The 288,358-nt window shown below is 43.9% G+C and overlaps 1 protein-coding gene, 1 non-coding gene and 1 pseudogene across 6 annotated transcripts; all 3 read left to right on the top strand.

The window, feature by feature from the left end:
- Positions 1-48,685: 48,685 nt before the first annotated feature.
- On the top strand, positions 48,686-48,758 carry TRNAA-AGC (transfer RNA alanine (anticodon AGC)). The gene has a single exon. It is a non-coding gene; the product is annotated as a tRNA-Ala (tRNA).
- A 107,939-nt stretch (positions 48,759-156,697) lies between these two features.
- On the top strand, positions 156,698-277,280 carry SEMA6A (semaphorin 6A). Of its 5 annotated transcripts, none has more exons than XM_010971517.3 (20): positions 156,705-157,428; positions 218,177-218,314; positions 220,430-220,547; positions 224,612-224,672; positions 225,657-225,719; positions 226,443-226,544; positions 231,858-231,948; positions 234,859-234,978; positions 235,677-235,765; positions 236,627-236,844; positions 240,312-240,443; positions 242,610-242,765; positions 244,236-244,412; positions 244,788-244,928; positions 245,014-245,094; positions 247,374-247,432; positions 249,814-249,834; positions 249,970-250,020; positions 254,871-255,035; positions 273,610-277,280. In XM_010971517.3, exons 2-20 carry the CDS (start codon positions 218,215-218,217, stop codon positions 274,806-274,808), a joined length of 3,144 nt encoding a protein of 1,047 aa, XP_010969819.1. In that variant the 5' UTR covers positions 156,705-157,428; positions 218,177-218,214; the 3' UTR covers positions 274,809-277,280. The 5 variants fall into 5 exon arrangements, with proteins under 5 accessions (XP_074216611.1, XP_010969819.1, XP_010969821.1 ...); XM_074360509.1 differs by lacking the exon at positions 156,705-157,428 and adding an exon at positions 202,161-202,181; XM_010971518.3 differs by lacking the exon at positions 249,970-250,020 and having other exon boundaries at positions 156,707-157,428.
- On the top strand, positions 276,175-277,280 carry LOC105082050 (uncharacterized; annotated as a pseudogene).
- Positions 277,281-288,358: the final 11,078 nt, after the last annotated feature.

The following is a 288,358-nucleotide window of genomic DNA, read 5'->3' as shown; positions in this document are numbered from 1 at the left end:
GGTTCTGATTTTCATTTTACCTATTTGACACAAAACTTGCAGTAGAACAAGTTCTGCTTTCTGGCTATCAGACTTGGTTAAATGATGTAGCAGATCCAGGGAAGCTCCCCACATCTCCCAAAGTTTTGATTTCATCCAATTCTTTGGAAAGGCCTGTCCCCCAGATGGACAGACTCTCAGGTCCCAGGAGTCCTCCTGTAGCATCAAATGAGGTCAACACTGAGCATGAAATCAAAGCCCAGAGCTCACAGCTCTTTGCACCAGAGGCGAATAATGCTGGCTGACTCATCGTTTCTTCCTGGCTTTTCCGAGCTCTCTCCAGAAGGCACCTCATGATGGACAGTCTCAGAGCTCAAGGTTTACTGTGCTATTGATGAGCAGTGTCTTGAGTATCCCAAGACAGCACACTTATTGTGCTACTTAACCTTCATTAATAGTGTCATTTGTACACCACGAAGGTGCATTTCATTTTTCTATTATTTCTTACGTTTAGAGTGAGAGGCATTGTTCTCTCATTCTTGTTTGTTTTTTTTTAAACATAAGGTCAAACAACTTCTCAAAATTCACGTAGCCTGTGACTTTGGGCCTGGGCTTCCTGTTCATTAAGTCACATTGCCTCCATTTAAAATTTAAAATTTGCTCGGTGGTATCAAATTTAAGTGAAAGGAAAAAAGCCTCCCCCAGAGGCAGTGTAGTGAGCTGCTTACGTGTATACAGGCTTTGGCGTCTGAGTCATTTCATCAACAAGTGTTTACTGAATACTTGCTTGTGTGCCAGGTATGTAATGAACAAGAGAGGAAAAAATTCTTGCTGTCGTGGGAGTTCAGACACTTGGATGGGGCTGAAAGTTAGGGAGAAACAGACTGATATACAATATGAACACTTGTACAAGAGGGAAAGAAGTCAGACAATGGGAAACGCAATGTCAGGTACTACCACTGTGTCTTATCATCAAGAATGACCTGAGGGCTGCCCTTGGAGCAGGATCCTCATCAACTGAGCCCAGAAGGAAAGCAGGGGTCAGCCAGGGTCAGAACCTGGGGAAAGAGAATTCCAAGCAGAAGAGTCAGCAAGTGCAGAAGAGGGAAATGACAGACAGAGCTTGGATCTCATCTCAGCTGTCTGGTATGTGACCTCCAACAGGTTCCTTCACATCTAGGCCCCCCCGTGAAAGGTCACGCTTTAAAAGGGTCACAGTATCTAACTCACAAAGATGCATAGGATTATTTATTCAATGTCACATAGTAATTACTCACTAAAAGGTAGTCGATTTTCTATGTTGTCTTGATAAACCCTTTGAGATTCAAAGGCCACTAAACTCTGATTTGAAAATCTGATTTTATGCTTTTATTTAGTGATTTGTTTGAGCGGGAGGGCTGCAAAAAGAACAGGGAATTTAAAATCAGAGAAAAGCCAGATTATGAGTTCTTGGAAAGCTTATGATTCAAGGCCAAATTTATTTATAGGAGAAAACAAACAAGGTGTCACTCACTGGAGGCAGGCTGACTTCTCCATCAGGCACAGCAGACAGAGTTCCTAGGGCCCACCATGCTTCCGGTTTGGATTGGGGGGGGCAGTCAACAAAAACGTTCTCATTTCTTTTAAATCAGAAAAAAAATGAAGTTGAAAATCAAAGACAAAGTTTCAAGATATATTTGCCTTTATACCAACACAATCATAAAATGTAATTTTTAAGGTTGTCTTTAGGAGGAAGGGCCCACAAAAGCCAAGTCTCTAGGACCTAGAAAAGTCAGAATGTGGCCACTGGGGGCGTTCTTTGTCTACTCAAGGGCTGGAGAGTGGTCATCTGGTTGAAAGTGGAGCTAGTCTCCCAGCTCAGCTCACACAGAAAGTAGCTTGTGGCTACTCAGAGTGTCTGTCTAAGTAAGGAGCTTTGGGGCATGACGGTGATGGGTGAGAGGGGAAGCAGAGCCTAAACAGGAAACAGCCTCAGGGATACCGGGAGGCCCCAGATCAACAACCTTCCCCATCTAGGTCACAGGGGACGGGGTTGCTCCACTGCACTCACCACCTCTTCCCCCTCCAGAGCCTCTGCAGCTTCCGGCTCCTCCTTCACCTGCATGCTGTCCACCCTTCTTCCTTGTACCATCTTGTAACCACGCAGGACCCTATGGGTCCGACCTGGGACAGACCCCTCCCCCATGCCCTCTGCTTCAGTACCTCTCTGAAGTACCCAGATCATAGTACCTGATGCACATTTTTTCAGTTTTTCAGATGCTAAAACTACCACCAAATGGATGAAATTAACTACTTAATGATCAGGAGCAGGAAGACCCCAGGCCCTCTGGTGCCTAAGGCTTGACCACCATCAACCAATCAGAGACTTGTGCTTGAGGGGATCACAGCCTGGGACGCCCCTCCCTCACCTGGCCTGTAAAAATGCTTTGCCGAAATCCTCCCGGGAGTTTGGGGTTTAAGAGGCAGGAGCCACCTGTCCTTCCTATCTGTGTCTTTACAATAAACGCTGCGCTTTCCTTCACCACAACCTGGTGTCAGTAAACTGGCTTTACCATATGCAAGTGAGCCGACCCAAATTTGGTTTGGTAACAGTCTCGTCTTACTTTCCCAACTTGTTCTCAGCCTTGCTTTTCCTTAGACCACCCAGCGCAGGTTTTTACCCAGTTTCCCAATTCCTTCATTTCCCTGAGCTCAGAGATTTCACAGCAAATCCTCTCTAAGTGGTAAATTCGCCAAGAGTCAGCTCAGAGGCACTGAAGGACACAGAGCACGTGACTCACGGCCACATCATTCCACCAGGAGGTCCTGGAGGTCCAGTTCCCTGGCAGACTGGGTGCTAAATGCAGGCAGGTTTGGGGTTTCTGGATTGTATTTCAACTGAGATGATGTGTCCTTAGTCATCAGAATTCAGAGATTGTTGAAGTCACTCATAATGAGACATACTGTCACCACTGCAGTGGAGTTGTTTTTTGGCTTGATGTTTGGTTTTGCTTTAATTCTAACTCTAGTTGCGAACTCTAGTTAAAAGGCAATAAGAGATCATATGCCCCAAGATATAAGTCGAACTCTCCTATTTGGGGACCACTGTAGCCTTTCCTAAAGCTGAATTTTCTTTTGCATTTTTTAAATTGATTTTTAATTATATACAAAGTCCATGAATTCATTTTTCTTTCCACATTAAAGCATGCCAGATAAGGCTCACACCCACCTTCACACGACTCTTTCCTGATACTCCGTCCCCTTTTTCCTGAGGGGACTGCTATGGTTTGGAATACATCTTGAACTCTCGGAAGACCCTGTTCTATTCGTTCGCATCCACATAAGCGTGCTCACAGGGAAAAGAGATAGCATTGCTTGGTGACTGCTTTTCACATAAATGAAATGAAAAATACTTTCATGTATTTTATACTGTGATTTTGTTCTGCCACGTTAGAACATCTCATCATTTTTTAACTATGCTATCATATTTACAGGGTAAATATACTCAAGTTTGTTTTTGCCATTTCCCTATTGATGGACCTAAAATCTTCCTTACAGGTAAGTTCCTTTCTTAGTCTTCTTCTAAGTCTAGGCACCTGGCCACACTTCTGGGCACAGGAAGAATCTCATTATGTACCAGAAAACTAAGATTAGAGTATCAGACTTTCAGAGTCATCTTTTTAAAAAGCAGTAAAGAAAATTTCAAGAAAGGATTCTGCTCCCAATTTTGGCTAAAGACTAATCTGGAGACAAAAATCTTATTACAAAGGGAGGTTGTAAAAAGAAAATCTTTAAAGGAAAAATAAATGGCTGAGGAGTGGAGAGAAGTGAGGCTGGCATAACAGCATGTTACATCAGTGAGGATACTCACGGAAAAAGTTACACTTTGGGATTTTACGGGACCTGGGCTTTGTTTTAGTTCCACCCTCTCTCCTCATCTGAGAGAACAGCTTCCCTAAGTACTTTTCCAACATGCACACAAATCGATGAAATAGAGCCTTCCTTAACTTCCTCTGACCTTTGGCTTGTCTAGTTTGTGTTAAACGTAATCAGCTCAGTTCACTGGTGCTTGACTGTTTTGAAACAAAAATGTGTAGCTCGCACAGCCAATGCACAGCCAAGTGTGTGCCACTGGTGTGCGGTACCTTGGGTGTGATCACTGCAAAGGGGGCGTGTTCAGATTCCAGTTGCCAGCCTCTGAGGCCTCACAAATAGGAAACCTAAAATTCTGAAAAGAAGTAGAGTTGGGGCCCAGAGAAAGGGTGCGGTATGGAGTACTAGGAACTTACCGGGGAGTCCGCATTCCAACCAATGGACCTTGACGTGGCAAGAGGCCAACACCTGAGCCTTTGGCCCAGATCCCTGGGTTCAAGACCCAGCTCTGCCTACTGAGGGCTCTACCACTCATTAGCTGCACCAGCTTTGGCAAATTATTATCCTCTTCATGCTTTAATTTATCCATCTGTAAGACAGGCATAGTCATATTTTTCATAGGAGTATGAAGATTAAATTCAGTATCTTTTGTAAAGTGCTACTTCAGTGCAGTCCCTGGCACATATTAAACATTTGATAAATATTTGCTTTTATCGACCTAAATAAAGCACTTGGTATTAAGCCACAAAAGTCCTGGCATTTGGATGTATAAATGATTTGATGGTGAGTAAGTAATACTTCTGATTTAACACAGAAGAAGACCTGGATACTATACACTAGGAGAAGCTGGATACTAACTTCCCACATCATGACTCAGCCCCTGTACATCCCAGCTCTAGAACTCCCAAGCTGCAGAACAGAACTTTGAAAATTCGAGACTTTCTAAAAGGGATATTTTAGTGGGAAGGGTATAGCTCACTGGCAGAGTACATGCTTTTGGCATGCACAAGGCCCTGGGTTCAATTCGCAGTACCTCTCTTAAAATTTTTTTAAAGCACAGATACAAAGATAAAGATAAATATAGATTGAGACAGATTTTTAAAAATAAAGAAAATAAAAAGGAATATTTTATTGTAATAATTCCACCCTGCGTTCAGCTCCCAATTCTCCAGTATTCTCCACTATTCCAGGTCCATTTAGCTCTGAACACAAACTTGAGGGACATTTTTTTAAATAAGCCACAAGTTAAGTGACAGAACCATCATACGAGTCTCCAGCCAGCATCTGGACCCCACACTTCAGCCCATTTGCTTTCTCAGGAGGGGGACGGGGGCGAGGTTTTGAGTTCAAAAAGAAAGGGAATCACCTGCTCATCTGCCTGAGCCATTAACATCCTTGACTTGTCCCACTCGTCACCTGCTCGTCACTGAGGGCACATTTGAGTCCCTGATTCCACGTCTTTGAACAAAGTCACAATAACAGTTCCTCCCTCAAGAGCAAAATTTGAAATCTGTCAAGAAATCGTGAGGAGTGCTTGCCAGGGGACGTAACTCAAACTCAAACGTCAGACTGCGGGTGCGCTTCGTCCCCGACCGCCCCTGTCAGTGCACGTTCACCCTGCGCCTTGGTTTCTCTTCTCCCGAAGCCGGGGAAATAAAATCTGCTCCTCACGGCTGGGTGTGTAAGGAGCTAGGAAATCCCTGAAATGGAGTTGTTTGAAGTCAGGCTCTCTCGAGGAGAGAGAGGGGCTGCAGCTAAATCCCAGCTCTAACGTTTCACAATGAAGCTGGAGCTACAGCTACGCGCAGGCAGGCGGTTCCCTAGAAGTTTCCGCCAACGGAGTCCTCTAAGATGTGAAAAGAAGGGCTCCCTCTCTCCTCCGCTTTCTTCTGAAGGACCGAGCAGGATTATACCACCAGCTGTTTCCTTCTTCTTCGTTTTTGTTTACGGCTTCTTTAGCTAAATGACCCCGCGAGGATTGGAAGCATAAGGTTCTGTCGTGACATTTTTGCTGCATCACTTGATTCCATTAATCCTGAAACAGCAGGGCAGGTGGTTTCTAGGGGATCCCCTCCAGCCAGGCTGTTCTTTGGGAGCTTTGGGAGCTCGGGTAAGAGAGGCCGAGGGACAGACAATCACCCAGCCACCGAGCCTCTCAAAGTGGCTTTCTTTGTGCAGAGAAAAGACTTTCCGGGCCTAGCGCAGCCTCAGAAGGGATGGATGGCTGAGAGCCCCAGAGTGCAGCTCCCGGCACGGAGTCAGCAGGGGAGAGCTGGCTTCTTCTCCCCAAGGCTCTCCTCCCTAAATGTACAAAGCCAACTGTTCTCTAAGTGCCCGTCTTCATTAGTAATGACAATTATTTTACTGCAACCCTGAGTCCCACAGCACCTCAGCCAGGCTAGGACGGTTGAGAATGTTTTCAGCAAATTAAAAAAAAAAAAAAAAAAGTGCAGGAAACAGAGCAAGGAGGCACAACATCTGTTGGCCAAGTTGTTTAGGTCCTACAGTTGCAGCTTTCCCGATGGTGGTACTGACAAAGGATCACGAGAAGGGGTCGGAGCAGGCCCACCATTCTGGTGAACAGCAGCTGCCGGCTTGTCTGACCCAGGGCCTCCCAGCAAGACCCTGGGTCCAGGCAAGTCCTCCAGAAACCTCCTGGACCTGCTGCGAGGATGTCAGCAATATCCTCCCCAGGGGAGATCTCAAACTGATGGCCCAAAGGATGTTTGAACCACAAAATGTTTTGTTTTTCTTTTTTTGGACATGTCTGAGTTTCTGTTCAAAATCAGATCTGCCAACACTGAGCACTCTTCCTGCAGGGCAAGACTCACGTAGGGTTGAGGAGTCATCAGAGCAGAGATGACACAGGGCTTCTCAGTCCCCACAGTACAGAGGCTGCCAGCCAGTCCTTCTGGGCTCCCCAGTCTCCACTGCTTGATCTTACCTTGTGCTGTCTCGATCTCACAAATGCACGTTGCTTACTCGTGGCCACTTACTAACTACATTCTTGTTTTATTCCAAGTTAAATCTTGTTTGATAGATACTTTTTGTTTACAAGTGGACTGTTGGAGGAGAGAGGGTGCAGGAACACTGTGTTTTTTCTGAACATACTAGCTTCCTTCTACGTGACTGAATTATCTTAATATTTCCCTGCTTTTAAAATAAAAGAACTATGGACAGTCATCTCTACTTTAGTGTGAATGAAGATAATGAGAACAGATTTGGATTCAGAGGTGGGGAGAGAGCACGGAAGGTGAAGATGGACACACAAGAGTTAAGACCCAAGAGCCTGAAAATGGTTTCTGCCAGCAAAACTGATCCAGCTTTGATCTAGCCCACGGCCTTGTTTTGTTTGTTCTGCCCCATTTTTTCTTAAAAAAAAATAGACAAGATTTAAAAATCAGTTGACTGATCAATGACTGATTCTAAGCCTGGGGAGGGGATACACAAGATAAGCCTAGAGCATCCTGTAGTACCAGAAAATAAGAAAGTTCTAAAAATAAAAACAAGAAACCAGAATGATGGGGGTATAACAAAGAGACATAGGAGCCAATTGGAAGAGTTCTCAGTGGCCAAGTTTGGAACAATCTGAGTATCAAAATAAATAATGCAGTACTGAACTATAGCTCAAAATATAGAATAAACATCTGTGAGGCCAGACTGATATTAAAAAGTGATGGCATAAAGTCCTAAGTGAGGGGAAGAGACAAGTCTCCTGTGCAGAATTCCACATAAATTACATAGATTCTCTACACTCAAGCAAGTGGAGCTAACTCCCCTCTCCATAGCGTAGGCTGTCCAGAGTGACTTCTGCATGAAAAGGAGATAAAAAAAGAATAACTTCACAGTGGAGAAACCTGACAAATACCACCTCAGCCAGGTGACAAAGGTTAATATCATCAGTGACAACTCATGTTGATAATATGTACCCTTAATATGAGGGGATAAGAATGGCACTTTACCTGTGTGGTCCCCCTCTCAAAATCTCATAACCTCTAATTCTGAGAAGGACATCAGATTAATTCCAATTGCCAGGCCTTCGACAAACTACCTGACCAGTATCCTCAAAACTGCCAAGGCCATCAGAACCAAAGAGAGACCAAGAAACAGCCACAGGCAAGAAAAGACATGATGACTAAATGTCATGTGATATTTGCAATGGGCTCCTGGAGCAGAAAAAGAATGTAAGGTGAAAACCAAGGAAGTCCGAGTAAGCATGCATGTTTGTTACTAATAATGTGTCAATATTAGTTCAATGATTTTAACAGAAGTGCCATCTCCTTGTAAGATATTAACAGTAGAGGCGATTAGGTGTGGGACATAGGGGAACTCTATGTAACTTGTGTAAATATAAAGTATTCTACAATGAAAAGTATATTTAAAAATCAACTTTTTCCACATTAAAATCTCTACAAGAACACAACGTGTTATCTGCAATCCAAGGTCAGAAGGCGAGTGCTGCCTCTCTACAACCTGCAACCTTATTCATCAAGTGAAAACAGCAAGAGAAAGACGCCCCCATCCCACTTCCCGAGTTTCACCAAAGTGCATGTAATTGGCAGAGCCTAATGCACCTAGAGGACCGACCTGTAAACCGGAAATGTACACAGAAGGATATGGGACAGCAGGCTGCATGCTGAGTGACCACAGTAAGCAGAGACAGCTCCACCACGCCTGCTCTCCCCAATGCTGAGGCCACATCTGACCTGCCATTTATCAACATGCTTACATTGTTCCTGCCAGTGCCGCTTGTGTTCCACATTTACAGCCCCCTCCTACTCCAATTTAAAGGCCATGGCATCACTGAGAAAGTGTTCTATATGTGCTGTGGAAAAGTTTGGGAGCAATTCAAGTTTTAGTGGTAATTTTACATATGCAGTTCAACAAAATGTACCAGGTTTAAAATGCCCTGCTAGGAGCTGTAAGGGAGAAAAATGAAGACACTTCATTTATATCAAAGAACTGCCACCCTAGTGGGACATCGTGTGAACACAAGTCACTCTATCACAAGACAGAACGCTGTCATGTCATGTATACTAACTGAGCAACTATCACACAAATGTGTCATGTGATTTAAATCCAGTGGTGGGATGGGGCTTTGCAAAGGACAATAAAAATTAAAAGCATTATTTTTATCAAAGACATATTATCCATACATTGTCCTACACGTCCACCCATGTAACGAGAACTACAAGCAACTTTACATTTTAAATGTAGTTACATTCAATGTGGTTTACATTTCATTCATTAAGTTACATGCAACGTAGTTTAATTTATGTAGTTACATAAATTGCAAGATATTACATGTCATGATTTTCAAACCATCATCTCACCCTTTATTGAAGTTTTATAAACAATTTCTCTCAATTTCCATCAATCGTCCCTCTACTCAGTCTTTCTTATTTGATGAGCTTACCTAATACACATTCTCTCTAAACTCTTCAAAAATGCTACAGTTAGATCTGTCAAGAAGCCCCGCTTTCCCTGGGGATTCAAACATTATTCTTGAATATCCACCCGCAAGAATCTTGCAATAGCTTATAGGACAATTAACTGGCAGAAAACAATATCCAGCTATTTGTGGGCAAAGAAGATTCTGACTGAGTAAAATACTTTGCTACATTCATCTGCTCTTTCTAGCTACTATTTTATCATTAATGTAACACCTGTGTGGTGGGGAACATGCAAACACAGCACCAATTTTCTTCTCTGATAGGTATTGTTTTCCTAAAAGAAAATAGCCCTGCAACAAAATGTTCTAGCTAGGACTTGAAACCTAAAGGCAAATAATTAAGAACCCATTAAGTGAGCAGCAGAATGATAAAAAGGTAGAGGTCATCTACTCCGGTCTCTTAACCTTACGCAGAATCTGACAGATTCAGATTCCACTTGATTACCTCCACAGAAGGGAAGCTCACTGCCTCGTGAGGTTCTTAGTTTAAATGCACAAGAAGCTGTCCTTGACAGAAAGGGCTTTTGCTGAGGAAACTGGTCTTCCTTCTACTTACTTGTGTCACTTTCAGAAGTGCCACCAATATTTTTTCCTTCTCGCCTGGAGCCAAGATACTTAAAGGAATCAAGTAGGCAGGGGATTCCATCAGGCATTATGGGCACTGGAATGACCTGCAAAGCCTGTTTCTTCTCATTGACAAGGATGCTCTGCAGCTACAGAAACTGAACAGGCAAGTCTAGTGCTGCTTGTGATTTTTTATGGAAAGTAGGAAACAAGGATCATTAAGTAAAACTCGCCTTAAAAAGAAAACAAACAATAGCAACCACTCTGTGGATGCAACATAATATGTCTTTGTAAGACATTTATCCAGATACCAGAAGATACTTATTGGGGTTTTCACCAAAGTTCCATTTTCTTTGGGCTCATCCTCAACTTCCTTTACCGTGGCTCACAGGCCACAGCCACCTGAGTCCCAGCTAGAGGCAGTGTCCTAGGCTCTGGCCTCCAACAAGACTGGAAGGATATCTCAGCTCTGGTTTTATCAGATGTATAACCTGGGGCAAGATTCTTGTGTGCTCTGAGCCTGATTTTCTCTCCTGAGAACCACATCTCTTCGAACCTTCTGAGGATGAAAAAGAGGCTACATGGGACGCATGTAAAATGCTTAGCAGAGAGCTTGGCCTCGGGTAAGTGCTCAGAGTAGCTGGAAAATTCCTCGTCATGCTTCTCCTGACACACTCCTGTTTGTGCACGCCTATTTTGAAAATGTACTGTCCAAACGGAAAACCGCTCCTGATGGGTTTTGAACAACAGAGTATGATGAGCCTGTTTCTCAATAACATTACAACCCTGGACTTCTACTCAAGTTGGGTGGGACTGTTGAGTTAATAATGAGGACACACTGTTGACTGAGCTTGTCACCACGGATTTGGGAGCTCACACCAACCATCTGAAATCATACACTTGTGGCAACAACTAACCTCCCAAGGTTATTAGGAGTGTGGGTTTGAAGTCAGAGATCATGTGTTTGAATACTGGCTCAGTTCCCCTTTCTGTAAAATAAGGATAATAATAGAACCTACCTCACAAGGCTGTGATGCAGATAAAATGGGATAATGGATATAAAGCCTTTACAGAGTGTCTGGAACATAAGCACTCAAGGTGCATTAGTGATGATGATGGTGGTGATGGTGATGATGGTGATGATATGATGGTGATGATGGCAATGATGGTGATGATGTGATGATGGTGATGATGGTGATGATGGTGGTGATGAAGATGACGTGATGATGGTGACAATGGTGATGATAGTGAGGATGCTGATGCTCATGATATTTATGGTATCAAAATACCAAAAAGGGCAGATGACTTGGTGATATGCTAACAGAGTCGGGAAATGCTTGTTCAACAAGACATAAATCGTCTAACAGAACTATTATTCAGTCTGTATTTGGCATGTTTCTTGGGTCACCCTGCCAAATCACAGACAAGAGTATAAGAAAAAATCCCCATGAGCTAGTTCTCCTTAAGGGGCAAATGGCTTAATGGAGCCCCACTTCCAAAAAGTTATCCCTGGCTTAAGACCCCACACCCACCTTATTAATGCCTAATAGATAAAAGGAATTTCCTCTAGAGCCCTCAGACTCCTGCCTGTCCCCCCAGCCTGTGTGTGTGTGTATGTGTGTGTGTGTTGGGGTACCAGGATGGGGGAGGGAGGAGGGACAGAAGCTGGAACTGACCTTCGCTTCCCAGATCACAACACCCTGTTAGTATCTGACCCAGCTATGGTGCTAGGACCTAGGGGTACAAAGTAAGATTATTTTTCTGCCTGTAGGAATCTACACGGTGGAGAAGTTGCTGTTCCTCAGGAATGCCTTACCTTCCCCCCTTTCACTCCTGCTTCCTCTGCTTTTAGAGGTATGTTTGGAGCTCCCGCTATTCTGAGAATGACTATTATTTCCATCTTTATACTTAGAAAAGCAACATGTGCTTCCAAAACAAGTGAAACAAGCCAAAGAGGCACAAAGAAAACAAAGTCTCTAGTCCTCCACACCCCTCCTTCCTTCAGACCACCACTGTGGACCCCCGATGAGTCACCCCACCCGTTCTCCACTCTCAGACCAGCTCCCATCAGATGCAGAGACAGGGCAGATTCTCTGTTTGCTTGTGGCTGTTGCTGATGCCATTTTATAAAATTCAACTTAGAATACACACATCCTTTCCACTTTCCCCCCCTCATAAACATCCTTCCAAATTCAACTGGAATTTTAATTAGGTGCGTAATATTCCATATTAAACCTGTACCAGAATTTATCTGGCTGTTGATGGACACGTGTTGTTTTCTAGATTTTATGGCGAAAAAACAGGCCACCGTGGGTGTGTGTCCCCTTACCTACAGAATCTCTTGTTTCTGAGGCAAGAGCTCTGCAGGGATGACGAGATCAAAAGGACTTGACCGAATTTTACTAAGTTTCGCTAGATCATGTTGTTGGACTCTGCCTGGCTTGAGGTTGTTTTTCCGAAGACCCTGCCTCCCTGAGCATTCCCCCAGCTCCGCGCACAGCGCCTGCAGCGGGTTCCGCCTGGCACCTGTACCAAGGCTGGACACCCCAGCGCAGCCAGAGCCCTGTGCCGTGGATGCCTGTTGTCTGGGCCGGGCCAAGAGATGACTATGGTCACTCTTACGGAAGGCCAGGCGGTCAGTCCCCAGCTCCACTGCTGAAAGGACAAGGATGTGTATCTGGCAGCCTGTGTTGAAACTCCCCTCACTTTTCCCATTGGAATAACTTTTGGACAGCAGTTACTTGGAGTTGAACTAACATCAGGATGACAGAAATACTGAAGGACATGTACATTAGAGCTGGAAAGTGAAGGATTTGTGGGCCAGGGTGGAAAAATCTAACCGATGTTTACACCAGGGCTTTGAGAGGAAAGTGCCCTTCAAATGCCAGAGGGTGAAAGAACTTTCAAGACCCTGCTGATTTCTGAGCCTGGAACTTCTCTTGGCATTTTAAAGAGGGTTTTAAGAAACAGTAGAGTTTAACTTGTGGTGTGAAGCTAACGGTGGACTGGGGCACAGGTACAGACATGGTAGGTAGGCTTATCATTTTGACCAGGGAGACTTCCTGCATTCACGTGCTCCCTGGGGCCAGGGGAGAATGGACCAGAAGGCGCAGGCCCTTTGGGGAGGCGAGGTCCACCGTGTGATTCCAGCAGACCCAGGAAAGGACAGGGAATCGGGACGTTCCACTTTAGCCCCAGGTTCCAACAGGACTCTTGAGAGATCTGGGGGGAAGAGCAGGGAGTCCCACATTTCAGGGGGGCTTTAAGTGCAAAATATATTTCCATGCTTGGCACACAACCCCCCAAATAGAGTCATGGAAAGACCTAAGCTTGGAGTAAGACTCGGCAGAGCATGACTTCTGACAAACTGTTACGCTGTCTCAGCTTCAGTCTCCTTATTCAGGAATGGCAGCTAACACCCCCAATACTACCAGCCATCTCATGGGTATATGAGAACATCGAGAATTAAAAGGAAACAATGCACACGGAATGTTTACTATCAGATATGGTGCGTGCTAAGTGCTCAATAAATGTTAGATACGCCTGCTCTGACCACCCCATCACTACACTTATTCTTTTGTTTTGTTTTTTTAGTGGAAGTACTGGGGATTGAAACCAGGACCTCGTGCTCGTGCACGCTAAGCACGCGCTTTACCGCTAAGCTACTTCCCTCCCCGACTACACTTAATTCTTGTTGCTCCTACTCCTCCTCCAGAAGCCTCCTACAGTTCTCCCACCCAAACTTACTCCAAAATAAGTTACAATACATCTCAGCGGGCTTATCACACAATTGTAGTCTCTAAATGACTGAGATCTGCTCGGTACCGGGAGGGGCATCAATTACGACAAGCAACAGGCAAGCATTTTTTCTGGACTTAAATCCATGGGTAATTATGCCTCCAGAAAAGTATGGAGAAAAATAAAGCCCATGACAAAAATTATGGCTGGGGTGAGGGTTGAACGAGGCCATGGGGACCAGAGTGGTGGTGAGATTGGTTCTTAAGAGCGGTGGTGTTCAAAATAGATTGGACTTGGATTCTGGAGATTGGCCCAGGGTCCTCTGATAGCTCATCCTGCCCCTCTGGAATGCTTTTTAATTCATACAAAAGGGAAACTAGGACCCATGACCTGAAGCTCTCCTCTTTCTTAACCATATTTAACTCCTCTTCAGCAATGCCGTTTGGAGTCCAATTCTGCATTGTCCATTGGTCTCTGTTGGCGAAGTCCTGATGACAATGAGGCAGAACACTGCCCGCTCATCACCACTGCCCAGCAGGTGCTGGACGCTGGCAGAAAGTGAAGACATGAGAGTCATCTTGATTTGATCCTAGGCTCATTTTGCCCCACTGATTACTGTACACTGGGTTCAATCATTTCTGGAAAGAGAATGACTCCCGTGGCCATCATGTTAGTAACCACTTGGATGGAAATGGGACAACATTTTCTTTTGTCTTCCTGCCAAGTTTCCAGCTCCAGAGATGTGGCTTTTAGGATTTCCCATAAAAGCCCAAAGTGGCAACATAAATAAACTTACCACAGTAATTATCCACACCCCCCTTCTCCAGCTGCCCCATGGAAACTCTTACCTTTCTTCTCAGTAGTTACACTTCACGAAGCTCTCTCAGATTTATTGCCTACATGGGGCAATCCATCATCAAGGCTAAATACCACCCTCTTCCACAGGGCAGGCCCGTGTTTCAGGGGGCTGTCATTTCTACACAGTATGCATAATTAAATTGGGGCTGCAGGAAGACAGAGCTAGTTAAGATAATGGGTTGTTTTCTTCAGGGTTATATATTCAAAAAAACAAGCCATTTGCAGTGAACTTGATTTCTTTACTACATTCCTAGGCTCTTGGGCTTCTTGAAGGACGCAGCTACAGTCTTTTGAGTAAGTACGGTACAGTGGAACTGCATGGCTTTTGGAGGGATATTTGAAAATTGTGTGACCTTGGACAAGTAAATCAGTATCTCTGAGCCTTAGCATCTTCCTTCGTAATGAGGAGATGGAACTTCCTATTGGTGGGATTGTTACAAACATTAGAAATACTGTCTGCAAAGTCTGCCTGGCACATAGGATGCCTAAATCAATAGTAGATATTATGACTGTTTTCACGTGGTTAAAAACTAGAACACGGCCTGCTGAAGGAGAGAGAATTTACCATGTATGAGCTCCGTTTTGCAATAATACTGTCTTCTATAAACTTTGCAAAGAATAATACACCTTTCAAAATACCTAACAACTAAGCTTGAAATGAGAGAGTCATCTGCAGACACTGTGGATGGAGACTCTGTCTTGGTCCTGTCCTTAGCAAGGAGCTTCCAAAGCAAAGCTTTGAAACAGATCATCCCAAACTGGGGAGCCAATCCCAGAAGGGAAACAAGATGGTGACAATTTGGTAAAAAAATGATTATTGGTCTAAGACTATTAAGCGTGACTGGTTGTCCTTCTCTCTAATTAAGTAATTGACATATTCAACAAATGTTTACTGAGCACCTACCCTACTCCAGGCTTTATTCTAGGTCTTAGAATGAAACAAAAGAAGATTTTGCCTTCGTGGGGCCCCTGATCTCCCATAATATTCCCATTACCAGATCCAAGGCAGAGGCCGTGAAACCCAATGTTCTAGAATGGTGCTGTCCAATAGGGTTGGTAGCCACCAGCTACATGTGGTTATTCAAATGCAAATTTTTATTTTAACTAATTAAAATTAAATAAAATTTAAATTTCACCTCCTTAGTCACATTAGCCACATTTCAAGTGCTCAACAGCCACCTGTGGCTACCCTAGTAGACAGCAGAAATACAGAACATTTCCATCATCATAGAAAGTTCTGCTGGACAGTGCTGTCCCTGGAAGCTTTGCAAGCTGAAACCACCCACACGGTCACAGACCTAGAGCATCTGCGGTGCAATCATAGCAGGCCCACAGCCATCCAGTCCACTGGAGCTGTCCCAGATGTGCTCTGCACTGAGGACTGTGAGGCTGGACGTTCTCTGGCCTGTTCCACACTAACTCCTCTCCTTGAATAATCTTCAGGCAGAAGGGGAACCTGGCATCATCTATATCCACATTCAAATTTCCTTCCCTGGAAAAGCATCCCTCATCCTCTCCAGCACCTCCCACTCCTTGCTCTTCCCTGGCTAAGTACCAAGCAAAGAACAGGAGGATCTTCTTACTGACCTGCATTCTCCTCCAAGTACCCTTCGACCCACTGTTGGTCCCCCATTTCAGTTTTTCCGGGGATCCCCAGTCTTGTGGCTCTCGTGTTTCATTTCAGGCAACCACTCCAGGTCTCTCTGGACACACATCACCAGTTCCGAGCCTTGGCCTGCGGTCTCAGAAGCCACTCCGTACACACCTCTGGGTCTCACTTGCCACTTAGTGCTGAAGGTCGTACACCACCAGGGAACAGTCAAGGTGGATCAACCATTTTAAAATACCAGAGTATTCTCTATGTAAGTCTCTATGTCCTAGAAGTATATGGTATCTGGGTTTATGCTTGAAGACTTCTTGGATGAATGAGGCTAACTGTGTGGAATTAAATTCCTGACACACATGAACTCACTGTCGTGTATCTTGTACTAATTATTCCTGTTTACAATTTGTAATTTGAAAACAATGTAGAAAACTCAGTACAATCTTTCATAGTGGGAAAGTGCAGTGACCTGGATTAAAAAAAAAAAAACTTACCATTTCATTTTAGAATGAGTAAATCAATTGCTTCTTTCATATAATATATGTATCTCCCTCATTAATTTATGCTTGGGCTAAAATTGAAAACAATGTCCCACGCAATGCACCTATCACTGCCTAAGAGGACAAGGGGCAGGATGTAAAAGCATGTCAAAAAAGAGCAGGGAGTACGGGATTCTAAGCTTTCCTGGGGAAAAAAAATCCACAAAACTGATGATGAGTATATAGGGAGCAAAGAGCAAATAGTAGATAATTAAACTTTTTGTCCATCATATTTTTGTATTGCTTTTCTCTCCCTTGTTTCATTTTCTCCCCCTCTTTTCCAAATGTCAATTCCACACTTCTCCAGATGGTTTAACCTGCTCCTTTATCTCCTGGTCATCTCCCCTCTTGGAGCTGGCCAAGCCTAGGTGATGCATCGGGAACCCAGCGTGTCCTGACAGAGACTTCCACTCTGAAAACATGAATTGATTGCTGTATCTTCTGCCACAATTCCTGGCCCCTCGTTGCCTCTCCCACTGCATTTCCTACCATCTTTCTCGTGGCCCACAACTGGCCTTTGCACCTCCCCTGAATGCACCAAACTCATTCCTGCCTAAAGCCCTGGCACTTATGCTCCCCTCTCTTCGACAGAGCTGTCCTCCCAACATGGACAACGTGCAGTCCCTCCCTTTGTTTGGGTATTTTTCTCAGATTACGCTTCCCCAAGTTCTCTACCTGCCTTCTCTCTCTTTTAAAAATTTTACAGCAGTTTCACAAGCTGAGATCATGACGTATGTTTTCACAGACTATCTTCCCCCAACTAGAATATAAATACCATGAGGGCAGCTACTCCATCAGCTGACTCGTGCTGAGGAATAAACTACCCTGAAATTTAGTGGCTATGAAAAGCAGTCATTTATCTAGCTCCTCGTACTATTGGCCGGCATTCTGGACTGGGCTTAGCTGGGCAGTCCTCTGGCCTAGGTCAGGTTTGGTTGATCTTGACTGACGCTTCCTCAAACATGTGCATTCATTAACTGGGTCAGCAGAAGGCTGGTCAGGTCTCGGCTGGGCTGTCCTGTTTCTTTTCCAAGTGACCTCTAACCCTCTGGCTGCCTAGCTTGGGCTTGTTCACGTGGTGGTCAGGGTTCTAATGCACAAGGGTTTTTCATGCCTCTGAGTGAGTCCCATTTGTGACAGTGCCCACTGGCCCACTCAGATTCAAAAGGTAGAGGAATAGATTGTGCCTCTTAGCTGGAAGGACCTATAATATCAACATCGCTTAGCAGGGTCCTAGATGCAGGAAGAGGAATCGGTGCTTACTTTTACCAACTATCCCAGGGACTATATCTGTTTTATTCACTTCCGTGTCTCTAGCATCTAAAACAGTGGCTGGCTCAGAGCAGGCTCTCAGTAAATACTTTCTAAAAGAGCAAACAGAGGAAAGTCCAGAGGGCCAAGAAAAAGGAAACACAAAACCCACCAGAACGCGATCACAACTGGATGCGGCTGCTCTGACCGGCAGCTCTCTGCCCCACCATCAGCCCTACTCCTACCGCTCCCACGGAGGACAGGCACCAAAGCTCCGTCTGGGCGTTGCTGCCTCGGGCACGAAATCATCCGGAGGTTCTGACTGGCCACCTGACTCATGTGACTGCCCCGGCTCTCATCTGTGGAGCGAAGACCAGACTACAAATACTCACCTATGCTGGGAAAATTCGCACAAAATAAGGAGGAGCTTGCAGACTCACAGACAGAGAGACCCAACTAGTGGTTACCAGTGGGGACAGCGCACAAGGGAGGGGGCAATACGGGGCAGGGGAGGAGGAGGTACCAACTACTGGGAACAGGATAAGCTGCAAGGAGAGGTTGTACAACGTGGGGAATATAGTCAATATTTTATAACTCTAAATGGAGTACAACCTTTAAAAACTGTGAGTCACTATATTGTACATCTGTAACTTACATAATAGTGTACAGCAACTATAATAAAAAAATACTTAAAATTTAAAAAAAAAAGAAAGAGATGGATTCTGGAGGGACTAATCCTTCCCAAATCCCCAAAGACACCCAATACAGATACACCATTTAGAAACTGTCCCAATGCTTATTTTTTGTTAACTGATAACAATGGCCAATATCCATCTGAACTATACACACACACACACACACCAAGTTGCAGATAAGGTAGGCTTTGAATTTAGCCAAATAACTATTGTTTCCAGAAACAGCTGTCTAGTGAATGAATGAGTTACTTTGGTTTTGTTTTTTAATCATTTGGATCGCACATAGAGGCGGCAAAAATCTGTGTGTAAAGAATGCTTGCTACCAGTTTGTCTCACAAAGGGACCATTAGAATGCGTGGATAAAACCGAGCTGTAACTACCATTTAAAGGACTCAGAGAGAATAACACAGAGGCCCCGTACTACTATCACTTGAATAAATATGTGCTTTAAAATATAAAATACCTAGAATTGGTTACTGCCATGCAGAGCAATAGACAATTTCAATTGTGTTACTTAGTGACTTAGAAGCAGTAATAGGATCTTGTGGCCTTTAAATCAAAGCTTCTTAAGAAGAGAAGGGAAGCTACAGAAAATACCCAACCCACACAAAACTTGTGTAATTTTTCATGATTTCCTCCAGCATTTAGAAGACAGTTATATAAACCAGCCCCCCACACACACACACACACAGAATAGGGCCCCAGTTTGGATCCAATATCACTTTGGGGCCTAAAAAGGAAAAACACGTGGTGAACCCGAGGTGCAGTCGGATGCCCTCTCAGGACCAGACTCCTCACTTCAGGGCCTCTGGTGTCAAAGACCAAGGAAGCTTCCAGCAGGTGGGAAGGACCCAGTGCCTACCACACCTCCTTGCCCTTTCCTTGCCAGCAACTTCTGGCCTCATTTCCCAGTGCCAGCTCCTGCATTTCCCAGCCTGATGGCTTTCTCTAAACATGGAAGCCTGCTTTTCTGCCTACTCCGCGGGCCAGGAAAAAGCAGAGAACGCACACTGCCCCAGCAAGCCGCCGCCAACCAGCGACCAAGGGAGTAGGCTATAAATGCCCAAGTTTCCTTGCCCCTTGAACAGGGCCATCCTGCAGCACAGGTTCTTCGATACGACAAATGTCTACCAGGTTTCTCCAGTGGGGATGAGGCTCCGGGAGCCCTCAGAAGTCACTGCTAACACAGCAAGCTGTAGTGGCTGCCTTCCCTGCCCTTTAATCCCCCCAACCCATTGCCAGAGACCCCTTCACCTCCCAACAAATTGCTGACTCAGAGATGGCAAATGGAGGAACCCACACTAATGCAAAGCTCCAGCCTTCCAACCACCCCTTCCCCCAACACACAGTTTTCCCCGAATACCTTGGGTTGGTCCGTGAGGCTCCTTGGTCTCAGTATGAGGCCCAAGTGAAAATGCAGACCCCCTGAGGGGAGCTTCCCGACAAGCACTGCGGGCTATTTATACCTTAATGAGCAGCAGGGGTGTGACTGCAAGCTGGGTGGAGGGAGTGAGTGAGAAATTGCCAAGAGCCGGTCATGGAGCATGGAGGGCACTCATCCCTCCGCCCCCTTCCTTGATTGGGAAAAGCTGTGCTAGTGTGAACACGGCACCAACGCCAATCAGAACGCTGCAGTCACCTTGATTTCGTGAGCAAGTCCTGTGCTCTCTCTGAACCTTGATTCCTCATCTTTAAAATGGGAATAATGATAATAATACCACCCACCCCTAAAGGTTGTTAGAATTAAATGAAATATTCCACACAATTGTTAAGCACAGAGCCTGGCAGATAATAAACTTAGCCGTTATTTTAGTATGAATGAATACTTTCTCATGGTTATCTTTATAATTTTAAACCATCTGGTTAAACCTTGAACTTTTGACTTGTCCTCCTGACCTGCTAAGAAGCCAAGATCCAGAGCAAAATGTAACTTTGGGGGAGGTAAATAGCTCAGTGGTAGAGCGTGTGCTTAGCACGCACAAGATCCTGGTGTTCAACTCCCAGTAACTCCATTTAAAAAAAGAAAAGCACGTTCTAGAAAAAAACAAAACAAAGCAAAGGGTAACTCTGCTGCTGGCCTGTTTCTCCGGCCTCTCCTCACCTCTCTCCCAGGGGCTCATGCAGACCAGGCCTGCTGACACTCCTTGTCCATTTCCTTCCTGCGCTGTGACCCGGCAACCCCAGAGCAAGGGCGTGGAAGGACGGGAGCCTCATGTGCTTTGAAAGAGGCAGAGCAACTGCAACAACAACAAGGCAAACAGGAGAAAAGGCCAGTAAGACTCATGGATGCAAGGTTAACCTCTCATGCAGAAAGCCCAGCATCCCGCATCCTTTCCCGCCCAGCTCCTCTCCACCGCGTGAGCCATTCCGCGGCGCCGGCAGCCTTCCAGAGCCATTTTTCAGACGCTTTGCAGCAGATGTGATAATTACAAAATGCACCATCAGAGGACTAGGGTATTTGTTTTCCTTAATTTCAATTTTTACTACCTTTCCTTTAAAGACAGTAAGACCCAGAATGAGCCATAAACTGTCAGATTTTGTATGTTATGAGGCTACCAATTTCCTGAAATGTGAGATGATTTAAATTTCCAATCAAATGGACAAATCGGAAAATGCACTGCAACTCCAACAGGAGTTGTAAAGCTCTCAAGCCCTGTTTTTCCCCTTTTAATCTTTATCAGCTCAGGGTATTGATAGGGACATAGAGAAAATAATTGCCCATCCAAAATGAGATGCAGTTCATCAGAACCAGGTCCTGGGTGGCTGGACGTCATTCTGGACTCGTCACCCAAGACCCCCTTTCTCTCCAAGGCCGGTGGGTTTAGATTGACAACGTGCTCAGTGTGATGTCAGGAATCAAGGAGATGGTGCAAACTGCAAGTTAAGAATCAGGAGGCAGAATGGTTGGAATCCTGCCCAGAAAGTAGGTTTGGAAGCCAGCCGTGTAAAAACTAATACATTTGCAAAGACCAGTCCAGACGATTAGGGCCAGTCCTCTGCGGGCAACATAACAGGTGTCACTCGGTTTTTGTGGCTATTGTTGTTGTTCTTGTTTGCTTGTTTTTCTTTGGTGGATAGTGTTGCCTTTGGGTGGACAAGATGGGGGAGAAGGCAGGACATAGACTTTTGAGCACGATTTCCCAGATGGAACCTCTGCCTGGCAACTCTAACACCCTGAAACTCACCTGGTTCTGGCAGATAAGGCTTTGAATGCTTGTAGTGGAGTTGGGAAGTGATCCCAGGAAACAGCAGTAGGGGAGTGAGGTGGGGAAGGGAGGAAGGAAGGAAGTCAGAATAAAGTGAGTTAATACGCAGGGTTTCACTGTGAGCAACTGGGACTCAGCCTTTCTGGAGCCCCTCAGACTCCAGCAAGCCTCAGAGTCGCCCCACTCTGGGGGCACCGAGGCTGGAGTCTTTACTTACGGTTCCTGATCGGGAGCTGCTTCTAGGGTCACTCACTCTGAGGACAGAGCCTGGCTGTGGGAGTCTGCGAGGCAGTGTCTGCGGAGGAGATATGGGCAGGGCACCAGCAGCATCTGCTCCAAGCTCCGCGCGTCATTGTTTGCCCTGTTCCAGGCACAGGAGCAGCTGGTGGCCGTGAGCCAAAGTAAGCACCAGGAAAACCCGATTCCAGTAAGAGCCGGCAGCCCTGAAAAAGGAAATGGGACTACGAACATGTGGTGATGTTTTGCTAGGAGCGCTATTGTGGTATCTGAAAAGGGTCCTCTGAGAGGATTTGCCACGCCTATCAACCCGTCCAGAAAGGAGCTTCCAGCTCCGCGGTGCGATGGCGTTCAGTGGGTAACAGGCGTGGAAAAGTGAAGGCCTCCTGGGACCCTGAGCTAATTAAATGCAATCTTGTTTCTCCTTCCTTCACTGCTAAAACACAGCAGCCAAAATCTTCTAAAAAGCCCTCACTTTGCAGCCATAGTCATCTCTGTAATGACTGTCTCTGGTTCACTTTATTTGCAATCACAGGAGCTTTTTACAGCCCTTTCACATCTTGATGCAAGGTGGGAAGGAATCCTAGGGACCCGGTGGGGGGGGGGGATGCTCACTCAGGCCAATGACGGTGCCCCTGGCCCTTCCTCTTTGTCACTGAAAAGGTATTTAAAACGCTCAAAACTGAAACGAGCATATGTTGGCAGAGCACTAAGGCCAGAGGGACCCCAGGACTAGATTTGAATTGAAAGAGGAGCATCCAAAGTAGTTTGTGGAGGGAGGACTGTGGTAGGTCACCCGATCCTCCTGTCAGAACCAGGGACTTCTTTCCCAAAGAGTGTTGTGGGCTTTCCGCTCATAGCCTGGTTCCTCTCCTGGAATTATCTTAGCTGAAGGGAGCATCCGTGCCCAAGGTTACCTCCTCCCCTCTCCCGGGAGTGACCCCCATTCAATAGCAGGTCTACGTGGGGTACAAGCCCCTCCCACCTTACCTCATCTGGGACATCTTGGAAGGACCGGCCCCACTCCAGGGCTCTCTGTGGTTGGGTTCTTGGTTGCAACTGCAGCAGAGTTCAACTGTTCCTCCTCCCTGCTCCCTCACTCTCTCGCAAACGCTGAGAGCACTTCCCAGAGGACTTCCTGGGTGTGAAGCACAGCCACAGAGTCTGTATCTTGGGGAACCCAACCTAAGGCAGCAGCAGACCATGAATATTTTGGAGAGCGGCAGATGTTCCGAAGCCCTCTCCAGGCCAGGGGTTTCTGGAAAGCACTGTGTTGAGACAAATGTGCTCAGGGCAGAAAAGACACACCAACGGTGGTCAGGAGGCCCTCGACCCCTGGCATTTCCCTATGTGGTATCCCACAGTGATCCCACAGCATCTGAAAAATGAGCACATTCAGTATGATTGAAATGTTAATGCATCAAAAATTTTCCATTTCTGCAATGTAAAATTTAGAACTAGCACCATATAGAGGGTCAACAGGACAAGTGAGAATTTGGGGAAAGTATTTGCAACATAGATGACAAAAGGATATTTTCTTACTATATAAAGAAGCCTCAAAAGTTAATAAGAAAAAGACCAGCAACCAAAAAAATTAAAAAGACAAAGAGCACGGACTAAGTTGGCAAGAAAAATGAATTACAAAATGACATTTTCACCCATTAAAAAAGATACTCAAACTTAGTCATAAGAAAAGAAATACAAATTAATACTAACCTGAGATACCATTTTCACCTAACCAATGAATCAAGATCAAAAAGTTGAAGGGTGCTCTCTGTTGGCATGCATGTGAAGTAAGAGGTTTTCTCATAAAATTCTGGCAGGTGTATAAATCGGTACAACCTCCGTGGAAGGCACGTTGACAGTGTAAAATGCACAGGCCCGTTGACTCGACAAGAAATCAGCTCTCCTAGGGATTTATAAAATCAAAGAGTGTGCAAAGACATACATATGGGGTTATTCATTGCAACACTGTTTATATTAGCAAAAGCCCAGAAATTATCCAATGTTCATCATTACCTGCTACAGTAAATACATTTGTAGCAAACCCATCATAAAATACTCCTCAGCTTGGCTCTGTCCTGCTCACCCTGCAAAGGACCAGTTGTCAGGGCCAATCAACCCTGAGGTCAGAAGGGCTGACTGTCCAGGCTGTAAATCAGGCAGAGCCCACCCCAGCATCTCTCCACACCCCCAACTTCTTTCCTGGGTTTGCTCAATTTCATTGTCCCTCTGGGCAGCCGAGCTGGACTGAAAAAAAACTTCGCAGTTCACTCGGCTCCTTACGATAAACATTGGATGTAAAAACACATTTTATCACCATTTATATCTGAACAGATTACGTAGCTAGTTATTCTGACTGATATTAGTTTCTCACTTTAAAAGAAATTATTTATAATGTTAAGTGTAAATTATATTTAATTTTTGAGTGTTCAAACCAATCCGAAGGAATTTTTTCTCAGGGGTCGTTCATCAGGGAGTTTATTAAATAGCTTTCTGTCAGAGAATGATTTAAAAGCAAATCTTCCCCTAGGTTCATCCTATTTGTTATGGTCTCGAGCATCTTTATTCAGAAGAGTTCTAAGGGTTTTCTATAATCTATGTCAGCCATAAATTTCTGTGTTAAGGGAGCAAGAGTCTTTGAAGCAAGACTCTCTTAAAATATTTTTCAAGAGACTAATTCCCGAAAAATTAACAGAGAAACAAACCAGAACTTGCAAAGTCAAAAACCTCAGAAATGTTCACCTGCTTCTTCTCAGCAGGAGTGAAAATTCTTTAAAACACCTCAAAGTTCTTCAGTGACAAAACACAGCAGTGGAAGAAGGGCTAAGCACAGCTCCAGTCACCTCTGCCATCGCCCATCCACTGACGCCTGCTGTCCTTCCCAGAAAGAGGCCTCGCTGTCTGTTCTGTGACAGGTGTCATTTACAGAGGCACGTTTTCCCAGTTCTGAGCTGCACAGACTGTGCAGTCCTCCACAGAAAAATTTCCAAGGCACAGAAACCCAGAATCACACACCCCGATTTCAGATCCCCATAAACCCGGATTAGCACACACCACTCACGGACTCAGCTGCACAGCTGAATCCCTTGGATGTGACCACAAAGGGCTGAAGAAGAGATGAACTGTCCTGGGTCTTGTCACTTCATTCCAGGTGTTGAAATGACATAAGAAGGCACGGGGATATTTCTTTATTTGTGCAGCTCTTGAGGCCAGGCAGGAGGAGGGAACCCCATGTTTTGGAGTACTGAGAAACCATCCCTCACGTTCCACAAATGAACTAATGCATCATCCATCACTGGTATTTGAAAGGTCTTTGGGTCACGTGATGCATGATTCTCGACTGTAACCTGCATGTTGCTGTTAATTGCTCTCACTAACTGCAGGAGAGAAGGCTTGCTTGGAGTTCGGATAGCAACTCCTCCATCAGGTCTCTTGGCAGCTTAGGAGTAAGTGAGTGTTCTTGGCAAGGAGACTCTCCTAGCTGCACGTTGATTAATATCTTGCTCTGCCGGCCTCATTCTCTTGTCGCCTCTGCCCTCAGCCCCTCCCCCTTCTCCCAGCACATTTTCCCACAAAGCTGTTGCTCCCTTCAATCCCAGGCCACGAATTGGCTGCAAGGCCTGGAAGCTGAGGGGGGGGGGGCGGGGTAGGCAGTGCTGGTGCTTAAGCCACAGCAAATGAAGTGAGTGCTGAGTGGCTGGCGGGGAGCCTGCTTCTGCCTCTTTGGGCTGATGTATCGTGGGAAGTCGTGCCAGGGACTGGTGGGGACAGCCCGTTTTATTAGGAGTCAAGGCTGCAACGTGGAGCCCTTCCAAGGCGTCTTTCACATGTCCTTGCTACTCCTCTAATAAACCAATATTAACCCTAAGTAAAGTACTCTGCACTGGGAAGAGCCTGAAAATTGTATCTTCCACCCTGGCCCCAAAATCCTGACCTTGCTTTTGACAACCACAAACCTAAACAAATTCCCAGCCACTAGCCTGACTCCTTCCACACAGCATGGGGCACACCTCCTATGAAGCAGGTTTATAAAAGGGTGTCCCAGCCTGGGACACCAGTGTGGTATCCCTCTTGACAGTGGCTCCTGTGGTTTTTCCTAAGGTAGGGCCCTCTGCTCAGCACACCCCTCACTCCCTGCCAGGGCCACCTCCGGGCATGCATCCTGAGTGCTGCACAGGGGTCCTGGGCTCAGCATGATTCTGCACCTGGTCTCATGCTTTGTGGAGGCTGCCATCTTGAAATTCTTCATCCTTTTTGAACAAGAAGCCCTGCATTTTCATTTTGCACTGGGCTCTGCAAATCCTGTAGCCAGTCCCACCCGCAGCTTTAGGGATCCTGACCCAGAGGGAACATGCTGGAAGGGAAACCCTCTGCTGAAGCAGTTCAATGGATACAAAAAGTAACTGGACGTGTGCCTCCCTCTTCTTCGGCCACTGCAATTCTGTCTCTGAAGAACTTACTTCTAAAGTTTGGACCGAGAAGAAGCAGGTGAACATTCTGAGGCTTTTGACTTCATTGGGGTTAGTTTTTAGAGATGTGGGTTCTGGGGGCCAGGTGAGTTCTCAGAACCTCATGGTGATGCATTTTACTGCCAAGTTCCTTTTGGCAACATTTGGAAACACTGCAGAAATTAATACTTACTGCATGATGAGTCCATCCCAGGCCATGTTCTGATCACTTACATGCATTTTGTCATGTAAGCCTCACAAAAGCACCATCACCCAAGGCACCATCATTACTTCATTGTAAAGATGAGGAATTGAACTCTGGGGGAGTTCAGGTTATTTGCCTCAAATCAAACTCAGATGTACTCAACTCCAAAACATGGAGTTTCAACCACCAGACCATACAGCTTGATTATAAAAGGAAAATATGTTCTTCATTTCATTGGCAGTAAGATTCATGGTTGATGTATTGATTCTGAGTTTGGAGATGAGGACTGATTGGAAAGCAAAAGTAACAGAAAAACATTCTCCCCTCCCACCCCCCGCCCCACAGTGAGTACACAGGGGAATATAAGCTGGTATCACCAGACTGCCATAGAGAAATAAGAAAAAATAAAAATAAATAAGATTTTTAAAGAAAGAATCAACTGGGACTTTTTCTCATTCACTTGGGTCTAGGAGTCACTGGTAAGGCTCTTAGCTTGGATAACTGAGCACTCTGGCTCTAGGATTGTGGAATCCATCATCCCAAAACAGCTCCCACACCCCACAGTTCTGTGTCTTCTCAAATGCTTTCTGCATTCGAAGGATAGGCCCAGAATTCAGCACCAGGCAATTTTCTACAACAGTAACCATCATCATCTGATTGTCAAAGCCAATGCTTATTCACGGCTATGGGCCAGCCAGTTTTCATGTATTGACTTCTTTAATCCTCACACCAACCATGTAAGGTAGGCACGATTCCTGTAATGTTCAAGGTGAGGAAACAGACAGAGGAATTTGGTCAGGTCGCTAAGCTGGTAACTCTCAGAGTCAGAATTTGAATCAGGGCAGGCTAGGGCAACAAGCATGCTTTTAACCCATCCACTGTAGGAAAGCCGAGTGTCCTCTGTCAAAGGCACTCTTCTAAGGATGGAAATCTAGAGAGATTAATAATCAAGAGCAGAAGGGCCAAAGGGGCGGGAAGGGTGTAGCCCAGTGGCAGAGTGTGTGCTTAGCATGCGTGAGGTCCTGAGTTCAATCCCCAGTACCTCTGTTATAAATAAATAAACAAACAAACCTAATTACCACCCCTCCACCAAAAAAAAAGAACAGAAGGGCCAGTGGGACCTCCTTACCCTGGAACTACCGTGCCCTTTCTCTCCCGACCTTCCCTTACTTACAGACCAACGGCTGAACAGACATTCACTGGCCGCAGGACCCGCAGGACACAGCACAGCCAGCATTCAGGGCCCAAACAGCTCTTCACTGATGCCGATTGGATTACAGATTCCTAACTCAAGAACCTAACCTTCCTCAGTTTCCTGGCTGGACCTACAGGGGAACGATAACTAGTTCATCTAAGGGAACCTAGTTCCCCACACTTAATTCTTGTAAAAGAACTCACCTAAGGATAGAATTTGTACGTGAATGGAGAAGACATTCCATGAACCCTGATATTTCTCATTCAGTTTCTTGCAGCCCCACTCAGAGGACGGTACCATTATCCCCACTCTACAGATGAGGAAGTGGAGGTTCAGGGAACCGTGAACTGTGCTCCCACGCCCATGCCCCGCCTGCACCCTCAAGGCCATGGTTTCTTAATCCATACTAGCCCCAGAAGATGTTCTTCACAAACCTTCCTTAGCACTGTACCATACTAATTCAGCATCATTTGGGTGGGACAGTGTTATGTTTACAGAAAATAGTAACAGTAACTTACCTTCTACCAAACCTATTCATCTTTTTTTCCTCCTTGCCTTCCCTCTAATTCTGTGAATGTGGGAACGGAGTGATACTTTAGAATAAGCTTCACACCAGATGTCGTTAACTTTGCCACAGGAGAAGTTATCTGAATTGAAGGAAAAGCATAAAAAGAGTATTTTCCTTCCTCCCTCTGTCCACACACCACCATCAGACAGATGCAAGCACCAACGCATGTGCACACACACGCACACACACTCACGTGCACAATCGCACAGGCAGACCCACAAAGCACACACACCCGCACACATGTGTGCACGCTCACACATGCATGCACACGAAGGTTCTCATATACAAACACACATGTGCACACACACAGACACGCACACATGAGCTGCTCGCTCTTGGGACTCACTGACTGGGTGTAGGCATTCTTAGAAAGTAGAAAGTAAGGCTTACAGGTAAACAGTATCCAGTTCTGGGAAACCAGCTCTGCCCTCTTCTCTCAGACACACCTGCTCTTCACTGGAAGCCCGCCTCAGGGACTTACCTGGTATTATTTTATTAAAACAAAGGCTACATCACATTCTAATAATGACAGCAATGTGACTCTGAGTTGTAAACAGAATTTTTATTTGCTGAGCAATACTTTTCTATCCATTGACAACTTTTTTCAGACATGTTTCTAGCTTTCATCTAGCCATATAATTATAAAAATCAAGAATAATTACTACTTGGAAGTGACAGTTTCCTTTATAAAGGATCCGCCATGCTTTGAAAGAAGTCTCTCGGTGCATTCAAAATGTGACTATGTTGATAAAATTTAACTCTGTGCTCGGCTTTTCAGGATTACCTGTTATCATATAATGTTTTGGCATTCAATCACTACTGGACCCACAGATAATTAACACTTAAGGTTCTTCTGATAAACAAAAATTATGACAAAGGGATTTGAAATCAAGAGTGAAAATGCGTTGAGTGGAATTAACCGCTTTAAAGAAAAGAAAGGCAAGTTAAAGTTACTTCAGAAGACATTCAGAAATTCTAAAGGCACACTCAATGAGGAAAAATAGATGTAGTCTGCAGACCTCCAAGAGCAGGGCGGCTCCTGGAGTCCTTTCCTAAGACTTGCCATCTTGAGACCACCTCTATTCCCAACATTCAAATCTCTTTTTCTTTCTATGCTGCCAGCTGGTCCCAGGGTCATCAAGCAGTGCTAAAGATAGACCAGCCTTTTTTGTTTTCCTCTTTACTGGGGAAATGGTCATATTCTAGTCCAGACAAAAGCAAGGCAAATGTCTGCTTTTCCTGGAAAGCATATGCTTATAATTCCTAATTTTGCAAGAACCAGGCAGTGTAAAATTCAGTTTATTAAAACATCAATTTAGCACATTTGCAAGAGTGGTGGTATTTATTCCTAGTGAACTTGAAATTGTCTTGGATGGCAAAAGAGATCTTTAATTATGTGTAGACAGGACAACAGAACACAATGCATCGGGTTTTTTGTTTTTTTCTTAACATTTCCCAAGAGCGAGAAAATGATAGGTTAAATGTTTAATGTTCCTGCAGCCTTCATTTTATTTCCATCAAGTTCTAGAGTAAATAAAACTTTTATTTTGGCATAAAAAAACTCCTCTGTATGAGACAGATAGGTTTACAACTGGCCTTATGTTTTTCCACTGGATTCAGGAGGATACTAGGAATTTACAACAGGCTTCTATAATTTTCCACAGCATCTGACGTCACATCTGGAAAGAGCCAGAGAGGAATAATTTTACGTGTGTGAGGTGCTGTTGAGTTTGCCCAAGACACTTCCATATAGTATCTCATTTTGAGCCTCACACAACTCTGTGATATGAGCTTAATTACTCTCTTTCCGGACTCTGCCGCAAGGATGGAGCTAGAAAAGTCATTTAACGGCAAGAAAATCGAGGTCTAGAGAACTTAAGCAATTCAGCCAAAGTTTCACAACGAATAAATGGAGGGAACTAGAATTCAGATTGTCCAACTCCCAGATCAGTCCTTTTTGAACACAGCTACAATCTGAATCCAGTTTTCCAATGGGGTCTGGTGGCCATCGGCCTGTACGTAAGAGATTTCTTAACAAAAGACATTCCCTGTGGTGCTGGAGAGTTATGAAGGCCTTCTGATGAATTCTGGTGTGTACCTCCAAGCCCCTTCCTCGCCCAGCCTCAAACAGCACCTGCTCCGGGTACACAGGAATGGTCTCTTGTCTTGATCTCCCCTGCCAGTCCTAGCTGAGCAGTGTGACCACCAGGAGCGCCATGTGCAGAAACTGTCTTTGCCCGATTACTCTAAGATCAGTAAGCAGAAAGGCCATGCATATGGACCAGTATACAGCGCAGGGATTGGGGTGTGACTTGAGAATCAATCCGTGGCCTTGCGTTGCGTGGTGTGTCTGTGACCTGAAGGGGCACGCTTTCTTCCCAGCCTGCCTTTCCGTCTTGAACGCTTACACTGCACATCATTTTGACTTCCGGTGATTAGCACTCCCTTCAGAGTACAAACCCGTTTTATTTTCTTTTTGAGGGAGGGTGGGTAGGGGAGAGAGGTAACACACTGTGTAAACCATACTCATTAAAACTGTAACTCCCAGATACACGTTACTACATATGAAATAGATAAACAACAAGGACCTACTCTACAGCACGGGGGAACTATATTCAACTTCTTGTAATGAGCCGTAATGGAAAAGAAACTGAAAATACATATAGGTGTCTAAGTATATATATGTAACTTTGTTGTACACCTGAAACTAACATTGTAAATTGACTACACTTTAGTAAAAAATAAGAATTAAAAAAAAGGTAACTCCACTGCCTGTATCACTCTTTATCAGATCTGGCAAAGGTTTCCAACCGAGAGCCCTCGCAGCTGACGGAAGCCTCCCCACAGAAGTGTTTTATTAGGCAGGCTCTGAAGTTAACAGTGCCTTCAACTTGGCCACTCCAGAGTGAGCATTTACTCCCCTGTTCACGACAGGGACCCCTGCTCTGGCTGCTGGAGGACACCTACTGCTTACCTGCCTGTCTGGGCAGTGCCCCAGCTTGTCCCCCTCACTTCTGGTCTCTCAGGCCCAGGACACGGCATGGATATTTTCTGATGAGGGTTGGGGCACAAGGAGGCAAGAGGCTCAGATCCAGAGATAACATGTTCTCTTTAGGGTAACCCAGCAATCCAGCAAGCCGGACAAGGTGAGGCGGCCAAGTGAGCCAGGTTACCGAGATACAATAAAAATAAGCATACTTGACAGTTTTGCTGGTAAGTGAACTACCACAGTGAGCTCTCAGCCTCCCCCTCACTGCCAATTTGCAAATAAGCTGACCCTTCAGCACCAACTAGCATCAGAAAGAGGAAGTCCCTCTTCTCTCTGCCAGGCCCAGCACAGAGGCGAACAGGATTAGCAGCTGCACAGGCCAGAAGGGAAGATTTCTCTCCTTATCTCCAGGACAAGGAGAGTGTGACCTGGTAACTAGTGTCCTCGTTTATGGAAATGCTCATCCTTTACTTGCTTGGTGACAAATGGTCCCTTTACAGTGTCCCTGTTCCTCTGCCCCCCTGCACTGCGTGGAGAGTCTCTTACTGCTCCGATCTCTTTTTGATTGGCTAATCCCTCTGCATGTTTGGATCTGCTGTTTGCCTACACTCTTTTTAAACTAATGAGAAGGCAAAGGTGACGCAACGCACTCTTTGATTTTCATCTCCTGCAGATGGAACATGAATTCTAAGTGTGTTTTTGAGAAGGAATTTGCTTCCTCCTACATGTCATCTGCATGAGGCTCAGAAAGCGGTGGAACCAGGAGTAGAGTTGGCAGGAACTGCAGCGGCAGCCACGCATCAGACACATGCAACTCTCCGGCTGTGCTCAGAGCGCGGGCATCCAACAAGCAGAAGTGTCTTTCCCTGTGCGCTTCTTTCCTTAACTTTAAAGTCTGAAATTACAAGGAGGGACAAGGTTGTTGTTATCTTATGATTAATTTATGCTTGCTTATTTATACGTGCTCTGTTCCAGGAAAGATTCAAGGTAGCATAATGGATGAATTTCGATCAATGCGCAGGAGCCGTTCCATCTGATTTCTTTTTTATCAAATCCACTTGTTAATGACTGATATGTTAATGATCTGATTAATCCACTGGGTCTGATTCATTTCCATCACCATTTCCATCTCATCAAGACATGTTTTCAAGGAGACACTTGAGGTCCTTCTCGAAATGCTCCATTTCTCAGCACGGGGAACTTTTATTTTCCATAAGCAGACAAAATCTGAACCTTGGAAATCTGACAGACGGGCAAGTTGAAATCGAAGTGTGGAGAGGTTAAGTAATCTTACCAAGCTTTTGCAGACTCTGGAGAAGCCCTTTTTCTTATATCTGTGGGCTTTTTTTTCCCCATAAGTTACACTTCTCTGTCAGATATGTTAAGTCTATACAATTTCTAAAATAAATCTATTTTAGAACAATCACCCCCTGCCCCCAGCAGACTGAGAAAATGCCTCAAAAGCCTCAGGCTCCAGGCACAGGGCTTGCTCTGTGCCTGGTAAAGAAAGCCACACCTATGAGTGCCCTTCTGCTGAACCTCAGTCAGGACATGACCTCTGGGCAGTCTTTGTAGGCACGAGTCCAGTTGAGTTCTTGTGAAAGAGGGGGGTTAGGCCAGAGCAGTGGTATTCAAGATGATCTTACACAGAACAGCTGAAACTTTGGAATGCATGGTCAGAAAATTATTCTCTGCTTTTTTCTTTTTCAATTCTTGCAGTGCTTCTAATGACATTAAAGAGAAACTCTCTGCTCTGTGGTAGTAGACGTTTAACACTCCTTCCATCCTTGCTAAGTTCCACTGTCACCCAAGAGCCGGCATCAGGGTAAGAACCCCGGGCAAGCGACAGTAGCCAGGTACAATCTAGTGATGCTGTTCCTCTCCTGCTGTGTGGTTTTATGTTTACCTTCTCTTTCTACCAAGGGATGTTCGTTGTCCACTGGAAGGAGCGATATAAAGTTATCTTTAAAAATAAATGTATTTAAGTATCTTTCATTGATTCAAAAGAAAAAAATTTAAAAAATAATTGTGTAGCTGATACATTAATGATGACATCTGGGGTAACAGGAAGACAGAGTTAAAGGGCCTTCGGTGGAAGACACGCAGCTGTTGTCCTGGGGGAAAAAGTTGGTACCGACCCCTGATGAGCTGGGCCTGAGGCTGGCACTCTTTTCTTTCCATTTTAATAGTATATTTTATTTAGACCACTATATCCAAGATACCATTTCATCATATAACCAATCTGCAAAATTATCAACATCATATTTGATGTTCATTTTTTCACAATGTCACTAAAACCCAGGGTGTATTTCCCACCTAGAGGACACTGCAGTTCACACTAGGCACCTCTCAAGAACTCAACAGCAAAACATATGGTAAGAAGTTACCAGATTGACAGTGAGCACAAATCCACAACAGGTAAAATCCGTACTGTATCCAAGAAAACCACTGCAAATTTGTATCAGGAGTTTGAAGAATATTCATTGCAACCTTGTTACAAAAATTTTTTAAATGGAAACAATGCAAATGTCTTATCAACGAAAGGATGGTGAGACTGATACTCGTAATGACAGGTCACAGGAGGTGAGGAACGTCTGGAGACTGGTTTCCCACCGCTGAGCTGGATAGAGAAAAATATTCACTTGATTATTTCACAGATTTTTGGTTAAGGATCAAATAAGAAATTGTAAGGAAAAGGAAAAGCCAAAAATATTCACTTGATTAATTCACAAATCTGGGGTTAAGGATCAGATGAGAAATTGTAAGGGAAAGCCTGTTACAAACTGTGAAGTACCATCCCCGTGTTCAGGGATTATCACATTTTGTGAGTGATGAGGGAGGCAGGAGAGGATAAAGGGAAGTGAAGCTGAAGGAAACTGGTTCATCAGCTGGAAAGCAAATCCAGCTGTCACTGTGGCTGCACGGGCCTGGGTCCTGGAAAGGCCGGAAGCAGCCCCAGCTGCGATCTGGGGTCAATCCAAACCCCAGCGAGGGGAGGGGTCAGAGGAGTAAAAACTCAAAATCGAACAGACAAAAGTCACTTCAATTAGAAGACTCCAAACTACGTCAGTGAGAAGACCCACCACGAGAGAAGAGAAGCCTGGGGAGCCCCCGAGTCTGGATGCAACTGTCCCAAGGGCACAGCAGCCACAAAATGGGCCCCGGCCCCCGCCACCCACACCGGCTCGCGTCCATCCACACCGGCTGGCGTCCTGAAAAGGCCTGGCCCCAGCAGCCAGGCGGTCTGGGTCCACGACACACCCGGCTGCTGAGCGGGCAGCTCAAGCTGTCTGAGGTGGAAGGGGCAGAACGGGCAGAGTGAACGCCACAATGGCAGCTTCCCCTGGTGCCTAGCACCCAGTGCCCGCAACAGTGCCCAGCGCCCAACAGCGGGAGTGCCAGGAAGAGTTTAAGTGAGTGAAATGCAGAAGAAAGGAGGGAGGAAGGGAGAGAGAGAGGGGAGGGGTGGGAAGGGGAAGGGAGAAAACAGCCCAGTTTTCCAGGCCAGGGACCCGAAGAGCAGCGAGGGCAGAGGCCGAGGCCCAGTCCCCACCCCAGGCCTCCCGCTCCGTAGAAGTGCCAGAGAGGAGGCAGCCCGCGGTCCGAGCTTGGACCTTACAGTCCATAGGAACTGGCGACTGAAGTAGAGCCTAAAAGTTGACAGTTATGTTTTATTGGGTGGGAGGACTCCAGCCGGGATGACAGCCTCTCAGATGGCTCTGAGGCACTGCTCCGAAGAGGTAGGGGAGGAGCCAGGATATACAGGAGCTTTACAACAAAGGCCAGGTAGTCGGAACAATAGAAAATTACTCATTATGGAAAGAAAACCAGTTAAAGAATTTAGTGCTTTTCTATGTATGGGAGGAAGCAAGCATTTGGGCTCATTGAATTCATTCATTTGACAAGCACCTGGCTATCTAGGGCCAGTATCTTGTCCTTTCTTATTCTGAGTCCCCTCAGGGTGCACCACTGTGAGTGGCTGCAGGCGCTGGGCTGCAGGCTTGACTTCACTGGGGGGTGGTGGGATGACTTGATGGCTTCAGCATTCTTTGTTTACTGATATGGTTTGCAGTATTTTCCGTTCACAGTACCAAACTTCATTTCCCCTGGACCACTTACTAGTGTGTATGTGACACCGGACACACACTTCCTAACTTCTCCAACTGTCGGTTTCATCTGCATCAGGGGAATGACCATACCAGCCTCAGAGCGTCATCTCCAGTATTAAACGAGGTAAAGTACACGTACGTGATGGACTGGCCGGAACTGTCACTTGAATTATTACTGTTGTTGTTACTGCATACCCTCTACAAGAAGGCAGAGAAATTACTTCGATGCTGTTCAAAGTGTGACATGATACGGATTTTTCATTCCATAAACAGATTCTTATACTCTGCTTCCTAATTAGACTGTATCTGTCATGTCTGTAATTTCTGTGTAATTAAATTGAAATTAAATGTCAATTTACTTTGAATTACAGAGTAATTCTATGTATACATGCCACGCAATCTGCATTTTGTTAGAAGATGACAACCAAAAATATCCTGACAGTCCCTTGGTAATTACACAGTGATCTGATTAAGATCAGTGCGAGAAAATACCTGCCAAAACCTGAAGCAGAAAAACCACGAGCTGGTGGAGGGGCCGGCAGAGGTTAGGGGCAGGAGGGGTGGGGAGCATGTGAGCTCCTCCATGACCTCGCTACTCCCCAGGAACCCACGAAATCCTGACTCAATGGCAATCACTTCTACAATCAGTGGAGGTGATCATTTAAAAAGAAAAAAAAAAAAACCTTAATTACAGAACATGCTAACAGGCACTGTTTCCACTTTGCTCTAACCTAGCCATTTTAATTAGGTTGGTGTCTGAGGTCTTGAATCTCCCTGCCTCGAGGACTGGGACAAATGTGGAGAGAACACGTGAAACCTCATCCAGGAATTGAAGCTTTCTGCGATGTAAAAAAATGGCTTCCTCTTAATTTTTTTTTAAATAGACTTTACAGTCTATTCTATTAAGCATGTTGATATTGAAATCATTCTTGAGCACAAATGGCAATGGGAAAAGATGAGGTAAGCAGGGCGCCAGGGAGGCGGAGCCCGGGCACCGGAAAAGCAGGCCAGCAGCACTCCAAGGGCACAAGATGCCGGTCCGCTTAGATGCTCAGCCAGAAATGGAAACGCTGCCACCTATTCTCCCCCCCCCCCCCCCCCCAGTTTCCTTCCCCTAGATCCACTCTGCGGCCAAGGAAGCCACTTGTCCTCTGCCTCCCTTTCCTTGGCTTTGCCCCTCGGTACCCTCTTCACCCAGATGTGGCTTATTTCTGACAGTTAACCAATCTCTGCTCTGGCACTGCTACAGGGTGAGGATTGGCTATTTCCTGTTCATTCAGCAAAAGGCTCCTTTTCCGTTTCCCAGGCCTCAGATGCTCTCCTGGTTGAGTTTGCAGGGCCCTCAGTGGCCGTCTTCAGAGGGGAGGTGAGAGGCCCTCTGAGCTACAGGTCAGCAGTGCACCAGATGGAAGTCACGCCCTACCTGCAGCAGGAGGCACAGCAAAGAGTATGAAATCCAGAGTCCTGAGTTCCAGAACAGGCTCTCCTTCTTACTAGCTATGACCCCAAGCCAAGTCATTTAACCTTTCTGAGCCTCTGTGTTCTCCCACATGTAAATGGAAATTAATCTAAACTGTCCTGACTATTGCAGAGGGCCATTGGAAGAACCAATTAGCTCATATAGATGAAAATGTCTGGAGGGAGTAAAGACCTATGTTTATTGCTATTCTCATCACAGGAAATATTTCAGTCAAGAGTTTTCTCTCTTGCGGACGACTGGATACCCAACCCAGCCCAAGGAGATGGGAGTGGAGGGGAAATGGGTTTGGAGAATTCATAGCTAAAATTTTTACCAGAGAACATAGGTTCTTGTCTCCAGCAGGAAAGAATTCAAGAGTGAGCCATAAAAAAGTGAAAGTAGATTTATTCAAGGAGATACACACTCCTTAGACGGAATGCCGGCCATCTCAAAAGGGAAGAGAGGCCAAGAGGCCTGGGGATAGTTAGGTTTTATGAGCTGGGTAGTTTCATATGCTAATAAATGGGAAGATTTTTCTATTTTGGGGAAAGGAAGGGGATTTCCAGGAATTGGGCCCCACCCACTTTTGACCTTTAATGGTCAGCCTAGGAACTGTCATGGCCCCTGTGGGTGTGCCATTTAGCATGCTGATGTATTACAGTGAGCATATAATGAGGCTCAAGGTCTACTGGGAGTCAAATCTTCTGCCATCTTGGTTCTAACCAGTTTTTATCATATCCTCAACTGCTGTGTCATTCTTTTAATGGTTGTGCCCTGCCCCCTTCCCTCCTGTCTCAAAATGACCAGAGGTGCAGCTTTAAGCCTGGCCCAGTTTGGGGATCATCTCTTGTCCTCAGACTCCCTTTCTGTGATGCTCTGGGCTCTGCCATCAGCTGTGCACCCTCATTCTCAGGCCCCACGCAGGACTGCAAGCCTGCTTCAGCTCACATTCTCCCCAGTGCAAATTCAGTGGGAAAGAGCATGTCCAGGAGCTCTCACTCCTGTTCCAGGACTCGTTCTGCTTTGATCAGTCAAGTCACATGTGCACCTACAAACCGATCTCTGTGGCCAAGGGGATTTGGGGTCCTTACTGGTGCTGATCCCAGCTTCTGGTCCTGGAAACTTACCATCTGAACTACAGAGACTGAGCAAGAAGGGGATGGCTCCCCAGGGGACTGAGAAAGAAAGAATGGAAGCTGGGCGGGATTGGTCACACATGTCTACTCAGAAGTCAAGGAATTTGTGGTCAGATACAGGCTTAGAGCAAAAAGTAAGCAGATGAGGGGAAGTGGAGAATGGTCTAGGTAAGGATGAGAGAGGCACGACTACAGAGACTCCTGATTGAAAATAGCAGGTAACCGAGGAAACGGTAATGAGCAAATGTGTCCCTACATGGTGTCACTTTGGAACTCCAGAATTAGACAGTCCTCTTACAGAAAAGGCATCAAGAGCAGCTACTGATGGAAAGATACTGTACCCAAGTGGTACGATGACTTCTGATGCGTGGCTAATGGTTACTTGAACTTTGCTTTCACATCCAGAGACAAGATCCCATCTCTGTGAGTATTTCTGCCCTCTGCAAGTGTTCCTGCTGCCTGCACCATCAGAGTGTTTTTCAGGCCCTCCTCTGTTTGCCACCTGACTCTAAATAACATGCTTCACTTTCCACCATCACGTTGCCTGGCTTCCCTTTTAACTGAAGGCTAATGCACATCCCTAGACCGGCTGGTGTGGAGGCAGCGTCGCGCCAGCTGTATGCTGGCCCGCTGGCCAAGGACATCAGCAATGAGAAACGGATTCTGATACATCTGCCTGAAAATTTTTTAAGGTCACCATGCTTGTTGCATGTGTCTCTTGTGTTCTGAATATTTCAGAATTTTGCGTAACAGACAACGTGAAAAAGTCAACATTTTTCTTTTCTTGTCTGCCAGATTCCACGGAGGATATAAAAAGTGCAACATTTCTATGAAAAGGAAACTGTTAAGCTGAATATCTTTTAAAACTAAGCCTATTATTGCTCAAAATGTAAAGCCATCTATCATCTGTGACTGCCTTTTCTATTTGGTCATTTTGGAACTAAAGAGAACCCAAATGTGTCTGTAGGACTTGGGCTCTGCTCATTACGAGCTTGGCTCTTCCTTTCACATTGATTTTAACTCGGCATGGTTCTCCTCAACCAGAAGGTCAACTCAGCTGTTCACAAACCAATACAGCTACATGCTTGTCCTTGTCTTTATAGTTTCCTTTTTGTTTGACTAATTATTATCTGGACATGGGACTCAAAAATTCATAGGGTATATAAAAGAATACATTGCAAAGAAAGTGCTCCCAGAAAGGTATAGCTCAGTGGTAGAGTGTATGCTTAGCATGCAGGAGGTCCTGGGTTTGATCCCCAGTACCTCCATTAAATATAAATAAACAAACAAACAAACCCGATTACCTTCCCCCACTAAAACACACACACACACACACAAAAACAAAAACAAAAAAAGAAAGTGCCCCAAGACCACCTGCCCAGAGTCTGTCACTGTTAAATACTTTGTGTGTCTTCACACACGTGGATGTCCATCGCCTAGACAAGCAGTTTACATACATATATATACACATATTTCATTTTTTCCCTAAAGGAAACCTAGTATATATTTATACTATAATATAATACATCTGCAACTTTTGCCTTTTTTTAAAAAAAATTGAACACTCTATCTTAGAGAGCCCTCCCTGTCACCACTCATGGGATTCTTTTTCAAAGCTGCTACTGGTGGACTGTATCTTGCTGTTGTAAATGATGCTGTTAGATTAATTTCTAGCAGTAGAGTTGCTCTATAAATTCATATGTGCATTATTGTATTTTTTAATTATTAAATTCTAAAGATTGAATATATTCACAAACATTATATATATGTGTGTGTGTGTGTGTGTGTGTATTTAGGAAAAAGTAAGCTTCCTCAGCTTCACTGTTTGAAAGCCATTCAGTTCCCATTCCTGAGGCAACTTCTGCTAAGAGCTTCCTTTATATTTGCTGAGACATGCAGTGTTCTGCACCTTCCTCTTCTCATGTAACCATACATCCTGCCTATCTGACTATATTCCAGCATGTAGAGAAGCTCTCACTCTTTTGTACAGTGAGTAGACTCTATGGAGGGATGTGTCATAATTCCATTTAGCCAGTTCCCTTCTGATGGAATTGGTAGGTTATTTTCAGTGTGTACTATATGCTATTCAAACTATTCAAACAATTCTGCAATAAATAATCTTCTACACATTTCATTTGGCAAAAGAACAAATACACCTCAAAAAAAAAACATTTCTAGAAATAAAAATATTGGGTCAAAGGGTAGTTGTATTTTAAAACGTGGCAACAATTGCTAAATTGCCATCTATAGCTGTTACACCGATTTACATTCCCAACAGAAATTTATAGGAACGACTGTTTCCCCATACTCTCAACTTACCAAAACATACAACATGTGTTAAGAAACTTTTTGACCTTTGCCAAACAGAGAGCTTAAATGGTATTTCGTTATGGTATTAATCTGAGTATCTTTTTTTACAAATATGCATCTCATAACAGGTTTAATAAAACATTTATGCTTCCTTTCCTGTGACCTAACGTTTCATATTCTGTACTTTTTTCTATTGGTTTAGCGTTCTCATCCTTATTGATTTGCAGCAGATTTTTATACACTAAGGAAAGCAGTTCTTTGTGCAAATTATAAGTTACCACTTGACATTTGTTGACTATATTTTTGTCATGAAGAAAAATTGATTTTTATATAGTCTAATTATCAGCCTATGGTGTTTTGTTTTATGTCATATTTTGAAATGGCTTCTCTACCTGGAGATTATTGCTTTAATTTTTTAATATCTTTTTCTGGTTATTAAGTTTTTATAGATTTTGCATTTAAAATGCTTATAGATATTGATAAATTATCTTGCAAAGAGATCATACCATCCTATACTCCCAGGGACACCGTGTGTTTACTCTGTGAAGTGTCTGCTGTTTATTTTTATGAATTGTCCATCCCTTCCTAAATCTTAGCACCTTTGAGAGCAAAGGCTGTCTTCTGTTTAATATATCATGTTACCAAGCATAGGGCTGTGCACAGGAAGGACCACCAATAGGATTTCCTTCTTACTGGAAATAATTTCTGACCAAGAAAGGATGACTGTGCCACATCCCTGCTCACCACCTCATCCCAAGCAAGTGGTATTGAGAAGATGGGTCCCTGGGCATCTGAGATCACATTTTTTGAAGCACAAATTAGAATCACAGTCTAATTCTTTCCAGATTTTGAAAATGTATTTATAAGATTCACAAATCATAACAGTTAAAAACCTTTTAACTGCAAACCATGAATCTCCTATATTGAGGGGATAAAAATACATGAACTGGGGTGACTCTGTAAAGTCCAAAATACCGTAAATTAGGAAACTCGAGGAATTGCATTGGTCCTTGAAGATTGGTTTCCTGGGGAAGTAGGGAAGGCAAAGAAAGAGACCACCAGCTGCTTAAAAGCATATTTAACATCCAAACTGGGTGGGGAGGGGTGGTGGTGGTTGCAGCTCAGTGGTAGCATGAACGAGGAAGTCATGGTCTCAACCCCCAGTACCTCCACTGAAAAAAAAAAAAGACAAATAGAAAAAAAAAAAAGATGCTGAAACACCCAAATAGGATGTCTGTTTGTAGATAATAGAAGACCTGACATATAATGTATAAAATATTATTAAATATGGACCTAATGGCACAAAGAGGCTCTCAAAAAACAAATCTCCCTCCTGTGATCTGCTCTCTCGGAGCTTATACATAAGCTCAATTTACTCCACTCAAATTTTCTAAAAAGATAATTAAAATATAATTAAATATGGCACCTCCGCATAATGTAAAAACCCTCTGATGAATTCAACTCTCTTCTCCTCTCTTCCCTAAACCACTGGCAAACAAATAGACAATAATTGTACACATTGGTAGAAGAGACTGGGGGAAAGTCATATTTACACCTTTCTGAAACTACTAGGTTTCCCCTCAAAAGAAAAGGTCCCAGCTTAGTCTACCCTCCCTAAGACTCAGTGGTGAAGGTCTCCAATGTGGGACGTTTCATAGTGAAGGGACTGAGGACCTCGGGAGACATAATGAACACTTGTCCTTTGGCTGTTCAACATGTTTCTTCCTCTGATAACTGTCCCTTAACATTCCTCGAGGGAATCACCTATCTCCAACCCCTGTGTGTTTTTAGGATGTGCCAGGTCCCATCCGCAGAGGGACCGTCATGTGATTTAGGCTTAGCAAATCACTGCACTCTTACTTCTTGGCTGTGGTGGTTAGGTCAAGAAGGGATATGTGATCCAAATTATGATCGGTGAGCCCTAGCCCTGAGACTTCTCCTGGAACTATCTATCGGTAAAGAGAAGTGCTCTTTCTGCTGGGGTAACCAAGCTGAGAGAAGAGGAGTCAAGGGTCTGCTTGATAGTGAAGCCAACTGAGAGGACAGTGAGGCTGAGAGATACATGAGAGTGACTGGGTCCCTGAAACACGGTATGAACCCTGGATCTGGCTCTGCCACAGACAGGTCAACAGATTCACTCCCGGATTATTATAAGAACCAAAATACTCATCTCCCTTTTTTAAATTTTAGTTTGAATTAGGTTTCTATCAGTTGCAACCAACAGAGTCCTTACTAACACAGCAGAAGAACTGCATGAGGGGGACTCTGTTCGTGAGGAAAATCTATAGAGGACGTCATAAATATGTTCCCCCATCAATCAGTCAAGAGAACACATTGAGCCCAAGAATATCTATGATGTTCTATGGAACATCTATTTGCAATAACGAGCAAATTTTCATTAATTTCCATTTGGAATCTTCCACTAGAAACTTATTCTGGCTTTTCCTTCCTGTAAATTTCAACAGGGTGCTTGTACATTCATTTTACCTTAATGCAGATAAATACACATAAGGCATTCTCTGTGACTCAAGCTGAAATCAATACAATCAAGAAAGAGGTATACACAAACATCCACATATTATATAGAATGTTATGTCAAACAGCCTCATCGTCACACAGGCTATAATAAGGGCTTTATGCTCACCTGAAGCGCGGATGATTCAAAAAGACAATTTAAGAAAGGATTTAGTGACAAAGAGAAGTATGTGGAATAGATTACCGGAAAAGTCTCCAGACTCAAGTTCTCTGATACACTGTAAATGCAGGAGGGGAATCCTTACTTCCTAAAACCAGCTATGTTTTAAGGTCTGGAAGTGTTCTAGATCAGTGGTTCTCAAACATGTTTACATATCAGAATCACCTGGAGAGATGGTTTATAGACAGTTTTCTGCCAGGATAGCCAAGTTGGGAGAAATGGAGTCAGGTCCTATTCCATATCTTCTGACCTACGACCTGCCTTCTAGCCCCAGGATCTAAAAGTAATGCTAAAGGTCAAGCGAATGCATGCCTGCGTGCGTGCATGCGTGTGTGTGTGTGTGTGTGTGTGTGTGTGTGTGTGTGTGTTTGTGCCTATACACACTTTTTAATTTGCGCCATCATCCCCTTAAATCCTCACAGTAACCCTATGGGGTAGGTACTACTAAGCAATGAAGTAGTTACAATCACTACGTCTGTTATTATAGCTTAGGAATGTAAAGTTTAAAGAGTTTAAATACTTTTCCCAAGGTCATACAACAGTGCAAATCCAGGACTCCAAACCCAAGACTCAACCATTCCAGATACAGATATAACAGCTACGCCATGACTGATGCCCGAAATTGATAACCGATCTTTACTTATCACCTCGTTAGAGAACTGGATAGAAGAATACTGCTCACAAAGGGAAACTGGGTGGTAGAAACAGCATTCCTAAAAATAAACACATGCATCACAGAGAGCTGGAAGTCGTCTTTACTTAACCCCTCAGAAGCCAATTTTAGAAGGAAAAGAAAGAGAACTGCTGCCCATTTACTTTGAAGATTTACATATGAGACTCTGTTTTCTCCATTAACAAAATGACTGGTATTTCATGTCTTCCTTTAATAGCTAATTTGAGTCCCTAACAGACGCCCTAAATGGTAACGTACGGACCCAGAGAAGGGCAACCTACAGACGTCTAACATTCATCGCCAATAGCCACAGTCATGGGGGTGGAAAGAGAAAGTAGAGTGCAAATTACACAAGCCCTTTGTTTTTCTTCTGCTCCCACTAACTCCACCTAAACAACATCAAAAACATATCCTTTTTGGAAGCATAGGATACAAAGCGATTAAAAAACAGCTAGAAATAGAAGCAACCTGTACATTACAAAGAAAAGATTATGATGAGAAAACAAAATTACAAGTGTTTGTGAAGGGCAGCCTAAGGAATTTCCCCATACGTTGGTAACAAAATGGACCCTACCATCTCAGATCACTTCTCAGTTCTGATTCACTTTATCCTCCCTAGGACAGGCTTACTGGGAAGTGATGCATTTGCTGTGTAAATAAAATCAGGAAAACCTCATGATGTCGCACTAGTTATTTATATCCCAGGGCTGGGCCACTGTCAGTGCACTCTGTATAAGCAGATCTTCAGTCTTTCATCTCTGGCCATCAGAACCTCTAATGGGATTGGTGGACTGCCTGAGCGTTTTTAATGGGGTGCATCTGATACATCACTGGTTGCCAACATCCATATGCTTTTGCAAAATGTCCTGCTGACTGGTACTGAAAAGCTAATGGAAAAATCACTCTTTGATAACACAACATCAATGCTTGACTTTCTGGCTAAGTAAAGTTTTCGTTTTGTTTTGTTTTGTTTTTTTACTTTAGGAATGGCAAATGGAGACCTACCATCATGTCTCTCACAGAGATATATACAATCACAATTGCCCTTCAATAATTTCTGATAATGGTAACATAAATTAGGGTAACTTTACAGACACATAGCATGTTGGCGGTTTTGCTAGCTCTTTCATGTTTTTGTGTTCACATTCCTCCTAATTTATGGCAAGGAAAGACTTTTGGTTCTCTGAAAAATAGAGTATTGTGACATTCTTTCCTTCAATTCATGGGTTGATCTCTACTGGTTGCCAGTGATTGTACACAGAGAATACACGAAGAAGGCTCATTCCCAGCCTTCAATCCTCAGTCTAGTGAGGAGCAAGGAATAGCATGCAAACAATTAAAAAGCAGTATTATCCTAAACAATCAAATACCGTAATGGAAGTTTGGAGAGAGTACAATGTGACCAACTGCTCTGAAGGCTGACAGAAGTCTTCCCAGAAGAGGTGAGATTTGAACTGAATATGGAAATAAAGATGAGTCAGTTGGGAAGATGAGGAGAAAACACATTGGAAAACATTTTGGTGTGTGCAAAAACAAGGCATATTAAAAACGTGGTATTGCTGGGGTTCGGAAAAGTACTTCAGCAAAGTTAGACGATGCACGAAGAGGCGTGTCGGGAATAGACGCTGAAATTGTAGCCAATGGCAGATGCTGAGGGGTCCTGTGTGTCATACTGAGGAGTCGGAATGTTGTTACCTTACAGGCGAGAGGGAGCTCTTTACTAAAGGGTTTGAGAGCACTCAGCACTAAGCTTAAGCAGATGGTGTGTTCATCTCACTGAGGCAGAAACTAAAGAAAGCCTTGGTTACTCCGTGGCATGAGAAGCTTCACTGAGGTACAAAGGAGCATTTTCCGACAGAAACATTTGCTGAATATTTGAATGCGTTCCTGAGAGAGGCTGGAAAGTCACCTCAGGAGGTCTTTAAGAATAGACTAAATTATAATTTGTCTGAGATGCTTCAGATGTGATTACCCGTTGGGGAAAGGGGACTGACTCCAAGACATTTACAGACTCACAGTTCCATTGTTCACAGAATATTGTAGTGAACAGAGCTCTGCGTTGCTAGCAATTTGTACTTGATCCTGTGGTTGCAGATTGATTACAAGGTTACAGAAGCAGAACGTTCACTTGAGAAATACGCAGAGTGAACACCATATGCATGGGAAGCTACTGACGTGGTGAAGACAGAGACAAGCGTATTTTCCCTTACTTTCTCATAGGGGAGAAGTTTTCCCCCTTACCTGCTCATGATATTACTTTGATGTGACTCCATTTTCCTTCAGGCTATCTGAACTCTGGAGCAGGTGCCATCGGGGATGAGAAGACACAATAAGTCGGAGCAGAAATAAAGGAACTCATCCTAGATTTACTCAATATGTGGGAGTGTCCTGCATGTTTGCTCAGGAAATTAGTTAAAACTGCCTGTTATTGAAGGTGTCCTCTGAGACTATTAATAATCTCCAGAAATGTGATAGTTTTAGAGTTAAGGAAGAACATCCACTGCATGACCTTAACTGTTCAACCCAGAAACCCCGAGGTAAATGAGGCGTCACAAGTGAGGACATTGAGGCTGAGAGAACTGCAATAACTTGCCCCGTCTATACACCTGCTAAGCAGTACAACCTGGATCCAGCCACTCCCAGAAACACTCTCCCAGAAACACTGTATCTGAATCTCAGTTCCTATAAATACTTCCAAAGTAAGGGGAAGCAGTTTGGAGGGGCAAGAGAAAGAGAGAAATTGAAGAAGCAACCTAAGTAAAATAATGCTAAATAAAATGATGCCTAAAGATCAGAACATAGTTTCCTTGTTGGGTCATGAGTAACACCAAAGCTGATTATCGACTTGCAAATACCTACTCTTGGTAAACAGCAGCCTTTGGACCAAGAAAAATCTCCTAAAATACTGATGAGATAAAAGATTAAAAAGAGGTTACTACTAATAATAATGTTAATTACAATAGGATGTCGTGTGATGTGACATATCTCACTAGCAAAATAAAATAACACTTGATCGCTTCATTAAACTAAGTGTAACAACTGAATGTTACTGAAACTAAAATACCACAGATTGTAAGACGCGCTTCTAATGTTGCCAATTAAACCGCAGGATGACGCTGACTGTAAGACATGTCATGAGTACAGGCACGCTCTATGGAGACAAATATTCTGCGTCTTAAAATACATGAAATACAGCGGTTACATGTATTACACCAGGGGCCTAATAATAACTGAGGCACTGAGGGGTCCTATCAACTTCAGGTATCGGAGTGATCTGTTCCGAGCAGGATTTTAGATGAATAGAGGCCCTCTGTCACCGTAATACAGATGTCACAGTCCAGGGGCTGAGTTTGATGGTAGAAATATCATCTTTAGAGGGAGCAGGCTGAGTTTTGTCCTGAAAAATCTTACACAAGGGGATAATAGTAGGGAAGAGAAACTATTTTTACTAATGCAAAATATTCGAAGAAGCATGGAGTATGGGTTCTTCTAAAGAGACATGGAGTAGTCATCCGACCTAGAGAAGTCAAAGACTAAAGGCGGAGAACCATGTAAATTGATTATACATCATGTGGAATCCAAGGTCTAGAAGAAGCAGGTGACCGAAGCACCCAGGTGGCCTTTGTACTCATCTAGCCTGCTAGGGAAGAAGCTTCAGTATAATAAACCCAAGAAGTAGTATTTTTCTACCTAAAGGTAGATATATTTTTAAATGTGATGAATACTATTAAATTGCCTTCCAAAATGTAGAAGTTTAAAAGCATAAAAGTGCATGGAAGTCCTTACTTTCCGATAATCCCACCAATTCTGAATATTATCAGTTATTAAATGATCATAAATACAATAGATGAAACATGAAAAATCATCTCTCATTTTAATTCAAATGTCAACTATTGGCGAGGTTTAAAATATTCTCATTTATGTGTTGTTCATCCGAATTTACTCTTCTGAATCACCTGTTCATAGGTTTTGTGTGGCAACCTGTTGGGTATTGTCTTTACTTCACTGATTTATAAACTCTTTACATATCATTGATATGATATGGTATATATAATATGATTATATTATATCCATATGCATCAGAGTAACCTGTGAGATACATATATAATACATTATATATAACATAGTAATACACATATTATTATCTATAATGAAATATATATTCCTTGGTCTTTTTTTTTTTACCATACCAAGATTTCAAAATTTTATTTAGTAATATACGTTAATCTTTTTCTTTATGATTTCTGAGTTGTGTATCATATTTAAAAGGCCTTAGTTACTGAAGATAATAAAGTATTACTTGTAGTATGTTAACTGTTCTATTTTTTAGCCTTAGATCACTAATTTAATAGAATTTATTTTACATTTGCTACGAGGTAGGTATTTAACTTTTTATTTTCAAAGAGAAATCCAAATGTTCCAACATAATTTATTATAAAACACATTCCTGCTCTATAGATTTCAAATGCAATACTTTTTTTCATATCCTAACACATCCTCTTTACTGTTTCCCTTATTTATTTGTCCAATATGGGCCAACACACAATATTTTAATTATATTATTACAGAATTCCTTCATACCTAGTAAGTTAAGTCTCTTCTTAATAAAGTCACTTTCAAAAATTTTTGAGTGAACTCACACATATATATAATCTCTCAGATAATTAAAAAAATTTTTGGCAAGTCCTCTTCCCCTGATGTCCTACCAAAACCATATTAGGTTTATGCCAGGAGTTTCAGAAGACTGATAAAGGAATTTAAGAAAGATGTTATCTTGACTACATTTATTCAGGCCCCTATCTCTTTGGGTAAAATGCCATCGTGAGCTTCATGAAGACCTAAGCATTTTTTATTACATTTAGTTTGAAGCTTTGTACAGTTATTGCTGCTATCATTAATATTTTAAAAGTTAATGTTGGGAGGAAGGTATAGCTCAGTGGTAGAGCGTGTGCTTAGCATGCACGAGGTCCTGGGTTCAATCCCCAGTACCTCCATATATAAATAAATAAACAAACAAATCTGATTTCCTCCCCCCTCAAAAAATAAACTAATTAAAGTTAATGTTAACTGCTTATTGCTGATTTTACTAAACTATCTTATATAATTGCCTTGCTTCCAAACACTTTTGTGAATTCCATTATGTGTTTGAATACTGTTTCATTTAGATCTATTTGATTTTCTAGCCATATGGTCATGTTTTCTACATATGATTATTACTGTGCCTTTTCTAATATAAATATCATTTACTTAGTATATTATTACATTAACTAGAATTCTCCAAAAAAAAACCGTGAAACACATGTCAACAGCATCTTTCCACTCCTGAGTTTAATGAAAATAGTATTTAAAGTGATGATTATTATTTATATCTAATACTGTTTCCCATATTCAGATATTTTTCATCTCTTCCTATTTATTTTCAAGCCTCCACCAAGAATAGATGCTAAGTTGATAGACTGACTCATTAATGTTGGACTATCCTTGCTTTCCTTGAACAAATCCCATTTAATTCCACTCTCTGCTAAACTAAAGGATCCTTGCACTCCTAGAATAAATCTCACTTGGGCATGACAGATTTCTGTATATAATTTTAGATGTACCACTGAAGATTTCTGTACCGACAGTCATACTAAGACTAATTGTAGCTTGGGTGCCACCCTTGTTGCTGTTGAACTCAAAAGTCTCCCATCCATCCTACCAGTGCTGTGGGCATCATTCAGTTGATACTTCCCAATCATCCTTCTTCCCCCTTGTGGAGTTTCATATCCTTCATGCTCAGCAAAGCCTTAAAGGAACCCCATACAGGTTTTGGAGCTTTTGTTAATCTGCAGGGCCCTTATTTCTGAAACTCTGCATTGCCACTTCCAGTTGTTTCCATCCCCCTAAATTCCAGTCCCCATCTCTACAAGCCAGCAAGGCTATGTGTGGGTTTCTTCACCCCGTGCTTGTGTCTGAAAATTGCCTCCAAGCATTAAGCCAAGAAGATCTTAGGGCTTTACTTCATCTGTTCCCTTCCCTCAGGGACCATGGTGTGCACTGCCTGTTGTCCAATATTTAAAAATAGTTCTTCCATATATTTTGTCCTGTTTTATGGCAGAAGGTGAAATCTGATCATTGTTTCTCCTCCAAGGATGAAAGCAGAATTCCTAGTGCCTTTTTGATCATAGATATTTAAAAACTCTCATTTCTTCAGTACTTAATTCTTTGTTTAGTTTTTGTTTCTGTTATCTTCCCTTGAGGCAATTTGTTTAATTTTAATTTTCTTACAAAATGATCTAATCTGTCTGGATTCTCAAAATTAAATAATTATTCTCTTCCACTGAAAGCACTGCCAGAATCAGCAAGTAACAATATAAGACACAGAGTTAAACTTAAATTTCAGATAAACTATGAATAATAATTTTTGTATTAAATTATTATATATTATATATATATTTTTTAATTTTATCTAGCAAGACTATCCATTAAGCATCTTTGTTTAAAATCAAATAATTGATTAAGGCCAGTGCTTTGGTAAGTTTTGGGGGTAAGTTTTTTAAAATATAGCAATTTCTGCCTTTATTTCTTGCTCCCTTGCTTTCTCTTACAGTTTATTTTGTTATTCTTTTTCTAGTTTCCGAAGTGAAGTGTTTGATTCATTTATATTAAAGTAATTAAAAAGTTTAACATGCATGTTGCTCTGAGTGCAGCTCTATTCACATCACAGAGACTTCTCAATGAAGAGGGCTCATTTGCATTAATTGCTAAAGCATTTATATTCTCAGTGTTTTATTTCCTCTTGATTCAAGAGTCATTTAGAATTTTTTTTCAAATTCTAAGTGGATTTTTATTGTTTTGTTGTACCAGTGAAATCTAATATTTTGGTTTTTTGGTCAGAGTGTGTCTTACAAATATTCTAGTTAGGGAAAACAATGTTAAAGCTTTTTGTAGGCCAAGCATATAACTAAATGTGGTACGTGCTTTATAAGTATAAGGGAAATATATATCTATACATTCCCTCTTCACTGGCTTTAAATAGAGAAATATAACAAAGTTGGTTACTCATGTCCTTTAAATCCTTTACATTTGTACTTGTTTTTAGCCCAGTTCACCTTGAACAAGATCTTGACAAATAGAAACCTCCCTGAACACTTGCTTGAGGACCCCCAAATACAAGAAGCTTTCTCTCCATGATTTATGAAGCATTTTTAAACATGGCTGACTCTGTGAAAAACTGTCCTTTTACAGGGATTTATTAGATGATATACCATTGAAGGCAAATTAGCCCCTTGTTTAGAAGATAGTAAAGGCCGACAAACTATTGTATATAAAATAGATAAACAACAAGGTCCTACAGTACAGCACAGGGAACTATATTCAGTAGCTTGTAATAACCTGTAATGAAAAAGAATATATATATATATATATATATATATATATATATATATATATATATAACTAAATCACAATGCTGTACACCAGAAACTAACATAACATTGTAAAACAACTATACTTCAATTTAGGGGAAAAAGAAGGATAAAGAAAGAAGATAGAAAGTTCAAAAATATGAATGAGATTATGTAGACAAAATTCCTTCCACAATTTGCCAAATCCAAACTCGCCCATTTTTCACATAAAAAGCATGATAGTCATCATTTTCACCAATGGACTGCACGAAGGGATGCAAAGAAGGCTTACGAAGATTTTTGTAAGACTTTCAGTTAGCCTGCAAAGTGAATGCCTGGGAAGGCAAAATCAGAATTTCACCCTCTCCTAACAAGTTGGGGGTAAAAAACAACAACAAAGACTCGAGGTTGGATCTGACCACTGCTAACTAGTCAGTCACAAAATGAAGGCAAGAGTCAGGGCCACATCTGTATGTAGTTATAAAAACTTCGAAATGGGGTTGTTTTCAGATTTCAGATGACAAAAATCACAGGTTTTTGTGAAACAAATAGACTGGAATCTCAAAATGTAGACTTGTTTTTAGTCTTCTGAGCCTTTCAATGGATTACAACAATCCTTTATAATCCTTCCTGAACTGCCTGGGCTGAGGGCTGATGCTACAACTGTAAAATTACAAGGAGGCAGGGATCCTGCCATACGCTGATGCAGCCTGTGCTTCCTTAACTTTCCCAGGTTTCTTAGGGAAACCAAACCTACTGTGCATCACTAATCTTCATCTCCTTGACCACACAAGGCTTCAGGTGTCTTTCACTATGAGGAGCAGGGGCATGCCCGGTTTCACTGCACTTGGCTTCACGGCGCCGATACACTGCATTTTTACGGATCGAAGGTTTGTGGCAGCCCTGAGTTAAGCAAGTCTATGGGCGCCGTTTTTCCAAGAGTATTTGCTCACTTTGTACCTCTGTGTTACACTTTGTAATCTTCACAATATTTCAAGCTTTTTCATTATTATTACATTTGTTATGGTGATCTGTGATCAGTAATCTTTGCTGTTCCTGCTACCACTCGCTGAAGGCTCAGATGATACTAAAATAGCATATTTTAGCAAAGAAGTTTTTTTTTTTCATTAAGGTAAGCATATTGGTTTTTTTATACAGAATGCTACTGCACACTTAATAGATTACAGTATAGTGTAAACATAACTTTTACATGCACCGGGAAACCAAAAAATTCACGTGACCCACTATATTGCAGTATTCGCTTTACTGCAGTGGTCTAACGAAACCTGCAATAACTCCTATACAGCGTAGTGGTTAGCGCAAAAGCTAAGGAGTGAGATCACCTAGATTCAAATTCTAGCTATGACACTTCCTAGATAAACTAAATAATCTCTCTGAGACTCAGTTCCTTAATTTTAAAATGGATGATAATGATAAAGCTTCCCTCCAAGAATTAGATGAAATGGTTCTTTCAAAGCATTCACCACGACCCTGACGCTCGATAAATCTTACACACTGTTGGGTAGCATTTTATAAGCATCATACCTTCACTTAGTGCAATCTGTGAATAGAAACGATCTTCACAGGATTTCTTTAAAGCCCTTCAAATTCATGGTCCTCAAGCTTTTCAGGCGCAACACCATCTACGCCTATTACAATAAGCAACCCAAACCAGTTACAGGGATGCTCAATGGTGCCCGGTTCCGATGACTGCAGTTGTATACTGTTTTAGAAAATTGATGAAAGGGCTTCACCTGAACCATTGACAAAGCCAACTCAGTGACCTCAAGTATATAATACAAACGACTTTCGCAAATAAGACTGCTAGCAAAAAATCTCTCTCCAACTGACCCAAGAAGAATTTAGGTCAAATTGTGAGTCAGAAAGCTCTGTAATTGGATTGAAGTTTCCGTGAGAGCCAAGATCCTGTCTTTTCTTCCATGTTATATCCAGAAGCTAAAACAATGCCTGGTTTATGTTACATGTCATTCATATATATATATATAATTGAGATATAACTGACATGACATTATATGAGTTTCAGGTGTACAACATAATGATTTGACGTTTGTATACACTGCAAAATGATTCAGTTAACATCCATGACCAATACATATTTCTAAACAAATTATTTTAAAAGATATTGATAATGAAATTAAAGAAAGTTCATTTTTAATTCTTTAAAGTTTACAAAGAAATACAATTTTAAGATCATCCTGGCAAAGCCAGTCTAGCAGTTGCAAAGGGTAACACCAAGTCTGACTCTCAGAAATTGTGATGAGCTTAAAGAGGCAGCAAACACACCTGGAGAGGCAGCGCAGCAAGCTGTGAAGCCCACAGGGTTGAGAGTGGAACTCTCGGGTTTCAGACCCAGCCTCGCTGCTGGTAAGTCACTGATGCTCCCGAAGCCTCAGTTTCCAGAGCAGCAGGTTCCATGCATGTGTTACAAAAAAGTTCAGATGAGACAAAGAATTAAAAGGCTTTGAAACCTAGAAAGTGGCTGCACCATACAAATGAATGTTTAAAAATGCAAAGTACAGGAACCACATTTATCACACCCAACACATAAGGAATAAGACTAATCATCAACGGAAAATTGCAAGAAATATAAACATTCAGCAAAACTATTGTCTGAAAAAACCCAAAATGGGTGGCCAGATAGCTGATGTTCATTGTTTGATATTTGCAAAGAACATCTAATCATATGTGCTGTATTCACTGCTGAGAAAACCCATTTTGTTTTGAGTATCTTTTCCCTCTTCATATTTGTACAAAATTAAACTTATTAATTCTCTTTATTTAAAGAACAAGAAATAGCTCCACTGCTTACATTGTTCCTCCCTATCTTGTCAACAGAGCCCAGAAAATGTAGGAAGTATGCAGATGAAAGAATTTAAGAAACTCAGAAAGCACATCCCCCACTATTTTATGCACACACATAAAAGGCAGCAAAAGTAAGGAGAAAGAAAAAGGGGACACACACACTCAAATTTCTTCTAGCACGTCTCTGATAAAGCAAATAGGAAAGAATTTTAGTAAACATTCACAGTTGTTTAAACTGCTGAGATGGTTAGCCAGTGACACAATTGCTTGGGGAAGTTGGGGTAACACGGGAACACGAGCTGAAACCACTTTCTTTCACTGGTTTGTTTGGTGGAAGAAGCATCTTCAGAGTGACCCTGCTACTGAGAAAATCTTGGGTTTTACAGATAACTGTTGAGAAAATAAGCCATGGTCTGTATGAAGTAAATGTTCAGCCCAGGGATAGAATCTCCATCAGGAATGTCTAAAGGTTCTGTACTCTTAAACACATGCACAAACATAGCCGTGAACAAAACACAAGATCTATAATTTATGTTCAGGGAAATAATGTTTCTGAGCCAGAAACAAAGGATTTTCTTAATTTCAGACTGTAAGTGTTTTATGTATCATTTCCTTTTGGCTAGTGTCCACTGTAGTTGAGCAAACATGGTTCATTCTCTTTTTCTTAAAAAAAATCTATATTTTCTTTCCCTTCATCGTCTTTCCTGGAATTATCATCTTCTTCTGCACTGTATCATGTCCATCAGCACCAATATTTTGTTATTTCTTCCATTTAAAAAAGCACATACACTCCATGAACTCTTCCAGCTATTACCTCATTTCTCTGCCTCTCTTTAGAGGAAAACATCATGAAAGCATTGTCTCTGCTTTCTCGTCTCATATTCTCTCCCCAAGCCACTCCAAAAAGGATCTGATCCTCACCGCTACACTGAAGCCTCTCTCGTAGGCGTCACCAAGGAGCTCCATCTTGCCAAACACCATGCTCAATTTTCAGTCTCATTTCACTTGACCTCTCATCATCTGACGCAGTCACTCGCTCCCTTCCTTCTAACATATGTTCTTCACTCGGTTTCCAGGAAAACACTCCTTCTTGGTTTTTTTTCCAATCTTGATGAGCCACTGTATTTTAGTTTCCGTTGCTTTTGCTCCCTCCTCCAAACGTCTAAATATTGGAGCATCCCTGCCTTCAATCTGGAGTCTCCTCTGCTTCCCTCTTTTCTGTGTTTACTCACTTATAAGTCTTTTTATCAAACTCCATGGCATTAATTAAATGTTAAGTGATCCCCCTTTTACGTCTTAGTCCTGACCTCTCACCAACGCTCCTGACCCATACGTACAATGGCTTATTCAGCATTTCCACTTTGACGTCTAATAGGTATCTCAAGCCTAACATTTTCAAAGGAAAACTCCAGTCTACTCTCCCACTCCAGACTTTCTCTCCCCTCAGTTTTCTGCACGTCAGTCAATGAGAGTCCCAGTCACCTGCCTGTCCCATCCTTAAAACACTAAAGTCATTTTTGGGCGCTCCCATCCCCTCCAACCCTACAATCCATCCCTCAGCAAGTACTTGAAGTCGCTCCATATCAGGGATCCAGAACTTGGCCCCTCTTTGCCGCCTGAACCACTGCGACCCATGTCAAGCCACCATCGTCACCCCCTTGTCTTTCCTCCCGAAGTGGTCCTCTTGTTTTTGCTTTCACCTCCTAAGGTGTTTCTTCACCCGGAAAAACCTGAGCCATGTTTTTAAAGCCTCAGTCTCATCACACTAGTCTCCTAAGCATCATGTTCCAAACTCATCCTCTCACGCAGAATACAACCCGAACAAATCCATTTGCACTTGCTTAATTCACTCACTACATTCAAGCTTGTTGGTCAAATAACACCCCTCCTTAAAGAGGCCTTTTCTAGCCAAGCTGAGTAGAGCAGCCCCTTCTCCCTCAACCTCATCACTCTCTATCTTCCTCAACAGACAATTTTTCTTTATAGCACGTATCACAAGTGGAGGGACTATTTAGGCAAGCAGTAATTTGAGAATGTGGCTGTGGGGTGGCCAGTTCCTGAGATCAGCGGCACTGTGTCTTCTGCTATCTTTTAATCATATGCCTCTACGATGGCCATAGAAGAGTAAGAATTCGTAACTTTTTCGTGTGTCTATGTTTGCAGGACAAAATCATGCTAGAGAGTTGATTAACGCATACAGTAAAATTTACTCCGACAATCAAAAGATAAATGAAAATTTATCCTTCTCAATAGCCACATGATCAGTGTATATATGAAAAGACACAATCTCATTAGTAACTGAGAAATACAAATAAAGCTATAATGAGATACTACTACTCAGCCGAAATGTCTAGAATTTAAGACACAAAATACCAAGGGTTTGTCAGCATGGATAATGAGGGGAACACTCATACACTGCTGGTAGAAGTGTAAATTGGTATAATTAATACAAGAAACTGCTTAGCAGTGTCTATTAATGTTAAGATTGGTAAAAATACCCTAGGTCTAACAATTCTATTCCAAAGTATATAACCAAGAGAAATGCAGATATGTGTATATCAAAAGATAGGTCTAAGAAATAGTAGCAATATTCATAATAGCAAAAAAAAAAAAAAAAAAAAAAAAAAAACCCCAGAAACAACCTAGATATCCAGTAACAGTAGGAGAGGTAAATAAATTGGGGTATATTCATATAATGCAATGCTATTCACCAGCCTGAATGAATTAACTATAGCTCTCTCCAAAACCTGGAAGCTGATTCAAAATAATACACAATACATAACTCTATTTTTATAAAATGTTTAAAAGAGGCAAAATTAAGTCATATTGTTGGCCATCAGGGGAGGAACAGGAAAGGGAATGGCTCGGGGCAAGGGATACGAGAGAAGCTCCCGGGGTGCTAGTCATGCTCTGTTTCTCGACTTCATTTGTGGCTCCACAGATGTGTTCATCTAGTGATGCTCCAAGGTGCACATTTATGATTTATTCGTTTTTTTATATGTGCCTATTTACACCAGAAATTTTGTTGGAAAACAGCCACACACCTGGTTCTCCTTCCCACTGTATTAGCCGATGCAGAGCTCAGCATACCCATCTTCCTGACCGAATGAGCACAGGCTTAATCCAAACGGACACTCAGAAGACAGCTAACTACAGGAGCAAAATTTACAGCCGATGAGCAGTGGGGAAAATAAAGCCTCTCTACACTACATCACAGAAGGTTCCTCTGAATAGGAGAAAATACGGTTCTACACTGAAAATGCACCTTGACTACTCGCCCAAATATAATTAGATTTTATCTATGCTAACCTTTGTCAGTCAAATGTTGCTACTATATAGTTAGTAATCTCAGTGTGGTTTTTGAAGTGTATCAGTGATAAATTAGCAGCTTGTTACTGCTTTGTTCCCAAGGCAAAAAGTTGCTCGGGGTGTTACTTTCCTATTTGTGTGTTACTGCTATTTTTAACATATATGAGACATCCCACACACCTTGCATACACAGGCAAGGTGTATAGGAAAAATGACGGACAACTTTTATGAAGTAGGTACCAAGAAACACAAGCACAATTGGATTTTTACCTCTCAACAACCTAACTCCTGTGTATCTTTTCCTCTATACCATCAAGTCACACATGGAAAGAAAAATCCTTTTGGATAGAATTCCCTGTCCAATCTGTTTATGAAGTACCCAAGTCTGTAGATATTCTGTAATTTACAGCATTCATTTTAGAAACTGGCATAGAGTTACTTTTATCATCTTTTGGTTAACATAAAATTTGTTTTATATATTTAAGTTAAATGCCATTAAACCTTATGTTCTTAGGTGAATAGAAAGAGAGAGAGATGGAGAGTGTAAAATAAATTGTAGGATATTTGCTCAAAATTATAATATTAACAAATATAACTAAATGAACTGCTGCTATATCCAAAACCTAGATGGATCTCAAACAAAATTTTAAGCAAAAGAAACTGACACAAAATAGCGCACAGTTCATGATTCACTTTTACAAGATTTTTACAACAGGCAATGTTAATTTATGGCTTGGGTAATCAGGAGAGGAGGAGGAAAACAATGAAATACTGGTTATGTTTTTAGAGTGAAGCAACTAATTCCACTGGTTTTTCTCCAGCCCAATCTTTACTCTTCTCTATAACTAAAACTGTCTCCTGGCTGGCTTGCCAATGGCTCTCCATGAATGCGGGACAAAAGAGGGTGGGAACAGAGCAGGAACTCTGGCCCAGAGCAGAATGGTTCATTCCTGGAGGACTTATTTGCATTCAGCTTGCAGGCCAGGCGGTCAGCATTTCCAACAGAAAACAATCGCGCGCCACCTGCCCACCAAGTCCAGTCTCATCTTGGAACCTACTCTGAATCACTCATTTCCTTGTGCTGCCTTTGTTCCACGCCAGAGATTGCTGCAGAGCTGAGATGGGACAGGTGATTCCAGAATCACATTTAGTTTGTAAAGCTCTGCAGTACATGTGGATAAAAAGCACTTTGGAAATATATGTGATTATTCTTGCATTAGAAGTAAATCTAGGATAAGAAAAAAATCCATTAATAAGTGTTTCTGCTAAATGCCTTCTCAGGTGGCCATTCAGAGATACATTTGAAGATGCAAAACATAGGAGATTGAATTGCATCTTCCTGATAAGAAATACTTTAAGTATTCAACAAGTGCTAATCGCAGAAAGCCAACAGAGAACTGCAATGTCTAATAAAAGCAAAAAGCAAATTCCTCCCTCAAGGGCGACAGCCTAAAGACAGGCTTAAACAATGCCATTTGAGAGACTTCAAAATAACTTGCCTCTATTTACCCAAGCAAAGGTCAAAACAACAACTTGATCTTACAGTCTGTTACCAGCCTAGGAGCTTTGAAAAACTGGAGTTTTCTATCACTCTCTTAAATCCGTTAACATCAGGTCAAAGCCTATTATTTCAAATTCGGGTTGAAACGACAGCAGCAAGTGAAGTGTACATGTTAACATTAACAACTTTTATTTTGTGAAAAATCCTTTAGATTTTATAAGTAATGCGTGGCTCGGTCTTTGCCTATGGCTGAAACACCGCCTTTCAGCCAAAAAGGTAAGATGGCATCCATAAGCCACTTAAGCCACTGAGCACATGATATGCACCCAGTGAATGTCTGCTTTCCTCCCTTTTCCTTGAGGGCTCATCTTGTTTTCTCAAATTTATTTAATCCCGTTTGAAAAAGAAAAATAATAATTAACGAGAAGCAGCCTTCAGGTGGTGTCTAGTCACGATGGAAACCACTGCACGTTAAATACTCTCTGCTTTGCACAACTCCGCGGGGTAGATTGTACATGACCTTCATGTCAGACGTGAGTTAAGGAAACTGCCCACAATTAGACAGCAAGTTTTCAAAAGGAGGATTACCTCCTCTCCCAAACTGGTTGAAAGGGAACATCCAGAGATTCCTGGGGACACACAAATGAACGCAAGACTGAAGATGGCTGCTTCTCAACTCAGCACTCTTTATGTGTTTCACTCAAGTCCTGAAAAAAGCCAACTTGCTCAAGAAGAGTGGTTAGCACTTTTGCTGTTCACAGAATTCACTTTCAGGAGTCCGTGTTTCTGATGGATGACTAGATGCACAGAGCTTGGGTTTGGTTTTCAGAGCAAACTGCTTTATTTCCTTTTCTTAAGGGCAACTGTGTAGGCGGAGTCTCTGTAAGCCCTCGGATGGAGCCCCGTAAATATGCACCATCTGCCTTGGGTAGCAGAACACTCAGGATGCTGCTGAGGCCAAGCGGAATCATACCAACAAGTCCTTCAGAGTTCAGTTCTTCTCATCCTTGAAAATGAGTTTAAATTACCTTATTAGCGAGCACTGCTCTCCGATTCCTGATTGCTCTCCCACGCAGCGATTACACGGTGTTCCATTAATTACTTCCAGCTATCTGTTACATTTTGTTACATTTTCTGAGGGAGCAAGGTGATTGTATTTGTGGGATCATTTTTCATAATGGAAGAAAATGTCACTCTCCAAAATAGGTCGCATTCATTCTTCCCTCACTCTACCTTCGCTGGTGTTATGGCCCTTGTTCGAAAAGCCACACCCAAATCTATTTAAATTCTGATCCTTCTTCAAGGTCTAATCAGCTTTTGCCTCTGCAGCCTTCACTGACCTCTACCTGCCTATTGCTTTCTTGACTACGGACACCTTACCTCTCCTCTCTTAGTTCCCCCCAAGGCCTCTCTTAGTGTCCTACACACAATGGCACTCAAAACACAGTGTTGATGATGCGTCACTTGTGGTCTGGGGGACACTATTTAGTACTGAGTCATCTGTTGTTTCAGTGTTCACTTCTAAGTCAGAAGTGTTAGTCTGGCTCCTTTAACTGAATTACTTGTTCCTTGAGGCCAGAAGCCAAGTGGTTTATGTCTTCATTATCAGCACTGCAACTGACACATAACTAAGAACACAGTAAGTGCTGGGTGAATAGAACCCTAGAATTGTTCATCATGCCACTTACACACACACACACCACACACACACGCAGTTATGAAGCCTTAAATAAAATGATTCGTGCAAAGTTTGTGAAACAGCAACCTCTTTGCAAAACAGCACTTCCCAAGGACACACACATGCTCAGTTTTCATTTAACCAAAAACACCTTCATTTGAAACACATTGTCAGAGTGACAGAAAAGTAAGAGACAAATCATATTCAATGTTTGGGAGAGGGTAGGGAAAAGGCATTTTCGTAAACTATGCAGAATGAAAAAATATATACATAATCTTTGTGGAGGGAAGTCTGACAGTCCAAAGTGATTCTATAAATTGTCATCTTTTTTCTTAGCTCTTTTAATTATTTAACTCAAACATTTTTTCGTAATAAATGGACTCTATCACTTTTTAACATTTAGGCTTTTTTACACTTACTGAACATGATGAAGTTAATGATCAGAAATAAAATATCTCAAAAATAAGCCCAAACAGTGCAAATATGTCTTACACCCATAAGTAACCCTTTGGACAAAATTAAAACGGTGGAGAGTTGCTGCACTTTTGCCTGAGGGGTTTTCCTTCACTGGCGTGTATGAAAGCTCTGCCACTGCAAACGCCGAGGCACCACCACGGCGGTTCAGGGCGCAGGCGCCGGAGCCGGACTACTTACATCCAGGTCCCCGGTCCGCCGAGCGCCAGCTGTGTGACTTCAGGCGGGGGACTTAAACATTTCCACGCTTCTTCAGTTTTCTCATCTGTAAAGTGAGGATGAAAGTAATACCAATTTTTAGGACTACAGTGAGGATGGAATGTGTCCACAGGAGTACCACTTGGAGCAGAGTTGTGACGTGCTCTGCAAGGGTTTATTTTATTCTTCTTTTCACTATTTATTGAGCTCCCATTATGTGCCAGGGACTGCGGATCTAGTGGTAAAAACTCCATGAGGGTTACATTCTAATGGAAGAAATTATATAGGTTGTTGACAAAAGCAACAAATATACGTGTTCTTAAAATTATGATAACTATCCCAACAGAAAAACTGTGCTTGATATGAGAACTAATGAAGGAGGTCCCCGATGTGCATGAGGGGTTGGCAGTCGTGAAGGATTATCCAAGGGCCAGCGGGATGAACCTTCCCGGCGAAGTGAAGAGGATACACAAAGACACACCCAGCAAACTGAAGACGACCCGAGTGGCCCGAGGCCAGTGAGTGACTGGGAAAGGGTCGCAAGATGAAGCTGGAGAGGTTGGCAGGGCTGAACAGAGCAGAGCCATGTGGACCATGTTAGAGATCTGAGATATTGTCTAAGTTCAGTTGAAAGTCAATGACAAGTTTTAGGCAGGGAAGTGACATGATCAAATTTACATCTTAATAAAAATCCTGCTGGCTGGAAAATTATGTAGAAAATTATGTTGCGTTCTGGTACATGTACACAAAAACGTAAGTACAATAAAATCTCTGCACCTGGAGGAATTCAACCACCCATTCTCTCTTCTATATAATTAAAACACTGTAAATTGTATAGTGCATATGAATGCATTGCTTACTGTGCATGCTTGTATATATTATACATCCGTGCATACGTATGACAGTGCAGGTCTGTACCACACATGGCAAAGGCTCTTCTGGACCCAGTCCCACTGTAGGAGCATTTCCCCCACACCTCCAACGGGCAGTTCTCGGGTACCAGCAGGGAGTCCAAGAATCACACTCTACTGTAACATTATTTGCCGCGAGATAGCATCGGATTCCACAGGTTAAGAGTTCATTCCTACAAGACTGCGCCCACCACCACCACTTTAGACACTAGCCACAAGCCTAGGTTGTCTTCTGTGCTTCTGACTGACCAGCTATAGATGGGAGGCTCCCATGACACCCTCCTTGGGTTCAGTTAATTTGGTAGCAGCTCACAGAATTCAGAGAAACATGTTACTTTTTAGATTACCCGTTTGTTATAAACGGATATAATTCAGAAACAGCCAGATGGAAGAGATGCACAGGACAAAGAGGCATGGAGAAAGGACCAGGCACGTCCATGCTTTCTCTCTGAGCATGCCACTCTCCACAAATCGCCACATGTTCACCAGCCCGGAAACCCTCTGAACTCTCTCCTTTTTGGGTTTTTGTGGAGGCTTCAATACCAAGGTACAACTGATTAAATCATCGGCCATTGGCAATTGATCTCAACCTCCAGCCCCTCTTCCCTCTCCAGGGGTTGGGGGTGGGTTCCAACCCTCTAATCACACAGTTGGTTCTCCGGGCAACCAGCCCCCATCTTTAGGTGCTTTCCAAAAGTCAACTCATTAACATAACAAAAACACCTTTCTGGCTCTCATCACCTAGGAAATGCCAAGGGTTTTAGGAGCCCTCTGCCAGAAATGGGGAGGAAGACTAAATATTTATTACAAATCACATATATCACACACATGATAAACCAAGTACTGTTATTCAATGAATTTACAAGTTAATTTCATTTCTAGGGATTGTTGCCTTACATATTGACTTTAGAATTAAGATGCGACTGCACTGTTAAATATGATGTTCACCGTGCATTGTTTGTAAAGGAAAAAACATAATTATATAATTATCCATATACTGGGAATTGGTAAAACCCTACTGAATAATGTAGATCTAGACCAAAGTGAAATAGTGTTAAAAACAATGTTAAGGGTGAGAAAAATAAGCTCTAGGAACATAAATTAGCAATAAGATTTTTGTGAAAATAAAAAGTATGTATGGATACATGTACAAAAATATAAATGTTTTTTGCCAGATCTAAAAGTACACAAAGCAAATGGTTAACATTGCTTGCTTCTTGAACATCTGGGTTAGGAGATGGGTGAGCACTCACTTTTTACTTTAGATGTTTCTGGTGGTTTGAAGCCATTATAATGAGTATCTGTCGATTTTCAATCAAAAGTAAGTGATAAAGACATAACAATTAATAAAATAAAATACAAGCTTCACTTTAAATCTTTGTAACAGAAGGAGTCTATAGCAGCATAGAGAAAAGAAGTAAGACATAGGTAGTGAGGGAAGTGAAAAGAAGATTGATCTGTGCTGTTTATATTTTTTAAACAGCGGCGTATAATGAAGTTATTTCCTGTTAGTTACTGTCGAGCAGAACTAAGGGATCTCTGTCAACCGTTATTGATCAGGTCATACAACCTGATGTCAGACTAAGAGATGAGCTGCATGGGGATGGGCATTCTCCTACAACAGCTTCCTCCTCCACCTCTGAGCAATCCTCTAGCCTGCTTCCCCACGTCTTTTCAAGAATAAATGGCTATCGATAGACTTTGATCAGAGTGACTGTAGAAATGGCGAGTCTGCAAAACAGTATTACTAAGTCCTGTATCCTATTCCTGTTCCCAGGTGTCTGAAAAATCATGGAACTTCTTTACCATCTGTTGTAATTAGAAGAGACAGCTAATTATATCTTAGTATTGTGAACGAAAATACTGCAATGTGAATGAAAATACTGCAACCACATCAATAAACAAAGAATGCTGAAACCAAGTCATCAGCGGCTGCCGCCACCCCCCAGTGAGGACAGGTCTGCAGCCCAGCCTCTGCAGCCACTCACAATGGTGCACTCTGAGGGGACTCGGAATAAGAAAGGACAGGATACTGGCCCTAGATAGCTAGGTGCTTGTCAAAGGAATGAATTCAGTGAGCCCAAATGTGTGCTTCCTCCCATACATAGAAAAGCACTAAATTCTTTAACTTGAGATGCCTGGTTTTCTTTAGACAGCAAGCAATCTTTTATTGTTCCGACTACCTGGTCTTTGTTGTAAAGCTCCTGTATATCCTAGCTCCTCCCCTACCTCTTCGTAGCAGTCCCTCTGAGCGTCTGAGAGGCTGTCATCCCGGCTCGAGTCCTCCCGCCAAATAAAACATAACTCTTAACTTATAGGCTGCGCATTTATTTCAGTCGACAGTATCAAGACGTAGTCAATGGGGACAAGAGAAGTTAAAGCCACCTAATTCAGCATGATTCATTTCTATCACTTTGTATCATTCAAGAGTCTTAAGTGAGCTGCTAGGAAATTGTACTAATGAACTATTTTGGTATTATTTCAGTGAATCCACCACATTTTAGACCAACATTATTAAAAATATGTTCTCCAGGAAACTGATTCTGAGGGCATTTAATAGGCATCACATATTTTTTAAAGGAGTGTGGGTTATTGCTGAAAGAAATTTCAAAAATGCTGGGGAACACGAAGTTAAGTTTTTTAATTGGGCTTCTCAGAGACATTAATATGTTAATGTCAATTATGAATCTTCAAGATACTGAAATAAAAAGTAGTAGTTTCAAATTCCAAATTCATTGTCTCTAGGAAATCTTTATGTTGGTGATATAAAGGGGGTATATTAAGGTACAATTGTTCTTTTGGAACCACTGGCATAGCCCCATGGTCAATTCTAAATTTGGTGCTTTATGCTGTGAAACAAGTTTGTTTGCCTTCTTGCTTTACTCAATTAAAAGACTTGTATAACCCTCTAAAAGGAAACTTTGCCATGTTGTCACTCCCTCTAAAGAATCTCGCTCTCCACCCTGCTAGCAAATTACATAATACATTTAAGGCTAAACTGCAGAGGAAGCCAAGGTTTACTGCGTATACGTCATTCATCTCTTTCCCTAGTTTTTACGCCTAAGTTTAGGGTGAAAAATGCACTGGTCTTGGCTACAGCAAATTTGGGTTGATAGATTTCAACACACACAAACAGGCCTGTGTCTTCAACTTTAAAGTGGTTTAGTATGCTTTAACCCCCAGTTCATCACTAGCAAATTTCTTAGCTAAGATTTTACTCACTTGTTAAATATAAACTCAACAGTAGTATTTGGGTAACCAGTGTTGAATTCACAATAAAAATACATGCAAACATTCTAGAAAACAACTTGGCAACATATATTCAAAAGTCTTACAAAGGTTTCTTTCCATTGATCTACACTGATTCCATTTTTAGAAACTGATCACCAAAATACATATAAGGATGGTCATAGACACAGTATTCATAAAGGTCACAAAAAATGATACATTCATGCAACAGAACCTCATCAAGAACTTTAAAATGATGCTGTGGAAAAATGTTAACGTGGGGAAATGCGTATGTCTAAAGCATGCATTTAAAAAAAGCAGAACTATATACCTAAGCACTTAGATACATGTATACTGGGATAAACTTGTATTTGCATAGATTATCCTGAATGATACATAATTTGAAAATGGTCATTGCATCCGGAGTAGAAAAGTGGGAGACTGAGGGATGGGGGAAGAGCGAGATTCTCCTTTGTGTTGTTTGAATTATTTACCATAAATAAATTAAAATAGGGATAGGTAGGTATGTAGGTAGAAGAAAGAGAGAGAAAGAGAGGGATGGAGGAAGGGACTGTGTGATGGTATAAATTATGAAACAAAATGTGTCTTTAATCCTCTATAGTGTAGTCCCAAGTAACTAACTCATGATCCTGAGAGTTGAAGAACATCAAGTTTGATCATTTTTTATTCAAACCCACTATAGTTTTAACCTTTGCTTACTTGATCTGTCAGTTTCTAAAACAATGTTAATATACACTTGCTGATATCTTTAGTGATTTCTGCCTCAGGTAATTTGACACTGGTGCTCATAAAAGCTCATGACAGATACACTTCTTATTGGTTTTAACCTTTTTCAACATGATGTATATTGCTTTGCTCTTTAAATAATTTTAGCCTTGAATTCTGTTTTGTCTAATATTAATACATTACAGTAGTTTTTGTTATCTTTATTGTTTTTATTAGTATTGGTTTAGAATATCTTTACTCATCTTTTTTTTTTCTACATTTCCTGGGTCTTCCATTTTGTATGACTCATAAAAAAACATACAGCTGGATATTCATTTTTCTTAGCTGTAGTTCTTTGTCTTTTAATAGGGTTATTTAAACCATTTACATTTATTTCTTATACTTTGTATTTGGCCCAATCATTATTTTGTGTGTGTATTATATTTACTATGCATTATTATTTATTATTTTACCCTTTGATACATTTATTAGATTGATTATATTTGTTATACATATTCTTTTTATTCCATGTTTTTCCTTTAATTTGTTGGAAGTTACAGCTTCTATCTCTTCTACTCCAGTAGTCTACTCAAATTTCTAACGTATATATTCAAACTTACGTAAAATTTACATAAAACTTGCAATTACCTACTATGCCTACCTCTAATCCATATGTATAACCTCCTGTCCTCTCTCCTTTCCGCTGACTTTCCACATGTTGAAATTATATGGGATTTTAGTTCTAAATTTTGTTATATTTTAAATAACTAATATCTAATACTCAATTATAAATTATGCTTTTTTTTGCTCAGTACTGCTTCCATATCTCCCATTTGAGTTCATTTTTAATATTACTGAAGCATATTCTCTATTAATTAGTTCATGGGGTTTTGAGCTCAGTATGTTTTAAGACTCCTTTCTTTTCTCAAAATCCAAACTTTGGAATTTGCATTGAGATGAAGGTACATAGACCCTGTGTCAGAGGCCACAACTACCCTACCCAGGGCCAAAGAGACCTGACTGTAAAAATGAGGTCTACTCAATTTCCCACCGCAGGTGCACCACCAAGACAGGTTTTTGGATCTCACATCCATCAACCTTTTGGTCTAAGGAGTATTCCCAACTTTATTAAATTACTAGGCATTAGTAAATTCCATGCAGAGATACAGATGCCTGTGCGTCAGACTGAACATTTTTCGGTTCCTGTGATCAATGTGCTTGTGACTGCTGAGTTCTGCCATACATTTTCCCCTGCTGCAATATCAGTGAACACACAAACAAACAAACAAAAATGTTTTAGTGAGTAAATACAGAGTCAAAGGCAATCTAGCATAGTGATTAAGAGTTTAGACTCTGGTTGAGTTCAGATTATTCTATTTTTCAAATGTGTGGACTTAGTCAAATTACTTAACCTCTCTGTGCCTCGGTTTCCCCATCTAGAAAATGGGGACAATAATAGTACCGGATTCTGAGAATGAAATGACTTGGTGTTTGCAAAGTTCTTAGAATGGCACTTGGCACACAGCAAATCCCACTGAAGTATGTGCTAATATGACTAACACTCCCAGCACTTGCTGCTACCGTGTTCACTAGAACAGACTCATCTTGTCTCTATTTCTGGAAGGAGTGCGTCTCTCTTGGCACCCTTCTGATTTCCCGCATAGAGATGATAGGAACGGGCATCTCTGCAGAGCCAACCACGCATGGGTCACAGAGATGACAAAGCCCTGTCAGACTCTTGGGCTGATGCCCAGGCACCCTCTGGAGAAGTGCGACTCTGCGTCCTTCAGATCTCTTAAGAAAGTCCAGAACAACTCCCCACAGCTCGGCAAACTCATCAACCCACATCTGCTCTGGGAATCAAGTGGCCCATGCGTGCAGAGCTGCTGGGCCTCACACGCTCTGCAGGCACAACTCAAAGAGCCGCCCACCCCCACGCCCAGCTCAGACAGCCTGCTTCCGCCTGGACCGTGTGCACCATCAGGTGTGCAGTTTTAGGTTCGGCAAACAGCCGTAGGCCTGTTCAAGTCACACTCAGCTTCCAGGCAGAGAGCATCTCTGAACCAGTCCCTGGGGGCCAGGCTGACTAGGATTGATCACAGACACACCCTCACTGCCAGGTCCTGCCAAGTTCTCTTTTCAGTCACTTGTCTTTACGTAGTCAACATCCACCGGGCACAGAGTACCAGCTTAAGTGCTGGGGGAGGGTGGGAAAGCTATTAGAAAGGAGTTAAAGATGGTGCTGCTCTTGGGTTACAGGAAAGAATAGAACCTGCATAGGGCTATTGGGGTGGACGTGGATAGAAAGAGCAGACCCATGAACAGTTCTCTTTTTTTTTCTTTCCTTTCATACTGACTGAATGGGTTATAGTTTGAGCAAATATTTCCTTGGCTTTCCCTCTCCATCTTCCATCATTACTTCAGCCTCACTTCAGGCTCGTACGAGGATGTCTTTGCTTGCATTTCTCACTAAGGCAACAGTTCCATTTACTAAACCCTAGAAATCAATCGTCCAGCTTGAAGACATGGCCCCTGCCTTGCTTTCCTGGAGAAGGTCTCTGAAAGCGTGGGGATGCCTCATGCACACACGCACCTCCATCATTTCTCCGTCCAGGGACACATGCAATCCTAACCAAACCAGGTCAGACGGTAAAAGCAACTATAAGGGAAATGCTTTGCATCAGAGCAAGCCAGGGCCAGCCTAAGACATGTGAGTGCTCCAGAGACTAGTCATTTGCTTCCTCAGCCAATGGGAACTCATTAAATTATTGACAGAACTCCTGCTGGCTGAATGAAGCGGGGAGGAGAAGCCCTGTGGCTGCTTCCCACCTCTCGGCTGCCCTGAGCGGCCCACCTCTCGCCTCCAACTTGCACTCACAGCTCAGCACAACAAAAGCCTGGCAACTCACCAAATTTATGTTCTTTAGAAGGCAAATTAGTAACTTTAGGACTGGCTTAAGGCTCTTCGATTCCTTCTACCCCTCCATACAGAGTACTACACCAAATTTTCCAACAATTTAACCCAAACAATTCTCACGCAGAAAGGAATTCTGGTCAATACGAATCTCCCCATCTCGTTACATCTCCAGGGATTCCTTTGTGCCTTTTATACATCAACACCCCAAACAGCTCTTCAGGCCCAGGGCAGTGCAGTGAGGGAACCCGGGGGAAAGGAGCAGGGGTGGAAGGGCAGTTGTGCTCACAGCCTCAGGACAGGCCCTCTGGGAAGGAGGACAGGACAGAGGGACCTGTCTTGTGAGTGTGAGGTCACGTTTAAAACAAAACAGAATTCTACGGGATGAAAGGGACCAAAAATGTGAAGTCACGGTAAAGGGGCAGCTTCAGTTATACGGAACATCATTCATAGATTCCACAAGGATTTAGTTCCCAGCTTTCTCTCTAACCTCTTCCCTTTGCAAGCTTCTTAATGGAATACTTGAGTGAGTCTCAAGGAAACGGCACAGATGCCGTGTTCTCAAGCAGTGTCGTCCAAGAGAAACCAACAAGAACCACACAATGTAATTTGAAGTTTTCTAATAGCTACAATTGAAAAACTAAAAAGGACCAGGAAAAAGTAAACTTAATCTTTTCATAACCGAATATATCCAAAATAGCATCATTTTAACCTATAAATGATATTAAAATGTATTATTTTTCACGCTGTGTATTGGGCAGTGCAGTTATTAATGTTCTTAGTCAGTCCCTGTTTCCAAGGAGCTTTCAGTCTGCAGAGACAGTGAAAGTCTGAGACCATCTGTCTGTGAGGCAGAGTCACCTGAAGGCTTATTCCAGAAAAAAAGAGATGGGAGAGTTTAGTGATTTAGGGCCGAGGTTCTGAAGTCAGACCTAGAACCTCAACTCTGCTCTTACTAGCGGGTGACTTTGGGCTAAATCCACCTCACTCCTCCAGGCTTCAGTTTCTTCACCTCAAAGGGGTGTTTTGAGGTCTGGCCCTAATTAGCAACAGAGAAATATTAGCTGTAATTACATAAGTTATAAAATCTGTATTATCATGGATATTTCTGTTAAGAATTTGGCATATTCTCTCATCTCCAGATCCTTGAAAAGGATCTAATTCATCAATGGCTGACGAAGCCCTAGGATGAGAGAGAGAGAACTAGTCAGCTAGTTGGATGGTTTTGAAAGAAAAGCTGGAAATGGGAAAGAACCCCAGCACAGGAAAGCAGGGATTCCCCGCAGACAGAGACGGGACACTGGATTTGCCCTGTTCTAGGGCTAAAAACACTGAAGAAAGGAGGAATTCAGGGGGCATTTCCTGACTGCCATGTGGCTGGTGCATAGGGACCAAAACGGCCATATCAGCTCAGAGAACGATTCCATGGTTTACGGAGAAGGAAGGAAGGAAGGGAGCAGGGAGAGGGGAGGTCTGCAAGCATCCCAGAGGGGCTTCACCACGCGAGCTCTCTCTTCCTAGGCTGCCCCATGAGGTCCTCCTCATGCACTTCCTCTTCCCGGGATTTCCCGGCTGCAGTCTCTGTACTCAGCACTATATGATACAAAGATAGTATGAATTAGAACATCAGTGGAGAGAAACGTGAGGTCTCTGAGGTTGTGGGACCTTAGTTCAACCCTCCTATCGAATCCCTCAGATGCCCTACTATGGGTCTCAACAGGACCTTTCACTCTCTGCTGGCCTTTTGTCCAAGCCAGACAAAGCCACTTACACCTCTACAGTTTAGAAAGCCTCCCCCACCTCCCTGCTATGAAGCCACAACATGCCTTTGCTTTAAGTTCCTGCTCACTCTAGGCCTTAGTTTGCCCTCCGGACACGCGCAGTTCCCCTCCTACAGGCAGGTCTTCAGACACATGAAGGTAGCCATCACTTCTTCCCTTGACTTTCTTTTTTTAGGTGCCAAACTAAACAACTCCGGTTTCTTCATTCTACTTTTCATGAGTCAAGTTTTCCAGGACTCTTCCACGACCTTCGCAGAATCTGCTACATTTTTTGAATGTCCTTCTAAATTGCAATGCACCGTGTGGAACACACTCCTCCCCCCGTGGGCTGAGCAGCGTCCAGTACAGAGGACTATTGTTTGGGACACTCAGCTCAGCAGCCCCGTTGGAAGTCCGCCTTACCACCCTCCCCGCTTGCTGATCAACCCTCCCTCTTCTTCTCCTACAGTAAACGCTGTCTCTACTCCTTCCACAATGTTTACCGTGTCTTCCCCCACCCCTTCCAGGGCCTCATTATCACTCATCTGGGTTATTGGAATGGGGTCCAGTGGCTTCCCTACCTTCAGCCTTTCACCCTTGCAATCCATCTTTTACCCTGTTCACCCTTTCTGGTCCATAAACCAGTTCACATTACTCACTTATATAGAAACAATCCTTATTGTTTCAGAATAAATCTTAACTCCATGGTCAGGCCCTCAAAGCTCTCAGTGAGCTAGCTTTAAGCCATTTTCACTGTCCTCTACGCCCTTCCTGCCATGCCAGTGCCCTTCCCCTTCTCCTCAGCCTCAAATACTTCATACTTCCTCCCCGGTTGTAGAAAGTTTTTGGTCATCCTTCAAAGCCCAGAGTAAAGGGATGTCATTTCTCCATGGTGCCTTCAAAGATCTCTTCTTTGGAAATCTTAGAGCATATTAGTTGTACTTCCTTATTGAATCATTCATGTGTTATTTCTTTTGCTCTTTTATTTCTTTCCAACCAGACACTGTCCCTGTGCTCAAGGAGGTTCCAATCTAATGAGAGAAATAGACAAGCAAGGAGCAAACAGAATCGTGAGTGCTCTGAAAAGGGATGGTGTGGGAACCTGAGGTGTGAGGGTTGACCATCTAACCAGACAGTCTTTGGGATCAAGGGACACTTCACAGAGAACTGGACATTAAAACTGTGTCCTGATGTGAGCGAGAGCTCCCGGCAGAGGAAGTTAACTGTGAAAAAGCCATATGGTAAGTGAGATCGTGGACCATCTAGAGAAGTGAGTATTTGACTTTGTGGCTGTTTTGCAGCACGAGGATGGGACAAGGTGGGGACAAGCTGGGAAAGTGGCTGAGGGCAGTTCAGACAGGGCCTTATGGTTATGCTGTAGCATGTGGGCATCACTGAAGGGTTTAAGCAGGAGATTTACTTGCCAATATTTTGAGCTTCAAAATAACCTTTTAGCAACCGTTTGGAGAATAGATGAGAGCCAGTTTGGAGACAAGCCAGAGAGCCTTGTTATGAGGCTGGAGGAAAACTCCAGATACAGCAACGTGTCCAAAGACTGGTGAACAGACACAGAATATACTAAGGAAGTAGAAACTTCAGACATTGGGCATGAATGTGAACAGAGAGGAGGAAGGATAAATGCTGGGTCTCTATTTAGCTTTTACTTCATTTTGTCTTGTTCTGTAGAAACTGCTCCCAAAGAGGTACCACTACGCTCAACAAAGTTTGAAGTCCCTGATAACGGGCACAGTCTCTCAGTCACCTGCCTTCAATGGTGTCTTACATAAGTATGATCTAAATAAGCTTTTTCCTAATTTGCCACAACACCTAATTTTTGGTGGGTAAGCTTCATTTATGATGATGTCAGATTGGGCACTGTGTGTTCAAAGGCATACTTCTACGGGAAGATGACTTTGAGAAAGGTCTACCATCGGGCCGTTCCACGTTCACACACCCATTTTTTATTCCACAACTATTTACTGAGTGCCTCTCCCATGCCAGGCATTGTTCTGGGTGTTGAGGACACAGCAGCAAACTGGACAGCAAGCTTCCTGCCTTAACAGAGCTTATTCTGCCAGGGGAAGACACAAGGAAGCAGACAAAGTCAGAATATCAATGCACATCAGTATAATTGCAAAGGGGAAAAAATGGAGTAAGAAGTGAGAACAGCATCCAAGGACGTAATAATTAAGCTTAAAACTGGATGACAAAAAGGTGGCAAAGATTTGCGAGAATGTTCAACACAGGGGAAAGAATGAAATGCAGATAACCTGTGTGTTTGGGACTTAAAGGGGAGGGGAGGAAACAGCCTGGGGATGAGCTCAGAAAGGTGGAAAGAGGCTGTGTCCATGCCTGCTCCTCGCACCCCTGGCGGAAAGCAGAGCAGTTTTCTATGACTGTGCTTTTCCTGGGACTGTTCCGCTGGGAGCAGACCAGATCACACCTGGGACCTTCCTTTAGTAACCTGCCACCTAGGCTTTGCTCCACAACAGGGAGAGCTGAGTGTAACAAAGAACAAAGTCCTGTTGTTTGTCTGCATGTGCAGGGCTCCCTTCGCTGTCACCTTCTTTCCTCGGAGCATGAGGACCAGGAACATGGTGCTGGACCAGGGCAAAGCCCACTGTGACTGGAGCACCACGCAGAGATGCAAGAGAAGAGAAGGAGGCTGGTGCTTCGACGATGCCAGATGGAGGCAAGGGTGCAAAAGCAAAGGCTGGAGATGATGAGCATGAGGTTGAAAGATGGGGAAATAAGGGCTGAGGAGAAAAATCTGTCCCTGAGCCTCTTAAAATGAGAAGGTAGCTTAGCATCAGAATCACAGCTGTGGGTCATTGGTGTCTGCTGGCTTCCCCAAGAAGAAAGAGATAATTATTCCTGAAGTTCTAGTGAGACGAAATGACATAGCCAAAGACAGAAGTTAAACAATAAAGTGAAACTGGAGGAAATGGACCCCCCATTTTCCTCTACCCTGGTTTCACACCAGGTCTTCTCTAAACCTTGAAGAGCTAAGAGAAATTCTTAGAATAAGAAAGAGAGACTTGAACGGTATAGCTCAGTGGTAGATAGAGTGCAGGCTCTGCATGCATGAGGTCCTGAGTTCAAGACCTAGTACCTTCATTAAAAAAAAAAAAAAAGAATAAATAAACCCAATTACCCTCCCCCAACCTCACAAAAAAAAAAAAAAAAAGAAAAGAAAGAAAGAGAGAACTGGAGCTCACATAGAGGGAAGATATTAATGGCAAATGGGCCACTGGTGAGCAAGATTTGTTTTCTTTTCTCTTACAAAGATTAAAAATACAAGGACCTGCAATGCTGTTTCAGTCACACCATTCTCCATCTGTCCTGACCCTCCCCCCACAAACAAAAAAATTCCCCATCCTTAGAAGCAGCCTGTTTTCAATTGTCTGTAGATTCGGAGATGACTGTTCCTTTGGCTTGTTATAAATGTGGCGGGGGCCATCCATACACTCTGCGGTCTTGTGCGCTTTTGCCCAGTCACTAGAATTTCATCAATGCCCTCACAGTTGAGTGGTGCCCATGTGTTAGTGATCCCGCAGATACACCACTGAAAGGCTTCATTATGGTTTTCCTTGGAGGGGGGAGTAAGCGAGGGGTGGCCTGCATAGGTTCCAGCACATACAAAACACTGCTGTCAGAACTGTACCCATCGAAGTAGCCTGAGCATGTCATTCGAATCACAGGGGAACCGTATTGGCTCCTTGTCCAATGCTGAATTGATTCTGAAATTGCTTTGATGACTTATATATTCAGTGCACAGTCTGGGGCCTCTGTTTATCTCTCCATATGAGCCGAGTCGCAGCTTGAGAGGATTTGAAGCTTGTTCTATTGGCCATTTGAAAATATAGGTTTAAGGCACATGGGGCATGTGCTTTCAGCTGCTGTGGCAGAGTCTCACATTTGGAGTTCATTCCTGGCTGGCCTCCAAAGCACTGGATGAACAGATCCATTTAAGATGAAATTTCAGTTTTATCTCTGAACAGAATGCTTTTGAATTAAACATATACATAAGTTGTGCATGATTGTATTTGGGGTTATGGAGCACATGAGAGCTGGAAAGAAGAAAAGACGAAAGGAAAACAAAAACATCGCCCAGCCTCCTGGCCAAATCGGTCACGTGTTACCTGGTTTACCTTCCAAGTTCAGCCAGGTGTTCCATCCAGCGGGAGGTCTGACTTCTGCCCAAGTCTCCCACCAGGATAGATAAGAAAATCTTGCCAACACAGAGTGAAAATTCAGAGTTGGACTAGAAAGACAAGACTTTTGTTCACCTAGGAATTGATTAATGAAAGAAAGGAGGAGGGCACTGAAATAAAAACCAGGAGGAAATCTGAACTGCAGATCTGGGGGAATGGTTAAGCTTTTGTGTTACGTGTTAGATTAGCGAGAATGATAATTACCTGAAATTAGGAAAACGAAAAGCAAGGCAGGAATGTGATAGCCTGAAAAAACCAGAGTCCCCAGAGCTCTACCTGTCCTGTCATGACAGCCTGATCTTGCACAATGTTCCCCGGGTGGGTGCAACACGGAATTCTGTATGATTGTGGACATGTTTGATGGATTAAACTAAAATCTAGCCTGGGCTATCCATTACATTGCACGATGCATGCTTAACACACGAGGAACTGGTAGAAAATGTGTATGATGGGAGGCAGAGATGAGTCAAGCCTGCTTTTTAAAATTCATAAGGTTAACGCTTATGTTACTCAAGGACGAGAGAGCTGACGAGTTCATTTTCTGATCATGCTTTGTTCCGATCTACAGTGGAAGGATGTCAGTTGTTTCGATCCTCTCTCCAGAGAAATAAAATATCCTTAAGTCGTTTCCATGGCTGTAAAATGACAGCAAGCAAGCCCTGAATTAGCATTCCTCACCCCCTTTCAGGGCTCAGTGTCCACTGGAGAAGACGCAGAAAGAAAATGATGGTCCAGCCAATCCCAGCCATGCTCCATCAACGTCACTATCTCATTTGCCCCATCACAGGGCCTGAATGCTAAACACAGCAGAGAAAAGTATACTGAGTCTGGACCAGCTGAACAGGGATGTGAGGACAGCTGAAGTAGTCACATCTCTAAGGTGGCCAATCCTGGTCATAAGGGTTAAGACCCAAGGTCAAGGCCAAATGCCATCAGCCTGTCTGAGCCCATCAACATGTTTCAGAACAACGGTTTTAGGTCTAAGCATTAAAGGCAGATTTGCAGTGATGCTCATGATCCTTAAGTTTTAAGGCCCCTCACTGCACAGATTCCGAGAGGGGCCTTAAGTATGTGCTCTTGGGATCATGTGTTTTTCTAAAACTTGTTAAAGTAAGATATGTCGGTTACCATGGATACAGACGGCTGCCTCTTTCCACTCTGACTTGCCTTCCAACACACTTCCTTACTGCTGGGGGGCCCCAGAGTGGCCATGTGCATTTGGAGTATCTGATAATGGGAAGTCAATGTCCCATGTCTTATGTTTAATATTATTTACTTGTGAGGATTTCAGTGACTTCTGTGCATAATTATCACTAGACATCCCAGAGTTAACAGTGACTTCCAATAATGGACCTATCGCCCAGTGCCAATTCACCCAGTTGGGATCTGAAGGCACTAGGCCTGAAGGGTTACTGTGATATGCATTTGTCACACAGCGCCCAGCACCACAAGTTCGTGGGTGGTAAAAGAGAAAAAAAGTTTTGCAATGCATGGAGCCTGAAGGTATTCTGGCTTTTCCTCTGGTATCTGACAGCTTTTTGAAATGCTGATTTCTTTTGGCATTCTAATATTTCTTTTCACATCTAATTTATATTTGTAATTGTGTGTTATTTTTCCTAAAGAGTTCTAAAGGCCTGGATTCATCCCTGCTTCATCCGGGTGGTAGCCAAGAAGTCATCAGATAGCATCAGAGACCACAGGCAAAGGGCTAGTGTAGTCAAACTTTCTGGAACCTGAGATTCCAGAAGCTGAAGAGGTATACAATCAACAATGCTAGAGATTCCGGTGTAGCTCTGACGAATCCCGCCTGACCGGTTCATCACTGGATTCTGACCGAGACCTTTCACTATAAACACCTTCTTCATAGGAAAAACAAAGCACCCTTGAAGGAGAGCCTAATCCCTGCTCAGGTTATAAATCATGTGCCATGTTCTTCCCACCACTGCTGTCATCCTCCAAGGGCTGGACAGTGCACACTGCTGAAGAAACTGGGATCATCCATCACATACACTAGGCCAAACTGCTATTACCACTGAACCTCAAGTATGAGATGTCAAATTCAGGAGCCTCTCCATATCACTTCAAACTCCTGTTTGTGCTCCTCTAGGGTGACATGCTGCCCATACCTTCCAGAATAAAATAGGGAAGCGAAAAGCAAGATCAATATGACTGACTTAATCACTAGAACACATTCTTTCTTCCATTCCTTAAAGTCCTTGAGTGTCTTCTGCACAAACACCAGGCTTTGCTTAGTGTCCTAACATGATTTTATTATTTCTCAGCCTCTCTACTTCTTCCATAGCCCATCTATCAACCATAGTCCAAAGGATGTCAATTCATTAAAGAATGTAGCTGATGGAATACAGCATGGTATTAGGACCTGTAAGCATACATGCTTCTTTCTTCTGTACAAAGTGAATTGAGACACTGGGACCTCAAGCAGTTTAAGTCCATCAAGTGGGTTAAAGTAGGGTATTTTCGGTATAGGCAGGCTATTTGAATATTTATTCATACACAGAATTACAGCAAACTGGATACAATTTGAGAGAAACAAATCTAATCGCTCAGAAAGAGTGAAGAACAGGCAAGTTTAAATCCCACATATTAAAATATGACCAAAAGGCTCTAGGTATGTGAAGCTGCTTTTAAGTACGCAGGCATCATATGGATATTTCACACCACTACTGTTGTGCAGGTGTCAGCGACCAGTCATAAACCTGCATTCTCTGAGACGGGTTGTCAACCGTTAGTTTAGTAGAAGTTAATCATAGGTTCAAAAGCATCGGACTGCATGCATAATAAAACACATTCCCGTTCTTTCAAATGTCACAAGTAAAGACAATACTATACGTGGACACCACTGAACCTCTATTCTTACCCATTCTTCACCAGCACAACATAAAGAGTAAAGTCTTACCAGAAAGTTACCCAAATCATAAACAGCATCCTAGGATAGCCCATCTTCAGATGGCCCCTGATGAGCCCTGCCTCCTGGGATTCACATCCCTGTGAAGTTCCGTCCCACACTGTATCAGATTTCATCTGTGTGGCCAATAGGAAATGGCAGGAGTGATGATATGTTACTTTTGAGATTAGTTTATAAAAGACTGTGACTTCTTGGGTACTGTCTTGCTTTTCAATCTTTCTTTCTCTCTCTCCCTCCCTTTCTACCTCCATCACTTCCTCTGGGGGAAGCAAGCAGCTATGCTGTGAACAGACCTGTAAGAGTTGCATGTGGTGGAGAAAATAGAGCCTCTAGCCAATAGCCAGTGAGGAGGTGAGGTCTGCTAACATCCACCTGGATGGAGATTTGACTGTTACATCCTACACCGCCAGCACCAAGTCCAAACTTACAGTGACCTATTGGGAAGAGATGGATCTCTATGACCCCACCGAAATGAGAAAGTCTGGGTACAGACTTCAAACGGAGAGGGTCACATGCTGAAGAATAATCATCTCCCTTTTCAAATAAAATAGAAACAAGTGCACTTAGAGGCCATGAGAATGGGATAGAGGGCAGACCAGACCATCAATGATTCTGTTCTGTTTCCACTTCTCAACCTCACATGTCTTCTTGATCCAAAAGAAAACTACAAGGTCAAGCCTCACATTTTAGAGGCGTGTTTAAACCACATTGCATGGAATTTCTTGCAGTAGATTTCTCTGAATATGACTTTGCATTTGCTGTGCACTTGGAGATTGTTTCTGCTAAGTCAGTTACTGCTCTTCAGAAACTGTTAACTTATGCAATATGTCAAGTAAGAAAAGCATTTTTTAACGTACAAAGGGAACAGAATACGAAATATTCAATTCTGAAAGCTCCCAAGGCAGGGGTCAATAGTGGCTAACTCACTGATATTTCTGGCACTGATTCTATAGACAAGAAATCAAAATTTCTAACCCCAAATTTGGCGAGAAGTAGAGTAAATTTCTCAGTGACGACAGATATTTTAACTTCCTGTTTCTTTCCTTCTCCTTCCATGTAAAACCCCCATGGGTGACTTTTCTGCTATATACTCTGGAGGAGAAGAGTACGTCTAGTTCATGTCTGAATCCCTCTCACAATGCTCATTACGGTGCACGCACACACGAGACACATCAAATGGTTTGATCGTTAACCAAGGTCTTTCTTCCCAGGCAAAACCTATGAGATTTTATGAAAGAGAACAATGGACAGTAAAATTTAAAAGGAGCAATATTCTAAGAAAGCAAGAGAACTATACGCCCATGGTAATATCCTCTAAACAAACTTTTCCTTGATTCAGAGATGAAATATACTCAGTATGCTGAAGTCGACCCAGAGCTGATGTGTAAGCAAGAAAGATTTAGAGCCAAAGCAATATATATTCTTTTATTCTAGTAAGCTATCAGAACAAAGTAGGGGTTTTCCTGATTCCATGGACATCGCCAATCTTTATACATTTTAAACAATTGACACAAGAAAAGTGCTATACTTTCGCACGCAACACTGAGTGATAGTGAGTAAGCCTTCCCTTGTATGTTCCCACTGAAAACACTTTTCCATGAAGTTTTCATTGAGACTCAATCCTGGAAGTTGTCTCATAAAAGTCACACAGAAATCCACTTAGTCTTCCAGGAGATAATCTAAGTCATAAACTTCTCATTCCAGGCAACCAGGAAATAGAACTTTATTTACAAAGTTAGAATAGAAGGTGCAGTAAATAATTCCTGCCAGAAATCTAAAAATAAGTTTTACTCCTAATTACTATAAAAATAATAGAGGGAAATGTTGGAGACCTCTTTTCCAGCACTTCCTGTCTATGCAAATGTCAGAGTGTCACTTGGCAACAGTTGGACAAACAAGAGAGTTTTGTGTCAACCAAGACAAAGCAACTGGCGATCACTGGGATGCCTTCAGCAGTGGATGGGGTGGGGAGGGGGGTTGGCAGCTCCTTTATGAACAAGATTATTCTCTGTACCCTACCCCAGCCCTTTCATACTTTCTGCTTTCCCTAAAAGTCACTTGTTAATTTCCCCTTAGACTGAATCGAAAGGAAACATTCTCAAGTATGGAATAAGCAGCTGGCCTTAATGCAAAACAACTGTGTCAGTGCATCAACACGTTTCTAGAACTGAATGTGACCAACGAAGCAAGCAATCTGTAAGAACTTTTGTGTTCAACAACATCTGTCACTAACGGAGATATTTCCAACTGCTGTAAATTTCCTATCTGCTCAATAGTCCCCACATCACTAATAAGTTCAATCTGACTTTGCTTCACTGATACCCTTTTGTGGATTGAGACACCAAGTACTGGTGGGTTTACCCAGCAGAATGGACTGCCTGAGTTTGAACCTCACTGTACAGTATAATAGCTATGTGTCCCTGGGCAAGTATCTTAATCTGATTTCAGCAATGGTAAAGAGGAAGTGACAACAGAACCTACTTCAAAAGGCGGCTCTGAGTACTAAGCGGCACTGAGCAGGTCGCACGCTTAGCGCAGGGCGGAGAGTAAAGTAAATGCCCAGGCAGTAGCAATCCTCATTACTCTTGTCATTGTTTTTTTCTGTCTCATTTCTGTTGCTGATATTGTTACTGTTGCAAAGGGATGCGAACTGATTTCCTACAACGAACACTCAACGGCACATTCACATGTAAAAGTCTAACTGTTGTCCATGCGTTAAAAGGCAACACGATTAGAAAGCACATTTATGAAGCTCATATATGTGTGTGTAGGCTTATGGCAAGTACTGAAGAAATAGGGTATGGGCTTTCTACTCTCAGAATTAATCGTGGGTACTCTGTTGTCCTGTTTGAGTCATGGAGCTGCTTCTCCCAATGTTCTGTGTGATGATTATGCTACACTGGGCTATTAAAACATACTCCAATCTTTTCTTAAACCCAGGCTCATACTCTGCATAGTAATTCTCAACTTCTCCAGTTATAGAATTCACAGGGTATGTGATGAAAAGAACTTGGAGAAATTCATCTCCACTCCCAAGAACAAAACCATAGCCAACAGGGGATCTATAATTTGCTCATGTCTGTATTCAAATTAAGATATGGAGACACCAATAAGGAAAACCCAGGAAAGCTGTAGGCTAAATAACTTCCAGAAGAAGAAAAGGAGGTTCCGGGGGGCTCTGAAATGAAGTCTTCTTCATAAAAGCAAAATTCCTGCAGGGCAGTCAGCGGATTGGTTTTTAATGGAGTGCAAAGTTTAATCCAGTTACAAACTAAATCACACCAAAATCAAGTCAGGATCCCTCTAGCTGACTATTAAAAGAATGTAAGAGGGTACCATTTCTGCTGTTTTCCTGAAGGTCTTACTCCTTCCTTCATGCTATAGTCATCTTTCTATAAAATAAAGAGATATTTTTACAGACAACTCTTTGAGTTAGGATTTACATTTAGTCAATTGCCTTTTGGGGGTCAAAAAAACCCCTCTCTAAGGCTAGGGAATAATGGAATAATTCATTTGAAATAAAAAGAGACAATATACTTTGAAAGAGGGTCATTAGTAATGCAAAAGTCAACTTTCATCCATCTGGAGCTTAGCAAAAATGAACCAAATAATTGATGTGTTTGAAGTTCTTACATAAGGAGACGACTAATATTTATGTCCATGGGCGGAACTCATTTGGCCATGGTTGAAAAAAAGAAGTAGTAAAGAATAATCATCCATTGAGAGCCTGTTATGGGTCAAACAGCAGTGATTCATGTAGACTAAGTCATTTACCCCTCATAACAATCCGATGGTGAGAATACTTTGGCCCTCATTTTAGGAATGAAAGAAACTGATATTCAAAGAACTTAGCTGACTTGTCTAGTGTCCCACAGTGACAAGTGATCCAGCCACCAGAGAGTAAAACCATCCATGCTTTTTCCACCATGGATACCATTAACCTGCAAACAGACCAAGTTATTTCACACATACACACTTTTAACAAGTTTTAAAATTATTAACTTGGGTGTTGGGAACTCCAAGTGTGTTTTGCTATAGAAATATCATTATAAATGACAGGCTTGAAGACTGGATGGCAAACAAGTGGACACCAGAATTTCATGTAAGTGCTTCATCCCTGCTGCATACTCGTCGGTTAGTCTCCTTTTCTTTATTTTCTTGGATGAGGTGTTGTGGGGAAAGGGAGATGAAAAATTGCAATTCATCACACTAGATCTTAGCCAGGGACGATCTGATTGCAAGGAACGAAAACTCATTTAAATTAGTTTAAGTAAAGAGGAGGATCACGGGGACTGAGGCTCAGATGGGAAAGCTAGCAGGAACAGATCCAGCCTCCAGCTCCAGGGGTTCACTTCTTGCCTTTGTTCTGCTCTGTGAGGTTGCCTCTTTCTTCTCTCTCTGAGGGTAATTTTCTCTGCCTCTCCGTTTTCGGCGGAGGAATGGGGGATTGTCCCACTTTGTATCATGTCCCAGTTCAAATACATCCCTGAAAATAAAGCAACCTCTGAATAGGTTTGTAAATATTCTTTGGACTCTCTGGCTCACTGAAAACATCAATCCAGCAGCAGAAAGGGGATCTCCAAACTCTCAGAACATCAACATGCGCCTTAGTCTACTCAGCCTGCTATCACAAAATGCTGTATGTTGGGTGGCTTAAACAACAGACATTTATTTGTCACAGTTCTGGGGACTGACAAGTCCAAGATGAAAACTGTTGCTGAATTTGACGGCTTGTAGACAGCTGCCTTCTCACTGTGTCCTCATGTGGAGGAGAGAGCTCTGGTCTCTTCATCTTCCTATAAAGACACTGATTCCATCATGGGGGTCCACCCTCATGATCTCAGATAAATCTAATTACCTCCCAAAAGGCCCCATCTCCAAAGGCCATCACATTCACATGGACTTGAAGGGGACAGCAGTACTCAGTCCACAACAGCTTGAGCTACCAGTGTCTTGGTTAACAGGCCCACTCCCCCACCACCATCACAAGTGCCACCACATTTCCTGGCCGTCTCCTTCTTCCATTCCTAATCTTTCTTCTGCTTCTTTTTCTCTGCTCCACCCACTGGCAAAGCCTCTGGAAGAGTTGTTGGCCAAAGACTTTGGAGCAAGAAGAGTTTGGGCTCTGAAAGCTCTAGCCACATTTGTGGATCACCTGGAGGGGTCCCTGATGGATATCACTCCAGAAGCAGCACCTGAAGGCAGATCGAGGGAAAGCCTCAATTCTGGATTGTGTTCGTAGGTATGACCAGCATATACAGGATCATGGACCGGTCACTTTCTTCTTCCAAAGATCAGTTAAAAAGTGGGAGGATCTGGGTAGAGCAGACACCCCTAAAGTCTGCAGCTCTGTGACCAGGACACTCCACCAGCTTTGCCACTTCTCCACTGATTATCATTGAAAGTCTATATAAATATACTCGATGCTTAAGCTACATTTACCCTCACATTATATATTACTTCATCTGCCCACACGTGAATACACTTATTTTTAGGTCTCCAAAAATCATGATCACTCAGAAAGTTGTGTCATTTCTTTGAGCTTGTCATGGCTGCTAGCATTCCAGGGGATTCGTGGATTCATTCATTCTTTCAACCACTGCTTCCCGAGCACCTCTGCCAGATATAGCAGGCCCTCAAAAGAGGCTGAACCTCAAGAAAACTGATCACCATGAAACAACAGCCAAGAATACTAGCAGCTTCTCTGAGGCCTAACCAATACATCAGGCTGAAATCCTTTAAAGCTCAAAGTCACAGGAGAAAATATCACTGATGTTTGTCAAGTTCCTAGATGTGGCTGAGAAAGCTGAGTCTTTGCCAGGGCAGCTTCATTAAGCTGTCTTCTAGACAATTAACACCATCACGAAGAGATCTGGTCCAAACGTGCATAAAGGAAACTGGGGGAGGAGGGAGGGACTTGATGATCGGTTGGCTCCTTTCCTCCATGTGCCCCCATTCTTATTTTCTTGCTAGCAGCAGGGAGAGATGTGGCAGAGAGGGTAAGGGTCTCAGACATCTATCATTCATTATATCAAAGCCCCAACAAGGACATTCTCTGAAATCGCAGGCCAGCCGGCCAGCTGTGCAGGGTCTTCCTAGTCATTTCATTGACACCCGTCACCATCCCCACCTCCACACAACCCAGTAACGGAAACCTGTGTTTTACATGATTGAATTTTTGGCCATACTTCTCCAGAGAAACAGAAATTGACTTTTTTTTTTTTTAATTGAGAGAGAGATTGATTTTAAAGAATTAGCTCAATCAATTACTGGAGTCTGAGAAGTCCCATGATCTGCCATCTGTAGCTTGAGACCCAGGAAAGCCAGTGAGGCAATTCAGTCTGAGTCCAAAGCCCAAAAACCAGGGGAGCCAACGGTGTAAGTCCCAGTCCAAGGGCAGGAGAAGAGGAGACAAGATGTCCCAGGGCAACAGTGAGACATATTCCTCCTTCCCCCGCCTTTTGTTCTATTCAGGCCCTGGGCAGGTTGGATGATAGCCACCCACGTTAAGGAGGGCCATCTTCCGTACTGAGTCCACTGATTCGGGTACTAATCTCATCCAGAAACACCCCCACAGACACACCCAGAACAAATGTTTAATATGCTGTCTGGGCATCCTGTAGCCCAAGCAAACTGACACATAAAATTAACCATCACACCACCTATCACCTCATGATAGGGCTGTACTTTATGAGACTAGTTTATAAGAAGGGATAAGGTGAGATGGGACCCAGAATAATTAGCGACATGTGATGTAAAAACAACCATACAATTCCCACAGGCAAGAAAATGTGCGATGTGCTGGAAATCCATTCAAATAACGAGAAGAATGACCTGTCCGGCTGAGTCTCTTTCCGAGTGTCTTCAGATCCATGTCCTCTCCCCACTCCCATGCCGCCATCTCCACCCATGCACCGTGGGGCTCCCGGCTAGCCTCCCTAAGGCAGTGCCTCCTATCCTTCAGTAGTATTTTCAAACCTTAGATTATATTCTCCTACCTGATTCCATCACATTCCTCCCCTCTCAGAAACTTAATTCAGTCTGCATCAAATATCTGAACCTAGCATTCAAAGCTACCAGCTCCCCATTCCAGTCAAACTGGTCTCACTCCCACACATGGCACAGTCATTCCTGCCTCTCTGCCACACTCCTCGAATACTTGACTACCACCCCATCATGAGGTCAGTCTCGTTCCACTCTTATTGTGAAATTTGGCTATGACCACTCCAGGCCTCCCCACCTGATGGCCTCTACACTGAGTATCTACAATGCTGTGTCAAACAACTTAGCAAGTAATGATGTATTTTACTATTTTTTAACCTTGTCTCTCCAGTTAGACTGTCAATACTTGGCACTATACCTGTCCCACAGGCTCTATAGATTTTTAATAAATAAAACAATGAATGATTATGCTGGCCACACTACCTCTAGTCTTTTTCTCTCATTTAAGAAGCCACTCAAGCCAAAACCAGTGTTTAATTCCAGAGCACTTATTAAATAATTTTCAATTGTAGCACCTGGAGCAATCCTGGAGGGATAATAATGTAGGCAAATTCATGCCATCACAGAACAGGGCACACAGGCAAGAAAGATGGCATCAAAAGGATAAATGGTTGACTGAAAATTCTGGATATGTAGAAGATGAGGACAGTCATCATGTCCAGTCCAAGGACTCACGTGAGCAGGAGAGTGGATTTCAGGCCCCATGAGTTGGCAGGCAGAAGGCAAGAAGTGCCACTGGATTAATAATGAAGAACAGCATGGAGAAAATTGTCCACATCTCATCTCAGATAAGAGAAGGGGTCAAGTAACAGAGGAAACAGGCACAAGATGTAAAGGCAACATGGTGCCCATGGAGATCTGTCCCCAAAATACAAAAATGTGCCTGTCAGAGCTGGAGCAGGAAAATGGGGGCTTGCTTGTTACTTCGTTGATTTCTACTCCAAGTGTCGGAATATATGGTATCTATTCACTGATTCCAGGTGTTATGTGTGGGTTCTCCTGGTGATTCATTGGTTCATTTACTATTTTATTAGGTACTTCCTGTTTGTTAGAAGTCCTGCCAGCTGATGTGAAAGCACACAAGACGTTGGGCTGGCCCTTCAGGTGAAAACAAGACTGATGAACAGGAAGAAAAATGGTAAACGCACGAAATGGATCAGAGTCCTTGTGGGTGGGAGAGGAACAACCCTTCAAGTGTCCAGGGAAAGAAGAGGCAGTGCTGGAGACAGCCAGCGTTGTGGAAACTGTTCTACACTGAGAGTTGTGCAAGACAGCTTTTTAAAATGAGTTTAAGGTGTTCGTTTTTTATTTTACATTTTACCCTATCTGGTATCAGGGTAATAACAAATGCTTATATAGCACAGATTATGCCTGAGGACACATTCTAAATGATCGTCAATTGTTAACTCATTTAATCTTCACAACAATCCTAAGAGAAACATACTATCATCAGCCCCATTTTACAGATGAGGAAACTGAAGACTAGTTAAGACACTCACCCAGCCAAGGCCACAGAGTTTGTCAGTAGTGGAGCCAGTGTCCGCAGTAGGGAGCTGGCCTCCATGTTCCTGAGTAATAAATTTAAGGGAATATGGACACATGCTTTGAATATATCCACCTCCGAACAGTTGTTAAATCACAGGTGCATCTTACAATCAAAGGCTCCTGAACATTAAACAGGTCTGCATTATACCTCTGTACCTGATACACTCCATTGAATTGGGGGGGGGGGGTGGAATTCATTTTGATTTAGCTAATATTTATTTAGCTGGGAGGATTAAAAGATGAATAAGATGCAGTCACTCTCCTGAGGGAGGTCCATGTGTAGTGGGAGACACAGATAAGCAAACAGCTCATTACAGGGCACTGAGGTCAGGGCTAGAGCAGTCTTTCTGTTGTGTCAACAGAGCTGGTGGGCTGTTGAAGACAAAGGAATTAGCGCTGCCTGGCAGGCTTCTCAGAGGCAGTAACCGCTGGGCTGAGCCTCCACAGAAGGCAGGCTGCACTCAGGCAGGGGAGGGGTGTGCACAGGAGAGCGGGCTTTCCAGGGATGGCTGTGTAGAGAACTGATAAGGGGTGATGATAAAACGGTACTGTCATCGTCCCTAAATTCTGCTTCGGCCTCCCCAGTCCTTTTCCTCAAGGTCCCTTCAGGGTCTATGTGCACAAAAACAAACAAACAAAATTAGGCCAGCTCATGTTTTTCTTTGTAGCTTCCTGCCCTCCCGCCGCAAACCTTAGTAGAATCTCTAAGAAGCTAAGCGAGACCCATGGAAAAAGCCTTGATCTAAGTTAGGACAGCTGAAATGCCTTAGAATCCCAACAGCATAGACGCTTGCTCTATTTCACCCCAAACCCAAATCCAAAGGGGATGTCTCGGGACTCTGGTTTGAGGAAAAGCTAATCCAGAGCACAGCGCCGCGTAAGAGGACCCGTTAGAGAGAGCAGGATGCGGTGGCTTGGGTAGCATGAGAGAGGCAGAGCCCGGAGCCTCCCAGGCCGCGAACGACTCCAGCCAAGGAAGCGGGGGCCGCAGATGCAGGAGGGAGCAAGAGCATCAGGCCGCTGGCAGGGAGCAGCCCCAGCTCTTGTTTCCACTCCTGGCCCCTCTGAAGTGTTCACAACAGGTGCACTGCTGCTTTCATTTATTTTATTTTTAAATAGAGTATAATGAAACCTTCAGCCACGGGCAGTTCTTACAAGGGACTGATTACAGAACCTACTCCTCCTTGGAGGAGAGGAAGGGCAGTGGGGGGGAGATGTGAGGACCAATGCATCACATCCCACAGTGCATCTGGGGAAGAGCCTCACTCAGCACCACAGAGCGTCCAGCTCACAATGAGGGGTCCAAGTCATAAGTTCATGTCCCCCTGACAGTCTCAGTTTCCCCCATTTGAAAATGAAGGACTTGATCTTGAAATCTTCATAGGCAGCATTTATTTCTGACATTCCAACTGTTTTTGCTCATAGCTGGGGTGATTGAGAAGGCTTAAAGGAAGAACAGAATTTCACTTCCTCACCTCGTGGCCTTAGGCAAGTTACAGACCCCCTTCACCCTCTATAGACAGGGACTCAACAGAATGGCAGTAATGCCCACTTCCCAGAGGGGTTGGGATGAGTCAATGAGAGACTGTTGGTCAAGTGTCTCACGAGAAGCCTGGCACGTGGAACTCGCTGATTCCCGGTGAGGGCTCCTATGAGGGGATAATCCCTGCCTGCAAATTTTATGGCACTAGATATAATTAACATTATTGATAGCAGGGTCAGTGCAGGACCCAGAAATCACCCCAGGTATTTTGAGCAAAATGAGTTGCATATAGGGATTGAGGGGTTTACAAAACCACCGTAAAGAGTGAGAGATGAGCTTCTTGGGATGACCCCAGAACACCTAGAACCCACCTAGCAGAGGGACTGCTAACTCAGGGTCACAGCAGAGCCATGGCCCATAGTCCAGTCTGACATCATCGCTGCAGCAGGAAGCAGGCGAATGGGAGAATGAGCGAGAAGTCGTGCTCAGATCCAGGGGGGGGGGGGCACTATCACCACTGCTTGGGAACAACCAGGGAGTGAGAGGAGACTGGGAGCCAATACAAGAAACACACAGTCTTGCTGGTCAATGAAGACAGGTAGGCTGCAAAAGAAACCCTGTCTCTCTTCTTCTAAATTTCAACCTAACTGAGAACCTAATTTATAGGCAGAATCTTAGCTGCAAGGGAGTCTGGGAACATAGTTGCTAAGCAGGCAGCCATGTGCCAGGCCCAAACTCCCTCATTCAGGAAGAAGCAACAGAATTTTGGAATTCGGTACCACATGGGAGGAGAAGGCACGAGAGTGACAACATCACTAAAGACCCAGGGAAAAGGAAGAGGAAACAGCAAGAACAACCGGGTAACTGCAGTGGAGAAGGATCAGAAGGACCCTGTAAATAAGAAGCCAGCTATCTGAAATTGTCTAAAAGCTAAAACAGTGACCATTTCTGACTTTCCATATTTCCCCCCTTTTGAATAGTGACAACTTATGATCATTTCTGGAAGGTTCTTCCTCTCCAGTAGTCCCAAAATCCTGTTTAAAGTCTCATTATCTTATCACTGTTAAATAGAGCATCATTAATGGAGTCTGGAGAAAAACAGAGGTCCCTTCCTCAAAGGCCAGCACTGCATGGAGCTGGTCCCAGCAGAGCTGTACTAAGCCATCTGCTCAAGCTCAGCTAATGCACACAGGAGTTGTTAATAGTGACCTGCCGCTAGCTTTTCTGAGTTTCTCTTTTAAAATGGCATTTACTGTTACTGTCAGTAGTCATCCTGGTGGATCAGCATTATTAGTATTATTCCGGGTGTGCTCCTTAAACCAAGAAGGAATCTGCTTAGAGTTGGGTATTGAGGAGAAGGAATGAATGCGGACACCAGGTGATAACTGCATATTTTCAAGGAAACATATTTAGTATCTCATATTAGTATCTCAGTGCAGGCGATGGCTGCAGCCACTTTTCTTTGCTCATGCCCATGGATCAGGGAAAGGCTCTGGTTCTTTATTAGTGAAAAGTGGCTGGCAGAAGCAAGCAAAAAAAGACAGTATTGTTCTCATTTTCCACTAGTGTCCCGAGACAGAAGCATGCATTTCTCACATTGGGTTTCTCAAGGCCTGTATTGTCCTGGCTTCCTGTTAAAAACCAAGCCAGTGATGGCAGACTCAGGCGGTCCCATCAGCATACCAAAAGCCGTGTATTACAGTACCAGGCAGGAAGGCGCGGGCTGGACAACTGGACAATAGGTATAACAGGAAAGTATTAACCCCAGATGAAATCGACAGCAAGCTGCGAGCCATCGCCACCACGAAGCTCGGGCTGCGGCGACGAAACAAAGACATAAGCATCATTGACAGAGGCTCCCGAGCAAGCAAAACCAGAGAGACTGAGGGCAAACAGAGGGGAGACGGCGAGGCTGAGGAAGCCCAGCTCCGTCCCTGCCCGCTCTCCCAGGAACCCACCAGGGCTCTCCGACTGAAATCAAGTCTGCGATACCAGACTCAAGCTTAGCTTGGGCGCTCAAAGAACAGTTTTGAACAAAGCTGACCGAACAAAGAAGGCTGGATCCATCAAACAGATTAATACGTTTGGAGTCTTTGATCTTTTTGTGTGTGTATGTTATCAACCAAAACATCTAATGATAACTCCCTTTGCTGCTGGAGCAGGAGGAAAACACAGAGTTTCAAAAACAGAGAGTCCTTAAGGGCTTATGGCGAGACTTTCTCAATCCTTCAATGAATCTAAGAGGTAGTAAGCAAGGAAAAGATCAGCAAGCAGATAAACATACAAGGATAAGGGTGAACGATTCTTCAGCTGGGCCTTGAACATGTACCAGCAGAGGAATAACGCTGGAAGGTTTCCAAATCATTATAGAATGTGCTTCTAAAGAAGCAGACACACAGGCACACATACACCTCCTCCGCTCACATTAAACCTTGTCCTAGAGGAGGCAGGCTGTCACTTGCAGAGAGAGATTGATTTGAAATTCTCCATCAAGTTATTTATTCCAAGAAAAGAACAATTTACCTTTCTCACGTCCCCCCCCCCCACCTGGAACAAATGTTTGAGAGAGAGAGACGACACATCTTAATTACACAGACTTCTCAAAATTATCAGTCCAGATATTTTTCCACTGAGAAGAGGAGTCTGTTTACACACACTTAACTGAAGCCTAGAACAGAAAACCCTAAAATAATTCAAGTCACACACAATACTTCTGCCTTAAGACCTATATGAATAAAAATATACAACTTTATTGAAGGACCTAAAAGAAGATACACCACATTGAATAAATGGAGAGACAAACCTCATAGGAAGACTCAGTGTTGTTTAAAAAAAAAAAAAAAAAAAAAAGCCAATTGTTTCTAAATTAATCTACACATTCGGTACAATCTCAAGTGGAATCCCAACAGTTCCTTTCATGGACCTGACCAGCCCATTCTCTGGATTTCTTTGTAACTCTCCTTTACGGCACTTGCCACATTTGTAACATTATATTCAGTTATGTGACTCTCTAATTACTGTTTCTCTCCTGCAGCAGGCTGTTAAGCTCCAGGAGGGGAGGGGCTCTGTTTTCACTCACATGGTGTCCCAGAGCATACAACATGATTGGTGCTCAATAAATAATGCTGACGACATGAATTTTCATTTAAAATGAATTTGCATGTATTTGTATCTGTGATTTATATGTATGTGTCATATAGAAAGTGCTAGGAAAATAGACACTAAATTTCAACAGTTTTTCACTGAGGATTGTGGGCGATTTTTACTTCATTTGAATTTTAACGGTTTCCATTGCATTTAGAGGCTAAAATAATAAAGTTACTGCTATTTGGGGAAAAAACAATACTTAAAGGTAAGGTTTTAAGCTCTATAACGATACAGCAGCAGGGAAGTTTTAAAATACACCGGACTGGGGATTGCAATGATTCTGTATCCCTTTCTTTTTAATTTTACAGTCGCCAGCAAAAGGGCCACCGCTCAGGCCACTTCCTTATGTACACCTGTAGGATTTTCAGTCCACCTCACGGCTTACTTACTAACGCTGCTTTATTTCTAGGTCACTGCATTTGTTTTACCCTCATTTGTTGTTGTTGTTGTTGCTGTTTTGCTATTGTTATTATTAGTCTCTCTCTTTTTTTTTTTTTTAATTCAGTAAATCCATTTTAATTACTTACTGCAAATACCACCCCCTTCCCTGGCTCCTGATCCTGTTTGGGAAAGTGGCCTAATTAGCAATAATGCTGACAAGAAACGAAAAAGGGAAGGGTGGAAGAGGCCATGGGAAGGACGAGAGAGAGAAATGATTTTAAACAGTTTAGGGGAGGGGCTCTACAAAGGCAAAGATGGCCTGCATTTCTGAGTGCTTGTCCAGCTTCTGGAAAACGATGCTTCTCAATTGCCACAGTGGAACCAGAAAAGGTGTGAACTGACTTCCGTGATTACAGCAACTTTCACCTCTGCATCATCAGCCAGGAAATGCAAGGCAGCTGTGGGCTATCCCATCCTGAGTCCACCTCTTCAGCAACACAGCAAGGGAATGAGGTTGTGATAAACAAGAGTCCATCAAAGGAGAAATTCTAGATTAAACATTGTGGATTTTGTCTTCAGCATTTGTAGGATTCCACTTCCTTTGAAACACTGAGCATTGTCAGGCACTGGACCACATTTTAACAAAATGAAAGCCATGGACCCACTTTACTCCTTGGAGACTTTTAGAAATCCAGACATTTTTATAGCTGTTATGAAATTAGTACAGATCTCACCTTAAAAATTAACAGGTGACACTCCGTGCACATAATTACATTGTTCATCTTTCCATAATCCATAATTCCTCTGCGTGTAATAATGCGTGATCAGCCCTGGTAACCCAGCTGCTTCACATAATTGCTTGCTGTCCTACCGAGAAAAACTTTTAATAAATGACACATTAAACAAAACTGTGCGACTCTGTTATTATCGCTACAAAATCAGGAATGTTTTGTCCCCAGAAATGATTCCGACGGTTCTTTCTGCCTTTTCACAATAGCACTGGGTGGGTTGGGGAGGAGAAAAGATTCAAGTATTTCACTTAGAACCCCCATGGTTCTTTATCAATACCACCAGGATTTTGCCTCTAATTGAAGAAATACATAACACGTGCCTTTCCTTCAGCGGCGTTTATTTTCTTAATAGAAAATTTTTTTCCCCAGCAACTTTAAGAAATGTTTCCCTTTGAAATACAACATCACATAATGGGCCCCATCTGGAATGGTAACTTTGCACACAGACTGAGAAATTGGAAAGAGAAAAAATTGGGTTTTGTTTTTTTTTTTTTCAGTCTTTGTCTAGGGTGAATAATTGGAATTAGCTACTGCATCATCTGTATGTTGCCGTGATAGAAAATGAGCAAAGCTTTTCAATGACTAGGCACTCAAAATCCTGGAAAGGCTGGTAGCCAAGGGAAAAAAAGCTAATGGATTTTGTTTACTCCAATTGGAAGCATTTCGTTTTCTATTTAGTTCTATTTCACCTTCATTTTTGACAGTTCGGGTTTTTGGTTTTTTTTAAACATCCATTGGGAATAACATCTCAACTTTCTAATCCACTTCTGCAAATTTAGACAAATTATTTACTGAATAGGAGCTGTTTTCTGTAAGACAAAAAAAAATACAGAGAATTTCAGGGGAAAAATGACCTCTGAAATCTTGTATTCTAGTGTGGGAGGGGATGAATGAAGACTGGAGTAAGCAGAAGAATTCAAGATCTATGCACAGGGAAATATTAAAATGGAGCTGCTGGATCTCTTCATTCAGTAACAATTTTCTAGGTCTGCACTCCAAGAAATACAAGAAGTACAGGTAAAATTTTAAGCACCGAATACCCTCATGATGCATGAAAGCCACGGCCCTACAAGGGAAGGCTCTGGACCAAAGAAGAGGGTTGCAAAGAAGCCTTAGATCAATACACGGTTCGGTGAGCATTACCTGAAAACCAAACCAAAGAGGAATCCCTTGTCCTGTGTGGGAAAGGGCCCTAAATTTCAAATTACGTCCGTGGGATAAAATACTTGATGGGTTAAGTGAAATCCTACATCCCAGCTCTGGCAAATACTCACAGTGGGAGCACACTCGTTGCCACATGAACACAATTTGGTGCGTGCTTTGCCTCCCTCCGCCCTCAGCAGTACGTTCTGTGGGACCGAGCCTGGAGAGCCTTTTCAGGCCCAGGCGGCCAGTTCAACCCTTTCCTTTAGTTCTATTTTATGACATTATTCCAAATCAACAGTTTTTCCTCCACTTTTGGCAGACTTCCCCCCCGCCCCCCGAAATTAAGGAAAGATATGTTACTTGGCAAATGAAAACGAGAGAGGGGGCTAGCTCTAATTAAAAGCAGACCATGAAACTGACTTGAAAGCATCAGGTTATCAATCCTCCCTGTCATTATATCTGAAGTCCTCTGTAAACCCAGTCATCCTCCTCTATGGCAGCCAGAAGGAGACGTCTTCTCATTCGCTCCCCAGCCTTTCTATCAAACAGTCTTGGGACTGCTGACTGCTGAAAGGTAAATCCTATTACAACGCCAGTACTCGGAAATAGCAAGTGTCTTCCAAGATAAAACAATCAGTGCTAAGCTTAAGCAGCTTTCAAAGGAAACCGTCGGTATTTTCAGACCTCAAAGGACTATATATCTTTTGAAGATAATGACTTTTTGAACACAAAAATCACTACTTTACAAGAGAAATATCTGAGATTCAGTCTGCCTCTGTCAACATATGTTTAGAGCCAATGCATGCTGCTTATTTCATTAAATCACTATAAATCTGGGGTTGGAATCATTATGCTGTTACTTTGCAATGCCTTTTTCTAAAGCATAATGTTCCCCATAAGTGTTTACTTTCATTCTTTGTTCTAGCCCTCTATCCTATTTCCCCTCTCTATGGCAATTACCCATGGCAATACGAACCGCCTGATGGTGTCATTTTGTAATCCAGGAATACAGGGGATCATGCAAATGTTTTACAATTAACTTCAGGACATGAGATCAAAGACTCAGACATAACACTCTGTGTCTGTGCAAACATCTATCACCACAGAAATAAGCTAATAACTACCTTGGCGAAATGGAAGGCTTAACGAGTGAAAGTTCCTCCATTTATGTGTGGTTGGGATCCTCCCAAGGTGCTGTCCAGCTGCCAGCACCCACAAGACAAAATAATACCTTCCCCTCAGCAAGTGGGGGACCCCAAGGGACTGCTTTGAAGGCACAGAGAGCCCCTTCGGGGACCATGCCAAGTCATTAAAACTCAAATTCCCAGTTAATAGAGGGGACTCCAGTAAAAGTAGTGTTCCAGAGTTAATCTTTCAGGAAAGGTAATGCTAGAATCTCGGTAATTAACATTTTGTAAATGTTTCTTCGGAGAAGAAAAAAAAAAGTTGATCAACATGCTATAAATTTTCCTAACAAAAAATGGTCCCGTTCTGATTTCAGCCCACCCACCGCATAAACAAGGGACAAACAGGGCACCGTGAGTAAGCGCCTCTGCGTCCTGATAAAAGACCCTCTGCGCTTTTCCCAAAACCTCCATGTTATGACACACTCTCTGGCAAACCCTGAACCCGGTCATTACCCTCCGTTCAACAACACTCAGAAACCTTGGTCCCCAGGGACGTAGTCGTGTTTCACAAAGGGCCACATTGTGTCTCGAATCCCTGCTCTCTTCGTAGTTCATTTTATATGCTCTGCGTGTGCGTTTTGATTTGCAGAACATGACTCATGCCGCTTAAGTTCCTCGGCAAACTTACAAATGGAGAAAAGGAGTAATGGGCTGGCTGATTGGAAGTGAAAGAAGGTGTCCTTCGTCCCCGGGACAATAGCACTTTTTAAAGAATGCACTGAGTGACTTTCTGGCTCACCTGGGTCAATGTGATGTGACGTCTGAGAAAGGACGGGAAGAGTGGGTGTTCTCCTTTCATTATATTTAGACAGATGATCATTTTTTTTACTGACAGAAATAAAGCTTTTTTTCTCCCCTTTCTCTCAACAGAATAAGAGAACAACAGAGGATGTCAGAGCTCAGCTAGATCTTCAAGGCAATTGGGTCCAACCGAAAGCTTTCACTATGTGACCTATTAAGAGTTAGAGTCACAACATATTAGACTTATCTTAAAAAAAAAAAACATACTGGACATGATTTTGTTATCAGTGTTCAGCCCTGATGGGCCCCACGACTCAGGTAATATGTAAATATTTTATACTTTTAGAAGGAGGCGAAGACAATTTATTCTCTAGAGTAACAGGAAGACTTCATTGTTTGAAAGAGCACTTTGTGGAAGAGGGGGAGCCCACCCACCCTCAGGACTGGAGGAGAGGGTGCCTTGCTTGAGACAAGGAAGGGAAACCTGTTATTTGGGTCCCTTGAGGTGTTAGGGATGTGGGGTGTCGGGGGAGGCAGGGAGAAGGGCAGGCCTTTGGAAATAGGCTCTCGATCCTGCCTGGAAAGGGGTGCTCACTAGGGATAAAATGTCCTGAACGGACTCATGCTGTCTTCACTGTTGCCATATAAACTCAGTCCCACCTGCACCCCACTGCATTCTCACCCATGCCAGCCCAATCTCTTGGTATATTTGGGATGGGTAATGTTGATTGTTGATATCAGAGAGGAGCTGAGCTTCTCAGCACATCCCAGGTCATGCAGCAAAGAGTCTGCCTATAAGATATGGAAACCCAAGGACAGAAACCATATGACCTTGCATAACCGGAAGAAACCCAGGGAGCTTGCAGAAATCTTGCATACTTACGGTGCTTGGAATTACCCTTGCTGTGGAGTTGGAGATAATCTGATCCAGATCTCTGAGCAGAGAAGTTACGGCTACACCTGGATTATACCTTCTCCCTCTCTCAACATTTATATAGCATTGATGGATTTCTTACATGTATATCTTGTGTACATGTAGGTATGAGTCTGTGCACGTGCGTGAGAGGGAAGATTTGGGGTATGACCCAAATGACCCCAGAGCAGGAGCTCACTGCTCTTTTTTATTCATCTTTTCCCCTGGCTAAGAGAATGGCTTGTTTTAGACAAATCTGCCCAAAACTTGGGTGAAACCCCTGGGGCCTGCAGAGAGAACTTGGCTTGTCATTGACGGCTCTAGCTGTCCCGGAGTGGAATGCTCTGATGTCATAGCAATCATAGTGCTCTTAGTTCTTTTATTAATTTGACTTGCGTTTCTTAGACTTTTCAAAAGACTTCTGCATCCATGATGTCATCTCATACGGATGACACCCCCATGAGGTGGAAGGGCAGGCATTATTATTCAAACTCAGCCACTGCCTTGTCAACAGTCATGGTTCACAACTGAGCTGTTGTTTCCCACAGCAGGGGAAGCAACCCCGTCACTCTGGGGTCCTCTCAGAAATGTCCTCCAGGGCTGATAAGGTGGCCTGGCTTTGCAAGTGGCTGAAAGGAAGAGTCCTGGAAAAAGGGCAGCCCCCCCAGATGGGCACATGCCAGCAGCTCTGTCTGGCAGGAGTGGAGAAGTTGGGGATGAAAGCTGGTCACCTTCCCGTCGGGTCACTTTCCTCCTTTTGAGTCTACTAGGACACACAGGGTTTGAGGCACTAGGCGGACTAGCTCAAGACTTGACTCTCTTCATTCAGTCTGGGAGATGATAATGTAATGGGACAGAATGAGAAAGGATGGTCCCTTTTCTGGTTTGTTTAATGCTCTTTCTTTAGTAAAGCAGCAAGAAAGCAAACATATCTAAATTTCAAGGAAAGATGCATGACCTTCTTTTTTCTGTCTCAGCCAGTGATGGGCAAGTTTATACGTGCCAAATGGCTGGACTATTCATGGCCAGATGAGTCATATTATCTTCCTCAATAATCTTTATGTTCGCAGCATGAGGTTAAAAACAATATGGAGAGCTATCAGCCCAGCACCTGGTACGCAGTACAAGTTCATGAAATGCCATCTATTATTGTAATTATACGCATAAGATCTGCAGCAGGGTATAAATCAGTACATCTCTTGAAATGGCTAGATATGTCACATAGGACTTGAGTGCCTAGGTCTGTGCAGATAAGGCTAAGAGTTTTAAAGAAGCAAGATGAGTGTCCTGCCTGTCCAGGAACTGGGTAACCCAAGCTTGAATGGAGAGGCCAACACGTGTAAAATTACCATCAACCTTTCTCGACCAAGGAGTCACTGCAAATGTTCCTGAGGCAAAAGAGCACCTTTACCCAGCACTTACATGTGAAACAGTTCATTACAATGAGGGAAGCAGCACCACTGGATCCAATGTGCCTATCGACATCTGTTTAATAATCCCCCTTATCACACACAATTTCAAAGGCAAGAGCCTAAAATGATTTTTAAATGTATCCAATTCACAGCCAAGTGAAAATGTTTCTGTACCAAGAATAATCTTACATTAAACTCTTCTTTTTTTCAGCAGCCTAAATTTAACCAGTGGGAATTCTTTTTTTAGATGCTATTCTATTCAACCTTTAAAAATGTAGGATCTGATTTGAAAGAGAAAACTGCATTTCATCAAAGATGGGACACAGTGTCCTTGGCTTAATTATTCTCGGGAAATCAGACCTTTACTATTACTACTGCATGCTTAACAAGTTTCAAGAAAAACAAATTCCAGAAAATGTGAATCAAGTCAAAAGGACTGAATCCAGAGTACAAATGCAGGGTCTTTAAAATGCATTTGAAAATAAAAGATCAGCAACTTACAGCAATCATGTATATATACAGAATGATACACCAAAACCTTATGGTAACCACAAACCAAAACTCTATACTGGATATACACACAGAAAAGAAAAAGGAATCTAAACATAATATTAAAGAGAGTCACCAAATCACAAGAGAAGAGAACAAAAGAATAAAAAGAAGAGAAACACCTACTGAAACAAATCCAAAACAATTAACAAAATGGCAATAAGAACATATATGTTGGTAGTTATCTTAAATGTAAATGGACTAAACGATCCAACCAAAAGACAAAGACTGGCTGAATGGATACAAAAACAAGACCCTTATATTTACTGCCTACAAGAGACTCACTTCAGATCCAGAGACACATACAGACTGTCTAGAGACATGGAAAAAGGTCTTCCATGCAAATGGAAATTAAAAAAAAAAAGCTGGAGTCATAATACTCAGACAAAATAGACTTTAAAGAAAGGGCTGAATCCACTGACTCCATCTTCACTGATAAAACATAGGGAATCCACTTTGTGTTATTACTACTGTTCACGTGCTGAAGCAGCATGTGGAGTAACAGTCAGTGAGAATGTACTACACGCCTGCACATATAAGAAGAATTAAGAGCATGGGTAAGTAAGACGATAACACTTCACAATTGCATGACACCATGCTTTATAACCCATCCTGTAATATCTATCCTGCCATTTTATTCTTTTATCAGGCGCAGGAGGGAGCCAGCCAATAGGGTTCAGGTAAGAGGCACTGTGATCGTCCCCGTCAGCTTGTAGGCAGTAAAGCCAAGAAATTCTTGTCTTTCCAAAACACTCCTCTTTCCTAGTGAATGCTAAGACTTTAGTGAACAGGGGCAGAAGGTGCAATAACTGTCTTGAGGGAAACTGCTTCATAAAAAAGAGAAAGTGAACCGACGGACGAAAGTCAAACTCAGTTGGAGCCTTGACTATGTTTTTAAGACATCAGGGTGACCTGGGACAAGTGCCTTAAATAGCCAGCACTTCCAGTTTTCCCCTCTCCAGAGGGAATGTTAATTCTAGTTCTTTCTACTCTATCAAGATTTTAAGTAAAGAGGAGCTGACTATTTTAAAAGATATTAACTCTTCAAAATATAAGTAAAGAGTTAATTTTTAAGACAATGTATATTGCTAGTTAACAGAAACACTTGGATCGAACCAAAAATCTATGAGGTCCAGTCTGCTACTGACCATTTAGATGACTCCAGGAATCACCAGTGGGGTAGACATTGCTGTCTGTGATGCCTGACTTCCATTTCCTTTCTGATCATAAAAAGTACAGATATACTTTGGGATACACCACCCACTGGAGAGACATGAAGGGAGCTTCATCAAAGGACCTGTCCTCCTTGGGCCAAGCCATACGTCAGGAGAATTACAGCTGTGAGCAGAAGGATATGGCGCCCAAGAACAGCTGGAGCTCATTTGCCTCCAGGAGCTTGTATGAGGCTTCCCACCTCCTGTGTTCCTAGAGCTCCTTGCTTCTCAGCCTGCCCTGCCTGGTTCTTCAGCTTTCCCTTTAATTCTGGAAACACTTTCACATCCTTGCACTAAATTCCATCAATGCCTCTTGTTATTATTGGTTTTTCTTGAGTTGCCTAGTATTGGTCCCAGGAACTAGCACACAAAACACCTGAAATGTGACAGCAGCAGATGTGTGCAGCCAGCAGGTGGACAGAGGAGAGGAAATCAAATCAAACCATTAGATCACCTATTAATCTATTGTACTAGGAAAGGCAGGGAAGACTAGTCAGGTGAATGAGCCAATAATAGAGCCACCACACTTAAAATGTCTCCCTTTCTCTTCTTTTGGTAAGTCAACCAAACTTTAAAAGTTCAAAAAAAAAAAAAAGGCATTGGTGGTGTCACAATAAAAATTAGTTTTAAAAGAAAATTATATTTTATATATATTCTACAAAGTTTTTTTATCCGACCCTGTAAATAGCACTGTTTAGTACTGTTACTTTTATAGGAAATATACTAGCAGCTGTTCAATGAAGTTGTCAACTCTTTGTATGAAAGTTGGTCTCTTCAAGACCTAGGTTCTGTGAAAGCGTATTTGATGGTGCTGTGTCTTCACAAAATCCAGTCAGAAGGAAGGGCTGCATTCCAAAATCTTCATAAATGTTCTGAATTCAGATAAATATCTGCAGATTTTTCTACAAGAGTGTTCCAAGCCAGAACATCAAATGTGAAAGGGAAAGCAAAAAGTTTCCTCCACAATTAATAAAATCACCAGCTTCATTTGCGTATCACACTTTCCCCACAGCAAAATACTGACTTGGTTCTAATGTTCCCTCTTTCAAGACATCACCTGTTCTGAAAACTACTGCTATCTGGCAAAGCACTCTGAGACTAGTGGTGTGAAACACCCATTTCTGATGCTCACAGATTCCATGGGTCAGGAACTCAGAGAGTGGTAGCAGGGATGCAGGATGTAGCAGGAATGGCTTGATGATGCCCGTGACGTCCAGGGCCTGAGCTGGGATGACTTAGCGGCCGGGCGTGACTCAGCAGCCGGGGGCTAGATCACGTAGAGGTGCCTTTCCTCACGTGTCCACTGTTGATGCTGGCCACTGTCAACCAGAGCACCTACAAGTAGCCGCCCACTGTGGCCTGGGTTTCCTCGCAGCATGGTGGCCTCCGAGGAACTGGACTTCTCGCAGGGAGGCGCAGGACTTTTTACACGATGTCCCAGCAAACAGGGTGGGAACTGAAGCTCCTATTTGGCCTAGCCTCAGAAGTTACATGGCGTCACTGCTGCTGTGCATTGTACTGCTTGTAAGTGAGTCACAAGCCCGCTCAGGAGGAGACATCAGCTCCCACTCTGAATGGGAGGAGTATCAGTGTCTCATCACAGAAGAGCACGTGGGATGGGAGACACTGTGTGGCCACCCTTGGAAGATAACAATCTGCCACATCTTCACGGATCTCTCATCTCCAACTAGAAATAACTTTTCTTCTCTAAATCCTCACAATGTTCAATATTCAAACTGGTACCCACCAATTTCCATCTTATACCGTGATTACCATAGATAAGTTTCATCTTCACCGCTCCTCTGTGAGCATGCAGGGTCAACTTTTCTGTGGATACATTCTAGTTTGTCATTGTCTCTTTTAGGATATGAATTTGTTAATTAAATAGAAATGATCTATGTAGTGATAAAAGAAAAAAAAAACCTTCACAGTAGCTAACAGAGTTCCTGGCACTTAATAAACACACAATAAAGTTTACTGAAGAAATGTAGACTGTTTTAAACAAATTTCAGATATGATTGTGTTATATTTAGGAGATACTCCACAAGCACTTTTGGAAAAAAAGAAGGAAAGCAAGGAAGGGAGGGCGAATGGAAGGCAAACCGGTAGCATCACTGTTTGAAGTGGCTCCTTCATTCTCAAAACATTTAAACGGTTACATTTTTCAAGTTTCCAAAGGAGAAAAGATCCAGTTCCCCACCTTTTCTGTACATCAGCTGTGCAGCTGAAGATCCCTGGAGAAAAATGCACAATCGTGCTGACAGGTTTCATGTCCAATCCCTGACCTTCAGCCTCAGGTAGGCTCTTAATACTGCCAGTCACTGCGCTGCGCTTCCCTAGCTCAGTCACGCCCCGACTTGCCTGAATGTGTTTCACACCTACCCCCTTTCCTCCACCTTCAGCAATGTCTCCTACATCCTCATTGTCAGGTGATGACCTTCCTACTTCTCTGAAATAACAAAGCAGTTCAGAGAGACTCCCCGCAGACCCCTTACCCTCTCATCTTCCACACACCAGCCTTGGCACACAGGTCCCGCAGCTGCCATGCGTGGATCATCCACGCCCCACTCTAAAGCCAGTCCCTTTGCTCTAATCCTGGGTTCTATTCCCTCCCACCACAGTGCTCCGAGCTGTCCATCCCTCTGCTCCTTATACTAACGATTCCATTGGCATACTGAGATACTGTTATTTCTCCCATCTTAAAAAAAAAAAAAAAAAAAAAAAAAAAAAAAAAAAAAACTTCTCTCGACCACATTTCTCCCACTGGCCCATTTGTTTTCGCTCCTTCGTAAAAAAAAAAAAAAAAAAAAAAAAAAAATTACCCGAAAGAGCTGTGTACACTCACGGCTCTATCTACATCTCTTCACACGGTCTCTCAAATTCCTCCCAACAAGGTGTTCACCCTCACCATTCCACCAAAACTGTTCTTGCCGGGTTACCCCAGACCATCTCAGTTCTAAATCCAGTTTCTGATTCTCGGTCCCCATGTTGCTGGACCCATCAGCAGCATTTGATGCAGGAGACATTCTCTTCTCCTTCATACACATTTCTCACTTGGTTTCCAAAACACCACACTGTCCCTCTGCTAACTCCCTGACACTCCCTCTGTATCTCCACTCTTGGCCCCTTGTCTTCTTCTTTTCCTCTGAATGCTGGGTGCTCTAAGCTCGGACCTTGAATGCTTCTCTGTCTCCCCCACTGCTGTCAGGTTTCTAGTCACAGAGCTTTAAATACCACCTGTATGTGGGAAACAACTCCCGCAGTGTCTCCACGGAGACCTCCCTCCCAAACTCCCGCCTCAGCATCACTGCTTGAGATGTCTAACAGGCGTGCCCAGCATGGCACCCTGAGACCATCTCTTGTGCTATTGCTCCCACAGTCTTTCCCATCTCAGCTGATGGCAACTCCAGTCTTGAAGTTGTTTACACCAAAAAACACAAGTCAATCTTGGCCTCTCTTTCTCTTATATTCCGTATCATCACATCAGGAAGCCGTGTGTCCAGATTATGCCCACTTCCCTGTTCTAAGCCACCACCCTCCCTCGTCTTGCTTCTTAAAGTTGCCTCCTACTTGGACTCCCTCTCTGTCTCCCACCCACCTGTTCTCAACTTTGCAGCCAAAGCCATTAGTTAACATATAACTCATCCCGTGTCTCTCCTCTGGTCAAAGCCTTGCAATCTCTCCCCCCACTTCAATCACAGGGAAAGCTAGAGGCCCAACAGTGGCCGACAAGTCACTGCATGGCGCGACTCCTGATTGCTTCTCTGACCTCGCCTTGTAACGTTGTCCTCCTCCCTCACTGGTCTGGATTTCACGTTGGACGTCCCAGGCGCGCTCCCGTATTAAGGCCTTTGCCTTGGCTTGTCCCTCTCGCTGGACTGCTCTTCTTCCAAATGTCTCAATGGCTTATTCCCTCATCACCTGCAAGTCTTTATTCAAATGTTATCTTGTCAGTGCCTCCACTCTGACCACTATTACACCTGCAGGACCTGGCCCCCCGCGTTCCCAATCCTTCTCCCTCTGTCATTTCCGGCACCACTCATCATCGCCCAACAGACCACCTCACTTACCACTTAGCATTTATAATGCTCACTGTCGGTCCTCTGTCACTCCCTGCTAGAATACAAGCCTCACAAGGTTGGAGACTTCTGTCTGTCTTGCTCATGGATGTGACCCCCAAGCCCCTAGAACACTGTCCAGCAGATAGTAGATGCTTCATGAGTAATTTTTGAACAAAAAAAGAGTGTGAAGACAAGATCTATACAGAAACAGTTGAAAAGAACTTACAGGGTGTGATTTTTAGGGACATTATGGGGTTTCCAGTGTCCCAAAGCAGCTTTCCCACCACAACCCCAAGTCCTGACTGTCCTCTCCTGTGTCCACAAGTCCTACCTTTAGACTCAGTCACTGTTAGTCCAGAATAGAAAAAACAAATAGCAAAAACACACGTACTCCGAGATGCTGGTAGGAACTCAGAGAAAAGTTGGCTTGAGGTTGGCCAAGAGGTGAGGAAGACAAGAGACAGGGACACGAAGCCAAAGGGCACTGGGCCTTGGGAGGGTTACAAAATCCTCTTTCCCCATCTGAAAAGTTACAGGAGTGGGTGGCAATCACTACTTTTCACCCATGCAGCGGAGTAAACAGTCGTGGGACTGGAAATCAGACTGCGAGATGCAAATTCTAGCTGTCTCACTCAGAAGCCCGAGAAAACTACCTAACTGCCCCCTCCACCCTGAACAGTGAGCAACATGAAGGCCCCCAGGCCCTGAAAGATCATGTTCAGGCAACAGAAGTTGAAGCATTTGGGAGACACTAAATGTCAGACACGGACGCCTCCATCACGAAGCTGGTCTCCATAGAGTGAATACAGTCATTGCAGATACAGCCTCCCTCTTCTTTAGAATGTCTGGTGTGTTGCAAAGAGGATGTGTAATGTGTAACGGAGCTAAGATGCTGTTATCTTTTTTTTTTTTTTTAATGGCAGCAGCAGTTTATTTAGAACGTTATTTTTTAAGCTAAAAGGTAGATTTTCTTACATTTTCTCTCTTTTCAATCTAAAAAAGATAAATTTTTGCAAAATACTCTAGTTCCCACTCACCTCATTCCCTTTTATGTATTCAAACTCGGAGCCACCCGTCATATGTTTGGGAGATAAGAGAAGTAGGTGAGGTGAGAGTTACCCTAAATTTGAAAGAATAGATTTTTACATTTTAAATGACTGGATTAGACTTGTTTTTAATTTCCGTTTATATTATAGTACAACACACAAGTAGGAAAGTGCTGAAATCTTATTCATACAGCTTGCTGAACTCTCACTTACGTATTCCCCGACCAGGTCAAGAAACACAACATAACCATCATCACCAAAATCCCCACTGTGCCTTCTCCCAATTGCTACCTCATCTCTTCGACGAATGTAACTCCTACAAAGTGCTGTTATCTTGTCATCCATTTATTATCTCTCACTGCGATGAAAACCTAGAAGGAAACGTGTCCCAGCAGAGATTTCTTGTAGACCTTGGGCAGACGGCTGCGGTACAAGACTGTAACTTTAAGGCAAAGGACTCGGGGCAGGGCTGTAAAATCCAGCCAGGCCCATCCCCCCGGGCTCCTCCTGAGGCTCACAGGTTTCAGAACCATGTGCCCACATCCCCACTGCACAGCCAAAGCAGTTCAACAAGACTTTCATTCAGATCCAATTCACTTTCTCACATAAATAAGGTCTAAGGTAGTCACAGACTAGCTAATACAGCTGGTTTCTATTCTCTCCAAACTTTTCACGGACTGCGTTGCTCTCAGAGTAGCTAAGGACAAATGGTACCTACAACCACACTCACCCACCCACTCTCCTCCCCACTCTCCCTTCTCCCTTCCCTACCCACATCCTGGTCTTTCCAAGAATTGGTTTAGAAACCATTACAGCATTATTTGCAGAATCAAGAAATTATAGTCATACTAGCTGAAAGAAGCCAGGTACCACAACGTGCATACTGTGTGACTGCATTCATACCAAGTTCAAAAACCAGCCACACTCATGTACGATGTGGGAGGTCAAGGTTGTAGTTGACTAGGTGGAGGCTGTGACTGGGAGCTCTGGGGAGCTGGTAATGTTCTCTCTCTTAATCTGGGTGCTGGTTACATTATAATGTACTTTTCTGTATGTTTACTTTACTTTAAAAACAAACTGTGAGGTGTTTCTGAGGGAACAGACTCCATTTCATCAGTAAGCCAAAAGTTCAGTCACACTAAAAGGAATATTGTGTTCGATCAATTCCAAAATTGAGTATAGAAAAAAACAGTCACAAAAATATCACTCATATGTGGAATCTTAAAAAAAAAAAAAAAAAAGGAAAAAAGAGGACACTAATGAACTCATCTACAAAACAGAAACAGACTCGCAGACATAGTAAACAATCTTATGGTTACCAGCGGAAAGGGGGTGGAAGCGATACATTTGGGAGTTTGAGATTTGCAAATATTAGCCACTCTATATAAAAATAGATTTTAAAAAGCAAGTTTCCTCTGTTTACAACAGGGAACTACATCTAATATCTTGTAATAACCTTTAATGAATATGAAAACAAATATATGTACTTTTATGCATGACTGGGACATTGTGCTGTACACCAGAAACTGACACAATGTAACCGAGTACTTCAATTTTAAAAAATAATACTAAAATAAATGAAAAGGCTATTATGCCATTACATATCTAAACATCAGGATGAATGCCTATAAAATTCTACTATCAGACTAGTCAAATATCTCCAACAGCAAATCTCAAATGTTCTTATTAATACCTTAGCAATTGCCTACTGAAATAATGAATATATGCAACACATGAGTTTAAATAATTAGCACTTGAAATTTGGGGCAAAGCCAAAGCATGGTCTGAGAGCAAAGGAGAAACTGAATTCTAATAGATCTTCTGAGATATATTTCTCAGAAAAATCCCATAGTCTAACATTTCAACTAAATTGTGATCCAGAACCTGTCTTCCCCACCCAGACTCTGAACCACCAAGTACGGGGAGCTGCCTCTGCTGGAACAGAAGGGATCATGCGCTCTGTGTATGACAGACCCCATGAGAAAGAAGACAGGCAAGGAGAAACTCACCAGAGAAGTAATTTTATACCCTCTTCTTTCCCTGGGGGAAGGACTGAGTGCGGGCTGAGATATCAAAACTGGTACAGTCCCACCCTCACGGAAGGGTCTAAACTTCCACACTTACAGGTAACAAGATGTGATGAACAAATTTATAAGTGCCTTTTAATGAGGTGGTTATTGCAAAAAGGACACTCTAAGCCAGAGACAGCTGCTTTAGCCCACACGCCAGGCGCAGCCTCACAGAGAAGTGACCCAGCCCCAAAGCTGCTTTTTCCTCTGAATTTCCGCTCGTCCCATGTATACTGAGCTTCTCATCTAAGAGCGAGTTAAGGCGCACCACCACCCCAGCACGTTCATTCTACCCAAGATGTAGCTGACTTGCGCAAAAGTTAATGTGCTCTTAGGTCCTAAGCGATGGGCCCTCCTCTGCTGTCTGGAGGACACCCACGAGCTTCTCCGCTTTCCTGCTGCCCCAGCACCACGGTTTCAGGAAAGAGGACAGGAAGTGGAGGTGCCCAGGGGAGCTCAGTGTGTGGTGGGGTGGGGTGGAGAGCATGACTAGAGGGGTGGTTAAATCAGGGCCCTCCACTGGGCCCGCAGGAGCACCAGCGACAGAGAAGACGGCGGAGTCTCACCGAGTACCGTTTCCTCGCAGTGAGACTGGCTCTGAAAGTGATCAGGGATCCGGCTGCCTGTCTGAGGGCCTACATTCCAAACAGTTGGGTGCAGGGACACCCCGGCCTCACCGCAGTTGGAAAAAGTCCTATGTTGCTTCAAGGGGGCCATCCTAGAGTAGGTACGTGTGCCCCTGTGGAATCCAGAGAGACCAACTTGTCCGCTGGGGAAAGAGTTGCTGGTCAGGTGCTAAGAGGGCAGTGACGGACCTATCATAACAGGAACTCAGGGGCCAGAACAGAGGACAGGCAGTGTGATGTCGCGGTTAGGAGCCAGCCCTACCTGCGCTAGGGGGCCTGCTCCAATACCTAGAGCTGCGGCAACACAGGCAAGATGCTTAAACTCTGTGTGCTTCAGGTACCTCATTTGCAAAACAAAAGAAACAGAACTATTTCATAGGTTTACTGTGAAGTTTAAATGAGCATATATATGCAAAGCATTTAAAATACCTGGCATTCTTGGATAACTCTGGACAAGGGAACAGTGTTGAAACAGTCACTGTTATCAGAACTAGTGATCTCTTAAGAATTTTTTCTGAATGAATTAATGATTAAATAAGATATACTAATTTTATTCAAAATATAGCCTGATTCTTACACGAAAAAAATTTAAAAATTAAATAAAAGAGTACCTGGCATACACCAAATGTTATGTGAGTTTCAGCTGTTACTAATGGGTCGTAATATGGGATAATATAATATAAAAGGTGAGGCAGATTTGGAAGCTTGGAAATATACATACTTGGGTTCTTGATTTGTTTTTCTAAACTGATCAAGGGAGAAAGTAAAATGAGATTCTCAGAAGTAGTATTCGCTGAACCACATGAAACTGCTGATATTCAGCCAACTTTTTTTCCTATGCAATAGCAATGTCGAGTGGTTTGATCTGTTATTAAGAAGAGAATAAAGAAGTTTGTTTTCCTGGTTGTTGAACTGTCCAGACCTGCCCTGAACATAAGGCCAAGAATTGCGTGCGGATCTGTGGACCCTGAGCTCACACTCTTCACCCTCAGGCGGGGCACACACACTCACTGCAGACCCACGTGCTATTGCCCACGGCTGCGCTGGGAGACCCTCTCCTCTTCCTAAGCTTTCATATGGCAAGGAAACAGAGAATGCTTGAAGACATCAATAGTGTTACCCAAACTGTCTGTTGGGGCTTTCCTCAAAGTATTTACATTCATTTCACCTTTAAACTGAAAGGAACATGCAATGGCCTCCGTTTACCACCAAACCCAACCCATCACTGAGAGCGCCACCGTGGTGTTCCTGAAAGGTGAACACACAGCCTGTTTCAATGTGATCAGTTATTTTTTAAAATCCATCAAGATACAAAACAAATACTAAGTCTTCCTCACCCACCTTCAATAACTCATCCCTTTCCTTAAATAATAGTCTTAAGAGTTTCTTAGGTATTGAACTAGAAAAAAAAGTTGTCTTGACCTGTATTCAAGTTTATGCTTTTGAAAACTTATACAAATGGGATTAACCATGATGCTGCTCTTTTTTGTTTTTACTTGTTTGTTTGTTTGTCTGTTTGTTTGACTTAAGGATGGACTTTGGAAATCCTCCCACTGCGTAATACTGGGAGCCCTCCTGGAGGGCACAAGGAGTGTCGCTGTAGAGTCAGAAAGACCAGCTGGTCTACTGGGGAAACAGGTGGTGGTGGTATGAGAGTAGTGACAGTCCTATCGTTAAAATAGCTAGAACAGCTTTACCTGTGGAAAATCCAACTGCACAGATGTGCCCCTAATTTTTAAAAACAGTCCCATATTCACGACCTTGTTTGTTCCTCCCAGTTTCTTTGCTATTAAAAATGTTGATATAGCACTATCTTTGGCTCAGGGATGCACTGTTTTTATTTATTTTTATTGAAGTGTAGTTGATTTATAATGTTGTGTTAGTTTCTGGTGTACAGCACAGTGATTCGGTTCTATGTATATATATATATATATTCTTTTTCATTATAGGCTATCACGAGGTATTGAATGTAGTTCCTGGTGCTGTACAGTAGGACCTTGTTGTTTATTTTATAGGGATGCACTGTTTTTAAGAAACCAGTTCCACTGCAGGACACTCCAGGTGTTAGAAAATGTGCTCTTGACTTGATATAATGTCCAACACTCTTTGAGTCCAAAGAATTGGTCATAATTTATCATTTTAAAGTCAGGGAGACAAAGAAACATGCATATACTGTACCCTCAAGTTCTCAGACATTGTCAGTTAAGTATTTCAACATGTATCCAGGGTAACTTGACAGATTTAATAGACAAAAATTCAAGAGACCCAATCAAATATAAGTTCAGATAAACAATGAATATTTTTAGTGTCAGTTTGTCCCATGCAATATCTGGGCCATCATCATACTTTAAAAGCATTCATTGTTCACCTTGAATTAGATTTTAACTGGTGCCCTGTATTAATCTGGTCATCCTACTCCTAGGTTTCTTCTTCCAGCAAAAAACGTCCAGTTCCTGTGACCAATTCTCATATGATTTCATTCCCAGACCTTCTAGCATCGGGACATCCTGAAACCATGACACTGAGCTCCAGAGAAGCCCAGAGCCGGTGCCTCCTCCATTCCCTCATTCAGGACTATGGCAGCCATTTCCATCCATCCCAGAAAGACTGTTCCCCAATCACAGACCCACAGGTAAAAGAGCATGCAACGGAGCCTATCATGCCAGAGACAGAGAGGACCACTCCCAAAGCAAAGGAGAATGACCACAAAAGGCGTCATCAGCAAACAGCTGAACGGGGAGTGCTACTATGTGACCTCACTTCCTAGGGCCACAATTCTCTCCAATACCAAAGGAAGCCATGAGACTGGAATTGTTCAATTCAAATAATCTACATGCCCTAGTGGCACAAGATACAACGCTGCCAGCCCCTTGTTTAATTGAAACACTTCTAGACTTTTATTATTCAACCTGCAATTGAAGTTTCTTTTTTATATACATTTTTTGGTACCTTTGTCAAATTGTTGGTTTCTCTTTGAAGCTTTACCTAGTAGCCAAAGCAGGCCGATTTCCATAAAAAGATCATATTGCTGCTCGACTAATTATTCATTAACTCGACCATGTGAGCTGGAGTGCAGGCAAGACGTCCATTTATTCTGACACTTTAACTACCAGTTTGGATTGGCCATGTTGCTAATCAACAGAGTTCAACTGGTTGTTAATGAGAGTAAACAGAAACAGTTCAGAGGACGCAGAGCTGGCTCCCATTTTAACCCATGAAAAGCAGCGATTAAGAGAGGCGAGAAGGTGGCGTGAAAGGGAAGGTAGAAATGGTTAAGGGAAATGGGACGATGTGGCTAACAGAGGCAGAGCCAGGAGAGAACTAATCACTCCTTACTGCTCTCCGCTCTCCCTAACCCAGGTCACTTCTAGGAGGCAGTTATTCTAATAGCCCTGGTAAAACAGAAGCAGAGTGCATTTCTCATTCAGCAACTTTCTTTCTCACTCAACAGTACCTCCTGAAGATTTTTTTCATTTTAGCACTCACAGATCCACCACCTTACTGTTTTCACTACTTCATCCAGTGTCATTGTACAAATATACCACGATTTACTTAGACCCCTATTAAGCTGTTTACGTTTACTGCTGTTATAAACAATGCTGCATTAAATATCCTTGTTCATCCTTTCTTGTGCGCATCCAAGAGGCCTTCTTAAGTAGAACGTTTGAAAAGTAGAATTTCCAGGTCAAAGACAATGAACAACTTTAATTTAAATAGATACTGCCAATTTGGGAAAGGTCTGTAGGGTAATAATTTGTCTTCTGGGAGGGGACTGGGGTGATAGCGGAAAGGAATTTTAGCCTTATCTGTAATGCTTTAATTATTTTTTAAACAAAGAGAATGAATTCACTTATGAATTATGTAACGAAAAACTAATTTTTTAAAAGAGAGATTTTAGATACAGAACACATCAATGTCTTAAACAACCTTGAAGATCAAAGAGATTCACTCAACCTGCCTATCCTAGTGGGGCTCCGTTCAGAGGTGAAAACAGCTGTCCTACTAAAAGGAGGCCAAGCTTGCTAGATGCCCACACACACACACACACACACAGAGTCAAAAAGGCCTCCCTGAATAGGCCAAACACTTGGCTGTTCCACCCACTTTATGGGGTCGGCTTTCTGAGAGCCACCAATGAGTATTTCCCAACTCATGTTCTGAATAATTTAAACACAGATTTAATGTAGAGATCAAAACATCTTTGTCAGGCTGCTTTTTGTAGGTCTGAGGATGGGGATTCTATCTGTGAGTAGGGGGTCCCACAAATACTGAGCCTCAGAACTGGGCAGACTTACCCACCAGTCTGAGGACCCAGGGCCTGAAGCAGAGCTGCCCTGTGTCCCTGTGCCCATCAGTAAGGGTCTCAGCAGGGGGCAGAGGGCACATTCAAATGAGAATAATTCAAGGAGACTCCACCAAAAGTGTGGGCAGGGAAAGTGCTCTGAGGTGAAGCACAGGACTGTGTTAAGTCGGTGCCGCAGGAAAAAAAGGCTCTGAGAGATGAGTATGCAGGAAGTTTACTGGGGTGTATGCTCAAGATCTACATGTGGGGGCAGTGATGGAAGTGGAGCCGGGCCCAGGGAGGGGCTGAACTGCAAAGAAGTGGCACCAAAAGCCTCATTTGACCCAGGGCCTAGAATGAACCTTCCCAGACATCCTGCAGGATGCAAGGAAGCTGGCCTTGTATACTGACCACACATTGGATGGAGGCTGCCCCGCGAGTGGAGTGTGACCTGGGACAGTGTGCCCAGTGGCTGTCTTTAGTGGAAGGCAATTCCTGGAGAGGGCCTCATTTGAGAGGCACAAGTCACCAAGTCACTGACATTTAGAAGCCGGGAGAATGATCTCCTCTTTCCCATAGGGAGACCAGGGCAGTGCCCCATAGCACTCAAGAGAGTTCAGCCCCCAGCCATTTGGATCAGCTTTCAATAGCACACTCTGAGAGCAGCTTCTCCAGGATTCTGGCCGGCCTGTTCTTCTGGGTAGACTTGTAAGAGGAAGGTTAGTGACATGAGTTACAGCCCCTGCTGCTGCGGCTCTCAAGGTAACTGATACCCATCACCTCTGCCTCTATTTCTCATCTCAGATTCCTCTCAGCCTTGGTTAGCACCCTTGTGGGTCTACGAGGCTTACCTGGTGGGGACACCCTGGTCTTCATCAGTCAGATTATCTGAGCCCATGGTTACTATGCCCTTCTCAGGCCATGGCTACTCCTTTGTCCGTTTACTGTTAGAAGTGGGTAAGGGGGTCCCAAAAGAAAGCCCAGTGTGTGACAGTAGCCCTACCTCCTCCTGACCTCCATGGTCAATTACTCCTTCTAGGATGGAGACTATTTTCCTGGTTTGCTAGACTTTATTGTAATTAATCTAAATTTAAATAGCCACATATGGCTAGGAGACACTGTGCTGGACAACACAAAGACTATGGAACGTGGAGGCCTTGACCCGATCGACAAAGGCCTTTAGAGGCTCAACCACACAAGGTCCCATGGGCTAACGAAGCCCCTAGACACTTCACCTAAATCCTTGCACTTGATGGAGCAATGCTCTTGGAATAAGCTTTGAAGTCTTACAGGCCCTGGCCATACTAACTAGCTGTATGATTTCAGGTAAGCTGCTTTATTCTTTGAGACTCGATTTCTTCCTCTATAAAACGAGAGTAATACTAACTCTCTAGGGCTGTTGGGGATAGGGAAGGAGAGGACATTGTAAGGTATCTGGTTCACAGAGGTCATTTGATTAATACATCTTCTGATACCAGCCCCCAACCTCAACTCTCTCCTGCACCTCCTGCTTCTCTTTAGCCAGTCCTCAGCACAGCAGCCCCATTCTTGGGTCTGAGTTTGCCATCCTACTGTGGAAGGGTGAATTAAGCAAGGCTCCCTGCTTTGGATACTCACATTTATTGGCCTCAGAGAATGGGGCATGGATTACCTAAGAGCATAAAATGGAGGGCAATTTAGTTACTTTGGGGGGACAGGGGAGTGGAATTCATTCTATTATCTCGCAAACATAGCATTTCCTTCCAACACCGTCCCAAGGAGACCAACAACAAAATGACCTAACAAAAATCAGCAGCCTCACTGCAGCAGTGGAAGTGAGATTCTCACCTATTTTTGCTGCCAGCTCGTCGGAGTAAAAGTCTAAGATGAGAGGCTGACATTCTAGGTCGAGGGCCCTGGCCTGGGAATGACGTAATTCCCGCAGGGCAATCAGCCAGAAGCCAAATTTGGCAACTCACCAGGGCTTGCAGGAGGCTGATCCTGCCTCTGTTTGTTTGGCTGTTTGGCGCACTGCTTTTGTTTTGGTTCTGGAGGTTGTGAGTGATGTTTTCAGCCTGAGTCGTCTCAGGTCTGCCTTTTCGCCTGTGGTTGGAGGGGAGAAGAGAGAGCTTCCTTTGTTTGTGGAGCTCAGTAATGATCTTGTTATTTCTGTGGCAGGAGGTGCCTGGAAGTTCAGAGGTTCAAATTTTAATCTCGTTCCACTCTGGGTCCTGTGGATGAATTTATGTTTTAATTTTTTATCTGCGTCTTGGCACCAGACAGCATATAAATAAATGAATATATAAATAAAATTCATGAAGCTGGCCTCGGGATTTGAAGCTGAGAGGTCTTGCTGAGTTTCAGGGACGAGTTTTAACATCAGAGCCTCCTCATCCCGTTATTATATTACCTATGCAAAACCCTGAAATCAAGGCACAAAGTAGGTCAGTCCCAGCTGTACCAAAACAGAACACAGAGAAGGAATTATCAAAGAAATGAAAAAGCCTGCCGTGGCCATCAAAAGAACATACTTTTATAGGTTTCCTTCCAGTGATAATCTTGCAAGTCAAACTCATGTCAGTGGATGGACTTTTTACTCCTGTCAAAGCAGCAGCTATAAATCAGCATTCATAACAAGGTTTGTGTGGAAAAGGGTGGTGAGCAGTCATGCTAATTAAAAGCACAGGAACCTAGAGAAACTTCCACCCCAGTCTAATGTTATTCTTATATCATTTTCTGCTCTTTCTTGGGGTTTTGTTCTCCTGTGTAAAATAATACAATAACTTTAGTTTCCTCTGAGCCCCAAAAGGTCACTTCATATTCTCCTAGGGAAAAAAAAGTCCATGTTTGAATAGAATAAGCCAACATTTCTTCAAATTACCTGCATTTAAATAGCTCTACTCGTCTGCAAACCTTTGGAAAGACGAAGAAAATGGTTTTGGTAATTTGCCATCTTAAAATGAGTGAAAGTTAAACCCCTGGAGATAAAGAAAAAGTGGGATTCATTACAGTCCCCATGTCTTAAAAGACAAAAGTAATGAATGAAGGGCCAGAGCAAACATACAGAAAAGAAGAAATTATGTCCTAACTAGATTATGGGTTTTCATCTTTAGAGCTTCCTCCAAGAAAAGTCCCACATTAGAAAACATTTTTCTCACTGACGTAGTCTTAGCTGACGGATGAAGAAGATCCAGGTCAGCTCTTCTGGGCCCAGGGGAAGCCAGCACTGCCTTCTCTGCTTCTGAAAAGGTAGGTGAGCCGGGGAGCCTTGTGCCTGACCCACTGCACTTGGTCAGTACGTGCAAACTCCCTCCCCCAGATCTCCCTTCCCACCTCCATCCAGAGGGCCACGTGGAGAGGGACTCATCCGCCTCTAAATAGCTGCCCAGAAAAAGTGAGTAAAAGTGCTTCAGCAAAAGCATCTGCTCTGCTAAGGGCATGAGCACCGGTGTCCTCGTGTATATTTGCCCAGCAGGCAGGATGCTCTGAGTTTCATCCCCCTAAAGAGAAGAAGATGCCTGCACCATTCCTTCCCTCCCCCTCCCCACCCCCATCCAGGTCCCTGGTAGCCTCTATGCACTCAGACAGCCTCTGCAGCACCATGACACTAGCGTCATTATTCATAACACCTCTGCAAGATCCTTTTTTCCCTCCCGATGTCACTTCAGAGGGAAAAAAATCCTCAAAGTGAAAAGAAGAGAAGTAGGGCAGGTGGTTTAGGAACAGTGCCTGCTGAGCTGCAGAATATCCTGTCTCACCTGTGTCGCTGTCTTTCCGGACATAAACACACACACACACACGTATACATACATATATACATACATACATACATACAGCCCCTCCCTTGCATCAAGCATCAGATGCAAGGCACTGGCTCCCGCCAGCCTCCCCCCACCAATCCTGGATGCACATGCGCAGCTTCCTATCTCTGGGGACCAGGGCAGCGCTCCACATGCAACCCCAGGGACCTGGTATAATGGAACAATCGTAGGCCTAGTCAGACTGGGGATCCCAACCCCTCCCAGATATGCAATCTTGAGCAAATTACTTAACCTCTTTGAGCCCTCATTTCCTCATATGGTACCTGTGAATAATAGTACCTAGTTCACAGAGCTGACAGGCGGCTCAAATAAGGCTCCAGTAATATATTAAAAGATTGTAGTCTGGCATATGGTAGAAGCCCAGCAAATATCAGTGCTTCCCCTCTTCTCTCTCTCTCTCTCTCTCTCACACACACGCACACACGCACACACACACTCTAAGACAAAAGAGACGGAGGAGTCAAGAGGCAGAACACAAGCAGTTACGTACACAAGTCACTCAAGCTTCCTGAGCCTCAGCATGCTCATGTGTAAAATCGGAAGGTTGGGTTGCACGATTTTGACAATTCCATGAAACAAATGAACGGATCCACAATTGAGGAAGAGAAAAAGTTATGAGTGAACAAAGGAATGACAGACCTCAAAGCAGGACAGAAGGTACGATCAAAGCCTGCAGGCTTCTTGAGGACTGAGAGGGCTGCCCTTAAGGGGATCGCCGGGATTCCTTCTGATTCCCTTAAAGACCTCCATCCCAGAGGATGCAGGAAGCCAGAATTCAACCAGCATAAACGCCACTCAAGGATGGCAGGAAGCTAACAAGTTCAACAGCAGACACTAAGAATGTTTCATTGAGGTTAGAAATGCTTCTCCCCCTTTGTTATTGAGCCAAACAGAGAGAGGGGTGCACACGCAGCAGAGGGGCACGGAGGGGAGCTTCAAGCAGACCCCCATCACACAGACACCTTCCTTCAGGCTTGCTCCCCAGTCCAGACTCCTTGAAGAGGCCATATTACCAGGATTTCTGAAAACATATCAAAGCGGAGATCTTGAAGGCGCAGGGAGCATCAGTTTCAAAATATAGATTCTCAGAGATGTTGAGTACCTGTCAATAGATGGGCAGACTCTAGCCTCCCTCTCCATCTTGGCAATAGGTCATCTCATTCCCTTTTAACCTTAGCAATTTACCCTTTCTTTTTTCTAGTTGATACAGGTTCAGTGAGGAAACCCCTGAGTTGGAAATGTCATTATGATGCGCATGAGGAAGTGAAAAAAATATTGGTCAGAATGGGCACATCCACTCTATTTCCTTTGGGTTCCCAGCTGCCCAGCTCAAGAGGGTGAAGGCAAGTCTTTCATTCTCCACTCTTCAAGCATTTAGGAGCCTTGTGGCCAGGGTTTGTGTCACTTTCTTCCTCACTGTGTAATATAGGACATGAAGACACTGAGTATGTCTCTCACTACCCTTAAGACAGCTAACTCATCCGTGGTAAACAGTGAATGAAGAATAGTCAAAAAAAGAAAATTTAAAAAGAAATTATGCAAGATGTCTTTTATGATAGGAGTCTCTTTTTTATCCTGGGCTGGAGACTGGAAGATACTTGGGTGGTAGTGAGGGACTGGGTGGTCCTGGAAAACTGCCAGTGACCCACCCATTCAGTGCCTGGTAGATATTCTAAGCAGGTAAAATTTTTCACATTTTTGAAAAGAGTGTTGTCTTTCAACTCAAAGTCAGTTGAGTTCAACAACATTCTCTTCTTGTCTAGTAGTGTCTTTAGGAGAGCTGAAGGTTGCCTTTGCTGCCTTTATTAGAGATTTACAGAAGTGGGGGATTCTGTTTCCCTAACTCTGGTCATTACAGATGTTTGTGCTTGGACTTGGAAGAACCAGGGCAGCTCTGCTGCATTCACGCTTAAGACACACGGCTCAGTGCAGTCAGTCCCTAATGAACGCCCAACTCCAGCCAGCCAGCATCATATAACCACATAACATAAAGGCAAACATACATTTGCCAGCAGGTTAAAAAAAAAACAAGATGAGTGGGATTAGTCCTAACATGTGTTTCCTTCACTCTTTTTTCTTTGCTTTTATCTCAGGCAAAATGGCTGTGCTCTCATTATAAAGCTGTAGGAGAATGAAAAACACAAAATAGATTTCTAGTGAAATTCACATTATGGAGGCTGCCCCCACCCATCCCCCCATAGCTGTGATACAAGATATGACACACCTTTTATAATTTCCTGAAATTCTAACCCTGAGGAGGTTCACTTGGCCCATTCAAAGCTGGACCCCACTCGGCAAACCCCAGATTCCAACTCTGTACCAGTTTATATCAGCAGACAGTGTTCCAAGACGTCTTAGAGAGCCCAGTGGCATGATTTCTTTTTTTAATTTCTAAATTTCATCAAAGTATAGTCAGTTTACAATGTTGGGTCAACTTCTGGTGTACAGTGTAATGTTTCAGCCATACTTATACATGCATATATTCCTTTTCATATTCTTTTTCACTATAGGTTACTACAAGATATTGAATAAAGTTCCCTGTGCTATACAGTATAAACTTGTGGCATGGTTTCGCTCTGTGCTGTCTGGCCTTTCTTCTAATGTATATTGAATGACAGAACGGTCGACAGAGGAGAGTTCCCCTCCTTTGCTTACCTTGAGGTCCTCTCCACCTCCTAGCGAGGCTTGCAGAGAGGCTACATCACATGACTGAGGAAACCAGATCAGGTACCACCAAAGTCCCTGGCATTTTTCCCATCTGGAGATGTAGAAGGAACACACATCTTTACTATTCTGCTTTCTTGCCAGTCAGTTCTCTGCACCTTCTCCAAGCAGATCGGGCCGTAAGAGTAAACACTGATGAACACCAAAGCCCCAAGCTGAGCTTTTTGCTACAAGAGAAGCCAACGTGCAGACTTGGCAGAGTCGGGTGGCCTAAGTCTTGGGAGCCAGATGAGCTTGATTTAGTGGCAGCACCAATCTGATCCTTTAAATTGTTTTCTAGCAGAACATAACCAGCTCTTTTGAAAGTCAGTCTGACTGTAATTTGCTACTAATTGTGGTTTAAAATGAGCTACTCTGGGCCCAGCCGATAGCAAAGTATAAATTCAAGTGGCCGCTCTTAGGATGTCCTTGGACTAAGGGGCCCTGGTCTCCTGGAAGTGGGGTCATTTCCATGCCTATCATACATATCACCCTACACATCCGATTGAGGTAGGCCCCCAGATGATGGGAAAGAGAAGAATTATTTGGATAGTGCTTAAATTTCACCAAAGAGCAGTGGCTAATTGTACAGCTCTCTGGGATTACACATGCCATTTTGCTGGTTGTCCATCTTCTAAGTTTCTTATGGCTCCTTAGACTGCTTACTCCTTGGAGCCACATTCTCAAAGGGCAGTCAGTGGAGTATCTTGGGTTCTTGCAAAAATGTAGCTCCCTAAGCCCCCAGTCCTATTCTACTGAATCAGAACTTGGGTGTGGGGAAGGGGACAGGTCCCAGGAATCAGCATTTTAAGTAAGATCCCTGAAGATTCTGATGCACACTCAAGTTTGAGAACCATTGCCTTGTAGAGAGATAAGGCTGGTTCATCAGTGGGAGTTTTTAAGTCAAAAAATCGGGTGCTGGTTGTAGTGAAATCAAAACCAAGAGGAGAATGTGGAGTGGAGGTGCTAGGATGGGCTCCTGTATCTCCCTCCAGCCCCCACTACTGCTCAAACTATTGTCTTGGGTGTTCCTGGGCACCCAAGTCCCAGATGGACCAGCCTGGGTCAGGAAGTGGTATCAAGATCACAAACCACCTGCCAGGCTTCTCCATCATTTGGCCTCACTCTCCTCCTCTCTCTCAAGCATGCTCCACTCCAGCCAGGTTAGTGGCCTGTCTCGTCCTCACGTAAGCCATGCTCACATCAGTCCCATGACTTTGCTCATGCGGTCTCCCCCTCCCATCTAGAAACTCTCACTCTCCCCCTGGAGAATCAACGTCCTACACATCATTCCTGCTTTCGTCCTAACTTCATATGAACCTTTTCTCTTCATTCCAGAACAGCTTCATCTTTCCATTCACTGAAAATTTACTTCCCTTAGAATCAATCAGTCTCAGTCTTCTGGCTTTTTATCTTTTTGATTAGCATTTAATTAGGACTCATCTGGCCAGCTAGATTTTGAGGTTCTCTAGGCAAAGAGACTATTACACTTTTCAATATTTCCCTAAATGTTTAGCACTGAGCACTAAAATAAGCAGATGGTGCACACCTAATAAATTCTTATTCAAGTATTGCTTAAGAGAACACCTCCCTGCCGGCCTATGGAATTCTATGGTAATTTCAGGCACCGCCATCATGTCTGGCCCCAGTCAGCATCAACTGAGTCAGTGGTACTACAGAGGACACCAAGAATTGGCCAAGAAACATGCCCCAGGGTGGCGAGCACTCGACCAGTCATTATTTATTAAGCACCAACTGCATGCCAGGCACTGGATCAGGTATTGAGAACACAGTGATGAGCAAAATGTTCTCCTCATGGAGTTCTGACCTTCTGGTGGAGGCAATTATTCAGGTGATCATAAAAATCAATATAAGATTACAGCACAATAGATATTAGAAGAGGATGATGTATGCTGGCTCCAAAAGCAAGATACAGGAGGACCTGACCTTGACTGTGGGATCAGAAGGAAGGGAACCATGCTGGAAACAGAACTCGGAGCAACTCCTCCAGGTTAAGACTGTGCAAAACTCTCCCCTACATCCACATCCCCCAGAAATTCAAGGAGCATGGCCTCCCCTTCAGGGGCTCCCGAACAATTAAAGACCCGCTTGAGTCCACATGGTGAGCTGTGACTTCCAGGTGATTGATCTGTTCTATGCCAAGATTGACCAATCCCTGGAATCCTCCTTGGACTTTCTGGCAATAAAATGGGTAGAAGTGAACCCAACTAAATGCACACTGTGAAGATTAAGGAATGAATACAAAGCATTGAACTTCTAGAAACGTAAGTAATCATGGCCCCAAAGTAAGCAGAAATTCACCCCGAAATTTCTTCATTAACCCAGCCCAGAAAAAATGTGAAGGAATGAGGCACAAGGACTCTGCGTGTGTGTGTGTGTGTGTGTGTGTGCGCGCGCGCGCGCGCGCGCGCACGCGCATATGTGTGTGCCTGCATGTGTGCGTACATGTGGATGTGTAACGAATAAAACTCATTTGCACAGTTCAGCTACTCTCTTGTGACTTTCTGTGGATTGCAACAAAGGGACATTTTAGGGGCTTCCAAAAGAATCCTCTGAGGGAATATTGGCTGCCTAGCAAATGACAGAGGGTATTGTTTATCACTGAACAGCTTTGTCAGCAACAGGCAAATTTAATAACAAGATAGTTACCCTGAAAACTCAGTGTGTAGAAAAAGCAATAACATATGGAGACAGAGGTGTGTTTTTATTCTCTCTTTTTTTTCCTGTAGAGCTTGCATAACGTATGCTACATGTCCCTCTTGAGACTGTGTGTGGAGAGGTAGGGAAGGGCGGGGGGAGCCCCAGGGAGGCTGGCTGGTCACTTAATATAGCCTTCTTCAGTCAGATGGGTTGTTTTATGAACTCACACACTGAAGACATTTCTTTTCAACCTTTAAAACATGAGATTCAAAATAGCATAGTAATAAGAATAAGACCCAGAAGATTTAAGTAGATAATGCAGCTGATTTAATTGAATAAAAACCAAAACACTTTCAGTGGCTAAATCTAGAAATACCTTTGATTAAATCTGACCTGCTTCTAATAGCCATCTGAATATCAAACATAAAAGCAAATGATACCTGTTCTTCCAAATATATGATTTCCTGATCCATCTAGATGTCTTTCTATTCAGTATTCAAATATCACACATTTAGAAGACAATTTCATAAGAAGAAAATGCACTTCCATCTTGCTTTCTTTGTGTCAAGCAACTTTTAAAATCTTGCAACAACCCTACGAAGAAGGTGTGAGCTTTACTTCTATTCACAGAGAAGGCAACTGAAGCACAGAGAGGTTAAGCAACTTACCCTAGGCCACAGAGCCCATACGTAATAAAGGCATAATTTGAATCCAGGCATGTGGATGCCAGCATCTACATTCTCGTCCTCTCTGCCCTATTCTCTCTCTGAGGCTTAGGAAGAGAGATAGCTGGTAGTAACTGTAATTATCTTGGAGTGGGTTGCAAAATATACTATTTCCCTCAGCCTGCCATAGGCTAATTTTTAAAACTCTTGTTTAGCTGGACGGTTAATAATAAGGTAGCCAGAAGTTAACTTAACAGCAAACTACATATCATAAATAAATCACAAATGGCTCATTTGTACAGCTTAAGTCAGAATTTGCAATGCAAGGGAGGGGGAGAAAATGTTTGAGAAAACTATCTTCAGAGGAAAAAGCAATAAGTTAAAATTGACTCCCTGAGGGAAAAAGACTCCACTCTTTGCAATTTACCCAAGCGCTTGGAGGTGACTTACAATTCCCAGCCCACGCTCAGATCTGAGTTTAAAAGTGCTTCTTTTAGCAGCTCTTGCCGGATAAATTATGACTTCAAAGCAGAAATGTCTCCATTCACAAAATGGGTCACCGGCAAGAGCTCTAGGGTGCAAAGAAACTGGAACAAGCCAAGAAATACGGTGACGAGAAAGATGGGTTTTTACCCTCGGTTCTGCCTGCTTTGCTGTTTCACGCAGTTAGCGTAGCGAGCCTCATTCTCCCTCTCAGCACAGTGGGAGGAGCACGAGGCAGGGCGCGGGCTCAGTGAAACCCCACGGGTCTGGTCCACATGGAACGATGCTCAAAAGGGAAGAGGAGTCCTGTACTCCTTGCAAGGCCTGTGTGGCTTTTGCCCTGAGAGCCGCTGGGCTGAGCCCCCATCGTGGTAGTTGACCAGAACTGGAGGACCACGCTTAAGGCTGGGAATCTGGGCCTGGGGCCCCACGGCAGGGCCTTAAACAGGCTTCCCATGAAGTCTCTCTGAGACAAGAGATTCCGCGGCCATCCGTCCTGTATAATCCTGGCCGTCTCTACATCCAGGCGAGGTTTCTGTCTAAACAGAGGGTAAGGAGGGCCAGTGTGGACATTTTAAAATTGCACGTACAGAAGTAGCTTTGGGAAGGCCTGTGTCCACAGTACTAGGATGAAGGAAGACGCTGTTTAGGAGCAGGAAAACCTTCTGTGGGCCTAGAGGTAAGAGCCTGGAACGGCCAGGGGTGCAGGTGCCAGGGCCGGGCCTCCGTCCACACGGAGGAAGCAGGAAGGCACCACGTGCACGTGAAGGGAGGGGCCTGTGTCAGGACATTCATGGAGGTGGCACGAAGGCACCCCCCTCGGCCAGGTGGGGCGGGAACCCGGAGCTAGAATCAACTTGGTAGAAGCAGGTGATGCCATCACTCCACGGATTCAGCTCTGTTACCCTGGGAACCTGTCCTGCGCGGAAGTCAGCCCCGCACCTCTAGCCAGTGGGCAGGAGGGTCAGCAGAAGGACCCTTGCTCCCCTTGGGCCTCTGGGTTCTGCCTCCGCTTCCAGCCTCGTGCTGCAGTTCTTTCTGGGGATTAGAGCATGGCTGGGACTCAGACCACTTGGCCGAGACCCAACATCTTGTCTGGGTCTCACCATCTTTCTCCTTCACCCTCCCAGGAGCACGAACTTTCTCGTCTCCCAACCTCAGAGAAAGAAAACCTGTTGAAACAGAGCTCGGTTTCATGACTTCTTAGTTCAGAGAGAATCTGTGAGTATTCCCGGAAAACTCTGTCCCACCTACTGGTGCCGCTCACAGAACATCATCACTGACTTCAGGCCAGGCTTTGCACCAAGCACGTGGGTTAATCCTCACCGCTCATCTGGGAAGGAGGTGTTATTTGTCCCCACCTTGTAGATGAGGAAACAAGGCACAAAGGAGTCATGGCTTAGCCGGGAGTGCCCTAGAAGGTGGAAGAGCTGGGGACCAAATCTTAGAAGTTTGTTCTTAAGTGGTGCATTTCTTCCAAGGCAGGCTGGCTATAAGCCCCTCACTCTTCAGGGCTTCCCTTCCCCCGACCCAGCAGAGGTGCCTGTCTCCGGGAGGGGGCCACTGGACGAGGCATGGGAAGAAAACATCATCCAGCCCGTGACTCAGTGCTGCAAGGCAACGGGTGCGAGGGGAAAACCCCCTCTCATAAAAAGGAGGGAAGAGTTTCTCTCCATGATTTAAGATTTCCCTCCCCACCATCCTCCCTCCCTCCACTTTCATGGTAAAATAAGAAACAAGACAAAGTCAACATTTCAACTCTTCCTGCTGTCTTGATTCAGCCAGAAAAACATTGAAAACAGACCCAGCTCCCTGGGAAGAGAATATTGACAAGAAGAGGTGGAAAGAGTTAGCTGGGAGCCCAGTGGGGAGAAAAGTGGATGCATCAAGAGAAACAGAAATGAAAACAAAAGGGAGTTCTTTCATCACGTATCAAGATACAGATGGAGGAAGACATACGGGGATACATAAATAAGGAGGGCAAAGAAAGGGGAAAACTTTTGCAACTGTGTCTCTTTTTCCAGTGGAAAGACAACTGAATTGGCACTCGGAGCTGATGGTCTGGTCTGGGTTGTGCTACTAATTGGCTGTGTGACACTGGGCAAGACACTGCCCATTCTGGCCCTCAATTCCGGGTTTTGGTCCAGCCACAATCAAAACAAACACATTCAACCAGTTAATCCACCGGCACTTACCCATCGTAAATGGTTCCCATATTTTTATGCCCATAACATACAAAGAAGCAAAAGGAAAGGAAGAAAACTGTTACACTGAGTCACCTGCTTTCTTATAGGAAGGTTGTTTCACTTCAGTACTCATGAAATAATTTAAAAGTCACCTTTACAAATTCACACACACATGCAAATACTTTCCCTGTGCTTTTTAAAAAATTTTGTTTGTACTGACATTCAAAAAATAAACAAGGAGGAAACAAATAAATAAATAAACAAGGAGGTGACACAGTGTAAAATTAATATTGCTGTGTTTCAATTCTGTCATCATTAACTGAAGTCAGGCAGGACACAAACAGAGCTGACTAAGCATGAGAGCCTGTAGAAAATAATGCATATTTCCCTTCCAGGAGGAGTGCAAATCATTTCCTGCAGATAAAACAGAGTCGGCAACTTGTCTTACCCTTTTCTCTCTTTCTAGAACTTAGTAAACAATTTAGGTGGGGAGGGTATAGCTCAGGGGATTTAGCATTCATGAGTCTTGGGTTCAATCCTCAGTACATCCATTAAAATTAACAATAATACATAAATAAACCTAATTACCCCCCCCAAACAAACAAACAAAAAATAATCTAGGCACAATCCTCAAATCTGAGGATATGCCTTCAGAATACATTCTCTCTTAGCTAATGAGACTATCACTTATATTTCTAAATGTTAAATACCACAGAGTAAAGGAGACAAGCGTAACTGTGGCGTCTCATATCAAAATTAGTCTTTCCACAGTTAATGGGAACTCTGAAAATTCTCTGAACTCCATGATTCATTCTAGGGGGAAGCAGAAAACTTGAAAACGGTAGCTAATGTCCGTACTTTTCATCCTCCCCGCAAGAAGCTATCTGAAGAAACATGAGTTGCTAATAACCCCTGCGATGACATGTCCTTTATTTAATGCACTCAGCTGCTTAATTAGTAGACCAATATAAATCTTTAAAAAACTGTGTGCAAAGTCAGCAGGGGGTCTGAGTCCTGGTGTTATTTTTCCCACAGCTGAATAAATGATTCTCACCAGCACCACCACACTTGTACGCTGGTCCTCATTAGTATGAATGAGATGAGCAGAGTAAGCACTGGGAGATTTATCCGGTACCATATCCAACTTAATTAATAAGAGAGGGAGCCGATGTCCAGAGGAGGAAGTCCATGTTCCCAGGCTCCTACCTACCTCTGTTTAATTAATATTATAAATCCGTCATAAGGAGATTCGAAAGTGCCCTCCTCATTTTCTCTACCTATTTAACTATTAACTAAACTTTTCAGTAACTTACAGATGTGCCATGATTCTTAGGTAGAGTCTGCAGGTTAATGACACCCTGAACGTCCCAAAACCCAACTCAGTCATTCAGGGAATATTCAACGAGTGGCAACCCTGGCCAGGCTGTGTGCTGGGCACCTGGGACACAGAAGTGAACAGGAAGAGCCCGATTTTCAAGGAGCTTTCAGTTAAGTGGAGGACAAGGATATAAATAAACGTGGCACCACAAGGGCTGTCTGAGGAGGGAGGTGTGTATAAATTGCCAAAAAAGCCTCAGGCGATAGGGAGAGCCTCACAGAGAGGGGAGGCAGTTGGAGAAAGTTTCACAAAGGAGCTGGTATCTGAATAAAGATTTAGAGGACAAGTGTCCATCTTCCTCCAGGCCCTTAATGTCATGAAGGCAGGATTAAGCCTTGTCCACCAGTATATCTCCAGTACCTAGGACAGAGTATGTGTGCAACAAGACATTATGAGTTAACGGAGTGAGTCTGCCAGGACGTGCCAAGGACGTGACAGCATCTCGGGGCAGGTACACAGGCGAGGGTCCAGCGATCCAGGTCCCTTCTGAGAATCACAAATAACTTGTTACAATGGAGAATACAGTTTGAGTGAGGAAGTGATGAAAAGTGGGGTTGAAAAGGGATGATAAAAATCCTGGTTTATAAAATTGGGTAAAATAAATTGCCATCTTCCAAGAATTTTTACTTTACTGAAACCTAGAAGCATATCAGAGCACATGTCAAACTCACACAGAAATAAAGCATAATACGAGCAGTGCCTTGATAACCATCCCGTACTGTTTCTTGACCTGTTCCCATGGCCGAGAGAAAACAGAGCCAGGTGTTTCGACAACAAAAACATATTTCTTCCAGTTTGGAATAATGAAAACGTTGTGGAGATGGACAGTGTTGCTGGTTGCACAACAACGTATATTTGTTTAAAAAAAATTTTACCACAATAAAAAAGTATTCATTGTGGGGAGGGTACAGCTCAGCGGTAGACCGCATGCTTAGCATGCACGAGGTCCTGCGTTTAATCCCCAGTACCTCCATTATGTAAATAAATAAATAAACAAACCTAATCACCTCCTTCCAAAACCAAATAAGCTGAGTATGTACTGACTACCTACTGTGCACGGGACACACAGATCTTACCTACAGAATTTTGGTAGTGACTGCTATCAAGGCTCACCGTGCTTTGTTCATTATTTTTCATTGACATATGTTACATGCACACAAGTCACCACCTTTTCATATGTCTACACACCAACGCCCAGATCAAGCACCCACTGCAAGAGGCAGACAACCTCCAGCATCCCAACAGGTGCCCTACTGCCCTTCCCAGTAACTCTCCACAAAGCTAACTGCAATCCTGATTTCTAGTTGAAGAATCTTTTTCTTCTTCTGAAAACACTTGTTCATCCTCACTTTTCCCTGATTTTATGCCGGAGACTCCTCTGGCAGTTGCTGACACTGCTGTTCGGTTTTCTATTACAGTGTAATGAATTACCATAAACCTAGTGACTTTATTCCCTCTCCAGGCCAGGTGGTCAGGAGTCCAGGAGTGGGTTAACTGGGGCCTTTGCTCAGGACGGCATCAGGCGGCAATCAAGGTAGAGGCCTGGGTGGCTAGCTCCTTGGGAGGTGGAGAGCCTTCGTCCCAGCTCACTGGTTGTTGGCAGAATTCATTTCTTGCAGCTGAGTCCCTGAGGCCCCTCTTGTCTTGCAAACTGTCAGCCAGGGAAGGCTCAGCTCCCAGAGGCCACCCTCATGTCCTCGCCACGTGGCTCCCTCCTCTCCCAACATGGCAGCTTCCTTCTTCAAGGCCAGAAGGTGGCAGTTGCTGCTTCTTGTCTCTTGTAAGAGTTCAGTAGATTAGTTCACTCCCACCCAGAATCATTTCCCTTTTGATTAAGTCAAAATCAACTGATGTGAGGCCTTAATTCCATCTGCAAAATGATGAGAGTAGTATCTCCCAATATTCACAGCCCCGCCCACCTGGGGGAGGGGACCCGACAAGGCACGTACTCCGGGGGCGGGGGACTTGGGGCCGTCTTGGAATTCAGCCTGCCACTGTTATAACCAGATAGAATCACTCTTAGCACTTGAGTGAATCTGCTTCCAGATTATATCCAGGTTATTTCTGCTTCCAAATTACAATCCAGATTAATTTGTTCCTAACCATTATAAATATACACATGTGGGCATTTATAGAAAGGAGATCTCACTGTATAGACTGCTCCATAGCTACTGAAACTGAGTTTTCAGGCTAGTTCTTCATTGTGCCCTGGGAGGACTACTTTCATCTTTGGTTTGGAGCATACATTACAGAGTAATCCTATGCTTCTCTATGCAATATGCTTGCATATGTACAACTCTAAATTCTGCTAAACTAGACTGTGCAACAAATCAGCATCAGCAAAATACCAAAAAAGTCCTTCTTTTCAGGCAGCAAACATGGAGAAAATGGTTCAGGAAGCATCCTCCTTAGCATAAGGGTTTGCCAGCAGAGTTTTATTGGAGAGCAGGAGGTGCAGTTAATGAGCAGAGAGGTATGATAGAACGGATTTGTTACTAATAATTTTTCTCTCTTTAAACCTGTAGTGGTCATTAGGGCTTTCATACGAGCCTGTGAGGACTGCTTTTCCCTGTCCCCTCATAGCATGGCCGATGTGACTCATCTTGGTCATAAAATGGGAACAAAAGTGATGTGTGTCATTCCAGGGTAAAAACATTAAGAGCGAGTTTGTGACTGGTCCAGCTCTGTGCCTGCATGGGCTGCTTCAAGGTGGCCTCTGTCAGTAGGGGTCCCTGGATGATTGGCAAACTGCCTCCTCCACTGTAAGCTCACACTGAGTAAGACACAAAATGTTGTGTGAATCTACTAAGAGTTGTTTCTTACTGCAGCATGATCGAGCCGAACCTGAATCACACAAAAACTAAAGTTCAGAAATAACTTTTCTCTTTTTATAAATTTGGGACGTTCAAGTTCATGCCTGAACAAATAAGTCTCTCACTTACTTGCATGCTGACATGCTTCTGAGTGGAAGAGGGCAGGTGAAAAAAAACACGCAGGCACTGAGAAGCACACGTGGGAGCCTGTGCTCAGGGTGAGCGTCTTCCTCCACGCGCGACTCGGTGGACAAAAGGTGAGGACAGCAGACTATCACACTGGGGCTGGTAGGGCTGAGGCGTCTGTCCCCCTCCACAAGCACGTATCCGCTGCTAGATCGTCAGGTTACTTAGGATCCACAAACATATCTAAACATGTACCCAAGCTGTGGAAGTCTAATTCCACCAACATTCTCTCAAGAAAGTAGAGCACTGTAAAGAGTTACTTTTAAAACATATGAATAAGGGGGGAGGGTGTAGCTCAGTGATAGAGTGTATGCTTAGCATGCATGAGGTCCTGGGTTCAATCCCCAGTACCTCCATTAAAAAAAAAAAACTCATAAAAAAAGTAAAATATATGAATAAGCCTTTATATGCATTTAATTAGCCCTTTAAAGTTATGCCTAATTTAATTAGCAAAGGGTAGAATCTTCTAACTTACTGCTGTGACCAGTTACATTAACACGTGGCCAAGACAGGTATTAATCATATTTGCTGTTCATACAGAAGAAAACAAATAAGCAAATAAAAAATAAAAAACAAAACAAAACAAAAAACCCCAAAACCAGTCCTTTTGAATATAATGAGCAGAAATGAGACTTTCCGCAGAGAGCAAAAGAATGCTTTTAGACAAGCTAAAACCTAGCTTCGAGTCAGCTGGTACAGTATTGTATTTGATACTGAAATCACCCCCTAGCTTCCATTCCCCTTTCTCTGGGTAAGACTTCTGATTTTTTTTTTTTCAGGGAACCACACTTCCCATGAGCCCTTGGGCTTTGAAGGAGTGAATGCCCCCTGCTCCTACTAGGCTGGGGTATGTAGCTCAGGCCTAAGGTAATCTCCCCACCCCCACCCCGGGCTACAGTGATTGACTTAAGTACGGACACTATTATGTGGGCCAATAAAACCAGAGGAAATGTTTCTGTACCTTCCAAGAAAGAAGCATCCTTGCCCTTTTCTGAGAGCTTCTGAAAATGATCATCCCTCCAGCTGTCTCCAAGGATACATGTGAAAGCAAGCCTCCTATGAATCTGTTAGCAGCCAACTATCACCATGAGGTAAGACCAGACCCAGGACGAATCCACCATGGTGGTGGGTAAGAGGAGAAGTGGAAAGAAACCTTGCTGACACTGATGAACTACTGAGTTAGAGCAACCCAGAGGTCTGTCCCACCTCTAGCTGCCAGCTATGCAGACCAGTATAGATCCTTCTAACGTTTGCTTAAGCCAGTTTTGCTTGTTGGGTTTTTGATCCTCTGCATCTGACACACTTAAACTGACACAATTACAGACTGATTGCAAACCCAGCTGTCTGTAGACATGGACGGAACACAAAAATTAGAAAAGAGGTGCCCATTTCAGAGCAATGGTTTTAAGCAGATCACAAGTCTAAGCTTCCCAAAGTGGCAGATCATAGTATTCGTCACTCTTGCAGTTCCAGTTATGTTGAACAGAAAAGAAAACTGTAAAGAATTTTAGATAGAGTCTTTTTAGTGGTTTGGGGGGGGTTAAAAGATGTGATCAAGAAGAGAATAACAGACAAAAAAGAAAAATACAGATCTAGCAAAAATAATGATGACGATGACGATGATGATGGTAACACTACATTGTGCTCACTGGGTGCCTGGCAGTGTTCTAGGCAGTGAACATATTAACTCATTGACTCTTCACAGTAATCTTACAATAATATTATATTTAGCTCCATTTCTCAGAGAAGAAAACAGAGGCACCAGAGGTTAAGTACGGTGTCCCCACCGCAGGCCCCACAGCTCATTAGATCTGCAACTCAAGCCACAGGTTGGCTCCAGTGCCGGCATCATCTCCCTCTGTTGCTTTTGCCTTTTTGGTCCTTAATTCAAGGGTGATACAGCAATATGCCACTGTCAATACTGGGTATTCCCTGAGTCCTGTGTTTATAACATCCTTTGAAACTCAGAATACCTAGGATTCATCCTGATGAAGCAAGAGGTACCTGGCAGAGCCTAAGTGGGCAGTGTTTGCAAGTGACTCATGCCAAGGAACTAGGTAAACAGCATTCTCTTGCCAGTTACTTGCACAGACTTCGCCGCCACCTACTTACCTGTTGATGTCATTGAGAGCCAGAGTTCCTCTCTGTAAACAGATCCTGCCATTCTCCCTCACTCCTCTCTACTGACAAGGATGTCATATTAGGATGGAAAAGCACCTACTTGGGAGAGAATATATTTTTGCTTACATTGTAAGCATGTTAGTTAAACCTAATCCAGCTATAAAAGAAATGAAAACAAAAGAAAATAATGCATTAAAACTTACGAGGTTAAAACAAAAATATAAATAACTTCTGATGCTAGAAATGGATGCTCCTTTTGTTGTCACTGTACATGTAAACAATGAGCTCTAGGAGTGAAATGAGACAGTCTGTATTAAGCTCCATCTGCATTGTCACCAAGGTTGTATAAGACACTAGAGAAAACAACAAAAAGTGCTTGTAGGTGGTTACTATTTTAAAATATTCACTTACTTTTCTTCTCTGAATTTTTCATTTTTCCCCTCCTTTCCCAGTAAACCTCTCCCACCCTACCCCATTCCAGCACAAGATCAGATCTCCACTCATTCAGGACAGGCACACAATAGAGTGGCAAACAGGGCAGACCACAAGCTTTTGTGTCTTTGTTTTACAAAAGCCTCAACCTATGGGGAGAGATTCTCTATTCACATCCTGAAGAAACAGGACTGGAGAAGTTCCTCTAAACCCTCCCAGTTCCCGGGGCTTGGGGAAGCGTGGAAGAGGCGGAGGCCTGGGACCAGGCCCAGGAGCAGAGAGCTGTGCCTTGCATTAAGCAGCCCACTAGGAAGGTTGCCAGCCCTGAGAGGGATGGCTACATTGTGCACACTGACAGAAATATAAGCGGCCTTCACGAAGATTCCAGGGCTCCCAGCATGACATGGGAACAGCAGAAGACCATTAAAGCTGAGGACAGAGACGACAGGCTCTCAGGCTTACCCTGGCTGGAGCACTAACAGAGGGCCCAGTGTCTCCTGCCTCCCCAGCACTCGGCTCTGCGGAAGCTCCCAGAACCGTGGCACAGTTCCAGAGAGGGGGTTAGAGCACCCCCCAGAGAACTAAAATTTAGTTGTGTTTTGTTTGTTGGCTTGTTTTTCCATGGGCCTAACAGAGCAAGCAGATCGCAGTCAGATCGCAAGTTGAGACCCAGAAAGTGGAAAGATGAAGGACTGCTTGTGCAGCAGAGCTTGGGGGGTGGGACCTGGGACTGCTGAAGGAGAATGCACTGTTCTGCCCTAAGAGTTTACAATCTTCTAGTATACAGGATACAGAGACAAGGTGAGCCGGAGACCGACAGACACAGGAAGTAGCTAAATAATAGAATGTTGGGTAGGAGATGGGATTTTGATCTTGGGACTTAAAAGAAGCTCTCAGGAGAAGGTAGAATTGGATGTGGTACCTCAGCAGAGTATGTAGAAATAGGATGCAAAGGAGATAGGAGGGAAGAGGACAGGGCACAACCACTGGAAGAATGACAGCCACTGAGGATAAGGCAAAAACTGGTTAGAACCTAGTAAGCCCAAGATGGCAGACAATTCGACCTCCAGGAGACCTTGAGCCCCATCATAGGCTCACTGTAATACATCAGCATGCTAAATGTCACACCCACAGGCACCCCAGCTGTTCCCAGGATGACCATAAAAGGCCAAAAGTAGGTGGGGCCTAATTCCAGGAAATCACCGCCCCTTCCTCAAAATAGTTGGAATAATCCTTCCACTTGTTAAGCAAGGAATAACTTAGCCCATAAAAACTAACAACCCCATACCCTGGGGAGTCTGGCCTTCTGAGAAGGCCCTCACTCTGTCTATGGAGTGTGTATCACCCTGAACAAATCTACTTTCATTTTACTATGACTCGCTCTTGACTTCTTTCCTACGCGAAGCCAAGGACCCTCCCTTGGCGAGGTTCATCCCAGAGACTCACCCGAGACCTGGAACATGACCATCTTCTCGGGCCCCATTTTCCTGCAATGCACAGGGCTCTCCAGACCACGGGGCAGCATAAGCGAGGACTCAGAACTGAGAGTGAGCATATGTATTCGAGGGTGATGAAAAGAAGGAGATAATTCAACAGAATGAGCTGAGGAAACAGTGGATAACTAGAAACATAAAGGTGGTCAGCCCTGCAGAAGGTCTTGAGAGCCTGGCCCAAGTTTGCACTGGATAGCACAGGCAACAAGATGCCAACACAGAGTCTCACACCAGACTGTGAAATTGGTTTTGAAAAATTATATTCGAAGATTAACATGAAATTGTTATGACAGGTCATTGATAGCCAGTGAGACTGGAAGAAGGCAGAATGAAAGTAATCTGGGAAAAAAGGAAGTGAAGACTTGCATTAGGAATGGATGGAGAAAGAAATTAGTGCCTAAGATAGTGGAAGAAAACGTTTGGAAGGGTGGAATTCATTTTGGCGAGTTGGGATCTATGATCTTGCATTCTATTCAATCAACTGATCACATTGGGCATAAGGGAGTTCATTCTGTCTAAGTAACGTTACAGGCAAAAATCGTGTAATACATTTTAGTTTGCTATTTTAAGCTGCTGTTCACTGTAGTCCCACTGGAAACGAGCTGTCTTGGTTCGGGCTGGGAAAGAATTACAGAAGTGAAGAGAAAACAAGTGTTTCCCTCCTCTGAATGTTTTCATTCTTGTAACGTTTGGTGCTACTGCTGCTTTATGTCTTCTGACACTTGGGCGCACTGCTGCACAAGGCAGCTACAAAGATAAACATAGCTAATTGCAGGAATAAAGCCACCTTAGAGTACTTGCATCTGTTAGTCCTCGGGAAGTAAGGAAGAATTTACAAAGAAACAAACAAGACGTCTGCAGAAACCACCTCTGGAACATACGATTTATTCAAAAGGACCTAAGGAATTGCTTCAAGAGCATGGCAGAGTCTTCAAGAACATAGCAAAGGCAGAGTTCTGAGTTCAAATCCTGCTCCAGTCACTTCAAGACGATGTAGCCTTGAGCAAGTTACCTGAAAGACTGGCCCTTAAGACCTCTGAGCGAATTAAAAACAGGTGTCCCCCTGGGTAGATGAAATCCCAAGGAGGCTGAGGGTCCGGTTTTGACGCACATCCACCCACCCGCGTGACCAGGCACCCACAGGCAGTGAGCCATCCACACAGCTGCGCACAGTGGCTCTATGACTCGAGATCTGTGTATTCATTTACTCTTTGTATATTGAAGGAAATGACAGTATCTACCCCATGGGGCTGTTTTGAGGATTAAACTAATAGAACACGTAAAGTGTTTACTTAGGATAGTGCTCTGCACATTTTAAACATGCTGCAAATCTTTACTATTATTCTTGCATTCTTATTCATCTAAATCTCTCATATTTTAGGGCAGAGGTTAGCAAACTACTCAGCCTACCACCTCACCGTTTTAGTGCTCCCTGACTAGTAAGAATTGTTTCTCTATTTTTAACGGTTGGAAACAAATCAAAAGAATATTCTGTGACACAAAAATTACATGAAATGCAAATTTTCTTGTCCATAAGTAAAGTTTTACTGGAACACAGCAACTCTCGTCCATGTAACTATGGCCAACGGCTGCTTTCATGGTACAGCAGCAGAGTTTAGAAGTAGCCTCAGAGATGCTAAAATATTTTCTCTCCCGTCCTTTGCAGAAGGGGTTCGCCAATCCCTGTTTGAAGATGTTTTTTATTCACCAGCTCCAGGATTTGCTCTTCAATTCTTACCAAGGATCAGAATTAAATCAAAATGATTTTTGGAATTTTTGAGCACCAGTGAACATCACACTGTTGAGAAAGAGACATTCTTCTTCTTTCCAAGTATTGTGCAATATCTGTCATCTCTTTTCATGGGTAATGACAATGTCCTTAACATTAATTCTCCTCCTGGTAGACAAAGGCAGTGGCGGCGCAGCGCTGTGTCAGCGTCAGAGCAAACACGTGCCTGTAGAGGCTGCCGAAGTGTTACTACATGTTAAACAGGTTTGAGGTGGAAACCTATTTTCTATTTCAAGCAGACAGGTGCCAAGCAATCTTTGGCTGTCACGTGATGTCAACATTTATATAAGCGAAGCAAAAAAAATCTGTTGATCATTGAGATGTATGATCTATTCGGTGCCAAAAAATTCAGATATTTGGAAACAGCTGCATAATTGATTACATTTTTCACTTTTCATCTGGATTTGGCAGTCAGCCTATTTCAGCTAAAACACAGCCAGATATCAGATACTAGATTCTAGATACTAACATGGGAAGAGAACCACCTTCTCCCCAGCTTTTCCAACATAAGATTCCTGGTTCTCCTTCTTCCTTTTCATGTATTCACCATTTCCTTCTATCTCCTCCCTTTGTTTCTTACCTCCTTTCTGGATTTTTTTTAATTCTTATTTTTTGCCTTGACTTTCCCTCTAGCACAATATCTCCTCTAAAACTTTTAGTGTCATCTTCTTTCCAATCCGTCTTATCTCAAGAACAAACATGACTGGCTTCACAATAATTGAGATTAGCCATTAAAATCCAGCCTCTGAAGGTGTAGATGGCTTGTCCATTACTGAAGACTGCTTTGTATCCAATGGACCAGACTGTGTCCGTGGCAGGATTCAAGGGAAAGGTCACAGAGACAGCTTGCGATTTACCCATTCATACTTTTTCCCTTATTTTCAATTGATTTGTAACAATCTGTTCAATGTTACAAATGTATATAAAGGCTCTATGATATAATACAGACTTTTCTGGGCCACTTACTTACAATTAGGGCAATTACACCCTTTCCTTGACTTTGGCTATTTTGGGAGGCAGGGTTATGGTCTACACTGGTCCACAGTCCTCTTTTGTAATAACATAGACCTTGCCAAGACAAACGCAGTCTTCTCCCCCTGCTCTCCTAAATTCTTAACTGATGCTCTGCCTTCATGAAGTCTTCCCATGAGCACAGCATTTAATCCATGACGCTCCTGTCAGGATGTCTTTTTGCACATTTCCAGTGAAGCTTTTTCTTGTCCAAGCAACACTGTGGGATTAGCTGTAGCCCCAGATCATAGAAATGGGGAGAGCAGCTGCAAAACTACAAATTAGTACTGTTTTGGGTCCTCAGTTTTCAATTTAATATTTAAAAAGAAAGAGCTTCAAAAAGAAAAATGCAAAATGTCTTAATTTAAAAATAACTATTGTATGATTTCTGGAGGTAGTGAGGTATGGTATGTTCTACAAACACTTGGTTTCATTGTTGCTTAAAGATCGCTACAAAAAAATACCATTTTCTTTAAGTCCATTATACTTAGAGAGGGAAAAAATTATGCTTACAATGCGAGAATGGTCAGCTTACTTTTACTGCCAGTCAAGATCATAGAAAATATTAAATTCAAAAATCTTAGAAGAAGATAAATAGTGATGATGAAATAGCAACCAATAACAGGAGAATCATTGCAGACCAATTTAACTTGCAGGTAGAATTACATTACAAAGTATATCATTACAAAAACATTTCTGCATTGCTAAACTGCCTTAATATCTTGGGGGGATAAACCAGGATGACAAAGATTTACAACTAAATTAAGAACAATTCTCTATAACAAACTATTTTATGGAATACACATTTTCTCTGGTCTCTGCCAGGAAGCTTGTATTCCCAACCCTTAGACCTCCTTTTGTCCTTTACTTGTTATGGAAAAAAAAATAAAAATAAAGGAATAGAGGCAAGATCATCTTAGCTCTTTTATTTACTAAGGTTTCTACTAAGAAGACATTATTTTCAACTCTCCTTCCTACCCAGCCACACCCCTCAACACAGGAGGGAGAAGGACATCTGACTTTTCCTTTCTGGTTTAGAACTTATGCTCTCTTCCCTGACTGAGTCACCAAAAGAGCCCGGGAAGCAGTTGTATTGTTTGGAGCCATTACATTTGTAATTACTTATTATAGCAGCAATAAGAAACTTATGCGCACCCTATCTACAATAACTGTCCCTCGCTGCTCCCCACTGGCTCGATTCCAACCCCCTTACTCTGCTTCATTTTTCTTCATAGCACTTATGATTATTGAAAGTTACATTACATTTACATTACATTACATTTCTCATCTGCGTGTTTGCTCATTTATCTCCTGCAATAGAATGTAAGCTTCACAAGGGTAGGGACTTTGCTTGGTTCACCTCTGGATCTCCCACACCCACAAGGTTACCTGGAGGGAGCCGGCATTCAGCAGATGTTTGTTGAAACAATGAATGAGTAAACTAATACTTATAAAAACCAGACCCCACTAAAACATAATTCGGATGGTTGTAGAGGCGTGTGAGAGTGTGTGTGTGTGTGTGTGTGTGTGTGTGTGTGTGTGTCTTTGAGTATAGTAATGAGAATGGAGTAGAAAGACTAGTAAATAGAAGCAGTGTTGGGAGGGCCAGTAGCAGTTGCAGTGGTGGCAGTGGTAGAATTGTGGAATTTGACCTATTTCTGTGATGGAGCAATGACTCTGATTGATGAAAGTTAAAATGCATCAATATGTCAAGAAGAATTTTGATTAGACCCCCATATGAAAACGTCTTTTATATGTTACTTCAGAGTTGTTCTAGACTATGTTATTACTCCTATTTAGATAAGCAGAAGTGCCCTTCTTAAAAGAAGAATCATGAATAAGACATTTCAACGTTTAATAAAGTGGCTTTCCTTAAAGCTTAATCACCGTATTTTCAAAGTATATAGTGCTTATTTATTTGCAGTAATTTTCAGGAAATCTTAATATTCTTTCTACGTGAATACATTCATCTTCAGCAGTTTAATGACATCTTCTTGAAAAAGATACACAATACTTAATTTTTCTTAGAATGTGGCTAATTTTACTTTGTGAATCTAAAAGGAACAAGTTCTTGTACTGAATTACATTTTTATTTACCACATCAGTGGTTCTTTTTAAACGGCATATATTAGGATTGGGTTCATTTTATTAATATTTAACAAGTATGTAGACCAGAAGAAACCAAATTTATTGTCATTAAACAAAATGAAATAAAATGCTATAGATAATATATATCTTTAGATTTCCCCAGAAATGTTTAAACAATGATTTTTAAAGACTATCTAAAAGATTATTCCATCAGAAATTCCTATAGATCCTCCCTCAAAGAAATAAACACAAGTTTAAGTGGTACGGAACAATCAACATGAAATTTAACCGACAGAATTTGTAGAAAAGAGATTATCAATTCTCAATTGGTCACGGTGTAAAGATAAAGCAAATCCACAGAAAATGTTAATTTTTAGGCAGTATTTCAGACACCTTTGTCTACTACCTTTGAAAGAACTACTATAAAGATTCAAACACACATGGGAGGTGGATGGAAGGGATGAGCTTTGCTTTATCTTCTTTAACATACGAGCTTCTTTTTAAAGCTCTTTTGAAGAGCAAAACAACCCAGAGAAAGGAATGAACTGGTAAAAGGGGGGTAAAGACTACGTAATCCACAAATAAGATCATTAACTCCTGAAACATCAAGTTTTAAATCAGTATTAAATAAATACACTTGTTCCTAGAATTAACTTGTCAATACCATCAGTGAGAAGGCCTGAACATGCAGGCATCACTGGGTTCTGAATCACTCAATCAAGATTTGTATTTATAGCTGGCCAGTGTATTTATAGATGGCCATCACAAAAGGATGCTCAACACCACCAAACATCAGAGAAATGCACATCAAACCACAATGAGATAACACCTAACACCTGTCAGAATGGCTATCATGAAAAAGACCACAAGTACTGGCAAGGATATGAAGAAAGGGAACCCTTGTACATGGTTGGTGGGAATGTAAATTGGTACAGCCACCATGGAAAACAGTATGGACGTTCCCCTCAAAAAACTAAAACTAGAACTACCATATAATCTAGGAATTCCACTCCTGGGTATGTATTTGATGAAAACACTAATTTGAAAGTGTTTGAACCCCAGTGTTCACAGCATTGTTATTTATAATGAGTAAGATAAGGAAGCAACCCAAGTTCCATCAAAAGTTGAATGGATAAAGATTCGATGTATATATAAATATAAACACACACACGCACACACACACACACACACACACACACACACACACACACACACAGGAATACTACTCAGCCATAAAAAAGACTGGAATTCTGACATTTGCAAAAACATGACTGGACCTAGAGGGTATTATGCTATGTACAGTAAATCAGACAGAGAAAGACAAATACTGTATGTTATCACTTACAGGTGGAATCTAAAAAATAAAACAAATGTATGAATATAACAAAAAGGAACAGACTCACAGATATAGAGAACAAACTAATGGTTACTAGGGGGAAAGTGAAGGGAGAGGGGCAAGATAGGGGTGGGGGATTAACAGGCACCAACTACTATGTAGAAAATAAATAAGCCACAAGGATACATTGTACAGTACAAGGATTATAGCCAGTATGTTATAACTTTAAATAGAGTATAATTTATAAAACTATTGAATCACTTGGCTATACACCTGAAATTAATATAATATTGTAGATCAATGATACTCCAATTTTAAAAAGGATTTGTATTTAAAACATGAAATTGGTATTATTTATGGTGAGACAAAGCTTGGTTAGAGGGAGAGAGGAAAGAGGTGTGTGGCTGGGAGTTTCTTAAAATGACAGACTGAAGACCTGGGCTGACTCAGTCTCTCCTCAGTGTTTCCAACTGAGAAATGAATCTGTAAGGACTTGTGAGGATTGTTCCTCTGCCAACTTCTGAGGTTTCCTGTGTAAAAAACTTCTTTCTCTTTCTCCTCTTCTGGATCCCTTTCCTCAAAATACCTAGCCACCGCAAGGGCACAGGCCACTGTGAAAATACATGGCTATTTCATGCTACTTTGAGGGCCCCTGAGGCTGCAAAATAGAGAGAGAGGTAGTTGTGGAAGGAGCCTGCCACGGGCCCGAAATTCTGGATCTATTCTACTGACGTGGGACAGATTTCTTAGGTAGCCTGCTCTGTGCCAGCCCCTGACTCAATAAGCCACTTCAGGGTGTTGGGTGGTGCTCTGAAGAGGTCAGCCCACCAGCTCTGTGGGCAGAGATTTAAATCCCGCGTGCACCTCTTCCCCTAGCTGTGTGGCCTGTGAAGGCAGTTAGTCTCTCTGAGCTTCGAATTTCTTATCTCTGAATCCAGGGCGCGCACATCTGCCTTTCAGCTTTGTGGTGCACGGTAAGGAGTGTGAACGTTGAGGTGAATGTCAAGTACCTGTCTGGCAGAAAGAGCGCTCCCGGAATCCAGCTCCAGTCAGTGCACCAGGAGCCACGGGAGCCACATCCCAGGCGGGTCCAGGAAGTTCAGTGCTTCCTTCATCCCTGGAGGTTGTGGATGTGGATAGCACAACCACGTTGCAGAGGGCTGCCCACTCGCCTGGGACTCTGTGAAGGCAGGAGACAAACCTTACTTGTGTTAAGCTCCTGAGATTTCAGAGTTTATTTTCTACCACAGCATCATCTGGGAACTGGTTAGAAATGCAAATTCTCAGGCCCCACTCCCACCTGTCAACACAGAAAATCTGGAGCCAGAGCCCAGGAATCCGTGTTTTAACAAGCACTCCTGGTGATCTGATGTACTCTCAAGTTTGAGAACCACTGCACAGACATCCTGCCTAACTCAGTCCAGCACACGGTGAGTATTCAAGAAATTGTATTAGTAAGTTGAACCACTTGCGATAAACCAGTTATTGCAAGTAAGTAAAAATATTCCTGGTTATATTCCTCACGATAAAATATGTTGGTCATATTTTATAAGTGGACTCATTCCCGGTTAATATCTGCTCCTTCTTCTATTTGGAAATGAAGATGGGGGAACTGTTAAGATGACCCAGAAACCTAGGATGTGGTATTCCAGATGCTAAAGTCAAGTTTATGATTACAATTAAATTGATGTGAGAGTCACTGGTGAAGTTTAGAAATCAAATCCCCCAAATTTATATCTCATAATGATTATACAACACAGCTGCTGTTACTAAATAGTAAACTCGTAAGAGAAGTTGCAGCTGCGTGTTTTAAGAACTACATTTGTCTAATTTATACAACAAAGTGTGAGTACGCACGTCTGGTGAGGTTAGCCTTCTCTGATACATTACTTACATTTAATTATGAGATTTATTGCAATTTTGTCTTCTCACCTTTTCTTTGCTCATTAATGAATGTATGCTTAGACTTTTAATTTTGCTTTGGCTGCATCAGGGCTTTTTGGTGCTAGAATCACCAGCCTGTGATTCTCAAACAGAAAAAAGCAGGCTTTACATGCTCAGGCGGAGCTATGAATATATCACATGATGACCGTGGAGATGTTCTCACTGGCCTAAAATCTTAACGTGATGTTGCACAGAGCCTAAAGTTTTGTGTTGTTTGGAGGGGGAGGTAATTAGGTTTATTTATTTATTTATTTTTAATTTAACGGAGGTACTGAGGATCGAACCCATGACCTCATGCATGCTAAGCATGTGCTGTACCTCTGAACTATACCCTCCCCCACCTCAAGCCTAAGGGTTTGATTTTAAGACAACAGTGCCCCACTAATCATTTCCAGCCTGATTAATTTGATGTGATAGTCCATCTTTCTCTTAAAAGTACTGTATAACACATATTTATTTGCCCTTATTGAAATGAATTACAACAAACTGTGTTGGAAGAATGTGGTGGCATACACGGGGCTTTCCTCAAGACCAGCAAAATCAGATTTCGAAATCACTTTTCTGAGGATATTGCAACTTGACCTTTCTTAACTCGCACGCACAAGACAAAAGCACAACGGAAGTTTCCCCTCCAGGACTGTAATTAAGAATTAGAGGACAACTTCACACTCTTATTTGGAATGTTAGATGCCAGTGGGAATCAGAATGTTTCTATTTAGTCTGTGCTGAGGAATTTTGTCTTTTCAAAGTACCAGGCTCTGACAGCCACATTTCCATCATTATTCTCAAAAGCTTGGAGGGAATCACGAAGTAACAAATGGATTTTTGTAACATCTTCAACTCTCCATTTTGCTGTTCTTCAAAAATCCACACCTCCTCGCCTTGAGTTTCATACCACCTGCAGACTCCATGCGTCATTCACTTGACAAACATTAGTCTTCTCTCACTTTAGATATTCTTCTGTTTTATCTTATGGCCCATGCCCACCCCTCCCTTTAACAAGCAGCCATTCTGGCAGGTTTAATGCATATCTTTTTCTTTGTATTGTGCAAAATGTATACTTCTGTTTTGCATGTATGTATTTTTTATTTTTGCATATGGCCTTGTGTTATATGTCTGATTTACTTTCCTACCACCCTCACTCTGCTGTCTCTCCTGTTCCACTGGCATCACTCCCACTGAGGCCACTACATATTTGTTTTTAGCGACAACTAAATTGCCATATATACCACCGCCAGTCTGTTATCTCCAATTCTTATATACTAAGGATGGAGTCTTTTTCTAGTTATTGGGTATAAAGGGTCAAACAAGAAAATTCACGGTTCCTGTTTCTACAGAGCTTGCATTTTGTTGGGGAGAACAGACATTAAAGAAACAACTGTACACAGGATGGTAACATGTTCATCATTCAATTTTCTATATATACTTATCAAATATCTTCCATATGCTAAATATAATGATAAGCACTGGGGATGAAATAGAGAATGAGAGAGAAGGGACACCTGCCCTCATGAGGCTTACATTCCAGAGGATTAGCCACGTCTTGTAGCTCACGGTAAGGATTTAAGATCAATGGCAAAGGATGAAATGATTTTCTGCATCAGAGAGATACGATGACATCTCTCTTTATTCTACATGCAGTGGGAATAGTGGATTAAAGGGGACAAGATGGGATTCAGGGAAATCAGTTAGGAGGCTGTTGCAGTGAAACAGTTGAGAAATGACAGTGACCTCAGTGGGGGTGGTGGCAGGGGAACAGCAGAGTAAGAAGAGAGGGACGTGGTGTATGTTGGATGTAGAACAGACGAGATGATGGGTTGCTGAGAGGTTAACTGTGAGGGGTGAGGGATAATCAAGGAGTGTCCCTGGGTTTCTAGTCTGAAAACTGAGATGAGGAAGACTGAGGGGGTTGGGTTTGGGGAGAAAAGCAAAGCCCAGTCTGGGTCATCACGTTGGTACAGCATCTAAATGATGTGTGAAGCAGCAGTTGAGTATATGAATCTAATTCCCAGAGAAGAGCTGCAGACTGCAGATGCACACTCAGGAGTCATCACACATGGAAGGTCTTTAAAACCATGAGAATGAGGACAGAGGCAAAAAGCAGGGCGGGCATTCTAGAGCCCAAATGAATCCCAATATTTAAGGACTGCATGGAAGGGGGAAAGTCAGCAAGAAGTGATGACGGAATGCTCAAGGAGGGGCTACTGAGTTTGAGCCACTTAGATGTCTGTGTGTTTCCCTAAGTAACACCTTTAGCCAAAGCTGTGCTTGTGGGGAGACGGAGGAGGAGGCAGACAGAGAATGGTGTAAAGAAGAAGCAGAGATGGCGACAGCAAACAAATCTTTGGTGGACGTGAGGATGAAGGGGAGGAAATAGGGCACGGCGATCTCTGGGAGGGAGATCTGGGTTATCAAAAGGGCTCGTTTAGGTGGGCGAGGCTCAAGCATGATTAGAACACGATACACAGGGGCACAGGGATAACGAACAGTGGAAAGTTGCCAAGAGGCAGGAGATGGAAGCCACACCTGTGGGCAGAATCAGGCTCCTGGGGACAGGGGGGCAGCTGTCCTTGGACAACACCCACCCCACACGTTTCTCTGAACACCACCGCGCTGACAAAACGTGGCAAGAGGAGGAGCTTGACTGACAGCTCAGCGAGAATGGGTTTCCACTGAGCAGAAGGAGAGGAGCCTAACTCCTTGACAAGTCATTTGTTGGAAGATCACTGTCAAAGAAACTAGGCCTCCAAACGAGAAGACATCTCTAGAATTTGGCAGAGAATCTGATTTTACATTGTTACAGGACAAATGTGGGGAGGGAGAAGGCTGTCTAGTGGAAGAAAATGACTCTCTTCTGTCTGGGAGGAGACCGTAACAGGCTTTGACAGAAACCCAGAGAAATCGGGCAGCCTTTCCTCGGGTTTGTCAACAGGCTGAAAGCTCTCTCCTTTTTCCAGCTTAAAGAGGCATTTACAGCAGAAGACAGATTCTCCAGGAGAAATAAAATCCAGGAATATCAGAACAAGTAGGGGAATGATAAACCCAACGAGGGATGGTCAGAAGACACAGCAACACCTTTCAGCGTTTTCTGGGGACAGACCAGGGTGAAACCTTATCCGTGAATCTGAGAGGACCTGGGAGGAATTTTCTACTTAGGCCTCTGAAAGGACCACGCACAAATTAAATAGTGTTTAACAACAGTTAAAGGACAGGTGCAAATATATCTAAATATTTATTTATTTAAATCACAGGCTAAAGAATGCTAATGGTTAATTTTCCTAGTCATAGTATTTCATAGCATTTTGGCAGCTTCTGAGCTGATTTCTCATACATAGTAATACATTCCTCGAATCACATCCTGCAGTTTATTTTTCAGATCTTTGTGCCATGGAGGAGATCACAAAGCAATAGTGGAGAGGCCAGCACTGACTCGGGGCAGCAACGTGGTAGGCAGAACAGCCCAGAGGAACTAAACCAGCCTGCCGGGCTGGGCTCTCAAACCCAAGCTTAAAAAATGGTGTCGCAGGCAGTAAACAGAGAGGCAATATACAATGTCGCAAGGAATGCCCACTTGGGAACCAGGCTTCTCGTGCCGGCCCACCACAAACACAGTGCTGCTCACAAGTGGCCTGCCACATGCCCATAGTGACTTTGGGCAAGTTACTAAACTCTCCGTCATTTCATCTGGAAAGTACCTCCAGGGACTCAAGAATTTTTAAGGTCTATCCTAGTTTTTAAATCCCTTGATCTGATATATTAATCAGGATTAGTTGGTTTCAAGTGACAGCAGACCTCGGACTGACTAACGCAAAAGGGGAGATTTGCTGGTTCATATAACTGCAAAGCTATTGGCAGCCCACAGAGCCCCTTCTGAGAAATGGAAAAAGGAACTCCTGAGGGAGCATGTGGTTTGGCAAGCAAGGGGCGCTTTTGTGTGAAAACAACAAAACAACAACAAAAGAACAAAAACACACATCCCTTCCTCGAGGCAGAAGCAGCCTTGCTCCCAGACCCACAAAATGGACTGCAGTCCCCCGTTTCCCCTTGGCCTGGGAACCCTTTGCACTTCACAAATTGCTCAACTCTGTATAATGGCCCTGAAACCAAGGGTAATCTGGCGTTGAGCCCGGCTGACCTAGGGACTCCAACACAGTCACCAGGACTTACTTTTACTTTTCCCCGCTGGCTCCCCTTGCCTTTTGTTGAATCTATTCTGTTTCGTGCACACATGTGCGTGTGCCTAACTGCTTTAGAGAGAGAGAACGCATGTGTGCTCCCTACGTCCCATGCTGACCTCCTGGATCTAAAGGTGGGGAGGGGATCCCATCAGACCATATGGATTGAGAGAATAGAGGAACTCAGGGTGCTGTTCCTAGTGGAAGGGGATGGATGCTGAGCTAGGAAAAATAATCCTTGACCTTTTATGCATCTCTGTAATTTTCAATCAGCTTCCCAAGGAGTCTCAGAAGAGCTGGAGCACTCCTGAAGTTATTACATCAGCAGAAACCTCGAAATGATACCAGCCAATGCCGACAATTCTGTGGTGAACCTAGTGTATCTGTACATCACTGGGGCCATCGTTAACTGCCACAAGACTCTGGAAAGCTACTGAGCAATTTTGATCAATAGGAATGAAAATTGCTTGTATCATCTGACCCTTAGTGATACATTTGAGAACTTAGCCTAGAGCACTAATTCAAATTTAAAAATTCATGTGTGTGAAAATGTTTATTCAACATTATCTGTGATAAGTTGGAAATGGCCAAGATGTCAACCACAGGGGAATAGATAAGTAAACTGTAACAAAGCAACTGAATTAAATATTGAGTAGCCATTAAATGATAATTATGGAGAGTATATAATAACTGAAATAAGGTATGTATGGAATTATATAATCCTTTAGTGACAGCAGAAAAATATGTAAGCATGTAGACGAAGCCTAGAAAGGAACACCTACAAATGGAGGTCATGTTTATGTTTACAGTGGAGGGCAATGGAAAACTGTTCCGTCTTCAAGTTTCTTGTAATGTTGGTATACTATTGTTTCATAATAAATAAAATTTGGTGAGAAAATTCTATGATTTAAGAATGATTATCTCAACTTCCTCATAAGGGGTTTCATGAGGATTAAATGAGATAGCATATACAAAGTGTTTAGGGAGTACTGGCCACATTCTGAAGATGAAACAGATACTGGTCATCAATATTAAGAAAATACATTGTGTGCGTGTTATTCAGTGTTAGAAAGTGACAGAAAGTGACTTTTTCACTTGAGACTTCTCCTTTAATTCTAAGAGAACATGATTCCCCCTTATTGTAAATCCTCTCCCCAGTTCACAATGCCTTACTTTATTGATCTAACCTCAAGTACCTCCTATGGTGTTTCTTCAAGGTTCATGGTGAGGGATCCTGACCTGATGGAGGTCCTCTTGGAAAGCTGTGCTGGGAGGTTTAGAACATATGTGTCTGCCTGGATTAAAACAGCTGAGAGGAAGGTGAGGAGAAGGGGAGAATGGCAGTTATAGAGGAAGAGAGAAAAAACTGACTTAAAAAAGTGTTTTAATCGCATGTCATATGCAAATACATTCTCATTCTAAAATATTAGAACATTACAGCTAACTCGTCCACAAAGCTAAAGTCCTCCCTTACATTTGTATTAGCATGGGCTGCCATGACAAAATACCAGACTGGGTGGCCTGAAGAAGACATTTATTTTCTCATAGTTCTGGAGGCTGGAAGTCCAAGACCAAGGTTCCTACAGGGTTTACTGGGTTTGGTTTCAGGTGAGAGCTCTTCTTCTGGCTTGTAGATGGCCACCTTCTCTAGTACCCTCACCTGGTGATGGTGTGCGGGTTGGGCTGGGGGAGAGCTAGCTCTCCCATGTGTCTTACAAGGACACTAATCCTGTGAATTTTTTACAACCTCATTTAACCTACTTTCTTATTCCAAATATAGCCACGTTGGGGGGTTAGGGCTTCAGCATGTAAGTCTGGGGGGACACAAACATTCAGTCCATAACAACATCTTCCCCTCTTTCCCCCACCTACATGCTTCTTCCCCAGTTATGACCTCCATTATCAATTCTCAGGTACAGGGATGTTCCAAACCTTTTAATTAAACAACAAAAAACAAACAAACAAAAAAACCACTAGGGATTTTATGAGGTTATTTTAGTTCTGTCCAGTTTTAAGAACCTACCTGTGTGTAGACTTCTTCAATTTGTTTTTTAAAAAATACGTCCTGGTGAGTTCTCAGAATAGTATAGAGGTATCTGCTGTATTGTTTTTTTAGTTGCTGCATGATATTCTAAAATATGATCACCAGATCGTATGAGCTGTTTTAAACAACTACCACCATATTGCTAAACATTTAAATCATTTCTAATATTTTTCCTGATTACAGACTACCCTGCAATGAACATCTTTACACATGCCTCTCTGTGCACAAACATGAATACTTCTCCGGGGTAGGTGCCCAAAATTGAATTGCTGGATCATGGAATAAGCCCACCATCGATTTTAATAGATAACCGTCAAACTGCCCTCCAAGATGGCTGTCCTAACTTACACGCTCACTGGTCATTTATGAGGCTGCCGGAGCATCCTTGCAACATTTGAGATGATCAAACTTAAATATTCTTTGCCAATCTGATGAGTATAAAAGTTATGTTACTGTTTAAATCTGTTATTTCCCTGATTAGTATAAAGTTGAGCATCTTCTGGGATAATTATTAGCCAACTGCATTCCCTCCTGCTTCTTCATGGGTTTTGCTCATTTTTTCCTATCAGATTGTTTATCACAGTCTTACTCAATTTGTCTGACTCCTTTGTAGGTTCTTTCCCCTTTGTCCGTGAGTTAGGTTGCATATTGTCTCCCCATCTGCCATCTGCCTCTTTATTTATGGTATATTTTGTCTTATTAAAATGTTTATTTTGGAAATAGTTAAAATTTCTAGTTGTTTTCCTTTCGAGGCTATGCTCTTAGGGTCATAAGAAGGCCCTTTCTATCCCAAGATTATAATCATATTCTTTTGTACATTCATTTAACTCTCTTTAAAGAGAAACATGTATTTGGGAGCAAACTTCTCGACAGAGAGCTACTCACTTTGCTTTAAATGTTACCTACTATGCAGTCCAGGTACCCAGTGGTTCTAACACGACTGACATTAAACCTGGGAAGGTGTCGTTATTCACTCTATCACCCAACAAATACTTATTACATTTCTAGGATGTGGCAGGCACTGCCCTAAGTGCTGGGGATAGAGTGGAACAAGAGAGTCAGTTCCTGCCCTCTTGAAGCTTTGTCTGAGTGGCAGGAAACAGACATGAAACATATAAGCAAGTAAGTAGATACATGGTCATCTGGCAACAAGGGCTATGAGGGAAAATGGAGTAGCGCAGTGGGTATGGGAGCAAGCACAAGGTGGAGGGCTTGTGGTCGGGGAGCAAAGACCTGCAGAAGGCGAGGGAGTGCGCCCCACTGCTAGCCCAGGAAATGCTGTTTGGGGAAGAGGAGAAACAGGCGCGAGAGGTGGAGTGTGGCGCGAGTGAGGGGCCGGGGGGAGGGGACGGGCTGTGAGGCACGGGCTTTGGCTTTTGCCCTGAAGCAGGTGGGAAAGAAACCACTGGATGGTTTGGAGCAGAGGAGTGTTACGATTTTATTGAAAACGTTAAAGGATCACTCTGGCGGCGATTCGGGGACGAGACTGTAGGGTAGAGAAGACGGCAAGTTCAGAAACCGGGAGACCAGTGATGAGGAGACTCCAGGTGAAGGTGACAGTGGCCTGGACCGGTGTGATAACGGGGAAAGGAGAAGTAGTCAGACTCTGGGTGTATTCTAAAGGGAGAGCCAGCGGGATGTGCTGATGAACTGGCTGAGACAAACGGGAGAACGAGAGAAGTCAGGATGCCTCTAAGTTGTTCGGTCTGAGCAGCTGGAAGGATGATGTTGTGATGTGAACCCAGACAGCACGCTGGTAGCTAAAGTACCTGACATCCCCTAACACACTGACAGGAACCTGAGGGCCTAAGACTAACCCACGCTCCGTGTGAGCGAATCGATGATGCCACACAAACTTACGGCCACCACAGGGGGAAGCGGGGGAGGGATAAACTGGGAGTTGGGGATTAGCAGATACACACTACTACATACAGGGTACATCACAACAAGGTCCTACTGAGAACTATAGTCAATAATTTGTAATAACCTATAATGAAAAAGAATATTACAGAGAATATATATGTATAACTGAATCACTATGCTGTACACCAGAAACACACCATTGTAAATCAACTATACTTTCATAAAAAATAGTAATACCGTAGAATATTCTTATTATAGTTTATATGGTGTGCTTTATAAGAAAAATAGCTAAACTCCCCCCCCCAAAAAAAAAAGTGACTGGAAAAAGTGATTTATTGACTAAGGAATTAAGCAAAAATGGAAAATTCCCCAAGGCAAGAGTATCTGGCGAAATACTTGTCAACTTTGGGCTCTAATAATAATACAAAAATCCATGCCTGCAATCTTGTTCACAGGGTAGAGGAGAGAAGGGTCCGGACATGGGGAGGAGGAGGTGAGGGTGAGGGCCTTTAAAGAGTTTGCTTAAACAGAAAGAGGCTTTAAAAGGCCATTTGGAGAAAGGAAATGACTCAATTGCTCTGAAGCATGGAGAGAAGGGGAGAGGAACCAGGAGGAAATCAACGTGTGTGTTTTTGTAAGAGTCTTAATAATACAGTTCATGACACAATATTTCTTAAGAGAACAGTGTGTAGGTTTTCAGTTCCAATGTTCAAATATAACATTCCAGTTCAAATTAATAAGTACCTAGTTATGAATAAAAGTGTATTTAAGAGGCTTCACAAAGAAACTGACATCAATTGTTCTACTTGTCTTCAGTTCTGGTGAAGCACAAAGTAAGCAGTAGTAGCTCGTGACCGAATCATCTAAAAGTTCTGGGTCATGCCGAAGAACAGGTTATTTATTTTACAACATAATATTTAAGCTCATTTCCCCCTACAAGTTATCTCTGAGAACATTCTTAAATCTACCAAGTTAGGTGTTGTGAGTATTTTATAGGACTATTAACGAGAGACTCGCGCAGGTACAAAATCCAAAGTCAGATCAAGACATCAGGAAACCATTCTTACATAATTATACGTATAGGGGACTTTTCAGAGAATAATTTTATATTCGACGATGTTTTTTTTTTATACTTCATTTAAAAGTCTACTCTAGATGCAAGTATACCATTTTTTTCAAAGTACTTTCGCTGTCCACAGTCATCCAGCCTAAGTTTGATGTTTATAGCAGCTGTCTTCTGTTTTAAAGTTCCGATGTTAAAACAAACAAAACACCCTCAGTTGTCTCCATTTCTCTGGTTATAAAACTGCTCTTAAATACACATTCATCCTAAACAGCCTGGAAAAAGTCTTTTAGTGGTTATCAGTACAGTGTTTCCTCACATCATCTGAAAACTAGATTTGGAATGAATTTTATATTTGCTCAGAGGCCAGAATGGTCCTCTCTTCTAGAGGCCTCCCATTACCTGGAAGCAAAGGCCTTGAAAACAGTTCTCAGAAAATAAGTATATTTTACTTTTCATCATTCTTTTGGCCAAACAGCAAATTCCAAAGTGGTGTTTAATCTTCTGGTTTATCTGGTTGTGAAAATCATAAATGACATTTAGCTACCTGTATTTTTCAACAAACTCATATCCAAGTAGATACTTTTCAGTCTAAATGTTAGTAGGAGGGACAATTAAAAGAAGTTATGTTGGAAGAGAAAGATGAAAATAAGGTTACAGGGATGGCTTGCGCTCTGCATTACATAAACAAAGACTTCAATTCCATGTAAAGGGCTTTTGTGAGAGAAAAATAGAGTTCTGGTTTACTTAACATTGATTGTTCATTCATTACCTTATTTCTAATGTACCATTCTCTTCATTTCCCAAACAATAATTTGATATCAGAAGTGAATGGAGCCCAGCGTCACTGTGGGACAGTGGCATGATTGTTACACTTGGAGAGAGCGCCACCCGTGAAGCTATTCAGAGGGGCAGACAGTTAATCACTGTTAGCGCAGTCCTGCCGCCGCGAGAGTGGTCCTCAGAGATGCTCTAGAATTGTTCCCAGTGGATTCAAATTGCAGTTTTATCTCCGTCCACGGTGGTCCTCTAGAGTGATATTTATATTCTTCCTGGAACTTATTTTCAAGCATCTTGTTTTGTAATTGTGGTATTTACTCGTCACTTACATCTGTAAATCCTTTTTATACTTCATACAAAAACCAAGTTAGACATTGTATACTGCATGTTCTATGTTGGGGGAAAGCCTAGATTTTGTTCATCTTTAGAACTGAAATCTCAAAATAACTTTTTAGTTTTTTTTTTCTTTCCCTTTTTAAATCGTCCTACCCCATTCGGCAATCTATTTCTTTTCCTACCGAATCCTTCAAAAACAACTCACTGTTTTCACTAACTTACCCCTGTTTCATGTACCAGGCCCCTACTCTCTACTAGGCTCGAGATACAAGAGGAATGAAAGAGATGTAGTCCCACGACTCAAGGAGCTTCTGATTTAACAGGAAAAGAGAAGCATTCAACAAGCAGTTGCATCACAAACGAACTCTACTGTGATACATGGGCTAATGCGGTACTTAGAGAACACATCATTGGGGGGATATGATGTATTCTGGAGTATCAAGAAAGTCTTTCTTGAGAAAGCAACACTTAGGCTGAAACTTGAAGGATGAGTGGGAAGCAGCCAGGTAAAAAGGTGAACAGGGGAGATGACAGTATTCCAAGGCAGGCCTATAGTTACAAAGGAGCGCACAGCTTCCCATCCCGGCGATGTTGGAGAGGGAAGAAAGTGATAGGAGCACGGCAGAGCTGAGACCAGAGAGGTAGGCAAGAACCAAATCATGTACAGCCTTGAAGGCCCTTAGGAAGGTCTGGGTTTGTCAAAGTGTTTTTAAGCAAGGGAGTGATGTGATTCGATCTGCATCTTTTGAAGATCACTTAAGCTATAATTTGGAGAATGAATCGGAAGACAAGAGTAAACAAGTTATTATTGCTGTTAATTTGAAGAAAAACATCTACCAAAAATATTGCTCCATATGCTGGTGGTACATATGGTATGTGTAAAAGCATAGAAAATGAACTATAAAGATGTGCAGGAACTCATGACGGGGTCACCATACATAAGTGGGGGGAATGGGAAAGACAGTGTTGATTAAAAGGAAGCTAAGCTTTAGATACCATGTTTCACTTGTTAAAATAACCACAGAAAACACATAAGACAAAAGATTAACGGTTGTTAATTCTGGGTTATGAAAATTGGGATGTTTTATTATTCTTTGAAGTGTTCTGTATCTTTCAAATGCCTCAAAAGAAAAGCAAAATTTAAAAAAAAAAAAGGAGAGAGGCAGGAGGAGAACCAGGAGGGTATTTCACAGAGCAAAGGGTATTTCAGAGAGGAAGGAGTGGTAGTGTCCATCATTGTTGAAATTTCAAATAAAACTTAACAATGCCCACTGGATTTACTGCTGTGGACGTCACTGAAGACTTGAGTACAAGCCTTGTCAGTGGAGGGCTGGGAACCAGACAGGAATGGGTCAATGGGAGAGGAGGAAGTGGCAACTGTGACTGTCAACAACCCTTTGTCTTTGGAAGAGAGAGGAGATGGGGTAGCTTGAAAAAAAGAGAAGACCCAGGGAAGGCTTGTTTCTAGGATGAGAGAGTCTAAAGCTTGTTTACATGCCAATAGGGAGATGCCAAAGAGGTGGAGGCAGTTGGAATTTCTGAGAATGTGTTAACGATCTGAAAACAGGTGGAGGAATTGGCCTCAGACTGGGGAGGGACAGTGCCTCCACCATAAGAGGAGACACGGAGGAAATGAGGAGTACAGAAGCAAAAAGCTCCCAACTGGTGGACTCTGTTTTTTCAGGGAAGTAGGAGGCACTGAGGGTGAAATACTGGTTAGGGGAGAAAGTGAGAGACTAACTGAGAGGAAGGGAAGATGACAACGAGGCAGTACTGAGGGTCCAAACGAGACTGATGACGGACGGTACAGCCTGCCTACATGTGTGCTTGAAGTTTTGCTCTCGCAGGCTTCAGCTGCCCAATGCAAAAGCAGAGAAGGCTGGTATTTCTACAATTCAGGACTGGTTTTCATTCAGATAGGTGTGACCAAAAGAAAGAGGAGCTGGGGAGCTGAAAGTGTTTGCCAGGGAGACAATGCTATTTTAAAGCTCTGCTGGACAGAGAGGGGGATGAAAGAGGCAGGGAGTGGATGGATGCAGAGAGTGGCAGGACCCATGGCTTGAAATCAGAGTGAGCATGGAGGGGTGCATGGGTAAGTAAGCTGGAATGAGAGGAAGTGGTGCTTGGAGAATGGGATGTCAGAATTAGTGATTTAGAAGATGCAGCCCTTTCTGATAATAAGATCCAGCATGAAGCCCTGAAGCCGGGGGCAACGGTGAGTGAGAAGAAAGGACAGCGTAAATGAGGAAGGCAAGAAACAGAAAGCTGAGGGTTAGTGGTTAGGTGGACCCCAACACTTCCATGAATGGTGACAGGTGGTGGGACAGATTGGAGGACCGTGAGCATGGTGCATAGTCCAAAGTCTTTGAAAAGTGAGGTAAAATGAGGTCGGTGGAGGATAGCACCAGTGTATTTGTAAAGCACAGCTGTCAAAGGTCTAGGAGTTTTTGACAGCAGGAGAAATGGTCTCAGAAGCAAACTGGACACTGACCACACTTTCCAACACGGGGATGAATGGGCAAGAGGGAAAATTAACAGCTTCACCATAAAAGCCTGGGAAAAAGGAGTGTTCCAGAACACAGCCAGGATTCATGGTGATGGTGGCTCTCCTCCCTGGCAACACACTAGAAACATCCAGGGAGCTTTAAAAAAGCCCTGCCCATGTCCCCCGATTCCAGTTCAATAAACCAGAATCTTTGGAGCCTGGAGGTTTGTTATATTCAAAAGCTCCCCCGTAAGCCTAATGTACAAATGGATTGTAAAACTGCTGATTTAAAGCAAGCAGGTGAATGAAACCTTGGAGAAAGGACTGTAGATACAGAGAGATTTCCTGATTATGATCGATAATGGCCGGACTGTAGAAACTGCATTCCCCAGGTGTCCCCCAGGAACGCACACCCACAAGGAGCTGAACAGTAAGCACCAGCAGACACGTCTCACTACTCCTCCCTTTGGCGGCAAAGCAGAGATTCTGATCAAATAGCTAGATGTGCTTTTTAAAAGGATCCTGGGTGAGTTTACTTCCTATTTCCTCTTCCTCCATCACATTTTTTCCAGGCAACGTAGGGGAAAGCAGGTGCTGTCATCCAAGCATTTATTGAAGAGGAATTGTTACGGGGTAGCTCCCAGCACTGACACAAGGCGAGCCACGTCTTTCCTCTGCCTTCATCTGACTCCTATACAATGTGGTGGTAGAACTGATGTGGAGAGTGACAATGATGACAATGGTGCCAGGCCACCCTTACAGGTGCTAGTTAACTTTACCACTAGACTCCTGGTTTACACTCACCATCTCATTTAATCCGCACAATCCCTGGGAAGTGAGGAGGGCCTGAATCCCCATTTACAGATGAGCCCACTGCTCCAGAGAGATAAGTGACTGCCCCAAGGTCACCAGCTACTAAGTTACCTAACAACAGCCAGCCTCCAAACACCAAGGCCTTCCTCATTCCACGCCATGCCACTTAACCATAAAACAGTCCAAACTTCCTTCTAGTTCCAACACTCCATGATTCTTTAACTCCCAGGGCTCTCTTTCCCTGAAGGGACAGGGTAGACTGCAGACTTCAAAGGCTTTGGAGCGGCAGCATTTTTACTGAAAAGTTAAGGCAGGCTTCTGGGAGTGAGTCTGAGGCTCACAGAAGGGGAAATGACATCATGAGGTTTCACAGGGCGGCCTCCCCACAGGTGCTCCCCCGAGGGCTTCGGGAGCAACACAATAGCTGGTTTTTCTGCCAGCTCCGGGAGCATCTCTCCCCTGGCAGGTGGAAACGTAATCTCACCTGGTCATGACTATGGGCGCCTAATTGGACTGCGAGGTTTCAGGATCTACTAATTGCCAGGAAGATCCTGGGTGATATTTCCTAGCTTTGCAAAAGTTAACTCAAATTATTTTCCTCTTGTATTCTATAATTTTAAATTTGGTAAATTTAATCTTTAGCTTCTTGGCTCAGCATTACTGCAAATTAAACATGTAAGTATTAATAATGAAAATAATTTCTCTTTAAAAACATATCCTGAAACTCAATATGGGGCATTTCCAATATATCCATAAAGCAAACAAGACAGCTTAATTGTTTGTTTCTCCAAGGGAAGAAGCTAAACTCGGAATTAATTTGGTTCAGTCTGTGAAACAATTCGTTTGCGCTGCCTAATTCTGCCAATTAAAGAACTTTTCCCTGACACAATTAGCATGTAAATCAGCGGCAGAAAGCGAATGAGGGACCTCAGCGACCCGGCGGGGATGGAGGTGACCGATGGAGAACCCCGGGGACCCCTTGGGCCCGACCTTCGGGCTGCCAGACGGCGCCGGGGGCGCACGGACGAGCTCGGAATTTAGCGCCGAAATCTGGGCATTAAATAGCGCAGCCAAGGATCGAGCCGCCACCGCCCTTCCCCGGGTCCCGACCGGATTCGAAAGGGACGTCCGGGAGCCAGTCCCACCCGCTACCGGGAGCGCGCAGCTAAGCCCCCCGCCCCCCACGCCCCAACCCCTTCCAGAGCCGACTCCGCGTGCCGCGGGGGCTGCGCGCGCACCTACGGCCGCACACAGCGCCCCCGCCCACCGCCGCCACCAAGGATCTGTAGCGGCTTTTTGCCTGGGAAAGGTGGGGATAGCGACCCCTGCTGGCAGCTCCGGCGAACAGCAGGGAGACTGACTGACTTTTCCCGACCATTCTCTCGACCCTCTCTAAATGGTTTATAGAAGAAATACACAGTGTCGTCGCGTAAGCATTTATTCTTCGTGAGCCCTCATGAACAGATGTCTGTATATAACTTTCGTCCTCTGTAGGAAAGGCAAAACTGGGGACTTATTAGTGGCCCTAGCCGTAATTAGGGAACAGGTACAGTTTCTAACGCATTTATTTGAGGGCACTTGGCCTAAGGGCGAATGAGACCCTGGTCTCCCTCCCAGTGCTTTTCTCGGCCGACCCCATGACTAGCAAATATTGACTGGAGAACTGCTTGGCCGCCCTGTGTTAGTTTCTTTAAGAGCTTTGGCTACGGCTACGGCCCGAACCTTGTGAGAAGTCCACTTGGAGAGCAACATGCCACCTTGTGCAGTTTGCGAGCGGGGCGAGCAGGCGGGGACCGCGCAGCAGCCGGGGGAGGGGGGACATCGTGTGGCCTGGCTGGTTGGCTCTAGCCGGTAACTGCAAGGCTTTTTGGCGACTGAACTTTTAGGCGGTGGAACAAAGCTGTGCCTGCCATTCTTGTGATGGTAACAAAAGCGCCTTGGAAAAACTTGTTTTACTTATCGCATGAAGCTGTTGGATTCTCATTGGAAATGTGTCGTATTTCTGAAGTTCACATAATTATTTCTCAGAATAGTCTGCACACTTTCTAAATTTAAAAACAGATCGTTGTTGTTAACTGCATTCTTTGCACTGCACTTTGCTTACTTAACACGCTTTATTAACGTGTTGTGTTGTATGTATGTTAAATAACAGCTGTGTTCATATCTTCAAAGTGTATTTTTAAGGGCACCGGCTTCTGTCCAATTCATCCGGATGTGCAGGGCGTCCATCACTTCTGGAGTCTACCTCGATACTGTAATCAGAATTGGAAAGGATCGCCGTTCACTTACCCTCGTCTTTTAAAACTTTTCCATTTAAGAAAATCGATGAACAAATCCTTTCTTGTAACTCGCTCCTGCACTACGTCTATTTTTATTTATTTTTCTGATTTGGCAGGGCTCAGTAATGCTGTCCGTGATTTTGTTTTTTCTTGCTAGAGCAGATGCGGGGGTGGGGAAGTGAAGGGCTTGGGCTCCTGACGCCGTCGCCCCCACGGGGACCTCCGCCGAGCGCGCGGCGAGTCCGTGAATAGTGGTGGAAGGAAGCTGCGCTGGCCTGTCGGTCCAAGGCTCCACCTGCGGCCACACCGCGTAGGTTCTTCCTCTCTCCGCCTCTCTCATTCGCGTTCACACACATACAGCACAGCTCTCCTTTGGGTCGAGAAGACGCCAGCCAGTGGAGGCGGGGTTGCGGGAGGAGAGTCCGCTCTGCGCAATCCAGTCCGGGACTTGGCTCCGCCCTGGAGCGGCGGCCTCTCGGGTGACAGAGGAGTAGTGAGCGGCAAGGGGTGAGGCTGCAGCCAACTCCGCTCCTCGCGCACTCGGCTGCCGAGGCGCTCGGGACGCAGCAGCGGCGCTTCTCCGTGGGGCCCACAGCCCGCAATGCCCGCTTAGGAGCGGCGGCAGCGACCAGCGTCGCCACACCCGCGGCAGAGCGCTCCCGGTCGCCAAGCGGGGCTATAGCTTGCACCCCTGCCCCAGCCCCCACCCTACCCCCCACCCTGAAATGACCTGTTAATCGGCGGAGACACCACCGAAGGGACTCGCCGGAGTGGAATCCAAGTGGAATTTGGATTTGGAGAAGAGTTTCTTGAACATTTACTCCTTTCTTGTTGGTTTCTTTCTTTCTTTTTTCCTTTCCCCTTCTCCGCCTGTCATTGGAGATGAACACAGCGCGTCTGCATCCCAGAAAGTAGTCGCCGAGACTGTTACCCCCAAAGAGACAAGCACACATGTAGGAATGACAAAGGCTTGCGAAGGAGAGAGCGCAGCTCGAAGCCCGGAGAGACTCCCTCGATAATGGATTACTAAATGGGATACACGCTACACCAGCCCTCTCCGAGCCCCGGCCGCCTGCCCGTCGATGCACCGAAAAGGTACGGCTGGGGCGCCCCGGCGCGCCCCACCTCCCGAGCGGCTCGGCTCCCTTCTGCGGGTCCCGGGGCCGTGGTCGGTACGCGCTGTCGGCTTTGTGGTGCTTGCGTTTTATTTTGTCTTGTATCTGTCTCCCGAGCGTTGCCCGGCCCGGGGGAGCAGTCGCGAGCTCTGCCCGCAGCTCCTCTCCGCCCTGCGCCCCAGAGACCGCGGGTCTCCCTGTACCGAGCTTCTCCACTCGCGCCGCGCACAAGCCGGGCGCCGCCCGGGACCCCGACCGCGCGGGTAGCTGCCTGGCCGGGGATGTGTGTGCAGTACCCGGGGCTCGTCCTCACTTTCCGGCCAGCAGGCAGCAGAGAGACCCGGAAAGGCTGATTCTCGGAAGCGCCCTGTCCTGGTGCGAAGGCAGGGTAAGGGGTTCTACTCTCGAGGGCTGGAGGAGGTTGGTTGGAAGAATGCGTTTTCGCTCAGCACTAGGTTTGGGTTCAGGGGTGTGAGAAGGGGTTCCGCGGACACGGTGGGGAAGCGAAGAGAATCTTTTGTTGTCGGCGTGGGGTCTGGGCTGGGCTCAGTGGAGTGCGGGAAACTTGTAATGGCCCTGGCACCCGCGCGCCCTGCCACTTGGTGACATCCCAGCTCCCGGGGCCGCTGGCACCAGAGGTTCCGGGCTTTGTTTGCTCGAATGAGTGGCCTCCTCCCGGTGTGGCGCGGCGCCCCCACCCTGGGCCCTTTTCCCTGCCGCAGCTCCCTCCTGGTTGGCGAAAACAGCATCCGTCGCGTCTGTATCCCCCTCAAGCACAGAACCCGACACTCCGCCGGGGCTGGCGCCTGCTGCTCCCTCCTCTAAAATCTACGAGGTCCAACTCTGGAAAGGAGATGTCCCGGGAGGGGGAAGGGTGGGAAGACCAAATAAGAGATGGTTCAGTGCCTGCTAACCACACAAGATCTCTGCCCGGGCCCCCGGTTCTGGGTTGTCCAAACTACTTGCTGCGTCTAGAGCGCTGCCTCGCTGGCAGTGGGGCGCTCGGGAGCAAGCCCCACAGTGCCCTTCTCTCCCCCGCCCCCCGCACGACCCTGCTGGGATAGAAGTGTCTTTTCTCGAGATTCTCCGCTTTATTCTCAGCTTCCCACTGTGGTTCACCGTGCAAAGCAAGACCCTGAGGTCTGTTCCCTCCTCCCACGACCAGAACGGTACAGGGGGAGCCATGGAGCAGTCCTGGACTTGTGGGCACTGGAAAAGGCAACAAGACTCCGCTGTCTTTCCCGCTCCCTCGCCACCCCTCTGCCCGGCGCCGCCTCCTTTTTTTTTAGCACGGGGGTCATTCGACTAGTCGTTTCTGTAAAGTTTCTCTGAAGGCCAGGAGTTGGGGCGCGACAGAACTGGGGCTCAGCGTGTGCAACCCGCTGGAAACCGAACCCCCAGGGAGGCGGGCGGAACGCCCAACATACGCATAGGAGGTAGAAGCTGGCCCCTCCAACAGTGGCACCCCCGGCCCGTGGTCAGCCTGGTTGGGGTCCTGGGGCTGCACTTGCTGGACCAGTCACTTAAGCAACTGAGGAAGCGGTAGGCGTGAGAAGCGGGGGCAGGAGGGAATGGGGGAAGTTCAGGCGCAGGACTCGGGGAGCTGGTGCGGCCACTGTGGACAGCGGCTGGCGCACGGGTGCTTGTGGTCGCGAGCCGGGGCTTGCCGCCTTGCAAGAACCTGTTCCAAGTGCAGCATCCCCAACCTCCTCCCTCCTCCTCCCCGCGGCGCGCAGTTTTCCAGCCGGCGGGTGTCCAGGAAGGAGCTGAGCAAGGAGTCAGGTGTGCATGGAGCCGGGGAGAAACTGCTGTTTTCACAGCCGAGGCAAGCACTTCCAGGGGCAGCCTCCTACCTGTATTGCAGTAGCAGCCTCGCTGTCCCTTCCAATGGGAGAACGGAGGCTGCTTTGGGAATGTGGTAGCCAGGCACCACCACGGTGGATCTCTCTGCTTAGACTGGGTGGAAATCAAGTTGCTACTGAATGTGATCCATGAAAGGTTTAAAGCACAGGCGCGCTAAGACACACATACATACAGACACACACTCTTACTCATACCCACAACTTTCTTTGCCTCGAATCTGAAAAGATGTTTAATCCAGTCGCAGTGTTCTGCCAGCCTGTCTCAGAAAAGCTATTTAATGCCCCCTACCCCCAGCACTGGTTTTTACGTCTTACGTCTTACGTCTTTCGTCTTTCTGGGAAGTAAAGTCCAATGCCTTTGCCTTGCCTTTCTCTAATTCTGGTAATTGTTTGGTCTTCTTTTCAACATACATCTTGGGCATTAAGTCCATGGTTTGCCACTCTCATGGCCGGGAGGAGACTGGTTTCAGATTACATGAATCCTTTATTAAGGTTTATTCCCCAAAGATGCCTGTGCACATTTCTTAATGAAAACATCTTTTTTCTTTTTTTTTTCTTTTTACACTTTTTCCTAATGACTACCAGAGGTTAAGATCCCTAGTATTTTGTATGTTTTTTAATACCTTGTTTAGTCTGCATGGAGCAGTTTTATGATTTACAGTAGGCTTTGATTAAACCACACCAGGCACCAAAGTTAATTATTAACCTCACTTTAACTATAGTGGCAAAACTGTCTCCACCTATTAACCTAAACTATCGGTTAAAAAATAATTGCACTAACTTCTTGAATTTGGTTTACCCATGCTTGTTTATTTGGTAACTTTTGTTTGACTCTTGAGTAACTCCCACTCTGTTATAATTATGGTTTTAGGAACATCTCAGATGAGGCATTTTGCAAACCAATCAGAAAGCAGAAAGAATGAACATCAGATTTAAACCTCATTTTTGTGTTACGTCTTTTTTCAACTTGATATAAAGGGACATTCTAGTTCATGTTTTCTTATTTACACTGTTTGTATGACGGCAATCTTCCCAAAGTGTTCTCTTTTGCAGGTATCACCCTTTAGAGATGGGCCACATTCTCAATGCACATAATCCGCATATGTAAATATTCAACAGACAGCCAAAATCATTATCTCAGGAGCTACCTGCAAAATATACTTACTGAATAAAACATCTAAGTTTAAATAGGTTAAGAATTCATAAGAACCAGTGTAGGAACTCAAGTAAACATTGAATGAATAAATGAAATAGCCCCACCTGGTTCATATTTCTCCACTGAGAGCGGACCTGGTTTTTTCTCCACCTACAGTGACAAACAACAACAACAACAACAACAACAAACCTATGCCTTTAAGTAAGTGGTTATTACAAACTGGCAATAAGTGCAACTCTTTATTTACACAGAGACACACACATACTCACAAACACATACTCCTCAAGTTACTTTCTAAGTCTAGTGAGTGCTTTTCCCATCATTAAAAAAATAATACCATTTGCATCTAGAGTAGGTGGGTAACATTGCCAAGTGTGTTGAATCAGAAGGACAGCAAGAATTAGGAAGACTGTTATCTTCATTGAATAAAAATAAAACACCCAAATTAAGAACTTGTATTAAATGCAGGATAAATACTCATGCTTTAAAGCAAATGGGTAGTGCCACTCCTTTATGAAATGGAAGGAAAAATACTGTTTTGAACAAGGAGGTAAGTCAGATACTTTAGTATGTGTACACAGTGCTTCAGCTCTTCTCTGAGCAGGACAAAAGAGTGATGATGGGAGAAAAAGTTTTTTTAGAACTAGATTGCCTACAGCTAATATATTCTCCCATCATATTTGTTTGCAGAAAGGAATCACAGAACAAGCCCAACTAATTGCAAATGCTTTAATTAGGCATCTGCCATTTGCAGCAGTGTAAAGCCAAGGAAAGCCTGCGTGTCTTGCTGCACTGCATTCCCCACCCCCCACTTTAAGTTTAGACAATTTATGGTCCTTCTCCCAGAGCTGGCGCTCCCTGGATGTTCACACCTCCAGAGGAAGGGGGAGCCTGGAAGCCTTCTGCTGCACCCTCCCCTCTCAGTGCCCCTCCTCACCCTCTTGGGGTGCCCTGCAGCCAAGCTGTCTCTGAGAGGTTTCTATTTCAGAATGAAGGCTTTTCTCCTCTGCCTTAAAATGGGCTGCAGGAGCAACTGAGCTATTCTCTGCCGGCAACCACATGGTTGCCTCTTGGGGATATGGTAAGTTAGGGCAGGGAGGGAGGCATTTAATCCCTTCGAAATGGGCAAGTAAGATGTCATACCACACAAACCTCAAGGGGGGAAGGGAGTTCAGGATACTTCTCAGCATGGGACTCTTACAGTCTAGCATATACACAGGGGTATGTTGCTTTGTGAAGCAGATGAGTGCTTGCAAAACGTTTTTATTAGAATAACTAATTACACTAAGGCACAGTCATATACCACTCTTAGTACTCTGATGTTTCCCAAATAACTCCCTCAGCGAAGACCTCTCTCCTGGACCTCTCAAATATTCAACGCCTCCAGGGCAGGATCTAATAGACAGCTCAAACTTAAATGTTCAGAACACCTAGTTCTCCATCTTTCTCCCCCCACCATACACGTTTTTTATACTCTCCATCTCGGTAAATGGCAGTTCCAGCCTTTGAGTTGCTCAGGCCAAAAAACTCAGGAGTTATCCTTGACTCTTCCCTTTCTGGTAGCCACATCCATTCCAGCTGCCATGCTGTTGCCCGCCTCCTTCCCCCTGCAGAATGCACACAGACTCTCTCCAGATCTTCTGCTGCTGTGGCCCTCACTCTGGCCAAGCCAGTCTGTCTTCTGGCTGGGTTATCTATGGTGCTAACCTCCCAGCTAGTCTCTTGGCCCCCTACTGTCTGCTCTCAACACAGCAGCCAAAGTGATAGTTTTTTTTTTTTTTTTTAAGTGAAACCAGATCAGTTCACTTGTGCTCATATGCTTTCCCATCTTATTCCAGTAAAAGCCAGAGTCCTTTCTATGGCCTTTGTGGCTCCACGTGATCTGCACTCGGGTCCCCACCTCTCTGGGGTTACTTGACTAAGCCAGGCTTGCTGCCCCTCACCCAGGGCCCTTGGCAGGGCCTCTGCACTTGCTCTTTCAAGGCTGGGGACAGTCCTTTGCCCAGAGAGCAGCAGGATTTGCTCCTCACATTCCCTAGGTCCTCTGCTCACGTGTCACTTTCTCAGTGACGCCTTTTGTGATCATCTTACTTACTCCATCTTTTTGCCCCAACACTCCCTACCTCCCTGGACTGCCTCATGCTTTTTTTTTGGTTTTTTTTTTTTTTTTTTTCTGATTTTATTTCCTTAGCACTTTTTATGTCCTGACCAACTGTGTTGTCCTCGTTTATTTTCTGTCTTCCGCTAGAACATACTGCCATGAGGGTAGACATTTTTGTGTTTCTCTCACTGCTGTCTCTCCAGCACCCAAGCCCATGGCCGGCACATCACAGGACTTTCATAACAAGCATTTGTGGAATGAATGAAGAGAGGATCTTGCTGCAAATAGCTAGTCTCCATCTCTTTTTCCTATTCATGTTTTTCTATGTCATGTGTCCATCCAATGAGACACCTCTCTGCCTGCATGAAGTGTGTATGTATGTGTGTGTGTGTGTGTGTGTGTAACACCATCTTCCATGTATATAGGTGATGTCTCTCACGCACCATCCGTGGAGCAGTCACTGTGGGTTGTTTTCCCAGTCTGGGTGATGGATTGGCACCTGCTCATTCCCACACTCTAACCCAGCCCCTTTCTGAGGCCAAGAGCCCACATCTGTGGGACACCTGGTTGAAGCTGGAGGGAATCTGAGTTAGGAACAGAGCTGAGAAGATAGCCAGCACTTCTAGGGACTGAGCTTTTTGACCTTGGACTCATTTGTGCTGCATTCTAACCAGTGGCCACAGAACCTTCTTGCATTTTTGGAGTTAGCTAATGGCAGTCTCTAAAATTCAACTTTCTACCAGGAGAAAGGAGGATGTCTGTTAACCCACATTTCTGCCCTGTCCCAGTGCAGTGATCACTGTTGTGGAAGATGCTGTACTTGGAGTCAGATGACCTCCAGACCCACCACCATGGACAAGCCACTTCACCTCTCTGAAGTTGCTGAAGTTTATTTTAAATAAAACTTGTGAACAGTAAACCTATGCTTCCTACCTTGGAGAATTACTGGGAGAATAATACGAAATCCTGAATGAGACTGGTAAAATATGAAATGCACTCTGGAAATGTGAAAAGTTTGATGCTAACGCCCTCCTTTCCTCCTGAGACCCCTGGCCCAACAGAAACTCTGCTTCATTGTCTTCTAAATCATAAAAGAAAAATTATATTCTATTGATGTCATTTCACATAAGCCATATGATGAAATTAAGTAAGATCCTGAAAGTCACTAAAAATGCACAATCTCTGTAGTGCACGGATGGCAACTTTACGAACCAGGATGCCAACCATGTCAAGTAATGATGGTTTTTCAGTGTGACCATCAAATTGGGCAAGGTCATAGGAGTGGCACTCTGCCAGGCATTATAAAAACACAGTTGGATTTGCATCCCATTTTTTGCCATTAATGACGAGTGTGACTTTGAGCCAGTTACTTAACTTCTCTGCCTCAGTTTCCATTTGTAAAATGCCAGTATGATGATCACATGGTTGTTGAGAAGAGGTAACATGACATCGGTAAAATTCTGCACAATGCCTGGCACACTATACACACTCAGTAAATACCAGGTGTTATTTTTATTTGGATGACAGTAGTCACGGAGAGTGCCCTGGTGGGGAGCGTACAAAAGGAAATGGCCTTAAAAGTCTGCAACATAAAGAGATGATGAAAAGGAAACGACCTTTGGACAGGAAAGGAACATTCACACCATAAGCTGGCCACAGTGTCAGGGGCTCTAAGCAGAGAAGTGTGTGAAAGGGACACTTGCCTGGGAAGAGGAGTCATGATCCTTTTCCTAACTTTGGAAGTTGAAACATCACACCCAAAACATGGCAGAAGAAAACACTCCACAAGTAAGACAGTAGCAAGCAACTCAGGACCTTGCATTAAGTAAGAACCCAAAGGATAGTTGGTTTTTGTTTTTTTTTTTAATGACAGCCTTCACTTGCTTTCATTTTTAAAGTAAAATACACAGTCTGCACCCACTAAAGAATCTCAGAGTGCCCACATTTGGAATCTGAGCGCTGCCTGTAATCACTGTTCAGGGATGAGCTGAAGTGACCCCTTCAAGGAACACACCTGTCTTAGGAGAGCTGCCAATCGCCTCCTCCAGGAGGCTGTGGCTGGGACTTCTGCATGACAGCCTTATGGTGGCCGTGCACTTGCCGGGTCACTCTTCCCTGCTCAAGCCTGAAATCAGTTTGTTTGGGAGAGCCTAAATCTCCACACAGGAGCAAGCCACTGTCTTCCCCACCACATGCAGGAAAGAGCTGACCACACGGGAGACAGCAACTACGCTACTGCTGATACACTGCCCTACAACATGAAATTTGGTTCAAATGATAGTCATATGTGTCCTTATCAGTGAGAAGAACCCGACTTCTCAAAAGCATAGCAGAAGGGGCAATAAGTTGGAATTATCACCCCAGTTCCCTGAAGGAGAAGGAATAGGACTCCCTGCATGGCTCTGAATTACAGTTATTTTCATTTAGGAAAAAAAATTTTTTTTTCTCTTAAATTTTGTAAATGTAGAGAGGATGTAAAGAGAGCAGAATAAATGAGCAATTCACATGCCCCAAAGACTGAAGGCCAGGTCCGGCAGAGCAGCAGCCAGTGCGATGACTGCTGCTTCGAAAATATTGTTAGTAATAGATACTTCCGCATACAGCCTGTGGACCTGAGGCTTTCATTTCACATGACTCAGCGCTTTCTGGTGGTTTCCAACTAACCTATAATTGCCATCCGTAGAAACTTTAATTCAAAGAATCCACACCAATTTAAAAACTTTAGCAGAAGAATCTCTTAAAATTGTTGCTACTTACCCCCTCTTATCCCTTCTGCCCTCCCACGTGTTTAAGACCAAGCCTTTGGCCATGATTTGATTTGAAGCATTTATAGAACAGAACAGGATCTGGCATCCAACACAATGAAAACATGCCATTGGAAAATAAGCATTTGAGGGGCTGGGAAGAAAGAAGGAATCTATTAATTATGGTTTATGGTTCTATGAGAGTTTTAAGGACAAGCATTCTGTCCTTAAAAAGCAGCTTTTTTTGTCCTTAGAAAGGTGGTTCCATTCTTCTCTCCTTTTTCCTATTCCCGTGACTTTTTTTAAGGAGAGTATTCAGTCTTTTCATTAATATTGCAGCGACCCCAGCATTTGCCCTCCCCTCCCCCAGACTCCTACCGTCCTTGAATGAGGAAACCAAGAGAATGCTGATGGAGCTGGCGAATGGCAACGTTCCTTTCCTGAAAATGGAATGCTTTATGAAAAACCGCACTCCACAAAACACACTCAAACCCCTCCAACAACTGTCTCTCCTCCGTTCTACCCCGAGAGCCACTTGACTTCATTCACACATTTTGGTGCCTGAATGCATCTGTTCTTAGGCCTCAAATACCCAGGTGGAAAACCGGCCCATTAAGCCTTTCATTATTCTAAAACTGTGAGCATCCGAGTGACTAAAAACATTCTCATCTCTGCAGAGTGAGCGATAAACAGACACCAAACTGTTGACAGCGTTCTCAACTGGAGTAGATGCAGCACGATGGTATCTGGGGGAGGGGGTTATAGGAGGAATACTTGCTAATGGTTTCCGAGATGGATTCTGTGCTAATTCTTCCCGCCTCATGAATGATGGCCCCAGCTAGACACTGTCGCTGGGATCTTCATCTATTAATCATGGAGGCTGCTTTCTTATTCGGTTGCCATAGTTTCAGGGCCTGAGATAGTGTTGGGGTGCCTTGGGAAAGGTTTGAGATCTACTAGGCTCGCAAGCCTCGCAGTCATCTTGGCAGTTGTGGTGTTCCGAAAGGACTGAAAACCGCTTCTCGTATAATTTCAGCGTTGGATTAAAAGAGGCAACTTCTGAGAGTGTCTCCCTGGACCTTGTTATGTGCACATCCAGCTGGTATTTACTCCAGGATCTGCCTCTTACCGGTCTTGCCGGGGATGAAAATGACAGGCCAGGGGCTGGTGTCACTTTCATCTTTCGACAAGAAAGCAAGAGGGTACGAAGTCTTCATTAAGGCCGTTCCCAAATGTGGAGGTGAGTGAGGCCATGCCTGACCTCGCTCAAATTTCAGTTTTCATAATTTGGTTTGGGCTCTGCAGATTGCTGAAGAAATAAGATGACCTCATGAGTGTTGTGTGTTGTGCTTCGGTATGGCAGTGTCAACACTTAGTGCTTTACTGCAGGTTTAACCTTTATTTTTTTTAGGTTCGACCCACGTTACTGAAGGGCTGGAGACCGGCTGACTACATTTTGCCCCACTGGCCCACAGGTCTACTGCTTTGTCAGCTCTTGGGTGTATGAACATTTTTTTTTTCTTTCTGTAATTAGAATATCTTGCTATTTAGGGATGATTAGGAAAAGCTCTCCTGTTGTGTATTGTGTGACCCAGTCAAGAAAAGATTTGAAGGAATAAATTGCCCTAAGAGGGAAATACACACACTCAGTGATTTATGTTCTCCGTGGGTGACGCAGAACACAGCTCTCCTTTGTTAGGTAAATTTGGCCTCGAGTGACAGATACTGGTACACTTCTGAATGTTTTAGTTCCCACTTCTCAAGTGGATTCTCAAGGACTCCTACCAGTCTCAGCCCAGCCATTTAATTCCTTTGTAGATTAAAACATAAAATAAAACCATCTCACACGTGAAGCAAACAAGCACTGAATTCAGGACACACAATGCCTCAAATGAAAATCCAGGCGGGTTCCAAAGAAGAAAACCTTGAATTTATTACAAATGGGCCTAATCGAGAAAATAAGTCATTTTTTTTTAAACTAGAAAATGACTAGTTTTTATTTCAGGGTGAGCTTCAAAGCAGCCGTTTTAAATTTCCCCAGATCCAGCCTGCCAAAATTTTGGTGTAAGATCAACAAGCGTTTTTAATGCACGTGCCTATTATATTGACCCCTCCCTTACTCAACCACACCAAATGATTGATTTTTGAGGCTAATAATTTGAAGTAAATTAAAAGGATAACATGGCCTTAATTGCTACTGGCTTCACCAGGCTTCTGGGCACCGGAATTCCTTGTGGAGAAACACTTTTAAGTGTCACAGCAGTTTCTGATCATGTGGTCTGGCTTACCCATAGGCTGCAATTATCCCCCCAGCTTTCTCCACCTCCCCCTCGAATATCTCCATGAAGCAAAGAAAACATGCATTTGTAAATTCAGTATTACGGACCCCTGATCATTTGGCAGGGTCAGAAAATAAGGTCCTACTCGTTTTATGGTCTTCTCTTAAGTTAGTTAAAAAAAAAAAAAAAGGCAAGTAGTGAGGACAGTTTAGACTATATTTCACATCATAAGCTTTTTTTTTTGTTGGAAGAAGAGTTTGTGTGAATTCAGTTGCTGTCCTCTAGACAATAACACCATTGTGATTACTCTGTGGTGTCTGGTCAGACACGACATTGCACACCGTAGCCTTAAGAAAAATAAGCAATACTTTTGTGAGGCTGTCAGTCAAATACAATGCAGACTTTAATTAACCTTAATTAATGATTTCTGATTAGAGATTTTTGTGTGTGTGCCTCCCAGGCATCAATGCCTCAGAGGTGGTATTTTGGAGGAACATTTTCAGACAGCAGTGACTTGAACGTGCTTCCATTATCTTGCCCTGCCAACCACACTGGTTCTTATTTTATGAGACACGTGACTGTGTATCATTTGCAGAATGGTTATGTAAAGAATGAAACATCACTTGGGGGGACAACTGAAATTTATAAGTCATGCAGAATGTTTTGCATCTTTAGGGGAAACCACTTTTTATTTTAAAGGAATTTATTTATCAAAATTGTTGATATTTACTGTCTCCTAGCTGGATTCGAAGCCTTGCCTTCCAAAGATTGAATAGGACTTTGAATGGGCCCCAATTCTTTCAAATGAAGGCCACTGTATGCTGGGGGTACCGGACCAAGTAGCCTTTCCTTTGCCAAAAAGTACCCTTGACCAAGTGCTAACCATCATGACCATGGAATACTCCAGGCACTGGAGAGAAACAGGCCTTATTTCTGGCTTATAGTACTTTTTCCTGTATCATGAAGTTTTAGAACAGATATCAAGAAGCTGAATTAGGATGTTAATGTGCTATTTACATTCAACTTTTAACTAGAGGGTCTAATAAAAGTTAGGTATAATATATTAATGCCAATGTAGGAATTAAATTTCTGTGTGAATAATCATTTTGGAGCTTATAAGAAACTCTCAATAGCATATAACCTATTTAGTTTTAGCACATAAATTATATGTGCTTATGAATTATGAATGCTTAGCTCTTATAATTCAAATTCAGCTTACCGATCTATAAGCATGTTAATGAGAAATTACCTAAATTAAATTGATTGGTGATATTTGCTGTACTGTATTCTAGGGTATTGATTATCTAACATAATTGGCAAGATGGTTGTCCCGCTGCATGCAGTGTGGTTTTTACTTCTAATAGAAATAAAGTCAACCCAGTCACGCGGTCCATGTTTGCCCAGACAAGGAGGAGATGTTACTGGTGTCAAAAGCAGAAGGCACAGAGTAGTCACATATGCAGCCAAGAGGAAGGTAGCAAACATCTTTTGGATACTTTTCTCTGTTAAAGGGGTGTTGAGAGTACAGGGAAAAGTTTCCTATTAAAAAAAGCCAACTTCTGTCTACAAGGTGTTTCCGCTCATTTGTGATGAGGGGAAGCTGACCCTGTTGAATACGCTGATTAATTCATTCTCCTGGGAGATAGATCTTGGAGGGTGGAGCTTTCGTTTTCATATTTTGTCATGTCCAGAACACAAGACCTGTTAATATTGTGCAAACACATCCGTTCCCTAGAACGAAAAGGACAACATAATTGCCTTTGCTGTTAGAAAACAGCCACTTCCAGTTCCCCAGCGGCTCCTACAACATGCCAGGTGTGCAAGAGAAGGCTTTGAAATGTTGTGAATAGCTTGACATTATCACATTGTTATTGAAATGCAAATTCTTCTGAGCAGAACTTGCAAAGGTTTGAAACACAGGACTAGGGACCAAGTCTTTTCTTGCTTGTTGTCAACCATACCCAGTCTTAACTGGAGGGCTTGTTCTATGAAAAGTAATCCTAACACATTTGCATATCTCATTGTTTCTCCTTGCCTGTGTTTAAAGTGTAGACACGCCTTCCTAGAATGGCACCTTGTTGAGAGGGGAGGGACTGGCTTGCAGCAGTGAGGCTAGCCCAGGGCTGTTCTGCCCAGGAAGGAGTCTTGCTGAGTCTCCTATCAGATTCAGTAATCAGGCTTCCTGAGAATGATCAGCAACAACAGTAGTTAACAGTATTATTACTACTAATAAAGACTTCATTATATAGTGCTTATAGTTTTTTCAAAGTGCATTTATCAGCATTGCCTTACTTAATATTAACAACCTGGGTTAGGCAGGGCAGGTATGTACGATTAGGACCAATTTAAAGATGACATGACCGAGGTTCAGAGAGGTCAGATAATTGGCCTAAGAGTATATAATTCTTATAAGGGAAGATCCCTAACCATCTGAATATGAGTTTTCCTGTCCATGTCACTGCACGGTTTACTCAATACTAAAAATGTTTAAACAATGTGGTCTTCCGACCAATGACGCTCTCCCATCATGCTTCCTGTGCAGACTCACGAAGGACACAAAACAAGTTTAGACGTAGCCTTCCAAGGACCCCACCTGAGGGTTCAGCGCCCCTGGGACCTGAATTCCTGCTTCTCGGGGAAAGTCACTGCCGGACGCGGTCTCCTGAGGCTCCGAGGGCACGAGGCTGTCATCTGAAAGGAGCGCATTTGGAAAAGGGAGGGTGCTTTTACTTGGGAGTCTCATCCTACTTTATAGTCAGGATAAAAGTAAACAGTAACCTAAGTGTGGCAGCCTCGACCCTGGAGCATGGTAGGACTGGAGAGACAGGAGGCAGAACCAGATATTCTGGCAGGAAAGTCCTCCCGGGGCTTGCAACTTGTACCTATAAAACCGAAAATGTTTTTAGCAGGGAACACCGTACACCGCACGGCTCAACGTAATAGGATCGTCCCTCTGACTAAAGTCATTTTTCTCCTCTGGTCCGTGCTGCTGGCCTAGTGAAAGCCGCAGTTCCATTTAATCCAACAGATACATATTTAACACCTACTCTAGGCAAGTTCTAGATACGGCAGAGACACCATGGTGACCTAGTTCATAATTTATTAATTAATTGCGTACCCACTTGAGGCCAGACATTGGGCCCACGTTGTATCGAGGATGGCTGTAGATGTGTGAAAAGTCACCATAGTGTCTGAGGTCCGACTAGTGTCCATCTCCAAAGCAGAGTGGTAAGGATGCCAAGGACAGGAAGGAGGGCTCCGTCCAGCCAGGAAGGAAGCACCTGAGTTGTGTCTAAAGGGTAAGTGAGATCTCTGTAGGTGGGAGGTGAGGGGCGAAAGAGCTGTGGGGCCGGGGAGAGGCGCCAGCAAAGGCCAGAGGAAGAGAAATAGAGGATTTGGCCCCAGAGCAGTAAGGCGGCGTCCTGGTGGCTGGGGATGTGGCGTGGAAGCCCCGAGGACAGAAAGTGGGATGGAGAGCAGCCTGTGGAGGGCTCTCTGCCCTGTTGAAGAGGTGGGACTTGGAGCTGTGGGCACTTGAAGCTTTTCAGCAAGATGATGTCATCAGACGTGTGTTTTAGAAATATAAATCTGCTAGCACTGTGAGTGGAAAAAAAGGAAACAGATGCTGGGTGTGTTGGCAAAGTAGAGCTGTCAGGACTTAGGGACCAGTTGGATGTGTGGGGTAAGGAGGTGAAAGGAGTAAAAACTGGTCCAAGATGACGTCCAAGATGTCACATCTGGGGAACAGAGTGGAGACTGGTGGCATTGACCAAGACCGGAACCCAGGTTTACAGACAAAACAGTTAATATTTAACAGCTATCATAAACCATATTTAAATGGCACACAAGCCAAACACCAAAGCCTTGGACTTAGTTCTGTTGTGCTCACGCCCAGCTCTATAAAACAAGTGCTAAAGATTTTAAAATTAAGAACGTTTAAACTGTTGCATTGGGCCTGGCAGCTGGGACCACTTTCTCCAACATGAGGGAGGTTAACAGCATGACATGCGGTGGATAATATGAGAAAGACAGAAACACCGCCCAGTGCATCTATAAAAACTGGTTACAAAGTGCAGGAGCGGCAGGTGCTCGCGATTCACGCGTGTAAGAATCGGGGCCCAGATCAAGCCACCTGTTTCCTATTTTTTCCCCCATTCTGAACAGTTTCACTTTATGCAAGTTTTGGAATTCTGAAATTAAATGTACATGTGTTCGTCCCTTCCTTCCCCCTCCCACCCCACCTCGGGCAGATTTAGACCAGTGTTTATCTCTTAAGTTGCCTTGTGCAACTGAAATGTTACAGATGATGTAATTCACAAAACACAAATAACACCTACATGGTGTTGTTTATTTAATAAGGGAGTGTTAGCAGACAGCTAGGCCTTTTTGGCTGCATTGTGCTAAAATTGAACACTGCTTACATCGTGGAAGAAAAACTGTATTTAGTAATATTTCATTTAGGAAGAAATCCTCATTACATAGCTGACTGAGGTATTAGATTTCCTTGTGTGGTTTCAACCTTTAGAGGAGCACTGATAAAGTATCGTTGTCCACAAGAATCCTCCATGCCTTCAGCAGTTGCAAATAGCTAGTATTTCTGCTATAAAAAAAAAGATCCTAAGAAGATGGATATTCTGTATTTACCCTTTGCAATGCATTTTCATTTCAGAGGTTTCTAAATAAAACTTGTAGCAGGAAAGTTTTATGCCATAATAAAATAAAATTTATATTTTAAAAATAGGTTGAATAACAGAAGTGAAACAAAACAGGATTAGAAACAGCAAGTTTCTTTAGGGAGCTTTGAGAACTAAGTGACTCTCTGGAAGGGAGAAAATGTTTATGAAATTGTTTGCTTTGATGTCTTTTAAAGGCGTGTTCAAAATAAACAGTGAGGAGTGATTTGTTTTTGTTTTTTTCATATTGGGACACCATACTTCAATAGGCGTTATCTATTGTGATGTGCCAAATGATTGCATTGGTGTAGTGTTACTTGTTTCTAACTTGTAGGCTGCCCTCTAGTGTTATGTAATCTCAACACAATCACTTTTGTTTAGACCCCTAAGAAAGGTGAAAAAACATACAGAGCATCTTACTAACTAGTTAGCAGCTAACACAGTACAGCTAGATAGTATTTCTCAATACAATGTTAAGAAGTTTATGATTCCTGGTTTCAAAGGTGGTGAACAAATTTAACTGTGCCCATCACCGAAGCCCTTGATGGCACAGAGGAAAATACTATCTGGAAAAACACACATGTTGATGACTGGGAATTGAAGTCCAAACCCAAATACGAAGTCAAACACTGAACAAGAAGTTTTAGGACTACATTATCCAATTCACTTACATTTTCATTTGTGTCATGCAAACATTGGTATATGATAAAATAAGGTCTGTCAAATAAGTCTGAAGACCTTCTTTAATAAGTTTAAATAAAAATTACAAATGTCAAGAAAAAACTTTTAACCACCATTGGGTGGGAGATGGTTGACTAGATAGCCTCACCTCAAAGTCTATGGTGTAATTAGCCCTCAGGGAAGAGTTCTCTAACTTCAATACCGTCTCCTATTAGAGGCCTTCAAAGAGTAAATTCTAGCACTTTATAGATCATCCTTGGAAGATATTAAGAAGAGAAGCACGCACTGCAGCCTAAACCGTGGCATTAAGTACTCTCTGACAGTAGTGCCAGCTCTGCTTTTTCTTGGATGAAGCATAAGCACACTCCTGAGTCTGCAATACGACGAGAGTAAATTTCACACTCCGTAGCTGTGTTTCGCATGTGTAATGTTAGCATCCTCACAGGGTTCTGGAGGTGAGCTTACCATGTTCCAGGTACATCCAGCTCATAGCAGCAGAGTGACTGACATGAATTCAACAAAAATGTTGACTGATGACAATGATGATTTCCCTCAGGTTTTGAGACTAAGATCCAGATGAACAACTAAGATCATATTAGTGCTTAACACACAGAGAAAGAAGCTGTGGGTTAAAATTACACTCGGGACTTAACTTCTTTTCTTCTAGAGGGGTGACACGATGAAGGAGTTAAAAGTATGAGCTCTGGAGTTTCTGTTGGCTGTGAGGTCTTAGGAAAGTGACTTAACCTCTCTGTGCCTCATTTTTCTCATCTGTGAAATGGGAATAATGCCAACCTCATAAATGATTCTGATGACTAAATGAGACTGTACTAGAAGTACATAGTAAGCGCTCAATAAAAATTATCTACTGTAATTTGACACCAAGTTCTCCTAATGGAATTGGCTAAATTCAGTGCTTTATGTCACCAGGAGGGCATGGTTGTTGGCATGTAGGTGAAAACTGAAAAGACAAGAGGATGATAAGATGACAGTGTTCAGATAAGTCTTTCTGCTTGTTTCTGTCTCCATGTCTGTGTTCTTTTGTATGTTGGGGCATGTTTTTAAATAGCTGATTGAACAATCATTCATTTCTTGATTTTTTTTCAGGCAATACTTGGTACATACCTACAACACTGCATATTAGATTAACTGCTTACACCAATAAACTGAAAACATCAAATTGATTCAATGGCTTTAAAACCACTTGTTTTCCACAAAACCCAGGAATTGAAGCAGGAACAGCAAAGTAGATGGACTGGAAAGGGAACCCTTATTCTGACTTTCCCTGAGGTGTAATGAAAAGACAGAAAAGAGGCCGGGTGATTAAAGAAGGAAAACAAGGGCCAAGCACTCGTTAGCTCTCAAGCAAACACAAGTTAATTCTGGCTTCCTCCACTCCAAGCATTTGCCCCGGTTGGCGAAGCCTAAGCCACACAAACCAGGGAGCTGCAGGTCAGGAGTCGGGTGATGTGTTGGGGACGGGGACACCCTGAGACGGATAGCAGGCACTTAGCCCCCCTCCCCAGTGGCAGGGAAGGTTTTATGTCTGTTTGGTATTCGCCCAAACTCAGGACCCTCTGACAGGTGTTGGGTGTTTCTTGTGAAGTGGACCTGGGTCCTGGCCAGATGCTAATGGACAGATGTTCTCAACAAAAAACCTTCATCAAAATAGGCACTAATTGGCACCTTCCTAATGATGTGAACAAGGAGGCTGGGGTAGGCTGGATCTACCGTGACCTTCTCAAAGCCCACGCCTGCCTCTCCCAGCTTGGGGGGAGACCTTGTGGGGAAACCCAGCGTTCCCCATGCTCAGGGATTTCTGGCTCCTGGGCTCCGGGACAGAAAACCTCCATGATGGATGTTCAGTGTTCACTTTGTGTGTGTGTATGCCTGTGGGTATGTGCTGAGCAGTTGAAACCTTTCAAGAAGGTGGGCACATTAGGGCTGTTTGGGCCTCACCACCCACCGACGGAAGTCTTCAAGTACAGAATTTTCACCACCAGTTTGGTTTCCATGCAGTATTTTTTGAACAGACACTTTGTCAAAACAATCACCTTCCTGTGACCCCTCCAGCAGAACGTGTGTGCTTCACGCCATGCCTTTGGTTGTACTTGATTCATCGTAGCTGCAGTGTCATTTGGTTCAAATATTTTAGTTAAAATGGATTAACAGAAAACGTAAGTTAGTTTAAAGTGAGTATTTCAGGGGCAAACTGGTTTGACAATGCCCCATTCATAATGAGGTGGCGTTGTTCCTGCCTGTGCAGGCTACAATTAACTGGCTTTGATTTCAACAGTTAAACTGTCTTTTTAGGGCCTGGGGCACTTGGCAAGCAGGAATTCTCCCTTCTTTTGCTCTCAGTTTTGAAAGTTGGGAACAAACTCTTAACTCCTGGCTTATTACTAATAGAATGCTACCTAGCTAGAGTGACAAAGAATTCTTTCTAAGGCAGGAAGTAGTTTTATAATAGGTGACTTAGAACTTTTTTTTCTGATGTTACTACTTTTCATTGTTTTCCCTGGATCCAGATCACATGCAGATTAGGACACAGAACAGAGACCCTCCCTAAGTCTTCAGGCACTGAAGCCCCCATCCCTAGACCCCCCGCAGTAAAGTGTCCCCTTTCCAGAGATAAAGATTTAAGAAAGACTCATCCTCCACTCAGATCTTCTAAAACATGATCTCTACTCACCCAGCTAGAGAGGCTGGACTCATGTTACTAGTCCTTCCTATAGTTGTTTATCCAAAAAAAAAAAAAAAATTATAGACTAGGTTGAAGCTATTATCATGTTGCCTGTGAGAAGATATCTTACCATTGTAGTCATCCCAGTTGAAATTCTTTAGGTTTTTTTTCCCCCTAACATCTTACTATCAGGATTTCTCTGGTCCAGAAATACGCCCCCTCCTTTCCATTGCCTAGTGTGGCTCCCGCTCCCTTGAATGAAAGGCAGCTCTGACTGAAGGCGCTAGAATATGCCCAGCAACCAGTGCTGGGTACCACCGAGCCCATTGTTTGCTCCCAGCACTGTGGAGCCAAATCTCATTTTATAGCACAGTGTGTTCTAGGAATTCCACTTCAGCAGTACAACAGACCTTCTCTAATGCGTTCCTGTTTCCCCCTTTTGCCGCTGTCACCGGCAGCGCCACGCAGTCCTGCGGCGGGCAATTATCATTCACTTCTCTCCCCGGCTCTGCTCTCCCCGATTTGCAGGGGACCACGAGGCATCAGCTGCCTTATTAAACAGACGCTAATGGCACCGAGCGTGATCAGCCCACGCAGTCGATGTGATGGTGTGTTTAACACTGAATCCCTTGGAGGGGCTGAACTCGGAGTTCAGAGGTGGTTTCCTTACAGTGGTTGCACTGAGGTTTATGAGAAATCTGGCTAAAATTATACTTGGTGGATTTTCAAGCGCTTAGCTGTCAATGAGGTGGCCATTTGTGTTTAAACTGAACATATTAATAAAAGTTTACCAATACAGTTGCAAAAAATAGGCCTGAAGCAAAGTTATATAAGGTGTTATTTGAATGTACTATATGCATTTATTTTTTCATCTACAGCTTTCAAAGCAGTTTAAACCAGTAATATTGTCCTCATTTCCCCGATGGAGAGGTGTCCTTTGGTGCCTCACAGGGATTGTAGGGAGTGAAGAAACGCTCTCTAGAGCACAGCCGATTCCTCCTGGACCCTAAGCTGTCAGGGAGATGCTTTTCTTCTGGAGACAGGATCTCCATCATATCTTATTTATTCCTATACCCAATCCACAGAAGATTTTACCTTTTAAAACTTCCTAGTATATTTTGGCAGTGGTTGAAAGAAAATGTTTTCACTTTTGTCAACAACATGTGGCACCACTCATGAAATAATTTTCTATTGGATTTGTAAAGCTGCCCCATTAGTCACACTTCCTGGAATAAGGGTGAGTTGTAAGTGACTGTCCGCCCACTGATGTAAAAAGGTTTTGAGAGAGGCTCTGGTTTGATGTGTACCTGCAGGTTCAGAGCCTGATGCCCTGCCTCGGACGAAGCCAGCTCACCTTCTCACCTTACAGCCCCTCGGGTATTCACTTGGCTCGCTGCACGGCCTCGGGCAGCTGTGCGGGGAGATGGGGAAGAGCATCACCCTAACGGGCCCAACCCTGGACGATTTCATTTGGTACCAAATCATGAACTGACCCGGAAGGTGACCAAGTAATCAGTGCAAGGCTTTCAAAACTCTTTTATATGCACCTTCTTAGTTCATCCTTCCGATACTCTGTGGCATCTGTCTTTCCCTGGTTTGGAAAAAGAGAAGGAACGTTCTCCCCTTGAATAAAAAGATAGTCAGTGTAAAGTTACGTGTTCTCATCATTTTGTCCAGCTCTTGGGCTTCGTCATTTTCAGCTTGGCAAAGTAAAACGTGTTGAAAAGGATGGTTGGCCACAAAAAAATCCTTTTCTTAAAAGAAATGTGAACATCAGAGGAAGCCTTAGGCTAGATGGATAGAGTTATTTTACACATTCTGGGAAATATTCAAGAGTAGGAACAAAGACCACGCTCACACCGCACTGCTCTCCAAGTCAATCAGAGATTCTTTGACCGCTGTCAGTGACTTTTGGTGAGTGGTGGAAGCCTGCCTACGTTTTCTGTTGTCACCGATTCTTCGGGTTAATGTAGATAACTGACTCAGAATCCAGACAGGATCCTGTGACAGATTCTCAGGAGAGTCCTTGTGGCAAACATCAGGCAGGTGTTTTTTTAAAGCCCGACCCTACATGTCAGAAAGCTGATGGTTCCTGGTACTTCAAGTTGTCAGTCCAGACACTCTCATTCCTTAGTGGGATTATTGATGTTGTAGCATTTCTGCATTTAACTGCAAACAGGAAGCTGACAGAGCAAGCCTGTTGTGATTACATCCTCTGAGATAACTCTTCTGTCTGAATCCAGTAGTCAAGTCAAAACTTAGGGGTGGGTGGGAGAGAAAAGGACTTCAGCAAATGAAACTATGTGCATAAGGAAAGAGAGGCCGCAGGTCAGTGGTCCCCTGCGGAGAGGGCAGAGCCTGGGTGCAGATTCAAAGCTCATCACAGGCTGTGTGACCTCAGGGAAACTACGTAACCTCCCTGTCCCTCAGTTTACTCCTCTTTATAATGGAGTAGGAATAGTGTCTGCTTCATAGGGTTACCGTGAGGATTAAAGGAGTCAACATGTATAAATTGCCTAATGGCCCATTATGCACAAAGAATTAGATAAGTGTTTCCTATTTTTACTTTCCCCCCCAAATCTTCTGTTTATGTGAGCATGCTGATGGGACATAAGCTACAAAGAGTGTGTGCTGTGTGTGTATATGTGTGCACACACCCGCACTGGAGACTAGATACTTAGAGAATGGGATACAGAATTAATTCTACACTTGAACTTTGGCAACATGGTAACATGGACAAGCTTGCCTGCTGTTGCCCGCCTTATCCATTCTGATACCTTCCCTGCTCCCAAAGCCCCCGCTGTCACTCGCCTCCTCCACCTTCCCCTTCAGATCTTTCTACCCACATTCTCTTTGGTCATGGCTTGCATCTCATCCAAGTGATGCTCCATGAGTTCCATAAAGCCACGCAGCTTTGAGGTCCCCAGGAACAGAGAATATACCCTAATCATTTTTGCACTCAGTGCTTCCTGTCACGCGTACTAATGGATGCTAACATTTAAAACCGGGGCTAACCTGAGACCTCTTTTGACAGTGTTGGATTCCTGTCCTTAAAGGTGAGATTTTTTTTTAGGCATGAGGCTATTTGGTGAACTGGGTTGCCAAAAACCTACCTAACCAGAATCTCCAGGGTGGAGGCCCGGAATCAGTAGGAGTCAAATGTCCCTCAGATGATGGTGATGACCAGTCAATCTGGGGAGCCCCTGATTTACTGAGTTGTTCTGAGTATGTTCTTCACGGTGTGAGATGAGTAGAGAGCCAAGCTCTTCTCCCCAGGTTCTGGTGCAGATGCCATGTCTGTTTTCACCCAGCATGAAGCCCCAGGTAAACCTGAGGCACTGAGCCCCTGGGTGCTGTGGGCGGTCCTCAGACCACAGGGCACAGAGATGTCTGCTGAGCACACACTGACAGGCCCTTCAGAGACGGGTCACTGAAGAAAATCTCTCCTCCGGCATCTCCTTTGCTTTTGCTGTGAGTTAGTAAAGCCAGTTAGAGGCAAGGATTCAAGCCCTCGGAGCCAGACATGGGGTTCTCTGTAGCCTGAGATATTGTTAACATTAGCACTTTCAGAGTTTTATTTCACAGAGCTGGTTTCAAGCGCAAGAACTAAAAGGTAGAGTAATGGTGTCAGATAACCTTGGAGAGGGTCATTCTCTCGGTAATCTCGCCTTTCTTAAAATAAGCCAGACAACGCTGACAGCCTGAAATTTGTGACTACCCTTCAGTAGATATGTTTATTTTACTTTTAAAATAAAATTAAGGAGGCTTAGAAGTAGTCATAAAGGATATTATTATGGAAATTAATGACCTGAAATAATTGAAGGATATTCATAAGAACATCCGTATTTTAAATGGACAGCAGTTTACAGTGCCTTCTAAAAAAATAAACTCTTAAACCACAAACCCTTTCCATGCAGACTCTATAGAGGTACATTTCCTTGCTTTCTTCTTGTACAAGGTCAGGATCTATCACTGACCCAAACATGATCACAAGATGCCCATTCAGAAGGCCCATGAATGATGGAACCAGTCACAGCCAACTAAACTGAAGACATGCTGTCGGTCCCAAAGGCAGCACTGGCCTTTGTCAGGGAGGTGTTTGTGACGGTGCGCAGATACTGGTTAAGCGTTCTGGTTACTGTCTGTGTACTTTTAAATGCTCTGAAAATCTCTAATTTATACACGGTATGAATGATACGGGGGGGAACTCTCTTGTGAATTTTGCGTAAATGGTACATGCATCCCTGTTGTTGCTCAAACAGTACTCACACGGCACATTCTGCTAACAAGAACTGGCTATTTATGCCTCATTAGAAGAGGAAGGTGTAATTTCTCATTTACTATAAATAAAATCATCTTTATTTCATGTCTTCTGTTTACATTTTATTTCTCTGGTCAGTGCTGGCAGAAGTGGAAAGAAAATTAATCTCTCTAACCCTGAATCAGAGGATGGGCAAACTGGGTCCTTGGGGTTTCCAGCTGAAGCTACCCCCTGTGCCGGCTCCCCATCCTGTTCCTCCCCTTCTAAATGTCACGAGGGTTCACGGTGGTCTAGTCTTCTCCAGGAGATAGACATAATCATCAAGATCCTTCTGCTTCTTACCTCTCTTCAGGCTCTAGCCTGATTAATTGCGTTCCAGTATCTGAGATCTCCACATGCTGTGTGATGGTACAGACCAGAGTGTATCCCATCATTAGGGCTAACCTCTCAGATTCCAAGAGAAATGTTTATTTCTTGAATCAGTCCTCAAATGGTGAAAGCTTATGCAGTAACCTCTTAGTGGGTCCTTGGCTATCTTAAGGGAATGTAGTGTGATTGTTCTCCCCCTAATTTTCAGAGGCATTTAAGAGATGATTTATCAGGCCCATTTTCTTGTTTGCTTATAATGATTTTTAATTTTATTTTTAGTTGATTCATCAAAGAGCCTGAAAAGTGCTTATTTGGTCTTCCCATCAGCTAGCACTGAGAACCTTTAAATTAGCCGCGTGGAATACTGTATGTACAAGACAATGCTTTACTTACCGCCAGTAAGTAAAATGGCCAACAGAGAATGCCAGGCCTGTCCCGTTATTCCTTTAGTTTCCAAGACAGCATTCATGTAAGAATAGACTTCTAAATGTTTTGGGGTAGTGACAAAACCCTTCTGGTTATCCATCCCTGTTTATAGAATGGGATTGTGCAGAGCAGTGCTGTTCTAAGGTGAACTGAAGCTATACAGGCAAAGAGAATACAGGTGCTTTCATGCAACTTCTGATGACTTGGTATAACCTGTGGACGAGCCCATTTGTTCCCTGGCCTCAGTTTCTCCACTGCAAAGGGGACTTTGGGAAACATACCTAAAAAGCCTTTAGCTGGCTCTACAGTGATGAAAAATGTATTATTTAAGCACACCACCATTCCGTTTTTAAGATTAAATTGAAAAGAATGTAACACAAATACTGGGAGGCCTGTTTTATAATTCTTGACCATCAAAAACCCAGAGATGTATTGGCAGCCCACGGCAGCCCTCCAGAACCCGTTTTCAAAGCTGTCTGTACAGAATGACACGCACCAGAGCTTAAAACTCTTCTCCATACACCGCCCCAAAGCAAGTTTTCTGTTCCAGTGTGACAAGAAATGTGATATTCACCAAAACACACCATGAGCCCTGAGAACCACTGACGAGCCGACTCGGACGTGGCAGCTAAATGGACGGTATCGGGAGTGTGCCAGTCCTCCCTGGAAGCAAGAATTAAGGTCCATAAATCAAATCTCAAGTACGGGGAAGAAAGAAAGAAAAGAAAGCTGTCAAGGAGGGTGAAGGTGTTGTAACTGGCCCTGGCTGTTTTGTAGCGCCCAGCTGGGTGGATACCCACAGAGCTTTGGAACCAATTCAAGACCGAGCAGCCACTAGCTAGACAATTAAGTTCCAAGGCTGCCAGACATCCCTGTCTGCAGGTGTGGATGTAAGTGATAGGGTGGACGGTCTTACACAATAAACATGACAGCCACCGGGCCAGAGTCCCCCAGCACAAAAGGTTTGTCCGGGGATACGGCTCAGCACTTTAGGAGACAACATTAATTTGCAGCCCTAAAAGCACTTTTGCTCCTCCCAAAGAGTAGCTTACATATTGCAAGGTTCTGAGTATAATATACCTTAATTAATACCATGGATCGTGTTCCCTCCTTATTTGCAAAATGCTTTACACTCATGGGTGTTGACTCAAGGGATCATTCGGCTTCTTTTATTAAGTATCGGATGTATAGCAGTTTACATCATTGGATTTTCTCCTCTGGTTGAGATCCAACAACATTATTAGGCAGTCTGAGTTCTTGCTTCTTAGTAATACTATTATGAAATAAAAGCTCCTGTGGCAGAGGCTTCCTTAACAGAGAAAACAAAAGCCTTTTCCCAATCAGTACAGTACTTGAGAGATTATTAATCAAAAAGTTAAGTAATGAGAAAAACGATAAATGCTTTTAGAATAGCCCTTTTCACTGTAAGAATATATAAAACCACTCTCTTCTGATAACACACATCCCAGATTGGCTCACATTTTAGGAGTTCATTTCGTATGCTTGAATACTGACAAATAAACAAATACAAATATAGTGTGAATATATGTAGAAGGTTTAGCACATTGGATTCCTTGGCTGGACTTAGGATGACCTGGAAGAAAAGGATCAAAGCAAGTATTTCCATAAAATCGAATATGAGGTCTTCAGCAGCTATTTCCTATTTAGGACACTTGGTATACATGTCTGAGTATCACCTACCATTTCTTCAGTGCCACTAGAATAAAAAGGATGCATTTTTTTTTAAGCTAATAGATTTTTTTTTTTAATCCTTTGACTATCTTTGTAAAGTAGCAGGAAAAATTGACGCAAAGGCAGAGAGCAAACAGGATGACTTAATGGAAATCAGGCAACAAGCCTAAGGAAAAAAATAGGTTTGGAACTGAAAATAAATTGAATATATAACACCTCTCCATTCTGTTCCCTTCTCTTTTTGTTTTTCATGAGAATCTATATTTATGGGAGGTTCAGTTGACTGCTTATCAGGCTGAAGCTTATGTTTGCTCAGACTAGTGATAATGAACCATAAAAAGAGATGGGAATGGATAACTACTGGGTGAGATGGAATCAGGGAAAATGGGTGGGCTCGGGATAGTTTTCAGGATCTGAGTTTTGAAGGCACTCGAATTCCCCCTTGTCCTGTCACGTTATTTGGAAGGGGTTAGGATAAGGATCTGTGTAATGGTGTAGGGGCTTTCGGGCCATCTGGAAAGGCTCCTGGCTCCAGGGAAGAGGCCCCCCTCACTACCTAGTTACAGCCCTATGATGCGGTTGACAAGTGATCCAAAGCCTCACTCCTGGGAGTGTGGCCACCGACCAGCACCATCAGCACCACCCGAGCACTTACTAGAAATGCAGGTGCTCAGGCCCTGCACCCAACTGACTGGAGGTGAGTCTGCTTTTTAACAAGGTGACTGTGGTACCCAATAATGTGTGCGAGGCATTGGTCGACTTTTCGACCATGGACACGAGATGAGGACATGCAGCACATGGGGTGCAAAAATGGGGCTTCATAGAAAAAGGAGGACCAAACCAATTTTAGATGGCTAGCTAGCTAACTGCATTGTAGGGACATGACAGTATTTGCAGGGAGTTTATCTTTCGGGACAGAAAGCAGAGCGTCTGAGGGAAGTCATTAACTTAGACCTTGGCATGCTTGTACCTGTGGAGTCATGAGAGCCCAATATTGGTCTGATAGCCCCAAGACCACATGGGCAAGTAGCACTGTGGCAAGACAGCTGGGTGACAGGAAGAGCGACGCTGACGTCGTGGCCTTCAGGATCATGGCTATCGTCAGGTTTCAGAGCCTTGACTCCAGGGAACAAGACTCTGCCCTTGGTTTCCAGCATGTACTAATTACTGGGATGACTTGCCATTTTATTAAAACTTCCTGCTTCTAAAATGCTTTACAGCCCTTTCAAAACCATCGTCGTCATCATCATGACCTCCCAGGATAGCTCGGAATTATGTTCCCTGACTCTGGGACAAATGAGGATTTCTGCCATCACCCCCACGATTTTGATGGATGGCTGAACTGGACAGGGTCTTGAAGATGGCAGGATAGAGAGACACCCCTCTGCAGAGCAGACTGTCACCATGTCTAAATTGCCTCTCCACACCTATGTAGAGAGGCTAGATTGGCCTTTGCCTCCACTTTCCCACTCTCAGCTGCCATTTTCCAGGGCAACCAAGTCCACTAGGTAGTCTGTGAATAAGCCTCTTACAGTTTCCCGGAATAGCAGAGGGTGAGGCTGCAGATAAACCCTTGCCACTTCAGCTTTTGTGCCAAAGTCTAAAAGCAATAAATACTGAGCTAGAGAAATATTGACTAGGAATGGTGATATCACAGTAATTACAAATGTGCTTTTGTCCTTGTAACATTTTGATGTAATTCTCTCAGTCCTGTTTGGCAGGCAGATCTATTCTGAGAATGCCAGGAGGCCTCTCCTGAGAAGTACACAAGGAAACTGCAAACTGCTTCCCCACGTTTGGGAAAGAGAGTTAGGAAGGGGACTCCTCAGTGATCTCAGAAACTAACTCTGATAAGGAAGGGCCATCCCTAGAGACAGAGGGTGAAAGGAGTATATTCAATGGTCATAAACCAGAAGTGAAAATATGTTGCTCACAGGACTAAAGTCTAGTCCCAGATTTTCCAGAACATATGTTATTTCTTGGAAACAGTAGGAACCAAAGAGAATTTTTTCCCCCTATCTCTACCAAGGCACATTTAATCTCATGAGAACTGTGGCAGAGAACACTGCTGGCCATAGAATCAAAGACCAGCCAAATGTATTTTAAGAGCTGCCCAAAAGGTTAAAGAATTTAATGGAGAAGCAAAGGGGAAGAGAGAACCTATGAAGTCTGCCAAAAACGTGAAAAGGGCTAGTGGGCATAGAGTTGACCACACTGGAGACTCAACCAGGAGCATTGAGGCTTAACTGTGCTATCTGAACTCATCTGTTTGCCTATCAAATTGTCCTAGTTTACTTTTCTTTTTCTTCTTCCAGCACAAACTCATGTTAGCATGTGGGAGTGATATCTCTGCTGCCTAATCAGGATGAAACAGCCCTGCAAAGTCAGGAGACTAGTCAGGTTATAAACCTTTGGAGAAGACAGAATATTACCACATGTTGACCGGTCTTGACCACTCCGGATTCGAAAATGAAGTTCTTGGCCCTATTTTAAAGTGTAACAAGTCCAGAGGTTAAAGATAGGCTGTGTTTTTATATTAGTAGGTGTTTCTACAGTATTTCTCTAGGACAGCCTGTTAGGGTTCAAGAGTAATGAGAATTATTCTAGGAAGAAAAAAGTGTTTTCAGCAGAAACTAGATCAAGAGAAAAACAAAAGATGTGACACACATCTGCAGGTGCAAAGACGACCTCCGAAAAGGTGAAGGTGGAGGGGTTCCCAGAGGGAGAGACTCTTTCCTGAACTGGGCCATTTGGCTCTCACACTACATGTATGGGAGGGAGCATGGGGAGGGGGCTCTACTGAGCCAAGGGAGCTTGTAAGGGCTTTTCAAAAACATTAAGTAAAATTGAATTAGTTATGAAATAGAAGGGCAGCGTTTCTATGGCTTAAAGGAACTCACTTACAGTCATAACTAAGAAACCAACCACATCCCATAGGAGTTTAAAAAAAAGTGAAATTGACATAAGCCTTGAAAGGGAAAAGCTGGTATTTTTAGAGCTCAGGGTGAAACACCTTCAACTTGATGGTGCGCTGCCTGGGCTCTGTGAGTATTCAAACAGACCTCCACTCAGAGTCTCCGTGTTACAATCAGAAAACAGTGCCATCTCCCACACGACAGAAAGCATCACGGGGAAGGCTGAAGCGGCCCTGAAGCAGCAGCCCCCAGAAGTAAAGGAAGCAGTTGCCAGCCGAGAGGAGGGAAGAGATGGAGAAGTGAACGGTGCAGTCCTGAGCAGAAGGGTCTCTGCCACCCTCACTTCTGGCTCGTGGTACCATTCAGCCCCAGATGCTTTCCGCTTCTCCAAGCGTGAGGCAGGAACCAGCTTTACGCAGAATTTAAAAGCAAGGATAAACCCCAGGAGTTTGCCCTGATCTACTAGTATCTGCAGACAGTCAAACGTCACCTTCAAAGAAATCCAAATTCTTTCAGCATCCAGGAGAGTATGATATCTACCTTAAAAAAATTTTTTTTAAGTTTCTTTGATACAATAGATGTATGGACCCATGTTGCTTTTAAATTCCCTGTAGTCTAAAATAAATAAGAGGGGAGAAAACAAATGTTTCCTGAACCCTGTTAATGAAAGCTAAAGGGACAGGCAGGGTCTTTTAAAAAGGCTATTGAAAATAATATCTACGCAGAGAGGTTGGGGAGGCATCTCCTGGGAAGAAATAAAACACGAACAGGGCAATGAAGAGGAAATACTGAGTGTCCTTTAGAAGATACTTTATTTCTCAAAGAACTGTCCAGATTTCTTACATAAATACCAGAATATTTGTCAATTATGGTAGCAGGTTTTGTGCATGGCTCCTAGACCTTTATACCATTTGGTTAACAAAGAGCAACTATAAAAGATAAAAGAAATGATCATCTCAAGCTCCCTATCCAAAATCTTTCCAAAAATCCCACACCACTTCCTGTATCTCAAATGAAGACGGACTATAAAGAGATTTAATTTTTGATGGTTCTCCAGGCTACCCTGCCAGCAGCAGGGACAGAATCATCAGAAAACATGGGAAAGAAGAGGAGTGGGCAACTACCGATGCATTTACCAAGATACGACATGTGCATCTGAACTGGACAAATAAAGCATCTTAAGAAACTTAAGGTTTCCTTCTGCCCTAGATACCCGTTCATGTGTAAGATGTCACCAAGTTCACTCTAACTACTAATTAGTGTTTGAACTCATAATGACAATACTGTGAGCTTGGTACTGACAGAATGAGCTTGTGTGGGTGGCCTCTTAGCACAGGATCATGCACAGTGATTAACCCTTTATTTAGTCATGTTAGTCTAGGGCTGCTACCCTTTAAGAGTATTGCTTTCAAATGTCCTTGATGCTGGTTATCACTTAAAAAATAAATAATAATAATTTCGATGACTCTACCTCCCAAGTCTCCCACACACAATAGACATAATAGTACTTCTGAAAACAAACACAAGAGGTTTAGATAAAAGACCTGTGGTATTAATTTGGATTCTTACTTTGAATATTTAAAATGCACTGGACAGTGATCACCTCTAATCAGCATTTTGTGTAGCCAGGCCAGCATGTGATTCAACTGTTTTTATGTTCACCCTCCACCCCCACCACCCACCAGTGCTGAGCCACATGAATGTTATCAAGCATTTGCAGCCTAAGAAAGACACGATCCAGATCTGACTCCTTTATTTTGCCCCAATTAGTATGAAGTGGGGCAGAACAATCTCCACTGTAAGCCATTTATGTTGTCATCTTAATATTATCATGCTTGTGAATTTTATTGCCTTGGGATGGACTGAGAGCTTTGACATCAGTTCAGTGTTGCTAATGTAAAATATTATTTACACAAGACTTTTTCCTGTCTGCATTCGGCCATGCAGAAATATACTGTCATCTAAGTGCCAAAAGACGCTGATCTGAAGGAGAAGTTGTTGGCTGGTATCGGTGCCAGTCGGAGGAGAATAAACTGACAGGGAAGACACGACACAAAAACGTTAGCCTGGGCCATGTTTGTTTTTCTCTCCCTCACTGTTGAGATCAGGTGTGTAACACATGCATTCACCCCACATCAGTCTATGAAATAGGTTGGATGCCTGATTATAAGTACACAGGGAATCCTGGGGCCAAACTCTAGCGCAACTTCACGCCCCACCCCTTCATCTTGCCACAGTGTGGTTCTGACAGTGAGATTAGAGTGACCTACAGCAAAGGTGGGGAAGTTCTCCCTTCTCCGGGAATCACAGGAGGCCTGCCTCTTCCAGCAGAAGTGGCTTGAAACAGAGCTACTGCCCGAAATTAGGGGATCTCTGTGGACTCCTGATGCAGGAGTTTATCCAGGGATGGAGACCTCCAATGTGGCGGCTGGGCCAGAAATAACATGCTGCAGAGTTTGTGGTGATGAGGGAGACCACTTTGGCCATAATTTTTTACTCACCTCACCTACTTTAAAAGTGGTATTTGAACTGATGGTAAATCAAAAGCACAATAATGGTTACTTTTCCCAATTAAAAAAAATATATATCTTAGTGTTACAGTAACTACATGCCCTGAAAACAATAAGTATTTGAATTCTGTCTCATTATCTGGAAAAATATCAGACTGAGCATATAAGAAAGATCACTCTTTTATCTAACCAAGAAGTTACGGTGTAAAAAAAGAAGTTTTGTAAAAAGAAATACAAGGTATGGTACAAGAACATGAATATGATGAAATGAACTTGTAATGGAAAGAAGACTTAACAGAGTTAAGAAGATCAGAAAATTCTCAAGAACAGTTACTCAAGAAACTAAAAATTGGCCAAACAAAGCAATGTAATACATTCTGTAGCTAACTGAAGAACAATTGATGTGACTGATGACCTAAGTAATTAAATTTTTATATAAAAACTTCAAGGTTAAGAAAGTCCAAGACAGAAGTAAAATAAAAACTAAAATATAAAGTATCTGGACTTCAAAGACCTGGAAATCATTTAGTCTGAGCATCTCCCACTGATGGAAATGTAGTTAACAATTCCAGCAGTGAAGGAGAGCCATCAGTTATTTTATGTTTATGTGAGATGGGAGGGGAATTAATCAGGCACAAATTAAAGAAAGGCCACACAAGTCAGCGTTAGAGGAATTATTAAGATGTATTGCACGGAAAAGTCCGAAGTTACCATATTGGAACACTGGGAGCCAGTTCTTTGAAGTGTAACATAAGAGTGCGGAGGGCAGCTTGCACGCTGCCCAGCACAGCTGCAGGGGCCTGGTGATTCTTACAAATAACGACTATCAGTGATTTGTTTTGTTCTCCGACTGCAGAGCAAGGAGAACGCTTCTCATAGCACGTCAGTTTATGTGCATACGCAACAGTCTACAGCCCTTTAACACCATCAGAATTAGGAATATGCGACATATATTCCAGGGAGAAAACCAAAAACCAACAAAAACTACAAAAGCAACTCAGTATCACCTCCAGTTTTAGGCAGTAAAACTATCACATAATGCTTGCCCAGATCATTACCGCTAAAACCCCACTGTGAAAGGCTGTCTACTGCTCAAGAAAGAAATGCCATTTGTTCTAACTTCCAGGAGACAAGGTGTTGGGTTGTGGTACCTAAGGATAAGGCACAGATGTTTAGAACTGCACCTTATGTATAATGAAGAAAAATTTGCTTGGTGGCAGAACATACAATTGAAAATGGTATTTTCTTAGTTGTTCTGAATGACTTCCATCCAAAAATACTGCCAACTCCAAGTTAATATTTAAGCCCATGAAAAGCAGCTATTAAGTATATTCTAACAGATACACAACAGATTGAGGAAGATAACAGGCAAAAATATTACACAGTTTTGGGTTTTTTTCCCCCAAACTGTTGTTGAAAGCAAAAGCACTACCTGAAATTCTGTTTCTCTGAACGAAACTATCCTGGGAGGTCATATAAAATGTAGTGCTATGAGAGCTTTGGAAAACGTCAAGTTTGAGGGACTTGAAAGTCACTCATTACCCCACCGGCCTGAGTGGCTCCACACGTGTGCGGCTGGCGTCTCAGGACAGTAAGTGGCACTGCATCTTGGCCATCCAGGTCAACTACCTTAGGACACCCACTGGTTGTGAGGGGAAAAAATTAAAATACTCAGCAGTAAGTTATTTGAGGAAAGTAAAGTTTTTCTAAAGAATCAACAAGCACCTATTACTAACACTGGGGGAAACAAAACCCTCAAATCATTGAGCCCAAGTATATGGATAAGAGGCATGATATTCTTGTGTGAAGACAGCAGACTGTTATTCCTACAGAGCATTTGGCCTAAGTTTTTAAGAGCAGATAAAGCAATTAGACATTTTACTTGTGTGACCTGCCTTCATTTATTCCCCATACGCTTACTCATTCACCTTTATGGCTTTTTGTGTCTTTCCTGTTATTTTTTCCCTAAATGCATTAAAGTTCCCCAAAAGGTGCAAATATGACCACTATTAAAATAGCCACCATCACAGTCACCAACGTTTATTTAGTACCTGCTATTGTTCACTTAATCTGTGCAGCAACCCTAAAGGCATGTGTTACTGCGAGACTCAGTTTTTAGTAAGATTAGCTGAGATTCTAAAGAGGAAAGGAATTTTCTCCTGGGTCACACAACTGGAAATCACCAGTGCTCGGGTTCAAGCCCAGACTGGACTGACGGCAAAAGCCATGATCTGGTCTCCAGTGACCCCTGAACCCACTGTCTCACACGCAGGGCGGCATGGAAGCACCAGAGCCTCCTCCCTCGGGGGTGTTAAGAACTTGTTTATTTGTGAAAGAAATCTGTGTCTTTGGGCGAGTCTTTTCACCTCTCCAGAAACACAGGCTCTTCTCTGCGGGCGGAGGTACTGGATTAGATGTTCTCTTAGCTCTAAGTTTCCTATGATTACAGTTTCTAATCCCACCCTACTTAGGAAATGTATTTATGATGAATACGTGCTATAGTTTCTTACCGATAGGTCTGAGTGAGCTAGTGAGTGTGTGTGTGTGATTACTGCCAAAAGACTTTCTTCAAAAACATGAATCAAAATACTTGCCTTCTAACTGCTGCTGGAGCTGCTTCCGGCTAGGTAGGTGCTCCCAGCACTGGGCTGCTCTTATTATAGACTTGATCTTCAGGAACGCCTACTCTTTTTTTTTTTTTTTCCACACATGCTAATACGTTGTCTATCTTGCCTCTCCTAATAGCCCATGAGTCTTGAACTTGGAGTGAGGAAAGGACTGTCTTTGTACAGCACAAAAGAACACCAGTTTTGGGTGTGTGTGTGTGCGTGTGTTTTAAATCACATGAAGCCTGAATAAAAAGCTCTTCGACCATTCAGACGCCGCTCGCATTGTGTAGCTGTTCCTTGACTGCTGAGAACATCTCCTCACTGACAATGCAGTACCTGAAGGGAACACTGCCCAGGGAGCTATTCAGGAGTTGCAGGACCTGGGATTTTTGCCAGTGTCCTCTGAAAGACTGGGGCCCTTTTTCTTGGTCAAATCCTGATAAGCCTTTTGCAGCTTGATTGTTGTGGTTGTTTGCTGTTTGCCTGCCAGCGTTTGTTTCACAGCTTTATTGCAACCATGTCATCCCAACATGGTTGGGCACTTAGGGACTTTTTCTTTTCCCGTTTCAGTCCCACCTCCATGAAATGTACAGTGAGACTTTGGTCAGAGTCCATTCCCAGTTAGCAATGCATCACTGTGTGGACTGCATTCCCATGACTCTGGCTCCCTAGGACAGTGTCTCTTTCTTCACCAAGCTGATGGTAAATATCTGATCAGCCTCATCTATTTCAAACCAGCCAAGCAGAGATTCTGGTGCCGGAGAGAGGATTCTTTCGTTTGTTTGTAAGTAAACAATGGACTCAGCTCTTCCAAACTAAAATTAACTTCCAATCATTCTTAAAATAAAACCAAAAAAGCTCGAATCTAATTGCAGCAGGGGGTGGAGGAAGATGAAGGCAAATTTACAGGTGTGGGCTGCTGTGTCCCCATGCTGCCGAATGTGTGTTCTCTCACGGATGACTCTGGTGAACTCTTCTCTGCAGAGGAAATGACAACGTTCCTTGCAGGTGGACGGGGCTGGGTGAACTAAAAGCCAGAAGGGCATCTTCATTTGAAATCATTTCCTTTTCGGTGAATAGGATTGAGTTGAGATCTTTGGTACTGGCATTTAGTTTTTTAGTAATATTTTAAACTACCTAAAAACTAAAGGTCTATGCAAAATGACTCGTGTACTTTCTTGCTTCAGATTGATACAGAGGTCCCTTGCTGAAACAGTCTCAGTATAGGAAAGTCTGGACTGAAGAGGAAGGGGAGGGGCTGTAACACGTCTTACAAAACCATTTCTAGAAGGAGCCTCGAGCAGAAGCTCTGCTCCTGTAGTTACTCCACGACCATTTGTTAAAGGGTGCTGCACAGTTCCACCGTCTCCCTCAGCCCCACGCCGGCCCCCTGGACCGCAGAGGATTTCAGGAGGAGTGGGGGTGCCCTGCGACTCCGTGGCATCCCAGCTGACGGGCCGCTACTCGCTCTCTCCCTCAGGGTGACGGCAGTCTTCTTCCCGGGATGTTACACTCAGAACACCAGCAACCCAGTGCCCTGTGTTTCTGACTGGCTGCAAAATCAGGATAACTGTGATATTACCCGGATCACAGTTTCATCTTAGGCACGTGATCTCTGGCTTTTGAATATCGCCAAACCCCTGCAGCCCACGCACAGGTGCTCACAACAGCCCCCCCGGTGTCCCCAAGCTTTTGCTCATCACTGCAGTTTCTATTCATCTCCACCCAAACCCCTCCTGTCCTCTCCCCACAACCAACGCAAAGCCAGCTTTGTGTTTGCACAGGCTTGCACATCCCACTAGCTACCCAGCTTCCCTGTTGCCCGGCAGAGCAACAACCTTATTACTTGGTCTAACTCTGGCCTCCCGGCTGGGGACTCTCACCCTACCCCCCATCATCCAGCTTCCTTCTCCTCTGCACTCCACGCTCTTCTCCCTCAGGCCAGCAGCAGTCCTGCCACCAGGCTGCCCTCGCTGCTTCCTCACTCCTTCAGGCCTCCCTAGTCACTGCTCTCTCTCAACACAGTGCGCTTTTCTTTAGACTCTCGTGTCCCTGTAACAGCAGGTCTATTTGTGTGACGCTAAGCGCTCTTCCCCCGGCTGCGTGGCCTGAGTTACGTACATGTAAAGATGAGGAAGGCATTTCAAATGCTAGACAGGTGAGAACGTGAAGCTCTTCAGTTGCTCTTTACTGAACTGTTGTCTCTCGCTAGGGTTAGGGGACCTTCTAGAAAAGCCTGTTGTAAAAGGAGAACGTCTTCATCTGTTCCTTCGGTCATTCCATAACTCTATGCCCGAAGCAGGCTCAGCGCTGGGTGCCTAGTGGAGAATAAAGAGGTCAAGACCCAAGGACTCATGAGCTCACAGCCTAGCGGGCCTAGAAGCTTACTCAGCCTGTGAGCTTGCGAGGACACCTCCCAGGACAGACTGTGGTCAGCAGCACGAAGGGAGAGAATGGGGTCCTTGAGAAAGAGCGTTGCGGTGAGGAGGGGGTGTCAGGAACCCACACGGTGGTCTGGTTACTGGGAGAAGGTAACCTGTGAACTGAGACCTGCAGGAGGAGGAGGAACGAGCTAGGGGAAGCTGGGGAAGAGCTCTCCAGGTAGAGGGAGCCACAGGTAAAAACAGCTCCAGGCAGGAAGGAGCTCAAGGGTCCCTGAGGACCCCAGGCCAGCGTGGCTGGAGCATGGTTTGGGGGGCGGGGCTCTCAGGAGCGGAGTGCGCAGGGCTGTGGTTTAGGGAGTCTGTTTTGTTCCAGGTGCAGTGGAAGCAGGGAAGGGGAGTGACAAAACCTGATTTAAGCTCTGTCAGCAGAACCAGGGTGGCAGCAGAGCTGGAGAAAAAGGAAGGAACTGTAGCTGTGTTTAGGAAGAGTCAACAAGGCTTGCTGAGACAAAGCCGCTGGACTCCGTAACTGGTCACTGATGGCCTTGGCGAGAGGGTTCTGGGGGAGGCACAGGAGAAGGGAAGCATTGAGCTGGGGAGAGGACGGGGGTCAGGAAGTAAATGCAGGTCAGAGCTGCACCAGCCCTGCCCTGGCGGCTAGCCATGAAGGTTAGGACCTCCAGGGAAGGACAGATGGAGAGAAAGGGCTGTCTGGAGGAGGGAGACGCGCGTGTTAATGGGCATGTCAGTGGGCTGGGAGAGAACTGAACTCCCAGAGAAAGGGCCAAGGTTTGGGGAGGCAAGGGAGGGGTCAGTCTTGAACACGTGTAGAGACTTGAGGGAGGGGGGAGCCTGGAGGTGTGTGAGGGAGGGAAGGCGAGGGTGGATGGCCACTCGGTCCCAGTTTTAACCCCCTGGAAGCGGGGCCTCTTGCCTAGGGAGGGAAAGAGGTTTTGAGGAGAGTAGAAAGAGTCTGGAATCCTAACTGCCTAGCCAATCCAAAAAGGGGCTGCTTTCGAAGAAGAGAAAGGACTGGAGAGCGGTGAGCAGCTTTGCTAAATTTGTTCTGCAGCCCTTCCAAACAGCTATGTTCAGCTGTTCTCCAGCAGTGCTGCCTCACTCCAGAAGAAAGTGTGCTGATGTACTTTGGAAAGATTTTCAATAACAAGGGCTTTCTAAATAACTTTCAGTTTAACCAGGAAATCATTCAACCTGAACCTCCCTCCCCCAAGTATTCCAGTTAGTTAGTTTTACTGAAACATGTCAGCACTGAAAAATGCAGAAGGCAGCTAAGTAGGACCGACTGAAAAGGCATCAGAACTCTCACATCTGTGCACAGAGCAACAATGGCCAGTCTCTTTAAAGGCGAGTCATTTCAAACTTGCCATCTCAACGAAGACGAGCACCACGGGATCAAAAGGGGGGGAAAAAAGGAGGAGATCCACAGCAGAGAGCAGAAAGACAGTCCATTCAGAGTATTCCAAGGCATGTGTGTTTCTTTAGTTGACACGGCATTTTGAAATGTTAACTTTGAAATTAGCCAACAGCTTTGCATAGTTTGCATGAACAGTCAAAGGGACTCAAATGGCCAAAAGGTTTCGATGTAGGTACCACGTAGGATTTTAAAACAGTCCTGTAAAAACGTGTACAGTGCAGGCGCAGGGCCAAGCTAAGGTGTGCTTGTGAGCTGCTGGCAGAGGGCATGGAGAAACCTGACCCAGCACTTTGTAAATTATGAACTGTTTACACCTGTCATCTGTCTGGGTCTCTGCTAATGACACTCTGACAATTGGCTTGTGTGTGACAGAGTACTAAGAGCCAGTGGTTTCAAAGCAACCGCATCCAAAGACATTGTTATCCATGTCCACTGGAGTTTGAGCGACAATAACAAGGCACCGTGATGTGACATAGGTGCAGACTTTCATACCACCAGGTTGTGGGTGCCTGTAGAAGGGTGGCCCTGGAAATGTCCCTAGTGGTACGTGGGGGCTTTACATAGGTGGAATAGGCCGGGGACGCAGTCACACCACCCGAGGGACCCAAGTGCCTCAGATACTGGCCTCTGGGTCCCACAGTTCCCCAAACTGGAAAGGCCAATTGGAAAAGGCAGGATTTATAATACCATATTATCGTCACTGAGTCATGTCCCTCTGGCTCACAAAATTGTGGTAAGAACTGGTTTTTTTTTAAACTTTATTCCCTCTTTTCTCCATGGCAGACCCTCCCCATTTCCACCCCCCAACCTCCAGTATAATGCCCTGCACTTAGACTAACAGGCACTTATTAAATGTTTAGTGAATTTCAGATTCAGGAAATGACTATGATTAGAGGGCAGTGTACACAGTAGTTAAGAACGTTGGCTTTGGAGTCAGCTGGCCCAGGGTTCAAATCCATGCTCCCCTCTTACTAGTGTGTGACTTTGGGAAGTCTCCTGTAAAAGGGGGGTAATAATAGCCTATGTCTGGAGATGCTGTGAGGATTAAATGAGTCATTGCACGTAAAGAGTTAGAGCTGAGCCTGACACATGGTGAACACACAATAAAATATTATTTTGCAAAAATAAATTCCCCTTGGGCAGAGGGAGCCCGTCTGAAAATACACCACCTACAATAAAGGTAAACAGGTATTTCTGGTCACTGATTAAGAAAGATTCTACAACTTCTGCATTTTCACTATCCTGTTCCCAAAAGTAAAATTTTTAGATTAATATGGGTTTTTACTCTTTAGAAGTCCAAAGGGTTTTAATAAAGTTATATACAATTTTAATTTTTTTTTAAAAAACCAGTATGAATCTCTTTAAAAAATAAGTTACGCTTCTGAGATATTTTTTCCTCTAAAGAACAAAAACTTACCAGATTCTGTTTCTTTTTGGAAACAAATTCACATCTGAGATGCCAAGTTTCACTCTTAATACAGTAAAAAACAGCTGAGTTACAATTTTTTTCACCTCCCAGAACACACAGACTTCTGATGGGAACATGGGAAAGGGCATTTATCTTTTCAGCCGCATGAAAATAAAACCCATAATATTTTAGTGAACTGAAAGGAAAATGCTTATTAAAAATTAAGACCATGTGTAACAGGGAGTGTCTGTATTGCTCCAACACTGGAATTTGCCCAGTTACCCTACTGTACAGATTATAACATCCTTTACCAAGTACTGGAGGCAACAGTGCTTTTTATTTTAGAATGAAAGCAATGAAAACAGTGATTATTTTCATTCTAAGATACCTAAGATTTACATTTAGTTCAAATGGATGTGCAACTACAGTGAATTATAGCCAACCTTATGATTAAAAACCCCGCACTCAGAGAAAACGGGGAAATGCTAATGAGAACTGCTCACTTGATCCCTAGTTTTAGACCACACAACAGCTCTCTTCTAGGTGTGTCTCCAGATACCAAAATAATGGGTTGAAATATAAAGTATTTTCATTAATCACTATCCACACCAAGTAGGTTCTTTACCCACACTTGCCAGATTCTTTTCTGTTTTTGTTGTTTTGTTTTAATGCCTGAGGTTAATAACACCCTTAGAGACTGTCTGTGTCCACCCAGTAGGGCAGAGCCTTAGATTATGATGATGATGTCAGTTGCACAACCAGAATCCCTTAGTTAATTTAACACAGTCAGAGAAAAAGTCATTTGTCTCCTTCAGTGTGTTTCACAGTCCGAGTGACACAGGGTCAGGCATTATCTGGTGGAGGGGGACAATGAAATTAAAGTCCCTGGGTACTGGCTATTCACAGCGGTAGAATGGGTGATTATCAGGCTGGATATAATTATAGAGCCACAACAGTCCCCCACAATACACTGGCTATCCGCCAAGCACAAAGGTTTAGATCCTTAATTTGTTGCGGGCCAGAATATCTATGAAGTAACCGTGTATTTTTGTGTACCATCAGTCACAACTCAGGATAGGCAACTGCTGCTGTTTGCATTTTGGAAGCTGGGTAGCTGTTAAGCTCCTGCCTAGTTTTCAGGCAGAAAGAGGATGCAGGACTGTGGGAAGGCTTTTATAGTGGCAGAAGGAGGACACTTCTGCCAGCGTCCTATCGCAGGCTCATTAGCTGAGTGGATATTTAAGCCTAGTCAGTTTCAAAGGTACACTCACATACAAAGTCATCTGTTTCATTAAGTTACTTTACCTGAGCTGGCTTTCCTGATAATCAGCTGCTTCTGCAGCATCAGCTTGATACCGGAAAGGCAAACAAGGATGGAGTGAGGTGAGAGGGACAGGTCAGCGGGGTACTGGGACTCTGCGGTTGAGCTTTCCTTTAATTGGGCACTTCCAGAAATCCACATCACATCCGCAAGCAAGCAAGAAACATGGCAGGAAGTTTACGGAGGCCTGTTACTCGCTTTTGGTTTCAAAGGATGAAGTTGGAAAATGAGAAGGAGATCACGTGCTTTGTTAATCACTTAAGAATAGTGTCCAATTGTTAAGAAAGGAAATGAAGAAAGGAAAGGGAAGCGGTAAAAAGGGCTACACATTTGTTGATGAGGTGTTTAACCTCTAGTGATCCTGGAGAGCGCAAATTGCTTTACACCTAGATTCACTTAAATGACATGGCCAAGAGGAAATGATACCTGCAACTTGCATCCTGCAAGATGTTAATTAAAGAAAAATCCTCATTTCCCTCCCCCTCCCTTTCTTGGTTCTCTAAGTTGCATCGTTGTTCATGTTTAATAAGTTTTTTTGCTTTGTGGTCCTTAGACTCGAGTGTTATTAAATTAATGACACTTGAGTTGGATTCAGCCTATTAGACAGAGTAGTTGAGAGCTGTCTGGATGTTAACATTTAATCTTATCTAAGGTTTTGTGGTCTCGGGGTTGACTTTTAACTGAAAGTTCTTACCGACTTTCATGCCATGCTGTTAACACACCGCCTAAGACTAATCACTAGACTTCATTAGAACCGACTGGTTGACAGAGAGAAATGACACAGTCCCTGCTACCTGCCCCTTTCTCCTAGCACAGAGCTAGAGCGTCAGCTCTCAGGAGGGAGACAGAGAGAATTCCCTCTCCAGCCTCATGCACACTTTTACCTATTTATGGCCCACTCACTGGGTATAAAAGATCACCTTCTGAAAGTACTCTAGTGAGAAATATTTCCCTACATATAGAATAAAGGCCCTCTATTTCCATGCACTGGATCATTAGAAACAGTTTATTTTATTTAGCAAGCCCCAAATCCATTTGTTTAATTTGGCAATAATTGTCTTTTGGCCACATTCAGTTTTCTTGATCCAGCATTTTGAAAGATCCAACTCCACCCATTTTTAGGGCAGAAATGTTCAATTGCTTAGTTCTGATGTCAAAACGTTTAAAGCCAAGTATGACTGTGAAGAATTAGCCTCTGTTTGAAGTGATATTTTGCTGGTAGGAGCTTTAAAGTAACAATTTAAACTGAATTGTCAGGAGTAGATAAAATAAGTATCATCTTTTCACACCCGGGGGAATCTGGGCCAGCTACTTCTTTCTTGGTTCTTATTTCATTGTCCATATAATTGAATAAAATATCTACTCTAATGTAATATTAAGATCACAGATTTAATAATACAGAACTTGGGGAATGGAAAATTTACTTTTCTAAAGGTAACAGTTTCTTCCACGTGCTGGGCATTACATGCACTTAAGCTCTGCTTTCTGCAGCATAACTAGGTCAGGGATTTCGTAGAATATGGTGTTCATGTTACTGTATGAATACCAGCCTCTTACATCTCATGTATATTTCAAGAGCCTGTATGTGAAGTAGAAAGGCCAACGCTGTGTTAGTCCGCTGCCGTGTGTTACCAGGGCATATAGTCATAATGGGGTTTCTGAGGCCAGCTGGCACCAAGGCCTTTAAAAAAGAAGGTCTGGTGCAATCTACAGTAATTGCTTCACGGCTCCAACCCATCATGAGGTGAACGAAGTAAGTAAACCTGAGCCTTTCTGGAAACATTAAAACTTAAAATGTGTGGCATTGTCCTTGGAGTACATAAGTATTTGTACTTTATTTTGCAGTTTGTTATTGACGTATCTGTCTACCTCATAAATTGTAAATCCTCTGAGGGCAGAGATTATGTATTTGATTATTCATTCACTGATCCATTTATTTATCCATCGCACCTTTGTTACTTTGTTAACCCTTGCCTGGTTCACTGTCCATCCAGTGGTGTGGGCAGATCAGTAAACAAATTACGTCAGTTTGACTGTTATGATAGAACGTTTCCATGTAGAAGAAAGGAGAGAGACATTGGTGATTAACTGTCAGTGGGGATCAGGAAAGACCTCACCGCTGAGGTGATGTTTGAAGAGTATCTCAAGGGAAGGGTAGAATTCCCAAGGCAGAAAAACGAATGGGTTGGGTGGATGGCAATGAGGAAAGCACGGGGGGGTGGGAGGGTGGAATCACCCCAGCAGAGGGAAGAGCAATACAAGACAGATAACAAAGGATCAAAAGGAGAGAAGAAAACAAAGCAAGAGAAAAACCAGTAAGAGCCAATTCAATTGAATTGTGAGAAATCCTCACCCTTATCATTAGGAGCAGTTCACTAAAACGCTGGTATCTATTTTTAATTTTTGGTGGTGACACAGGCAGGAAAGCCAAGGTGCTAGGGCAGGGCACTCACCTAGGACTGCTAGTGAGGAGATTTCAGAAAGGTTCCTAATGCTGCTTCCTTCCCAGGTTCTTACACATCAGCCAGCCCTCACCTTTGGACTGGCCACAGTGCCTGACACAGGAGTACCTCCCTCACCAGTACAGTCAGTGCTCAGTGTATGGTCTGTCGTAAAGGGGCTCCTCCCTTTGAGGTATTTGTCAGATAGCTGGGAAGACGGATATAAGCCTAGCAGTTAATGACTAACACCAGTGACCGTAGGCTATTCTCCCTTTTTACATTGACATGGCCCTAAAAAAAAAATGCTTCATAAAAAGTACGGCACTCCCTCTCCCAAAGGAGTCATTTAAACTTCCATGAGATTTTGGTCAAGCACCAAACTGCAGTTGTCATATTCTCATAATGGCAGCGATGGACGCAGAAGTGAACCAAACTGTGGACGGGTCTGGGGCAAGACACAGAAAGCTGTATATGGCGGGGAGGTTTGGGGGAAAGGGGAAAAGTGAAACTGCAATGGAGAGGTATCTTTAAGGAAACAAGTGTTGCGGAAGTATACAAAATTCAAAATGCTGGAACGTGAAGATACTTAGAGTTTCCAAATGCCAACCCCCAAGCACAAAGCAGATGGAGAAGAAAATGGAAGCTTAGACTAAACACCCCTTTGTGGGCCGGGGGCTTTTAGTCCTAATAATAACAGTATGGAGAGAAGGCGTCACCACTTCATTCTGCAGGGGAGGGACCTGAGGCTGATAGAGAGTAAACAGCTAACAGCTAACCCAAGGCCATGGGGCCACTCTTGGAAGGAACGGACGGGAACCCACTAGAATGTCCAAGAAAGCAGAGGTGTCTTTGTGCCCTGGGGACTCCCCACTGCCTAGAACGTGCCCAGCACATACTAGGTGCTCACTAAATCTTTTCCTGAAACAACCCAGACTTCAAAGCCTTTGTTTATGATGTGGTCAGGTCGAATCAGTCACAGAGAGACAAACTTCTACTTACTCCTGGGATAAAGAATTGCCTTGATGAGCAAATGGGCAGACATTCAGTCAGAATAAATAACAAATTAGCAGTAGGAAAAACAAACAAGATAAGCACGATGAGGAGAGAAAGAGATAGTATTGCCTAGGTTTTTAGCCAAAATATTTTTTCTTGTACTTGTAGAGAGATGTTTTCCTTATCATTGAAACAATAGCTAAAACAAAGCATAGAACATTTGACCCCTAAAGAGTATCTTCTAAAAATTAAGCGTGTGAGTGTGTGTGTGGGTGTATACAAGTAATCATACACACATTCTCTAGAGGTTAGGAACCTGTGAAAATAAATGGTTATGCGGAAAGCTGTCTTTAACCTTAACTGCAGCATTTGCTAGTGGAAACTCTGTAATAACGGTTGTGTTTTTGGTGGTGACTAGCCGTGATTTTTTTCAAAGGTCTGACAGCTGCCCTCTTGATATTTATGTGTTTCTTGTTAGGGAGCCCAAGATGCACAACTCTGAGATTGTAATGAGGAAAAAGAAGACAATACAAATAACATGAAAAGGGGTATGAATTGGACATCGCCAGAGAGACAAATCACGTACTCTACGCTGCTTTAATTGGAAAACAGTTCTTTCACGGGGTTGCTTTCTCTTCAGCCGAGATAATTAAGTGTGGGATGACACTGGTGACCAGCTCCCGATGATATATAGTCAGTTACTAACAATGCAGCAATCCGTAATCAAAATTTATATTCCCCAGGTTACCAGGGCACTGTTAAAGAGAAAAGACATTTTGATAAGGCTGCGAGATAGGCTTCCTAACGCGCAGTATTCACATGGCCTCCACTCCGTAGCATCTGGGTGGGTTAACTAGGTCTGCTTTATTTCAACTCTGTCATAAATACCTATTGTCTGTGTTTACATTTAAAAAAAAAAAAATACTCTGCAAGCCCCATGCTGGAAAAAAAGCTTCTGCGTGGCTCCCTGTAATTTTTAATGAATTAAATTATATTTTGTTAGTGGTTTGGCATGAGAGTGGGTGGGCATGAAATAACCTTAGATACTTTAAAAGCCACACGATGTAGCTGGCACAAGTGTAGGTTGTTTGAATCATGATCAATTATCCCTGGCTGTAGCCGATGGCACTGAAATGAAAGGGATTAGGATTGTAATTTGGATAACATTTGCATTTGTATCAGTGGTTCCCAAACTTGTCTGCTCACTTGAGTCACCTGGGGATCTGTGAAAATTTCCAAAGCACAGATCACGTCCCCGGGCCAAGTCAGTCACAATCTCTGGGTGTGGGGCACAGGCACCCTGAATTTTTGAAGCTCTCCAGGCAACTCCAGTGTGCAGGCAAGTTTGGAAACCATTGGTTTATGCACACAGTATGATCTGTTTTTGCATTTAGCTAGGGACAGAGCAGCATACAATGGGGGAGCCGGGCAAAAGAGAACGTGCAGGTACCAATGGGCAGGACTTGCCCCCAAGGTTCAAGTTGGAGTTGAAATTCAAATTAGAAACTACTGTCTCCCATCCCAGTTAGAGACCCCGAGCCCCAAGAAGAGGAACATAAAGTGACCCACCCAGTAAGAGGAACAACTTCCCAGTGGCTGAGACGGGCTCCCAGGAGAAGGGGTACCAAGGAAGGAAGAAACAAGCCTTTGTCCCCACTCAGCATGGAGGTCAGTGTTTCCTGAGTCCACAAGTGAGAAGCAGAGCAAGAAGGAGGCCGTCACTTGTAGCTCACCTCCCAGAGAGGGGCGCCGGGACAGGCTGAAGGATGCTTTTCATCCACCGTATCCAGGTACAGTGGGTACCTCTGCACTCAGCCCTGTCCGCTATTCTGATGAAGTCGTGTTTTCTCTGTAGTCAGTGACCCCTCTTTCCTGGGAGCAGTTATTCTGGGAGAGTCTAAGGTGACCACTCCTTCCCAGAAGAGAACACTCACTCTGCTTTTAAAAAGCTGGGCATCCTTTGGCCTTCCCTGGCCATGGGAAGTGAACGCCAAGAAAGGGCAGTGATGCCAGAGAACATGGGAGCAGGGGGGCCTGCCCAGAAATGAACATGCAAATGGAGGGAAGAAGTTCCCATACACAGCCCAGAAATCTTGCTTATGGAAAATGAGATTTTAAAGATGAAGGATATTAGCTTTGAACTCATCTGATTCTTTGTATTTGACTTCAGTGTGCCCTGCCTTTCTGAGTTTGTTACATTTTTATTTGAAAGCTAATAAATTAGGCAGCCACTCATATGGCATGCAGGTGGGTTTATAGGGTTGTGTAAATGACCAGCCACCACATATATCCATCTGCATCACGGCTAATGTTAACTAGTGCTGACACTGCAGTGCCTGTAAACTTCCCTCACCCTCATCCTCTATTCCAGAACATTACCACTGGCTGAACATACTGTGAAGGGACGGGATCCCGGGGAAGACTGTGGGAACTAGCAGGTATCAGCAGGCCTGCGTTCCAGGTTCGCCTCTGGAGACACAGATTACAAAAATAATACTAGTTTTGTTTTGTTCCAAGAATGAAACACATACATGAGAGAAAAAAAATTCCCCCAAAACATGAAAGGGTCCAGCATAAAAAGTGAGTTTCTTTCCCACATCTGACCCCCAGGCCTTCTCCCTCAGAGACAACCACTGTTACTAGTTGCATGTGTAACGGAACTGAATTCACCACAATTTTTCAAAAAATCAGTCAGTCCTGACCTGTCTTTCAATTTTCATTTAAAAACTTGCCCCTTTCATAATCACTATAGAACTCAATGTGCTGATACTTAAAAATACTCAAAGCCACCTGGATCAAAATCAACAAATATTTAACAAGTGCCTTCAGTGTACAAATGTTGCCCAAGCAATCCCTTTCTAATCAGAATTTCACACGTTATGTATTTCATGTTTTTTCTGGTGCATGATCAACTAATCCAATTTTATCTTTGTTGTTAATCCTTTTCTCAGAAACGAAGAGCATCTCTTTCTTGCCCCCCGCCCCCCCACAACTTTAACTTCATCCTTTCACACGTCCTCTAATGTAGGATCTGTTTTAAGCCCAGACATCTGGGTGGGTGGTACACTGCGGCCAAGATCTCTCATACCTTCTCCAGCTGGACTGGCTCAAGGATCTAATATTCCCCAAAGAAATAAAACTTTTCTGAGTCGCAGAAGAGGAGCTATGGGGTTTTCTGCTTAAAGACACACGTGTTGAAGGATGAGAGATGGTCCACGACAGAGCTGACATCTTATCTGCAGAGGGGGAGACACCCGCACTCTATAGCCCACTGAAGCATCCTGGGCTGTTTGCACAGAGAAGAGCCCCCAGCCCCCTCTAACTCCAGCCAGCAACATCTGTATGTCTTCTCTCCAGCTGGCTGGCCCAGCTGTTCTGGTGTCAGGAGAAAGTTATGAGTCACTGGTAAGGGATTGGAGACAAGAGTGGAGTTAAATCATCTCTTGGAATCTGTATGTCATTGGCAATTGAGCCTCAGTAACAAGCCAGTGGATGACATTTATCCCCAGGAAGGCCACACACCAGAGCTTCCCTTTGTATCCCACACTTCCAGACCTTCCGTGAGCTCTGCACCGATGGGCAGGGGCAGCACAGTATGCGTGCTGTCTGTTCCCAGCGCAAAGGGCCTCTGGTTGTAATGCTCATTAGAGTGTGACCATCTCTCTCCTTGCATAGACTTTTTGGCTCCTGACCTATGGCCTCTACAAGCAGGTCAAACTGGGACTAAAGGAATGACGGCTGGCCAAAGCCTGAGGACCTTCTCTTGGATCCGCTGATTGCAGGCATCTTATTTCATCGGAAGAGCTCTATGGGCAGTCTCTAGCAAGAACCTGAGTCAACAGCAGGATTGTACTGGACCACCTGTGGTTCCCTGCTCTAAGTGGTGCTCCCTCAGTACGTGGGAGGAAGGACTCGTCAGTGGATCCAGGAATCGTAGGCAATCAGGCTCTCTCCTGGGACCTGAAATGCTGTCTGTTCCAGCCCCACATCTGATGGCTGACTCCCCTGGACAGTATTGCTTCCACCCAGCATGTATCCGGCCCCCTGGCCCCTTAGGTGGGCCAGGCCATGTCTGCGTTACTAGGACTCCTAGAAAGTTCCTCTTTATTTTCAGCAGAATTGATCTCCTCATATTTTCTGCCATTGATCTGAGTTCTACCCTCACAACGCTCTTCCAGGTTTCTCTTCAGCCAGCTGAAAACACCTATCCTTGCCCTTGCACCTCCGCTTTCTTTAACACTGATTTGTCAGAAACTGGTCTGATGCTCTTTCTTAGGTTAACATTTGCTCATTATTCAACAAGTATCTGTTGGGAGTTCACTGATACGGAACGCGGAGACACAGTGATTAACAAGACACACTTGCCCATACAAAGCTTACATTCTAAGGGAAGGGAGGGTGAGATAAAAACAAGTAGGACTATAAATGTGGACATATCAATTAGGGGCAAATCCATTACAGAAATGTAGAATAAGGTGATGAAAGGAAAGGCAGTGGGTTGTTTTCAGGGTCAGGGAGGGCCTGTTCAAGGAAGTGACATTTTCACTGAGTTCTGGATGACAACAGTGAGCCGGTGACATGGAGACTGGGGTGGAAGCAAGTCCCTACAGCGGGGATGAGAGCTGTGTGTTTGAGGACATCCAGGCAGAGAGGCTGGAGGAGAGTGGGAAATGGGGGGAGGGAACAAGATGGGGTCAGGGAAATGGGTGGTGCCTTCTGCACCCCGGAGAGCGGGCTTCAACTTTGTCGTAAATGCAGTGAGAAACCACTGGAGAGCTTTACGCAGTGGAGAACACGACGTGATCTGTGTTCTTCAAAGACCATCAGTTGCTGTATGGAGAGTAAATGGATGGAGGGCCAAGTGAAGCAGGGAGTATAATCAGGAAGCTATTGCAGTGGTCCAGACAGCAGCTGATGGTGGGTTAGATGATCATAGGTGGTGTGTAGATGAGTGGACAGATCTGACGTGTGTTTTCGACATAGAATCAGTACCTGGATGTTAGCTCTCATTCCTCTGAATATTCATGGCATTTCCTTTTATGTTTACATTGCTTTCGACTTTGTTATAGCTGCTTGTGTACTATCTCCTCCAGCGATGTGGGGGCTTCCTAAGGGCAGAGCCCGTGACTGACCGTGACCTCGGGATCCCCCACAGCCCCAGCACGGTGCCTCGCTTGCGCATATTACACGCAATGACTTCTTGAGTGAATGAATGGATGAGTGAATGAGTGAAGACAAACCACCAACAAAGGCAGTTTCCTATTTTATTGAACACTGAAAAATGAAGTCCTGTCTACGCACCTGTATCACATTTCCTCACATCTCGTGTTCTTACTGGTAACTCCCGAAACATTAAAGAAGGAATCCATGATGTACCAAAGCAATGCGCCTTTGGAATAAAATGACTTGCAAAATTTAGGAAAATTACAAATAACGACTCTCAACCTTCAAATACAGAAGGAGGAGGAGGCATCCTTATGTCCCTCAGTTGCGGATGGTGAAGCAGAGCCCCAGCTTGGGGAATCTTGCCCAGGTGCCAAACAGCACCTTGCTCCCTCCTCACTGAAGATCCTGGAGGAGACACAGCCAGTCTCAGTGCTGCTGGGAAGGGCTGATTAAAAAGATAGCAAGGAACACATGTGCCCATCCTTGCATAACACTTCAGAATGACTTTTCTGTTCTTACTCTTTGGAGAGATGAAGACTACGTTAACTGAACAGGAAGAATACTGCTATTTGAGTAGAAAGTTATTCTGCCTCAGTCTTGTCATTATTCACAGTTTACCCGGGGACTCTCCCTTTCAAGAAGAAGTGCACGCATTATCCCCTCTCCGCCTGTTCCAGAGCTGTGTTTTTTCCATCTCACTGCTCAGACCTTAGAATCCTTACCAGTGAAAGCCTGGGGGCCCCAGGTGGGCCTCTGTGCTTTCCAGTCACCAGGGGCTGAGAAGCTTTCAGAGCCATTTATGCACTTCCAGAGCGTCCGCTCCCCTCCAGAAAGGTGAGCCTGTGTGCGCAGGGCTCCTGGTGCCGTATGGGGGTGACCGGCCACCCCCGCACGTCTGCCGGGCTGGGCACAGCTCATACACTCGCTTTCGAGAGTTACAGCACATCCCTTTTGTCTGACCCTCAGCACTTTAATTTGGTTTCAGCCTGTCACACTCAAGCTTATTGGATAATTTCACTTTTCCCCCTGATTCTGGTCTCTCTCCCAGAGATCGTAATTATACTGATTGTCTGCTGTGCTATTAATTATGGGATCTGTGATTGACTGATTTATTTATTTTTAGATTCAGAGGCTAATTGGTGAAGTCCACGTGCTGTTTTCCCTCCAGATAATTTGGACAGCAGCGATTAACCTTGTGTCCAGGTTATCTGCTGTTAACCATGTGCCTCCATCCATTTTATCCCAGAATATCACAAGTGATTACCATTGTGTCCATTCTGACAGGAAGGAAGGAGGGGGACTGAAGAGCCCCTCAGACAGGAAGGGAAGAGAGTGTGCCTTCCTCCTCCACCACTCCAGCCTGTTGCCCAAGATAACAGTTGTCCTGCCCAAATATTCTTGAAATTCAAATTCTTCATTTTATTAATAAATCCCTCAACCTGCTGGTGTTCTCTATGGAAAGAAATTCCCAGGTATTTGGAAATAAAAGGCAAGCACATATAACAAAGCTGCGGGCGATACTGCCAGCCCACAGTTCCTTCTGATTATGAGCACTGGGGGAAAGCCATTGCCACGGTCATTCCTTGGGGGGAAAAGATGACAGGATGCAGACATTACAGACATCCCCTTGGAGAAACCACCACCAACTGCACAAAAAGCCTGTGAAGTCTCTCTATTTAACCCAGAAAAAGGAAGGAGCGCTCAACTGCTACAGTTGGCTGTCTGATGGGGGGGAACCATCACCCAGGCGAGGGCTGCTCTGCCAGGTGAGGTGGTCACCTGCTATTGTTGGACGTCACTGCTCACACACCAAAGGCTTAGAGACCCTCCCTACCAAGATCACCTCTGCTCTGTGAGCATCACTCTTTTTGTGGAAGCCTGTTCTTGTCAGTCCCTTACGTAGACAGCCCGGAACCCTGCCACTAGGAGCACAGAATAGAGGAAGTTAAGACTAGATGACTCAGTCAGCAGTTCCTCATCTCCGAATTATTCTTGTGATGAAGTATATGATATACATGTTTTCAGGTGAAACCAGATCACTTTTTTTTTTTCTAATTCTATGAGAATCTCACTATACACTGAGGGGTAATTAGAGAACTCCTGGGTTTAGCAAAAACCTGCGTTAGGGATTCTGCCCTAAAGGAGCTCCTTTTCCCCCATGTTTCACTGTTTTCTGATCCCTCAGGGCCAAAGGAATCTAGTTGCATAGACCCTTTTTCAAAACCCTTGGAACAGATGTGTTTCAGAACTTAAAATTTTTCAGATGTTAGAAAAGTAACACGGGACCTATCTCCCAGTGGGGGCGACATCCAGTCATTAAACCCATGGCTGTTACTGCAGTGAAGTGTATACATATTTATCCTAAGAAGGATAAATAAAGACAATAAATGGTGCCATGCCAGTTTAGGTCAAGGTTTGTCACCAAACGAATAGGAAAAAAACCCTTGGTTTTTCAGGGTTTTTTTGTTTTTGTTTTGTAATTGCAAATAAGGGATTGTGTACCTGTATTTCAGACAGCAACTTGTATGTTTTTCTTTAAACTCAAGGAGAAGTGAGGCATTTTTAAAAACAGCTGCTCCCACCAAAACCAGTGGTTCATCTGGGTGCCGACCACCATTTCAGTGAACAGGACCCCTAACTGTTTCTGTATAGTGACCTTTAAGTCACCTGTGTAAGGAATCAAGTCGCTCAGTGGTAGAGACATTTAAATAAGCTCATCATTTCCTGGAACACACTCTCATTGGCTTTAAGGAAGCTTGTTTTCAGGATGTTTGGAAATGGTTATTAATTTTGAGGGTAGGATTTCACATTAAAAACAAACGAACACTTTAGGGAGTGTTATCACTGGATTTGACTAGATTTGGGAAGAGTCAGCTCGTCAATGGCACTCTCTCCACCTCAGTTCAAACTGATATCTGCTCTACTTAAATCAAGCCAGCCTAATTAGTCACTTTTTATACATAAAGAACATGAACAGAGCCAACAAAAACATCATTAATTTCAGAAAAATGTAGCGGTATCTACTAAACACAATAATAAATTAAGTTTAAATGTATGGCTTTGTAGTTTCCAACTGGTTTACTGGGACATAGGACTTTTTTTTTCCCCTTTTAATAAATAAAATGAATTTCTCAAAGAATGTAAGAAAATTCTGTAAATTTAAGAGGCAATGCGTCTGCATCATTTCTGTTCTGGATGTGTCTAGACATGAGAAGCACACAGATAGTCCACTGTGCACGTGGATATTCTGATGACACCAGTCTGCAGCATCATGCTCTGTTATGGGGCCAAGCCTGCAATGGTATTCTGTCTCTCTCTATGTACAATAAGAAGCTTGTAGTCCAGCCTACATTCTATTTTTGGCTTCTAGGTGCTGGGAGAGCGTCAGGGCTCACTGAAAGAGACAAGGAATACAGTGAAAGACGGCATGCAGTCAACATCAGAGAATCGGATTCCAAAAGTTTAGCTCAAGGAAATGTTTTTCACGTCCTCATCTTGAGACTTTTCACCGAAAAAGCAATAAGTATTTGCAGGGCTCTGTCAAAGTGTGAATCATCTGTGACTGGTGCTATTGTTATTTTGGGCTGTTCTTCAGAGCTCAAAGGAGGGACTTGCAGGTTGTTTTGAATTCTCTGCAAGGCATGTGTGAAGGTGACTTCCACCCCAAAACCAGGGAAGATCCCATCCCTGCAGCCACCTAAGCCTGAGCAATCCCAGGCCGGCAGAGGGGCAGGAAGGAAGGTGAGGGTTGCAGCTGGGAGATTCTGTTTTTCTGTTCACCATCCTGAGAGCAAACCAGGGAGAAATTACTAGGGAGAGCCGTCTTGTCAAAGAGCTCTGTTTCCATTTAAATCAGCTCAAGATTTTAACAAAGGTTCATGGAAAACTTCAGTCACTAATATCTCCAGTTGGTTCCCTTTAAAGTCGCTGTGCAAATATTTTCCTAAGTGCTGGGGGAAAGTGCCTTCCATTTAGGCGTGTTATTTTTGCCCTCCTCCATTTTTAATGAAATTACAAATGTAGAGAAAACCAGGGAGAGTAATGTGAAAATCACTCACATACTCAGCACCTAGAAAGAATAAATACCCATATTCTCAGCTGTGGCCTCAGAGTTCCACCCCCCACCCCCTACCTCCCTTCTTCATCTTCTGTCATATTCTTAGAAGGAAAAAGTAATCGGATACCATCTTTATTCTTGGTTACAATTCTTTAAAACAAACTTTGATGACGTGAAAAAAGTCCACCCATTACTCTAGACAAATATTTGAAATTCCTTAAGCAAAGAGTGACATGGTCCAGTTGTGAGTGCGTGAAAGTCCGTCGGCCTGGAGTTGTGCATTCCAATGCCTTGTCTCTAGACCTGGTCCTTCTACCTGCAGGGTCCTCCCACCTGCCTCCTCTAACCCCGCAGGTCCACAGTGAACAAGCACGCAACCGGCCGGGGCTTTCTCCCGAAAGAGATCTCCGATGAGCATCCCACCCGCATCCCTCTGCATCACCTTCATCCTCCAGACAGTGTTCTTCCCAAGAGAATTTTCATTTCTTTGGAAAAAATTACTATTTCTGTGTTCTATTTTTGGACAATAAGCTGGAACTGTCAGGCCCATCTAATACACCGCAAGGTCCCAGGGGGCAAGGGGATTTATTTTCTCCCTCCCTGTCTGTCTCAGCATCCAGCACAGAGCCCAGCTCCCAGCGGAAAGCAGGGGATCTGTAAGGGGGAAATTAAGCAATGGAAGTAATGAGCATCAGGCAGAAGGCCAAGCAGAAATGAATGAGCCTTGGCTTCCTTTCTGAAAGCAGCATAATGGAGGGACAGAGCTTGGTGGTGGAGTCAGGAGCCCTCAAGGATGCTAAGCTTTGCCACTTTTGAGCTGCTCCACGTCTAGCCAGTGATCTCACTACGAGGGACCTCAGTTTCTCCAACAGTAAAACAGAGGGGGCATTTGTTTCTGTCTCTGGAGTAGGTGCTTGAGTTCAGCAATATTACAAAAGTTGAGAAAGACAGAGATGGCAAAAAGCTGGGGTGTGACATTGGTAAATGTGGTTGGGACCACTACAGCCTTTTGAGATCCAAGTAGTCTGCCACAGTATTTTCGGTGTAGATTGCTAAGATCATGACCATAACTGCAGAGCCCTAATGAGTTATTAGGCTGTATCTGAAACATCCAAGCCAAGTGCATTAAATGCATTGTCTCAGGCATGTATTTAGAGGTGAGGAGAGCATTGGTAGAAAGAAAACTGTCAGAACAAAGAATCACCTGAGAGACAAGACTTGCCTTCTCTTCGCAAAAGATCATAGGTTTACAACCAACATCTACTTTCCAAAAAAAAGTTTTTTTTCTAAAAGGACTTCTGAATTCACAGCTGTTTTTGCTGCTCCTTTGTGACAGTGGTTTCAGATCTAAAATGGAACATCTATTACATAGTCGATATTTATTATTATACTCCAGTGAATGCCATCATCCTTCTCCAAAATATGTTGAAGTTAGGTCTGCGGCATTTCCCTTTCCTCTGAAATGGGAGCTTTTATGTCTCTGGTAATGGCTGAGAAGAGGAGAAAAAGATCAGATGCTTTTGTTAACAGGCTAGAGCTTTTCTCATTTTGCATAAAGCATGTATCTTGACGCACTATCACCGAACAGGTGGCCAACGTGGTTCCTGAAGGCTGGGTACAGCAGACGTTTCTACAGGGCTCGATGGGCCCACGCTGCCCCTACCTCCATTTGGGAGGTGTTCTTCTGTGGCCCGGCTAGGCACGCTGTGGACAGCAGCATCCTCTGAACGCTGCAGTCCTTGAAACAGGGCTGTCCAGGCCAGGGAAGGACACCTGCTATTTAAACACTCCTTAATTCTTGAAATGTCCCCGTGGTGTGGGAATAATCGGCAGTTCAGATCTCTGCGAAGCACGTCTCCAGCGTTCAGCAAGCCGGATTTTCTGCACCAACGTCTGCTCACTCAGACTTGAGGGGTGTCCAAATCTGTTGATCCTATCAACTCCTGAAACAGGCAGCTTTGTTTTTACCCTTCATAACAGACATTGTTCTCTATGATGTATTGATTTTAAAACATCACTGTTGAGGGGGCTGCAAGCAGGCAGATAGTGCAACTTAACACACAGGTGTCACGAGATAATCACTTCCTCCTAAAACTGGTTAAGAAGCACGTGCATCTTTCTTTCACCTTAAGCCTGCAATCACAGGGCCATAAGGTGGAACGAGCCTTTGCATGCCTACATGTTTGCAAGTGACTGTGCACTCCTTTTATAGGTTTTTATTACTGAAGCCATTAGGGACTTTCAGCCAGTCTGTCCATGTAAGCATAGATGCATCAACCAATATTCAGCTATGATCTTAAGTGCAGTTTCCATTTATGACTGCCTCTCTCTCTTTTTAACCTTCCTTCGTTCCACTTTCTTTGACGTGCTGAGAAGGACATAAACTTTGGCATCACACAGCTCTGGCTTTGCGTCCTGACTTTCCCTTTGTGCCGATGGGCTGTAACTGTTGACCTTGCACTGCCTGGACACGTGACTTAACCTCTGTGAGCCTCAGTTTCCTTGTGTGCACAATGGAGATAATAAGGCCTGTCTCTCTGGATGGCTGTGACGTTTCAGTAAAATAACACGCCTGTGTACGTCACACAGAGAAGTGCTCAGACAACCTTCACGTCCACCCCACCCTTTCTCCGTTTTTCCACGTCAGTATCTGCCCCTGCACTTGTGTGAGTGCTACAATTCACACAGCGTGAGCTGTGCCATCCTGAGACAGACCCTCCTGCCTCTCCCAGATGCCCGCCTCCAGAGATAGGAAGCTTAGGGACTGGGAAGGAGAAAGAGGAGCGGGCTGCTTCTCCCACTGAAGAGGGAGAACCCCAGCTGGCAGTCTGAGAATTTAAAGAATTCCAAGAAAAGCTATTAAAAGGCAAGTTTTAGTATCTCAGCTGAAGAATAAACAAACATTTATGGAGGGCTACAATTCTTCTGCACATTATCTCACAACCAACCTTCAGATGCTGCTTTACCCACTGTAAAGACGAAGCCGCCAAGGCTCTGAGGCCTGCAGCATCTCACCCGAGGTCCCCGCCGGTGCGTGGAGCGGAGGCGCTCAGTCTCGGGTTTGCGCGCTCTGCTCCTGCTGCTTCCCGGTATCATTACCAATCATTCAATTTCGTGTAAAAGCCTTTACAACAGGTTTGATTCAGATTTTTAAAGACAGTCACACCATAAAGACAAAGATGATGAGGTCGGAAGGATGGAGCAATAAAAATGAAAATGGTACCCTTAGTGTAAAACCCGACTAAAGTCCAAGTGTGATTAAATGGTAACAAGAGCAGCCTGTTCGGCCAGGTTAGAACCACTTACGGGACTAGAACTTTGTCCTCACTGTGAAACTGGGCAGCGTCACAGGCCGGGGTTTCTTTGCTCCAATGTGGAGGAACTTTCCACAGTGCAGTCCTCCAGCGAGCAGCGGTGAAGAGGGCCTCTCCTACCCCTCTGGTTCCCACACACAGCACCCGCACTGACACAATGACTGACCCTCGAGTTCCCAACCACGTGCAAGTTAGGGGCAACCAGGAAAGAGGGGAGAGAATCAGTTCTGTTCTCTTCAGAAAGAACACTTGCCCAGGTTCATACAGAGTTCCTCTGCCCCATCTCCGCTGTAATCTCAGAGGGTGCCTGGCACAACCATCCCCAGGGCCCAGCTGCATTTCCGGTGGCCCCTCCCACTGTGTGGCGCTCCAGACCCCACTCTGCCTCAATCCTACTCCTCTTGTCCCAGCCCCACGCCTCCTGGTGGTGCCTATGGCCTTGAAGTGTCCCAGGTCAGGGCACTACATGCACTGTCCTCCCTAATCACAGTCACATACCCACACCTTTCTTCACTGGGGCAAAATCACCTAGAATTGTACAATCTTAGAGCCCTGAGGAGTTTCATAAGCCTTTACATTTTATAACCCTTCAGGAGCCACTGAGGCTATTTGACTTCCTAGGGTCACACCCTTCCATTTTTTTAATGACAGTGTGAGTAAATGATTAACTATTAAACTTCCTATCATGTCAGAAGAAAAGGTGCTTTTAAAAAGAAACATGGTAGCTATGATCCAGCAATGCCACTCCTGGGCATATATCCACAGGAAACTCTAATTCAAAAAGATACATGCACCCCAATGCTCACAGCAGCACTATATACAATAGTCAAGATATGGAAACAAACCTAAATGTCCATCGACAGATGACTGGATAAAGAAGATTTGGTATTTATATATAAAGGAATACTACTTAGCCATAAAAATAATAAAATAATGCCATTGGCAGCAACATAGATGGACCCAGAGATTATCATATTAAGTGCAGTAAGTCAGAGAAAGATAAATAAAGATAAATACAAGTACGATATCACTTACATGTGGAATCTAAAAAAAATGACATAAATGAACTTATTTACAAAACAGAAACAAATCCACAGACAAAGGAAACTAACTAATGGTTACCAGGGAGGTAAGAGGGGGAAGGGTAAATTAGGAGTTTGGGATTAGCAGATACTAACTACTATATATAAAATAAATAAACAACGAGGTCCTACTGTACAGCACAGGGAACTATATTCAATAGCTTGTAATAACCTATAATGAAAAAGAATATGAAAAAAAATAGGTACACATATATCTGAATCACTATGCTGCACACCAGAAACAGAACATTGTAAATCAACTATACTTCAATTGAAAAAAAAAAGAAACATGGTAGGGAATGATTTTCCTCATAGGGAAAAAAAAGTGTTATTAAAAGCATTTTGTACTTAAAAGTTTCCAGATCAATTATTTCCCTCATTATTACCACTTAGCATTAAAATGTTCATTGGATACCAACATTCTGGAAGATGCTGCTGCTGGACCAAATCAGATGCAAGCTATATCCACAGCCAAGTCAAAGGGCAAGGACACTGATGTCTGCTGCAGCTGGATGTGTAGACAGTACATGGACCAGCCCAGATGGGTCTTTAAAACAAGCAACGTCGATTCATTTGTGTGTATGAGCAATAACTGGGGCCTCCATCTATGCCCATTCCCTTGTCATACAGAGGTCATTTGTATCAGAAAAGTATGAAGCAAAGGGAATGTCACTAGAACTAGAAATGGCTGTAAAGTCAGAGAATGATGTCACAAATGGCCACACCCGACTTCTGATTAATCAGGTTAATTTCAGAAGAGCCACTAGGACTAGAAAGCCATGACAAGCCCACCCGGCCAGAGCATCGCTCATGCTTACCCCAATACTAGTTCTAATGCTCTGCCCACTACTCCCCAAATCCTGACCCCACACCATTCTACTTGGATGCACAAACTGGTAGGACTTGGCCAAAGCTGGCTCACAGAGAAGAAGAAAACTAAATTAGTTTGCCAACATTTAGGAAAAAATAGGAGATTTAACATAAAACTCCAGATTTCTGGCTTCTTAAGGAAAAAAAAAAAAAATGAGAGCTCTGCCTTTGTGAGCCAACACTGCACACGGCCAGCACTCTGAAGCCGAGCAGGGGCTGCCCCCTCCAGGTGGAAACAGTCCCTCCCTTGTCTTAGGGAGCCTTTTTCACCCATGAACCTCACCTGCCTGTTCTGAAGGTTGTCCGTGGACTTTGTGGGTGGGGGAGAGTATGATCATCACTTTTTAGTAATGGCGTATTTTACAAAGGCCATTTCTCTTCAGGCTAAGAATAATGGAAGGTTGAGACAACTTAGACGGAAAATTCAGGCATAATAAGCTTATTTTTGAAGTAAATGTTTTTGTTTAGGATCCCCAAATTGACAGCCCTCCCATTATCTAATTGTCTGGGGAGCTGATTACGTCTCAGTCATTTAGCGTCTGTGAGCACAGTCACAGGGAAGTCGGCAATGTCTGCAGATGCCTATAAAAATGCCCTGTGTGGGCAGCACTTTACAAAAAGTTTCAAGAATCACTTAAACAACCTCATCACAGCAGCCCGGCTCGCTCAAGATTTTGAAACCCAGTGGAAAGGTCTTGTTTGTTTTTGTTCTCCTGGGCTGGTGCAGGTCTGTACGCTGTGGGCTTAGCGGGGAGACCTAGCCCGTGTTCTGCAGGATGGGAAATCACAGGGTGACTGAATTGAGATCTCTCCACAAAGTAATCATTTCAACAAGGAAATAACATATTGTCCACATATTTACAACGGCTAGAGCCCAAACTTGTGTAGAAAGGGAATAATACATCAAAACCTCAGCTGAAGAAAATTATAAAAGCGTTCATGTGGACTGGCCACGATTAGCTGGTACCACTGGACACTCTCACCCATATGATGTACACGTTAACAGTCTGATGATACGACGGTCGAAAGGCACAGAAAACAGGTATTTTTCCTGGCACAGAGCCCTACTGTTAACTGGAGATATTTAAGTACCCCACCTCAGCCATGAGCCTGGCTGTGTGTAGGGACTGAAGAAAGCCTTTGGATTGCTTAATAGATTTCTTCTGCAGGCTTGCTCTTCCTGCCACCTTCTGGGGTTGAGAATGTTGCAGCAACCTGTGCAATCTTAAGATGGAAAAAATTAAAATTAGGAGATACAGTAAAATAGCAGGACTTCGTCTTGTTAGCTTGTAGGACATTTGTAGGACAAAGATGAATGCAACGGTGGAAGATTAGAGACTCATTTCAAAAAAATTAATCTCTAAAAGTATACAGGTAGTCCCAAAGATTTCTAAAGGGACAAGAGGCAGCTTTCTGAGTCTCCATCACTCTTCTACCTCGCGCCACGAGTGCACCGGGGCCACGGGCTTCTGAATAATACTGTAACACTGCTCTTGAGTCCTTGGTAAACCCTGCCGCTTCCTCTTCCCCGTATTCCTTCTGACTGGGTCTGGTTTGTGTTTTCCTTACTCTTGTTATTGATTTTTCCTCTTTAATGTTACACTGAACAGGAGCCACAACACGCAAACTCAGGGCTTCTCTCCTTTGGGTTTAGATTCTCTAGAAGAGGAGGAACTAGCAAATAAATGAATGAATAGTACTCTTAATCTGTCTGTAAATACATGTGTATGTCTCTTGGTAATGGACCCCCCTTGTGAACAAGTAATTACTTAGAGTTTAACTGTAATCTATACATCAGAGATGGAGATACGGAATTGCTTAGGCTTTTCTCTCAACCTCTCTCCCTCTTTGATTTTTGAGATAAAGCAAATTAATTAACGTGCACTTTTCAATTGAAGAAATGATTAAGACCCAGCTGTGTCTGTGAAATTACAAGTTGCGATGCAACACTCGGGACTTGTTAATGCTTTTTTTGGCATGAAGAAGAGAGACATAGGTATCTAATATTAAGTGTGTTCTAAAAAGCGTAAGTTAGCAGTTTGTTTGCCAAATTAACGTTCACAGACATCTAAGTTTCTAAGTTTGACTTTATTACATATAAATCTTAAATGATGGATGGACGACTGAAATAGCTCTGTTCAAAAAAGACAATTTTTGGCAGGCTACTTCAAAGGCTTTTCTAAGATAAAAAGATATCCCCATTTTCCATTAATTTCCCCAACAGATCAACACTTATGTGAAATATGCCTGAGAATTATGCAACGTGCACTGCCTTATGAGTTTTCTTTCACGGGAGCCAGCAGTCTCACATGGGAGCATTTTACTTCTAAGGTTTAGGAGAATTTTTCTACACATAAAGAGCATCTTTAAGAAAATGCAGATGGGGAGAAAAGTGTATCTGGCGCTTTTATTCACTACTATTTCACTGCAAGGTAGTATCTGACACTAAAATACACAGAGATATGATTTTTTAAAATCAACACCACCATTTCAGGATGTGGTTTCAGGTGCTCCCTATAATATTCTTCACAGAGTCTGAAAGGATCCATTTCTTTCCTTTTAAACACAGAGTGTGTAATTTTATTTATGTCTAAGGTCACCACAGAACTACTGTAGAATTATATAAACCAGGAGTAAAAGTCTCAACTAAGGGGTCAAGCAGGTAATGAAAATCAGTAAACCAAGCCAGTTACAGGCATTCGTGTGGGTGTGTATGTGGGTGTGTGGAGGGTGTGTGTGGGTGTGGTGGACAGGGCCATGGTGCCTGAAGGGAACAGTTCTTTTGGTCGGTATGTTATTCTGATTTCTCTAAAGGAGGTTAGAAACCTAGTTTTTCCATATTGGGCAACGACTTCAAATTTTTCAAAGATCCTTGGGTGGCAGAACAAAACATGTCTGGGGCTGGCATGCTGCTGTAAACCTGCTGAGAAACAAAACCGTATTTGCCTTTAAAAAAAAAAATCCTTTCTCAATCATCCACAACTTTGGGAATGCCATTTCCTAACTGCAACAGAGCCACCCATAATGCTGATGGCTCAGGACAAAAGAAGTGAGGCTCTGAGTCACTTGTTTGGGAGGAGCCCCGCAAGGGCTCAGAGGTGTGGGGAGGGGAGGTGCAGCGATGGATGCAGGGTCCTGATGCAAAAAAGCACAATAATCAGTGAATTCACAGTGGGAAAAGATAGGAAACAGAGGCCCCTTTTCTCTGAAATTTAGTTCCAAGACCATTTCATGTTATGGAGTTGAATAAAGCTGACTTGCAAAAAAAAAATTTCTTCTTCTTTGCTCTTTGGCAGGGTGAAGTAGAGAAATAAGGTCCCCCCGCTGAACTACTATGAGGTCAGAAGCCTTGCTGCTATATTTCACACTGCTACACTTTGCTGGGGCTGGCTTCCCAGAAGATTCTGAGCCGATCAGTATTTCGCATGGCAACTGTAAGTACCCACCGTCTCACTCTGACTCTCTCCCTCGGCAGGCGCTTCAGCCTGCATCAACCAGCAGAACGTAAAAATTGAGAATTTAATAAAATAGGAGACTTGCCAGTCACTTTAATTAGAGTCTACCTCCGATGCAGTCTCAGTTACTGCACGGAGGCTGTGATCTGCCTGGAAACCAGCCGTGGAAGGCATCGCTATCCTCTGGGTGCGGCCAGTACCGCACATTTTCATAGGTAACTAACACAGAGGCACTGTTACGAGGTGAGAAGAGAAAATAAGAAGACTGTTTCAGAGTACTTCAGGGACAAAAATTAACTCGTTTTTAGACTTAGTTGTATCACTGCTAGACTTGGAGAAAGTGATTTCTGAATTCACAGTGGACCCATATTAACGGTTCGTAACTTTCTTTTGCTCTCTGCTTCATTGTCAAGGGGAGAATGCAACATGATTAACAATTCAGTTGACTCCTCAAAAGAGGAAAGTTCTACCTGCGTGTGGGATGAAACAGACAACTTACTGCTTTTTTTCCTTCTCTCCAAAAGACAAAATATTTTATCACAGTAAAGGGAAAAGCATTTTTTACCCAAATATTTATCTTCACAGTAATTATTCCCAAACACTGAATAAACCATAAAAACGGTGTTTTAACATTAACATAAGATACTAAAGAGATCCATCAGTATGCAGCTTTCTGCTGGATGGTCTGGGTTGTGAAAGGAAGTAATTTTACAGGTAGGTGAGGTAGCCAGCCTTGACACGTCTGAGAACAAAAGTCAGGGTATGACTAAAGGCCAAACTGGAGGTCAGGGTCATCACTCGCGAAGTGGCAGAGTCCGCCTAACTCAAGGTACCAAACCTTAATAAGCATTTCTTTATCTCCATTTGTGATAGGTATTCTTCCGCCTTTGGTGCCCCTGCACGGAAGAGACCCCAGCCCACGTGCTGCTGGAAACTGTGCTTCGATAGTCACTCAAATGCTTGGTAGTAGCAGAGAGACATGATTGTTTTAGCAACCTCCTTGATGACTGGGGAAATGAAATTTCAGAGCAGTGGAGGGGAAAGTACACAATAACCCCATACCACGCTTAACTGTGAGTGAGGTACCCCGAGGCTCTCTCAGAAGACACCCACTGTGAGCCCTGCTCAGATACTACAGGGATTTAAAGTGCAGGTGTCTGAGCGTAAATCTGTGCATGGATTTCAAGTCATTATTTACACCGTCTTCACCTCCGAAAAAACTGCCTTTCAGATGCAACTCATCTTCCTTTCTTCCCTAGTTTCTCTGGAGGATTACCCGTGCTCTAGAGGTTGTAGGTTTAAAGGCAGAGAGATTTTTGAAATGTAGGTATTTCCAAAGGTCAGATATTATTACGAATTGCCCCTCTCAGCTAAGGAGAACTGCAGCAGAGGAGAAGTATGCCCACTGACTCTCCAGGTCAGGGAACATTCCCGATCACCCGACTGGCTACACTCAGTTTGACCCTGTCCTGTCAAAGCCCCTGTTTCTGTGAGATCAGCCAAACTGCTTAACTCAAGAGCAAACTTCCCACAGTTCCTAGAATGCCAACCAACCTAGTGGGGCCGCCTTCAATAGCAGATTATTCCAACTGGGCGCCTGTGGACACTGCATTTTCCTTCTGGCTCCTGGACGAGGGCTCTTGCCTCCAGACCACATTGCCTTTGTGGTGATTGATGGGAAGGCTGCTTTGAAACAGTTCTGCCCCGAGACAAGATCTTTGGCAGACTGCCCCTCAGGCTTAGCACTCTAAAGAAGATGAAAAGAAAACTGTGGAAGAAAAGAGAACCTTCATGTAAAGGGTTCCCTTGCAAGTTTCACCCCCAGAAAGAGGGACAAGTCAGAAATGATGACACTTAGGAATGTAAGTTCAGGCGTATGAGCACCCGGAAATGAGACTGGAACTTGATCATTAGAGAGCACTCTTTGATCACAGCCTTTCCTTAAACAGCAGACTCAGTGGGGATGGAAGATGGTGGCATGGTCTCATTTAATTCTGGTTTTGTTTTGTGGTCGGCCCCCTCCTCTCCCTGTCCTGGCAATAATTGGCTTGATTTCCATTTCCCTCTCTTGCCCCCATCTCCTCTTTTCAACAGATACAAAACAGTATCCGGTGTTTGTGGGCCACAAGCCAGGACGGAACACCACGCAGAGGCACAGGCTGGACATCCAGATGATTCTGATCATGAACAGAACCCTCTACATTGCTGCTCGGTGAGTACCTACTTAAGGCCTCAGTGGACCCGCAGTGCATCACTTAAAGATCACTGCTCCCGAAGTGCTATTTCATTTACAGGGTACTTTCGTTTGTCAAGCAATCATTCTTTCAAGATCTTCTGTGTCCGTTTAACTTTATTATGTGGACCTGAGTAGAAGTAATTGCGTATTTTGGAGCTGAGATGCAAATAATCCACTACTTATCTTGAACACTGTGTGTGTATATATATACACAAATATTTACTCAAGCACACAAAGTGCTTTTCTCCTTGATACTTGTTAAACTATGGTGAATGTGTAAACATGTATCAAATTAAGTTGAATGTGTGTATATTAAACTTGTATTTCTGTAGTTAATACATAGTATATATCATTACTTTAGCAGGATGGCAATAGCACCCATTTTAGAAGTTTTTGATTTGACTCTAGTTAAGAATTAATACTCATCCAGTGGGGAAATGTCATTTAAAAAGACCATGCCTTATGGCTAAATGGTGTGGTAAGAATCCTGCCTCAACAGGGATCACATGGACTTAGGCTTTTAACTCTTCTCTTAATTTACCTGGACCACAACCTCTCTGGCCATAAAAGTCCTCTGTTAAATGAGAAACTAGATTAGATTATTTTAATGAAGTCCCTTGGGATTCTAAATAGATATGATCCCCTGTTAGGGTGAGTGTAGAGCTCATTCAGAATACTTCCAAATGAACAGCAACAAAGATCACTATCTTATGGGGTTCCGTTGTGGTCTTGTCTGGATCTAGGCTGATTAATCATTATGTTTGTAGTGTTTGTCTGGCTGTGAACATAGGTAAAGAACAGGCAAAAAACAACAGTGCTGGATTCCTTCAACGCACTTTAGATGCTCTGAAAATACAAGCTATCAACACAAAGTAAAAAACCACCAGCTAGATTAAAACATCTTGCGAGCACCACACAGTTGGTCACAAGAAGCCATGCCAAAGCACTTTTTAACAAATTTTACTTCACGAATACTTATATAGTACATACTGGCTGAATGTGCTATATAAATTGCAAATATAGTTGTAAGTTCTTTATAAATGTTAATTCATTCAATCCTGGGAGAAAACCCTACGAGACAGAGCTATTATTATCTGCGTGTCTTATAGGAGGAAACCAAGGTGCAAAGGGGGGAAATGACTGGGTCAAAATGACAGAGGCAGGATTTGAGCTGGAACAGTCTTGCTCGAGAGTCCGGGTCACCACTCCCTGTGCCGTGCAGCCCACTGAGTAGTAGGAGTGGTATCACCTGTCCTGGTAATAACCGTCTCATAGCTGCTGCCCAAGACCAGAGCCATTGTGGGTATTCATTCAAAAGCACGGCACTGAGGTCCTCAGTGGCCACCTTTCTGGTAGGATATCAGCGCCTTCTTAAATACCATGTTTAGTTTCCTAAATGTAGCAGGGCTGGAAGATTACATTTGTACCCAATTAGCTAAAGGCTGGTCAAAACAAATGATTAAACATTGCATCTGTGAGAAAAAGCTTAACTCAATAATCTTCTATGAATTGTTCACTTTGCAATTGAGTCTCTATGGGAAAAGAAATGGTATAACAGACTGCCAGTGGGCCCAATGAATTAACATGGCTGTGAGCTACATGCCCAGGGTGGCACCTGACTTAGGAGCAAGGTGCTGTGCAAACTTAAAAGTGACCATTGTTACAGCCTGTTAAAACCAAGACAGTCTTATCCTAACTCCCTAGAAGAAAGGGAGAAAGAAGGAACAGGAGGGGAAAAAAGGAGAAACACATTCACTTTTTTAAGACTGTCAAACAGAATCACGTTTAGTTAAAGGTCACATTGGTAACACCCTGGCACTGGCATGTTGGTTTTCACCCTGCATGTAGCCACTTCCCTTCAATACACAGTCTTGGAGAAATTCTTCAAGTATTCCTGTGGTCACCGTATTTAGGGTCTCTCCTCTCCCTTTAATGTCACATTTCCTGGCACTGCCCCGAGAGATCCATGTTCCTAAGCAGTAGGTAACACGATTTAAAGTTAAATCCTCTCCCCGACTCAAGCCATGGCAACACAGTTCAGGGGTGCTCACTGGAGCGGGGAAGAGGGAGTTCTAGGATTAAGTCAGCTTGCGTTCAGATAACTTAATTCACTAAGAGCAGCGCAGGAACGCTGGGATGCACACACGGGGGTTGGGAATAACCCATGACCCTGGGCTGTGGTTTAGCATAAGGCATCGTTCTGTTCACTGGGCAGTGCGATCTCTTGGATGCTGAAAAAGATTGCCATTGTCCAGAAGGAGATTTCATTCACAGAGTCTTGTTTTCCAAAGGCTCCCCAGTCCTTCCAGACAATTGGTGTCAGTCATCGGAAGCCAGGTCCCGTCCCGAACCCAGGGACTGAGTGAAGCCTGATGGCCAGAACCCCTTTCAGTTCTGCCTTATTATTATCCATTTTGTAAATTCTCCTTTTTTTGTTGTTTAATCTCTGAACTGCTAATTAACATAAACAGGCCATGCCAAAAGGGGGCCATCCAAGAGCTCTCTGAGGCACTGCCAACGCATGTTAATCAGCTGTTAATTTACAATTCATAGATTCAGCTCCTGCTTCGAGTTTTGAGGGGAGGCGGGGCAGGGAAGAACCTCGAGTCATCTCAAACCTGATACCAAAGTAATAGGCAATTCCATCCCAGTAATGACCCTGACCCGCAGCACCGCCAATAAAGCCAGACGAAATAAAGGAAGGCCGTAAAACTGCCTGGGAATTGAAGGGCAGCGTGACGCTGGCACCCTACTGAAGTTTAAAGAACTTCCCAGTCCAGCAATTCACAAAACAAGCTCCCCTTCTACCCCACCACCCTTACACACGTGCACACGCACACGCACACGCACACACTCCCTCACACTTCAGGAGCAGGCAGGGGAATTTCGTGGGCCAACCGCCTTGCTCCCTCCTTTTATTTTCACATGAGAGAGCCTGTTTTTATTTCTGTTTTTCTCTGTTGTACTTTCCCCAAAAGCAACAGCAAACAGATTTCCAAAGAACTGGGGGGAAAAAATTGAAGTGAATCCTGACAGCAGATAGTTCCTTTCTTTCTTCCCTTTTTTTTCTTCTCCCCTCTCTCTTTCTTTCAAGTAATGAGGGGGCTTGAAAGTCTGTATGGGAGCCTTGAGGTCTTGGTTTAAAGCTGTGGGTAATTTTCCAGCCCCAGGACTTCCTGCGTTTTAGAAAAAGTCAATGTTATTTCAAGGGAAAATGAGCTGTTTTGCTTTCCCCTCAGTAGCCCCCCATTTCCCCAGTTGAGCGGAGTTCTTTTCTTTTCTTTCTTCTGAATTCCAGACAAAAACGCCCTTGTGCTCAGCTCACACAGAAGGGGATGTTTAAATATAGCCCCACACCTGAGCTGCTGATTCTGTTTCTCCCCTTCCAAGGGGGAGATTGGCAGCCAGTTATAAAGACAACTAAATTCTCAGCAAAACAGGAAGGTGAACAGAAGCAAGAAATGTAAACCTCAGCTTAAGTACATTTTAGACCTTAATTGACCATCATTGTGTGAAAAAAAAAAGAGTGGCTTCTGGAAACAATTTTACTTTTATCATCTTCCATCTTGTCAATCAAATCATCAAAGCTAAGGCTGCAAGTATGTTTTCTAAAAAGAGATGGAGATGAGCTTTTTGTTAGCTCTCTTGATGAACAACTGTGGTCTGTGAATACCAAGTGCTTGGTCCATGGATTTGAAGGTACTGAAAGGGCTTGTGAACCATCCATGTTCCAGCTGGGGGGCCCATTTAACTACATACGTACAAGTTAAGAGTTCCGTTCAGTATGAGGGAGACTAGGAAAAAGTTTGCATAAAAGATGTCCCTTGTTGCAGGATGCCACGACTTGTCAGAAAGTGCTGAGTGTGACCCCAAGGCGTCTCTTGCAGGCTAAACGCTTCCCTTTTTCTTGCATGTGGATGTCTTGTTTTTTAATAACATGGGTGTGGATTTATCTGCTTTGAATGAGACACGTACTCAGGAGAAAATGGACTGTCTTGACTCTCGTGCTTGACATTGTATTCATTTTTCTTTGTTTATAGGGACCATATTTATACTGTTGATATAGACACCTCACACACAGAAGAAATTTACTGTAGCAAAGTAAGTAGTTTTAAAACCATCTTTCTGAAATAAACTTAGGATAGTTCTTGAAGAGACTATGTGTTTTAAATGCACTGATTGAGATGACATGGCCAATAATAATTTGGGACATTTTGTGAGATCCTAATTTGGGGGCACGTTGGGGCTTAACACATATTCAGAAACAGTTACATACTTCCTATTGAATTCATCAATTATGTGTGCACATACACTTTAGGGTTTTAGATAATTCCTAAATTCCTTTAGTAAAATATTGGATGCTTGTCCAGGAAAATATCAGTTTTCGTCTGTAAAATTTTGTCCCACAATTGTTTCACTGTTATGCTTCCATGTCTTGCAGTATTAAGTTTGAGTTGACTGTTATGGTTCAGGAATTTGATCATTATCCATTTCAGATAGACATAAAATATAACCTAAGCTTCCCCTATAACTCCACATGGAGGTATTTTAGTTAATAAAATCTGCCACAGAAGTAGATGATCCCTTCAGTCCACGAATTTATGAGAAGGAGTGTAACCTGAATTAAATCTTTGTCCACCTAAAGTGAATGTCCCCTTTATGTTTAAGAAAATGACTTCCATATTTTAAGGAAAAAGCCTGCTTTATGAAAACTGATTTATCAACTGAAAGGAAAGGGCAAGGACACGTGTTTTATCAAAATGAGCATAATTTAGCAAGTTAATTTGGGTATTTTCTGTGAAATTTCCACACTGTTGTTTATTCTTCTTTCCTTTCTCCTTCATCTTTATCTCAAAGAGAAGGAGATCATTTTGTAGTTTAATGAATAGACATGAGCTCAAAATTAAATGAGCATTTCCAACTCTAATCTTTTGTTGTTCTGGTGAATTAATCATGGTGAAAGGGTGTGGAAAGCTTTCAATAAATATACGTTCAGCATCTAGTCTCCCCAAGGGAGCTCTTACTTCTAAAAATCAAATGCAGCAACCTCTGGGCTCTAATTGATTTCTTTCTTGATCCCTGCAGAAACTGACATGGAAATCTAGACAGGCTGATGTAGACACATGCAGAATGAAGGGAAAACATAAGGTAGGTAATTTTCATTTCTCCTGAAGCTGCCACTCTGGGTTAAGTTTTTGACCGTTATCTCCAGCCGTAGACCATGCTGTGGAGCGGATCACGCTAGTCCCTTTTCCCCCAGTAATTGCTTCTTCCATCAACATATTGAAGGCTTTAATTTGCAAAAATACTTTGCTTTTAATGTGATGAAACATTACGACAGCTGCGAGGGCTGCATCATGAACTATTTAGGGGCCTTAGGGATTATGGACACAAAGCTGGCTACCCCAACCTCTCTGAGTGCCCTCGTCAGGAGCCCACCTCGCAGCCCAGAGCCCTCAGGGAGTCTGCAGAAGAGCTCAAGAAGGCTGCCACGGACACATGGGGGTCTGTGCCTTTGGTCAGAGAACAACATAAAAACACTTCAGCCAGGAACCTTGCATATCAAAGGATCCCGGAGCATCTGGCGTTAAAATTAGTATGATGGGAGTTTGGAACTTCCAGGCCTGCTTTCCTTTTGTAACATAAACACACACTTCCCCTCTATGCCATGCTCTTATTTACTGTTGAAAAAGCAATGGTTGTTGTCCACATCATGGGCTGAACATCGGGAGGAGCTCGAACTCTGCACGGGGGGAGGCTCCTCAGCCACCTTCATTTTAACCGTGCTGTCAGCGGATCATGTTCCACAGTGAAGAATGGGTCTCTGTATTGAATGCACCAGAGTCACCAAGAGTCTGAATTCTTTTTCAGGATGAGTGTCACAACTTTATTAAGGTTCTTCTCAAGAAAAATGATGATACCTTGTTTATCTGTGGAACTAACGCCTTCAACCCCTCCTGCAGAAACTATAAGGTAAATGCTGTTTTGTCCGTCGGAGCCACACAGCCCAGAGGTATTTCATCATTTACCGGGGTTGTGCCTGCAGCCGCCTAAGAGGGTTCATTCAGCACCACCTGGGTTCCTCGCGAATGTTCGACTTAATGTTTTGCTCCACATGAGCGATCCTGAGCAGGCTGCCAAGCTTCCTGTTTGTTCAGGATTGACGGACGCGTCTTTAAAGAGCCTGCCCAGCAAAGTTCGCTTCTCTAAGGCCCTGTTCTCTATTGTCCAGGAGGCCAGTGCGCGTACCACACAGACCAGGCAGATTTCCTCTGGCTCCCTTTCTCTTTCTCCGTCCCCCCACCACCTCCTCTCTGAGCACAAAAACACTCTGATCTTGTGAATGAGTCCTATTTTAAAAGGTAACTCGAAAGCATGCCGTTGGAAACCGTAGACCTTCCTCTAGGTAAACTGTTTCAAGAACACAGGAATTTACATCCATTTAGCACTCAGCTTACTTGACAATGGCCCTACCTACCCTGGCCTTCAGACAAGGGAAAACAGTTAACTGTCAAAGCATTAATAAATCTAGTTAGTTCTGGCACAGCTGATGGAGGCACTGTGGAAGGAGCAGAGGCGGCCATGATCTAAGGTCCTGGCTCCAAAGCTTTAGCTCTCCTTGTCCCTTCTCTCTGCGACAGCCCTTCGCTCTGCAAACACGTATCCAGTTTCTCCCATGACCAGGCACTGACGTTGTAAGGACAGGTAGGAGGCCTCCAACCCCTGGGAAGCCAGGCGGCGGGGAGAGAACCACAGCTATGTGGGTTGGCTGCCACGTGACATGACGCAGAGCACGACGGGAGCGAAACAGAAAAGTGCTGACGTTGGCCTGAGACGAGGAGTCAGGGAAGGGTTCCAGAAGGGGGGAGATGACCCCACTCTGCACGCGTTCCCTCCCGCTGCTGTTCTTCTGGGCTGCGAACACCCCGGCTCAGAAGAAACCCAAGCTCTGTGAGCACAGGGACCATGTAGGGGACTGCCCACACCTGACAGAGTGCCTCCACACACATGCTCAATTAGTTTTTGTGGGGTACGAGGTGAATGAGATAAAGCTCACCCCTGGTCTCAAAGAAGAGGGGGACATTACCAAATGGAGGGAGAAGGGCATCCCAGGTAGGGAAACAGCACGGACAAAGGCACGGAGTGAGAGATGGTCTGCTGAACTGTGACAAGTGACAAGTGACAAGAACAAAGAGACTATAGAGGCAGGTGGCCCCAGGGATGCGGGCAGAGAAGAGATTTGGGAAATACCTGAGTGAGCAAAACCAAGAGGACTTAATAATTCATGAACCACACAAGATAAGGAGGGCAAGGAGTTACAAACGACTGACTGCCAGGCTCTCTCCTGGTGGGTGGGGCGGCCAGCAGTTCAGACGGGGAATAAAGGAAGAGCAGTGGGGCTGAGAGGGTTGTGAGAGGGTAGGGGTCCAGGTTTGCACATTATGAGTGTGCCAAGCACTGTGGATGGCAAAGCGTGCAGGATGTGAACAGAGATCCCCAACAAGGAAATGGATGGTAAGCGTTGGTTTAGAGAGAGAGACATGGAATGATGTCTAGATCTGGGTTTCACCAGCCTAAAGTGAAATTAGGGATGTGAAGAATGAGAAGCGAAATGAGGGGCTGACATCAGGACCAGACGGCTGGACAGCCTCGGTCTGATGGTTGTAAAAGACTGTCTTAGCGCAGACGTTGGAGGGAGGGACTGTTTTCCCGCATGCTCGTCTTCCATCTTGTTTGGAGACGGGCACCAGGAGGGCCAGGATCAGGGGAGGCAAGGGAGGCACTCCCCTCAGGTGCAAAATGCAAGGGGCACCAAAAAAATAATTTAGCAATCAAGAGAAATGATCTTTTCAGTGATATTTTGTAAAATCTGAGTTAATGCAAAAAATACCATCATCAGATACCAAAATTTTAAATAATGACAAGATCCAATTCAGGTTGTAACAGAGGTGGCCATGCCTGTCAAACTTTGAGCCAGTGATGGCCCAATGGAATTCTGACTTTCATCCCACCATTTAATATTCCATCCCTGTTTGTCATTGTTTAGGACTCATTAAGATGAATGCTTCTAACAAATCCTGACAAATTCCCTAGCTGGAAAGCTATCTTTTATGACAAATTACAGGTTTGCTTGGCACTGTGATACACAGGCTGCCCATGGTCCAGCTCATTCTTCCTACACGTGTTCTGTTCCCCAGGATGCTTCACCTCTGCGTTATGCCTTCACCTCTCCCTTGTTCTGGCCACACCTGCTGACACGTGTTCCAGGAGCCTGGGCCTCTGAAAAACACAGACAGGATGTTCTCCCCACACAGTCCTGTCTACATGCCTAGCATGGCGAACAGTAGTGAGAACTCTTGGCGTTGCTCAGAAAAGCGTTTTTAGACTCAGGGCACAGGGGGACTTTGCCGAGGACACAGACATAATGTATTTGGCTGCAGGGAGAATGGAGAGCCCCTCTCTTTTAAGTGCTTTTTATCAACAGATCAGGACCAAAGGGTCAAAGCAGAAACAATGACCAGTCTTCCACTGGAAAACCCAAGTCTCAGAGCACAGATGCATCAGGTTGATTGAACTCACTGGAAGCAGAAGGTGACATATTTCTGGTCTCTGCCTCTGCGCTGTGCCCTGATTTACACAATTTTTATAACAGGAGTAAGCTAAATGTATTAGAAAGATTAGAGGCCCAAATAAGATTATCTGGGGAAGAACTCTGAAGGCTGCCCGCTATAAATCTAAAACTACCTCCATACCTTTCCCTTCCTGTTCTCTAAACCTCTTTAACTTCCGCAAAAGTCAGGTTCTTCGTATAATTATCTGCACTCTACAGTGATTCAGTTTCCCAGGGGCTGCTGGTAAGCCTGCGATTTGATGACTACTACAAGGATTAGCCCTTACTTTATGGCAAGAGGATTTCACCATGGCATTGTTTGGTCTCTGGACCTTTCCAAGTTCACAAACCATTACATTAATTCTTCAGTGCTTCCTGCCCGTGTATGTTATAGCTATAGTTACGGCCACTCTTTTAGGAGCAGGCACATTTAAATAAATATATATATATATATATCCCTTGTATATATTACAGTTTCCCCATGGCCAGGATTACAGCATGCACTGCTGGGGATAAAGGCATTTCCACCACACCATCGAGTACTAAGCACCACTTTGAACACTTGCCACACATGGCAAAGTCTGTCACAGTTCCACAGGAAGCTCCTGTAAGGATAAAATATTAGGAAAAGACTTTCATAAAAATGTGCTGGGGGAAGAGTGCATTTGCTTTAAAGGATATCTGACCTGAACATCTTTCCCCTAAAAATATCTTTGTAACACAACTGCTTTATGTTGATTCTCAGCTACAGTTTAAACAAACAGGATGGCTTCGATAGGGGATATCTCAAAGTAGTTACACGTAGAAGGGACCTGTCATATCACTGAAAGGATTTCTGTGGGTTTAGAGCAACAGGAACACGTGGTTGGACGACACCAGCGGCTGCTCAGTAAGAACCTTGCTCTTTCCTCCAGGGCAGTAGCTCCAAGTCCTCTGATCTAAGGCCCCGGGGATTTAGTGCTAAATGCAGATCCTCCCTCAGCACCAGTGCTGTCTTAGGTTTATCTTCTTTCAGTTTTCATATATATAGTCAAATCATGCAACTGCCAGATGATAAATACCGTAACACCATAAAGAAGAGTGAACCACAGTAGGGGGCAGAACGTTATTAATGTGGAGGAGAGCACTGTATGCACTCTGTGGTGCTGGGGTCTAAATGCTAGGAAGATGCCATGGTGTGAGGAAGACCATGCAGTACCATCCCCTGAATCACTGGTCCAGGTAGGCCAACCACGGACCAGTGTTAGTGGCTGATCCACAGAGGGTCATTTCCTGCTCACATCACAGTCAAGTGTGGCTCAGCGAGAGAGGCTCTGTTCTAGAGGAGGTTATTCAGGCCAGGCTCCATCCTGCTCATACATCTGCCATGTCCTAGGATCTTGGAATTCTCCACTGGGTCTTCTGTACCCAGGGAAAGAATGTGGAAAGACTAAGAGTGGAGGACCCTGGAAGGTTTTCAGGGGCAAGACCTAGAAGTAGTGCAGAGCCCCACACTCACACTCCATTGGCCAGAGCTCAGTCACGTGAGCACACCCGACTGCACGGGAGGAAGGGAAATGTGGTTTAGTGTGCTACGGTGGAAAGGGAAATGGAATTTGGTGAACAGCTAGTGAGGCTTTGCCATACCTGTAAACGCCTGCAGAACCGGGCAGGTAACTTGCAGGAGTGAAGCAAGCAGGATGTCGACACATTCTGTGGGTGAAGGGGCCGTGGTGCCGGACACCTCATGCATGTTTGAAGAAAAGGGCAGGGGTGGCTGTTACTCAGCTGTAGCTTGCTGCCCCTTGCGTAAGAAGGGCCTGAACTGACCTTTCCACTTGTTCCAAAGAAGCAAGAAATCCAGGTTTTTCATATACAATCTCCCTGTTTTAAAATAGGGCTAGTTTTTTGTTTGTTTGTTTGTTTTTTCAATATACTAAGATGACCAAATGACACTCACAGGCAGGCCAGTAATACCTTGAGTGCACACGAACATGGCCCGGGTTGGGCACTAGGAGATGGAAGTCAAAGAGCAGCCCCACTCCTTCCTGCCTGTGGCCTGTGGGAGCCTCTCAGCTTCTGGGCCTCTCTTCCTCGTCTCCACAGCCTGAGGCCGGGTCGCCATTTCTGAAGCAGGTGCAAAGGCCAGCTGAGCTCTGCTTGCAGCCACGTTTTTGCACCTTTGCTGATGCCATGCTGTTCTACCAGAGAACCCGAGAAGAATTCCAGTGTCTTCTCCTGGGATTTAACCCACAGAGGCAGGACTCCTCAGGCAAAGCAAAACCCAAACTGAGGTCATTGTTTGTAGAGTTCATGATTCAGCAGATAATTTAGGGGGAGAGGAGAGAGGGGAATTAAGTTCTCCTGGTGACTGCCTCAGAAATTTTTTTTCCAAGGAGAAGTTGCTTACTTCTTGAGCATCTCAAGAGGATACGGGAATCTCTTCATTGTAATGGTTCAGAGTCAAGTAGACAAGACTGAATTTCAGTCTCCTAACTGTAAAATCTCGGTCAAGTGACTTACCTCTCTAAACCTCAGCTTCCTCACCTGGAACCAAAAGACTTACCTCAGAGGGTATTAGAGGATTATCGGTACCATGCACATGAAGTCCCTAGCATGTTAAGTGCCTTGTAAACATCAGTTGCTGCTAATACCGTTGCTTGTTGTTCCTAATTGAGTCCTGTTATTTCATTTAGATGGATACTTTGGAACCTTTCGGGGATGAATTCAGTGGAATGGCCAGATGCCCTTATGATGCCAAACATGCCAACATTGCACTGTTTGCAGGTAAATGCCCTGATTTCTCCTCATTGCATCTGCTTTCGCGTGCTCAGCCTGTGGCTGCAGATCTACTCTGGAGAATTCGCAGCGTCACAGTTGTACTTTGATTCTCTGGTGAATACTGTAATTAAGGCTGCCTTTTCCATTTGAAATTCATACGGAAATTGTATTTTTGCTTTTTAAGAGAAGTCTCTGCCACGCTTACCCATGCTTCTGTGCCTTCAGAAAGAATAACCGCTTTGCACTGACCATGTGACATATTGGTTAGGGCATGTTTGGGCTTAATAGAAAATCCCACCTCGAACCACTGATGTGGATTGATTATTTAAGGCAGGGTAGGCTTTGGGGTTGGGTTGATTCAAGGACTCAATAATCTTATCCAGGACGCAGGTCCTTGTCACTTCCCTGCCCCACTTCCTTTCTCACAGGCATAGGATGGCTGCCAGGCCCCAACTAGGGCTACGGGTTTTCTTGTCCACATACAGAGGGGAGAAGGAAAGAGATAAAAGGAGGCTTCAGGGAGACCTACTCACAAGTCACCAGCCACATCTTCCCAAATGTCGTTGGCCGATCAGGTTACATGCCCATCTCTGGTGTTTGAAAAATTGTAACGGCCAAGGCGATGACGCTTGTGAGCCGAGGCTGACCCATATTCCCCAGCCTCACCCATTCCTTCCATTGCAAAGGATACAGAACAACAGCAAATGAGCTATCACTTTCAGATTGGGATTTCTGTGTATGTGTGTGTGTGTTAATTAATTTATGTAGGAATTCATTGCCAGCTGTGTTCGTGGAGGTGTGTGTGGGGGGGAGTGTTGGTATAAGAGTGATCGCTACAGCATGTAATGAAGCGTTAGCTGGCATTTCCACCACGAAGGTAAGAAGTGGCACACCCTAGCTAGATGAGGGGCTCTAGGGCTTCAATTATGAAACACGGTTATAGCCCCCTGAACCCATCCTCAATGTCATCCATTTGTGGGCCTGAATCTGCGGCCACAGGCGGAAGAAGTGGCCTGTGGCAAGTTAGGAAGGAAGGTTCCTTGAGTTCTCCCCAGAGCTGAGCACAGTACTGCTGGGAAGCTGCCCCGTGAGAAACAGTCTTGTCAACCTACTTGTGCGCGTGGGCCGGGCAGAGCCAGTGGGGGGTGCCTGAGGGTATTTCTAAGCGCATAGCTTCTTCTGTAGCACTTTCTGACACTCGGGACCTGCATTAGTCGGTACCATGGAGGAAGCGGGCTGCAGGGGAGAACGTCCGTTTCACTGCCAACTAAAAAGAGGCAGCCTGAGGTACAAAGAGGAGAATGGACAGAGCATTTACTAAGGCCACCAGCCTTCCAGGAGCAGGTCACCCACACTAAGACTGCCACTCCTCCAGCAGGCATATCTGAATAAGCGTTTACTGAAATGTTTGAAATCTCATAAAAGCTCAGCCCTTATAAACAGAAGACACTTCTTGCACCTGAATGGTTGTCAGATTACCAAGAATGGCGAAACAGTACCCTGATTTACAAGTGAAAGTTCTGCTGAGATACCCAGTGTAGAATGTAAAACACAAAGAGCGCTGGGAAGTGGTCAAGAGCAATAACCACGCACACTCTCACACAGACACACACACTGCCCTCCCCTGGCCCCCCGTCTCTCAAGTGCATCTGTATGACCTGGGACTATGCTTCTATAAGAAAAGTAGTGATTTTTGTATCAACAGAAAGGTTTGCTGTCTGCAGTTCAAATCTACCCCAGTCAACACCTACTGATATATGACTGCTAATAATGTAGACATCAGGACAGCTCTATCTTGAGCTTGAGCAAATTTCAGTTAAGACCAAAAGCAGACATCAAGAACTTGGCTCAGGTATGCTTGGATAAGCTTTAAAAAAAATTGTTTATCGCACAAGTAGAGGAGCTTAAAGAGGACTGTATTATATATAGGCCACTTGTGAAGACGCTTTTGAAGCCACAATTAATGAAGACATGCAAACCATTAAAAATGAAAGAGGAATTCATTTTTATATTGAATATAATTACTGTTTCCACTTCATCGACATAGATTTTGCTATTCCAGCACAGCCCATTTGATTAGTTGTGTGAAGAATGCTTGCTAATCCAGAGAAGAAACCAAACATTCTAAGAAATAACCTTCAGTCTCCTTCACTCTCTTCTGCCCTGGACATATCCTCAGGCGTACATCCCTAAAAGCATGAATTCTTAAGGAGAGACCAGTTTGAACCCAGCATCATCCCTTCCCCACTCATCTCTTTATTTTGGCCTCTTGTGTATCAGAATGTTCTCAGTTTGGGACTTGGGAAATACCGAAGCAAATATCTCTTAAACATAAGGCTGGACTGAAAGGGCTTCGTGGCTCTCCAGACCGAGGTAGAACACAGCAGAAACTATCAGGACAGAAGAAGCAATTTTAATCAGCTCTTTTTTGCTTATGAATCCCCTTTCTTCAACTTCCCTCGCCCGCTCAGGCTGAGCACCCTTACTTCTGCCTGTACTTAAATTTTCTGGTGATACAATCAGGCTCTATCTTCCCCTGGGCTCCCACCTAATCCAGTTTACCAAGGGGTGGTGGCAGTTGCAGTGTCCAAGGGGCCATGGCCTTGAGATTTCAGTCAAGGTCCATCTAATCAAGCGAAGCAAACAACATTTTTTCATTTGCCCTGTTCCCAGAGCTGCTGCTGCTTAGAAATTGCCATGCAATTTAAACATGAAAAATGTTTCATCTCTCATGATCCCAATTTAAAAATGGGTGGGAATGTGGGCCAAGTATTTTCCAAGCGACTCTCAGATTTTCCCCAGCTGTCCTATCTCACTGGCCTGGTGTAGGAGAGCTCCGTGGGGGGTGTCTCTCCGATTCCCCCACACCCACTGTCTTGCTCCAACCCCGTTCACCTCTTTCCTTTTTCTTCTAAGATGGAAAACTGTACTCGGCCACAGTGACTGACTTCCTTGCCATTGATGCAGTCATTTACCGGAGTCTTGGAGACAGCCCCACCCTACGGACCGTCAAGCATGATTCAAAATGGCTGAAAGGTGAACAGACAATTACAAGAAGAAAGGAAGGGAGGTGGGGGAGAGATGTAACTTGCAGGGACATTTAGAGTCTGGACAGAGCAGACTGTAGTTTCATTTTAGTAATGGCTTCTGACAGACGGGAAGGGGGAAGTGCAATCTTTTGCTCCAACTGATTTATTTACCTCCCCTTTTCACTTCCCATGAGTTTCTGGAGTATTATCAAAACTACCAATGCCACAACAATAGAATACATTACATTCATCTTTCCTGCTTCAGGCTCTCATTTCAGAGCCCCACATGAAAACAACGAAACATTTCATTCATGGAAGGGAACAGGGGATTGGAGGTGGTGGGGATCAGGAAAAAAGCTATTCACAACCCTGTATGAGTCAAGGATGACAAGGAGAGATGTGCACACAATCCTTTCTGTGATGTGAGCATTCCATTGTGGAAAATAAAATTACAGAGATATGCAAAGCTCGTTTACTCTTCATTGCTGATTGCAACTGCTTCTGAAAGATAAAATTTGTAAGCTTAAATGCTTTCTGAAACCACCAGCACGTTCATGTGTGAAGTCACTGGAGACGGTTAGTGTTAACCAAATGACTAATGGCCCTACACTTTTATTTAATAATATATCTTTGGTTGCAACTGATTGAAGTTCTTTTAACTCTGTGTGACATGTACCCAGTTAAAGTGCGCCCATTTGTCCACAGAACCGTACTTTGTCCAAGCGGTGGATTATGGAGACTACATCTACTTCTTCTTTAGGGAAATAGCGGTGGAATACAACACCATGGGAAAGGTAAGAGGGGAGGATGTCTCAATTTGGGGCCAGTGTTGTTGTGAATGACCTTGAAATAAGGACCATAAATCTAACAACAACTTCACCATTTTGAGCAGATCCAGCCAGAGATTGGTGGAAGTGAAACACTATTTCCTGGAAGCCCCGTATGCTTTTTCTGAAGGGTAACAGATTACAGGGAACTTCTTAAATATTTATACTGAAAACTTAATAGATAGATGTTTCGCTGATTTCATACTGAGTTTCAGGTAACTTCAGATGTGGTTTCCAGGTCTACTCATCAGGTTGTTTTCCCTTTTAAAAATCGAGTTGCTGCACAGAGACAGAGTAAATACTCAGTGTCTTTAGGCAAACCGAGGGTCTTGACTGTATTTATTGCAAAGAGCAACAGAACACGTAGGGGATGTCTATTCCAGCTACTGTTACCCAAGAGTGGAGCAGGAGCACTAGGTCGGAGGGCACAAATTCAGCACCAGGGCGGCTTGCACAGTTAGAGGCATTCAGAGCATGAGATTCAGGGCCCAGAGGCAGCTAGTGAGGACGGCAAAGACGGTGCATACAAAGTATGCTTTTGTTTGAGGAAATAAAAAGCTAAGCAGTCTGTATGGAAATGAGTTTATGTGGCTGGGAGCTGATCCCCTGAAGGATTTATGGCTCTGTATTAAATGCCACAACCTTATCTTCCAAAACATGTTGTTCCAATGCTAAGGTTTTCCTTTTATTTTTGCTACTGATTTTAGAAACATGGGATTAAATTAAGCACCTTGTTGTTCTGTTTCTATTTTCTAAGAAAGGCAAATTCTACCAAGATCTCGTTGAAAAGTGAGTGAGTTTAATTTTCCCTGTGTTTTTCCTCTGCAGGTAGTTTTCCCAAGAGTGGCCCAGGTTTGTAAGAATGACATGGGAGGGTCTCAGAGAGTTCTGGAGAAACAGTGGACATCCTTCCTTAAGGCTCGCCTGAACTGCTCCGTTCCCGGAGACTCTCACTTTTATTTCAACATACTGCAGGCAGTCACAGACGTGATTCGGATTAATGGCCGTGACGTCGTCCTGGCAACCTTTTCCACACCTTACAACAGGTAACCGTGCCCTGGCTGTGTGGACCTAATCCATCCTTTCCGGCTTCCTTTTCTCGAGGTGTTCTTATCTAATCCACAAGATTTGCCATGGACAAAAACATTGCCATTCTACTATTTGTAGCTGAGAACTTAACACTCAGTTATCATCAACAAATTAACGTCATTTATAGCACTACTGGCTTAGGATTTCAGGGAAGGTAATTAGATAAGTTATAACAGCATCTTCTTTGTATGCCTCACGTATAAACGCTGATAATGTGTTCTTTCTCAATCCCTCTGGTAATCCTGGAAAGTGAATACTGCTGCCTTCTTTTTACACTTGAGGAAACCGAGTTCAATTATGCTACCTGGTCCAGGTAGTCAATAGGTGGAAGCAGCAGCTCTGGAACTCAACAGTGTTTCTCCTTTCTGTTCTATGTCATCTAACATTTTATTTGACTTAAAACATTTCTATGAGTAAATGGATCAGTAAATTCTGAAGTAAAAATTTTGGAAACTTATTGAAATGCTACAGACAGAAGTTCAGGAATTAGATGAGTCCATTTGGCATCCCACCTAAGGAGCACTGGCTACTATGTTGTCAGAGGAACCGAGTCCCAGCCACAGCACCACTGTCTGACTCTGCGAGGTTCTAGCAACAATTTATAAGTCATCAAACACTGTACTGAGAAATACTGAGGGTCAGCCTGTTCATTCCCATTTTTTATCTATTTAAGCTAAGACACCAAGCCGCTAGACAGCACACTTATCACTGTTCCTGGAACAGTGGGAATGTGTGGAGAACAGAACCACATGCTCCCCGGTACTCGGCTCTCCCAGACCTCAGAGTGCCAGCACCGCTGTGCGGGATGCTCCTGAAACAGAAATACACATGCTGTATTCTCGCTTCTGTGGAGAACTCTGCACGTTCTCTGTTAGCTTCAGGAATGCACTGTTTTGTTTCGGATTGTCCTTTTCACAAAGCCTTGGAAGAACATGATGAGTGACTAGATGGCAGGCACGTGCATGATGAGGCCGAAGACAGCAGCTAGAAGGAAAGGCTTCAGAACCGGGAGAGCCCAGAGCAGAGCAAGCGGAGAGGGGAAACACTGTTCCTCGGCCACCTGGGGGGCAAGAGTCAAGAGTGCCCTTCCAAAGATATAAGAAAGTATGAACCCCTACTGCAGCAAGAAGTATCCAGTTAGATTTTAGTCAGCTGTCACCCTCTGAAGGAACTTTTAAACTTGAGAATAGAAAAGATATAAAAAGTCTGCCTGGACTGTTCATACTTCGGAAGCCACGTATCCAGGAGTGCTGAAAAAGACACTGTTTTGGAACACGGGGATGCAGGTGCTAGTGGAATTTCAGAGCACATTTCTAGTTTTTTTGTTTGTTTTTTGAGAGGGTGAGTTACTTTGTGATCATAACAGAGTAGTAGATTCCTGCGTATTATGTATACTCCATTTAAAGAATTTCCCGAAAGGCCCCTCAGAAACGTTCAGTAAGTGCATGCTAACGCAGTCCCAGAAACCGTATGTAGTAAAATCAGAAACTGGCAAAAATACACATACCCAGTTTCATCTATAAATTATAGTCCCTCCTGGTTTTACTCCTCTGGTTCCATCCCTCTCCATCCCGTCCACCACACAGGCACACGTGGTCACGTCCAGTTGTTTCAAATCCCGAGGTCCTCCTCTGTGCCCTGGGGGCGTGCAGGCCGCTCGCGGTCAGGCCCACACTCCTCCTCCAGCTCAGCCGGCTCACTGGACTGGCTCCTGCCCTGCTCTGCCGAGTCTGCCCGTCCAACCCCGCCGAACCCCTGGGGAGGCTCCAAGCCTCAGCTGCAGCCACCTCCCACGGAGCCTTGTGCGTACTTCTTTTCCACAAGGCTCTTACCAGACTGACTTACAACAGGGGTCGTTGTTAGCATTACCATTACTGTTGTTTTTGTTGTTATTTGCCTCCAGTTCAGAACTGTGAGTCAGCTGAGAGCAGGACTCTGTTACTCACCGAGCACTCGCTGCCTGAGATGAGGGATTCCATAAATACATGTGGAATGAACAGAAGATGGGAAGAAAAGGAGGGAGTAAAGTAGGGAAGGAAAAATGATTTTACAAATGATTCCAACTTTAGGAAGATTTTAACACCCTAGGGTTTCTTCAGTTATCATGAAGTGCCTCATAAAATACTTCAATATTTATCCTATTTCCCTTAATATTTAAAGGAAATATGTACAGCTCTTACTTTTAAGAAAATGAGATGTGAAGAGAGTCTTACAAGATTAAATAAGACTGGGGGTTCTGAAATTTCAAACCAAATGCGGATCACTGTTTTATTATGCACTTAACTCTGTGAATAATACACGCACACATACACACACACACATTAAATGCAATTCATCCTGCCACCCTGTTTTAAATAAGCTTTCTAATCTTCTCCCTATTTCTCGCTTTATTAGTAATACTTCAATAATTGTGTTATAAAATTAAAGGTGGCATAAAGTTCTCCTAATCATACATGAAGTAATTTCCATATCCTTTCAACATTTGCAAAATCAGGACTAAATCGTTCTCTCTGCCCCGGATGGTGTCCCCACGCTGCAGAGCGCCTGTGCCTTGTCCCGGGTGCTTCCGCTGTGCAGTCGCCCAGTACCTCAAAGCCTGACTGAACCTGGTGGCCGGCCAGTGTCTGAAATTTATTTAATCAAAATCGAGGAATGTCCATAGTCAGAAACAAACATGGGTTCAAGCAGTGTACCTGGAGGAATGATAATTCATGTCATCTCATCACTGAGAGAAAAAAAAAAAAAACTGAAGTCCTTCTAGGAGGGCCAGGCAAGGATGTAATTATAGGTAGAGATTACTGTCGTTATTATTATTTAGCACTTAATGGAGCACTTTATTTGCAAAGTGTTGGTGCTTTAGAGATTTAAATTCTTTAGTCTTATGCAAATAAACAGGAAGTAAAAACTGGAATGTGCAGGGACTAACATAAAACATGGTTGGCCTCCTCACAAAGAGTTTCTCACTCCTGAAGCCCTGGGCCTGGGGAACCAAATTTAAAGAAGGAATGTGTGGACAGTAGGGGCACCTTTACTCTAGATTTTCAGCAATATTAGAGAAGCAGAATGATTTCCAGCGATTTTACCTTTGGGTGACTGACTGATAATTACTATCAGGAAATTCATGAAACTTCTAAATCACCAGCTCAACTGTTCCTCCTTCATAAACAAAAGCAGTTCCAGACACAAGAAGAGGTTTTTTTCCTACAAGTCTGCTGTAACCAGCCCTTTCTTTAAGGCCACTGTTGCAAATTTGATTCACAGAAACATTCTCTTAATGCACTGGGATCCCTTACACTTACAGGATTCAGGGTACAGACACTAATTTCACCTACCATTACTAGGAAAGTTTCTTCGGAGTATGTTTTCCAAACTGCATGCATAACTGTTGTATGAGTAACACTCTGTGTGAAATGTCATATTGCAGCATCCCGGGATCTGCGGTCTGTGCCTATGACATGCTTGATATTGCCAGCGTTTTCACTGGGAGGTTCAAAGAGCAGAAGTCTCCAGACTCCACGTGGACGCCGGTTCCTGATGAACGAGTGCCTAAGCCCAGGTGTGTGCAAACAGTTCTGTGAATTTTGAGAAATGGTGCCATTGGCTCCCTTGGTGATGAGCATCTTATGAACGGCACACCAGTGCTTCCACGCTGACCACACAGACACAAATGCCAACAACAAAGAAAGGCCTGTGAGGCAATTTGCCTACATTCCTTTAATCAAAACCCCCAATTACCTATAGTTGTATTCAAAACAGTGACTCTCTAGTCTTTTGCTTAACCTCTGTATCTGTGGATTACCAGTGTAATCCCTGGAGGGTCGGAACCATCTGGTCCGATGCCCCAGTGGTCCACAGGTGAGGAAACTGAGGCCAGAGGTATAAAGTGTACTGTGCAAGTTCACAGAGCTGGGTCAGTGATTCCCACCACTCCTCCCTGCTTTTCTTCAATTTTACAGAGGCCCATGTCTTTAAACCTTAATAAAATGTGAACTATAAATGGCATTCTCTGGATTGGACTCACTCAGAGCTGATCCCAGACTCCAGGCCAGGGGCAGGCAGAGACCAGCGGGTAGTGGGCCATTAAGTTGTCTCTGGTCTGGCAGGTTCTGGTCTGTTTGGAGCCCAAATGCACCATAGATTTTCCCCTCCCCACAATGTGCTCCAAAATTGCTTTTATGAGGAGCCTACTTACTGTTCAGAGACAATCCAGAGACCTTTCGGTAACCTCCATCAAATCCTCACGCTACACCAGGTAATTAATTCCTTCTTACTGGGACAGGATGAAACTCTCCCAACCCTGTGCCTGCCCTCTCTATGTGACATACACGGCACCCTCCATTATGGTTTCTGAAATCTAAGTGATACAGGAACATCCCTGTGTGTCCAGCTTCCTCCACTTAATCTGTGCGCCTCCGGAAGGAAACCCAGAGTCTTCTTACATTTTCTGGTTTCCAACTCTCTCCTTCAAACTGCAATCCCGCACACAAAATACCTAGCACAATTCACTTAATCGAACTAACTTAGATAATATGAAACGCTATACCCAGGGGAGAAACCCCTCTGGCTCATCCATCTTCGTCACCTGAATTATCTGGCACGTGCATTCTCTTACTTACAGAGAGCAGAGGAGGTGCAAACAGCACACCTTGGCAACTGCAGGCAGATACTCTAAGTCATTACCTGGGATTGTCAGCTACCTTCCAGCTAAGCAGGAAGGGAAGTTAAACCTGAGGGATCAGGCTTCAGGGAGTGCTTATGCAATATGCCCCCCTGGGTGAGGAAAGATGGTCACTCAGCTGTCTGAGGACACATACTTAAAAGTGGTTTTCTACTGGGGACAGAGTTTGCCCTCCTCCTTCCCCATGCCTGCCTGTCTCTCACAGACATCAGGATGCCTTCACTGGCTGGCTGCATCAGTGCCATGAAACAGCATGTGCCTGGGGCTAGATCCTGCTCGTGTTGCCAGGGTCCACTTTTCCCCGTGCACCAGCGGGCAAACCAGGTGTCTGGACAGGATGGGCACCGGTGTTTCCCTGATCTGACTTTGCTGAGATGTCCCTTAACTCCTGAAACCATATAATTTCTTATAGAAACAAATTTTCACTGTCATTGTTCAATAATTTAAAAAATGACTTTTCAGGAAAGAATTTCCGTGTTTAACTGGCTTTTCACACATGTCCAAATCAAACAGAAACAATAAAAACCAAAACCCAAATGTTCTCTGACCCCTGGGTAACGAGAGATGGTTACACTGATTTTAGCTAGTATGTAAGGCTGGTAGCTTTTTGAACGACTTCGTTTTCTACATTCGTGAAAAAGTCAGCCCAGTTATTGGTCTCCTTTTGTGGAGCAAATGCCTCAAGAACTTGTAGGGGAATTGCAGAACAGGCAGAGCAGTCCCAGAGACACGTGCAAACCAGACCCTCCCTCACCGGTTTCAAGCTCCATCACTGTTGATGGGTTTGTCTGTGCTTCCAGTGGGGAAGCCAGGCTGCCCCTCGCCGAGCCTGGACGGCCTGGCTGAGGCTTCTCTGTGGCAGGAGGAGGTGGCCTAGAGGAAACCTAAGGATGTTTTTTGGTGGCATTCTGCATTGTTCAACTTCCTCTTCTCAGCCTACGGTATATTTATTCTCCTTCATGCCAGATGAAGAGAGAAGCAGTGCATTCAAAAAATTTGCCATAAAGCAAGAAATAAGCTCTCTCTCCCTTTGTTTCTTTTCAGGCCAGGCTGCTGCGCTGGCTCATCCTCCTTAGAAAGATACGCAACCTCCAATGAATTTCCTGATGATACCCTGAATTTCATCAAAACGCACCCACTCATGGATGAGGCTGTGCCCTCCATCATCAACAGGCCGTGGTTCCTGAGGACAATGGTCAGGTGGGTGTCAAGCAAGCCATGTCCTAAGTGGATTTCCCCTATTCCCCCCTCATGTTCAGAGAAAAAGTACATGATTGTGATTTGAAATGCCACAGACATCTTCTGTTATCCTGGGCACTGATTCAGCAATGAAGTGCTGGGCAATTGGGTGGATGCCACCAAACCCCCATAACCACACTCCCAGAGAGCAGAGTTTGGATATTTGCAGGCTGGTTGGACACATGCCAGCAATTAGAGGAACTGAAGATACTTTCTTCCCGGTTAGCCCACTGGTCCCATCTGTGTAAAAGCAGAGGAGCAGTGAAGGAGAATCCGGCAATGCATGTGGATACCTGTTGGGTTGGATATGGCTGCAGATTCCCTCTGAGTACTGTCCCTGGGTTGTCAGCTGTCAGACCGAGCATGACTAATGGAGCATTTGCACAAGTGCCCCAGTACAAAGAGTTTATGCTTTAGCATTTGTTATCTGAAGTGGGGGCCAACAGAGAAGAGGTAGCTGATTCAAAATCTGTGATGGCAGTAAATACTTCTCCTTCTCATACTTACTTAGTGCTTATTTCCAAACAGTTCAACAGGCTTTCCCAAGTACCATCCACTTGTGGCAGTCATCAAACCAAATGTTAATTAACTTTACCCCCATTTTTAAAAGGTGACTTTACTGAAAGATATTCAGGTACTGTAACGGCTCTTGCCAATAAGATGGAAACCATGGTATGTAACCTGCAGGAGGGCCCACGTTCCTGCCACGATGCTCAAGGACAAATGGGTACCCATGGAGTGTCAAACAGCTATAGGAGCTCAGAGGAGAGAAGGATGCCCAACAGGACTTATCCTAGACAGGTGACAGGACTGATGCCCTTCACCTTTGGCTGTAAATGGATCCTGTTTGGCTTGTACGTCCTTATACTTATTAATAGTGTCATTAGCACCCTACCTCCCCATCTGTCATAACCTCAGTCCCTCCACACACAATCAGAAAGCTTTCCAACCTGGCATTCTGTTGACAGGTCTTTGCACCCCAGAGGAGGCGTCTGGAACAATGGTAGCCATGACTTTTCTTTTCAACATTCAATGAAATGTTAGCTGTGATCTTATAGTGGTTAGTAGTCTGTGCTGTGAAATGTTAAAATGAGTTCACTTATTATTTCTTCTCCTCTTCATAGGAGACATCAGTCTTCCCTTGTTGCTCATGGAAGGCATAACTGCTGAGTGGTTTCAGATGGTTATGGCTGTGTATTTGTTATGTAACTTGGCCTCCACATGTACATACCTCTTTTCTCCCCTCGGAGCCATACTAATGCTCTGCATATGGAAATAAAGGACCAGAACAGCTTGAGAGCATTATTTATACGCATACATTTTTCTTGAGGTTATTACTAGAAAGCTCTAGCACAACTGTTTGAAGTGGAAAAGGGGATACTTCAATCAAAGACCAACAAAGAGATAAAAAATGTGGTCCTGTCATTGTAGATACCGCCTGACCAAAATTGCAGTGGACACCGCTGCCGGGCCGTACCAGAATCACACTGTGGTTTTCCTCGGATCTGAGAAGGGAATCATCCTCAAGTTCTTGGCCAGGATAGGAAACAGTGGTTTCCTAAATGACAGCCTTTTCCTGGAGGAGATGAGCGTTTACAACCCTGAAAAGTATGTAGAACGGTTTGATTCTTTCTTAGTAATTATTTGTTTCGCTATGATGATCTTTTCCATTCAGATAAATCATGGCTGACTTAGGTTTTATGCATCTTTCGGTGACTTTTAGTCGTTATTTGTAGAAATCTTTTCATATGTTAAAAGCATCATCTTCTCCTTACCAAAAATGTGTGTTTACACAGATAACACAAACATTGTGTGTTTACGTGTGTGTGTGTTTGGGCGCACACATAAGGATCCATTTCACCTTCAGCTGGGTCCGATGAGGACCAACCTCGCTGGCTGGGAGGCGGGTGTGGGGGCGGTGGCAGGAAAAAGAACTGACCCAAGAGCGGCCACTAGCGGTCTCGCCCTGCCTTACAAAACCAGGTGCAGCTATGACGGAGTAGAAGACAAGAGGATTGTGGGCATGCAGCTGGACAAGGCCGGCAGCTCTCTGTATGTTGCGTTCTCCACTTGTGTGATAAAGGTCCCCCTTGGCCGGTGTGAACGACATGGCAAGTGTAAAAAGTACGTATTTGCCCCAGTGCCCTTTAGAAAGTCGCGGAGCTGAGAAAGGAGTGCTGGGTAGCTCAGGGTCACCCTCTTCCCGCAGGACGTGCATCGCCTCCAGAGACCCATACTGCGGGTGGGTGAAGGAAGGAGGGGCCTGCGCCCACCTGTCACCCGGCAGCAGGTAAGGAGCCTGGGCCGTCGGAGGGTATGAAGCAGCCTCTGGCTGCTGTGCATTCTAGACGTCACTTACGCCGTCCGATTCGCTGGCCTCACACACACCGCCACTGCTCAGCCTTCCATGGACAAACCTCATCAGTGCGACTGCCAGCCATTCTCGTTCCTTTTCCCATTTCACAAACACCCCAACGTCACAGGTGGCAGATTCCCAACCGAGTAATCATCCATCCTCAGACTGATTAAAAACACAGAGGAAAACAACACAGTGGACTTCTCAGTGTTCCCTGGGGAGAGGGACAGGCTGGTACATGCCTTGATCATGTCCGTGCGAGAACAGCAGAGAAAAGGAGCAAGAGGGTACCAATTAGATTAGTGATGTGGTTTGTCCAGCCACAGCAAGACTGGCCGCTCTAATTGACCATACAGGGCTGAGAAGAAATTGCAGAGCATTTGCTAAGTGACGTGTTTGTTCTGTAAGCATGCTGTATACATCCAATAAACCTTCCTCCTGCACTAAAGAGCAGCTGACCCTACTACTCATTAGGTAGTCAATCAATTCTTGGCATTTCTGCAGCAGATCCGCTAGATCAAGCCAGTCTGCCACGCATGTGCTTCTGGTGCTTACAACTGTTACCCTGACTCTCAGTGCTTGGATGGTATTAATTAAAAGGTTTTACACTTTTACCTCAGTGGATGTGAAATCCAGAATAACATTTGGGAAAATATTCAGCGCACATCCTTGACAGATTATGGCAATTCAAGGACGGTGCCAGATGGGCAGCATAGTTCTTTCTTAGCCATTTCTTCAACTTCCTGAGATGCAAAGGGCAAAAAGGATCATCCTCACATCTCTCCAAGCCTCCTCACCCATTTTAGAACAAGCAGTCGAACACACAGAAGGGCAGAGCTCATGACCACCACCTGCGTAATTTGAGAGAAAGGATTTGCATAAGCAGAGCTAATGATAACTGTAAAGTCTGACCTGGAAATGTGACTAATGCAACGGGGTGACTCACCATGAATTATTAGATCAGCTTTGCAAATAGCGATATTGACACACTACTCTGCTAGCGCATTAGAGGTCTTCCTGGGAACCCTTGGAGCGAAGGAGAGAGGTCCTTTCTCAGCTTCCCTCACTGTGCTCTCAGAGCCTACCTCCTTTCTTTAGTCAGGTGTGACCAAAGGCAATAAGAATGATTTTTAAACATCATTTTTAAATCAATGTGAGAACTCCAAAATTGTTCTCTGTAAGGATCTACATACATACATCCTTGTTCAAAACGTGTGGAACTCTACTTGGAGAGCGGCCTTCAGAGCCTGGTGAACGCTGCCTTTCCCTACCACTAGACATCTTCAGCATTTAAGCTTGAGTCTGATTTTTTTTTAACACAGCATAGATCATTGGAAGGCAGACACGGGGGATTATTAGATCAAGGTGTGACTTTCAAAATAGTTTTCCTCGATGGCTCATAAATAAACTGGGAAGGCAGTTGCAAAATAGGTGTTTCAATTATGTTGTAGGAAGCAGCTCAAAGTGCCCCTGAAAAACGACAAGATTCCGCTGGATTATTCCAGGGTGCTTATTTAAAAATCAAAACAGACACTAGATTGGTCTTGTAACTGTCACAGAGTTTATACAGCACAAAAGCAACCTACTGGACTTGAAAGAAGTGTGACCAGGTAGAGAGACGTGCAGGTCATACTCCTGAGGATGGGGTGTGGGGCCAGGAGTGAACCCAGTACCTGAGTTCTCTCAGCAAAATGCACCACCAAGTCTGTCCCCTCGTGGGCCCCCCATATCCACTGGCCCCCCGAACACTTTGTTATACAAAGTTATTTCTAAGCAATGAAACAGATAAAAGTCTAGAAAGGCAAGAGTTAGAATGAAAGAGACAATAGGGAGGAAAAGACCTTTTTTTTTTAATTTATAGACTTCTATATCACCTATACAGGGAGTTTATGTTAACATTCAAAACATTAAGAAATGCTCAGGGAATTAGAGGCAGAGAGTGATACATGCAATCCACAAAATAATTAACTCCCTGAATAATACCTGAATTAACTGCCTAAACCATGGCTTCTCTTTGGAACTTCGTAAAGGACTCATTTCTGTAAATTCAGAGATATATTTTCAAGCTGTTATCTACTTCTCTTTTCCCACCTGCCCCAAATTTGTCAAATTGTGGTAGTTTCTTTAGTGAAACTGAAGACTTGTCCTGAAATAAAGACTCGTATCATTGAACTTGTTCCTAACTTTCTTCTCCTCCCTCCCTCTTTTTAAAGACTGACTTTTGAACAGGACGTAGAGCGTGGCAACACGGACGGCCTGGGAGACTGTCATAGTAAGTACTGCTTTTTTGGCCAGGTGTATCTTCGGGCAGAGATGCCTTCACTGAATGGCACAGAACCATGACCCCCCATGTGTGGAGCTGAGCGTGGCTGCCTTTAAGACATGAATAGCAGACTTCACCTGCTAAATATCAAATAAAGAAAACAGCGTGTTTTAAAGCCAGTGCTGCCAATGTTGCCATAAACCCTGGCACCTATTTCATTATGATGATGCTGTGGAACAAATTCACTCTAGAGGATATTAATTATAGCAGAGAAATAAGTTGTATCAGCATTTCCATTTAAAAACCAATTCTGTTGTTTTTACAAATATGCTACTGCCATAATTTTTAGCCAGATAATAAAAAGACCGGTCACTGTACTCAAGCTTTTTAATTGAACGGGGACTGTTTTATTTTTCTTGAACGTATCAACTAACAAAAGCAATTATTTCTTTAAGTTAGACTTATGTCTGTTACCATTTGCAGTAGAAAAACTTTTCAGGAAGAACCCACTAAGTTTAATTTCTTTAAGAATTAGCCTACTATGCTAATCTCAGAGTTCCTTTCAAAAGTTATTAAATGCTAACATTCTAGGTAGAACCTTATAAAAAGGATTCTGGTGAAAGCTCTTCCCAGTTGCCCAATGATCTGATTGATACCAATACTCTCCTGAAAATGCTTTATTAATGCTAATTTAGAGAATAATGCCATACTCTTGGAAAATGTTTAGTTTGCCATGTTTTAAATGTTCTATGTGATGAATTTCAAGAAGTTTGCATTCAAAATGAGACCAAAAATAGCTCCTACACGAATGAAACTACATGACTTCTGATATTTGATTCGATAATGAAAATCATGGCTGTGACTCTAAATCTTTGAGCCATGAGTCCTGAAATTACAGACTCTAAGGTGTCATTCAATACCTTATCTTTTGGGGGGGAACAGACACAATCAAATAAAGAGGTCTGCAGACAACCTCATCTCCAAATTCTTGGTCACGTATTTTTTCTGTTTGTAAATACATATTGGCAAAAGCTTCTTATGTCTCCACACACAAAGCTGAATTAAGAATTAGTATAGGAGACAGCGTCATCACCACAAGATGTGTGTGGTGTGTGCAGTGAAACAATGTGATACATCATGGTGGATCTTAGTTGGTGCCTTTTGACTCCATTTTCCAGGAAACAGGTTTCGGTTTGTGTGTCTATGCAAGTGAACTTAATTAGCTGACTTTAGTGGATAATTTTCTTCGTATTTTTATGATCTGGTGATATGGGCATCTGTAGAAAAACAGGGATGTTGATTTGGATTGAATAGGTAAATATTTGAAAAATATGAAAATGGGTGTTAGTGGCCCTACAAAGCGTCCACTGCACCAGGAGGCTCACACCACACCTGGGTCCTAGGGCAGAGGAACGTAGGGGAGCTTCTGTGTCTAGCACAGCGCAGACCCTCAGGTCCCAAGCCAGTGATTTCCTCTTTAAGTTCAGTGGTCAAGCCTCCAGCTGAGGGGGCAGGGTATAACTCAGTGGTAGGGTGCATGCTTAGCATGCATGAGGTCCTGGGTTCAATCCCCAGCACCTCCGTTTAATTCATTAATTAAGTAAGCAAGCAAGCAAGCTAAGCCTGCAGCTGAGACGCACAGTCCACCCGCTCCAGGCGGGAGGTAACGCCTCTCCTGGTGACCTCCCTGCTCCGGGGCTCCTGCTGGCACATGACCTACTTCCTGTTCACACCCAGGGCTCAGGGGATTTAGATATGTGGTACACAATGGCCTTTTAACAGGAGTTTCAGTGGAAATGAGGAACCACAAAGAGCCAGTCTCAGAGGCTGAGTAGCAGGCTGAGTGAACCAGTGATCTGATCCAGACACACACACATGTATATACATGTTGCCTGTGTGTGTGTGTGTGTGTGCGTGTGCTGCTTTTTATTTTGAATCACCTAACTAAGCCCCGCCGCTGAGTTCAGAGCATGGTGATCCTGAACAGTTCCTCACAGCATGGGTGGGAGGACGAAATGAGAGAAGTAGGAGAGGTGCCGTAAGTGTGGTCCAGGTGTCACCTACTGTGCCACGTGCACGTCCCTCTGTGTGGAGCAGGGCTTGCGTGTAATTGCAGTTGCCGTTCCTTCCGCTAATCTTGCCTTTTCTCTGCCTTTTGGCAACAAAGGCATGGCTCTGAGGAGACTCACTTGGGAAAGAGATACAGGGATGTGAAATCAGACCTAATATAAAGCATCTGACATTACAAGCAGAAAGTAAACAGCACTTACTTAGTGCTGGGGGTCAGATGTTGGCACAGCTCTGTATTAGCTCCCTCCCACTTAGTATGTAAGTCACACAGAGCAGAGTGTTAAACATTAAGTGACTTTCTCCTCCCTTTTGTCTTTCAGATTCCTTCGTGGCACTGAATGGTAAGGAAGACATTATTCATAATTTAATATCGATGGAAATCTATTTGGGAAATCCTGTGTCACTAACTCTCTTGAGGATTTTCAAATCTTACACTTATTTTAAATTAATTTTTTAATTCTCATTATTTTTTATAGACATTTCAACTCCTCTACCAGATCATGAAATGTCTTACAACACAGTATATGGTCAGTTTATGGATTTTTTTTTTTTACTCTTCAAGCCACTCATCCTTTGGTAGTATATAGTCTTCATTCCTAAACATCATGGACCACATTCTTTGTTATTTCAGGGCCCCAATTCACTAAAATTATTCATAGATTTCATGATGCTTCAAAAATTACTCTACCTATAATATGAGACAACTGACATGTGAGAATGACCCCTACATTTTTAATCCATGTAACATGAAAGATGCCAGCCTTAGGGAATTTGGTGAATACATTTAATGAGTTCTTGAGGGAGAAGAAACTGGACATAAGTACATCCAGATAAAAGAACAGTGCTTATAACTAACAGGACATACATAGCTCCTTTAACTGACAGACAGTACCATTCCCCAAAATGCTGACTTTCAGGACAGCACCCTCCGCAGGGAAAATCCATGCAGAGTGCAGATGCCAAGTTCTTATTAGGCAGAACTTTCCAGTATAGCTGTTGAAATTTAAGCTCAGAAGGAGTATGAATATTTAGACATATCTTCAGTGAGATTTCTTTAAATGTATACAAGGAAGAGTAACACAGTGGAAATGATGTGGCAGCAGGATTCATCCCATTGTTCCTGCTCTGAAACACACAGATCCTGTACTAAACAGAGCCAGTCGGTCCATAAGCAAAATATTCTGAGTGCTTTATAAGAAAAGGTTCCACTTCTCAAGCTTCCCCCAAATGCTTCTTAAGGTAAACTATTTATGTGTTTTTTTAAAGATAGAAAAAAACATATATGTAATGGCAAATTTAAACTTCTGCATTATAACGGGGACAAGTTTCACCGACATGCAGACATTTTATCATTTTTATGTTTAAGATATGTAACAGTAACAGCTCTGAGGCAGTCTTTTAATGGAGACCTAGGTAATAAAGGAAGGGGGAAAAATAAAGAAAAAAAAGGAAAGAAAAGAAAGCAAGGTGGATTCAGGATTCAAAAAAAAATAGTTCAAGATGGCTACCGAGGTGTTTGGTAGCGCTGTGGAGACTCTCACTCCCTGTGTCTAATTAGCCTCTTTGAAAGTCCTGAAGGCAATCTCATAAACTGGGGCCATGCAGATTTGGAAAACAGTGCCTGGTTTCTCCTGTCGTGAAGTCAGGCATCGCGGAGCAGAGGAGCCCACTGAACGCGTCCACCTGCAACATTCTCTCCTCTCAGATTCAAGCCACAATAGTGAACCATCGGCGTCTGGAAGAAAAGTCCCCCGGGAGGCAAATGCCGCCTAGTTTAGCTTGCTCTTCAGAAGAACCCACTTAGCATCTGCTCTTCTCCAGTATCATACTCTGTAATCACTTCCTATAATTGAATAATCTGTATCAGATACTGAGAGATTTGGGTCTTGAGTCTAATTGAACCAGCAACCTCCCCGGCATTCATCAGTCATACTAAGACCAATTCTAACTCCCAGGTAATTTCTCCTATAGACAGAATAATTAAACCACGGGGTGCTCTTTATGAACAAAAAATCACTCTCCCATTTATGGATCTCTCTTACTGTCTTTACAAAAGGAAAAGAACTTATTAATTCCTCCACATTAACACTTTAAAGGACAGTGCCCGGTCAACCCTCAGCTCAATCAGTGGTTTCTGTGATGAAACTAAAGATTTGAAATTTTCCTTTTAGCTAACGATGCTGTCCATTTCAAGCTAAATCTCTCCAGTGGAAAGTGGTTAGATTATTAAAACCAAATTGCTGGGGGTTTTTTTGAACATGGGTGTAGACCAAGAAGTCAACCCCAAAGTCCAAAGTGCACCCACTGTTTCTAGCTGTGTCCTCTAGATGTTTCCATAAAATTTCAGTGGCTCAGTGAAGACTTACAGAGTGACCCACAGAACCAGCACTGCCTCACTCTGAAAAGGGATCGTTCAGTAAACCATGCAAACTCTCTGTGGGGCAAAAGCTCTGTGCAACACCAGTCACATATACCAGAACCCCTTTTTAGTGAATTGGACCCTGATTATCTTCCTTTTCTCTTCCTCTTGTACTGACTTAATGTCTCTTTTTTGTGTCTAATTGGCTACAATCATTATTAATAGGTCAGAGTAGTTTGAATGGTCTCTAACCTCTGGATTTACAAAGACTTGTAGATATAGAGAAACATTATGATGCATATTAAAGATAACTTTAAAAATCTATTCTTGTATATTATAAGAAGAAGAAGAATCTTCCACTGATGAGAATGACTTTTCTTATTTGATTAACGAGATAAAATTTTAAGTTCCAAATTGTTGACATGTAATACGATATCTACAAAGGACTGCCTGGTTTTGTAGCATCATTTTGGTTACAAAAGTCTTTAAGGAATGCACAAAAATAATACAACCTTTAGAATCAGGTTCTAAGAAGGAATATAAGTGATTTCCTTTTAACAGCTGTGTAAGCTTGGAGGGGTAACGATAATACACCTCTCTGATTTAAAACTAAGGACTGCTGCTTAACAGTGCTCTTACACGGTAGTTCTAAAACTTGGGAGAATCAGGCATTGCTTTCTCCAACTGTCTGATTCACCACTGACACACACGGCCTGTCCTCAAGCAGAAGTTTAAAAGATTACAAACCTCAGGCTGCTCTGTTTTCTTTTCTTTTGAGTACATCGGATGCATGGTTTCTCTAGATTTACACACAGAAAATGGAGATGAGTTGGGTATTAGACTAACACTCCAGCAATACGAAGGAGCTGATTTCTCACATTTGTGTAGAACATTTTCCTACCTAACTACCATCTGGTCCCCATTAATTTCCTCTCATAGCCATAGCTTTCCATTACCAATGAGTTTCCCATGTATTCACAGCATATGGTCCAGGAAATCTTTCTACAGAGAATGGGTCCCTTAGGCATATATTTCCCCTAGATTACCGTATTAAAAAATGTTCTCCCTAAACCATACTTATGGCATTACCATAAAATTGCCCTTTGAACACAGTTAAATTGAAAGTGCTCCAAATGCATATCAATTCAGGTAAAAGAAATTCTTGCTACTTGGAAGAGAGGTTTTTTTTCCCCCCTTCCCCTCTTGCTAACTCCCTACAAAGCTTGTTTCTAATTGTTTGCTTATGCTGGGTGTTGAATTCTCTCTTAGGCTGATCATCTATTTCATTTGAGCATTGTTGAATTCAAGAGTAGAACACAGAGGCAACATTACAGACCTCAATATAAGCAAAAAGGAAGTAAAAGAAATTCTGTATTTCCAACCCCAGGTTAATAATTTTCCTACCCCTGTTCTCTTACCAGTATTGTGAGATGAGATGTGAAATTCAGAAATACAAAAACAAAAAGTCAAGATGCATTCTTGAATTTTAAACGAACATGTCTTTAGCAGTTGCAATATGAACTAGACATTTGCAACAAAGCGAATGTTTGAAGCTGTGTAGGAGCCAAACTCTACACAGAAAGGGGCCTCTTAAATGTTACCAAAGCTTTGTGGTAACATTTAAGTGTGGTGCTTCCATGGAAATCCTATAGCTCAGATCAGCCACTTGGATTACTTGCTTTTTCCCTGCTATTATTTATATTTATATAAATATATATATATGGTCTATAATTTATAGTATTAAAGTCTTTTGGAAATCCAACCTCCAACAATAATTGCAAGAAAGAAGAATGCAGTGCATTCACTATCATCTTTCTTTCCGGTGGCCAGTATTTTATTTATCACGTGTGTCGGTGATCACAGCTGGAGGCGGGAGCCACTTGTGAATCTGTCCTACTTTCTAGCAAAGGCACCAGTTACGCATTCCCTGTGGTTGCCCTGATGTCCTTTTAAAAACTGTTCAAGAGGCTGCTATAGGTAAGGTGGCTTAATAAGCCAAAGACTCTACTTGAAAACTCACAGAGAGGTTATACTTATTTCCACCAGAGAGTACAGGTAGTGGGGCTTCTTTAAATCATTGTGACAGTTTAGATCAAAGCAGCAGATACGATCTGCATTTAACCTTGTGCGGTGATGGAGGGGAAGGCTTAGAGATGCGTTCCCAGGAAACGTCCGGTTTCTGCCGTAACCCCCGACCTAGCCATTCTTCTGGCATTATCCTCTGGTAGGCTACTCGGGGTCTCAGACAGCCATCCGCTTGTAATCTGAACTGTAGCAGTCAGCACGGCCTCAAAAGCCACCTCTCCCAAGTGTGAGTTGTGAAACCACGGGACTAGCTTGGCTGGAATAAGACACAAAAGGCACAGCCACAGCAACACGGAGCAGCCGAGACCCCCATTCCGGGGGGGGAGGAGGTGGGAGCAGACCCCTCTAGAAGGCAGTCACTTCTCCCAGAAAGAGGAAGGCCTGCGACGTTGAGCTACAGCTGAGAACTAGACACATGCTCCACAAGAAAGGCTCAGGGCAGCTGAGTCATTTGCAGTGGGGGAGAGCCTCACCCACTGCCGTAAACCTGCCCCATCAGCCATAGATGGTGTCCCCAGAGCAGACACGTTCCGTTCCAGTGCGGCTGTGGGGATGCCAACGAAGGACTCTGATTATTTCCTGAGCACCTGCTATGTGTCGGGTGCTGCTAGGAACTTCCAGCATTACATCAGTTTGTCCTCCCAGCACTGGGAGGTAAGGGACATCATCTCCACTTTGCGCACAAGGAAAACCAGGGGCCAGAGAGGTTAACTGATTCTCGGGCTTGGCAGAGATAAGATTTGGCCCTTCTTCCCCTAGCTGCAAGTTCAAAGGGTCCTCTGCTGACCCTACCCGCCAGCCTCGCTATTGCTAGGGCAATCTCCTTTGAGTCTTTCACAGCCAGCTTGGGTGTCCCACCTCCTGGCCTCTGAGTGAAGGGAATGTGGATGTCTCCGGTGATGTTCTCCCTAACTGTATTTGTGATGAAAACAGGGCACTCCAGTTCCCTCTTGCCCAGCACCACTGCATCCGATTCGGCGGCTCAAGAGGGGTATGAGTCTAGGGGAGGAATGCTGGACTGGAAGGATCTGCTCAATTCACCTGACAGCACAGACTCTTTGGGGGCAGTGTCTTCCCATAACCACCAAGACAAGAAGGGTAAGGCCTTGGAAGCACCTCTTCCTCTTGGGGGCGAGGGAGGGAAAAGTGGGGAGGACTGGGTAACTGCTTCCAGCTGAATCACAGCAGCATTTGAGGAATGAACCTCCAACACACCATGATGGAAAGTGTCTCAAAAAAGGCTGCAACCCAATCCTGTGCTAGGCTTGATCCTAAATTACTCCCCAACCCAGGAGAAACCACACAAAACAAATAACACAGCCTCTAAGCTTCCTCTACCCAAGAAGGGCGTGGCTTGGCCCAGAGCAGATGCTGGCTCCTGAGATCCCTTTTCCACTCCTCTTAGCTCATTCACTGATTTTTGGATCCTCTTTTCCCACCATAATGGAGTGGAATGCAGTGCGGGCTTTGGCAAGTGCGTGTGATGGAAGTAAAAGCCCGTTTAATCAGTGAATGGAGAAATAGCAGAGCGAAGTCTTTTCAGGCTGGTGGCATCCCTCACTCTCGCATGGTGCTGAATTTGAATAGAGCCGAGGTCCTGAGACGTTCTTAGTTGCCCTTAGAGGACAACGGCTAAAACAAAAATATGTTATTTAATCAAGCAGAATTGCTATGCATTTAAAACGGAAAGGAAGCTACGCGACATGAAAGGGACTCTACTGTGAACTGTCCTAAATTCTCCCTTGCTTTCTTTGCTCAACTGGAGACAGGAAATGTCATCTCTTTTCTCGCCATTGGCTGCTTCTGGTAACACATCCTACTTTAGTTGCAGCTGCAACCAAAAAGGCCTTTACTTGTCCAAAAAACAGTCTTGTAAGGCAGAGACTGAAAAGCTCAGTTATGTCGCGAGCTGTTTCCCCCCATTCAGAATTGTTTATTTCTATATGTTTTCAAGAGTTTCATCCAAGCGGGGGGCTGGAGTCTCGAGGGCAGACCAGCCACAGTGACCCTTGTAGGACAATCTCCATCACGTCCTTCCCTAGGGTTCTCTGTACACATATGTCCATCTGAACTTTCAGAGAATGTTTCTAGGCAGACTCACACGCTACATTTTTGTCCTTTTTTTCTTTTTTTTTTTTTTTTTTGGCGGCTCATCTCTAGAGAGTGCTGTACACTCGCTAATGCCAAGCCAAAATGGGACGGGGTAGGTAGCCTTTTTAACTTGTTCTTTAACATATCCCCTTAAATGATTTTATTATTCTCCTGTAACTTTTATTAATAGGTCCTACCCCAGTCTTTTTTTTTTTTTTTTAATTTTTTAAGTGCCTTTTGTCTCAGCAGCCTCTTTTAAGCCGGTAGGCTCCTTGCTCTTAGCATCACGAGGAAGCACCAGGCCGACCTGTGATGGGACAGAAATGTCACAACAGGCCACATGCCCTAGCATGTGCCATTATTTGTTATGTGTGGCTCCAGACCGCAGACGTGTTAGTCTTGGCTGAGTTCTCGAGAAGAGACAACACAGTAAAAATCACTTCGTGTTTGCCCACTGCGACTTTCTGAAAAACCAGCCAGCCCTGCCAGTAAAGCATGAAATATGTCAACCAAACAGCTAGCTGTTTGGTCATTTTCTCTTCACTTCACTGAGACGGATGGCGGGAATTTTCTCCGATCGTTAACTCTCCCAAGGGCTGGAGGTTATCAAACAGTCCAATTAACACTTTGACAGATCATTTTCAAATTCGGCATTGTTCATTCTCTTGGGTCTTATTATGAATCCTGACCAAGCTGGAAGCAGTCTACCGATTGTCAGACAATGGTGGCAGAGGTGACTGCATGGGTGTTTGACATGATCACTGTTCTCGTGCTATTTCTCCTTGCCTTGCCCGGTCAAATCGGAGCTTGATTTGTGACAACTGATTAGGTATTTGATGGGGCAATGACAATGAGTTGTTTTGCAGAAATTTTAGAAATTAAAAAAAAATGTAGCTTAATGTTCCTTTGACCATGATTTTTTTTATGATTTTAATTTCCATTTTGCTCTGAACTGTTTTTCCGTTTACTGTTCATGATTTTATTTTGAACCTCTGTTTTGTTTTGCCAAGCGCTGTGTGGTATGACTTGGTGATGGCGTTATTCTGTTGGAAAAGTCTTCTTTCTTTTCTGACTCATGATGACGTCCTTTAACTTGACCCAATCTGTGATCCCCTCGCTTCTTTACATTCCCTGCCCTGGGTGCCTGAACGATGTCACATCCGTGTGTGCAGCATCTCCCGCGACGCGCGGGTCTCACGGGTCTTCTGGGGGCCTCTGGCGCGTGCTCTTCTCACTGGGCCGATTGTCTCTTGGGAATGTGACATTTGTGTGCCCCGGCTTTCGCAGCTAAATATACTCTGGAATTGTTTCTAAAACACCGCACATTTCCCCGCTAAGCAGAAAATGTGTCTGCTGACCAGCTAGCTGAGGAGGAGGCAAGTGTCCTGTGCCCTTTTTATTCTGGCTGCTGAACAAAGCCCAGGGAGCCGAGGAGCCCACAGCTCTGCTCCACAGAAACGCTGAGCACCCAGGGGCCGGTCCCACTCCTGGTGCCGCCTCACCCTCCAGACACTTCTGCATTTCCAGAGTATGTTTGCTTGCCTTTTTCTTTCCTTCCCTTGCTGTGTCTTTCGTCCTGATTTAATCCTGTGCGTCCCTCACGTTCTGTCCAAGCACCGTTCCTCACCTGCAATCTCACCCCCTTCTGCTACCATTGTTCTCAGCCTCCCCCTTTCAAGGTAACAGACCCAGGCCCTCCGCCCCTCCGTGGGACGTTCCAAGGCTCTTTCCTTCTTCCCTGGGGGTGGCAGCCCGGGGCTGGACAGACATGCACGGTCGTACTAACAAAGCGTGGGAAGAGACCTGCAGAGCACACAGGAGCATTATCACAGAAAATGAAGTAATTTTCTCTCCCAGTAACTGGCCTTGCCCTTCATTACCCTCCTGGCCTTGTCAAATGTCTCCTGTCCTTGCTGCTTTTCTTTAAAATTGCCTGGTATCTTGCAAACCCTAGATTCATTTGTGGAGACACGGCCAGCCGCTCTGTTTTCTCTCTGGCTCCCTAGATGTCTGGGGCCTCCAGAGCCAGCCCTTTAATCACCAAGTTGATAAATTAGAAGCAGTTCTGGCTACTTCTTTCTTGGTTTTGCCACATTTGAAAATATATATTATTTATTCATCCCATAACTCCTGAGGTGGTAATGAGCAGTTACAAAGGGGCTCTAATTACACAGGAATAAGACAGAAAATCCAGTTTATTTTTAGATCTGGCTTCTCTCCCCTCACCCCCTTCCCACAGCAATAGAAGAGCTTTCTTTTCTAGGTTAAGCAATACTGAGAATAGCCACTCTTGTGCCTCTTGTTTCTGGCCAAAAGTACCAGTGCTATAAAACCTGATTTCCAAGAAGACTGCAAGATGCCTGAGGAAATTAGCCATGTACAGATCTGTCGAGGGAGCCATGCAGCGTAGATGTATGATGTAAACGTGGACCACTGCTGCTTTTACGCAAGAATAAATCAGATTAGAAGAAAATCCCCTACTTCACTTTATTTTACAGAGTTCTTGTGAGCTCTCAGAAAACAGGTGAAACAGTCGATAGATACAAAGATGTTCCCCTCTGACTGGAAATGCCAGAACTGTAGTGAGCTTATGTATTTTGGGAAATCTTTGAAACAAGATATTATGACATTATTATATTTAGTCAAGAAGATGTGCTCATTACAGACAAGGAAAAGATACAGAAACAGAATTTAAATTAGAGATCAAATGAATAATTTAAACGAAAATGTACAGTAAATGCTGAATATATTTTAATCAATGTGCAAGCTACTTTGTAACAGCAATTTTTAGTTTGGGAAATAATATTCCAGTGAGATTCATAAGGTCTAGAAAGGATGGTGAGTAGACTGTCCACACTTAAATACCCATTTTATAAATCACAGAGTTTATCAACGGTCCTCTTTACAGCCAATTATTTATCCCTCAGATACATCACCGCCTCCAAGTAGGACATGTTGGATCTTGCATGTGATGATTTAGATGGCTCAGAGGCATGGCCTTCAAGAATACTGAATCACGTGGTGCAAAGTTAATGCCCTTTTCATTTCTCTATCCGTCTCCTCGGTTATGTCAGAGCAAAAGTCTTAGTTTACAAATCTAGAAACTTGCTACTGTCCCTTTTTGACAAAAGAACGGGCTTTGCCATGTGGCTGGAGCTAGCGGGAATGAACACGGTTTTGCTTTCGGTTGGTGTTATTTTTGTGGTTACCTTCTAGCTATGAAAAGTGACCCTTTTTTCCACTTACGATAGTGATATAAAGTTTCCACTTGAAAGACATTTTGAAGGTAATTTTTAAAATATTGACTAAACAGTAATGCAAGAAGTACAGGGATACAGAAATTCTAAAAGTAAATAACATGGTAGGTGAGACTCATGGGTTTCACTAGAATGGTGGCATTAGGAGTTGATGATGCAAGTTTGGATTAAACTCCTCCCAAAACTCTGCTTCTGGCATTTTGAAGGGGAGACTTAACAAGGGCCATACCTTCCGCCGGCTGGGCTAGCACTCCTCTGATTTCTCGTCCACCTACTGAGCTCTGTGATGAGGGATGAGAAGTTTGGTCAAGGAGGAATTTAGAGGAAAATGGATTTGGACTGAAAAGAAATGAGTCATCCTAGGCTTGTCAAGCATCTGGCAAGATGCTTCTCCAGACCAACAGTGAGCATCCAAGTACAGGCTGAAGCTGGTTATTTCTCAAGTGGTGGCCTGGGGAACGTCTACCTCCAGCATGCCTGCCTCCTGGCCCCGTTCCCCGTATCTGAGCTCCCGTGGGGTCCCTGGCCTGGCAGCAACCTACACTTGACCCTCCTTTCGCTTTTCTCTCTTTCAAACTTGACCTGTTCTGAGTCCCAGGCCGTTAGAGCCAGGCTATCTTCGTGAACAGGCTAAGAAATCCCACCTGAAGGGAGTACATTTGGTAACAGAGCCTAGCCCAACTGCTGTTGCATTTTAACAATTTGCAATGCTTCGAATCTAATGGACTGAGGATTTTTAAGCATCTCAGTTCTCCCAACAGGGAAAGTGATTTCTTGGCTCCTATCAAGTCATGTGAAGGTGATCTTGTGTACAGAGGAAATTACTGCCGATGGCGGTAGTAAAGGAAGAAAAATAGGCTTCTCTTGTCTTCCTGACTCCTCAACTTGGACTGTATTTTCTCTGCCATTTCTTCAGTAACATTAACATAACAACAATGTTTTCTGAGGAGTCGTCAAGCAGAATTTATTACTGGCTCCACCATGCAGTATTGGATGCCAGTAAGGAGTTAGAGGCCGTACAAGAGATAGACATGGTTTCTGTCCAAGAAATAGCGAGCCGCCAGACAGACGAAGCACACCAAGACACAAACATGCACCCGAAAGCCTTTATGGCCACTGCTGTCTCTTTGGGCAAGGCACAGCCCTGCGCGACAGACTTCAGAAAAAGCATCAGACAACTGAAGACACTTGGCCGAATGCACCGAGGACACAGCTTTTGGAAGCAGTTTCCCAGCCCGTTTTCCTTAGTCCTCCTGCTCAGTACCAATGTGAGAGTCACATATCCCCTGACAGGGAGGGTCAGGGAAGTGAAGGATGCCTGGGACGGGACTCGTCTTTAAAATCCGGGGGGAAAAGCTGGCAAACTCAGGCTCTTTTGAGCAGCCTGAGCTTTATTTCAAAAAAACTAACCCCGTGGTAATTTGCATAGCTCTTACTAGTAACACCTATAGGATCACAGCCATTTTTAAATGTGATGGAGAGCAGCCCAGTCCTGGAAGAGGACTCAGAGGAAGGGCTTGGAAGGGGTTCTGTCCGACGGAGAGGGGGCTCTAACTTCCACCTAACAACTGACAGCTAACTCAGTCAGAGAGGAACATGACGGTCAGGGCCAAGGGAACATGAGGAGATACAGAACTGGCCACTAACCTTTTGAATTGGAGTCTACTTATTTCAGTTTTTGAGGGTAGAGGAAAGGTGTCCTTCAAAGTTTGTAAGAAATTTGGCACCTAAGTTGCTGTTGTGGCTGATAATGAAAAAAATATATATACAATTCTGGAAATTTAGTCCATTAGTATATTTTTTAATTTGTTAAGTTGTGCTGTATCTGCCCTGTAAAGGTTTAGTATCCTTTTTATTACGCTCTGTTAAACTATTCTAATCTCCAGAAGTTTAGAGTGAGTCTAAAGAACATTTATGGGAACCGTTACAAGAAGCTCATTATTTGGAGGTAGAAGAGAAGCGTTGCTACATAAAATAGAGTGCCCAGGTAATCGTGAATTTCAGATAAACCATGAGTCATTTTTTAGTGTAAAACATTTACTAAAACATTATTATTTACCTGAAGTAAAAATTTAAACAGGTACTCTATTTATTTGCTACCTGGTAATCCTGTTGAAGAGGTTGCTGATAACTTATTCAGTGAGTATAAGATCTGGAGGAAATTTGCCCTTAAACGCTTAGAAAGTCTAGAATAACCCATATTAGAGGAATTAAAGTAAAACTTCCATTCTGTGAAAAATATTATCATTCTATTTAATTCCAGAGAATTGCCACTACAAATTATATATGTGTGCGAAATACGTTAGAGTAATTGAAAAGATTACTTCTGAAAGCAGGCTTTCAAATGCCACTTTTAAGTTGAAGAAGGCTTCGAAATCAAACTGTTCCTAAACGAGGACATGATTGAAATAGTTCCTTTCTAATTTCAATTTAACCTCAAATTTGTATCAACTGTTACATAAATTGTATTTTTTATTTTTCTTCTTTAATTATTATGGCTGCCTTTTCCCCTCGCCATTCCTCATTTCCATAACTTTGAAGGAGATGAACTGGAATCCAAAAAGCACACGAAATTAATAGTTAATTTAATAGAAAATGCAATAATGGTGACAGAAGCCCTAGTCTCAAAGAAAGGCAGAATGGCAGCCTTCCTGCCTTTTGTTCTTAATGCACTCAGTAGACATGCAGCAAACATGCTACAGAGAAGCCTTATGCTGCGTATTACAGGAGACACAAACCCTGCCCTCAAGGAGCTTGCAGGTTAGCAGGGGTTGCACACAGGTGACTCCCGGCTGGCAGCAGGGCAGAGTGAAGTCTGGGAGCGAGAGAAGTATATCATGGGCCAGAAGGGGAACTGAGATTGAAATGCTAGTCTGGAGCCTGAAAATTCATGCTGAGGGGGTGAGGCTCTACCTGTGGGTAGTGGGTGATCGGAAGATGGGTGGAAGGGAGAGAAAGCAGAGATCAAGAGTTTGGTAGATGATCGATATATAATAAATTAAATGTTCACTTACATTGGGTTATTCGTTACCTATACACAGTAAGTTTGGGAAATGGAATTTTGCATCCATTTTGGATCTGCAGGGCACTTCTCCACATCACTGGCATTTTCCATACCTGCTCCTTGCCAAGCTGAGAGCGCTGTCCCAGGTAAAGCCCCCAGCAAGCCCACCTCCAGACCTGGCTGTCTCTGTCACGTTGGTTAAACCACTGGGGCACGTGGCACGCGGCTGACTTCATCCAGAACAGATTTTGAAATCGGGGGAACTGACAAAGAAGTGATAATAGAATCCAGGGTGCTACCATTTACTTTTATTATATTAGCATTTCTTAATCACCTGCCAGAAAAGTAATCTACTTGTAGTCTCTGGCTTTCCTTTGAGAAACCAAGGAAAAAGATACCTTGAGGGCAAGTCAGGTGCTAGGCTCTGCTGCCCCGACATGGAAGTTTCCATGAGAGCATGGTGGGGGGAGGGGGGCAGGGACCGCAAAGCCCACATGGTTGGCTGTAATTCTTCCTACAGCCAGGCAGGCAGAGATGTAGATTTGATCTAATTAATTTTGTATCCTCTTGACAACTTGCTGAATTTATCTGAGGTCTTGATGAGATTATTGTGGAAAGGGTAGAAGGAGAAAAAGTTAAATGTCAACCCTGCAGAAAGCTGCTTCACCTCCCTGCCTACCTGAATCTGCACACCAATATTCGAATTTTCCTTTCCAAAGATACCAATTAAACCTTCTTCCTTCAGCTAACATCATTTTCTTTTCTCAAAAAAAAAAATTAAGGATTTAAATTATGATTGTGGAGACTTTAATTTTTTTTCTTTTAAAATCAGCAACTTAAACCTTCAGGTGTTGAAAAAAAAAATCCATTCACTTTCTAGAGGTACTTCTTACTTTAATCTGCAGCCACATCACCCTTGACGTGAATTCATTTTACCCCACCCTTCTCCTTCAGTCTTTTTTCCCATTCTCTCCTTATCTTTTGCACGAAAACACACACAAATGACACAGTTTTCTGACAGCTTAATGGAACTTTCAAGGACTTCGGGGACTAGGTTAGTCATGATCGTATTAACTGAACATCTGGTGTAGTTAAAAATTTGCTCTTTAATTACTTCGGCTGCACTATGTTCATCTAAAAGTTGTTTTGCCCTAACAATAAAATTGTGAAGAGTCAATTTATACTTTGGACCATGTGTAATGGGAAAATAATACTAGTTTTTTCTCAAAACTTTCTGATAGCCTCATTTCTTGGAGTTTAGGGGGAAAAAATGCATGTCATAGGTGTTCCTTTGCAAACCTCGCTGCTCCACAAAGCAGTCTAGCAAGAGCAAAATAGTGGACACTGGGAAACTTCCTAAAGACAGCTTCTCCTTTCTTGACATTATACATAAGAACGGCCTCAAAAGCCTCAAGAGTTGCTCAGAGTACATAGTTCATGCCATTGCCATACAGAGAAAGAGGACAGAAAAGTTGGATCCACGCGCTGGTCCCGGGGAGGTTACAGGCTGTGCTCACTTGAGTTAAAGTCCTGGACAGCGTGTGGACTGCACTGCCGGCCGGCCTGAGCAGACCCACAAGAACTGCATCATGTGGGTGCAAATCTCCCAGCACCTTCATCAGAGAAAGGCCCCGGAGTCAACTAGTGAAGTACAGTCGGATAAATTCAGAGATACTGGGTACACAGTACCTAGGCTCCTAATCGCTGTCAGAAAGCTAATTATGAGCAGTATGAAGTTTTGTCATCCCTAATTAATATTTCTTAAGCTCTCGTAAGTCTAGAACAACCTGGAAACAATCGTAAAGAGATTCCTTTTTAATGAGACAACAGGAATTTTCCACTGCAATTAATTTTACTTTTTTTTTAAAAGATGCATTCTTTTTCATTTATCTGCAGTTACATTTCCTCACTGAAGGCAGGGTTGGTCATTATGAACTGTACAGAAATCATGGAAGTTCCGTATAGTCACCACCGACAATGCATTATTAGGAGGGAAAATGGTGTCAAGAAATTTATAGGGCAGCAAAGTGCATTACGCCTAACCTTCTGGACATATTAGAGCTTGTCATTTCCAGCCTCTTGTTATTCATAAATAATAGATAACACTGGACACAATCCTCTGACATTTGTTAAGGTAATAAATACAGCCAAAATGCTGATGGGTCTTGCACTCCATGATTTAAAAGCATACAGCAGAAATTTAATGTAACTTAAAATGTCTTATGTAAGTCTATGGATTTGCAGATTCAGTTCAACTCAGCAGACCTGTAAGCACGGAGTTCCGCTGAGTGCACTGTTGTGCGAGGCATTTTTATGACTATGAAGCAGGACCTTAATTTAGGGAACAAAACATGAGCTCAGGTCCCTCTCCCCACCCACAGGAGAAAGAAGAGAATCTTCCTGAGTTTCTTATTCTCTTGTCTGATCACGTAGAGGTAGGGGGAAAGATCCCCAGAACCATTATCCAGTGTTGCTTGGTGGCTGTGCACCATTTGAGCCAAGGCGATTTGAAGGTGACATGAGATGCAGGCATTAAAGGAGGCTGCTCTCTTCGGTAGTGAGTTCCTCCTAAGATTCTGCTGCTTCTGTCCCTGGGACCCAGAACTGACTGGGCTGGCCCAACCTAGGACTCCCCTGGGCTCTGTAGTACCAACAGTACCTGATGGCCTCTATGACAGTGATGGGAGCATCAGAAACCCCCGTGTTTATGCTAGGGCAAACAAAGAGACTGCAGGCATTTTTCTAGCAACTTTCGGCTCCAGCAGATTGAGCTGATTTCTGTTACAGAACTAGTGGCACAACACTTGAGGACATATGTCAAGCTTCTGTCAGGTACCAAGGGGAAGTGTTACATTTGTCTGCCTCTCCAATGAAATCACATCAATTTTGTATTCCTTCTCAGAATGTGGCAACCACAGTACAGAAAATGTCATGCAGGAGACCCACTAAAGACTCATACTTTGAACACCAAGGAAGACTGCATTCATTCATTCATTCATTTCACAAATAATTCTGAAAGTCTGGCTATACACTGCCTCACTGGTGTCTGGGGTCGGACTTTAAAGCAAAACATTGATGTGTTTTCTGGAATATTATTCACATCATTTAGGGCAGTGCTTCTCAAGCTTCGGTGAGCATACGAATCATCTGGAGGCCTTGTTAAAACATAAATTTCTTAACCCAATCTCCAGAGAGTCTGATTCCGAAGGCCTGGGTAGGACCCAAGCATTTGTATCTCTAACAAGTTCCTGGTGATGCTGACTGAGTAACACTGATTGAGGACACTTTCCAAGTTGTATGGGCTGTCTTATTTAAGGTCACTTTCCATGATTTTGGTATATTTTTAAGTCCTTATTTTTCCATTCTTGGCTAACACAATTGAACCTAACCAAAGTGTAGCATTAAAATAGTCTGTCTGGGACGATGTAGTAGGCAGGTAACTTGTCAGAAATTCTAGAAACATTACATTATTAATTGAGCATTAATACATGCCCTGCACAATGCCAACCGCTTTACGTGCATTTGTTTATTTAATCTGTTTAGTCCTTCCAACAACATTCATCTCATTGCCAATGCTACTGGGGCTTAGAGAGACCGAGTTACTTGCCCAAGATCACAAAGCTAGTTAGTTATAGAGCCAATACTTAACTTTTGAGGTCACAAAGTCCTAGGTTTAAGTTCTTAACCAGTAACACCCGGCCACATCTATAACCCACATCCCAAGAACTATAATTCTAGCAAGTTTAAGTTGGCAGTTTTAGGAGTATTTAAACAAACTTATTTCCTCCTATTTGTTTTCTTTGCTTTGCAGAAAAAAAAAAAATCAAAGCACTGCAAATAAGCCAAAGAATCACCTGAATTTCACAATTTTATGAGGAGATCCACTTCCTTGTTTTGTAGCTTTGATGTCTCTTAGGAGAGCAAAGGAAGAAGATGAGATGAGGAAGGTGGAAAGTAGAAACGCTTTGCCTGGTTTCAAAAATTATTAGATGTTGAGCTTCTAGTCTTACCAGAAAGAAAACCTCAAAAAGAAAGAAAATAAACCATGTAAATTCTCCTAAAACTTTGCCCATCTGAAATAGGCATTACCTTTATAAAGACAGTAACAGATCTAGCACATGGAACATTCCAGAGTGTGGCTTTTAAGAATTGTATTATTGTGACAAGACCTCAGTCGCTGTTCTGGGTGTAGGGCTCCCACTGGCAGTGCCAAGTCTAAAATAAGGGAGCAGAGGAGGAACAGTGAACCCAGCACTCCCGATGGCACAGAGGGGAAAATGAATCTGTTTCCCCTACAAAAACATGTGAAATCGAATGAGTTACATACTCATTCTCCCTTTTCTCTCTGTGATCACATCCCAACCACCACCACCAAAAAAATGTATCGACTGGGTGATAGAAGTGGAAGTGGATTCATCTGCAGACAACCACAGTGTTATTTCAGTATGTGAGTTTTCAAATAGCCTCTGAACCAAGGATGTTCACCAGCCAGGAAGCTGCCTCTACTTTGGCATGGTCAGTCATGAATTTGATACATCTTGAAGACCATGGCCCTCCCGGTACCTAGACTTCTGCCTGCCAGGAAAAAAAAAAAAAAATTGAAAAGAAAAGAAAAAAGGGAAGTTTGAGTTATAAACTCTGAGCCCACTTCCATGGCTGCTGGCGCTTGAGTTTATTTCTAAGCCATCTGGTTCACATTATGCCGTAAGACAAGAAGAAGGCTGCTTCCTGCCGAGATAACCACAGAGAGCTCCCACTGCACTTTCCCTGTGGTCATCTCCATGGGCTGGGGTGTGGCTTTGAGGATAAACTGTCGCCAGTTAGGGTTTTTCCCCTATTTGTTGCCTTCTCTCCTTACTAGGGATTACAGCGGGCCCTCTGTGGTTAGCGGCCGTGATGCTTGGCCCGTGATGAGTTCATTCATTCATACTGCCTTGCAGGACTGTGAGGCTGGCATTTTGTTGCAATAAGATTTTCAAACAAGAAAAATTGGGTTGTTAGATTGCATTCACCCAAGTTGTTATGAGGATTTCAAGGAAATTAGAGGCTTGTCTCACTATAAAGCAGAATCAAGAGTCTATTTTTAGGGGATCCCGCTCTGGGGCTTTTCTTGGTGTTTTGCCATCTCTCTGAGCTCTCAGACCCAATGCGAAGCCCGCTCTGGCTCGGTGGTGGAGGAAGTGTCCATCCTCCTTTCTGCCTTTGCATATTTCTCTAAAGGACACAGAGAGGCTTTGTTGTCTTTGTGGTTACCGGGCCCGCTTTACACAGATGCCTATTAATCACTTCACTATGGAGACAGACACATCCATCATATCACAGCAGCTCTGAAACAGGCAGTCCAGTGAGCAGGGGTGAGAGGGGAAAGTGTGCACTTAACCGTTTCAAGGTACTGGCTGCCTGAGATCTCACGTACTCACTCAGCAAGGTAACCGCGGTGGGGATGGCTCTTCCTTGGAACTTAGTTTACTAGGTGCAACAGATTTCACGTATTTTTATTTGTCTGTTTTGCTTCGTTTTTTGATAGGACAGATAACATCTTCCAGCTATTTCTGTATGATGCAGGGGTTAAGTATAGTGGAAGACAGAGTCTTCATTTTAAAAACAGTAATAATTAAATTCAGGTGGACCAGCTGTGCTTTTTGATGTAAAGGTACCAAGGTACTGACTCTTTGAAGCCTGTAGTTTTTCTATAATGGACTCAACATGGAACAGAGTGTGCTGAAAGTCCACTTTCTCAGGCAAGAAGGCCCTTGAAATAGCATGTGAATTAACCAATAGCTTTTCCTTCTAAAACTGACATGTCTTCTAAACATCTTTTTCAGTCTTTCAAGGCTTTTCACAGCCTGCTTCCAAATAGTGCTTAACTCTCGCTCTTACTTCTCCTCTGCAAGTACCCGTTCATTCATGCATTCACTATTTATTTAACAGCTATTTACTGAGCACCTTTATGCCTGGGGATTCAGCAGGAAATCTCTCCCTCCTGGAGCTGTCTGGAGCAGTTTAGGTGTTAAAAAGAAACATAGGGCAGTATCATAGGGTGATGATTTCAGGACAGGGAAGGGCAGAGCTCAGGGGACACTTACAGAAGGAAGAGCTAAAGCTAACCTGTCTGAGGGAGCTGGAGAAGCTCATGTAAGCTAAATATCCCTGCTCTGACCCCTCACCTCTGGGTAGGTGAGCAGGGATATTCTGGGCAGAGGGAACAGCCTGTGTGAAATCCCAGAAGCAAGCGAGAATGCAGCAGAGGGCTGGTGCCTAGAGCGTAAGACAGTAGGAGGGAGCTGGACGAGCCATTTTTGAACACAGCCTTCATTTTCCTCCCTCCCATGCCTTGGGTCCCAGTTGCGCTCCACTTCAGAGACAACCTACCCACCATGAAGGCTTAGCTCAAACGCCACCTCCTACAGAAAGCCTCTGTCCGTACTGAAGTAGAAGCGATGCATCTCACGATGCTTCCACACTTTGGGTGCACTGTCTGAGTACGCGCCCGCCTTCTCCCCTACTAGACCTTAGGGTTTGTGCCTCCTTCACCTGTCTCCCCAGCACCTAGTACGCTGCTCTCGTCCTTGCTCAGTAGATGTTCTCTGAAGGCGGCCACGAGATGCCTGGAGCCCAAACCTTGTTGGTCCAAGAGAGTGACAGTCACATCACAATCCAAACTTGAGTTAGGAGAGCATCTTTTCTGAGGCACGTTGTCCCAGAGCCTGGCGCTGGGCCCCCCGTGCAGACTAGAGGCAACGGTAGAGAACCCACGAGCAGGACTACCAGAAAGCATTATTTAAATAAGGAATGTGATGTTTGAAATTTCAAAACGCATTGACACGGTCATTCTAGGAAAAATCAGAACCATGCTGGACTTCCCTTATTTTATAGTTTATAATTGTTCTTAGTTGAAATTACATATTGTAGGGCCTGGAGGGTGGGGCTGTTCATAATCTCTTCATTGCTTCTGCCTCTAACGAGCTTCAGACTGCCCTCCTGAGACCTTCTAGCATCCCTCCGGCACCTGGAAACTCTCACCTCGGGGCGGGGTGGAGGGGGAAACAGTGGAGATTCTATTCTTCCTCAGTTCTGCCAATTTAAGGCATGATTTCAGAGAAATCTCTAAGCCATTGTGTGTCTTGCTTCCTGCAAAAGGAAGGTGGAAAGAATAACCATTTAGCACCTCATGACTGGTGAGAAATAGCTGGCGGTTAATGAATCAATGCAGAAGGCTTTTCAGATACTGTTTTCATTACTAATGCCCCGTTTTCAACTGGTGAGAGCAGAAGGCCCCAGGGTTGGCAGAGGAAGGCATTTCAATATCCCAGGGTGGGGAAACCAACTGACTGGTCCCTCTCCAGTGGGGGACTCCTGTGGGAGGAGTGTACCGCCCGACGCAGGCCCTCCCGCTTCCCCAGGGTTTCAGTGCAGCATCTGAAGCAATGATGTTCATCCAGCTCCAACCCTGCATCCTTTGCATTTGAATTATCCAGTTCCACTGGAGTACTCGGTTGATACCAATAACCCATTTACCCTCTTCTTCTCTTCTGGAGTTACCCCAGAACAAATGTCTTTTCATTTTAAAAATAGTTTATTTTATTATTATTTTGAATACATGCTGAGCACCCTTGTAGATTTCTTTTGTCTAACAGATGTTAGTATGATTATGTTCTGTTATATGACTGGAGATATAATTCGTTTCTGTGACTTCAGAAGCATGGTTATGCCTGGTCACTGCAAAGAAGACCCACCAAGTTTAGAAGTCCAGTTTAAAACGTCACTGCAATGTACTGCAAAACCCATTTATTTAATAATCATTTATTAAGTGCCCAACTAAGAGCTCTGGGGATGGGGAGGATCATAAATGCATATAAAATATGGTCCCTGCCCTCAAGGAGCTGACTGCAGGATTGTTATCCCACTTTGGAGTCTAACAATAATCGCTGTGTTTTGCTCAACACTTCACGCTGTTGCTGTTTTACTTATTTCAAAATTCAGGACCTACAGGCAGTCCTGAAACAGAGGTACACATTCCCTGATGTTGCCCCAACATATCATCCCTCTGGCAACGTCTGGACAGCCCAAGGCCTGGAGCTGCGAAGAACAGGTCCATCCCTCTCCTTCCTAGCAAACGTCATCTAACAGCGCAGCAGTGACTGTTCCTCTGAAGCCCTGGGGAGCTACTAACCCACTGCTTCTCTTCTGCAGCTTCCTCTGACCTTTAGATTTGCCCAGCAAACTACAGCACTTAAGCTCTTTCTTATTCATTACTTTAGTTGATTCTTGTAACAACCCATTAAGGCATTAAGATGAAGTGTGTTAACCCCACATTACAGATGAAAACACTGAGGCCCAGAGATGTTCAGTCACTTGCCAAAGGGTCACCCAGCAGTAATGGGAGCCTAAGACTCCAGGCCTTTGGAGATCTCTAATGTTGCCTGAACGCACCCCAAGCCTGACAAGTCGGGGGTGTTCAGTCCTTCACAGTGACCAACGGCACAAAGTTGATCTGATCATTTCCACAGCTATGCTTTTGCCCTCTTTCATGATATAAGCAGAAAGCTTTAAGTTTGGACAGCATTTTCCAGAAGTAACTTTTAATGTCTTATCTTCTTGACTTTGCTTTCAACTCAATCTCTGATCTGTTTCTAACTTTGGACATAGGGTTTCTGAACTTGCATAAGCAGATGAGGGAAGCCACCTGCTTCATGGTAGATATCTCACTATTTACATAACAAAATGAGACAGACAGAGCTGTCTGGGACACCATTTTTCTCAAAGGTCAGACTCCGCTTGATTTGTTAACAACCAAAAACCTGAACTCAAATGTCATCCACTAAAAAAAGAGTTTTTCCCAGGGAAAGAGCAAGTGGGGTCCTGGCGTCTAAGATAGTCAAGGACCTTCTAAAAGAAGACTATTTGGGAGCTAAAAGTAAAGTTAAGAAGCAATGGATGTACTTGACAATTTTGGAGCTTTCCCAATTAAAAAATAAATGGAAGAAATGGATTGCTAGCCTTATTCTTTCTATGGTCCTCTTAAGCTGAAACAGTAATTTAAATTGTAAAATGTCAAAGTCAATTATATTAACTACCTATTACTACAAGTTTACCGGAAAGACACAGCTCCCATAAACACAGTTGCCTGGAAGGGATCTGTGAAATAACCCACTGCTATGAACAAGTTTATCTAGTATTCTGCATCTGTAGGGTCTAGCCCGTGTAACATCCCACTGACATCACCAAGTCAATCAGCGAAATTAAACCCATTTTATTCACAGGTGTATGTTTTTGTGCCATTCTATGTAGGTGGTTAAAAAAAAAAACAAAGATGTTCAGTAGAACCCCACGCAAAATCAAAACTGAAAGAAAATCAGTTGCTATTTTAGCATTACAATAAGGAAATGAAAATTTAAGGAAGAAATTTTCATTAGCACAGTTCCTTGGTGAGTAGGTATTAAAATACATTTGGATGTGAGACACTCCACTGTTTGGGTAGCTCCACATCATAGAAGGTGTGAGTTATAGCTGCATTTCCTGCTGGTTTTCTGCTTCACAGTTTCTACCCCTTAAAAGTTCATGAAGATAAATCTGGAAATATTTGAAAAGTGTCACATCTGGAAATTATTCAGTGTCTTACCATCTTACACTCTCCTTTCCCTGGGGTGAACTGCTTCTCCTGCCCCTCACTACCAAGCGCACGTGTGTAATCACAGAATCTTCGTTTCTCAAGAGGTATTTGCTGCTTCTATTTATTCCCCACCTTAAGCCAGAATCCTTTGTCACAGGACAATCATTTCCACAGCAACCAAGTGTGATGTCACAACTGAGGGGAGGAGGACTGTTCACAAAGAAAAGAGAAGGCTATGTTTTCTTCTTCAGGATACAGTTACTGAGTCTTAAAACCATCGCTTCACTAACTAAAATATTTTAGTGGAAAAACCCCATGACAAAGCTGCGTTACTTCAAGGTCTCAGCTGTGACACACAAAGCGTTTCCGCAGAAGTTTAAGGGTTGTGCGTTGTGGGTTTGGGAAGGCGTAGAGATTTTTATTTCATTTCATTCTAATTCTGTACCACTGATAAGTGCCAGTAAAATACATTAAACATATCCCAGAAAGACTTGATTCAGTAGATGAAAAATGTGTCTCCTGAGACCAGAGAAGGTACATTTTCTGTCTTACTATCATTTCCATAATAGGAACAATGTTTACATTTCCTCAGCCAGGGCAGAGCCTCTAATGTATTCATGTTCTTTCATTCTCCAGAGGCAGGAACTGAGGTATTTGAGATTTTATTTTTTAGCTACTGCATCAAGCACTTAAGATCTGACAACTGTGGTGTGTTGTCTCACTTGGTATTAAAAAAATAAAAGCTTCAGTGTTTGCATTTGATTAGAGTCTCTCAGCTTGGTGGCTGATTAAGCAGGAATGGGGAGAGCAACGTTCTTCAGAAGCACAGCATCTTGGTTAATGCGGTGTAAGATTATTGACGGCTATAGTCACGTAATTTTTATTAAATTGAAGAGATTAGCTCTGCTGAAGAACCTCACCATGACAGCAAAGTCTAGCCGTAATAATGAGACCTGACACTTCTCAAACCCACTACAGGGCCCCAAATGCTCTCTTTTTCTTATTATTCTTTCAGTTCAAGTAAGGGAACCACTTCACTCAAATATTCAATGTATTTACCTGAAATTGAGTGTGCGTGGGGTGTTTTTTTGTTTTTTGTGGTTTTTTTTGGAGAGGTGATGCAAAATCAGCATAAACATTGTAATCTCTGAGCTTTAACTATTCTCTTTCACTGTAAGTGATACACAGCCTTTCCCCAGCTGCCTGAAATGCTAACATAGCTTTTCTCCAAGTGGACGCCATGGTGCTCATAAAGAAGTCACCCGAGAAGAAGACCCTGGAAGCCTGGAGTGTCGCACGATTTGTTCATTTAACACGTGTGAAATTGTTGCCTCTTCCCCCAGACTCAAAATGTCTCCCAATTTTAAGGGGGGAAGACTGGCAAAAAGATGAAGAGGGAAAGAGGGGTATATTTTGGAAAGGGGAAAGCTGCTATATTCCAAAGAGTGAAGCAAAGTAGAAAGAGCACCACGTACTAGAAAGAGGGAAAAGCATTTTCCAGCACACAAAGAAGGCAACAACATGCTTGGGGGTGGGGTGGGGAGGATTAATTAGCTAATGTTTGGCAAGCTGCGCCTCGATGACAAGTTCTGCAGAGGTGCTATTGTCACTTATTACTGTTATTAATTAACAGGGTGAATGCCAAACAAAAAATAAGCCACGCGGTGTGCTTTCATTTCTCAACACCATCTGCGGTATCTTTTGCAGGAGTGATTCGGGAAAGTTACCTCAAAGGCCATGACCAGCTCGTCCCTGTCACCCTCCTGGCCATTGCGGTCATTCTGGCTTTCGTCATGGGGGCCGTCTTCTCGGGCATCATCGTCTACTGCGTCTGCGATCACCGGCGCAAAGACGTGGCCTCCGTGCAGCGCAAGGAGAAGGAGCTCAGCCACTCGCGCCGCGGCTCCATGAGCAGCGTCACCAAGCTCAGCGGCCTCTTTGGGGACACCCAGTCCAAAGACCCGAAGCCGGAAGCCATCCTCACGCCACTCATGCATAATGGCAAGCTCGCCACTCCCAGCAACACGGCCAAGATGCTCATCAAGGCCGACCAGCACCACCTGGACCTGGCCGCCCTGCCCACCCCAGAGTCCACCCCAACGCTGCAACACAAGCGCAAGCCCAGCCGCGGCAGCCGCGAGTGGGAAAGGAACCAGAACCTCATCAACGCCTGCACCAAGGACATGCCCCCGATGGGCTCCCCGGTGATCCCCACGGACCTGCCCCTTCGGGCCTCCCCCAGCCACATCCCCAGCGTGGTGGTGCTGCCCATCACGCAGCAGGGCTACCAGCATGAGTACGTGGACCAGCCCAAAATGAGCGAGGTGGCCCAGATGGCGCTGGAGGACCAGGCGGCCACCCTGGAGTATAAGACCATCAAGGAACATCTCAGCAGCAAGAGTCCCAACCATGGGGTGAACCTGGTGGAGAACCTGGACAGCCTGCCCCCCAAAGTCCCCCAGCGGGAGGCCTCCCTGGGCCCGCCCGGAGCCTCCCTGTCTCAGAACGGCCTGAGCAAGCGGCTGGAGATGCACCACTCCTCGTCCTACGGGCTTGACTATAAGAGGAGCTACCCCACGAACTCGCTCACGAGAAGCCACCAGGCCGCCACGCTCAAAAGAAACAATACTAACTCCTCCAATTCCTCCCATCTCTCCAGAAACCAGAGCTTTGGCCGGGGAGACAACCCGCCCCCAGCCCCGCAGAGGGTGGACTCCATCCAGGTGCACAGCTCCCAGCCCTCGGGCCAGGCCGTGACTGTTTCGAGGCAGCCCAGCCTCAACGCCTACAACTCACTGACGAGGGCGGGGCTGAAGCGCACACCCTCCCTAAAGCCGGACGTGCCCCCCAAACCTTCCTTTGCCCCCCTTTCCACATCCATGAAGCCCAATGATGCGTGTACATAATCCCAGGGGGAGGGGTCATGTGTCGAACCAGCAGGAAAGGCGAGGCGCCCGCTCAGCTCGGCGAGGTTCTCGGCTGCTGAGTACCCACCCGACCAGGACGGCCGCAGCGGCGCCCGGGACACTGGGTCCTCCCCTGCGACGCTGGCGGGGGGGGGGGGGGGCCTCTGGAGAACTGGGCCATGCGGTTCGGTGAAGGTTCGCGACGCGGGACTCACCTCCATCCTCTTCCTTCACTCTCCCCCCACACTCCACAACAGGTCGGACTCACGAAAGACTTCAGTCAGCATCACAAACATGAGCCAAAAGCACATACCCACCCAGCCACCCCCCCTCCCACATGTGCGCCTGCGCGCCCGCGTGCACGCACGCGCACACACGTACACGTACACACACGTGAACTGCAAGTGCAACATTTTGTCCGGGACTGCACGGGGCGCCGCCCAGCTGGGCTAGCGTCCCAACCTGCAAAACACAAATACATTTTTAAAAATCATGAAACTTAAAAAGACAAAAAAAAAAAAATAAAGAATTCATTGATAATTCTAACTCAGACTTTAACAATGGCAGAAGTTTACTATGCGCAGATACTGTGAAATGCCCACCAGTGTTACAGCTTTCTGTTATAGCAGATGAATGCCATGTTGGGCGACTATGCCATAGATTTCTGCTCCTCTCTTTTTAATGAAATAACGTGACCGTTAACGCAAGTAACTCTTTATTTATTGTTCACCCTTTTTTTTTTCCTTAAGGAAAGGACTCTTCCACATACCATCCTCTGAACAGCTCTTCAGAAAGCCCCTTGACAGTTAAAACTATTTAACGTGAAATCCATTAACTGGAATAATTGAGTTTCTTTATTTTTACAATAAATTCACTGAGTAAATAAGTTGGAGCTGGAATTCTGCACTTTGTGTTTGGACTGTCTTATCTCTAGCTAAAGGAAAACCTTAAGGGGAATATTTATTTCAATCTACCAGTTAATGTGCTGGTCAGGTCTCTGGCCTGTAACATGCAAAAGAGTAACTAGTTTAGAAGTCCTTCCAGATCCTAACTTCTAATGCAACCAGGAGAGGAACTTTCAGAATGGCACATCATGTCCCATTGCTGCCAACATGGCATTGTCAGTGGTTCCTACTTTCTGTGAAGGCACCAGCTTGTGATACGCCATCTCATTTCACCTTGCATGTGAGACAGCAAACAAAATCCACCAATGGTGTGAACTAATTAATATGCTGGCTGCTATCTTGCATAAATTAATGGTTTGATCACACAGGTTTTTCGTGGGGTTACATCTGTGAATAGCCTGTTTTCCACATGTAAATTTGTGCCTTACACCCTGAGTTGTGTACACTTGTAAACTGTCATTATGATAAACTTTTCCCCCCTTGGAAATAAATGCAGATATTTATTTAACCCTCCCTCCCTCTCCCCATCCCCACTCCAGCCTTCTGGAAGATTAGAGTCCAGCAGATGGAAGAAGAATGCAGCGGTGATGGTTCTAATCCTGCAGCCTGGGAAAGCTGGGCGGCACCACACCCTCAGATTCACACTTCCTTCTAGTTGTGCCAACTCCAGCCACCCTCTGGCCATGCTGCCAAGCATGGATCCCAGTGTTGTGGGTGGCAAATCCCCTTTCTCCCCCCAGAGCTCCCTGCTCCCCTTGTATTTTCAGATCATTTCAACATGGTGATACCCTCATTAGCCAGCAGAAAAGGGACTCCTGTCCCAGTCCTCATTTCTGCTGTGTCCGCTGCCTGGAGAACACCCCATGTGAGGCTGGGCAGGCACCTGGGAGGAGTCTCCAAGCCATGTGCTCAGCATGCACGTGCAATGTACACAAAGAAATGACAGTGGAAATAGATGCAGGCAGGCTGGTCCCTGCAGTGATTAATGAGCAACTCCAAGTACAAGGCCAACCACAATGGATGCTGCAAAAAAAAACCTTGACTGGGGCAAAAGGTTTTTAATTTTTTTAATTTCTTTATCCGTTTTCTTGTTATTGTTTGGAGGGGGAGGGGGTGGGGCGTGTGTTTTTCCCCTTGGTTTTCATTAGCTCGAGCACACACAAGGGACTTTTGTTTACTCTATCACGAACAAAAGAATTGTCAACATAGTGTAAACCAGGCACACTGTTGTTGGTTGTTACTGTTTTTTTAAACAACTAAACCGTATTTGATGGTCTCTTTGTCTCCTTTTCATTTCTGGTTTGACCTTCTGGGTTTAGTTTTGTCCTTAAAGAAAACTTTAAAAAAAAACAGTTTGGGATAATTTTGAATTGACTGGTGAGAAGTGGTACCTCTATAATCAGAATGAGACCTGGATGTATAGCCAGGGCACGTGCACAGCCTTTGTTCCAAACATCCTTTGCAGTTTTGCTATTGTTTAGGATCGGTTTTTGTCGTTCTTGTGTTATGTTATCGGTTTTTGTTTTGTTTTGTATTGTTTTGTTAGTAAAATCAGTGTACTCTGAAACCATGAAACTTTTCTAGAAATAGAAATATTGTTTTCTCCCTTCTATTTTCTCTAGAAATGCCGAACTTAGGAAGGTGATGGGTACATATCACCCTGCTACCTTCTTCCCCAAGCTTCACTCCCAGGGTACTGAGGTGCAGCCCCTACTCTCTCAACCCATCATTGCCTCAGCTGTTTAGCTCTGGGTCCTAACTTCCACCCCAATCCCTGCATCCCACAGCCCATCACTTGTGGTGTTAACCCTAAAATGCCCACAAGTATTGAGCGGGTCTTCTGCATTTTTTTACCTTTTTCTTTTGTTCCCCATGGCATATGGGGGGAGGGTCCATGAACCTGAGTGTGCCTTTGCTTTCCACCCTTGCTCGACACTGGTAGATGCAACAAACTCAGATTTATATTTGTTGTAAAGTTGTAAAAATATTGTGATGTCACCAATTTTCCTTCCATCTCCACATCCCCTAACATCTGATTCACGACTTAATGTATGTTGTAAAAAAGAAAAAAAAAGAGAAGAAAAAAGGGAAAAAAGACAAAAAAAAAAAAAAAAAAGGCCAGGAAAAGGCTCTTTATTACTTAAAAGTAATAAAACAAGACTGTTCTACATTCTCTTTGGTGTCCTGAATGCTTTTATTTATCTCATAATTGTTCGCTTTTCACCTGGACCCTTTTGGGCCAGGAGTCCACTCTTTCCTCCATCTCTATTTGGTTTCCAAAACATAAATCACAACATAGTTAGACCCATTTGTTTGCAGTCCCCACACTCTGCTCCCCAAATTATTGATGTGTTCTCCCTGCCTGCACCCAGCCTGGAGCAGAATCGGAGCAGAAGCCACCGGTAATTAAAAGGCAGAGCACGCATTGACTCCCTCAATTCATTTTATGCATTTTCTTTTTATGGGCTTGTTCATCATCAAACATTTATGGTAGGCTTGATAGTTTAAGAGATCAAGGCTAGGATTTTAGTATGTAGGGTCCACTAAAAATAGATCCTTGCACAGATGTGACTCCAGTCTTTTTACATATTAATAAAGCAGAGGGTGCCGGATTTTACTCCTTGTTAGCATTTATCTCTTGTTACCCAGAAGACACGGTCGGAGGTATATTGGGATGTGGCGCTTGATTTGTATTTTGCAGGATAGCATTATGAAATGCCTACATCAGGTTTTTCCTTTTGGAAGATTTTTAAATAATGATTTAAATAAGTCCTCAGTTGGAGTATTTTACATTTGACCTTCTGAAGCCATTTTTTCCAAGTGTTTTGGGTCAGTTTGAGTGTGGGAAGCTGCCCTTGGACCTCAACTTACACCTTTAGTGGTCCCATCACTTTTTGATAAGTCATTTCCAATTGCGTTTCTTGAATCCCACCCATAGGGTCAGGCACAAAGTGGGCTAGACTATAGTTTCTGCCTCCTCAAGTAGCAGGAGAGGTGGGCACAGCCTCTGTAATTGCCGCTGGGAGGAGGGAACACAGTGCTGAGCAGGAGCCTCAGAAATTGGTGCACGAGGCTACACGTGAGCTGGTTCTTACGGAACGAGTTCTCTGGACAGCTAGCCCAGGCAGAGGGGATAACTTGTACACAGGCGCTAAGGGTGAGGATGCCATGATTGGGAAACAGAAAGTTTAGCAGGTCTTGAGCTGGGTCTAGGAGAGAACCTGGCGGGGGTAGGACTGGGAAGGGGGAATTGGAACCAGACCAGGAGTGGCCTGGGTACCACGTGCTAAGATTATAGCTAATGGGCAGTGGAGCATGTTTGCAGTGTATAAAGCAGCAAGTATGTGTGTTTGTGCTTTAGAAAGCTACCTGGCAGTAGTGTGGAAAATGGATTGGTCCCGGAAGAGGCTGCTGGCTGCCAGGCAACGTGCCAAGTTGCTGCCAAGTTGGTAGGAGCAACGCAAATGAAAACCCCACATCCAGCTTCAGATTCTTCAGGAAACAGAACTGAATCAGCTCCGTGACCACCCCTTCTTCTGCCAGTCCAAAGAGCACCCTCTCCTTATGTGACTGGCAGGTTTGCCCTGCCCAGTTACATCTAAATGTCAAACGGTAAGAATGACTGACAGCTAGTCTGACCCTTTTGTTTTAAAAAATGGGGACGCTGTGGTCCATTGAATGAAAGGATTTGCTCTTGATCCCAAAGCTGGCAGTAGAACAGCTCTTCTGGGGACAAATTTATAGTCACTTACGTGCATTCATTCATACCCTCAGAGTAATACTAGCAAGGAAGACCCACCACTCGCTCCTCCCAAACAGCGCCTCCGTGTCACTCAGGCATCCTTTCTCCCAGGAAGCCCTTTATACATGTCTTACTCTTCCCCAGCCGGGCATCCCACATTCCCTCATCTGGGCTGACGAAAGGGCATGAGATGGAGCTCAGAACACCCTGCAGACAATCCCTGCAGTGCAACCTGATAGTCAGCATGGTGGCCTTTGCTGCACTCAGCTTTGTTCTGGTCTGACAAAGAGGTAACAGAGGCAGAAGAGGTGCAGCCTGTATCTTACCTGGGGCCCCAGAGATGTCCAGCTCAGCCTGGAGAAGTGCCTCCAATAACCCAGCTTTGTAACTGTTGCATCTGCTTGCTTGCTTGTTACAGGGTTGCTGGTTTCTGCCAGATGTTTCAGACAGTTGGCCCTCAGGAGTGGCTGTCCCAGCACAGCCAACAGACTAGGTGTTTCATGGGGCCAGAGCTGACATCCTAGATCTGCCTGCTTTTCTTAAATGCAACAAGTAAACACCAACTGGTCTCGTTGTTCAGCCTAGTAAGTTGGCAGAAGCCAAACAAGATGCCTGGACTGCAGTGCCGAGGTCCGACTGCCTCAACAAAAGGTCTTTCCAAAGAACTCATTCAGCCAGTGAAATAAAAGTGTCAGAAAGGCACCTACAATTTCAGATGCTACACTTTGCCAGAGGGAAAGGGGTGAGGGGAATTTAAAAGAACCCTTTAGTAACAAAATAACATGATTAAGAGCATTATCCTTGTCCTGGCTGAGGCACTGTGACAGCTGGGTGCTGGGACTCAGTAGGCCTTAGAAACCCATGTCACACACTCGTCTTAAACCCAGGTGGTGACGCGTCTTCTACAGGATCAGGAAGGAAGGGCGCACATTTATTGATCGGGATTGCCAGACAGATGGGGATCTTCAATATTCCATTTAGACTATTGTGTATCCTTATCTCTAACCCCCCTGGGATGCCTGGAGGTGGGGCAGTTGACCTCAACAGAGGTTTAGGGCTAAACTGATGTGCATTAAATGTGACTGGGGCAGAAAAATGTGCAGATGTCCCTCTAGCAAATGGAAATGAAATCTGAGTAAATCAAGAGAGGCAGCTGAGCAGTGGGGGGGTGGGGGGGTTGCCCAACCCCCTCTGCACACACGTGCACACAAATGCTGTCACGGGGCCTTTTCTTCTTTGTGTCTAATTCCAGACATGTCCCTGAGCTCAGAACCTATGTTTGCTAAAGACCTTTGAGAGGTCTTTCACTCCTCTTTCTCGTAAAACATGGGTTCCACCTCAGCACGTTCTGGTCAAAAGTGAACTGTCGTAAACTACAGTGTCAGGAATGGGATCCAGGACCTTGGCAGAGGAGCCTGGACACAGTCACTTGCAGCAGCCTATGGACACTGACTGGGATGCCTAGTAGATTCTTTATTCTTCCTAATCTCCTTCAGATAGAAGGAGATCCTCCCCTGAGAATCACTAACACCATCCCCGGAGCAAGTCATCAGTCCCGCTGATGAAGCCACAATAATGGTCCAAATAAGGAGACACTAATGAAGGGGAAAGTAGGTCACCATGAAGTCAGAGGCATTTTTTTCATTGATGACTTTCAGTAAAAAAAAGAAAAAAGAAAAAGAAAAACCGGATGAAGGTGACATTGGACACAACAGCCATGCCAGGCAACCAACACGAAAGCAGCTCAGGCAGGATTCCCAGAGGTCTCCCAGGATGAGAAGGATGATGAAAACTCTGTCTGAGAGCCAGACAACTCTTTTATCCTGTTCATCACGACAACTACCCTGACCATGTTCCAGAGTAGTGAGAAAGTAGGTGGATCTCGGCAAACTTAGTTCTCTGCTGTGGACACTGAATGTTTTGCACACCTGGTTCATGTCAGTACCAAAGCAGGAATTTCAACCACAGGGCTAAGGTTTGTTTCTTAAAAGATGAAAAGTGGAATGGTACCACCCAAGAGAGACAGGGCTTCCGATCATCAATTACAATGACAATTTATACTGGTGGCATTTTACAGTTTGCAGACATAATCTTGTCCATTATATTATTTGTTCCTCATAACAGCCTAGTGGGGTGAGCAGCACATGTGTGATTATCCTCATTTTACAGAAATCGGAGTTTGGAGAGGAGGGATTTTTTTGGTGCAAAGATCAACATCAAAATGTAGCACTGTTTCAAAACCCTGTGTGTTGACATCATCCCCTCAGCTCTCCCGGGGACACCTCGGGTTACACAATTACTCTGCTTCACCAAAGGGGAAGAGCCTCCCACAGCATTTCCCGGGAGGAACAGTTACAACAATCAAGTCCCCAAAATAAAGGCTGGGCGCACACATTCTATTTTAAGGGTATTGTGCTCTAATATTTTTCCATCATTAAGGAACACATCGTTTCCTTCCTGCGTCTGCAAAATCCTGATGCCAGCAGTGTCATTAGGAACTGTCAACAAAGCAGGAAAAGGGAGACTGAAGCCAAAATCAGTGACCCTCCCCTCCTTCTTGAGATGCACCCTGCCACCTCAGAGGCAGTGACACAGGCTGCCGCAGTGGAAGAAAAGGGTGAAAATCCCAGCTTTTATAGCTTCCTCATCCTACCCGAGCCCTGCGGGTCATTAGAGGAATTTCAGAAGCTTAAGAGAATGCAGGATTAAATGGGAACAGAGAAGAAGTGCTCTGTACCTAGAAGGGCAAAGAATTTGCCCACCCTTCCCTTCATAGAAGACTGATGTAAAGTGAGTGTGAAAGGAGGAGGTAGGTAAGAAATATTCCTGCTGGGCACACGTTACTGTATATCAAATAGATAAACAACAAAGACCTACTGTATAGCACAGGGAGCAATATTCAGTTTCTTGTAATAACATATAATGGAAAAGAATCTGAGAAGAAAATATACGTATCTATGTATATGTATAACTGAATCACTTTGCTGTACACCTGCAACTAACATTGTAAATCAACTACACTTCAATTTAAAAAAAAAAAAAAAGATTACTATTGAGCTCCAAAAAAAAAAAAGAAAAGAAAAGAAAAGAAAAAGAGAAGAAACATCCCTGTTGACTTCTTATGTTAGCTCCGTTGATGACTTTGGCACTGGGTACCAACTCCAACTAAGCAATTCAACTTCATCTCTGATGGTGGGATGATTTGTTTGAGGGCCTAGAAAAGTCTCTCAGCAGGAGACAGAAGGTAGAGATGGTTTCCACCTGGGTACCCATCTTCCACTGCCACATCCCTGCCTATGTTCCATGTTGCTGCTGCCACAGACTGGCCTGGAGTTCAGAAGCTACGTGGTGTGAAGGCACGTGGTACAGAAGAGGTAGGGCCATCTTCTCTGGAGTGGGCGCCTGGCCTCCCTCCTGCCCCAGGGACAGCGTGGCCCAGCCAATCTCCATGTAGAGCTATTCTAGAATATTCTGAAGAGGCCAGCATCTTCCCTTGCCTCCTCAACAGATAACCTCAGACAGATTCCACTCAGAGGGAGAGGAAAAGAGCCCTTCTTCTTAACCCAGCTGTTCTCTTCCTGCTTAGTTGGTGGGTTGCTGTTATTTGTTTGTTTGTTTGTTTGTTTGTTTGTTTGTTTGTTTGCCAGTTGAAGCCCTGTTCCCAGTCCACAAGCCTTTTCTCAGCACACAAATATGCTTTTTAGTAAAAATGAAGGCTTGGCTGCCACCCACTTTGATAACTCTGGTATCAAATGTATACATCACTCCAACTGCTGTACGGTGCTATTTATATAATTACGTGCTCAGTAAAGATAACAACATTTGAAGCAATTAACCTGCCCAGATCTAAAGGGTCTGAAATAATAACCAGTTAACTTTGAAAAATAAATTTTCCTGTCCAAAGTGTGCACTCCAAGACAATCCCAAATGTTGTAGTTGTTCTGAAGACCTGCCTCCTCCATGCCTCGGGAAAGGATACATTTTTTGTGAAACAGAATTGTCTACTGAAGTTTGACACAGGTGTTGGCTGATGGGACTTCTTCCTGGTCTTTAATTTTATTGAAGAACCAAAGATTTATCCCCTCTGTTTCCAGGGTGAAGAGACGGCCTGCGATCACATTTCTTGCTTGAGGAGAAAAGATATTGTGTCAGACTTATATGTATGAACAGAAACAGGTAAATAGTCATATTTCCTTCTGACATTGTAATTTAAACAGTGTAAGTCGGTAGGGAAGGGCTGTAATTGAAGCCAGAGTAAGTGAGGTGAAAATTACTAGGTGTGAGAGCACCTGCCTCTCATTTTAATTAGGTGACTATAATAGCAAGATCAAAACCTTTTCCTTGTCACTCAATCTGTGGAGCTTTCTAATCGAGAAACCAAAGGGCTTGTTTTGTCCTCAGGAAAGGGTGACCCAAAAAGATCCTCTCTAATTACCTGGCCAGAGCAGCAGACAGTCCTGGGGCCAGGGACAGAGCAGGGCTTAGCGGGGTACAGTGTCACGAGGGTGAGATGCTCCCAGACCAGCTCCACCAAGGCCAGCCCCTAGAGGCTCTTAGGGACAGTCATCCCTCATCTGGCATCTTGGAGTCTGTGCTTCTGATGAGGCAAAGTAGCTGAGAAGGAAGCGCGTTGTATTGGGAGTCTGTGGGCCTGGGTTCTAGTCCAAGCTGGCCTCCCAATTTGTAGGGCAGTCATTCAGACTCTCGGCTTCTCGCTTTCCCCATCTGCAGAGTGGACAAAGGTGGCCGCCCCATCTACCTCCCAGGAGCGCATAAAAGTCACACGAGGTGAATGCTTCCTGGCGCTGACAAAACTCAAAATCCCACTGAGTCCTTCTTCTCCAACTTGGCATCCAAAATGAGATCCCAGTTCTTGAAATCTTTAAATTAAATAAATGACTTTGAGTCCCCATCCCGCTGATAATGACAATGTCTCTCTTTCTCTCTCTTTTTTTCCCCTCTCTTCTAAACACTCTTTATCTGCCAACAAAAGCAGCCAGCCAGACCTGATTAAACAAAAGCCCTGCTTGCTCCGATAGAGTTCTGGCTCTTTGTCACCGGTGGGGCCATCTCAGCCACACGACGCTGTTTGGAGGCCTGGGGGCTCCGAACACTACAGCGCTGCTCTCCTCCTCCATCCCCGGATGGCTGGCTGGGGAGAACGTCTCTGCTGTCACTGTGTCCTGCCTTCCCTGCTACCCAGGGCTCCTCCTATCTGCTTGGCCCCAGCTGCTACCTCTGCACAGGACTCTCTGGCCTTCAGTATGGGCCCCTGAATGCACTGCCAGGAACACAGCTGTACGTTCACTTGCTGCCTTGGCCAATGAGGCAATGGTCATGGTACCAACATGTTACGCCTGGTGGCCCTGGATTGCCTATGTGTTTTGGTGACCTACACTTGGAGCCAACACCCGCTCAGCCAGTTGCCCTGAGCACATCTGCAGTGCTGCCCTGTCCAGGTCCAGAGCGTTTCCAGTCTGAGCTAATGTTAGCCTGAACGGCAGTACCACTCACTCAGTCCCCAACACAACCCTATCTCTCATCCCAAGAGTTTGTGACATTTCTTTCAAGAGAAAAACTACTTAGTTACAACCGTAAAGCACTATACCAAACATGGAAGTGATAGTCATTGCTATATATCTCATGGTGCTGAATGTTCTGGTTCAACACCTCTTTTTGGAGAAGATGAAATCAAGACATGAGAGGTTGCTCAATAATTCACTGCTTGTTCGTGGCCAAGCTGGAGGCAAGACGCAGGCATCCCAATTTCTAATTCATGACATGACACCATACTCTGTGAAGTACAGGCTCAACTTCTAAAAAAAAGGAACACCAGAGCTCGGAGGCTGAGAAAAAGATGGAAATTTATTTCATTCTCATGTAACAGCCCAAAAGCACATGACCCAGCATTGGTGCAGCAGCTCTGCAAATTTCAGTGTGTGCTTTCCTACTTCATAGCCAAGAAGCCTTTTTAAGCGTGCTATTGTCTCAGTCAACAAGAACAGAGGAGGGAGTGGTGGAGCATCCCCAGCCGTTTTTAAGGGCCAATCTTAGTAGCTGCACAGAACGCTTTAGCACATCCCAGGGACAGGAGGGTAATCACGGCACTATGTCAGGCCCCAAGGGTGGCTGGGAGTTGTAACGTTAGTGCCTTGGGCTCTGCTACAATCAGGAGTGTGCTGGGACTTTTTAAAAAGAAAGGGGGATGGATAGAGGATATCAGCAGCCTGCCACATTCTCTGCACATAAAAGCACATCAATCTTATTGCAGAGCGCATACATATACGTGAGTTATACACATATATATACATTTACAAAAATGAAATATAATCAACCACCGTAATTGCTACAGCGAAACCAGGCTTAGGCACCCAGCCTTCCCCAAGCTTCCCTGGACCCCCAGGCAAAGCTGTCTCTCCCTCCTTCTCCCATCCCCAAAGCAGCCCCTACTTAAAGGTTTCTAACAGGTACCACAGCTCAGTGGAATGATTTGCTTCTCCATGAGACTATAAGCATATTAAGAACAGGAACTGAATTTTTCTCACCTTTATAAGTCTACAGTCGACACTGAGCCTGACAAATGGCAGGTACACAATAAACTGTTTGCTAAACTAAGTTACCATCAGACTTAAGATAGTAAGAGTTGAGTCTGCACACACATCTACACAGAAGTAAAATTACTGTTGATAGTGCCAGAGTTGTCACAACAGCAGTAGCACTGATCACACACTTGCCAGGTGCCAGCCACTGGGTGACGTGTTTCCCCAGCATTTGCTCACTTCATCCTCACGAGGATCCTACCTCTGTCATTTCCACTTGACAGACAAAGTAACCAAAGCACAGAGAAATCAGAGAACCTCCCCATGCCCACTGAGCTGGTAACTGGTGGAGCCACGGTGTACACTGGGTTTCCCCATAGCCAGTGCTTCTAACCATATTGTATCTTAGGAGGTGAGGGGGGATGGGGGGGTGCTTTTCTAACATGATAAAGAAGGCTTATCAGAAACCTAGAGGCAGCCAGCACTGCAGGAAGCTACATGATTAATGACACGAGGAATGGGAGTCAGGCTAATCCCTAGCGACACTCTTCCAACAGCACAGACAACACCTTGCAGCCTATCCCGCAGCTCTTCCGTATGTGTGCGCCCATGTCACTCCTGCAGAGAGGCTCGTCCTGTTTCCCAAGGGACTTTCACATGGGAGATGAAGTTAACAGCTAAAATTTCAAGTGTTAAAACCAAACAGTTAAATACATCTTCCAATACCCTAAACCCTTGACCTTCATGAGAGCCCCATCCCAGCGCCCATTCAAATACCTCAATCGTTTGCAAAAGCACAAAAAGAACTAAACATGCACTGAGAGTGGAATATAAATCAGAAGTGACCCAGGACAGCAGAGTGGGCCATGGAGGACCTGGTGATGATGCTGGGGACACCAAGCACATACGTGCTAAATATGAGAGAGAGAGGTTATTTCTCTTTTCTTTGATGCTCCGCTGTGTAAGTGCCAAGAAGAATCTCCTAAAACTATCTTAGGAGATTTTTTTTGATGCAACTTGGGTTGGGGGGAAAAGAAAAGACATGATGTGGAGGGGAAAAGACAACAAGATTTGATTTCACAGACGCTTCAGAAATAATGGCATAATCTTATCCGTTTTCAGCAAATACAATCTGAAGCATTCAAGCTTCCGATAAAGGTGTCTCACCTTCACTGGTGCAGCAAACTGCAGATTAAGCTTTTTTTTTAATGCTGTTCAAATTGCCGGTGGAGCAACCTTTTATGAGATATGATGGTTCAAACAATTTTGCAAAGAGCAGAAGACAAAGAATACGTTTTTACACTGAACTGGTTTCCTAGGAAACACTGAAAAAATGTAACAGGATATCTCTTAGAGGGAGTTCAAGGACCAGGGCTCTTCTCCACTTATTGAATTTTTTTCTTTTTTGCAGTGTTTAATACCTGCCTCTCCCTCTCCCCGCAGTGGAAGCCAGGAGGGTAGAAGTTCTCCCGTCCCCAGAAGTCCCGAGTGTCCTCTCGTTAACTAAGCGCCTGCTCTACACAAAGGAAAAATATTTGAGCCACGTGGATCCTTCATGTTTCTCTGCAGCAATCTGAAGTAAGAAATTACAGGAATAGAATGTGAATCTTTTGCTCTACCAGCAAAAAAAAAAAAAAAAAAAAAAAAAAAGGAAAATCTCCAAATCCCAACTAAGAAATTAAGGGGGGGAAAAAAAGCCAACCCACTCTTTTTCAAACCATGTCTAAATTAATCTGTTTCAAGGTCTTCAAATCCCATTTATTTTAGGTTTATTTTTACTCTGGCTCCTCATCCGTCTCTGTGATGCGCCAGCATACGCCAGCTGACAGAGGGTGCCGGAATCAGCAAGCGTACACGTTTCCCAAGTTCAGCTGCAAGATCATCAGGGTCCAGAGCGGGCAGAGAGACTGTAGATGCAGAGCTGGGGTATCCGCAGGTCAGGAACCTTCCAAGGAACACGGGGTTGTTGGCCGTGCCACCTCCCCTGGCCCTGATTTCCATCATTCATCACTCGTGTCAAGAGAAAGTCAAAATAGAAAAAGGGAAAGAACATCTGGGTTGTGTGGGAAGGAGTTAAATGTGATTTTAAAATAAATAAGGCCTCAAAGCTTCAAGTTTCACTTATTCAAAAACTGGAGATGAAAATGTTGCTTTAAAGAAGTTGGGGATCTTTTTGTGGGTGGGCAAGGGTGGGAGAGGGCTGCCGCCTCATGCAAAGTCCCTCACTCGGAGGTCCTCTCACCCACTCTCAGGGCCGAGAACTGGGGAGAGCCCAGACAGGACAGGGGGGCCGGAGGGCAGAGGGTGGCGGACCCCCTCCCAGCAGCAGCAGGCCACGCCCACCACACCTGTCTTCCCCAACCC

The sequence above is a fragment of the Camelus bactrianus genome, chromosome 3, assembly GCF_048773025.1.
Source record: "Camelus bactrianus isolate YW-2024 breed Bactrian camel chromosome 3, ASM4877302v1, whole genome shotgun sequence".
In the NCBI taxonomy this organism is placed as follows: Eukaryota; Metazoa; Chordata; class Mammalia; order Artiodactyla; family Camelidae; genus Camelus; species Camelus bactrianus.
The sequence above is the reverse complement of the archived record's forward strand: the minus strand, read 5'-3'. Positions and strand labels throughout refer to the sequence as shown.

Bases quoted from the DNA above. Each gene is read 5' to 3' on its own strand.
- SEMA6A (XM_010971517.3), top strand. From the start codon at position 218,215: ATGAGGTCAGAAGCCTTGCTGCTATATTTCACACTGCTACACTTTGCT. The intron at 235,766-236,626 runs GTAAGAGGGGAG...TTTCCTCTGCAG, and splicing joins AATACAACACCATGGGAAAG to GTAGTTTTCCCAAGAGTGGC. The intron at 255,036-273,609 runs GTAAGGCCTTGG...TATCTTTTGCAG, and splicing joins TAACCACCAAGACAAGAAGG to GAGTGATTCGGGAAAGTTAC.